Here is a 288358-nt window from a genome sequence, read left to right as displayed (position 1 = left end):
GTTTCTTACCAGAATCCGAACATGCTAGTACCTGGATGTTGGACGTCCAGCCTCCAGAACTGTGAGAAAGTAGATGTCTGTTGTTTAGGCCACCCAGTCTATGGTATTGTGGTATACTAAGACATTAGTATTTCGTTGAAGATTTTTACATCTTTACTCACAAAAGTCATAGTCTGTAAATTTTCTTTTCTCATGGTGCCTTATCTAGCATTGGTATCAGGGTAGTACTGATCTTATAGAAAGTGTTAGGAAGTGTTCACTCCTCTTCTCTCTTTTTTTTGAAAGAGAGAGAGAGAGAACTCATAGGGAAGAGGGACAGAGGGAGAGGAAGGGAGAGAATCTTAAGCAGGCTCCACGCCCAGTGTGGAACCCCATGTGCAGCTCAATCTCACAACCCTGAGATCATGACCTGAGCTGAAATCAAGAGTCAGATGCTTAACTGACAGAGCCACCCAGGTGCCCTTCTCCTCTTCTCTTTTTTTGGAGGAATTTTATAGAATTGGTGTTAACTCTTCTTTAAGTGTTTGGTAGAAATCACTAGTGGAGCTATATGGTCTGAATGTTTGTTTTCTATGTTGTTTTCTTTTTTTGTAGTCTCTAAGTATTTTCTTTTTTTTTTTTTAAAGATTTTATTTATTTATTTGACAGAGATAGAGACAGGCAGCGAAAGAGGGAACACAAGCAGGGGGAGTGGGAGAGGAAGAAGCAGGCTCATAGCGGAGGAGCCTGATGTGGGGCTCAATCCCATAACGTTGGGATCACGCCCTGAGCTGAAGGCACACGCTCAACCGCTGTGCCACCCAGATGCCCCATCTAAGTATTTTCTGATTTCTCTTATTATTCTTCTTGACCCTTTGGTTGTTTAAGAGTGTGCTGTTTAATTTCCATATGTTTGTAAATTTCCCAGATCTCCTGTTGTTGATGTTTAGTTTCATTCCATTGTGGTCAAAGAAGATACTTTGTATGATATTTATCTTTTAAAATCTACTGAGACTTGATTTGTGGTCTAACATATGTTGTATCCCAGAGAATGTTGAGTGTTTTATGTGCTTATTTGGTCTAGTTGGTTTAGAGTATCGTTCAATTCCTCTATTTTCTTGTTAATCTTCTGTTTATATGCTCTATCTCTTGTTGAAAGTGGAATTTTGAAGTTTCCAATTATTAATGTAGAACTATTTTTTCCTTGAAATCTGACAGAGCTTCTTCATATATTTTTGAGCTCTGTTTTTTCCAGCTTTATTGAGACATAATTGACATATAACATTATGTACATTTCTGGTGGGTAACGTTACGATCTGATACACATATACTACAAAATGGTTACCACACTGAGGATACTTAACATCTCCATCACCTTACATAGTTAGGTTTTGGTAGTGGTGAGAAATTTTAAGGCCTACTCTCTTAGCTACTTTCAGGTATACATTACAGTATAGTTAACCACAGTCACCACGCTGTGCTTTAGATCTCCAGAATTATGTATCTTGTAACTGGAAGTTTGTACCACTGACAACCTTCATCCACTCCCCCCAGCACACACCATCCCACCCCTGGCAACTATCAATCTACTTTCTGTTTCTAGCTTAGTTTTTTTAAGATTCTACATATAAGTATATTCATTTAGTATTTGTTTTCCTCTGATTTATTTCACTTAGCATCATGTCCTCAAGTTTCACCCATGTTGCTGCAAATGGCAGGATTTCCTTCTTTTTCATGGCTGAATAATATCCCTTTACATTAACCACATTTTCTTTATCCATTTGTCTGCTGATGGCCCCTTTGGTTGTTTCCATGGCTTAGTTATCGTAAATAGTGCCGCAACGAACATGGGAAGGCAGATATCTCTTCAAAACAGTGACTTTGTTTCCTTTGGATGTATATCCAGAAGTGGAATCCTTGGATCGTATGGTACTTACATTTTTAATTTTTTAAGGCACTTCCATACTCTTTTCCTCAGTGGTTGCACCAATTTACATTCTCATCAACAGTGCGTGAGGGTTACCTTTTCTCCACATCCTTACCAACACTTGTTATTTCTTGTCTTTTTGATAATAGTCTAATATGCATGAGGTGATATCTCGTTATGGTTTTGATTTGTATTTCCTTGGTGATTAGTGACATTGACCACCATTTCATGTACCTCTTGGCCATTTGTATATCTTCTTTGGAAAAAAATGTTTATTTGTGTTCTTTGCCCATTTTTTAATCAAAATTTTTTTTGCTATTTGATAGTATGTGTTCCTTATATATTTTGTATATTAACCCCTTATCAGATACATGATTTGCAAATATTTTCTCCCATTCCATAGGTTGCCTTTTAATTGTATTATTTCCTTTACTCTGCAGAATAACTTCAGTTTGATGTAGTCCCATTTGTTCATTTTTGCTTTTGTTCCTTGTGCTCTTGGTATCATATCCAAAAAAATCATTTTGATGACCAATGTCTGGAGGTTTTTCCATATGTTTTCTTCTAGGATTTTTACAGTTTCAGTTCTTATATTTAAGTCTTTAGTCCACTTGGAGTTAACTTTTTGCTAGTGGTATAAGATAGGGGTCCAATTTCATTCTTTTGCATGGGGATATCCAGTTTCCCCAATACCATTTATTGAAGAGATTATCTTTTCCTCTATTGAGTATTTTTGGTACCCTTGTCAAATATTAGTTGACCATCTATATATGGCTTTATTTCTCAGATATTGATTCTGTTCCATTGGTCCATGTGTCTGTTTTTACGCCAGAATCATACTGTTTTGATTACTATAGCTTGTAATATAGTGTGAGATCAGGAAGTGTGATGCCTCCAGCTTTGTTCTTCTTTCTCAAGATTGCTTTCACTATTGAGCTCTTTTGTGGTTCCATACAAATTTTAAGATTGATTTTTTCTATTTCTGTAAACAATGCCATTGGACTTGATAGGGATTGCGTTGAATCTATATATATATTTGGGTAGTGTGGACATTTTAACAATATTGATTCTTCTAATCCATGAACACAGGACGTATTGGCACTGCCTTCTGGCTTCCAAGGTTTCTTTTTTTTTTTTTAATTTAAATTCAATTAGCCAACATATAGTACATCATTAATTTCAGATGTAGAGTTCAATAATTCATCAGTTGTGTATAACACCCAGTGCTCGTCACATCACGTGCCCTCCTTAATGCCCGTCACCCAATTACCCCATCCCCCCACCTGGCTTCCAAGGTTTCTGGTGAGAAATCAGCTGTTGATATTATCAAAGATCCCTTGTATGTACTGGGACTCCTGTTATGCATATGTTGGCCCGCCTGATGCACTCCACAGTTTCTTTAGGCTTCATTCACTTTTCCGCATATTTTCTTGGTCTCTGTATCTTCTCTTCAGATTCAATAATTTCAATTGTTCAAACTTATCTAAGTTTGATGATTTTTTCGTCTGCTCAAATCTGCTGGTAAGCCCCTTTAGTGAAATTTTCATTTCAGTTGTACTTTTCAGCTCCAGAACTTTTGATTTCTTTCTACAATTCCTTTGTCTTTATTCAAAATCTGTCATTTATGTATTATTTTTCTAATTTTCTTTAGTTCTTTGCCCAAGTTTACAGTCTTTGTCATCTAGTAAGTCTGGTGTCTGGGTTTCCTCAGGGACAATTTTGTCAATATATTTTCTCCTTTGAATAGATCTCTCTCTCCTGGTCTTTCTCTCCCCCACACCCTCCCTCCCTCCCTCTCTCTCATATGCCTTGTGATATTTTTTGTTGTTGAAAACTGGACATTTGATGTTATACTGTGGTAACTTTAAAAATCAGACTATTCCTCTTTCTCAGCATTTGCTATTTTGTTTTGATCGTTGAAAGATGTAGCTTTGGCAGTATATTTATTTAGGGACTCCCCCAAAGTATTTTTGCAAAGACTTTAATTTTTGTCATGTGTGCTTACTGAACTCTTGTTCCTTTACCTCATGTTCAGCTAATATTTTGACAGAGATTTCCTTGCATGTCAGGAACTTAAAGAAAAGGAGAGAAAAAACACAAACACAAACAATAAACAAAAGCAAGCATCTCTCCCCGTCTTTGTGAATTGTCTCTGTGCTGGGGCCTCCAACTCTTAGGCAGGCTTGCACGCAGCCTCACGATGATCCCAGTATGAAAGCTTATGGTCTTCTCGTCATTCTTGAGCAAGTGTCTTGTCCTTGGTATTTGTGTGGCTTTCAAAAATCCTCTATATTTTTGGTGCTTTTGAATATTCTATTTTCCCAAAGAATCAAGAATCTCCCAGTTTTTCCTCTCGTGTCTTGGGCAGTTGTTATACATCTCAACCCCAGTCTTCTGTCCGAACCATCTGTGGGTTGTTAGCTTGCCTTGCAAAACTAAAGGCAACGCTCACCCCTTTTCTGGCTTGAGGTCTGAGTCAGGTGAAACAGAGATGAGTTCCTTGCATCAGTCCTGCAGGTGGCCCCCAGACCCGTGAGAACAGACATACACAGTAATTTTCATATAAGGTCTTTCTGCTCCCTTGAAGCAGGGACCAGGATTTCAGACTAAGAATTTGGGCTGCTGCCACTTGAAGAGCATCACTGCACCGGGGAAGAGGTAGGTAGGCGAAAGGCAAGTAAAATGCCCCCAAAGCTTGCCTGCTGTTTTCAAGTTGTCTTTTTCTTGATTCATTGTTTGTTTGGTTGCTGTAAACCTTTGACTATTTTCCAGAGCTCTGAGAGTTTCTGCTTGTTTCTCAATGTTTCTGTAGAGAGACAGACGTTTGGAGCTCCTCCACGCCATTTGGCTGGCGTCCCTCTCCTCATGCATTCTTAATCTTGCTTGATTACGGATATCAAGTCCTACCTTATTGGCTCCCCCTCCTTTCTGCCCCTCCATGCTCAATGATCTAGTGGCTGCGGCCAGAGCCCTCCTTGGTGCTGGTGAGCCCAGTGTCATGGCTGTGTCCACATTCACAGCAGTTCCTCATCCTTCTTGCTCCAGAGGGGGAACAGCCTCTGAATCCTTCCCGGGAGCACAGTCAGTGGAAGGGTTCTCAGGACTTCGTAGAGGTTGTTCCAAGCACACCAACTTCTCAAAGTATTGATCCCAACCACATCACTGAGCCAAAGCAGCTCTGACATCTGCAGTCTCACGTAGGCAAGCCGCCAGTTCTTCTAAGCTTCAAGGGGCCATCCCAGGAGGGTATTAAGACCAATTCTGGGCATCCTAGCTGGTGGGATCTTGGTGTGCTCAGGCTGCTGTGATAAATGCCATGGGTTGGGAGGGGCCTGAACAGCTGCGGGAGGGGTACAACCTGGCCAGCACCACGGTTTAGCCCTGGAGACCCCGAGAAGAGGACCCAGTTGGATCCCACTGACCTGGACTCCTGACCTTCTGGCCAATGCAACAGTGAGAGGATGATTTTGTGACCCCCAGGACTCAGGGTCCCCTACGGAAGCTGAGAATTCAGGCTTCCCTGTGGTTTGGCCACTCTCAGCTCCTCCCAGGCCACTGTCCAGCCGCAGGCAATGAGAGGCTCTTGACACAGCCATGAGGCCTGCTGGACCCTACAGGGAGCAAAGGAAACAGATGGACTGTCCTCTAGAGCCCTCTGGTGGGGCTGAGGGGCTAAGTGGCCATACTGCCCCACTTTGTTGAACGAACAAAAGGTCACTGAGATGTTCCCCCGTTGGGTCACTTACTCATCTGAGCACACCTGCCTCTTCTGTTTCTGATACCCAGCTGTGCACATCCCAGCTTGGAAAAGAAGGTGCTCTGTGAGTCCCGGGATTGGCTGGGGGGGAGGTCTGAGGACATTTTCTTGGAGGAAGAGGTGGCTAAGGTGATTATTTATGTAAAGACAGCAAATAAATCCTCCTGCAGCAGCAAATGGGGATCCCTTTGCACCAGAGACCAGGAGGGGCCTGTGAGACTGGTGGTGTTGGGACCACCCTATCACCTGCCAGCTCAGTTGGCAAGGGAAGTCATTAGTCCCTGGACTTCGGTCTCTGCACCCATAAGGGGAAGGAGCTAGCTGAGTTGCAGCAGGGGGTCAGAAGCCCCTGGGCTCCACCACAGGGCGAGAGTGTGACTGCATCCCAGCCTCACATGCTGAGCCTGCTGCTTTGGACCGCTGGGCCACTGGGAGGGCTGCAAACAGCCTGCCAGGGCCTGGGGCTGCCCGGAGGCTCAGTACCGTGTGAATGTGCATGCATGTGTGTATATGTGTGGTGTGTGTGTGTGTGGCAGGGTGTATGTGAGTGTTTGTGTGTGCATATGTCCTGTGTATACATGGCAGGTACATGGATGGGTACACATGTCGTTGCATGCGTGGGGCATGTATATGTGTACATGCGTTACATGTATATGTGTGTGGTGTGTTTGTGGTGTGTGCACAGGTGTGTTGTATGTCTGTGTGAGTCATTCCTTACCCTCCTGTCCTCCCCCAGGTGAGCCTTAAAAGCTGCAGGACCTTGGCCGGGGCAGACAGTGGCCATGCCACTGGACCTGCCCCCTTGGGCTGCTTCCGCCCCAGCCTTGGTCTCTTGAGTAGCAAGAAAGCAGGTGGAGCCCAGTGTCCAGGGCCTGGTCTGGGTCTCTCAGAGGAGGAAAGGCAGGACACAGTGAATAGGTGGGGCCAGGAGCCCAGCCTGACTGTTGCTGGCATGTCCTCCGGCAGGGGCAGTCCGTCAGGGCAGGGCTCCCCCGCAGCCGTCTCCACAAATGTGTGGCGGACATAGGAGCTCTGGCTCCTCCTCAGCCCGCCCCATTGCCAGGCCGGGAACAGGGTAGGGGCTCACTGAGCAAAAAATGGCCTGGTCTCCCATACACTTTCCAGAGGTCTCCACCCACAGCTCCAGTGCACAGGGAACCCGGGGCATGGTTTGGATGTCGGGGGCTCTTTCCCTGCCAACCCACCCCCTTCTCAGGTGCCAGAGGCCTGCACTGGCTCTGAGGCTTTGCTTCTACAGCCGGGACTTCTGGTGGCAATGGGTGGGGGAACCAGGCAGGAGCCAGCCTCATGGGTAGATCGATCCCTCTGCACACAGCCCCAGGAGCTTGCAGCCCGGGTACCGCCCTCAGGCCTCCCTTTGACAGTGTTCACAGGTTGGTGTCTTTTATGCACAGATCGTGATTATTTGCGTGTGACATGGTAATTGCTGTCATCTGGGTGACAGCCAGAGCCCCCAGGGCGTGGCTGCTTTGGACCGGGCCTTGTGTCTGCAGCCCACCCGAGGCCTGCTCTGCTGTGCTTGGTGTCGCTGTTTGTCCGGACTTTGCTCTCGAATACAGTGTTTTACGCATGAGAGTTTTCGGTTTGGGTTATCAGTGTTTCCACTCGGTCCTGTGTCTGTAAGGCTCACCTGTGCCTCCTGTTGCTGCTCAGGCCCCGTCCGGGCCGCCTCTGGTCTCAGCAGGCTGTCCTCACAGCCCTCCCGGTGCCTCCCCCACCTGTGTGAGACGGGGACATTCTTAGAGGTAGCAGAGGCCCTCGGTGTCCCAGCAAGCTCAGAATGCAGCCCGGGTAAAGACTCCTGTGTCCTTTGGCTTGGAGCTAATGGCAGCCAGGCCCCTGGGGACACGTTTGAGACAAATGTGGGCTCTGGGGTTGAAACCCCATAGGTCTGGTGTGATAAGCAAGTGATGGAAACACACAGACACAAGTACACACATACCACACACATACAGTCGCATACACACATGCTTAGACGCACATGTAACACGTGCACATACACACGCGTGTACACACAGCCACACACTCGTATACACACTCACACACACGCACACGGACATGTGCACACACATACACACACCCACACTCTGAATGCTCACCTTCACAGGTCTCCTCCCCGCCTCACACCCACCGTACACGCCCGGGGCCTGTGGGTCACACTGAGGACGTCTGAGGGAATTCGGACCATCCGACAGACAAGGCCTCGTGCGACAGCCTGTCCTCAGAGGGTGCTGTCGGGGACACAGGTGGCAGGTGCTGGGCACTGATTCCTTGAAGGAATGAGGGGTGGTCTCAGCTTTGTGTTGGGGAATTGGGGAAACACGGAACAGCCCCAGTGCAGGAGGAGGAAGGGGATGCGGATTCGAGGTCAGAGGTTGGGCCAGGGGCGAGCCCCTGAGGAAGTGGTCCCTGGAAGGGAGGGGTGCCTCCAGGAACTTCCCCACGGACAAAAGCACTTGCAGGGCTGGGACAGGCCCCTGGGGGCCCTGAGGAGAGGCGGCCCCAGACTCTGCTGGCCTCTAAGGATGAGGGATGAGGGACAAACGGGGATGGTGCCTGGACCTAGGCCCCTCAGGAAATCACTTTCAGATCTCTCTCCAGCTCACTAACGTGAGTGCTGCTGGAGAACTGCCTTTTACCTAAATTGCCTCAATTTTCAATTTGCTTGACATTTGAGCAGCACGAGCCCTTCTGGCTCCCTTCCTGGAGCAGCCCCTGCCTGGGACATCCCAGAGCTCTGCAAGTGGGGTGCAGGGTACCTGTGGGCCAGAGGTGCCCGTGGGAAGGGCGCACAACCCTGGCTCCCCCTGAGCTCCTAGATAGAAGTCAGCCTCAGCTGGCCACCCTGCCCGGGACCCCTCCCATCCCCTGTGGCTTCCCTCCCCTACCCCTCGCCTACACGGGCTCCTCCGCAGCAGCGGCCTACTGCTTTCTGCTTTCCTGCGGAGGCTGGGGAGTCTGCGGGAATGAGCAACCCGCTTTCTTGCTCCACAATGTCCAAGCCAGGGAGTGACCCCAGAAAACAAGCAGACTGTGTACCCCACGAGGAGGAGGGGAGCTGCAGGCAGTTGGAGGGGAGTGGACTGACCGATGGTAGGGGCTGAGGGCTGGCATCGGGAGCTCCAGCCGATCTGGACAGCGGGTGGAGGAAGGGTAGAGGTTGCCTCCAGGCTTGTGTCCCCCAGGGCAGGCCAGGCTTCAGGGCAGAGGAGGCCCTTGTAACGCAGTCCTGCGGCATTGCATTTCACGGCCTAAGAGAGATATGGAAGCCAGTGGGAGAAGAGAGGGAGGTGAGACACAGGGAGACAGAAAGAGAGAGAAACCAACTGCTCTCCCCCCAGGAGAAGGAATGAGGAGGAGGGGAGGGGGAAGGAGGAGTAAAAGAGATGAGGGAGAAGGGAACAGAGGAGGGAGGTGGGGAGAGGAGGAAGAGGGGAGGGAGGAGGAGGAAGGAAGAAGGGAGGATTAGGTGAGGAGGGAGGGGAGGAAGGGAGGAAGCGGGGGAAGGGGGAGGGAGGAGAAGAAGGGGAGGAGGGAGGGGAGGGGGAGGAGGGAGGACGGAGGAGGGGAGGCTGGCCTGGCTGGGCTGGGCTGTCTCCCGGGAGCCCTGACCCCACTGGGCGCCCAGCTCCCCTCCTGGCCACGCTCAGGTTTCCGGGCTGAATGCAGGCAGATTGAGTAACCAATGCATGTGCTACGCATTACGAAGAAAGCCTTAAAAAGCCCTCGTTTATCGCTGTTTACGTTCCGTGATTGAGGGGAGAATTTGCCAAGACCAAAGGTTACTGCTGGTGTTTCTGTGACCAATATTACCTCAAACTAAAGCAATTAGCTTCAAGGAAACACGCGTTGTCTTCAGGGGCTTTCAAGAGCGACCTGCAATGTGCGAGATGGATCGCTGCCCAGCGCGGCCGCCCGCAGGAGCGGGGCCTGGTCACCTGTCTGGTGGGCCTCGGTTTCCCTCTCTGTGGGATGGGGACCCAGATTCGGGGCTCCCTGCCACATACTTAATTTCCTTGGTTTAGCTCCCAGAGCCTGTGCTTTTGGCTTTTCTCCCTGAGGCTGTTTCTACCCACATTTGGCCATTAAAATCCTTTCTTGAGACAATTACGGAGAAAGCTGGAAGGGTAATTAGCCAATGGCAATTAGCAAATGCTCTCTTTCCAAGGAGGGCGGACGTGAGAAATCTGCACCATGTCTCTGCTAGGCTTCCCAGGCCCCGGCTTTGGGGGATGGCTGGGGGCAGGGTGCCTCAGTCCGTCAGTAAGCGGGGTGATGATGACGCCTGCACGGGGTCCTCAGCAGGGGATGGAAGGGCACCAAGTGCTTAGAACAGTTCCCAGCAAGCAGGCAGCGTAGACAAGCTTATTCCCTCTGTTACACAAGTCCCTGGAGGGACTGGCCATGTAGCTGCAGACAGAGGCAGGGAGGGACACACCCCCCAAGACGGAGGGGAAGGAGGCCAGAAGCTGCTCTGGGGTGGGGGGTGGTCCTGCCACCTGCTTCCCACCACCTGTCTCCACACCTCCTGCAAACCAACCAGCTTAAGTCACTCAGTAGCTGCCGCTGTGCCGCCCATCACTGCACAGTGAGCTGGAGACACCAGCCCAACTCTGCTCTGCACTCTCCTGGCACCTTACCGGGGAGCTCCTCACGGGGATGTAGGACTGATTCTCTCTCCCTCTCTCCTAGAGTTGTCAAAAGTCATAGTGGATTACACAGGGAGCATGCTCCATACAGGGCATGGAGCAGTGTGGGCAACAAGGGGTGAACCCTGCTCCTGGGGAGGGGGTCAGACCAGGCCCAGGGGGCCCACAGACGCACACAACCACTCAGGTTTGCATGCTGGTGGGGAAACCCTCCCAAGCAAGTGACCTCTCACTCCGGGATCTGGAAACAGAGCAGCGCTCAGGCCGGATTTGAGGAGGGGTCTGGGTTGCCCTCCAGGAGGCCCCAGGACACCCCAGCGGTCACGCTCTTACACTTTACCAAGTCTCTGGGCTGACCACGGAATAAGCAGGATGGCCCTCAGTGGGCTAGAGGCGTAAGCCCGCAGCCCAAGAGCAGAGGTACGGGGGTCACTGGGGGAAGGAGCCCTGGAGGCTCTGTCCTGGCCCTCGTGCCCTCAGGTGCTCTGCGACATGGAGCGTGTCCACTCGGGGAGAGAGTCTCAGTGCAGGGCTAGATGAAACCGTGAGCTGGACAGCCAGGGCTCCAGGGCCAGCAGGGACACGGGTGCATGCCCTAAACCACAAGAGGGACATCAGGGCTCCCTAAATTGATCGTTTGTCATTTGCTCCTCCCGTTATTACCCCACATTACAGATGCCGGAACCGAGGCGCAGAGAGGATAGAACTGTGCATTCAAGGCTTGGGCAGACGTTCACCAAGTTGCGGGATGGTTGCGGGCCTCTTTGTATCTGCCCCATAACCCCAGCTTCTTGGAGCCTGGTCCCTCCAGAAAGCCCACCAGGCACCCTCCTGTCTTCTCCACCTGCAGGCTCAGCGGCACCCCAGGTCCATTGGTCGAGAGCCAGGTGCAGGCCCACACCCATCTGCGCTGACCCTGACGCCTCCTCTCTGACATACCTGAGCTGGGGGACAGCGATGTGGGGGTCTGGCCCCCAGCAGGCTCCCACCTTCCCGCGGGGCACCCTCCGCTGGACCTGCCGAGGGCAGGGCATGGCAGGGCCCTTCTTCAGCTGCTCATTGGTGCCCCAGCCCAGGATGGCCTCAGTGTCCCCAGCCCCGCTGGTCAGCGACCACCAGCCCTGTAACCTGAAGACGCCCCGAGGGACCCCACCACCCCTCACGCACTCCGCTCCCCCCTCCAGAGAGACCCGCTCATTCTTCAAGGACGCCACTCACCCTCAGCATAAAGCGCCCATTCTTCCCCAGCGTGGGGCTGGGGTGGGAAAATATTTTCCAAAGGTCAGTTTTCCAATTATACTTAAAATTTGAAAGCTCATTTTTTTCTTTTTTGCCTCCCCTCGGTGCAGCCGCGTTCTGCTAATTTCATAAAGATACCATTTAGCTGAGGTAGGTGGGATTCTGGGCATCAGAACAGCTTCCCAACGTCAACAGCCAGCCCTAACCGTAACCACCGACTTCCCATCATTTGTGGGGAAAAAAACGTTTCTCTCCCCAAAAATTATGGCCTGTAGGAATCAGACAACATCCCCATTGCCCGGCGGGAAATTACAGAGATTTTCTCGCGTACTTAACTTTAAGCCACGTTTATAAAGTCCTGCTCTGTCTTAATGACTTGGTCGCGGCCGCGGGGGAGGCAGGATGTTGGGGCGGCCCGTGAGGCCTGGGGTGCAGGTGAGCCGGCGGCGACCTGGGCCTCCACTCGGTGGCCTGCGTGTGTGTCGGGGGCCGGGGCAGGGCGGGCAGGACCGTCCCGGCGAGGCCCCGGGTTCGCAGGCAGCAAGCCCGGGCCGCCCCTCTCCGCTCCGCGACGGGAGCTGGGAACCTGCCCTCTCCCCGCCTCCACCCCGACGTCCCCACCTAAGCCAGGCCTGTCCCTCCCCGCGCGCACCTCCAAGGTCCCCACGTGGCTCAGCGGGAGAGGGCGCCCCCCGGAGGCCGGCCGAGCCGCCCCGGTCCCCGTCCCCGTCCCTCGGCCCCTCCTGCCCAGCACCCGCCCCAAAGTTGCCGGGGGCGCAGGTGAGGAGGCAGGTGATGGACAGATTTCGGAAGCCACGGGGAGGGGTCGGGGAGGGCGCCCGGGGGCTTGTACCCCTCCTGCAGGAGGAAGGCCAGTCTTTTCCCACGGTGGGGAGGGGGCGAGCTGCGGGTCAGCGTGCAGCCCCCAGAGCCCTGGGGGCTGTCACCCCTGGGACGGGCTGTCCAGGGCACCTCCACGGACGACGAGCCGGCACACCCACAGGCCCGAGCGGAGCCGAGCGGAGCCGAGCGGAGCCGAGCGGAGCCGAGCGGAGCCGAGCGGAGCCGAGCGGAGCCGAGCGGAGCCGAGCGGAGCCGAGCGGAGCCGAGCGGAGCCGAGCGGAGCCGAGCCCCCGAGCTGAGCGCCTCCGAGCCGAGCCGAGCCGAGCCGAGTCCAACCGAGCCGAGCCGAGCCGAGCCGAGCCGAGCCGAGCCGAGCCAGGAGAGAGGCAGCGGCTGGAAGGTGGGAGCACAAGACAGGCTGGAGCGGTCAGGGCATGTTGGGGTGCAGGAGCAGTGAGAGCACAGGTGCCATGAGGGGCAGGGGTGCAGGGCCTGGAAGGGCAGAGCCCACTCCTTACTACAGGCCCAGGCAAGGGAGGAGGGAGACCAGTGCCCAGTCTGGGGGTCAGCGCTTCTCAGCTCCAGCCAGTGGGCCTGATGGCACCAGCAATGTCAACTTTAGGAGCTGGGAATCTATCTTTTGATATGAAATATCCCCATTTTCCAAGTTTGGCCACTTCCTGTTTTTAAACACGGGGCGTGTGGAACCCCACGTCCCGTCCTTCCTGGACTGCCACGCTCCAGCTGCCTCTTGTTCCTGCCCCAGGGTCTTTGCACGTGCTCTCTCCTCTGCCCGCTGATTGCACGGCTGGCTCCTCCCCCATTCGGAGGGCCCTGACCACTGCCCCATTTTGTCTTCTTCCCTAACCTTTCCTCAGTTTACATTATATACTTATGGGTTCCTCTAGTATCTGTCTCCCCCCACTCCACCCAAAATGAAGTTTGCTCCTAAGGCACTTGTCTGATTTGTTCACTGCTTTACGCTCCAGGCCCAGAACAGTGTGTGACACATAGTAGGTGCTTAATAAGAACAGTCAGTAAACCAATGAGTGCATGGACTTCCTGCCCCTTCACCACGTGGCTGGCAAGCACCCTCTTGTCCCCATCATTCTTTCCTCCTGGGAGCCTGGGCACCTCCAGCACTGGGTGCTGAGCTCGGTCCGCAGGGAAGGCCCCCTGCCCTGGAGAGAAGGAGGGGCCTAACCTGGGGCTGATGTCCTGGAAGCCGCTCCTGCCCTACCGCGCTGCCCCATAACCCGGTCTTGGTTCGCTTGCAGGAGTGTGACTGGGTTTACCAAGTCTGTGGGCTCAGCTGTCCTAAAGCAGACCTGGGCGAAGCACGTCTGTGGGAGGGCAAGGAGGTCCATGTGTCTGGGTACAGGAGTGAGGGCTCCAGTGGGGGTGCTGAGGTCACGAGGCCTGTGGGCAGGGCAAGGAGCTGGGATTTTATTCTAGGGAGTCATTGAAGGGTCTGATGCAGACCCTGTGGGGTACAGAACAAAATCTGATACCTGAAACCTGTGTCCTCAGCTTCCAGGTGGTAAAGACATAAGTAGAACAAATTCATTCCTGTACAAAGGCTCTAGATGTGCAGCATAAAGGTGTGGCCCTGCCGTCAGAGAGCTCAGACCCTCGAGAGGCAAATAGGGTGAACAGTTCTCCTGCTTATTCACCCGTCCGTCCACGCATCCATAATCCACTCCTCCATCATCCATCCACCCAGGGATGTCCCGGCGGGGCTTGGCTCTGCTGGCTTCCCGACTGCCTGGATGCTTTCCTGAACTCACTCTCTCAAGATGAAGACTGCAAAGGGAGAAAGGAAAAGCTCCAGGCTTGAACCAGGCCCTCCCTTGCTCAAGCACTGGGCGAGGAAGAGGAAAGGAAAGAAACAAGACTCACTGGACACCTGTACCATAGCCTGGACTGTGGTAGGCCCTTAAGGGGAATGACTCCTGCTTCTCAAAGCTACCTTATGAGGGAGGGATTATCCTCTATACTTTTCCCAGAGGAAATGAGATAAGAGAGACTAAGTGGCTTGCTCAAGGCCAGAGAACGAGTCAGTGGCCGAACCAACACTCCTACCGAAAGCTAGCTCATTCCAAACTCCCAAACCTCCATGAAATGAGGGGTTCTAGGCAACCTGTGTAATCACGGTTAGGCAAGCAGTCTGTAAGCCAACCGGCAAGCTGAGCGCTGCCACACCAGGATTTTTTATGCATCATTTAAAAAATTGATGTAAATACATGCACAGGTAAAAAAAAAAAAAGTTAGAATACAAAAGATGAACAACAAAAGGGCGCCTGGGTGGCTTAGTTGGTTAAGTGGCTGCCTTCCGCTCGGGTCATGATCCCGGCCGGGGTCCTGGGCTCGAGTCCGGCATCAGGCTCCCTGCTCAGCGGGGAGTCTGCTTCTCCCTCTTCCTCTGCTACTCTCTCCCTCGTTTACCCTGTCCCCACAAGCAACTAGAAAACTAGATAACGTATATATGAAGCAATTGTTTCAAGTACTGGGCACCAGACAAAGCAGAGCTGTAATTCTCAAGAGAAGAAACACATACAAGGCGAGCCCCCCATTCTGGCTTTATGCCTGATGCACTGACCCGGCTGTGCGGGGATATAGAGCCTAAACAGATAGCTCACGGGGAAGAGGGAATGGGATGGTGCTCAAGACTGTGAGGTAGACAGAACTGCAAGGCAGGGAGTAGGAGGGGGAGCTGTGCAGGACGCACTGTGTGGAGCACCTCCGAGTCTCAGCAGAACGCTGGCTGTAAGTGCACAGGGCCGCGCGCCGCTGGTGTAGCAGAGAACCCCTAGTGGGTGGCTGGGAGCTGGACGGGGACCCAGGAGGCTGCCCAATGCTCAAGGACACTGGTGTTCTGCTTCGCCGTTGCGAGGGGCTACTCTGGACCCACCCTAAAACACCTACCTGCAAACCTCAACAAGATGGAGTTCTTCTGTCAGAAAACCAGTCAACACTCTCTAAAGAAAAATAACATCTAGACATCTTTGAAATGCTACCAAAAAATTCAGTCTAGAATTCCACAGCCAGCAAAATCACCCCTTGAAAATAAAGGGAAAATAAGGACATTTCATGCAAACAAAAGCTGAGACAATTCATCTCCAGGCAGATTTAAAGTGCAAATGTTAACGGAAGTTCTTCAGATTGAAAAGGAAAACTACCAGATGCAAGCTTACTTACATGAAGCAGTGAGGAGCGCCAAAAATGACAAATATGTGGGAAGATCGAAAGGACGTTGAAGTATCACTAGAGAAAGAGAACTGATTCATAACGACGAGAGTGGATTCTTCAGGACGCTACAGCCATTCTAAACATTAACGCGCCTAGTAACAGGCGCTCAAGGTGCAGAGCAGCAATCGGCACATACTCAGACACAGGTTTCCCCTTCCTTTCTAACTGATAAAAAATAGACAGTCCAATAAGGACAGGGACGATCTGAACTCATATACCACATTAACCTAACTGAAATCCGTAAAACACAATACTGAAGAATACGCATTTAAAAAACGCACACGGAAATTCAGCAAAATGAGTCATATTCAATTAAAAAGCACTGCAGTAATAGACTATGTTCTCTAGCTACTAGTAGAGATTAAGAAATCTGTAAGAAGTTAATGAGAAAATCCTCAAATCTTTAAAAGTAACACACATCTAAATAATCCATAGGTCAAAAAAGAAATCACAAAGGAAATAAAAATATTTTGAAGTAGTAAAAATTAAAACAAAACCTGTCAATCTGTGGAAGGAAGCAAAAGTATGCTTAAAGAGAAATGTACAGCTTTAAATGCCTGCAGAAGAAATGCCTGCAATGAATTATCTGAAGTCCACCTTAAGAATTTAAAAAAGAACAAATTAAAAATCAAAATAGAAAGAAGGAAATAATAAAGACAAGAACAGAAATTAATAAAGTATAAGATGAACAAACAATAGAGAAAAATCAAGAAAAAACAAAGTTGGTTATCTGAGGATCAGTGACACTGACAAAACCCCTAGCTAGCTCAATTAAAGAAAAAAGAAAATACAAGTCGCTGTTATTAAGGATGAAAAAGGAGATGTACTTACAGGTCCTGAAGACAGTAAAACAATAATAAAGGAATGTTATGGACAACCTTATGCTAATAGATTTGACAACTTAGACAAAATGGACAAATTCCTTAAAAGGCACAAAATTCCATAATTCACATGCATGTGCGCGCACACACACACACACACACACACACACACGGTACACAAGAACAGCCCTACACTTACTAAAACTTTGAAATCTCCTCACAAAGAAAAGTCTAGGTTCAGATGACTTCACTAGTGAATTATATCAAATGTTTAAGGAAGAAATAATACCAATCTTAGACTAATTCTTTCAGAAAATACAGGAGGAGGAAAAACTTTCTAACCATTCTAAGGAGGTTTAATAACAAAACTAGCAAAGGACATTATAAGAAAATTACAGACCAATATTCTTTAAGAATATAAACACAAAATCCTTAACAAAGATCAGCAAATAAATTGCAGGAAAAAAAGGTGTGTGTGTGTGTGTGTGTGTGTGTGTGCACGCACGCGCACGTGTGTGCGCATATGCATGCAAGTGCATACATGTTAATACCAGAAACGCAAAGTTGCTTTAATATTTTAAAAATCAGTACATTTTACCACATTAACAATGAAGGAAAAATATATGATCACATCAATAAATGCAAAAAAACATTTAAAAAATTCAATACTTGTCCAAATCCCATGATGCGGGGGGGGGGGGGGGGGGGCGGGGAGCTCTAAGCAAACTCTAGGAACAGAAGGAAACTTCCTTAACCTGATAAAGGATATCTGTAAGAAACCACAATTAGCATCGCATGTAATTCATACATGAATTAGGCAAGATTTCATGATACAAGATCATCATACAAAAATCAATTACTTTTCCATATAATAGAAATGAATAATTAGAATAGGATTCTTTAAAAAAAATCGTAGTACTATCTATGTAGCATCAAATATGTACAACGACTAGGGGAAAACTTAGCCAAAGTTGTGCTGGACCTGTACACTGAAAACTACAAAACATTACTAAGAGAAATTGAGGAAGATCTAAATATATGTGGGTACATACCATACTCTTGGGCTGAAAGACAACATCGCTAAGATGTTGGTTCCTAACCTGATCTATAGATTTAATGCAATCCCAATCCAAATCTCAGTAGCCTTTTTCTTAGAAATTGACAAGTGTATTCTACAATTTATGTAGAAATGTGAAATACCTAGAATATCCAAAGCCATCTTAGAAAGAAGGGCAAGGTTGGTGAACTTAACACTATTTAATTTCAAGACTCATTATGGTACTGGCAAAAGGATGGACAAACTGATCAATGGAATAGAAATAGTCCAGAAATAAACCCATTGTTACAGAGTTAACATGTTTTTGACAAGAGCTCCAAAGGAATTAAATGGAGAAAGAAAGCATTTTAAATGAATAGGCCCAGAACAATCCTATTTTTATATGAGGAATCACTGCCAGTCACCAAGATAGTGCTGGGAGCCTTAATGCGAGAGCTGAAGTGTGCTGTTAACACCTGGCTGAGGCTACACCATATGCCAGGCCTTAAGATGTTCCTGCCTACCAGAGGTGAGGAAATAGATATCTGGGAGAAAATATGCCCAGGACAGAGCTTTGTTCAGACACCAAACGGCCCAGAAATGGGTCCTTCATCCTAGAGATGAGGTAGCCATAATCCCCATGCAGAACCCTTCCTGACAAGTCTCCAACAACCTTGAGCCCCAAGACTCGGACTGCAAAAGCAGAGACCTTCTTGGACCAGGAATCGTGAGTCAAATCCCAATGTGCTTGAGTGGAGACCTCCTGGTCTCTCTCTTCTTGCTTGCCTCCACTCATCTCTGAGTCTGATCCAGCCCCTTCAAACTCCAGCCTTCCAGTCAACCCTCCATACCGCCCCAAAGTAATAATTTTTATGAAAATTAACTTATGAAATTAAATAATGAAAAGACGTCTACTTCCAGTCAAGAGAGAGTAACAGAGTCCAGATTTACCTTCCTACATGAAACAACGAAAAAATAAATAGCATGTATGAAACAATGGTTTTTTTCAAGACATGACATTGAACATCAGACAATGAAGAAAAAGTGACTGATCTCTAAGAGCCAGGAAATAAAGGAGGTGAGCCCTGTGATTACTCCAGTTTACTGCCTTTGATAGTTTCCAGATCATGATGGAGGGAGAGGGAAAAGATAGAGTACAGTGGTCTCACTGAGTTGAGAGACAACGCTGAGACTGGGGAGACCAGATGGCAAGAGTCATCAGATAGAACACTAGAAGAGTAGAGACCTGCATGGAGAAAGAACTTCCGAGGGTTCCCTTCAAGGATGTAGCAAAGGCAGAGTGTGGGTCAGCATACGCACATGAAGAAGCTATTCAAGGATGGAAAAGAACCACCTGAGAGCATTAGAGGCAATGATGCCCAGTACTCTCACAAGACCAAGAAGAATGCCTGTTCCCACCAGCTAGATTGGAAACCCTCATGATTTACAGGGCACTGTAAAGAACACAAGAAAAGTCTTGCCTTGTCAGTAGGGAGTCATTTGCCCTAGAGTGAATGCCATTGTGGCCCCACCTAACAAATCTTAAAGCAAGACTTCAAATCATCAAACTGTTTCCAAGTAACTTAACTGTGTCCCAGAATGAAGCACAGTAATATTTGTAGAAATACAAAATTATTCAGTACCCAACAGGTAAAATTCACAGCGCCTGGGATCCAATAAAAAAATTACCAGGCATCAAAAGAAGCAGAAATATACAACCCACAATGAGGAGAAAAACTAATTAACCAAAACTGACCTAGATGATATGTGAATAGTAACTGAAGTTAGGAGACTTAGAATGAAATTGAATTTAAATTATTATGATACTTCAAATATGAAGTGAGACTTTCTTTGCGTTTATGCTTGCATTCAATCCACATATGGACATAATAGACTCAAAATCCATTTCTAGGAATATTTTTCACTTTTTCAAATTAATTTAAAATAAATATATTTTCTTCTCAAAGATTAAAAAAAAAACTGACTCAGAAGCGAAACATATATTAACAGTAGCAGAGAAGAATATTAAAGCAGTTATTGTAATTGCATTCTTTATGTTTAAAAAGTTAAATAGAGACATGGAAGATATAAAAAAGACCCAAAACCAAACTTCTTCCCTAAACAATAAAAACAAAGTTGAAAGACTAATACTGATCACTAAAGCTGATCACGTGACTTATCATAAAACAAAAGTAATCAAAACTGTGATATTGGTACAAAGAGAGTAAAGTATATTGATGTCCAGAAATCAATTCTCACAAATATATAAATATAGTTAGCTGACTTTTAACAATGGTCAAAGTCAAGTCAGGGAAGGAAGGATAGTCTTTTCAATAAATTATGCTGAAACAATTGGATATCAGTAGGGAAACAAATTGAAGTTCCATCCAAAATTCATTCTACATTTGAACTCAAAATGGATCACATACTTAAACATAGTGCCCCAAACTGTAACACTTTTAGGAGAAATCTTATGATCTTGGTATAGACAAAGATTTATTAGGTACAACACCAAAAGCACCACCCATGAAAGAACAAATTGATAACTTGGACTTCCACTTTGCAATAGATACTCTTAAGAGAATAAAAAACCAAGCTATAGACTGGGAGAAAAACTTTGCAAAGCATATATCCAAAAAAGGACTTGTCACCATAATAGATAAGGAATTCTCAAAACTCAATAAGAATCCAACTTAAAAATGGGCAAAAGCTTTGAAAAGGGACTTCACCAATAAACATATATGGATGGCAAATAAGCACACCACCATTAGCCATCAGAATATGAAGTTAAAAACATAAGGAGATACCACTACATACTTATGAGAGTAGCTAAAATTGAAAAGACTGACCAGAGACTGACGGAGACTGTAAATTAAGAGGACAACGTTCCTCTTAGTTAGGAGCAACAAGCTAAACCACAGGCCATCTAGTTCATAGGCCTAGAGAGAACTAGGGAAAGAAACAGCTAAGAAGATACCCTGGGGACAAAACAAACCTTAAAGATTGGCTTCAAAATATAGTCCACAATGAATTGGATCAGACTGCTAAGAAATACATGGCCCAGGGGATTGTTGAAAACTATAAAGCAAGCAACTGGTGATCAGTTGCACCTAAAGGGTGGAGAGTGACACCAAATGAAGATGACAGCCTAACAGAACTCAGAGAAGAGACAATTCAAAGAGAGCCCCACCAAGCCACCACCATCCCAGGGGAACTGTGTACATGCTCAAGGCTCTACCCCCAGGAGCAACAGCAATGCCTTCATGCTGCAGAGGAAGCAGAATTCACTAGAATAGTCTAGCCAAGTCACAAAACAAATAGCAAAAATAAGTCCCCAAGAGGAGGAAGGGCAATCCAAAGTTCCCATATCACCTAAAATATCAAGTTTTCAACAAAAAACCATGACATACAAATAAACAAGAACATTTTTACATAGGATATAAAGAAGAAGGATCTAAGAGGATCATTATGTCATACGCAACAAAGACTTCAAAGCAGCCATTATAAATACGTTCAGAGAACTAAAGGAAACCATGCTTCAGGAACTTATGGAAGATATGAAGACAATGTTTAATCAGATAGACAATATCAATAGACATGGAAAGCATTAAAAAGAACCAAATAAAAATTCTGGAGTTGAGAAGTATAATAAATGAAATGAAAAATTCATTAGAGAAGCTCGAATAGTAGATTTGAACTGGCAAAGAATTAGTGAGCTTAAAGACAGACCAACAGAGATTATGCAATCCAAAGAAAAGAGAGAAAATAGAAGGGAGAAAATTGAACAGAACCTCAGAGAAAACCAGGACACCTTTAAGCACAAGAGCATACATGTAATGGCAATCCAAGAAAAGAGGAGAAAGCAGAAATAATATTAGAAGAAGTAATAGCTGAAAACTTCCCAATTGCTGAAAAACATTAATCTACACGATCACAAAGCTCAGCAAAGTCCAGTCAGGACAAGTTCAAGGAAATCCACACCCAGTTACATCAGAGTAAAACTGCTGAAACCCAAAGACAGAGAAAATCTTGATAGCAACAGGAGAAAATGACTCCTCACATACAAAGGAATCCAAACAGGATAACAGCTGACTTCTCTTCTGAAACAATGGAGGCCAGAAGGTAGTGGTATGACATAGTCAAAGTGCTGAAAGAAAAATACTGTTTAACTCAGAATCCTATACCTGCCAAAACTATCTTTCAAAAATGAGAGTGAAATATAAATATTCCCAGGAGGGGCGCCTGGGTGGCACAGCGGTTAAGTGTCTGCCTTTGGCTCAGGGCGTGATCCCGGCGTTCTGGGATCGAGCCCCACATCAGGCTCCTCCGCTAGGAGCCTGCTTCTTGTGTTCCCTCTCTCGCTGGCTGTTTCTATCTCTGTCAAATAAATAAATAAAATCTTTAAAAAAAAATATTCCCAGGAAACCAAAACCAAGTAAATTTTCTTTTGGCAGACCCATCTTATAAGAAATATTAAAAGAAGTTTTTTCAAGCTAAAAGGAATTACACCCAAATGAAAATTCTAATCCACATGAAAAAAAGAGCACTCTTAAAGGTAACTAAGTAATTACCAAACAAACCAACCCAGAATACATATTATTTTCTTCTTCTCTTAACTGATTTAAAAAATAATTGAAGGGGCACCTGGGTGGCTCAGTCATTAAGCGTCTGCCTTCAGCTCAGGTCACAATCCTAGGGTCCTGGGATTGAGCCCCGCATTGAACTCCCTGCTCAGTGGGAAGCCTGCTTCTCCCTCTGCTTGTGTTCCATCTCTCGCTGTGTCTCTCTCTTTCAAATAAATAAAATCTAAAAAAAACACAAAAAAACAAAACCCAATTGTATGAAACAACATGTGTATCAATGTACTGTTGGGCCACAAATGTCATATATTTGACAAGAATAACATAAATGAGGTAGGTAGGAGCTGAGTGACATTGGAATAAAGAAATGACACCAGATTGTAACTCAAACTTGCATGAACCAATTTTTTAAAAATGCTAAATAATAAGATAAATAGAACAATTCCATAAATACATACTTGCTCTCCTTTCTTTTCTCAGCTTCTTTATATAAAACAGCAAGTATAACAATGTACTACTATTTGGTTTGGAGCACATATAAATTTAATATGTATAACAATAACACAAAAGGGCAGAGAGGGAATAAATCTATTTAAGAATATCATTTCTATATCACATTGGAATGAAGTTAGTAGAAATCCAAATTAGAGTTTTTAATAAGATATGTGTAGTAAGCCCTAAAGCAATCAATAAAGTAGTAGCCAAAAAGATATAAAGAATCACTAAAGGAAGGAAAATGTTACACTAGAAAACATTCACTTCATATAGAAGGAAGAAGTAAAGGAGGAAGAGAGGAACAAAAGTAGTAAAGGAGACAGAGTAAAGAAAAAGTAAAAAAGCAGATGTAGGTCTAACTATATCAATAACCACATTAACTATGAATGGATTAAACAATCCAATCAAAAGGCAGAGAAGGTCATAGTCGATAAAAAACATTATCCAACAACATGCTGGCTATAGGAGACACAACATTAGATTCAGAGATTCACACACGTTAAAGGCATAAGGATGAAAAGAGTTATATCATGTATATACCAACCATAAGAAAGCTGGAGTGGCTATTTTAATATCAGATGAAGTAGCTTTGACATTTCTTACTAGAGACAAAGACAGACAGTCTCCATCCATAAGGAAATTATAACAATTGTAAACATATATGCACCAAACAAGAGAGCCCTGCAATAAGTGGAGCAGAGGCTGACAGAATTGAGGGCAGAAATAGACAATTCAACAATAATCATTAGAACCTTCAATACTATGCTTTCAATAAAGGATAGAACTAGGCAAAAGATCAACAAGGAAACAGAAGTCTTTGAACAATATACACAAACTAGACCTAACTGATATGTAAAGAACACCACACCTAACAAGAGCAGAATATGCATTTTCCTCAGGCATACCTGGAACATTCTACAGGACAGATAATATGGTAGGTCACAAACAAACTTCAATTATTAAAAAAAACAAACAAACCCTGAAATTGTACAAAGTATGATGCAGTCACAATGGAATAAAACTGGAAATTAATAATAGAAGTTGGGAAATTCACAAATATGTGCAAATTAAACATACTATTAAATGCTAATGGTTCAAAGAAGAAATCAAAAAGGAAATTAGAAAATATTTTGAGATTAATAAAAAATTAAAAATAACACATGAATATTTCTGGATGCAATTTATAGGTATAACTTACAGGGAAGAAGAAGAAAGACTGCAAATCGACAAACTTCCACCTCAAGAACCTAGAATAAGAAATATATATGGAATCCCAAGCAAGGAGCAGGGATGAAATAATAAGTATTACCGCAGAAATTAATGAAATACAGAACATAAAAACAGAAAAATCAACTAAGCTAAGTGTTTGTTCTCAGAAAAGATCCACAAAATTGATAAACCTTAAGCTAGACCAAAGAGGAAAAAAAGAGAGAAGACTCAAATTACTAAAGTCAAAAATGAAAGAGGGGACATAACTACTGACTACACAAAAATAAAAATAATTATAAGAGAATGCTGTGAACTGTATGCCACGAATGAGACAACAGAGATGAAATGGACAAATCCCTAGAAAGAAGAACTAAAAATGACCCAAGAAATAGAAAATCTAAAAGGACCTATACAAGTAAAACGTTTGTCTTAGTCATCAAACAACGTCCACAAAGTCCAAGACCAAACGGCCTCATTGGTAAATTCTTCCAAACATTTGAAAAAGAGTTACAGTGAATTCTTCATGAATGCTTCCTAAAATAAAAGAGAATGGGGTAGTTTCCAACTAATTCTATGAGACCAGTATTGCCCTTATACCAAAACCAGACAGATATCACAAGAAAAATGGTACACCATTCACTTACATTTTCTTATGAATATAGACACAAAATCCTCAACAAAATGCTATTAAATGGGATCCAGCAATGTATAAAAAGAACTATGCACCATGACCAACTGGGATTTATCCCAGGAATGCAATGTTGGTTTAACATCTGAAAATCAGTTAACAATATTTACCAAATCAATAGAATAAAGGGGGGGGAAATCACATTATCATTTCAATTAAAGAAGAAAAAAATATTTGACAAACACCTTTTCATCATAAAAACACTCAACAAACTAGGTATAGAAATAAATTACCTTAATGTAATAAATGCCACACATGAAAAATCCATAGTTAACTGCATAGGTAACAGTGAAAAAACAAATACTTTCCTCTACAATCAGAAACAAAGTAAGGATGTCTGTTCTCACCATCTCTCTTTAACTTGTATTGCAGATTCTAGCTAGGGAAATTGTGCAAGAAAATGAAATAAAAGGCATCTAGATTAGAAAGGAAGAAGTAGAACTATATCCAGTTGCAGATGGTATGGTCTTCCATGCAGACAAGATGAATATATAAAAATCAAATGTATTTCAAAACAATTTACAATAACATCAAAGGGAATAAAATATTTAGGGGATAAGTTAAATAAAAGCAATATAAAACTTTTATTATGACAATTGAAAAATACTGTTGAAAGAAATTAAAGAAGACCTAAATAAATAGACGTGTTTTGCACCAAACCCATGTTCATGGACTGAACAACTGAATATTGTTACAAAGCCGATATTCAACACAATCCCTATCAAAATCTCTTCTGAATTCATTTCAGAAATCGACAAGCTGAACGAGTTCTCAACATTTGCTACAACATGGACAGCACTGGAGGAGATAATGCTAAGTGAAATAAGTCAAGCAGAGAAAGACAACTATCATATGATTTCTCTCATCTATGGAACATAAGAACTAGGATGATCGGTAGGGGAAGAAAGGGATAAAGAAAGGGGGGGTAATCAGAAGGGGGAATGAAACATGAGAGACTATGGACTATGAGAAACAAACTGAGGACTTCAGAGGGGAGGGGGGTGGGGGAATGGGATAGACCGGTGATGGGTAGTAAGGAGGGCACGTATTGCATGGAGCACTGGGTGTTATACACAACTAATGAATCATCGAGCCTTACATCAGAAACCGGGGATGTACTGTATGGTGACTAACATAATATAATAAAAAATCATTAAAAAAAAAAAAAAGAAAAAAAAAAAAGAAATCGACAAGCTGATCCTAAAATTCATATAGAAATTCAACAACAGTCTTGAAAAAAAGAGAATCTTGCCCATTTCAAAACTTACTCCAAGGCTATAGTAATGAGGACAGTGTGATGCTGACACAGGAAAGACATGTAGATCAAGGAAACGGAATTGAGAGTCCAGAGGTAAACCTTCACATTTTACAGCCAATTGACTTTCTATAAGGGTTTCAAGGTGATTCAGTGGAGGAAAAAATGGTCTTTTTAACAAATGGTGTTGGGACAACTGTATACACTCACATTAAAGAATGAAGGCAGACTCCTACCTCACACTACATACAAAAAGTAACTCAAAATGGACCAAAGATCTAAATACAAGAGCTAAAGCTATAGAAGCCTTAGAAGAAAACACCACTGTAAATCTTCCCAACCTTGGGGAGAAAATGGCTTAGACACGAGCCCAGAAGAATAAGTGACAAAAGCAGCATAGACTGGAAATTGTCAAAATTAAACATGTTGTGCTTTTAAAGGCACCATCAAAAAGGTAAAAAGATAACTGCAAAGTGGGGTAAAATACCTGCAAATCCTATATCTTATAAGGGACTTGGATCCAGAATATATAAAGAACTATTATGACTCAATAAGACAGATAACCAATTTAAAAATGGGTCTGAATACACCTTTCTCCGAGGCAGATATACAAATAGCCAATAAGAATATAAAAGGATGCTCACCATCATTGGCCATCAGGGAAATGCCCATCAAAACTATGAGACACCACTTCACGCCCACTAGAATGGTTAGAACCAAAGAGACATGGCAGCAGGTGTTGGCAAGGATGTGGAGAAACTGAAACCCTCATACATTCCGGTGGGAATGTAAAATGGCGGGCTGCTTTGGCAAGCAGTTCATTCCTCAAAAGCAAAACATAGAACTACCATATGACCCAGCAATTCCACTCGTAGGTATTTACCCAAGAGAAATGAAAAGGAAGGCAAACTGTAGTCTATTCCTTCCGTGGAACAATGTGCGGCAATGAAAGGAATGAAGTCTTGATACATGTAACAACATGAATGAATTTCTGCATAACTATGTGGAGTGAAAACAAGTCATACATAAGAAACGTTTCAGGATGATGGACATGTTCAGTATCTTGAACGCAGTGACGGTTCCATGAAGTTAGATGACAGAGGGAGGGAGTGGGGGGGTGCGTATGTCAAAATGTATCAACTTCATCAAGAAGATGAAAAGACAACCTACTAATGGAAGAATATATTTGCAAAGCATATACCTGATGGGGGTTTAAGAGCGAGAATATATAAAGAACTCCCACAAACGCAACAACAAAATGACAAACAACCCAATTAAAAATGGGCAAAGGACTTGGACATTTCTCCAAAGAAGTTATACAAGTGACCAACAGACACATGAAAAGACACTTAGCATCATTAGTCATGAGTGCAATGCAATGAAAACCAAATGAGACACCACAATTACTGAGATCATTCTAAGCAACAAATGAAAAGTGACAAGTGTTAAAGAGAACATGGGGAAAGTGGAACCCTGCTGGTAGTAGAAGTGGTGCAGCCGCTGTGGAAGACAGTTCGGTGCTTTGTCAAAACATCAAACATAGAATCACCATGCGGTCCAACAACTGCATGCCAAGGTACACACCTGAAAGAACTGGAAACGAGGACTTGAACAGATACGTGTGTGTGTCAGTGCTCAGAGCAGCATTAGTCATGACGGCCAAAAGGTGGAAGGAACCCATTCCCACTGACGGATGGAGAAACAAAGTGAGGTCTATACCCACAGTGGGACAGTACTCAGCCTTAGGAAAGAGGTCCTGGCACCTGCTACAGCATGGACGGACCTTGAGGACACTGTGATGACGGAAGTAAGCCAGACACAAGAGGACAATACTGTGGAGTCCACGTGTACGTAACGGCCAGACCAGGCAAATTCACAGAAAGTGGACTGGAGGTCACCAGGGCTGGTCGGGGGCTGGGCACTCGGTGTCTAATGGAGACAGGGTTTCTGTGTGGTTGCGTGACGCAAGGTCACTGAATCATATACTTGAAATGGTTAAAACTGCAAATTTTATGTTGTACCTATCTTACCACGATTGAAAAGAATAATGTGATATAGCAAACCCCATCAAACTGTACACTTAAATGGGTGAATTGTTTGTGAAATTATCACCTCTTACACTTTGCATTTAAACATTTCATTGTATGTCAATTATATTTCAATAAAGCAGCTAGCAAAACCATGCTTGTGTTACTTTGATAAAAATAAAAATTAAACTTTAAGAAAAAAATTTATGAACGCAGTTTCTAAGTAATTCCACGATACAGATCTCCACCAAGCAAAATCTACCACCTCTCACCACACCCCTGCTGCCCTGGGAGTCACTCACTCAGAGAAAAATGAGGCGCAGCCCTTTGGGAGCCAGGAGCCAGGAGGCAGGTGCTGAGACGCGAGGGACAGGAGGGGGACCGTGCCTTGTTTCTTCTTCCACAAAACAGGAATAGCAATGGTGAGCACCTCAGAGGATTTACAGAGGCATCTTCGAGAAGGCTTAGCAGCGTCCAGCACACACCAGCTCTGAGTATGGGGGGCTCTGGCCCCCAGTAAAGGATAAGCGGACAGAGCCAAGAGGGGCCACATCTCCCGCATCAGGTGACAAAGGGGAGGGGAGGAGCTGGGCCAGGTGGCCCCTGAAGGTCCAGGAGCGGTGGGCAGGTGAGTAAACCCGGGAGGGTGTGTGGTGCTGGGGGGGAGTGGGAGCTGTGTCCTGGGGACCCAAGATGCAGACCAGGGTCCCCATGACCACGAGCTTCTCAAAGTGCCTTCAGGCAGTGCTGGACTCTGCCCCCGTGATGAGCCCTCACGGGCCCCCGCTATCGTACTGGATTCAGGCCCATCCCGCCATGGCTGCACACCACCCACCCTTGCCCTCAGTCTCCCTCCCCTCCCCTGGGGCCCAGCCATGCCCCCTGCTGCCTTCTTGGATCTGCCACCCCACCAGGCCCAGGCCCCCTGACCCACCTCTGGACAGCCCGCCTGGGCTATGAATAGCACACGGCCCTTTTCCTTTCCAAATATAAAATGTTTGCTTTCAATCAGGGGCGTCTAGGGAAATGGAAATTATAGGATTGGAGAGTGTCCTTGGGTAAAGAAATACGTGGAATGCCGAAACCTCGCAGGGCCTCTGATTAGGGCTGGAATAATTCCTGCTGTAATATAAACAAGGCTTGCTCAGCTAATGGGGGGCGGGGGAGCGGGGCCGGGAAATAGGGCGCACGCGGCCTCTTTGTTCTCTCCCCCTGGCACGCCCCGGGCGGCTGGACCCAGCAGCCAGGCCAGGGTCCGGAGCACACCAGCTTGGGGGCCTCGGGACAGCAGAAGCCGAGGCTTCTGGGTGCTGAGTAACCACAGTGGGACCCTGTCCTGTGGGGCTTGCTGTTCTCGCCATGGCCTGTGGGATAGATGGGTTCTGTCGGTGGTGCTCCTGGCCCTACAGTCCTGTCCACGCTTTGGCACCCTGGGCCTGCTCTGGGGGCTGGCGGGGTGCAGAGGTGGAGGCCAGCTGGGCAGAGGGCCAGGGAGAAAGGAGAGGAGCCTGGGGAAGCCAGTCTGAGCAAAAGTTTCCCTAAGAGTTGGTTAGCCAGTCAACAAACACTTGGTAGTGTCCCCTTGAGGCATAAGGATGTGAAGGGGATGAGGACCATCTCCCCATCCTTGAGGGACATGGGATCTGAGGAAGATACCACCAGCATGCCAACCGCAGACCTGGCAGCCATGGCCCCAGACTCCCAGGTCGGGGTGGGGAGGGATGGCCCACCATCACATGAAGCAGGAAAGCCTGGCCTCGGAGGCCTTCTGTGACTTGAGCACCGTGTCCTTGCCCTATGCAAGGGCTGAGGCACAAGAAGGCCCTCACCACCTGTGGGGGCCAGGGTCAGCGAGCACCCCAGTTACCCAAACGGATTTTCCCTTGTGCAGTGGAACCTGTCGGCTACTGCCCCTCGTGACCCAGTTCTCTGATGTCCGCCCCCCACGCAAGCCCTCTGACAGACGTCTCGGAGAGTTCATCAGCAGGGGCACTGGCACACCCTAGCAGGGATTTGTCAAGATGCACAAATCAGAGAGAGACGTGTGTCCACACGGGGTCAGGTCTCCCTGAGGAACCGGCCACAGGGGCTGCAGGTGGGTTTGCTGTGTCTCTGGGGCCATGGTTTCTCATCTGTAAAATGGGTGCAGATGGCAAGCAAAGCCTGATGAGGCGGCCCTGAAGAAGGGTGGGCCCGCAGGTCTGAGGCCTGTGAGGCCCCCCGGCGCGCCCCGCAAGGGGCCTGCCCAGCCCCGCACCTGGCTCTGAGGCCGGCCAAGGGAACAGGAGGGCGCTGGATGGCCCGGGGCAGGGGCTGGGAACATGCAGGCCCTCGCCCGCCCTCCCAGCGTGCAGACTCCCATGGGGTTGCCGTCAGTGGGTGCAGAGCCGGGAGAGGGGCGGGAGAGAGGAGGAGGACCAAGTGGGGACCCCAGCCCAGGGTTCCCCAAGGGTGGAGACCCCAACCTCTGCTGAGTGACGGAGTGACAGGGCTCGACCCTCACGTCCTGCTCAGCGTCTGAAGTGAGAACATGTTCAAAGCCCCACGTGTGGGGCGGAGGGTGTGCAGGGGCCGGGGAGCCCGCCGGGGGGCAGCCCCACAGCTGGCGGGTGGTGGGGGCCCTGCCCAGGAGCGCGGGGCAGGGACAGGCCCAGGAATGTGGCAGCCGCCTCTGCGGAGGCCCCGCCAGCCCGCCCGGCCGCCAGCGGTTCCGTGTTTACACGACATTAATAATGGTTTAAACGTTCTCATAAATAGATGCTGATTAATTGGCAATCCATTTGCTGAAGCCGGGCCTGCCAGACGGTTTCCTGGAGGCCCGCTCCACATCCCTGTTTACTGGCGGACAGGGAGCAGGGTGGGCGCTAATGCCATGGGCGGGCGACCCCGGCCTATAGGTGCCCGCTGTGGGCCACAGCCTCTAGCCACGTGCCCTCCGCTGGGCCCAGTGGGCTGTCCCCCCACCGGGGCCAGACCCGGGCGCCTCAGAAGAGCTGGGTCATCTGGGCCACGGGCCTGCTGCTTGTTTCTTCACCCCTTCACTCCTGCGTTCATTCATTCCTGCCGTCAGCTGTTCGTCATTTCTTAGATCAGGGAAGGGCCTGGGGCCTGTTCAGCCGCTCACAGGTCCTTGGACTGCGGGAGTAGGCCTGGTGGAGGGAGTCCCTCAGGCAGGGGTGAAGCGAGGCCTGAACTCTGCGCCCCATAGATGGAGGCTTGGCTGAGCGGCCCTGCCCTTGAAGGTCCTCTCAAGGCCTGTCTGCCCTGCCCTGTCTGGTCTCCCAGCCCGCCTCCCCGCCCACACTGCCCCCTTCCTGGCCGCCGGCAGACGTGTATGTGCTCAGGCCAGCCCCAGCCCTGCTCTGTTGGAGGGGGGCCATGCGGCCCCTCGTCCTGGTCGTGGAGGGCAGAGGAGGGCCCGGCCCCCTGCCCCATGCTACAGCCTGCAGCCAGCCAGGACCTGAACCACTCACCAGCCTTTACCGAGCGCTGTCCTCACAGGCCACGTGCGCCCATCCCGCAGAGGAGAACACGGCCCTCTCTAGTCACCTGCCCAAGGCCTCCTCAGACCCCGGGTCGGCTCCAGAGGGCCCTAACCACCAGGCCATGCTGCTGATTCTGGGTTGCTGAAGGCGTGATGGAGGGAGGGGTGAACGCATGAATCCCAGCGCCCAGGTCCCCAGGAGGGAGTGGGGGAGGGCCTCCCCAGTGATTGGTTTTTAAAGCTCCGCAGACCCGAGCCCAGTGGGGAGGTCAAAGGTGACCGCTGATGGTTGTCACTCAAGCAAAATAGGCCCGTTTTCATTTTTCACTTGGGCTCAGACCCCTCCAAACAGACAGTGATTAGGCCCTGATTGAGCCTTTCCTCTGCCTGATGACTCCCACATGTGACCTGCTCCCAAATTACATGCAAATGTTCCACGAAGAGCTGCCGAGAGCCCCGCAGCCCCGCCAGCTCCTGCCGCCGCGGGCGCCCGGTGCACAGGTGTGTGCAGGCCCGGGACGCCAGGGGAGGCACCTGCGGCCCCCAGGCCCCGTGCCCCTGGGGGTGGCGCCCCTGAGCCTCTGTCTGCTCATCCATGGAGAGGGCGAGGCACAGCCAGGGTGAGCGTGGATCGCACGGCAGGAGCTGCAGTGCCTGGGCTCAGAGGAGGCGCGGTTACTCCGTCTCCAAGCCCCGGGCTCCAGGGGTGCTGGGGGCAGGGCAGACACACACGTCAGCTGCGTAGTGCAGTGCTGGACACGGCCACGCACACTGTCACTCTCACCGTGCCTTCTCGGGACACAGAGGGTTCAGTGTGCACTCCCGTGGGGAAGCCTGGAGCCCGTCCTAAGGCATCTCGGCACTCCCTACATAGGCTGCCATTCCTTGAGATTTCTGACCGGCCAGCCCTGGAGAGGAGGGTGGCGACACTCTGAGTCTCACTTTCAGAGGAGGACACAGTGGCCTGAGAGGCCCACGGTCACGCAGCTGGTCAGCAGTGGAGGGGGCATGGAGGCCTCACATGTGGAACTTCAGAGCCGAGGCCCTGGCCAGCAGATGGCAGACAGGGGCGTCCAGCAGACACTGGTGAGGACACTCAGAGCCCTCCAAGTCATCCCACCCAGCCCCACACAGGGCGGGACTCCCCTCTGCAACGCCCAAGCTCTGGCTGCACGCCCCCAGCGACGGGGAGCTCAGTCCCACGCCTGCTAGAGCCCTGCAGTCCTGAGCGGGGGGGTAAAGGTCTTCCCATTGCATGAAGCCCCTCCCAGCGCTCCTGGGTCTGTGCTCTGAAGCCCCAGTTGGACCTCAGGTCTCTTCCTCCCCTTCATTCACGCAGGCATGCACACATTCATTCAGCGCAGCCCCTCTGCCCACCCACCAGTTATCTCCTTGCCCTGCGCGTGCTCCGCCGTGATCTCAGAGCTCCTTCCTCTCTGAGGCGATCGGCTTCACGGGTTGGTTGGCTCTTGTCTGCGTCCCAGTTAGAACATCAGCAGGACCCTGCTCACCCCCTCGCCTGGTCCAGGGTCACTGTGAAACACTTGAGAGACACACAGAGAGAGACAGAAGGAGAGGCTGAAGAGGAATTTGTGCTTTGCACTTGGGAAGTGGGCAGTGAGGGGGGAGAGAGGGAAGCCAGGCCTTAGGGAGAGTGAGCAGATGGGTGGACGGAAGCAGGCCTTTGTGTTCAACCCTGTGTGGTGACCAGACCTGTGTCTGGGGTCGGGCTGAGTGGGAGGCATGGGGAGGTGGGCCGTGGCGCAGGAGCACAGCAGGGCTGCGCCCCCCCCCCCAAAAGCAGTGTCTTTTCCAGAGTCCCACAAAGGTGCCCCCCGAAGCCAGCAGGGGCCTCGGGTGGGCTCTTGGGGAGGAGGGCCTTGGACCTGGGCAGCCTGCCTGGAAGATTGTCTGTCTTTGAGTTTTAAGGTGAGAAGGAAAGGACCCCACTGGTGGGGGGCCTGGAGGGAGGGCTGGGGGCTCTTCCGAGCTGGGGCTCTTCTCTCGGGACCTCCACACCCCCTCCTCCAGACCCACCTTCACGTGGGGTGCTTCCCGCAGCCCCGCAGGGGTGGTGAGGGGCCTGCCCCTGCCCGGGCCCAGCTCACACTGTCCCCTCCGGTCCTGGGCAGGAAGCAGCATGAGCTCAGCCCCTCCTCTGGCAGCAGGTGGGTGGCCGGTCATCAGCCTGATGTGGAAACTAGAATAACTCCTCCCAATTACCCTCGAATCTGGAAACTTTTTGTGCCTCCGACATTTCCTCTAGGCCCAGAGTTAATCAGCCCCTTGGCCCTCCCCCCTCAGGCTGGGGCATGGGGGCACAGGGGCAGTTGTGCCCCAGAAAATTATTTCTCATCGCCAATTATTGCCCATTAGAGCTAATGGTTGTGCTTAATCACCACACACTTATCTGGGGTTTTTAAGCCACTGGAACGGTCCCCTCCCCCCACCGCGCTCCCTCGAGCAGAACTCCAGCCATTGCCAGAAATGTTTTTTTTTAACCAAATCACACATCTGATACCGTTTTGTTTGAAAAATGAGTTGCCCTCCCCTTTCTTGTGAATGCTGGTCACACAGCCAGTGAAGTTTGGGGGACAGAGATGGGACCTCCATAGGGTGCATTTCCAGGCCTCTGGGGGAGGAGGGACCCCCTCCCCAACGTCCCACCTACCCCCAGTTACAGATAAGGAGACTGAGGCAAGGGTGCGTGCTGAGGCCACACAGCGCGTGCAGGCTGAGCGAGGGCCCAGGCAGAGGGTCAGACCTGATGGGGGTGGGGACTGGCCGCCAGACAGACCCAGGGGATTTTTAGCCCCTGGGATTGGGACAAGGCAAGTCCGGAGGCTCTTCCACATCAGCTGTCCGCTGAGGACCAACACGTGCTCAGGTGTTCATCTGAGAAGTGAAGAGGCTCCGACGGGGCCAAGGCTGCCGCTGCCCCTGCACAGATGGGGGGCCTGGCCCCTGGCGGGTGTTCCATGTGTCAGGGCCCAAGTCCGTGGGCAGAATCTGCACCACGACCTGCTTCCACAGAGGTGTCAAAGCCTCTCCGAGTTTGGGCTCCCCCATCTGAAACATGGGGCTCTGGTTAGCCCACGGGCAGGGTCGCTGTGAGGCCTCAGTGCTGGCCCCACGTCAGCGTGCAGGCCCCGTGCCAGGGGGCCACCCCCCCTCTGCGAAAAGAGCTGGGAAGCAGGTACCAGGGACACACGCTGGGCCGGGCAAGCTTGTTTGCCCCAAGCAGGGGCTGAGCCACCCAGCCCAGTCCGCTGGCTTGTGCGTGGGCCCGCACTTCAAACCCGTCACCGCAGGCAAACCTCGGGGTCCACAAAGGCACAGCCTCCTAAAGACCCCCTTGGTCCTGGGCACGCTGTGAAGGACAGGCTGCCAAGCCCTGCTTCTGGGGGACCTGGGGATGGGCTGAGGGGACACGTTAGCACCAGACCGTCCCCGAGCGTCCTGCGCAGCCCGGGACGGGGTGGGACGAGGGAGGCTGATGCAGTGTGTGCACACGTATGTCAGGTCTGTGTGTCCGGCCCTGAGCCATGAGGCAAAGACCCTCTGGAGCTGTGAGTGGGTGAGCCCACTCACGCCCAGGGAAAGCAGCCCGGATTCTCAGAATACAGCCAATTCCAAAGTTGGGGCTGGGTGGGCGCCGTACAAGCCTGGACCGTGTGTTCAGTGTGTTCCGTGTGTTCCGTGGAAGCGCTCAGATCTGCTGGCTGCTGTGAAAGGTTAGAGGAGCCCGCTCGCGGGGGCTCCCGTGGCCAAGGCAGAGACAGCAACGGTGATGAGCAACGGACCCTGCAGACCCTGCGACGCAAGGCCCGTCCCTGTGATACGTAGCTAAGCAGGGAGGGTCTTTCCTCCCAGGCAACTCGCAGGTGTTACGAGCTGGCGAGTGTGGGGAGACCTGTGGTGAAAATCAGCGTGACCAAGGCGGTCTCAGGCAGGAGCCCCTCTGATGCTAACTCCGCAGGGAGCGGGATGCCGCGGGGGGAATCCACCCGCAGACCGTGGACTAGACGCAAGGAAGGTGCGGCTCAGAGCGAGAGTCAGGCGGCACCTCAGCGGGTGATCAAATTGACCACCTTCGCGAAGGCCTCCGCACAGCGCCCCCACAACACGTCCCTCACGTCGCTCACACCCAGCCGGGAAGACACAACCTGAACCCAAACAGGAGGAACTCAGATCCACAACGGGAGCATTCTGCAAAAAGACACTGCTTTCACCCAAAATGCTGCCAAAAGAAAAAAAAAAAAGGTGTGGGCACCACTTCAGACTACAAGAGGAAGGAGGGGGCGGCCCTGGACGGGGCCAGCAGGCCTGTGAGGGACAACGAGGGGTCAGCTGACAACAGCGGCGTGCAGACGGCAGAGCGGGATGTGTGGCTCCAGGGCCGGCTTCCTGCAGGGAGAGCAAGCTGTGGGCACACTGGGGGCAGGGGCCTGATGCCCATGGCTGCCCACGACATCGGGTGTGTGAGGGACAGAGGAAAGGGAGCCAGGGGCACCGCACCCACGAACCAGTCCGCGGTCAGCGAGGACCGTGTCCTCTGTGCTAAATGGTTTCCAAATAAAAGGTGAAAACAGAATGACCTGGAGAGCAGAGCTGGGACCCCAGCAGAGAGGCGGGACAGGCATGGGGAGGGAGGGAGGCACGCAATCAGAGGCAAGCAAACAGGGCTGGGAGGGCTGCGCCACAGGGGATGAGCTCCCCGTCATGCAAGGGATGTCTGGAAGGGCAGACACCCACACTCTAGGGACTCTGCACAAGCAATTCCTGGATGCCAAGGGCTTTTGTGTTCCCCAAAGCCTGCATTTGCAGCAAGGCCTGGATGGAGGGCAGGATGTGGGGCAGGCCATCAGACGGGGCAAGACCCCAGCTGTGTCCACAGTCCCAGCCCACCGGCTCAACCCCAAGTGCCTGTGGTGTGCGGACACCATGCGGCCTGCGGCCGGGCCAGGCCCTCAGGGTCCCTGTCAGGAGCTGTGCCCTCCCCAGTTCCAGAGGGTGACCCCGAGGCGTTTGAGCCCAGCTCTGAGTGACCTCATGAGGCCAGGGCGCTGCCGATGCGACTTGGTTGTTTCTCTGATGGCAGGAAATGTGGGGAGGACCTAGCTGGTCATCTGTGGTCAGGGCAAGGCTGCAGGGGGATGGCATGTTGGGATCCCTCGGGGGTCCCTGGAGGAATCACAAGACCGTGCTGTTCTAGATCGACTCCTGGGGGGCCTGGCCGGGTTGCGTGCCACCGTCCCCACCACTCTCTGTGTCCCAGCTGGAGGCCCTCTGCCAGCCTCTTCTTGCCAGCTGGCACTGGCGCTCCATCTGCGTCCAGGAGAGAACCCGGAGGGCTACCTGGTGGTGGCACCAGCAGGGTGTGAGTGGACTGTTGGTGGGTGTCGCTCCACCCAGATTCTTCTTGCTTAAGCCCCCGATGTCCCTCGGGCCCACTGGACATGGCACCTCTTCAGGGAGGGACCCATCCATCAAAGAGACGCCAACGGTCAGGCACAACCCACACACCACCCGGAAGGGGCCGAGGCGGCGTCCGTCCAGGCCACCGCGAGAGCCCCCAGGCCTTGTGGGCATGATGGATGGGCGCCACCCAGCCACTTTAGGCCCGTGTTTATGGGACGCCCAAACAGCGGTCAATCCTCCAGGACCATCACTCACGCAAGCTACCAGGAGTCGCTCCACAGGCCTCTGGCGGTCTTGCAGAGGTCCCTCAGCAGCACTTAGTCTTAGCCTGTCAGCCGAGGAGGGTCCCGTCCTGCCGCGGGTGTGACAGATGAGCACAGAGCCCCCAGGGGCCTGCGGGGCCAGGACAGGGCTGCCAGCCCACTGCCCCTCACACCCACCGCTGTCCGCTTGTCCCTGCATACCTGGTAACCAGGGCCCCCCCGGGACAACACTGTGGTGTGGTTTCACCCAACTTCTCCCGTGTCGGGGTCTGCGCAGCACCAGGGGGTCAGGTCCTGGCTCCGAGGAAGTGCCTCCCCTACCTCCTTCCCTCCCTCCTCCCTCCTTCCTACCTTCCCGCCTCCCTTTCTTCTCACTTCCCTTCCTCTCTCCTTCCTCCTTCCTTCCTCCCCTCCTCCCTTCCTTCCCTCCTCACTTCCTCCTTCCTTCCTTCCCTCCCTCATTTCTTCTCTCTTTCCTTCCCTCCTGGAGCCCAGGAGCCTCGGTTCCTGTCCCCATAAAGCGGGATCCCTGACTGCTCATGCAGGGCTGTGCTGGGGAGGGGCCGGGTGCAGGGAGGGGACATCTCCTTCCTCATAGCGAGCATCCTCAGAAACTCGATGGCAAAGGTAACCCAAGCCTCACAGACGTTCCTCATAAAGCACTGCCTCCAGGAGTCCGCGTTCCAAACAGGCCCACATCCGCAAAGATTAGAAATGGATGGAAGGCCCAAGTGTAAGGGACGAAACTATGAGGCTCGTAGAAGAAAATGCAGGAGTAAATCTTTACGACCTTGGATTTGACACGAGACGCACGCACAACGAGAGGAAAAATAACTACAGTAGAAATCATCAAAATTAAAACCTTTTGTGCTTCAAAGGGCCCCATGATGAAAGCAAAAGGACCACCACAGGATGGGAGAAGATAGCCGCCGACGATGGGCGTGCTGGGGTCTCCCGCACAGAACGTAGGGCTGAATCCCGCGTCGCCCGTCCTCAGGGACGGGCCTCCCAAGCTCACGCGGAGACGCCACCCACCCCCAAAGCTCCAAAGCCCAGCGAGCGAGCGGAAAGTGCTGGCAAGACGCAGAGCCGGGGCCCCCAGTCCGCCCGGTCCTGCACGTGGGAAACGCACAGCTGCCCCGTGACCCAGGAATTCACCCCCAAGACGCTGGGCAGGGCGCTGAGGAGGGACGGCGGGCGGCGCCCCCACACTGGGTGTGGACCCAGGCCCAGGGGCAACGTCTCCAGAGCCACCTCCACTGTGCCTCCCCTATCTCCCCTCCCGTGGATTTGCTCCTTCCCCTCAGATGCGCTCACTTCGCAGGAGACGTTGACCACCGCAAAACCCATACATAGAAGCCTAACTGGGAAAATGGGGTTAAGTTCTAGCTAGAGCCTGGAGCTGGGGGGCTTGCTCCCACAGCCAGCGGAGAACCCCAGGGGGCTGGGAAGGGGTGCCGCCCCCACCACTGGCAGGCACCCACATGGGGGCCCCAGGCTCCCGTCTTCCCCCCTGGGCCAGCGGAGGCCCTGGCCGGTGTCCCTGTGGTGGGGCTGTGGCCCCTCCCTGCTCCCCTTTTGGGGGGGTGCAGGTCTCCCGCTGGGGCCTTGTTTGATCTGCCAGCATCCTCTGTGTGGGGCAGCGGGGCTGGGGGTGGGGGCTTTGGGCGGGAGGTTGCACCCTGATGTCAAAAGCCTTTCCCAAAAGCATCTCGCAGCTGTCAGGGGCCGCCTGGGCGGGCTGCCGTCCATTAGAGGAGGCAGGTGATTTGTAGGGCGGGCTGCCGCTTGTGTAAACACAGGGCTTAGGGCCCGGCTCCGCAGGGGCCGGGACACACCTGGGACACCTGAGCAGAGGCGGGGCCAGGTGCCACCTGGGGGGCTGCTGTGCACCTAGGAAGAGGCAGGGGTGAAGATGTGCCCAGCACACTCCCGTCCTGCCCCATGGAAGCCCACCCCTGCAGGGCCGAGCCACGTCCCCTCCCGCGCCGGCCTGGCACCTGGGCGCCCGGCTCTGTGTCCAGATGGTGTCGAGTCCTTTCCAGCTCGGGGTTCCGTGGCAGCTCTGGCCCCCAGCACTTACCACACGGCCTGATGGTCTGTTTACAAGGCTGTCTTCCGCACCAGACGGAGGGGCTCTTGAGGGATTTTAATGACCTCCACCTCCCCTGTCAGCGCTAATCAGTGTTTCCTGAATGAATGCGCAAAGGAATGAATGAATTCTTGAGAACACCAGCCCCCACCCCCCGCCAGCCCTGTGTGGAGGCAGGAGCGCGGGCAGGAGCAGCATGTCAGGGGCCAGGTGGCGGTCCTGCTGCGGGAGACCCTGGGGGAGCACGGGGGTCAGGTGGGGAGGGCGCGTGCTGGGGAACAGACCTGAGGAGGTGAGGGCAGACATCTGGTGAACTGGGATCCAAGGAATGGCCTGTGCAAAGGCCCTGAGGCAAGACCTGGAGGTTCTAGGAAGAATGAAAAAGCTGGCAAGACTGGAGTCCAGGGAGGGAGAGACAGGGAGGCAGAGAGCAGGGCAGGTAGGGGGCAGGCAGGTTCTGAGGAGCCCTGCTACGGGACCGTCCGGCCGCCTGCTAGCCCCAGCCCTCTCCCTCTGCTCATTGTCAGGGAGAAAGGGCCAGACCCTCATTCACCTTGCAGCAAAGCGAGGCAGGACAGCGGCAGGCAGGCCACTGAGACATAGGGAGAAGTCCCTGAGGAAGGGTTCCGAGAGGTTGATCCTGACCGAGAAGATGAGGCAGTCCCGACCCAGAGGCCACCCCTGCCTGCACTTTGGCTGTGGTCCTGTGGGCACGAGTTGTCTGGAGTGCTGACAGCCACCTTGTGCCCATGAGGCACTGCACCCAAACAGGGAGAACAGCTGTATCCCAGTCACCTCATCCCTGCTGTGACCTGTGTGACTTTTCCTCACAGTCCCCGTCTCTCTCCCTCGTCAGCTGAGGGTGCCAGACTCCCATGTGTGCTGCTTCCCGAGAGGTGGCCGGCACAGCACGAGTGCTCCAAAATGTTCTACACACAAATGAGTGCTCAGCCTGTGCGAGCAACCGAGGGCCGCCCTCCACTCGGTCTGCCCTGATGGAGCACCCAGGGATTTCGTGTGCACCCTGCATGCACCTCCTTCCATGGGATGCCCCAGGCTGCAAACCCACCAGTGGGGGCCAGGCCACCATCGAAACTGGCGACCCCAGGACACATGGGTGTGGTGTGCAGGCACGACCATGGCCATGCTCTGCGGGGGCCCAGGAACCACTGAGGGACTGCAGCTATGAGGGCCCCCCACTCGCCCTTCCAGAGCCAGCACCCCAGCCTTGTGACATCGTGACCATCCTGGGGTGAAGTCAGTGGACAACACAACCTACATGCACGTCATGTGATGCCTCAGCTGTAACGGAAGGACTGAAAGGGAAGGACACTTGACGCTGTTAAATGTGCAGTTCAATGAACGAATGTGCAAGAGGCTCGGCCACACCAGGCGGCAGGAGGCGCGCGGGCACGGCGCAAGTACAGACCCGAGTGTGGATGGCATTCGGCTTGGGATGGCAACCCCATTTTTACCTATGTGAAATTGGGGGATCGGGACTCCGTTATGGCGTGTCTGCGTGATGCGGGCCCCAGCACATGGGTCCTGGTCTCCTGCAAAGCTGAGCAGCACCTTGGAAGGCATTAGAGAACGCGGTGCTATTGTCCCTCGTGCCCCCTGGGTGCTGAGGTCCTGGAACACTCAGCATATGCCGGAAGCGTGGAAAAGGCTATGTTTTCACGTGACACAGATCCGGGGGTCCAGCCCGGGACCGTGAAGGAACTCTCTCCACATGTGTGTGGGGACCCTGGCAAATGTCCTGGCCCAGTACTTGCTGCCACACCCCAGACGTCCCCCGCTGGCCTCCAGGCTCCCCCTAATCTGCACCCCAACTTCCCTGCCCCTGGCCCCCTCCAGGCTGAGTGGGCAAAGCCCCAGAGCCCACTCATGTCAAATGGCCCTGCCCTTGGGAGGCAGGCCTGGCCCTCCAGCGGGCCCAGCTGGGCAGGAGCCCCCGGTGTCAGGCCGCGGCCAGCCAGGCGGGCCTCTGCCCCTCCAGTGCCCCCCGCCCGGCCCAGTGAGGGGCAGGCGGTGATGGATGGGTGAGGCTCCATTCTGCACAGACATTCCTCCTGCAGATAAACGGCCTCGAGTGGCTGCCCCCACAGCGGCCAGCGGAGAGGCCCTCTTGAAAGGCAGGAGATGAGGGGCCTCTGTATATAATAAAGGTGAAAGAGTGTCATCCAGACATTTTTATGCTCTTCCCGAGGCCCCAGCTGCCGCGCGGCCGGAAGGACCTGGGGCTTTTAACCGTGGCCTGAGGAAGCAGCTGCTTTTAGCAGGTTCCAGGCCTGAAAGGGAGCTCGGGGTCGGGACTTGGGCATGGCTCAGGGCCCCTTTCCCACCTGAGTCGCCACGCCCCTCCACAGAAGGGATTCTAAGGATGCACTACCCTGTCGAGCTGAACGCCGGGGGTGCTTGGCAGCCAGCAGAGCGCGGGGGTCTTGAGTGCCCCTGACAGGGCCGTGGGCTGACTCTCAGTTTGGCACGGCCTGGGGTGCCCGGCCCAGCAGCATCCCCGGGACGCCTGGCCCCGCAGCATCACCATCCCCGATACAGAGGCCCTATGGTCTGCCTCTGACTCCAGCCCCTCCTCGTGGTTTGAGGGTTGGCAGGGGTGGGGCTGGTGGGGCCCTCTCACCAGGGCCGGCACAACATGGGTGCTCACTGACGCTTCCTCCTCCACCCCTCCCCACGTCTGAGTGTGCCGGAAAGGAGTGTCCACCACACCCTGGAGAACATCAGGCTCGAGGCAGCCACACCACTTCCAAGCACACCAGAGGGAGGGGCCGCCGAGCAGAGTGAGGACTCCCCCACAAGGGTCCAGGCACCCAAGCGTCCAGGACGGGGACTGCCCCACAAGGGTCCAGGCCATGTGCATGTCTGGGGACTCCGTGATTAGCCTCACAGACCTCGTTCACTCTGCTGCTGACACCCCAGGACCACTCAGCCTGTTCACCGCCTGGTGTCCTGGAATCCCCTGGTCCATGAGCCGTGCCTCCACGGGTGCAGGCCTCCCCCAGCTCCCTCCAGGCCCCGAACTCAGGGGGCAAGTAACGTGCAACAGGCTGCAGTTGGCGGGGGGGTAAGTGGACCCACAGAGGGGAGGCCCCAGGCCCGGTGCTGCTGGCAGCCCCTGTCCCACTGGGAGAGCCCGAGGCTGTGAGGCCAGTGGGCTCATCACGCCTTCCCAGCGGCCCTGCATCCAGCTCTAGGTACAGACGGCTTTGCCCTCCCTGCACCTGCCCCTTTGGTGCCTGGTACAGGGATGAACACCGAGGCCATTGCACAAGGAAATCAGAATGAGCTAGCATTGGATTAACAGCAGATGGAGACAGATTGGTTATGAGCCACTCGGGAGAGGAAGAAACAGCATATTCTTAGATTTTTCATATTAACTGGAGCCCGACCCTGGGTCCCGCCGCCTGGGCCAGCCTCAGTATTGGGATCCCCAGCCACAGGGGTGCCCACACCCCATAGATCCCCGGCTGGGCATTGGCGGGGTGCTGAGCCTGTGTTGAGCCCTGAGAAGCCCACGGTTTCCGATCAGCAGCCTGGCCATCCCAGAGCCCACAGGGTTGGGCGGGCCAACCTCAGAGCCTATCTCCCAGACTCCCCTGCCCTCTCTCCTTGCCCAGAGTCACCTTTGGTTCCTTCCCCTTGGACCCCAGGACACCCAGCTCTGTCTTTTGAGTGAGTCTGAGTTTCTCCAGACACAGAAGGGGCTGGTGGGGAGTAGGAGTCCTGCCGGAGTGTGGAGGTGACAGAGGGCAGGGCGCCAGGAAGTGGATGGTGACCCCCCAGAAGCGATCCCTCTGCTGGCTTCTCCGCCCCACCAGCCCCCTCCTTTTTCCTTAAACTATGGGGTTGGGTCCCCCCTCCCCACCTGGAGGCTGAGACAGCTGGTCTTTGTGACAAGCAGCAGTGGGTCCTAGCTTGATGACTCTGTGCGAGGCCATGGGCAGTTCTGCCTGACTTTAAGGCTCATGAGATCCCGTGGCCAGGATCTCCTGGGCCCCCACCCTCAGAACCTCTGGCCTCGTTGACTCAGCAGACACCCACACTGGCTGCCTGCATGCCAGGTCACCAGGTGTCCCTACCCTTGGGGAGAGATCAAACCAAGAAGTGAAGTCTTGGTTATTCAAACATTTTAACAGGTAACACAAAACCTGGTTCAAAATTCAAGGTATACACAGTGACAGACCCCCACCCTGCAGCTCACACGGTCCTCCTTTAGGGGCACTTGGGGCGCAGTGGTGTCCCTGTGGGACTGAGGGGCAGCTGCCCACACCACACCCTGCCTGCTGTCCCTCCTTGCCCCACCCCTGCTTCCTGGAATCAAACCCCAGACAAAGGCCTGGCTTCTCAGAGGACAGCAAGTGTGTCGCCCCCACTGCACCCTCTTCCCAGCTGAGGCCTGCTCACCAGTCAGTGAATCTGCACCTGGGAGTCCCCCCCCCGGGCCCACCCCCCACATTCTCAAAAAGGAACCTCCAAAGGCGAGGAAACTTGGGCTGCGGGAAGCAGAGTGCAGGCCCCCTTGGGCTCCCCGCTGCCCTCACTGCCCTCTGTGGGCGCTCAGAGACCAGTGCTGCTCCCCTACCTGGCACACAGCATTCCCCCAGCAGCCATTTGCTGCCTGCCCCCTGAGACATGGGCCATCCCCTCTCCATGGATGAGGGGTCCAGGCCAGGTGCTCCGGTCTCCCCCCTGGGCCAGCACTGGGGCCACCCCACTCCCAGGACCACGCCCCACCGCCTGCCCAGGTCAGGTTTCCATCCGCCACCATCAGGCAGATGTCAAGGTCGAAGGGGCAGCAGTAATTTGGACAATTACAGTCACTATTATTGCTTCCTCTCCTTAAACAGGGGCCCCAATTACTCAGACACAGCCACCAGCCACTCCCCAAGGCTGAGGGGACCCGCAAGGGTGGGGGGAGTAGATGGGGGGAGGGGACCTACATGGGTGAGGGGAGTGGATGTGGGGGGAGGGGGAGGGACTGGGGGAGTGGACATGGGGGAGGGGAGGGACTGGGGGAGTGGACATGGGGAGGGGAGGGACTGGGGGAGTAGACATGGGGGAGGGGAGGGACTGGGGGAGTGGACATGGGGAGGGGAGGGACTGGGGGAGTAGACATGGGGGAGGGGAGGGACTGGGGGAGTGGACATGGGGAGGGGAGGGACTGGGGGAGTAGACATGGGGAGGGGAGGGACTGGGGGAGTGGACATGGGGAGGGGAGGGACTGGGGGAGTAGACATGGGGGAGGGGAGGGACTGGGGGAGTAGACATGGGGAGGGGGAGAGACTGGGGGAGAGGACAGGGGAGGGGTGGAACAGCCCACCTGCTGGTGATTGTCCAGTCTAAATGCCGGTCTACTGTTGAGCTTGAAGGTCACTCTGCCATGGGACTGGCAGTGCCGTGGGCAGGGGAGATTGGTGGTCACTGCAGGATGCGGGGGAGGGGGCAGGTCTGTTTGAGCCCAAAGTGCTGAGAGCGGTGTCCTCCTTTGAATCCCAGGGTAGGTGTGGCCCCGAGCTGGGTGGAGGTAAACAGGCACCGCTGGACACAGGGGAGCGGCACGCTCACTGCCCAGGGGCCGGCAGTCCAACGCCAAGACCCCTTCACTAGGGCCAGGCCGCCCCAGGAGGCCTGCTGGCAGACAGAGCCTGGCACCAGCTCCCTGGAGATGACACGTGGGGCTCCCTGAGGTGGCTGTGGTACAGGGAGGAAGGTGACCCCAGACCTTCCCCCTTCCCAGGGCTCATCAGTCACAGCCAGCAGGGCCCACCAGGTAAAAGGGAGCACTTGTGCAGTCCCTGCTGTGTGCGGGCAGACCTGGTCTACAGGCAGTCGTAGTTAATCCTCAGAGCAGCCCCATGAGGGAGGCATTTCCCATGGCCCTGACTCTACAGAGGAGAGGACTGAAGCACAGAGAGGCTCACCAGCTCACTGGGTCACACAGCGGGGAGCTCAGCAAGGGCTGCTCGGCCCCTCAGAGGCCGCTGAGACAGCAGCGACTTGGCAAGGTTGTTTCATCACCTCCAATGTACAGGTGGGGCTCAGGGAGGGCAGGGGCTGCAGGGGCAGGCAGCAGGCCGTGAGCCAGGTGGGCTGGTGAGGGCTCCAGGGGAGCAGCGAGGGGTGCAAAGGGGCCAGAAGGAGGACGGCGGCGTTGCAGGTAGGGGAAAGGCCAGGTGAGCTGGTGGAGGGGTGAGCGGGTCCTGGCCGGCACCAGGGGCTCCTCGGGATTCCAGGGGGCTGGATAGGAGCCACCGTCAGCTACAGCAAGTTCCTCTGGCACAGTGGGGCCGGGCTGAGCAGCTGCTCTGGTCCCGTAGGAGGGAAGAGGGACGGGCCTCCCCATGCTCAAACAGCCAGGGCCTGCAGGCCTGGCAGGGGTTGCCGAGCACACACCGGTCTCTGGGTCTGCAGCCAGGCGGTGGCGTCCCAAGGACGAGTGGAGCCAGGACGGCAATGCCGGTCATGACTTTCGGGGTGCACCGTGAGCTGGCGTAGCAGCGCCTCCCCACCAGCTTGTGCCACTGGCCCCTCCCTTCTGCGGGGCAGCGCTGCGCACTCACCCTAAGCCAGGCGAACAAGGCTCACCCAGGGCTCAGACTGGAGCCTTCCCTCCAGTGTCCATTCCTGGTGTCAAGCCCCTTGATCAACATGCGTGACACTATGACATTTGTCATGTTTCGTATCAGCTCGACAAACATTAGTGCCTCTTCCTGACTCACTTGCCACATGTGCGGGAACCAGGACCACTAAATCCCGCTGGCAATGGGGCCAGCAGCTCTGTGGGCTTCACAGACACCAGGCGGGGAGGGGCAGCCCAGGGTCACGTCCCCAGCGCCGCACTTACAAGCCGTGCACCCAGGGCGAGCGGCTGAGCCCGTGACTCAGCGTTTTCATCTATAAAATGGCACGACGACCCACCTCAGAGTCGTTACAAGGACTGTCTTAGCGCGTGGGCACTATAACAAGACACCACAGACAGGGAACTTCAACCACACATATTTGCATCTGACTCTCAGCGTTGTGGAGGCCAGCGTGGTGGGGACCCCATGGGAGAGCTCATCCCACTTGCAGACAAGGCCCCTCGCTGTGACCTCACGTGGCGGAGGGGGGGACCATGCTCTGGTGTCTCTTCTCCCACGTGACCTCATCTTACCCTAATCACCCCACAAAGGTCCCCTCCAGACACCCAGCCCACTGCAGGTGGGGCTGAAACATGTGGGTTTGTGGGGCATAGCATTCGGTCCATTCCAAGGATTAGATAATAGAATCTATATAAAGTACTTTGAGCACGGTGAGCCCTGCCTGGGTCAAGGGGGGTCATGAGAGTGTCAAGTCACACAGGCCTGGGCATGATTCCTGGTCACCACTTGCCTGCTGTGTGGTGGTGGGCCCTTCACGGCCCGCTCTGAAATCAGGTCCAGGATAGCCGACAGGTGCTCCCAGTTATCAGCTCCTGGTACGGCACGGCGGGTCTAACGGAGCTGTGCCGTCCCCATTGACAGAGGAGAACACCAAGGTGCAGAGAGGTGACATGGGTGGCCAAGGTCACGGAGTGAGTGTTGGTGTTGGGTGTGAGCTTGGGCCTGGAACTCACTGTCCCCTGGGTGGTAGCCCAGGAAGGCAGCACCAACCCCATCCCCATTGCCCCAGCTGGGGGTCCTCCCCAGGACACGTACCTCTGGGGCCAAGGGAGCCAGGGCAGCCATCACTGATGGCCGACAGTTGCAGACTTCCCGGGCAAGCACGCCCACCCCGTGGACCCAGAGAGGACCCATCACAGGGTGTGAGGAGGCCAGGCCTGAGGACATTGTCCTGAAGGCCCTGCGGGCTTTGAGAGAGGCTTCAAGACGGTGTGAGGTCAGCACCTGCTATCACCATTACAGCCACTGCCGCTGCTGTGGGGTTGACCCCACGAGACCCCCCGCAGCCAGGGCGCGGAGACGGCCCCTTCCCACAGCCTGCAGCACGGGCTCTGCCTCTGGTCTCAGCGGACATGATGCTGTCCTCCTGAACGCCTTTCTAGGCGATTGTAATGAAGAGAGCACATCTCCATTCACTCAGCCACCCCAAGTAGCTGCAGGCCAACATCAGAACGAAGCTTCCCCTGGCTCATTGACAGGTGACCTCAGTTTCTAGAAAGTGATGCTGTTTGTTTTTTTAGGAGCATGACTTAGTTTCCCTTAAGAGAGTTAGCTAGCAAGATAGTGAGACAGACAGATGATGCAAGGGGGCAGGTAGAGATACACGTGTTCGTTCACACACCACACACACATCCATATGTGCACATTTATCCCATGTTCCAGCACCACGCGAGGGGAACAGAGGGCAGCCTGCCGCTCACCTCTGTGGGGCAGGGCGTTGCCGGGAAGAGGCACCGGGGCCCTGTCCAGGGTGCTGGAAACTCCGGGTCCTGGTTACACGAGTGCACGTGTCAGAAAAAAGTCACCTGGCGGGCCATTCTGTATGAACGTGTGCTATTCCTCAAGTTTAAAATACAGAATTCTTTTCACACTAACAGCGAAACCTACAAGACTTTGCTTCTTTACAGTCAAGTTTTCGACTCCATTTCAAACCACTGGAAGACATGTGAATCTGATTCTACCACCCCTGGTATTGGTGACACACGATTTAAACCAAACAGGAACATAACTTGTGGCACCAGATGGCTGTCACACACGACTGAGGAGTTCCAGTCCCTGAGATGTTCCCACCTTTACACTCACACCAGTTTTATTCTCTGACCTGAAGGTGCTCACAGATGGCGCTGTCAGATGCCTCACTGAATGAAGATGAACTACGGCTCACTGTTCCCGACACTCTGGTGTCAGGAACAAGCAGCACTGTTTTCCTCCGGTTGTTTCCCCCTTTCCCACACTTGCGGGTGTGTTTACACACTTGCTCAGTCAGCTCCCGAGAGATGTATGAAGTCTCCCACCACGCTTCCCAACTCACCTCGTCTCCCTTTCAATTTCATCGATTCTGAGCATTCGTTATTTTGAGGCTCTATTAATAAGGTGTACGTAAATTTAAAACAATAAAATTGAATTATGTGATGTCGTCCTTCATTTTAAACTATATTTATTACTAAGTGTGTTTCTTGCCTGATATTGGCTCATTTTTTGATAGCTTGAAAGATATACTTGTTATATCCTTTTACTGTTTAACCTTATAACCAAGGCATATCTCTTGTAAGCAACGTGGTGTTGATTTTTAAAAATCCAGTCTGGCACTTTATCTTTCACTTAGGATATTCAGCTCACTTACATCTGACACAATTTAATACAATTACTGATGTTTTGGGTCTGAATCTACCACTTATTATTATGCGTCTCACCTGTCCTGTGTTCTTTTTTCTCTGCTTTCCTGCTTTATTCTGGATTTTATTTTCCCATTTCTCCACTCTTTTACCTTCTTATACATTTGTTTACTGTTCTTTTCAGAGTCACCATAGAGATTACAACCTGTAACCCTATTAGAATCTGATTTGATTTTGTATTTTTAACCAGTCCCTAGGCAGTGCAAGGACCTTACAACACACAAACCCCACTGACCCCCTTCTGCCTCCTGTCACTGTGCACATTCATTCTACATATTTGTAGGCAAACTTGGTGTTTTGAGACGATGGGAGATTCATGGGCAGGTGTATGAGATGATAGAGAGATCCAGAGTGCACTTCACCCAGTTTCTCCCACAGATAACAACCAGGATACTGCCACCAGTGGGGTCAAGCTGCACACCATTTCCACCACAAGGACCCCTCACGTGGCCCGTTCAGAACCACATCCAGTTCCTTCCTCCCCCCACACCCTAGTTCCTCTTTAAAGTACACTTGTTTAAATAAAAGAGTTGGGTTTAAATAAAATATTACAAAATTACAGTACAGATGTTATGTTGATACAGCAAAAATCGGAAAGGAATTTCACAAATGAGAAACGCCACCTGAAGGGTTTTGGAAGTGCACTAGCTGGATTGAGATACGAGGTGAGGCGCAGAGGTCAGGTGGCTGGAAGTTGGCATGTCACAACGCCCTGAAGCCACTGCAAGCTCAGCTAGCGTGGCTGGAGGGCAGTGAACAAGTGGGGATCACCAAGGGGCGGTCAGGAGTCAGAGGTCAGCAGAGACCCTAGAGGCCACAGGAGAGTGTGCATTTTCTCCAAAGTTAACGAGAAGCTGCTATGGGGATTTAAGTGAAGAGATTATAAGATTTTGACATGTTTATAAAGATCCATTGCGGCATTCTGCAGTATCAAAGGACCCTGTGGCTGTGTTTGGAGAACGGATGGGAGGGGGCTCCAGGGCGGAAGCAAAGGCAATTATCCTGAGAGAGGCCAGGGTGCAGTGGGGTTGGGGATGGATTCAGGATATGATGTTTAAAATCACCTTTATTGAGATATAAGAACAATACTGAATCATGAAGAACTAGAAAGTTTGAACAGACCAGTAAAGAGTGGGGACACTGAAACAGTGATCAAAAACCTTCCAACACAGACCAGCCCCAGAAAAGATGGTTTCACTGGTGAATTCTACCAAACATTTGAAGAAGAACTAACACCAATCCTCCTCAAACTCTCCCAAAAAACTGAAAAGGAAAAAACACTCCCAAACTCATTTTATGAGGCCCAAATCACTCTGATGCCAAAGCCAGATAAGGATGCTACAAGAAAAGAAGACTACAGGCTAATATCCCTGAGGAACACAGATGCAGAAGTACTCCATAAAATACTAGCAAACCAAATTCAACAATATAATAAAAGGATCATACACCTTGATCAAATGAGATTTACTCTTAGGTGCAAGGATGTTTCAACATAGGCAAATCAGTGATACACCACAATAATATAATGAAAGATAAAAGTCATACGATTATCTCAATAGATGCAGAAAATGCATTTGACAAAATTGAACACAAGGAAGAACCTTTAACGAATTGGGTACAATTGGAATGTCCCTAACATAACGAGGTCATATATAACAAACTCACAGAAAACATAATACTCAAAGGTGAAGGATGGAAAGTTTTCCTGGCAAGATTAGGAACAACACAAAAATTCACACTTTTATCACTCCCGTTCAACAGAGTATTAAAAGTCCTCGCCAAAGCAATTAGATAAGAAAAAGAAATAAAAGATAATCAAATTGGAAAGCAAGAAGTAAAAATGTCTCTGTCTGCAGATGTTATGATTTTATATATGGAAAACCCTAAAGTCTCCACCAAAAATGATGACAAGTAATCAACAAATTCAGGTAAGTTGCAGGATACAAAATCAACACATAAAAATCATATGCATTTCTACACACTAACAATGAGCTATCTGAAAAAGGAATGAAGGAAACAATCTCATTTACAATAGAGTCAAAAAATAAAAATAATTGTAAATAAATTTAACCAAGGAGGTAAATGATCTATACACTAAAAATTACAAGCTACTGATGAAAGAAAATTTAAGAGACACAAATAAATGGAAAGATAGCCTCTATTCGTCGATCAGAAAAACTAATATTGTTAAAATGTCCACACTGCCCAAAGCCATCTAAAGATTCAATGCAATCCCTATCAAAATACCAATATTTTCCACAGATGGAAAAAACTCTAAAATTCACATAAAACAACAAAAGACACAGAGTAGCCAAGGCAATCCTGAGAAAGAACAAAGTTCAAGGAATCATAATTCCTGATTTTAAACTTTATTACAAAACTATAGTAATCAAAACAGTAAGTTACTGGTATAAAAATAGATACATAGACCAATGGAAAAGACTTGGGGGCCCCCGAAACACCCATGTATATTCAGTCAACAAATATTTCACGAGGGAGTCAAGAAGACTCAATGGAGGAAATTATGGTCTTTTCAAAAAATGGTGACGGGAAAATGGACAACCCGCGCGCAGAAATGCAGTTGGAACCCTGTCTTACACCACTCACAAAAATTAACTTGAAATGGATTAAAGACTTAAACGTAAGACCCAAAACTATAAAACGACTAGAAGAAAATATAGGGGGAAAGCTCACTGACATTAATTTTTGCAAAAATTTTTTGGATATGGCACCAAATCAGAAGCAATGAAAGCAAGAATAAAACAAGTGGGACTACATCAAGCTAAAAAACTGCATTCCAAAAAGCAATCAGCAAAATGAAAAGGCAACCTACAGAATGGGAGAAAATATTTGCAAACTGTCTATCTGATAAGGGATTACAGATGATCAACAGACAAATGAAGAGATGCTTAACATCACTCATCATCAGGGAAATGCAAATGAAAACCACAATGAGATATCTTCTCACACCTGTCAGAGGGCTAGTATCAAAAAGACGAGAAACAACAGGTGTTGGTGAGGATGGGGAGATGGAGGAACCCTCCTGCCTTTCTGGTGGGAATGCAAACTGGATGTGTTCAAATATTTTGTTCTTTTTTTCTTAATTAGGTTGTTTGTTTTCTTATTGTTGAGTTTTAAGAGTTCTGTGTGTAATTTAGACACAAGTCCTTTAGGACATAGTGTGTTTTTTTTTTTTTATTTAAATGTTTTCTCTGAGTACGTGGCTTGTCTTTTCATTAGCTGAACAGTGTCTTCCGTCAGAAGTTTTTTAACTTCAATGAAATACGACTTATGTTTTCCTTTCACAGATCATACACTGGGGTATTGTATCTAAAGAATCTTCACCAAACTCAAAGTCATCTAGATTTTCTCCTATGGCACCTTCTAGAAGTTTAATAATTTTTTCATTGTGAGGGAAAACAGAATGCTCTGGGTTAACCTTCCTCTTCCCCTCTTGGAAGCATGAGAGCATTCTTCTCTGATCTTCATCCTGAGGATCCCGTGCTGCTCCAGGAGGTGGAACTCACAAAGTGAGTTTCATGTCTCAAGCTAGCCCATGTTCAGGCCCTGGCAGCTTGTCATCTGCCCTTGGTGCTCCCCCAGTCGCTGGCTCTGGAAGTGGCTTCAGCTCATGCCAAGCTTCGATTCTGTGTGTCTGCCCGATGCTCCAGTCTTCAAGGCAGCCATTTGCCCCCATGACCTCTGATTACTGCCTCCGTGGTTTTGCCTTCACCAGACTGTCATATAGTTGAAATCACAGAGTATGTTAGATTGGCTTTTTTTGCCTAGCAATATGCACTCAAGGTTCCTCTGTGTTTTTTCACGGCTTGATGGCCCATTTCTCTTTAGTGCTAGATCATGTTCTCTTGTCTGGATGGACCAGTTTGTTTATCTATTCACCTGCTGGAGAACATCTTGGTTGTTTCCAGTTTTTGGCAGTTATAAGTAAAGCTGGCATAAACGCCGACGTGAAGGACTTGGTGTGAACGTAAGTTTTTAACTCATTAAGTACCCAGGGGAGTGGTTGCTGGACAGTATGGTAAGAGCGTGCTCAATTGGTGAGAAACCACCAAACTGTCTTCCCAAGTGGCTGTGCCATTTTGCATTCCTACCAGCAGTGAATGGGAATGCCTGTTGCTCCACATCCTCTCCAGAATTTGGTGTGGTCTTTGCCTTCATTTTCAAATATATTTTTGGCTGGGTGTAGAATTCTAGGTTGACAATGTTTTTCTTTCAGGACTCTAAGATGTTTCCCCATTATTTTCTGGTTTGCACAGGTTCTAACAAGAAGTCCTCTGTTTTCTTGTATGATGTTTCTTTTTCTCTTAAGATTTTCCTTTATAATCATTTTTAAGAAATAGGATGAGGATATATAAAGCCTCTGGACATGTTTTGAAGTCAGAGCCAGCAGGTTACTGGTGATGGATCAGATGGGGGAGTCAAGAAGGAAAGGCATCAAAGATGTTGCCAAGAGTCTGAGCTTGAGCAGCTGGAAAGATGGAGTGCAGGCCGAGAAGGCAGCTAGTATGGGCTGTGGGAAATCACGGCTTGTTCGATTCAGAGAAGGCATGTTCCTCAGGCTGCCTCAGAAGGCAGAGCCATGGAGAACTTACAAGGCAAGTAGCCTGAGAGATGATCCCAGGCAGCACTGAATGGAAAAAGGACATTAGGCAGGGGAGGAAGGCAGGGGGACACAGGTGTGTTGTCTGAGTTAGCACTGCAGGCAGTGGGTGCCTACCCCCAGCCGAAAATTCCTGGAGCCCTTGTGGACCACACTCCTCCGAGGTGGCCAACCCAGGGGACAGAGGAGACGGAGCCAGCCAGGGCTTGAGGGCTAGTCCTGGGGCGCTGGTCCTTAGTCACTGCTGGCCTGACTCACCCAGGCGGAGCAAGGCTCTGGGGCACACGGCCTTGGGTGAAGATGCAGGTGCTGGCCGCTGGACGTAGGCTGTGGACGTCCAAAGGGATAGAGGGAGGGGTTGGTTGGTGGGCCAGAGGACAGTCACCTTCAGCATTTCATGAGCCAGGGGCTTCCAAATTTGGGAATGAAAGTTCTCATGCCTGATACCTCCTGTTGGCTTGGCTGTTTGACTGGAAGTCCCCGCCACCTCATTTGACCGTGGTCAGGAAACAGTAGCTCTTTGCAGAGATCTCAACACCAGACAAGGGAGCCCAGGTCAGTGAGGCTCTGGCCCCGATCCCTACTGCCCACTGAGAGACCTGCACACACAGGGCTCTGCCCTCATTCCTGCCTACATTCCACCGAAGGGGCTGAGAGCTGCCGTGGCTAACGTAAGGCCACGCGGCCCTGAGGGGAGCTGGAGGCAGCACGGAGGCCCGTCCACCTGCACCGGGCCCTCTCCCAAGCACGGCGCCTCTGCCCCCGGGAGTCCGGTCCCCCACTTCCACTGTCCAGCAGTGTCAGACACAGCGGTCGTCCCGTTTATCACCATGTCTTATGAACTAGAAACAATGTCCATGAGGTCATCTCCGTGGGCTTTGGGGTCGGCTGTGTAAATATTTGGTCTTCAGGACTCTTCTCGGCCAAGCTCCTCAGGGTGCTGACGTTAAACACACTCCTTCAGGAAAAATGCAACTGGTCTCAGGAAGGCCTCAGGGTCCAGCTCTCAGAGAGTGTCTGCTCAGGCTAATGTTTGACAACACAAAGCCCATTTTTCCTATGACTTTTTCTCATTTAAGACAAGAAAGATTGCCCTCTGCTCGCCAACACACATACTCACAGTCATTAATACGAAGGCATTTTAAAACATTTGTGATCAGAAAGGCCTGTGTTTTCTCATTTCTTTACAGTGTCAGGGAGATTTGAGAGAGGGAGAGAGGGAGGGAGGAGCGAGGAGAAAGCAACCTTAATACCCACCAACAGGGCTTCGTGGAAGGATGTTCCGTCCGTGCCTGGCATGCTGCGGCCATTTACAAGGGCGCTGCACATCGTGTGCGGGTCCACACCGCGTCCTCAGGTGGCAAGCGGGCCGCAGAGCAGCCTGGGCAGCTGTACATGGCGCCCAACTCCGGGTGATGGGGCTGCAGGTGCTTTTACCTGTATTCTGAGATGTTCCCAGGTGTGTTCATCTCCTGTGGCTCCTGTAAGCTGACAGGTGGCATCCAGGACAGCAATTACCCCCCACTCTGCAGGCTCCAAGGGAGGGTCCTTCCGACCCTCGCTGCTCCTGGTGGCCCCCGTGGCCACTGAAGACCTCACTCTGATCCCTGCCTTCTTCAGCACATGGCCTCTTTCCTCTGTGTCTGTGGCCCTGTGGCCATGTCTCCACTTCTTAGATGGACACGAGTCATGTCGGATTAGACCCACCCTACTCCAGAATGACCTCGTCTTAACTAATTGTGTCTGTAATGACCCCATCTCTATGTAAGGCCACACCTCCTGAGGCCCTGGTGGTCCTTTGGGGTGGAGATGCACTGGTGATAAAACAGACATCTGTAGATTGTGGGCAGGGCGGGAGGAGGAGTGGAACTGCCCGCCCCCCGAAGACTGACCCTCCTGTTTCCGGAGAGTCACAGCTGCGCCCGGTGCTGTGGGAAGCCCCCAGGCAGTGTCCCAACTGCAGAGCCACTTTACAGGGAAGAAGGGCCTGGGTCCCAGGAGGAGCAGCTGGCCGTGCCAGGTGAGGCTGGGTCCCTGGCAAGAGGGCCGAGGGTGCCAGGCGGGGATCTGACGGCTAGTGCCGTTTGTCCACATTGGTAACCTTGAGCCACCAGGACTTTTGCATCCTGGCATTTGGGGGGTGCTGGGCAAGCTCCAGGGAAAGAGGCAGGGAGGGGCAAGGCCCCCAGGATGGGCTGATGTGCCCCAACACGCGAGACTGCTGAAACAGAGCATTTTATCATGACCCTCGCTCGTTCTGAGGAGGCCTGGAGGACAGACCCGGCGCCCTCCGCGGCTGGCGCACGGACGACTGGGCTGTGGAGGGAGCGGAGCGCAGCCCAGCTGGTGCGCGGACAGACAGCATGGGACATGCGTGGCTCAGGCAGGAGCAGGGGACCCCGGAATCTCAGATACACCTTCAGAAACTACTTTGTAACAACGCCGTTCACAGAAGCGATTCTTTATGACGTGTGTGAGGCAGAAAGAATACCAAGGAATGAGCGCTGCATATCCCTCGGAGCCTCCGCGTCCCACCTGGACGGCCACTGCCCAGGGTGCCGCGCCAACCTCTCCCTTCATGCAGACACGATCTGGACACCTGTGTGCGGGTCCCTAAGTGCCAAGGTGCCATCTGGCATGCTGCCAGCCTCGGTACCAATCCGCTCACCTGATATAGATTCCTCTGTGCCTCGCCTCCTGGGATAGGGCTAAGCACATAGCTGTAATACATTCGTCCTCAGCGCCGTGAATATGAGCGATTTGTCCATCCTCCGGCCAGGGGACACGTGGCTGCCCCACAACTTCGCTGCCACAAGAAAGGTCCTGGGGACAGTCCTGCCCCTGGAGCTCATGTGCAGATGCCCGCCCAGGAGCGAAGCGGCGCGGGGATCTGGGTGTGTGTCAGCTCCGCCAGCCGAGGCCAGACTGGCTAGCGGGGTGCCGCGGGGGTGAAGGGCAGGGGTCTGGGCTGTGCCGCCCCCTCCTGGCCCACTCAGACTCTTGGTTCTACTTCCCATACTTTCCAAAATGGTCATAATACTGCTGACAAATGTCACAAAATAATCAGGAGAGCAGCAGGCCTCGTTGGCTGACCCAGTCGCGGGCTCTGTGGTGAGGAAACATGACCATATTTCCGTGCTTGTTCTGTTTGACACCACAGCCGTGGCCTTTGTCTGTGAGTCCCCTGGAATCCCGGGCCTGGGTGTCCCGCTGTCGTCCTGCTCCGGCAATGCTGTGCATGGCCCGTCCGGTGCTGAGGAAGCGGAGTTCTGGGAACAGGGCTGGAACCTGGCAGCAAGTCCAGAGGCCTTGGGGCCCCAGGCTGCCTCACGTGGGACTGGGGATGAGGGCAGGCTTAGGGCTCCAGTCAGCCGGCTGGAGCAGGGCTTCTGTCCTTGTCCCCTAGAAGACACCGTGACCGTGTTGCTCCCAGACCTCAGGAGCACCGAGGACAGTGGCCGGCACAGAACAGGGGCTCAGTCAGTATTCTCCATGGTCCCTGCTTGGCACCAAGGAGCTGCAGCTGCCACTGTCTGGGGGTGTCCGTGGGGAGCCCCTTTCTCCCTCAGACACCCATCTGTGCAGCGGTGGCCCTGAGTGCCTTAGGGTCATGCTGAACCTGGCACAGACACAGGTACCAAGGTTGGGACTTGACCCCGCAGCTCAGCAGGACCTGGCTCCCTGGCTGGCCTCCACGGCCACATCCATTGGGAGCAGCTCAATAACCTCAGTAGGACCGAGGCCCCTCCCGTGGCACACAGTGCCTCTTCTATAAATAGCCCTAGAACAAGAAATCTCATCTGTACAGACAGGTGGAGAGGCCCAGAAGGAGGACACACAGAGGGAAGTCCACTCCAGATGTGAGACAGGGGCCAGAGTGGGACCTGGAGGCTTGAGTGGGTGAGCAGGGCTATAGGGAGGCGTGTGTTGGGCCCTCTGGGAGGTGAGAAGGGGGCAGTAGGCCAACCTTGGGGCCACACTTCTGGAAGGAAAGGGGAAAGGAGGAGACGGGGGCCCTCAGAGCACCCTGCTGGTCTGGCAAGATGTCCCCCAAATGCTCAGGGCACCTGGGACAGAGAGGGTCCGCAGCAGAGCCTTGTGGGGCAGGGGGAGATCAGGAAAGATAGCGGGGAGCAGCCAGTGGGAGGCAGGCGGCTGCCCACACTCCTCCACAGGCTCCCCACACCACCCCTGGGGTCCCTTAAGCATCAACCCGCATGTAGTCAGGACCATGGATGCTCAGCTGTCTGAGCCCCAGCCTGCAATGCTGCATGGCCCTTTCAGGCCTGGGGGCCCGTCTTCTTCCCAGCCAGCCCCCTGGTGGGACCCTCCTGGACGCACCTGGACGCTGCATTAACCCTTCTTGCCCCAGAGGCCTCAGCTCCTTGGATTGGGCATGGCACCTTGAGGGATGGCCTTCTTCATGTCAGTGGGCAGGTGGAGCCTCATGGAGGAAGGAGAGGGGAGAACCCTGGGAGCCAGTAGAGAGGGCGGGGGGCAGCCCTCCTGGTGGAGGTGTCCAGGTGAGCCTTCCCGGGTGTTCTATTAACCCTTCCGAGGCAGGGTCACTGTTATTCCCAGAATGGGACCCTGCCTCTCCAGAGCGGCTGCTGCTTGAGCAGAAAGCCTGGATTTAATCCAGTCTCAGAGCAGCACCGAGTCCAGCTGCTGTGCAAGTGGCCCTGCATGTGCCCAGGGGCAACGGGGTGGCCAGAGGGGCAAGAAGGAGGCAGAGGGGAGGAGTGTCCTAGCGGTCAGGCCCCCCCACACTGGGAAGCAGCAAAGGCAGCTTGTACCCACTGACAGGCCCACAGGCTCCCCGTGCGGGCACCTTCCAGTGGCTTCACAGACCTGTTCATCCGCGGGTCCCGGGGGCTCGTGCGGTGGCAGGAGGAAGCTGGAGTGAAGGCTGACGGCAGACACCCTCCTCGGGCCCCACCGCCTCGCTTGGCATGGCCCTCACCCATGCCTGCCTCTGACCTTAGTTTTCTCACAGGGACGGGGTAACAGGACCCTGGAACTCAGAGCCTGTGGAGACATGACTCCCTTCCTGGCCCACAGGCGCATGGAGCTCTCGGTGGCTTCCGCGGGCTGGCTGGGCCTCCAGTCCCTGACATGCCTCTAACCCCGGCCTCCTAGCTGTTTATCCTCAACCGCGTGAAGAAGGCATAAACCATGGAGCTTGCCCAGGTATTTATTTTAGTTACTGAAAATGCCTTAGGCTTTGCCAAGAGCCATTTGACTTTAATTGGAAACTTTTGAGGCATTAATACTGCACCGAGGTTTAAGACGTGTCGGAGGCTCTGAAACCATCCATCACGTGAGGGCTGCTTCGGACCAGGTGGAATGAAGACAACCTTTTAGCAAATCCACCTCCCTTAATGGACTCATTTATAACTCTCTGCATCGCTGGGCAGCGTCTCTCCGGCAGAACCCCAGGAGCGCCAGCCAGCGTGTCTGAAAGCAGCCAACATCTGGTGACTGTAAATGAGGAGCCCAGAAAAAACAAAACACAACATAAACAAGAGGCAGCTTGGGGAGGGCCAGCCGGACGCCCCCATTCTGTGCTCAGGGCAGACACTTGCCCGCCATGTGCAGGAAGCCGGAGGGGAGGCACCATCTGCACTTCCTCCTAGAAACGTCCCCTCAACAGCTCTGTTTATGGAGGGTTTCTGGGGGCCAGCCTGGTCAGGAAGCCACACCAGCTGCTCCAGCCTCATCCCATGACACGTTCCCACGGGCATCTCGGGCCCAGCCCCGTCACAAGGCCTTTGCTCAGGCTCTCCCCAGTGCCCGGAGCACTCCTCCCTCTCCTCATCTGTGCCCGTTAGTTATCGCTGTAAAACAAATGATCTCAAGCTTAGCAACTGAGAACAACGAAAGTTCCGAATGTCAAGAAGGAAAGAACAACATTGAAATGGCTAAAATAGAAGCAAATGTAAGAAACTACCTTCTCATTAGTTTTAAAGTCATATTTGATGACTGAAGCAAAAATTATAATCTGATGTGGCGCTTAGTGTACGAAGAAGAAATACTTATTAAGATCTGTTCTTTAAATGGGAAAGGTAATGTACCTAAAGGGTATTTTCTACACTTCACAACATATTAAAAAATATTGTGCATAAATCAAAAGAGAATACTAAAAGATGTTGAAATAGTCTACAGAAAGATATCTAAAAATCATATGGTAGCTCTTTTTAACTTTTTGAGGAACCTCCATACTGTTTTCCAGAGTGGCTGCACCAGTTAGCATTCCCACCAACAGTGCAAGAGGGTTCTCCTTTCCCCACATCTGCACCAACACTTGTTGTTTCTAGTGTTTTTGCTTTTAGCCATCCTGACAGGTGTGACGTGGTATCTCATTATGGTTTTGATCTGCGTGTCCCTGATGATGAGTGATTCTGAGCATCTTTTCATGTGTCTGTTGGCCGTCTGGATGTCTTTGGAGAAATGTCTGTTCATGACTTCAACCCATTTTTAATGGATTATCCGGGTGTTGAGTGTATGAGCTCTTTATATATTTTGGATATTAACCCCTTGTCAGATATAAGGTTGCCAACATGGATGGACCTAGAAGGTATTATGCTAATTGAAATAAGCCAGACAGAGAAAGACAAATAGATACGATTTCATTTATACATGGAATCTAAAAAACTAAACAAATGAACAAACAAATAAATAATAACAACTAAAAAGGGAGAAAGAAATAGACTCCTAGAGAACAAACTGGCAGCTGCCAAGGCAGGTGGGTGAAATATGTGAAGAGGATTAAGATGTATAGATGTCTACTTATAAAATAAATAAGTCATGAGATGAAAAGCACGGCATAGAAAATATAGCCAATAACATTGTAATGCACTATTGTAGTGAGCATTTCATAATGTACATAATTGTTGACTCACTATGTTGTACACCTGAAACTAATTTAATATCTTTTTTTTTTAAGATTTTATTTATTTATCCGACAGAGATAGAAACAGCCAGCGAGAGAGGGAACACAAGCAGGGGGAGCGGGAGAGGAAGAAGCAGGCTCCCAGCAGAGGAGCCTGATGTGGGGCTCGATCCCAGAACGCTGGGATCACGTCCTGAGCCAAAGGCAGACGCTTAACCGCTGTGCCACCCAGGCGCCCCACTAATTTAATATCTTATCTCAGCTATACTTCAATTTAAAATTTTTAAAATTTAAAAATACAGAGTAGAAATTGATGAAATTGGAACAGGAAAACAATATAGAAATTCAACAGAAAAAAGCTGGTTTTTGAGTAAACCAGTAAAAGAGATAATCCTCTAGCAAGACTAAAAATATCCAGAGAGTAGACACAGATAACCCACATCGATGGAAAGACGCCAGCACTCTACCTACTGACATCACTTCCATGATGACGGGGATTCTACAAACAGTTCTAGCCTCATAAATTCAACAACTGAGAAGAAATGGGGAGAAAGAACAAGAGAGTGATTTCTCAAACACAGCAAACTATGAAAGCTCACCCAGACAAATGAGACAAACTATATACTCCTAGAACCTTTAATAAATTGAGTTGGTAATTTGTAAGCTCCTGAGAAAAAGTTTCCAGGCCCAGATTTTTTGCTAGAGAATTCTAACAAACACTTAAAGAAGAATGGAAACCATTTCTACGCAGTGAAGCTCAGAAAACAGAGGCAGGATGACTTCCCAGCTTCTGTTAGAAGTCCAGTCACAGCCTGACACCAAACTGCTTGAGAGAGGAGAGAACGGAAGCGACAGACCAATATCTCTCACAAAAACTCAGATGCGAAGATTATCCACAAAATACGAGCCCACTGAATCCAGCAGTGTAACACAAAGCATTCTACTCCATGACCAGGCGAGATTTATCCTGGGAATGCAAAGCTGGTTCCACAGTCTATGATCAGTATAACACACCCCATCCAAAGATTAGGGAGAAAAGTCAAATCATCACACCAATCTATCCAGAAAAAACATTTGTGACAATCCAAGATCCACTCATGATAAAAACTTAAGGAACTAGGAATACACGGGGAGCCCCCTCAGCTTGCCCAATAACACCTACTACAAAAATCCTACAGCTAACCACATACTTAATGGTGAAGGGCTGGGTTCCTTCCCCCTAAATTTGGGGAAAATCAGCACCGTCATTTCACATAGTCCTGGAAGTTCCAGCCACTGCATTAAGGCAAGGGGAAAAGGCACACAGATTGGAAAGAAAGAATTTAAACTATCCCTATTTGCAGATGATATGACTGTGTATGTGGAAAACCCAAAGGAATCTACAGAAAAATCTCCTATAACTAACTGAGCTCAGCAGGGGCCAAAAGACATAAGAACAACACACAAAAATCAACTGTACCGCTATATATTAACAATAAATATGTGAACATAGAAAAAATACATCATTTACATGCTCCCCAAAAGGTAAAAAGTGTAACAAATATGTACAGGATCTGACAATTACAAAATGTTCATTAAAAAAACCCCAAGAAGACCTAAGTAAAATGGAGAGCCATACAAGCTCACGGACTGGAAGACTCAGCACGGTAAAGAAGTCCGTCTCAGCTGATCTACAGTATCGATGCAGTTCCTATTAGAACCCCAAATGGGTTTGCGGTCCATGTAAACAAGCTCATTCCAGAATGTACGTGGAGAACACAGGCCCCAGGGCAGCTAGGCAGCCGTGACAAGGAAGGACCACACAGGAGGAGCCCCTCTCCCTCTATTGCCACCACAAAGAGAACGGGGTGGTGCTGGGCGGACAGACACAGGATCAACGGGACACACCGGGGGCCCAGCAGGAGCCCCACCAAGGACGGGGGTGGTTGCCAAAGGTGCAAAGGGAGGAAAAACAGCCTTTCCACAAATGGCGTTGGGGCGATGGGACATCCACAGGCAAACAAGGGGGCCCGACCAGAACCGCATGCCTGATATGGATACCAGCTCAAAATGGATCATAGATTTAAACGTAAAATGTAAATGTAAAGCATAAAATTTAAACTATAAAATTTCAAGAAAAAAAAGAACTCAGGGGAAAGTCTTAGGATCTGGGACCAGTGAGCCTTTAGTCTGGACACTACCAAACTGATAAATTGGACCCTATCAAATTAAAATTGTTTGCTCTGTAAAAGACTGTTAAGAGCTCTGGGGGCAGCTGGGTCATAGGTGGTCAGAACTTGCAGGTCCCCTGAAGGCTAGCAGCCAGGGAAACTGAGGCCCAGAGAGGCGCTGGAGAAAACCAGAGTTGGTCATCACAGCAACCAGCCCTTGAGATCTTTTTTTATTTGAGAGAGAGTCGGGATGCGGGGGGTGGGGGGGCAGAGGGAGAGGGAGAAGCAGACTCCCTACTGAGCAGGGGGCCCAATGCGGGGCTCTATCCCAGGACCCAAAGATTATGACCTGAGCTGAAGGCAGACGCTTAGCTGACTGAGTCACCCAGGCACCCCAGCAACAAACACTTGAGAAGGGGTACAATGGCCTTAATGTGGTCACATGCAGTGGGGTGTAAGGAATGTGGAGTTCCCTGAAGTTCGTGGACCATACCCTTTGCATTGTCTTCAGAGCACACGTAGAGGGACAGTGATCCATAGAGCCCTCCCTGGGAAACATGAAGCTAGAATGATAACACCCCTGAGCACATCCCAAACACACATCCCTGTTCCCATTACACCATCCCATGATATCCTACAGGATTGTCTGTAAGGTATTCAGCATGTAGTAGGTGCTTAATAACCAAGGTTCCATCTCCTTCTTCCCCTTATGGTTTCTCAGGACTTCACAGCCCCGCCTCAAGGTCACTAGTTCTGTGATCGTCTCTTAGGATGGTGTTGCCAGCACGGGGCAGAACAGTGCTTGTCACTGCCGCACCCCCTGGTGTGCCCACAGCACACTCTCCTCTTCAGCTGCTGGACAGCCCCACCTGGAAGCTGGTACCAGTTCAAAGGATGCAACTTGCATTCTAAAATCTGGTTGCAAACCCTCCGACACTCCTGCATGGAGTGGCGGTCTATGTACCCTCCTTGGAACCGGGTGGGCTGTGGCTGCTTTGAACAAGGACAGGGGAAGTGACACTATGGCTTTGGAGGCCGAGTCATAGGAAGCCATGCAACTTCCACCTTGCTCACTGGAACACCCACCTTGGAGTCCTGGCCTGCCATGGAAAAAGTCTCATCACCTGGAGGCCACCATGGTGAGAGGAAGCTTAAGCCACACAGAGAGCCATTGCAATTGAGAGACCCCCTGGGGCCGGTACCCCAGCCATCCTGGCACTGTTGATAGCAGCATGCTGTGTGCAAGTGGATCTCCCACCCCCACTCTTCCAGCCTGTTTCAGTCACATAAAGCCCTTTGAATCTTCCCAGCTGAAGCACTAGACACTGTAGAACAAAGACAAGCTGTCCCCTCTGTGTCCTGTTTGAATTTCTGATCTACAGAATCTGTGGACATAATAAAATTATTGTTTTAAACCCCAAAGTTTGGGGTGGTTTGTTAGGCTGCAGTAGGTCATTAGAATATAGGGATCATGGAGCTCTGGGTTCTGGGTCCAAAGCCCTAATCTGTCATGGACCAGATGTGGAAATCTCTGAGTTTCATTTCCCCAGATGAAAAAGGATCTAAGTTGGTCATAGAACATGATGACAAACGTAAGACCCTGCACCCTCTCTGTCCCCTTCAAGGGCAGACAGGGCTAACTGAGCACAGCACTGCTCCCACTCATCTGCGGCCTACTCAAGTAGCCCTCGACTCAGAATCTGTCAATCGGGCATCATGACACCCACCCCTAGTTTCCATGGTGAATGAGTGGAACATGGGTGCTGCTCAAAGGGTCCCTTTCTGCCTCTCTGTGGAGCTGGACATCTCATGTCATCTTCTGCACTAGGATTACACTACTGGCTCCCACCATTCTCAGGCCTTCAGACTTGGAATGAATTACATCTCCAGCTGTCCTTAGTCTCCAGTTTGCAGACAGCAGATCATGGGACTTCTTAGCCCCCATAATCACATGAGCCAATTCCACATACCAAATCTCTCTCTCTCATCAAATGATAGATAGATTGAGAGAATCCTAGGCTGCTGCATACAATAACTGAAACTTGAAAAATTTACTACAGGGATTCAACAGATCTGAGCAAGCAGAACAAAGAATAAGTGGACTTGAAGACAGGACATTGGAAATTATTGTGACTGAGAATCTGAAAGAAAAATCAATGGCAAAAAGTGAACAGAGCCTAAAGGACCTGTGGGACACCATCAATAGATCATCATATGCATTGTGTGAATTCCAGTATTTTGTAGCAAAACTTAAAAACAACCATACCCAGACACATTATAATTAAACTGTCAAAAGCTAAAGACCAAAAGAAAACACTGAATGCATCAAAAGAGAAGCAACTTGTCACATACAAAGGATCCACAATAAAATTATCAACTGATTTCTCACCAGAAATCCTGGAGGCCAGAAGAAAGTGGGATGATATAATCAAAGTGCTGAATGAAAAAATTTTCAATCAAGATTTTATATTCAGCAAAATTGTCTTTCCAAATGAGCGAGAAATTAAGACATTCCTAGGTGAACAAAAGCTGAGGGATTTTGCCTCCACTAGACCTTCCCTGCAAGAAATGCTAAAGGGAGTTCTTCAGGCTGAAACACAAAACATTAACTTGAAGCTATACAAAGACATAAAGATTCCTGATAAAGGAAGATACATGGAATTATATAAAAATGCCACCATTATTTCAATTTTGGTTTGCAACTCCACTATTTATTTTCCAGAGGATTTAAAAGATAAATGCATAAAAATTATAAATCTATGCCATAGGCTGTGCACAGTGTATAAACACGTAATTTGTGATATCAATAACATAAAAGGGGAAAACTAGACAGAAGCAGATATTTGTATACAATGGAAGTTAAGTTCGTATCAATTCAAATCATATTATTGTAACTTTAGAATGTTAAACGTAAGCCCCATGATAACCACAAAGAAAATATGTATAGAAAATATGCATGAAGGACAATGAAAAGAAAATAAAAATGTCTCCCTTCAAAAAATCAACTAAACCTAAAAAAGTCAGTAATGAGGGTATGAGACACAAAAAGCTATAAGACATACAGAAAACAAACATCAAAATGACAAAAGTAAGTCCTTCCTTATCAGTTATTACTTTAAATGTAAATGGATTCAATTCTTCAGTCAAAGGTAAATTAATAGAACAAATAGAAAAGTGATCTACCGCCTACAAGAAACTCACTCTAGATCTAAAGATACAAATAGATAGAAAGTCATTGAATGAAGAGAACTTCCATGCAAACAGTAAACAAAAGAGAGCTGGGGTAGCTATGGTAATATCACAAGTAGATTTTAGGTCAAACATTGTTACAAGAGACAAGGACATTACATTGCATATTGATGAAAGAGTCGATTCACTAGGAATGTAAAATTATTATAAATATATATGCACCAAATAACAGAGCCTCCTAATATATGAAGCAAACAGTGACAGAATTAAAGGGAAACAGCTCAACAATAACAGTTGGAGACTTCAATACCCAACTTTCCATAGTGGACAGAACAACCAGACAGAAGATCAATAGGAAATATAGGATTTGAACAACCATAAATCAACTAGCCCTAAAAGACATGTACAGAACATTCTACCCAACAACAGCAGAATGCAGTCCTTCTCAAGTAGACATGGAACATTCTCCATGATAGAACACACGTTGGGCTACAAATCCTGATATATTTTTTAAAATTGAAATCATACCAAGTATCTTTACTGATCACAAAGAATGAAACTAGAAATCAATAACAAAAGGAAAACTTGAATATTCACAAATATGTGAAAATTAACACACTCCTAAATAATCAATGATAAAAAGAAAAGGAGAATGGGAAAATACCTTGAGATGAATAAAATAAAAAATACAACATACAAACATTTATGGGACACAGAAAGCAGGACTGAGAGGAAATTTTATAACAGCAAATATACATTTTGAAAAGATGTCAAATCAATAACTCAACTGTACACTTTTTAAAAAAACTAGAAAAAGAAACACAAATTAAATGCATAAAGTAAGAAAAAGGAAAGAAATAATAAAGATTAAGGCAGAGATAAGTAAACTATAGAATAGAAACACACCAGAGGGAAAAAAATCAATGAAACCAAAAGTTGGTCCTTGAAAAGTTCAACAAAATTGATAGACCTTTAGCTAAACTGACAAAGAGTGAAGATGCAACTTTCAGATTCAGACATGAAAGTGAGGACACTACTGATTTTACAGAAATAAAAAGGATTATAAGAATTCAGATTTAAAAGAATACTGTGGGGCACCTGGGTGGCTTAGTCAGTTGGGGTCTGCCTTCAGCTCAGGTCATGATCCCAGGGTCCTGGGATCGAGTCCCTCATCAGGCTCCCTGCTCTGTGGGCAGCCTGCTTCTCCCTCTGCCTCGCATCTGCCTCTCTTTCTTTCTCTCTCTCTGTCTCCCATGAATAAAGAAATAAAACCTAAAAAAAAATAAAAATAAAAGAATACTGTGAACAATTATACATCAACACATTGGAAGAAACCTAGAAGAATGGACAAATTCCTAGGAACACACAATGTACCAAAACTGACTCATGAAGAAATAGAAAACTGAATAGGACTGTAACCAGTAAAGAGATTAAATCAGTAATTTAAAATCTCCCAATAAAGAAATATCCAGGACCAAATGGCTTCCTTGGTGAGTTCTAACAATATTTAAAAAGGAATGATACCAGTCTTTCTCAAACTCTTTCAAAAATTTAAAAGGAGGAAATACTTCCCAACTTACTTGAGGAGGCCAGCATTACCCTGATGCCAAAGCTAGACAAATACACTACAAAAAAAGAAAAGTCCAGACCAATATCATTTCTGAATATAGAGCAAAATCTTCAACAAAACGCTAGCATACCAAATTCAGCAGCATATGAAAATAATTATTACTATGACCAAGTGGGATTTATCCCAGGAAGGCAAGGGAAGTTCAACATATGAAAACCAATCAATGCAATAAAACCACCTTAACAGAATGAAAGGACAAAGCACGGGATCATCTCAATCAATGCAGAAAAATCCAGTACTGCTTTGTGATTAACAACACTCAATAATTAGGAATAAATGGAAGTTCCTCAACATGAAGTATCATATATGAAAAACCCACAGCTTACATAATACTCAACAGTAAAAGACTGGAAGTATTTCCTCTAAGATCAGAAATCGGACAAAGCTACCTACTCTCACCACTTCGTTCAACATAAAAAAGGCAAGAACAAGAAATATAAGTTATACAAATTGGAAAGGAAGAAGTGAAATTATTTCTGTTCTAATGTGACATAATGTTCTATGTACAAACACTAAAGAATCTATGCACAAACAAAGCTCGCAGAGCTAATAAGTGAATCCAGCGAAGTTGCAGGATACCAAACCAACAGGCCAAAATCAGTTTCATTTCTATATACTAACAATAAAAAGGAAATGATAAAAATAATTCTGCTTAAAATAGCATTAAAAAGATAAAATACAAGGAATAAATTTAACAAAGTATACAAAGACTTGCACACAGAGAACTACAGAACACGGCTGAGAGAAATGAAAGCAGACATCAATGTTATGACATCCCATGTTCATGGATCAGAAAACTTAATATTGTCAAGGTGACAATACTACTGAAAGGATCTACAGTTTCAATCCCATCTCCATCAAAACCTTTACAGCACTTTTTTTTTCAGAAATAGAAAAACCCACCCTAAAATTCATATGGAGTCTCAAGCAAGCCCAATAGCCAAAGAATCTTAAAAAGAAGAGCAAAGTCAGACTCGCCCTTCCTTTTTTCACATCTTACTGAAAAACTATAGAAATCAAAACAGTGTGATTTGGCCTAAGGACGGACTTATAGAGCGATGAGATAGAATGGAGAGCCACAAAGAGACCCTCACATAAACGGTCAAATGACTTCCAAGAAGGGAGCCAAGACCATTCAATGGGGAAAAGACAGTTTTTTCAACAAACAGTGCTGGGAAAACTGCATATCCACAAACAAAAGAATGAAGTTGGACCCTCCCTTTACCCCATATTCAAATATTAACTCAAAACAGATCAAGACATAAACATAAGAGCTGAAAACTATGAGTCTTAGTAGGAAATACAGCGGGAGAATCTTCATGACCTTGGGTATGTTGTCAAAAGCACAGGCAACAAAAGAAATAATAAGCTGGATCTGTCAAAATTAAAAACTTCCGTGCATCAAAAGGCAAAATCAGGAGAGTGAAAAGACCCACAGAATGGGAGAAAATATTTGCAAATCACATATCTGATTAGGAACTCACAACAAAAATATATAAAGAACTCCTACCACTCAACAACAGAAATCAAACAGTCCACTTCAAAAATGGGCAAAGGATTGAACAGATATATTCTTCAGAGACATGCACATGGCCAACAAACACACAAAATGTTCAACATCATTAGTCATTAGGTAAAAGCAAATCAAAACCACAATTAGATACCACCTCATATCTACTAGGACGGCGATTGTTTAAAAAAAAAAAAAGGAGCATAATAAGTATGGTGAGGGTGTAGGGAAATTGGAACCCTGACACAGCCCTGATTGGAATGTAAAATGCCCCAGCTGCTGTGGAAAGCAGGATGGCGGTCCCTCCGACAGTCAAACACAGATTTACCAAAGGGTCCCGCGATCTCACTCGTGAGCATATAATCGGAAGAACGGAAGGACTCCAGCAGATGCTGGAAAGCCATGTTCACGCGAGCTGGATTCACAAGAGCCGGAAGTTAGAAACAAGCCAGGCGTCCACCAGCAGAGGAAGGGGTAAAGCAAGCGTGATGCGTGCGTACAAAGGGACTCTACTGAAAGCAGTGACAAGGAGGGGAGCTCTGGCCCACGCAATAGCCCGGATGAACCTCGCCAGAGTGAGGCTAAGTGGAGTAAGCAGGGCACTGAAGGGCACGTGCTCTGATTCTCCTACAGTGGGGAAGTTCAGGCAGAGAGCGGAACGCGGTCCCCCAGGGCTGGCGGAGGGGGAAGGGCAAGCCACCGCTTAGCGGCCACAGTTTCTGTTATGGACGATGCGAGAGTTCTGGGGGTGCGTAGTGGCCGCCGTTATACAACACTGTGAGTGTACTTAATGCCATCACTGAATTGTCACTTAAAAATGGTTAAAATGGTAAATTCTACGTTATATATATTTGGCCACAATAAAAATACTCAGACAAGAAAGGAAAGGAGGCTCAGCGTCCCGGCCAGCCCGGCTGCTCCCCGGCCTGACGGCACCAGGCGACTGGACTTTCTCCTTCCCGATCCAGCCCGCATTCAAGTGGGTCTCTTCGGCTGGGGTGCTCGCGTCCAGAGTATGCGGAAGGAGGCTGCGATCCCCAGAGAAGGAAGTTGAAAGAGGGGCAAGTCTCTCCCCTTCTCACAGCCTTAACTCTTCAGAAGGGGAGATGCTCGTTCTATTCCCAGTTAGGAATCGTAGACTTTCTTTCACCCAGAGGAGTCTACTTCTCTAGAGGAGCTCTAGAAAGAAGCCAGGTAGTGAGCGAGCAGTTACGACTAACTGTGCATGAGGCTCATACAGTCGTAACTTATCTTCCCCATCATGGACAGGGTGCTTGCCCTGCGCTGCGGACCGAGAACCCCAGGCTCCATGAGGCACTGGGGCTGGCCCCAGGTCTCATAGGTGCAACACATGGGAGAGTTGAGAATGGACTCCGCGTCTGCCTGAATCTTTCCTCCCAATTTCTAGGAACAGAGGGAGACCTCATCAGGCCAGGCAGAGAAATGTTGGATTTGGAAGAGGAAGCTTCAGCTCCACACTTTGGCCCCAACTCACTGCACGTCTTCGGTCCAGTCATTCCATCTCTCTGGGCCTCGTTTCCTTCATCAGTAAAAGGAGGATGCGAATGCCCACCTTTCAGGGGTTTGTGCTTGAGTCACTGTGATTATAGCCTAAATGACCTAAATGACTCATTCAGGGAAACTTACGGTAGCTGGCCGGAGTCCTTCCATGTGCTTGAGGAGAGCACCCTGGGAGAGTCACATTCTCTTGGTCTGATACATTTTCCTTCCAAAAATGTTAAGATGGAAGTGTAATGAGGTAGGCTCCCCAACGGGAGTGAACACCCAGGAAGGAAGAGAGAGGGACTTGTAGCTGGACAAACAGCCACTTGGTGGCAGCATATTGGAAAATCAGGTGGAGAAGCAGGGGAGCCTGGGGCTCCCCTGGGGAGCCACACGAGGAAACCCCATGAGTAAAGGTGAGCACTGGCCTTGGCTTCACTAGCCATGTGACTTGACCAGAGCACCTCCCCCTCTGAGCCTCTTACCCCAAGTGCCTACCACCTCCTTCTGAGCTCTTCCAACAAAATCTTCCCACAGAAGTGGAGGAGATGGCCGGGAGTGTGGTCAGACTTCCTCGCGCTGGGTGGGGGCACCTCCTCCCCACCCATGATGTCATTCCTTGAGTGCTGCGCTATTAGCGGATGCTTTATGAATACCCGCCACCCTCAAGCCGCCAGGCGTCGGATGCAGACGTCCCTGCAGGGTAACAGCCTCCCACACTTCGAGGCGGTTGAGGCTAAGGCTCCCGGTGGAGGAGGTCACAGTCGTGGGGAGACTCAGAGACAGGCGCCCCAAGAGGCCTTTGGGTGGTAGCATGAGAGAACACACCAGGGGAAACTGAGGCAAAGTGCTGTGGCCTTGCCCCCAGATGAAGCTGCCAATCAGTCCGCCCACGGTTGCCATGTGGGAGCCTGGGCTCATGTGGCCAGAGCTCCTGTTTTCCCTAGAAACTCCAGAGATCCAGATACGTGAAATGTGTGCAGCAGTGAAGGCCGTCTCAGCTCTGCCCAGTAACAAGCAACCCCAGGCCTCAGCGGATGAAAGGAAGAGATGGTCTTCTCGCTTAGCCGTAACTCTGTGCTGTGTAGTATGCCCCTGGTCACCAGCATCACAGAACTTGTGTCCTGTGAGATTCATGGGGGCACATGTGGGGGCTGGGCCCGTGGACGCTGCTGGAGGAGCCTCCGTGTCAGGTGTCTCCACACCAAGGACAGAGGGCCATCCCCACCCCCCACAGCCAAATGCCCAGTCCCGGAAGGGACACGTCTCCTCTGCTCCCCCCTACCCGACTGACTGTGGAGGGAGGACGTCCCCGCCAAGGCACAGCTAGCCACCCCACCTCCTGATGTGAAAGCATTTGGCTCAGTGTGCGGACCACACAGGGCCTGCCTGCAGGGGGGCTGTGTCCCAGGACTGTGTGCCGCTGGTGAGAGGTGCTCGAGGCCAGCTGTGACAGCCAGCCGGGAGCAAAGCCGCGTGCACACAGGCACCCACAGGGACCAGCTGCTGCCGCCGTCCCTACCCCCTGTGCCGCGCCGTCCTCCCAGAGCCGTGCCTCTCCCAGAGCCCCCGCCCTGTGGGCTCCACACCAGCTGTCGGGCGTCTCCCCTGGCCCCTCCTGCCCTATCCCTTCCATCCACAGGGCAGGGATTCAGTGTTTTGGAAGAAACAATGAATGAACACATGGGATCCCCATTTTTCAGATAAAAATGACTTCAGATGACACTGTTGCCCATTTGCACAAGTCGAGCTCTGCAGCAAGTTCTGGCTGATCTTGCCCCCCGCCCCAGGCTTGGCGCTGACCGTGTGGCAGGAACTGCCCCACTCTGTCCTTGGGGCAGCCCTGAAGTCGGCACTCTGGCATCGCCACCCCAGTCTACAGATGGGGAAACTGAGTCACAGAGGAATTAGGAGCTTGCCCTCAGCCACCACCTCCACCATCCTCCGACAGCCACCGCGGGCCCTGGAACGAGGTGAGGGCGCAGCTGCATCTGCCTGTGGCCCGCTGTGCCCTCCCACCTGGGGCTCAGGGCCTCCCTGGCTTGGTCTCCCTTGCCCCCTGGTGATAGCCCCCGGCCCGGTGTCCCAGGGCATCTGTGGGGGACCTTGGCTCCGGGGAGTCAGACCAGCCCCTCGCAGCCCCCGACGCCGGCTGGGGCCGCCCTCACTGTTCTCATAGGCTGGTGTTGAGGAAAGGCGGTGCCCACCTCACGGACCAGCAATCCGAGGCCACCAGCCGGCCAGAGGAGGCCGCACTAGCCAGACCGCCAGGCCGCAGCCCCTGGGGAAGCCTTTGGTTGGGGCCCCTGCATCCAAGGGGTAACTAATTTGGCGAGGAGGGAACACCTATCCGTCGGCTCATGTGTGTGGCAAGACACACAGAACATACATGTACGGTTTTAAGCATTTTTGAGTGTCATGAAGCACATCTCGGGTAGTGCAGCCATCACCACCATCCGTCCTCACGACATGTTCGCCCCGCAAAACTGTGTCCCTACTAAGCACTCACGCCCCCGTCCACTCCCCCAGCCCCCAGCCGACTTTCTGCCTCTATTATCTGATGACTTCAGACACACCCTACAGTATGTGTCCTTTTGTGGCCGGACCAGGGTGTCCTCAAAGTTCAACCGCACCATCGCGGGCAACAGGATTTTCCTGCTTAAGGCCGCGGGGCACTCCTCTGCACGTGCGCACCACGGCCTGGCAACTCGTCCACGTAGCCGCCGAGCGCAGCGGCGCCATGAACGTGTGTGTGCAAACACCTGCCCTCGGTTCTTTCGGGGATACACCCAGGAGTGGGGTTAGTGCAGCATATGGCGATTCCACCCTCGATTTGTCGAGGAAGAGGCATGCTCTTCTATGACATTTTTAATAATTCATACTGATTACAGGGAAGTGGGAAAAACATAGTCAAGGAAAAAAGAACACCAAAAATGACTGTTTTTTCAGCTTTGCAGAAGAAAACTGCTATTACCATGTGTGGGGTCCCCTCTGGAGGTGTGAACACGCCTCCACCCCACTGTCCAGCTCCGCTCCTGTCTGCCCTCCCTGTGTGCTGCTGCTGGCCAGGCTCCGCTGGACCCCAGCGTGGCCCTGCCCTACGGTGGACGTGGGAAGAACACCCCAGCCTTGGGGGCTACGCCAGGCCTTCCGCAGACGGAGAGCTCACTCATCCCCGGTGCCCCCCCTCTGCGCACCAGGCCGGGCCCCGGGCCCCGCGTGCCTCGCAGGTGCGGGGGCCCAGCCGCTCTAGAGTCATCTAGAGAATATATTCGTGCTGTCGTGTGGAGCTGAGTTTCTTTTGGCACACACTGGAGACTGACAAAAATATTCACGTCAAAACATTTCTGGTGCAAAATTTATGAAAGCATTTGAATTTAGCCTGGGCATTTTTTCCTTTTTCCCTCTCCCCCTCCCCCGCCTTGTCCCGAGTTGGGGGCGGGGAGAAGAGATAGAGTCCAGATGTTGGTGGGAATGGCTCCCTCCTCTCCCTCCCCCAGCCCCTCTGGCCAGAGGGACGTCGGAATCAATGGCCACTGTGTGTCCACAGGAGCACAAAAGGGCGGTGCGGCCGGGCCCGGCTTGGAGTCTGCCCCTAACCCCTGGGTCGGGGTAATTGTCAGCAGAGGCAGCCTGGGGCGGGGGCAGGAATGATTTAGGCAGGATCTATTTCACTGCAAGCCTTTTCTACTCCGAAGATGCCTAATCGAAAGTAATCTGAAAATTAGGGAAAATAAAAACCATGCCCACCGTTACATAAATACCCATTTCCTTGCATTGGCTGCTCGAAACCACCTCATTCCAGAGCAGTGTGATGTTTCCCTGATGGGCAAGGCTGGGCTGGGGCCTTTTGATCCGCTCCACCCGCCCGCGGCTCCCGTGGGACTCCCAGGGCAGAGGGTGGGAGCGGCCTTGGCACTGCCGCCCAGGTCCCCGTGGGGCCAGGCCCTGCAGACCTCACATGTGGCCTGGGGGCAGTGCAGGGGGGACAGCAGTGCTGGAAGGGGTCTGTGGGATGCCCGTTTACTCTTCCCCTCGACTGCCAGGTCCTCAAGACTATCCGGGTGACCTCTGTTCCGGGGTCACTCCTTGGCCCTGACACTTGTGTCTATGCCTGGCCCAGGTGAAAAGTCACTCTCTCAGCATGGCCCTCCTGAGCTCCCCCTGTCACAGGACCCCTCCCCACGAGACTGTCCTGTCCTGCTTGGGGTCCTGCCTCTTGAGACCTGCCCACAAGCTCCAGGGGACAGGGGCCCCATCCGGCTTGGTCGCCACGGCGGGCACTCGACAGGCATTTGCCAGCAGAACGAAGCTTTTCGTGCAATAATGGAGTACAGTGGTTTACAAAAGGGGTGGGAGCTCTGGGTCAGGGAGGAAAACCCGGGTCCGGTCCTGCCTGTCCCACCCGCCTGTCGCCTCGCGGGCCATCGGGCAGGGGAGGGCACAGCACAGCAGACGGTGGGACTCAACATGACTACAAATCCTCTGGCGTTCCCTCAAACAGGGGGATCTTCCCTGCTGGGCTTGTGACAAAGACGCTTCCAGAAGGTTCTGGAAGGTCCCAAGCATTCAAGTCTTCCAAGTCAGACCCCACCTGGAATGTCGGGACACACTCCTGGGCCAAGCCAAGAGCTGTGCATGGAGGGGGACAGCATGCAAGCAGGGCCATCAGTGCCTGTGCAGGACAGAAGCTTCCGGTGTTGGGTGGAGGCTGGACGAGGGTACCTTCCAGCTCTCTGACCCCTGGGAGACAGGACGGCTCAGGAGCCCCTGCCTGAGCCACACACAGCCCCGCCCTCACCACAGTCAAACCCCGGCCCTCAGGTTGCCCGTACCTGGAGCACGTCATCGCCCGTCCCACTGCCCCCACCTGACCAGCCCCTTCTCCAGGCTGGGACAGGGGCTCCGCTCACACCAGCTCCTGTGCTCATGTGCGTTGGGCATGGGGGGTGCTCACCAGCCTGGCTGGGTTGGAGCGATGCAGGCACAAGGCTCAGGAGCCAGCAGCTATGGGTGAGGGAGGGATGAGGAAGGGAGGGAGGGATCCTGGGGGAGGGACTGAGGGGGCGAGAGAGGGGTGCAGGGCAGGAGTGTGTAACGTGCTGCACACCCCCTCCTCTGGGTCCAGGGAGGCCATCCCACACAGCACATGGCCCCCTCTGTCCCTTCTCGTGTGCTCAGGGGACCCCTGTGCCTGCGTGGGATGGACCCCTGCCCATCCGCGCTTCCCCAGGGCCCCAAGGGGGCAAGCGATCCTATGGTCCCTCCCATTTCTACTTGGGAACCTGATGCTGCGTCCAGAGGCAGCCACCAGGGCAGGGCCCCCCCAGAGCGGGGTGTGGGCTTTGGGAAGCCAAGAGGGGTCCCCGTGCCAGTCGCCATTTCTGGCCTGGCAAGGAGGTTCTGTCCAGGGGCCCCTGGTGACCCTCCCCTGTTCCTTCAGGCTAGGGGGCTCCCAGGGGAAGAGATCAGCCCCTCACGTCCCATGGGAGCCCTGAACCCTCTCCCCGGACCCTGCAGGGCAGGGCTGTGTGAATTCCAATTCGGCCTTTGGAACGGCCCATCTGCAGTATCTGGGACTTTGGTTAAAATGTCCATTTGAACGCCCTGCACCCAGGCCAAGGCTCCCCAAGCGGCACAGGCTCCGTCCCCGTCTGGTGAGGGCAGAGGCACACACTGTCAGCACCAGCCTCAAACGACTCCCCCTGGGAGCTCTGGAAAGGCTGCTTTGCATTGTGGCGGGAATGCAAATGGAGAGTCCCAGGTGAGGCCGGCTGGGGTGTCCCGGAGCGCAGGGCCAGCAGTGAGGCAGGAATGGTTAGGCCTAGCTGTGGTACCAGGGGGAGCTGCCGAGAAGGAGCCCAAGCAGGGGGCTTCCCCGGAGGACCCAGGACCCAGGATGAGTAAGAGCTAACTGGGAGGGATGGGGTGTACCGTCCAAAGGCCAGAGGCCCACAGAAGCTGTGCCCTCCCTTTCCCCTTCTGGAAGCCTCGGCTCTCCCCCCTCCCCCTGGGATGAGGGCCTGACTAGCACATTGACCCTGCGGGCTTTGGGGCGGGCGCTGCGGGGCAGGCAGGGGCAGGGGCGGTAGTCGGAGGGAAGGCCGAGTGAAGGCCCCCAGAGCCGGCCGCTGTGTTGCAATTACCCGTAAGCCTGGTGTTTACATGGGGGTTTTACAGAGAACTCAAAGCATATCTTCCTGTTGCTTTGGCAGCGAAGGCATATCAAGTGAGTGTTCAAAAGGGCTGAACCGCGCTTGCAAAAATAAAAACCAAATGGCTGAGTAATTTCCAGCAGAGAAGGACTCACTCTTGCAATCGCACGGTCTATTTAGCATGCTTTCATAAAACCTTTTAACGAATCAGCCCTGAACCCGCACGCCAGGCCCACCCCACCTGTCAGACTTGCGTTTCCAAACATAGGTATGGCTGCCCAGGAGATTGGATGCAGGTTTCCGTCCTCGTGGGGAGTGCAAGTGCCCGGCGCCCTCAGGACAGGCCTGTGCAGGGCAGCCACGATGCTGTGCTAGCTGGGGTGGGGGTCCCCCCTGGAGGAAAGCTGGCGGGGGGCCAGGGCAGGAGGAGGGACACCAAGGGACCCACGGGAGGCTCACTCGGCCTGAGGAATCAGGGAGAGCTTCCCGCAGGAAGAAGCACCTGAGCCACAGACTGGAAGAAAAAGCTGGAGTGGACAGACCAGGAATGAGGGAAGGCCTTGGCGGGGAGAGGGCCCTGAGAGAGCACCGGACACGGGCCTGCGGCTGGTCCCTGCATCGTGCGTAGTGGCCCAAAGGAGATAAGAGGAAACGTGCTCGTGTGGAAAGTTTCATTCTGGAGAGCCGGGCAGGACGTTGGCCTCCAAGGACGGGAGACATGGCAGGTGTTTTCAGCCCAACTACCGCGTGCATGGAGCTCACGCCACTGACCCACCACAGCAAGGACCCAGTACTCCCACCATCCTGAAAAGAGCCTGCATCTCGGCCCCAGGCGCCTGCGGGAGACAGGCACCCAAAGGCGGCCACAGTCTGTGAACGTGGGGTTGCGAGGATCCGGACTCCACTCCTCGCTGCTGGGCTGGGCGCGCCAGCGTTCGCACATCCACTCACCTGTCATGCGGGGTGTTTCCAGGTGGAGCGAGTCACACCCGCAGCTGCTGTGGCCGTTTCTCTGGGCAGGTGTCTGAGAACCAGGAAGCCGTGCTGGGTCCTGTGGTCAAGACGGGCTCGCCTTCGTGAGAAACTACCAGAACGCGCCCCGCCGTGGGGTGCACTTCGTGTCACCTGCAGGACAGGAGTCCCAGCGGCTCCACATTCTCTCCAGCCCAGGGTGAGTATCCTGTTACGGTTGTGACTCGCGCTTCTCGGAGCTCTACCCCACGGGCTGCTGGGCCGTGGGAATGCCTTCTTTTGAGAAAGGTTTTCCAGATCTTTTGCCCCTTTTGCTGCATTTGTCTCATTGAGTTTAAGACTTCTTTCTCTGTTTCAGATATAGAAGTCCTATTAGACTTTTTCCCTCTGAACTTTGGCTTGCCTTTCCTTTCTAACTTTTTACTTTGAAATGATTGTAAATTCAAAGCAGGTTGCAAGAAAAACAAACGTACGAGGAGGTGGTGCTATCCACCCTTCACCCAGCCTCCCCCGACGCCCGCACGTGGCCTGACGGGCGCGCCTTCCAGAAGTAGCGGGCCTCCCACCACAGTGACCCACAGAGCTGGTTAGCTCCCCACGGCTACACGTGTGCGTGTGCACCCCGCTCTGTGCCATCTCATCCCCGGCCGCTGAGTGCCACTGCCCCAGGATGTAGACACGCTGTGTCTTCCCCTGAAGGCTCCATCCTGGTGCCCGACCACGGCCACTCCACCTCTAGCCACGACGCTCTCTCACATTGCTTAATGAATGTGATACAGAAGGGCTCATGTGGGACGTATCCCTTTGAAACAGGCTTTTTCCCTCGGCGTCGGCCCCGGGAGATCGCCCCCAGCCCTGCATGCGTCAGCGCTCCGTTCTCCTGCAGAGCAGCCTTCCAAGGCCTGGACGCATCACCGCCTCCACGTCCACGTGTGGAAGGTCATTGGGCTGTTTCCAGATTCTAGCTATGACAAATAAAGTTGATACGAACATTCCTGTCCAAATTTCTGTGTGAACATAAATTTCCATTTTCTGGGATAAATGCCCGAAAGTGTAATTGCCGGGTCTTCTAGTAATTCCACTAATAGGTTTAACAGGAACTGCCCACGTATTTTGCAGAGTGGCTGCACCGTTCTGCACTCGCCCTGGGAACGTGGGAGGGCCCCCAGTTTCCCGGCCTCCTCGCCGCTGGGGGTGTTCTCACCAGACTTTGTCCCAGCTGTCCTGAGCAGCATGTAAGATCACGTTCCCTGGCAGCAGCTGGCAACCTCGAGCCTCTGCTCACAAGGCTCATTTGCCCTCTGTGTCCCATCTTGGGTCGATTTCTGCTCAAGCGTGTGCCCGTCTCCTAACAGCATGGTTTGTGTTCAGTCTGCGGAGCTGAGACGTCTTTCTACGCTGTAGATACTGGTCTTTTGTCATATATGCGGCTTGCAGGCATTTGCTCCCGGTCTGGAGACACCTGTGCATCCCGGTGATAGAGGGTCTTTCACGGAGGAGCCAAAGTGTCTATTTTTGATCAATTTTCCTTCTATGGATCATTCTTTTGATATGAAGCCGACAAACGTTTTGACTAGGTGCCAAAGATTTCCTTTTTTTTTTGAAGTTTCCTAGTTCACATTTTACGTTTAAATCTATGAAAGGCGTGTGTCTTTCCATGTGAATTTGAGAATGCGCTTGTTTATGTCTCCCAGGAATGGTCTTGAGGCTTTGCACCAAACCTGCAGACAGGTTTGGGGAGGACTGACTTCTGTACCATGCTGGGTCTCCAATCCGCGAGCGCAACGCGGCCTTCTCCATTCATGGAAGTCGTCTGTGGTTTCCTTCATCCTCATTTTATCATCGTCAGCATATCGGATCCTGTGTACGGTCATCACACTTAGACCGAAGTATTTTATTCCCTTTGGAGTGAGTATAAATGGTATTGTGTTTTTCATTTCCATTTTCAAATCTTCATCTTTACTGTAAAGACACACAGTTGACTTTTGTATTTTGACCTTTATTCTCCAACCTTGCTGAACTCACCTAATACTTTGAAGGGCTTGTTTGCTTTCTGTACGCTTTTGATTTTCGACATAGACAATCACCTCATCTGCAAATAAGGACAGTTTATTTCTTCCACTCCAGTTGCAGAGACAGTTGAGGGAGAGCTCCCTCTATTCCTAGTTTGCCAAAGTGTTGTGTTTTGTTTTTTTTTTTTTTCATGAATGTGTGTTAAATTTTGTCAAATGCTTTTCTTGCCTGAATTGGTATCATCATATGATTTTTCTTCTTTAACCAGTTGATGTGGATTGTACTGACTGATTTTAAAATACAGAACCAGCCGTGCATTCCTGGAATAATCCCACTATGAGTGTATGATTTTTGTTTCACACTGCTGGATTTGATTTGGTCGTATTTTGTGGAAGGTTTTTGCTTCTGAAATCATGAGAGATGTTAGTATTTAGTTGTCTTCTGGTACACTTTCTGTTTCAGTGCCAGGGAGCTCCTGGCCTGGTAAACTGTGCTGGGAAGTGTTCCCTCCTCTTGTCTTGTCTGAAAGAGATTGTGCACAAATGGTGACTATTCTTCATTAAATGTTTGCTAGAATTTTCCAGGGAAATCATTTTGGCCTGAAGACTTCTTTTTCAGGAGCTTTTAAACTACTCACTCAATTTCCTCAACAGTTATAAGGACTAGTCAGCTTGTCTCGTTCACCTTGGTTGGACATCGGTCATTTGCCGTGTTGGAGGAATTGGTCCATTTCTTTGAAGTTGTCAGGTTCATGATCAGAAGTTTCATACGGTATTTCTCTGTTATGTTTCAATGGCTGTAGGACTTCCGGTGATGCCCTGCTTCATTCTTCTGTCTGAGATTTGAGTCTGCTCTCTGTGTGGCTTCGTCAGTCTTGCTTGAAGATCATCAACTTTAATGATTTTTTTCATTAATTTTCTGTATTCTTTTCCTCTTTCCAGTCTCATAGATTCCTACTCTTATTCTTTCCTTTCTCCAGATTGCCTTGGATATATTTTGTTCTTTTTCCCATTTCTGGAGGTATGAACGTAGATTATTTCTCTGAAGACTCTCCTCATTCCTACCATAAGCATTTCATGTTACAGATTTCCCTGTCTGCATGGCCTTCACTGTATCCTGCAAATTTTGGCACGCCATGTTTTTATTTTTCACCTAGCTCTATTCATTTTTGTATTTTGTTTGAGACTTCCTTTTTGTTGCATGGATTGCTTAGAAATGTATTGAGTACTTCCCAAGTGTTCGGATGTGTTCCTTTTGTCTTCACCTTACTGATTCCTAAGGTGAATCAATTATGGTCAGAGAACACTCTCTATGTGATTCCATTCCTTCAGACGTGTTGAGATTTGTGTTGTGGTCTGTCTTCGTAAATTCCCATGGCTGTGTGAAAAGGATGTGTATTCCACCATGTTGGGTGACAGCTCTGTGTCTTGCTGAGGATTTGACGTCCTGGTAACTGTGGCTTTGTCTGTTTCTCCTTCAGCTCTTCCGGGTTTCGCTCCATGTACTTGGGAGATGTGTTGCTTAGCACAGAAATATTTAGGATGGCTGTATTTTCTTGGTGCTTTGGTATCTCTCTCATTATGTAAGGTCTCTCTTTGTCCCTGGTAATTTTTGCTGCTCTGCGTTCTACTTTATGTGGCATTAATGCAGCCAGTTGTCTTTTTTGTGAATTTATGCTTGGAATGCAGATCTCTTTTCCCATCCTTTTATTTTCAACCTGTCTGTGTCATTATGTTTGAAGTGAGTTTCTGAATGGCAGCCAGTAACTGGAATAGTTTTTATCCATTCTGCCAATCTGTGTTTTTTAATTGAGGTGTTGAGATCATTTTCATGTAAAGCAATTATTGCTATATTAGGACTTAAGTTTGCTGTGTACTATTATTTTCCATTTGTTCCTTTGGTGTCTGTTCCTCTGCTTTTTTTTTTCTTGCCTTTCTGTAGGTTACCTGAACATTTTGAGGGGCTCCACTGTGACGTTTTATGGTAATTTTGAGTCTGTGTGACTTTGTTAATGGTTGCTCTGGGTACTACCACATACTGACGTTAGCCATCACAGCCTAGCGATGGAGATATTACCACTTTGAGTGATGTGCAGAAACCTTATTTCCATTCAGATTTCCTCTCCTCTCCCAAATTTTAAAATGCAATTTTCCTAATAATTTCCTGTACACGCATGGAAAACCACATCCAAGGGTGCACGATGAATGAAACCCTTGCAGTGAAGTGATTACTTCTTGTTTACTTGTATTGTTACCTGTTCCATCATTCCTCCTTCCTTTCTGAAGGTCTGGGCCTCCTGTTGGAGAGCTTCCTTGCAGCTGCGCCAGCAACAAACCGTCGCAGTCTCCGGCCCTCAGAGATTTTTGAAAGCCTTCTTCCCCTGAAGGAAATTTTCACTGCAACTAGGATGTGAGGTGGACGGTCCTTCTCTCCAGCTCTTGAAAATTGTGCTGCTTCCTCCTGAGCTCCGCAGTGTCAGTCAGGGACTCTGCTGTCACCTGAGGTGGCACTCCCCTGCAGGCAACACACCATCTCTCTCTGACTTCTAAAAAGACCTTTTCTTTGTCTTTACTTTCACAAGTTTAGTTCCACTGTATCCTGGTTGGTGTGGATTTCTTTGGGTTCATCTTGCTTGGCATTTGCTCAACATCTTGAATCTGCAGGTTTATGTCTTTCATGTGGCTTGTGTTTGCGTGTTCTTATCAGAAACCTATACGTAGCAAAATATTTTTATTTTGATGATGTTCATTTTGTCAGTTTTTAGTGTTATGTTTTGTTCCTTTTGTGTCCAGTCTAAGAACTCCTTGCCTACACAAGTGTGTAAAGACCTTCTCCTATGCTTTCTTCTAGAAGATCTGTAGTTTTAGCTTCTAAGTTAAGTCTCTGACCCCCTTGGCCTTAATTTTTGTGTATGAATGAGATAAGGCCCAGGGTTCAGATGTCTAGTTTTCCAGTAACATTTCTTGAAAACACTCTCCTTTCCATGTTGCACTGCTGTGGCAACTTCATGGAACAATGGCTGACCATATACATGTGGATTCACTTCCAGACATTCCATCTAGTTCCATTTTTCTGTATATGCTACATCATTTTGTTTACTTAACTTAAAAATAAGGCTTTATAACTTTATGTCAAGTTTTGAAATCGACCAGTGTTAAGTCTAATTTTGTTTGTTCTTTCAAGTCTTTGATTTCTCTCAGCAGTTTCCGTGGTTTTCAGTATATAGGTCTTGCAAATATTCTTCTTCAATTTATTACCAAGTATTTTGTGTCTTTACACTACTGTGGCAAGTACTGCCTTATAAGTTCACTCCCTAGTAGTTCCTGGTAGCACATAGGAAAATACAGTTCATTTCTAAACACTGATCTTGTAACTTGTGACTTCTGCCAATCTGTCTACTCATCCCTTTTTCCTCTTTCTCGCCTTCATTGGTCATTATATATAAAACTAATTTATGCTATGGGTCTTCACTCAAATCAGTTCCAGTAGCTCTTTTGTAGATTCCTGAGGGATTATTATGTACACGACCTATGAATGTTCTCTAGTCTGTAGGCCTTTTATTTCTCTCTCTTGCCTTATGGCACTGGCTAAGTACACTCCTGAATGGAAGTGATAAGAGTGTTTCATTCTGTTTGGTGGGGGTGGGGGGGGATACTCTGTCTTCTCCCTATAAATTAGATGTCCTTTATCAGGTCATCCATTGAAGACTTTACCTTCTATTTCCAGTTTCCTGAAAATTGATTGTCCTCAATGGGTACTCAATTTTATCAAGGGGACTGCTTTTTCCTTTTCTTTTAGTTTATTGAGATGATCATTTTCTTCTGTATTCTTTTAATATGGTGAATTACATTGATTGATTTGAGAATATTAAACCAACTTCACCCTCCTGAGATAAACTCCACTTAAACACAATGATTTTCTTATACATATTGCTGGATTTGATTGCTGATACTTTATGGAGAATCTTATGTTTGTATTCATGAAGGATATAGAATTTATAGTTTTCATTGTAATTTCTTTGTAATGACTCTAGTTTTGACATCAGGGTAATACTGGCCCCATAAAATAAGATAAGAAGCATTGTCTCATCCTGTATGTTTTGAAAGAGTTTATAAATCTTTATAAAATGTCTCTAGAATTCACCAGTAAAGCCACTGGGGCCTGGGATTTTTTTGTAGGGAAAGGCTTTTTAATTATGAATTCAGATTTTTTATGCTCAGAGGGCTAATCAGATTTCCTGTCGCAGCTCTGGTTATTTATATACTTCAAGGAACTTGTCTATGTTATCTGTAGAACTTATTTCATAACGTTGATCATAATATTCTTTTATTCTTTCAGTGTCTGTAGGGTCTGTAGTAATGACCACTTTTCCATCTGTGATTTTAGGATTTGGTATCTTCTCCATGCTTTTTTTAGACTGTCTAGCTAGAGGTTTCTCAATGGTATTGATCTTTTCAAAGAACCAATATCTGGTTTCATTAATGTTCTCTGTTGTTTGTCTACTTTCTGCTTCATTGATTTTTCCATTTTTATGTAAATTGAATTAATTAGCATATAATATATATTGGTTTCAGAGGTGGAGGTCAGTGATGCATCAGTCTTATATAACACCCAGTGCTCATTACATCACATGCCCTCCCTCACGTCCATCACCCAGTTACCCCATCCCCCCACCCACCTCCCCTCCAGCAACCCTCAGTTTGTTTCCTATGATTAACAGTCTCTTATGGTTTGTCTCTCTCTCTGGTTTTGTCTTGTTTTATGTTTTCCTCTCTTCCCGTATGATCCTCTGTTTTCTTTCTTAAATTCCATATATGAGTGAGATCATATGATAATTGCTTTCTTGACTGACTTATTTCCCTCAGCATAATACCTTCCAGTTCTATCCAACTTCATTGGTTTTTTTTATGTGAATATTTAAATTAAGCTTAAAGCAGTCAAATGAAGTAAGCAAGTAAATTAAGAATTTAGAACTTGGAACGCCTGGGTGGCTCAGTTGGTTAAGTATCTGATGAGTGATTTTGGCTCAGGTCATGATCTTGGGGTCATGGGATCAAGTCCCACATCAGGCTCTGTGCTCAGCAGGGAGCCTGCTTAAGAGTCTCTCCCTCTGCCCCTCCCCAAGTCTCTCTCTCTCAAATAAATTAAAAAAACTTAAAAAAAAGGATTCAGAACTCAGTCACACTAGCCACATTTCAAGTGCTCAATTGCATTATATAAACATTCCTATCTTTGCAAATAAATCCACTGGACGGCTCTGTTCTGGGCAGGAGGAGGGGAGGTCTATTCCTCAATTGGTCTCATCTCTCTTAGCAAGGCATTTCTGAAAGCTTCGTGGGCAGGCCAAGTGGCCCTCTAATCTGTCCTGTTCTCCTGATGAACATAGCCTTAGCCCCAGCTCAGGCCTTATGGCCACCTCCCTTCATCCTAGTCCCTCTGCCTCCTCCCAGCCCTAACTGTCTGTTCCCCACCTCTACTTCCAGAAGGAGCTTCCAATGCAGACATCTGCCCCTGCATCAATCTGCTCAAATGGCAATGGCCCCATTGCCTGGAATCCCAAAGGACTTCCCTGTGGGGCATGATCTGTCAGCCCCACAAGCCTGCGCCATGGTTTAGACAGGCCACTGAGTCACTGGTGTCACTTCTCAGTTACCTACTAGTCTGTAGGGGGATGGAGAAAAGGAACAACGCTACCAGCCCCAGAGGTGCTTGCTCACTTCCTTGGGCCTGGTCCATGTCCTAAGCCCGAGAGCTCAGACCCCCCCCCCCAGAGCCACACAGGGAAACAGGTTTTTGCCCTTTGAGACTGGCCGAGTTTGGGGTGTGAGACAGAGCATCCAGGAGGGCATGAGCTCCCCATCAGTGAGGGCACTGATCTAGAATGGGCTCGGGGACTAAGACAACAGGACCTGGAGTCTTGTGCTTTTCCATCTGGGCTTCCTGGGGCCCTGGGCCTGCCTGGACAGATCAGCCCAACCCATTACAGAAGGAGTGGCTGGCACCTCTCCCTGCCGACCTAGCCATGTCCCTGACAGCCGGCCCTTCAGCCCTCCAGCCATGAATCACAGCGGCCTCACAGGAGGAAGCAGCGATAACCTCAGGCCCCAGAAGGGCCACCCCCATGCTCTGTCCTAATCCACCCTGCAGGGCAGGGCTCAACACAGCCCCCTCCACTCCTGCCCCCGGCCTGCCTGAACAGCCCAGCCCCGCCCCACACACCACGCATCCCTCTGGCAGGAGCCCACTTCCTCACAACCCCCCCCCCCACATTCCTATCCCTCCCTCCTCCCTGGTTTTTCAGCCCACCTGGCTCTCCCACAGCCTGGCAGCCACTGGTGCCCCTGCCTACCCTGAGCCCCAGGACCCAGCAGAGGGTGGAGCTGGACACTGTCCTCAGGAGGGACATGGGCTGGGGCCTGGACATTGCAGGGCCACTTTGATCACCCAGTAGATGCCTTGAGAGGATGGAGAGATGAGGGAAACCCCATAGGCAGTTAGTGGGGAGCCACAGAAGGTGACTGAGCTGGACAGTGACCAGAGGAGACAGTGTATGAGGCTGAGTGTGGAGATCAGAAGGAAGGAAATCAGAGAGACAGAGACAGCATAGGGCCAGCTGGGGGGAGGGTCGGGGGGGGGGGGAAGCTGAGGGCCGCTGGTAGGGGGCGTCCGGGGAGACAGGGCTTGTATGTGGGTCCTAGAGATACAGGGCTGGTGTGGGGAGGACGGTCCCAGGGGGGCTGAGGGCTGCTGGTGGGGGGATCCCAGGGAGGGCTGAGGAGGGTCGATGTGAGGGGTCCTAAGGACAGCTGAGGGAGCCGGCAGGTGCTGTGATCTGATAGATACAGAACCGACTCAGTCCAGGGGTGCGGGGAGAAGGACAGGTGAGAAGGATCCCCAGGATCCAAAGGACAAAGGAGCAGGGGCTTGGAGCAGCTGCATGGACATGGCCACCCTGGAGAAGGGTCCATTTCACAGGGAGGAAGTCAAGGCCCACAGAACCAGGATCCTCCCTCTCCTTCCTACAAGCAGGCACATCCGCTGTTTGGGAAATGCAGCTTGCGGGGGGCCAGGAGGGATTGCAATCTTGAAATAACACTGGCTGGAGCTGGGGGGAGGCGGTCGGTCGGGCCAGCAGGCGCGCGGGCGGACAATTAATTACGAGGATCCCGCTCTGAGCCGGGTGTTTACGTGCGTGCTCGTCTGTTTGGGGCCTGCAAATCCGTGTCAGATGTTAATGGAACAGCATCATTTTTCTGCCGAGGTGGCATCCCCAGGGATGTTTGGATGAGGCGGCCGGCGGGACTCGGCCTGGGAAAGGCAGGCAGGCGGCGGAGGAGGGAGGTCATTTGTCAGGCTGCCCGACAGCCCGGCCGCCCCACCCAGGTCCCTCTGTCCACCAGGCTCTGGGGATGTGAAAAGTGAGGAGCCACTCAAAGTCGGAGGAGACCGCAAAGTGGAAGTGAGTTAACTGAACATCACACAGCAGACGCAGGCCAAGGGGCGCACCCGCCCACAGCCCCTCACCCACGCCTGGCACCCGAGGCCGCCTGTGTCCTGCTGTGACCGGACCCCCATGTAGACTGTGGCATCGAGGATAGAGGGGAGGCCAGTGGGGACACACGCCCACTCAGTTCCAGCTGGGGCCTCTCCTCTGTGCCTCTGCTGGCTGCCGGCCCGAGGGAAGAAGAGGCCCAGAGACAGGAAGTGACTGCTCAAGATCACACAGCCAACAGGGGTGGGCGGCTGGTGGCCCCTCTGTGTGGGGAGGGAGCTGAGGTCCTCCCTGAGGTCCCGCAGCCAGGCGAGCGGTGCCCACCGAGGGCTCCTCAGTCCAGTGACATAACCACTCATCAAGGCAAGCATCCTGGGCCAAGGCCTGGAATGGAAGGGACCCTGTGGGAACCCGGACCTCGCCAAGCTCTCCACCCGCACCATGTCCCACTATCCCTCAGGAAGCTCACTCCTGCCCCAGGGCCTTTGCACAGGCTCTTCCCACAACACCAACACCTACCTCAGGCCCTCTGCTCAAAGACCATCTCCCCGCCCACAGGCCAAGGTGGAGGCACGGCGGTAAGCTATTAGCAGCAGGGAAAGCTTGAAGCACCCTGCCCAGCCCACAGCAGGCACCCGGGAAAGGCAGCACAGTCTCTGATAGGACGCTTACCCCACTGTTCTCACTGGGAATTACTGTTGAGGAGACTTGCTTTCACAGGACTGGGAACCAGTGGATTTTTACACCAGCAGCAGCCTTTATTAAACCCCGGGTGGGGAGCCCTCTTGACTCTCCTTCCAACACCCAAGGAGGATAGAGACCCCTGCAAAGGATCTGCCTCAGTGTCCCTATCTGCAAAGAGGGCTTTTTGCTCAGGGCTGTGCAGAGGTGGGGTGGGCAGGGCCCAGAGGGGGAGGCAGGCTTGAAGGTCTGTGCGTAGCCTGCAGAACTAAAGAGACCCTGCTGGTGGGGGGAGGGCCAGGCGAGGAGACGGCGCCAGTGCCCTTTACACAGCTCCAGGTGCCACAGCGTGGCCTGGCCCCCTGCCCTGCCCAACTCTGAGGCCACTCCTCTGCATTTAGCCCCCTGCTCCAGCGTCCTCAGATGGCACCCCACCTTGTCCTCACCTCCGGGCCTTTGCACGGCAGCCCCCTTCTCTCTGCTCTGGCACAGCTCCTCCTCCTGGGGCCTAGGAACTGTCCTGACTGGACTTGAACCCCACCTCCACCAGCTGCGAGACTGTGCGCCTCCGTTTCCCCATTGGTAAGATAAAGACGGTGCTAGGACCTTCCATGGAGGACATTTGCGAGTTTGAACCCACCAACACAGGGCTGGTGCTGGCAAGGGCCGGGCACACCGGGCGCTTACGTAGTTTAGAACGACGCTGACGGGATTATTCTTCCCTCCTTCCCTGCACTGCAGCGCGCTGACCACTCAGTTCTCTGGGACGATTGCTGTCCCCTAGGCCGGGAGCCCCAGCGCCAGCCCCACCCGGTCCACACCAGAGCTCACTGAGCTTCCGCTACAATCGACCGCAGAGGCAGGTTCCCGGCCCTCCCCTGCCCCCTGGTGGTCACTCGTGGTATTTCCCCAAGGCACCAAGAGGGACCCTTTCTTGCTCATTTTGGGACTGACTGGGCCCCAGGCTCCAGGCACCCAGGGAGGCGGCCCTGCAAAGCCCACAGTGCTGAGCTCCCACCTGTATGGACACGATGGGGCCGTGGGGCTGCTGGGCACAGGGCTGAGGCGGAGGGGGCCCCCCAGGGGAGAGGAGGCCTGGGGGAGGACGGGAGTCCCAGACGGACACGTCCTGCCTCGGGGCCGTGGCTCATGTTGCTGAAGACATTTTCGTCTCCCCCAGGCGCTGCAAGAAACCTCTGAGAAGCCCCTTGTACCTGGCGTGTGAGCAGCAAGGGAGCTGGCCACAGGGCGGGTCCGGCGCTGGCGAGGCCTCTCGTCCTGGCGGGGGAGCAGGCCCGTCCTGCGACCTCGGCAAGCTCCTCGGGAAGCAGGCTCCTGGCGGCCTCGATGATGGCTCTGGAAGGTTCTCGGCACAGCGCCCGGCACGCAGCAGGTGTTCGCGACCACGGAATCAGGCTGAGCTTCGGAAAGCCGAGCTCGGGAGCAGCGCGTGTACCCACACGGTGCTTGGGGCACAGGGCGCCGCCCGGCCCCCGTCCGGCGGACCAGGCCCTGGCAGGAACAAACCCCCAAAGAGGGCTGACGGACAACTTCGCGCTTGCTCTTGCGCGGTCCGCGGCGGTCGGGCGGCCCTGCTCAGGGCGGGGACTCGGGGGCCAGCGCTGGCCTCCTGCGGCTCCCGGCCGGTGCTCCGGTCATGGCTACGTAGCCCGCGCTGCCGCCAGGCCGCTGGAGACGGAGCGGGGCCTTGCGTCAGGACGTCGTGAGCGCGAGCGCCGGGCGGGGCTCTGGAGGGGGAGGGAGCGCCCCACCGCGTGGCCGTGCGCGCGCCACGGGCCTGGTCTGGGCCTCCGACTTGGAGCCTGCGTGCCGGGCGCTGTGCGGCGGTGTGACGAAGCCCCGGACGCCGGCAGGAAACCGCGGAGGAGGGAAGCGTCGTGGCCAGAGCGCCGGGCCCTCTGCAAGAATGGACGGAACGGCGGCCCTAGGGGCCGCGTGGATCGGGTGGTCGGGCCGCCAGTGCTGCCTCTCCAGCCTGACCTGTGAGGAGGGTCGAGGAGGGTTGGCCGTCGCGTGAGGGGCCGGCCTGCAGGCTGTGCGGGGAGCTCAGTCAGCACCCCCTTCCCACTTCATTGCCTGCGGCTTTTGGCCTCCCACGGAGAAGGGAGAAGACCCCAGTAGGCCACGGCAGCACCGGGCCCCAGCCGCACCTGCACCAGCACACCCAGAGGCGCAGGTCCTGGGTCTGTGCTTGGACACGCCCAGGCAGGGACCCCGTAGGGACACCTCACACAGGCCACTGGGGCCTGGGTGACGGCGGGCACAGGGCCTGGCCCAGGCACCCAACACCAGGGTTGCCCAGGTGCAGCCTAGGACAGGGCCTGGGGCCCAGGGGATGCTGGGTGGCCCCTGGGAGCCTCACTGGAGCCCGGTCCTCAGCCCCCAGATCCCAGACAACCTCTGAAGGTCCAGTCCCGACAGCCGCACAAAGGTGGGGGACCCAGGAGCAGCCAGATGGCCCAGACTCCAGGATGCGGGCGCAGGCACCCGGTGGCTGTGGGTGATGGGGCCCTGGGGCAGATTCTGGCTGGATCTGGGCTGGGATGAGGCAGCTGCAAGCAGGGTGAGTGCCCAGGCCCGGGGTGTGCAGAGACGGCCACATTGTGTGGGAACCAGCAGAGGAGACTTGGGCAGTCAGGTGCTCTGGAAGAGTGCCACATCCAAGAGCCCAGTGATGTCTGAGATGCCCAAGAGAGGGGCAGCCCCTTCCAGGCAGGAGGACGGGTGCCTGGAGACCCCACCCTGACCCACCCTGAGCTCCGCTGAGGTCCTGGAGGCGCTCAGCCGCAGTGCGGGATAGGGGATGTCTACCCGGACACCCAGCAGGATGGAGGGAACCAAAGCTCAGACAGAAGCGAAGAGGGCACCAGGTGCTACATTTCTATGCTTCGTAACACGTGACACGTAATGAATTGCGAGACCAGCAGCTCATTTGAATACCCCCCCACACACACACCATCACTGACACTCTCAGCTGTGTGGTCACCAGCGGCCTGGTGCAGCTCCCAGCAGTGGGGGCTGCTTCCAGGCTCACTCGCAGCATTGACAGTGCTGGCTCGGCTACCTGCAAACACCGTGACCCCGCCAAGCCCCCTCATCCACAGCTCATCTGAGAAGTGGGCGCACGAGGACCGCCCACCCTCACGACTCCAGGCCCCACACAGGCCCAGCCTGCAGCAGGGATGCTCAGCAGGGCACCAGCGTGGGCCGCTCTCCTGCGGCAGCCAGCTGGTCTTTCTCCTGTTGCCCTAATCCTCCACCCTCACCTGCCCCCCACGGTGCACCTGCGGGACTCCTGCTTACCTTCGCTGGCTGTGATTTAGACTGAGATTCTGGGTGCCGGCTCCGCGCCTGCTGGGACTCAGCGAAACCGCACACCTGTGAACTGTGAGCTCGAGGTGGTTCCGGAGGCCCCTGAGGGTGCTCAGGGCTGTGGCTGTAGGGCCTCTGAAGGCTGCCTGCCCCCACGCGCTCTTCTGGCCGCTCCTGCAGGCTGGCCTGGGGTGCTGCGGCTTTGGGGTGCAGGGCGGTGCCCGCTTCCCGAGGAGAATGCTGGCCGCCCAGCCTGGGCCTGCGCCCCAGCCCCGGGGCTCCCTCCCGCCACCCCCACCGTGGGGGCAGACGCTGGCAGGAGAGCAGGAATGACACAGACATGGTTCTGTACAAAACCTGAAATATTTTTACTCTTTTAAAACTTTGATCTAAGCTGCCTTAGACCTCATGGACTCGATACAAGAGTAATATGAATTGGGAAATAAAACACTTTAATAGCCACAGTAAACTTTGTTAGAAATGTACATGTTGCCAAATAATAATAATAATAAACTTTAAAAAACAAAAGAGAGAGAGAGAACAGCTTGATGGCCGGGTTAGATTATATAAATGTTCAACAAGGACGGGAAAGGAAGCTTCGCGGACGCCAGGACGGCACAGTGGGCGCAGCCGGCGCCCGGCGAGCTCGCCCGCCAGCCTCGGGGCCGGGCCTCGCGGACACAGCGCCCAGGGACGGGCGTATAAACAAAGCTCATAAGAAATGTACAAATATAAAAAGCTACAAACATTAATAAATTACAGCATCACAAAACACAGAAACACTCCACAAGGTGCTAAGTAAAATAACCGCATCCCCACCCCCTTCGCCAACGAGAAGGAAAGAAAGAGCTGGTGTCCGAGTCGAAGAGCCCTCTCCCGCCGCGTTGGAGCGGGTCTGGCGCGCACGGTTTGCTGCTGCAAAGACAGACAGAAGGCTCCACAGACACCACTTGTTTTTCAGGCAATACCTTAGTTCCTAAAAGAAAAAAGTAACACCAACAGGGACAGTAAACAGAAAGAAGGAAGGCAAACCCAAGTGTTCGTCATACTCGGCAAAAAACTCGTATAAATGTTAATGACGGACCCTCTAGAAAGAAATTCCTAAAGATACTTTTACTCTTATAAAAAAGAAGTTATTTAAAAAGCTATTTACACGCTACATTCTATGAAAAATATGCTTCAGGAGAACATCTAAAATTAAAATACAGGATTGCCTGAGAAACAACTCCAGCCCCTCCATGTCGACGGGCGGACGTTCGGTCCGGGGTCCACCCAGGGACTCGACACCAAACACGGACAGATGACAAGACAGACGTGCCGGGCCCCGTGTCCTCGGGCCACCCCGCCGCCATCCGCCCCTCCAGGTGGGGTGCCTCAGCTGAGAAGTGCTTCTCGGAGTGTAGCCGGTTGGGCAGCACGGGGCCCACCCTCATGGCTTAGCCCGGGCCCCTAGGCCCCATGTCATGGCTGGGCCCGACCCTTCCGGGGGGGACCCCATAACGGCACCCCCATCCACTAGCACACTGACCCTGCTGCCGGCCCCAGCATCCCGAGAAAGGCCCCAGCCGTTTGGGGCACGACACCCACCATCCGGCCCGCCACCCACCGGCCGGGGAGCACAGAGGCCCCTCTCCTGGCCCGGCTGCACGCTCTCTGGACTGTCTGAGAATCACTCGGGAAGAGCAGGGGGGCACAGAAGTCCCCACTTTCTTCTCCTCTTCCTCTCTAGTGTTCTTTGCCTTTTTTAAGGCTCTGGAGGCTACCAGCCTGTGGCCAGCTCAGACTCTGGGCCTGGTGAGCATTGGCTCACTCCTTCTTCCTCAAAGGACTCGTGCTCCCAGCAGAGCTGCAGAAGCCCTGCAATCACACCCACACTCAGGAGTGCCCAGAGGCTCTCCTGAAACTGGAATGGTCCTCAAACGGGCAGGGCCGAGTTTCGGGAACTGGTCACTCTAAGCAACTTGAGAAAGGACGTCTGTCCACATCGATGAGCTCCGCCTGCTGAAGCAACAGATGCTCGTATGGGGGGAGTGGTGGCCGGGAGGGGGCCAGGCCCTCCCCGGGGTGAGGCAGCGTGGCCACCCTCCTGGGGGCTGATGTTTTAGCGGGGCTCCGGGGGTCCTGAGCGGAGCGGAAGGATCCTGGCTTTCCAAACTTTAAAGGAGCAGTTTTCCGTTCCGATGAATTTTCAAAATTTTCCCAAGCCTCTGCTTGGCGGTGGCCATGCCCTTCTTTGTACGTTTTCCTGCAGGCAGAGGAGGAGACAGGAAAATGCCAGGTGAGCAAGAGGCCAGAGGAGCCCCTCCTTGAGCCCCCATCCTCTCTGGAAGATGGGCCTGTTGGACCTGAGCCCCGGGTGCTCCAGACCCTGCAAAACCACCAGGGGCCAACAAAGTGCCCTGCTTAGAGGCTGTGGTGACAAGAATGGGGGACAGCAGTACTCCAGAGTGAGGCCCATCCCACCTCCTGGCAGCAGGAGCCACGCTCCTTGTGTCCACAGCCGGCTGGGCCTCCTGGCCAGGGTACAGGCAGATCGGGGGCCTGGGGGTGACAGTGGGGATCCAAGGGACCTAGTCGGCAGTCCCACCGCCAAATCGCCCGGGGGAGCCTGGATCCCCTCCAGCCCCTCCCAGAGAACCCTCAGCAAACTGCTGACCACACCTCGAGTCCAAGCCAGGCCCCAAAGTCAAGGCAACGGCCCAGCCTCCACCCTGTGAGTGACCGTAGCTACAGACACAGGGCCACAGTGGGACAGAGGAAGGAGGCCTGCAGTCACCTAGGGTAGAGTCAGAGCAGGGCTGCTGGGGCACGCGGGCACGGTACCTTTGGCAGCAGTGTTGTTGGGGGATGACGCAGAAGGCCGCCTCTGTGTGAGGAAGACCCCAGGGGCCATGGGCTGGGAGGCACGGCCAGCCTGGGCCCCTGCAAAGGTTCCAGCCGCGGTATACTCGTGGTCCGCCAGGCTGCTGCTGTGTGCCTCAGGCGGGGGCTCGGGTGAGCTGCCCTCCTGTGAGGCCTGGCTGCTGGCTGTGCTGGTGGAGGCCGGGGTGGTGGACGCCGGGGTGGTGGAGGCCGAGGTGGTGGAGGCCGAGGTGGTGGAGGCCGAGGTGGTGCTGGCGGAGGCGGAGGCCGAGGCGGAGGCGGAGGGGGAGGGAGTGTTGGGAGCCAGCTTCCTTTTCGTGTTCTTTTTCTTCCTGCTCTTCTGCTCCTCCTTTGAACAAAGCGTATGGGCCGGCTTCAGACGCTGAAGAGCTGGCCCCCAGCAGCAGAAAGGGCTGGGCCCGCGCCCAAGCCCCACACCCATTCACCATGAACCCCTGAGCAGCGCTGGGACTGTGCGGGGGACCGGCATGCCCCCTGCGTGAGGGGACGTGGCCCCAGCACTCAGCCACAGGGGACACGTCCCCTCCCCCATCACCCCCACCACCTCTGACCTACCAGGAGACGTGCTGCCAGCTCCCACCTCCCCAGCTCCCCACTCCCAGGGGGTGTCCCCAAGCCTGTGACAGCTCGCGACCTGGGTGGGCTGGGCATGTGGGGAGCCAGAGCCCAGGCAGGGCCCCTCCTCACCTGCTGGGACAGCTTGGCTGCAGCAGCTGCCAGCCCAGTCTCGATGGAGGCCACCCTGGTGCCCTCGCGCACAGGCCTGTCCTGCCTTGGCACCGACGGGCCAACCCGTGCTGCAGGAGAGAGCATCAGCCTGCCTCGAGCGGCTGCCCAGCCCCTGGACACCCACTCCCCACCCCAGCCCCTCAGCCCTGGACACCCACTCCCCACCCCGGCCCCTCAGCCCTGGACACCCACTCCCCACCCCGGCCCCTCAGCCCCTGGACACCCACTCCCCACCCCGGCCCCTCAGCCCCTGGACACCCACTCCCCACCCCGGCCCCTCAGCCCCTGGACACCCACTCCCCACCCCGGCCCCTCAGCCCCTGGACACCCACTCCCCACCCCGGCCCCTCAGCCCCTGGACACCCACTCCCCACCCCGGCCCCTCAGCCCTGGACACCCACTCCCCACCCCGGCCCCTCAGCCCTGGACACCCACTCCCCACCCCGGCCCCTCAGCCCTGGACACCCACTCCCCACCCCGGCCCCTCAGCCCCTGGACACCCACTCCCCACCCCGGCCCCTCAGCCCCTGGACACCCACTCCCCACCCCGGCCCCTCAGCCCTGGACACCCACTCCCCACCCCGGCCCCTCAGCCCTGGACACCCACTCCCCACCCCGGCCCCTCAGCCCCTGGACACCCACTCCCCACCCCGGCCCCTCAGCCCCTGGACACCCACTCCCCACCCCGGCCCCTCAGCCCCTGGACACCCACTCCCCACCCCGGCCCCTCAGCCCTGGACACCCACTCCCCACCCCGGCCCCTCAGCCCCTGGACACCCACTCCCCACCCCGGCCCCTCAGCCCTGGACACCCACCCCCACCCCGGCCCCTCAGCCCCTGGACACCCACTCCCCACCCCGGCCCCTCAGCCCCTGGACACCCACTCCCCACCCCGGCCCCTCAGCCCTGCCCCCATCTGTCCCTGAGTCTCAGGACACTTCACAACTCAGGGAGAGTCAGCATGAGCCCCGATGTGAAGGACCCCCATGCCAGCAAGACAGGAGAAAGTGGACAAGACCCCCACCCCACGGGCTGCCATGACCCAGCCATGTGCAAAGATGGCCTTCCTAGGGCTGCTCATTCACGACAAACTAGGTGAGGGCCAGACCCCGCAGGGAGCCCCCCACTGCCCACCCCACTCGCAGGAGCTGGGGTGCCTTTGGGGGGAAAAGTGCAGCCCCAGTTAGGCTCCCACAGGCAGCCAGCCCCCCCAGTGCCCCTCAGAGCCAGGGCGCCTGCAGCCTTCAAGCCAGAAGGACGGGCCGGGGACGCACTGGCCAGCTCCTGGCACTACCTGTGGGGCTGTAGGGAGCGTCGTCAGAGCCTTTCCTCCGCTTGGACCGGGACTTGAAGACCGGACTGTCCTCGTCAGACTCCAGGGAGGGGTAAACTAGGAGGGGAGGGGGAGAAAGGCCTGAGCCAGTGGTGCCACGGGGAGACGGGGGCTTTCGGAAGCCAGCAGACCTTGTGAGCCGCTGTCCCTCCCAGCACTGCTACCACACGCACGGGTGCAGGCAGCCCCTGAACCACCTGGCTCAGGGCCCCCTGAGACCCAGGGAGGGCAGGGACTGGACAGACAAGAGGCCCCGGCAGCCCCTGTGGGCACTGCCCCAGTCTGGCTGCAGTGTCCACCGTGCCTCCCGGAATGCCCCTTCCTCTGCTGCTGTCAGAGAAGAAAACATCCCATGTCCACTGGAGGCTGCCACCCCAGCGAGTCTCCCGAGAAGGGAGCCCCGCCCAGGAGCCCTGGGTGACTCCCAGGTGCATCCACTACCGCTGTGTCCTTCCATCCAGGGCCCGCCCTGCCCCCCAAGGGAGCCCAGAAAAGGCACTCCCCACTGTCAGTCTGTCTGTCCAACAGATGAGGTTGGGCCAGCCTCCCTTTGGGAGGGCTCTCTAGGGGCAGGAGTGTGAGCTTGGGGCCCATGGACTGAAGGCAGACCCTGCACCCCCAGGGCCAGCACATCCCAGCCCTGGGGCATCCTACACATCACTGAGGGGCGGGCCAACGTGTTCAGGCAGGTGCGCATTCCTGAGCCCCTCCCCCAGAGTGGCCTGGAGCCGAGAGGGCTGTGGTGGGGGGTGAGGGGTCATGCCCTCAGGGTCCCTGCTCCGCCCTCCTCAGATGTGGGCCACTCAGAGACAGACAGGGTGGATGGGGTCTCAACGTGTCTGTGAGTGTATGGCCACATGGGGGATGGCTGCGCCGGTCCTCAGAAGGCAAGACAGGTATCGACCCTCAGCAACGCCCCCTCCCAGGCCCATGCCTGAGGGCACCACGGCCACGGCCACACAAAACCCCCGCACCAACGTTCACAGCAGCAGCGTCCACAGTTGCCAAGAGCAGAAAGCCACCAGGCGTCTGCGAGCAGCTGACGGCAAGCACGTGTGGCGGCCGGCCCGACTCCAGCTGCAGCATGAACGTGCCGGGAAGAGTCCCTGAAGGACGGCCTGCACCCAGGACACGACGCAGGCAGACAGGGAGACGCGGGGGCCGGGGTCAGGGAGGGTGTTCTTCTGAGTGGTGACAATGGCGTGCCCTCCGCTGAGTTACACGCTTCTGAGAGCTGACTTTCCTATCTCCTAAAAAAGGGCCAAGGTCCGCGCACTGGGACGAGCCCCAGCAGCACCGCAGAGAGGTCCCTCCCCGGCGGCAGGCCCGTGCCCGCCCGCGCCCGCCACGGGCTCACCGTAGTCCGAGTCCTTGAAGCAGGCGTCCAGGTGGTCCTGCTCTTCCTCATAATCATCCAGGTCCACGCTGCTCTTGGCCGCCCTCTTCAGCAGCCGCTTGCCCGCGCTCTTGCCGCCACCCCCGTTCTTCCGGGCACCGTGGGCCGTCAGTGAGCTGCCCTTGGCCTGGCCGGCGCCCCACGTGGTCTGCAGGCAGGAGTCAGAGGCCTGCAGGTTGGCCATGGACAGCATTCCCTGAATGGCTTCCTGCGTGCTGGGGGAGGCTGGGGGCTGGCTGGAGGCACAGAGAGACAGGCACTCAGCCCACGGCCCACAGCCCACGGCCCACAGCCCGTGGCACTCAGCCCACGGCCCATAGCGCTCAGCCCACGGCCCCCGGCCCGTGCCACAAGCCCACAGCCCACGGCCCATAGCCCATGGCCCAGCCCACGGCCATGGCACTCAGCCCACGGCCCATGGCCCATGCCACCAGCCCACAGCCCACGGCACTCAGCCCACGGCCCATGGCCTATAGCACTCAGCCCACAGCCCATGGCCCATGCCACCAGCCTACAGCCCACAGCCTATAGCCCGTGGCCCAGCCCACGGCTATGGCACTCAGCCCACAGCACTTAGCCCACAGCCCATGGCACTCAGTCCACGACCCACAACCCATAGCACTCAGCCCATGGCCCACAGCACTCAGCCTACAGCCCACAACCCATGCCACTCAGCCCACGGCCCACAGCACTCAGTCCACGGCCCACAGCACTCAGCTCACAGCCCAGGGCCCACAGTCCACAGCCCATGCACCCTCCCACCCAGTGGCCAGAAGAGAATATGGGGTGCAGCACGGTGGTAGCTGATGACTCCCACTTAGAAACACCCCCACACTCTACAGGGACAGAGAAGGGCGTGGAGAGGGGACACAGGGAGAAGTGAGAGAGAGGAAGTGGGCAGAGAGAGAGGGGTGCCTGTTCCTGTCTCTGATCACAACTGCTCCCTCCCACCTGTTCTTTACCTGATGGCCACACGTCAGATCAGCCCCAGCTCAGCTCCTCTCAGCCACCCCCACGGGGGCCCAGCTTTGCCAATGCCACCTCCTGCCAACCTGACCCCAGCATCCGCTGCCCTCCAGCTCTAGGCACTGCTGCCCTCAGTGCCCTGCCACGCCTTCTTTGCCTGCCCCACACCTACCCCCCAGCACCTCCTCCCAGCTGCACCAGCTCCCCTCCCTCCAGGACCTGCTTTGGCTTCCGAGATACCCAGTGAGGCTATGCCACTACCTGGCACCGTGTTCTCTGCTGGTCTGGGCTCTGGGAGGGTGGGCAGGGCTCCCCTGCCACTGCCCGCCACCCCGTGCACAGCAGGGTCCTGGACACAGCTGGATGGGGAGAGCTCTCAAAGCCCAGGCCTGGACTCCTCCAGAAACTTTGCTTTCCTCCTCATCCCTGCGGACCCTTCCATGGGATCCTGCTGGGCCTCCTCACGGGACCTCCTCAGCTACCAGCCCAGGAAGCTCCCAGTGGCCGTGGCCCAGCAGTCATCTCCCCTCAGGAGCCGTTTCTGGCCCTCGTCCTTGCCCATCACTCCAGGCTTTGGGCCATAGGAGACAGGACAGCCCACCCTGGCCGGCAGGGCCCCCAGCCAACCACTGCATCGGGTACTCTGAGCAGACCCTCCCTCCACTCCATGGACCCCCAGGAGACAGGACCAGGAGCCAGGAATGGCGAGGGGGACCCATAGGCCGGCTTAGCCCTCCTCCCCATCACAGACACAGAAGGCCCAGGGAGCAACCACAGGGTCCCACCCTGATGTCTGAGCTCCAGGCCCCCTCCTGCCTGCCCCGTGAGCCCCCAGAGGATGGACCCACCCACAGGGCTACCGTGACCCCAAAGCAGCACCCAAAGTGTCAGTCCATGCAGGCCCTTCTGGGGGGTTCTCCATCATCTGCATTGTTTGCATCTCACGCCACCCCCCTCCCCACCCCCACTCCCAATCCCACCTCCAAGTGTTTGAAGCACATTTAGTAAGACCGTTAAAATGAAAAGGGGCCATGTGTCCCCACACAGAAATGAGAGCTTCCCAAGCCTGGGGCTGGAGGGTTGGGGGAGATGGAGTTGGCCCCCGGGAGCACAGACACAGAACGTCCCTGCAGGTCCTGGGGGCCCAGTGAAGCAAGCTTGGGCAGACACTGTAGTGCCGGTCACTGCTGGGCTCCAGGCCAGGGACTCTGTCCTCCTCCCACAGGCAGCCCTCCACAAATACCACGTCCCTGGGCCCTGTTCCAGACACACCGGACCACACTGTTCTGGTTTCTGCTGGAACCAAATAGGACTGCAGTTCCAAAGCCAAAACAGTGAGAAAATCAAGTCTGGTCAGGAGCTCCTGGCTCCTGTGCCCCACCTGTGATGCTGCCAGCCCCGTCCACGCTGTGCGGGCAAAGGGCTGTCCAGGTCCGACCAGGAGCACATGGCGTATCACTGCTGCACCAGACCACAGACCTGCATAGGAGCCCGCAGCTGGCCCAGCACCCGCTACACCCGGCCCTCAGGCACGGATGTGGCCCCATCCCGCCCTGCCCTGGAGGTCTGGGCCTCCTCACCCAGCCTCAAGGCGGGGCAGACACCAGGCTTCCCGCAGGGACAGCAGGGCAGGGGGCCAGAACACCCACTGCGAGCGTCCCCCAACCCCCGGAACCCGCGTGTTCCCAGCCCAGCCTGGCTGCACCCGAGAGGGAGGCCTGTGGAGTGCAGGGCTGCATGCGGCTCAGGCCGCCGGTCTGTCCACACGGGGCTGGCGAATCAAGGAGCAAAGTCTAACCAGCGCACATGGAAAATAATCTCTTAATCCTCCAATTATCATACCAAAATCCTCTCCTCTCACCCCCAGCGGTAAACACTCAGCAAACCATCCTCAAGAAATTAACATATTTCCCTCCATTTTTCCAGCTATTTTTTCCCAACAGCGAAAACTTAAAACAGAGCAAATGGACCATCAAAAACTGACCTGCTCTCCAAATGGGAGACTGGGGAGAGGAACTGCCTGCAGCCGGCAGAGGGGGTGGGCCTGGCAGGCACGTGTGCACGTGTGCAGGCGGGTGTGAGTGCACACGTGCGTGGGGCACACATGTGTGTCTGCAGAGCCGTGAGCAGCACACCCACACACCAGCCGCCCTCCTCCCTGGCGCAGAGCCCAAGCCGCAGGGCCCGTGTCCCGGCTCCATGCGGAGTCCCGGCACCGGCCCTGCCCCCGCAGCTCACGGGGCGGAGACCCTGCCTCTCCGGGCTCTGGACACGAGCGGCTAGCTGCCCGCTAGTCAGAGTCCCTCCCGGGAGAAAGGCACCCCCAAGGTGCTGCGGAGCCAGCAGTGCCCTCCTGGAACGGGGGTCAGACCCCTCCCAGCAAAGGGGCCAAGGCCAGAGTCCTGCCAGCGCACATCTGTGCCGGGACGGGCCCACGTCTGCATGTGGACAGAAAGCACTGAACACTGAGCAGGAGCAGCCCATCCAGAGGGCTGCTGACGCGGCCGGCCCCACGCCACACCCCGGGGACAACGCTCCTCGGCTGTCTGAACGCAGCACAGCGCACAGAACAGACGTTCCTGAAAAAAGATACAGCCATCTGATCTGCAGGAGCCCTTCCCAAGCACGGCCTAATCCGCCTCTTCGGGCCCCCAGGTTCGACACCCACCGGGTGTGCGGCCTCCCCATGGGCTCACGCAGCCCTGGGACCTCCATTCTGGAAACACGGTCTCGGAGGCAGGTCGAGGGGACCCAGCACCGCGCAGGCCACGTGGGCCCCGCCTTCCTTGGGCAGGTCACCCCTGCCTGGATGTCAACGCCCAGCACAGGTGCCCTTCGGGGGGGTCCTCCACCCGGTTCCATCATCAGGCAGGCAGGGGTTCCTGGTCCCACCTGGGCCGCTTCCCGGCAGCGCGGCCTGGAGCAAGCTGTCCTGCCGCAGGAGTCTGCTGCCGTCCTGAGGATTAGCAGGGTGCCAGCCCGCATGGTGACGGAGATCCCCCACCCCACACCCCTGCTGGGGAGGCCCTGACCCCTTGGTTATCTGTCTGTGGTACCTGTGAAAATCCCATGTGAAAAAAAAATGACCACAATGCTTAAAAACAAAGTTTGACTGGATGTAGAGAGACTTCAACTGGGACCATCACCAGAGAAACGAGCTGAGGCCCTTCCCCCAACAAAGTGTGGAGGGATCAATCCATTTCTCCCAAATCAGAGGCCTGGGCAAGAGGAACCTTGCTACCCGGGCCTTCACGGCTGCAGAGAGTAGGCTCCCTGGACGCGCACGGCGCTCAGGGACAGTCTGGCTTGGTCACCATGCGCCCCCAGTTGGGTGTGGTCATCTGGGAACCTGGCAGATCCAGCCCCTCCTCGCAGCATGGCTCCTCCAAAAGTCCCCAGGTGACGCAGCCGCTCAGACGGCTCCCACACGGCCCCAGGCCCACCGCTCCTCAGCCTCCTCCCTGTCTGGGCGTCCAGGAGCTCCGCAGACCCTCAGGACCAGCAGGACTCGCCCCCACTCGCCTCCCTGGCCCGCCGGCACCACCTCTGCTTGGGCGGGGTCCTACTCTGGACGGGGGCCCAGGGAGCCCCGATGTGCCAACCGCCTCAAGCAACCACACCCACCCTGGCTGTGGCCCAGGCCCCCTCCGTACCTGTTGGGGTTGTACTCAAGCGCTCCGACCTCCTCGCTGGCCTGCAGCAGGTCCAGGATGCCCGCCGCCGAGCCCACGCCCTCCTTCTTCACTTTGGCGTTGCGGGCGGGCTTGGTGTCCGTGTCGATGTGCAGCGAGCCCTCGTCGGAAGAGTCGTCACTCTGCTGTGGGGACCAAGCCACAGGTCAGAGGCAGTTTGGGAAAGAGCTACTGTTCCCCTTTGGCCAGAAAATGACGTTTCTCAAAGTCTGTGAAGAGCCAGGCCGTGTAATGAGCACCGCGGGTGGGGCTGGGCGCCGGAGCTTTCCGCCGGGACCGCAGGCCTGCCCCAGAGGACGGAGCTGCCTTCACGCCCTGCCCTGTTTCCCAGTGAGCCCCACTCCTGACTACAGATATGAGAGGAGCTGTGGGGCTGGGCAGGGAGCAGGGGGGCGCTCACGCTCACACTCAGGGACCCCAGTTAGCCCCCAGCTGGTGGCTCTGTGGGGACCCTGGCCTCCTTGGAAACAGCCTCCGTGCCCTGGGTTGGAGGTGACCTAACTTCAGCCCCCACAGCACAGGGCAAGGCCTGGCCCTGCATGCCCCCCATTCCTTCTCTTCACAGTGGGGTGGCCACTCACCGAGACCCGCAGACCTCCGCATGCCCTGTCTCCATCCCTCCTCTGTGGGGCCCGCAGCCAGAACCCAGGCCACCCTCCCCACGAAAACACCCGAGACAGGGCAGAAGATGACCCCTTTTGCAGCTCACACGCAAAGCCGTCAGCCACGTCCCAGTGCGTGGCAAGACCACCCAACACAGGGATGGACACTTGGCTCCGCCTCCCGGGCCCGGCACGGACACGCTCACCTTGTAGAGTGCCGCATCCAGCTTCGGCTTCGTAGCAGGCGTGGGCAGCGGCTCCTTCCCATCCAGCAAGACTGAAAGCACAGCACCCGTGCGTCTGGCAGAGGCCTCGGGAGGATGGCCCGCTCCCCACCCTCACGCCCTCACTCACAAGACAAATCTCTCTTGGGGGCGTTCCTCTTCCTCCTGATGGGAAACTCGTCGATCTTGAGCTCCCCATCGTCCGACACGTACTCGTACTCATCCCGCACCGGCTGGGGCTTGTCCTCCTTGAAGCTCTGCACGGCCCCAAACACGCCGGGGCTGGGCTGCGGCTTGAGGGCCTTGGAGCTGGGATGGCACGAGCAGGTCGTTCAGTGCCCCCCGTGCTCCAGCCTGGGTCTCAGAGGACCAGCAGCTGGCCACACACGTGCGGCCCCGTCCCAGACCCGTGGCTCCAGTGAGGACGGCGCATGGCCCACGCGGTGCATGCCCGGCCCTTCCTCAGGCTGTCTGAGGGCGTGCTCCTCACGGCCCCCCACCCTGGGGTGCGGCACCAGCTCGGCTTCACATGGAGCCAGCACCAACTCCCGGGGTTCCCTGCAGAGCTATTTTGGAAAAACAAATTCCGCTATCCTTCAGCTGGGCCCCCCTCAGGGTGAGACAGGGCTCCAGCCGTGCCCAGCAACGGGGACAGCGGGCCGGGGCAGGGCTCTGTCAGCCCCCAACGGGACGGTTCCCACTCCCAGGCGGCAGGGAGCCCTGGGATGTGGGTGAAGCAAGAGCATACCCAGCTGTGACACAGTTCGAGTCCTGTCCCCTGCCACGTCGTCCGTTTCCAAAGTCCCGGGGCCCAGCACCTGAGCTTCGGCCCAATCAGCAACATGCTCAGGGCCATGAGGTCAGGGCAATGGGGCCCTCAGACCAGACCCATCCCACCTGCTCGCTGAGCAACCCTGGCACAACGCCAAGAGATCTCAGGAACAACAGCCCATCGTGCCAGGCTCCCCAGATGCTGCCCTGACCCGTTTCCCCACCAGCTGCAGTGAGGAAACGGAAGCCCACGGCAGAACACTGGCCCCATTTCCACTGAGATTTGCTGCTTCCCCACCGAGGGGCGCCCACCCCGACTTCAGACTCAGTAGGCAACTGCATGAGGGACCGCGGCCGGTCGGGGGTTCTCAGCGGGCGAGGGGTGCCCGGCCTGCCAAGCTGATCAGCAGACACACACCAGTTCCACGGTCTAGAACACAGATGTGCCCACTCCCACACACACACCCCCTGAGGCTGGGTGCTCCACCTCTCAGCTCAATGCCACCTCCTCCAGGAAGCCCTCTTGATTTCTCAGGCCCCAGAGGCCCCTCAAATCTAGGCCCCACAAATCTTTCCTCCATAGCCCCCACCTCAGCCATAATTTTAGGGACATTTGAGAAGACCGGGTTCACACTGGCCTCTGGGCCCCAAGGCCAGGCCCCTGACCCACCCTACCTCTTTTCTCCCAGTCCAGGACAACTGAGCTAACAGCCACCTCGGAGTCACACTCTCCCCCTGCCCCTCTGCACCCTTCAGAGCTCTCAGCCTGGGAGGCAGGGAGAGGGTCTGCCAGCTCAGAAGGGGGGCCTCGCCCGGGTTGCCCTCCGGGAGGGCGTGTGTCTGATGTGTGCGAGCGTGTGTGATGGGGGAGGGGCACGTGTGCAGGAGCATGCACGTACCCCAGCAGTCTCTTGTTGAAGGAGAACGAGAACTTGGGGTCCTTGCTCCCGGACAGAGGACACTTCTCCAGCTTCTGCTCTTCCTCCATCTTCAGCAGGGAGTCAGGCTTGCTGTTCTGGAAAGCAAACACAGGACCGTCCTTGAGCCCCACGCAGGTAACCAGTGGGCAGAGGTGTGGGACAGGCCACCCTCCTCCCTCTGACCACATCATCCAAGAGCCCTCTTCTCTGTAGGCCCGGGCCTGCAGGACACGGTCCAGCTGCAGGGAGTATGAAGTCAAAGCAGGGCTGTGCATCCACTCCGAGAGGGACAGGAGGACACACACCTCCACTCATACCACCAGGCCCACGCACAGCCCGCATACCCCCTTCTCACAGAACACAGCCCCCCCGAGGGCAGGCCCACACACCCACACACACCCACACACACCCGCACACACACACACACACCTCACCTTGTACTTCCACTTGGCTTCTGACTTGCTCTTAGTTTGCTCTCGGATTTCTAGCCTCTCCACGTCATTCTGCGAGCTGATTGCCTCCTTGTTGGGCACACTCAGGACACTCTTTGTGGCCTAGGAAACAGCGGTCATGACCCAGCAGCAGACATGGGAGGGGTCAAGGATCCCCGAGGCTACAGGGCAAAGCAAGAGCCACACGCACAGAGCCCTGCCTCCCAGTGGGAGTGTGACTCCTCACATGCAGCAGCCCACCCATCCGCCATCCACCCACCCACCCACCTACCATCCCACCCATCCTCCATCCTCCCACCCAACCATCTATCCACCCACCCAACCATCCACCACCCACCCAACCATCCATCCACCCACCCAACCATCCATCCCTTCCTCTCTCTCTCCCCCCTTCCTGCCATCCATCCATCCATCTGTTCATTCATCTACCCTCTTTGCCTTGAGGAAGGGAAAACCAATGTGCCCCACTGCAGCCTATGATGCTGGCCCTGGTGGTCGCTGACCCCCTCGCCCCCACCCAGAAGTGGGTAACAACCTCCCACTAGCAGGAAATCACTCAATGGGGCTTGGTCTTGGGCTCATGGTCCCTGAAGCCCACACCTAAGGGCCTCTGGTCACACTGGTAGGTCCCAGGGCCAGGCCCACCTCTCTCACTGCCTGTAAAGGCTCAGGCCCCTCAAGTAACTGCCCACATCATCAATCCCCCTTCCGCCTCCCTACTGTCCTCCCCTGGGCACCTGGCCCACCTTCAGATCTCAGCCAATGCCTGGGTCCCAGAGAGGACTCAGCCAGCTCATCCCCCCAAGTGACCCTGTGCAGTGTCCCCTGTCCCAGCACAGACACCACTGCCTTCCCTGTGAGACTCACTCCCCACTGCACCAAACTCACGGGGGCACAGCCCACCTACCCCGAGCCTCTAGCACCAGGACACAGCAACCCAGCTCCATCCCACCGGCCAGCCCCTCTGACCCCAGGCAGGAGGGTGAGGCCACCCACCTTGCCTTTCTTGGGAGGCTCGATCTTGGTCAGCGCCTCCTTGGTGTGGGCCTCCAGCAGGTCGAGGTTGGGGATGGTGGGTGAGGCCGCCCCCCTGCACTTCTTCCCTTTCTTCTTGCCCCCATCCTTGAGCTTCAGTGGTTTGGGGGACTTGGGGGGCTTGGGGGGCTTGGGGGCTTTGGATGGCTTGGGCATCTTCATGGTTTTGGGAGTCTTTTTTTTGGAAACTTTCTCCAGGAAGGACCGAGGAGGGCTGGCCTCAATAGGGGATGGGGGCTCCTCTTTCTCCCGGTCCCCAAAACAGACTTCATCTGAGGAGATGGCTGGGGTCACTTCAGGTCGGGCGGCCTTGGAGGCATTCTAGGGAAAGGAGAAGGAGAGGTGGCCAACCGCCTCCCGCCAGGAGGGCTCAGCCCAGGCTGTGGGAGACACTCCAGCAGAAAGGACCTCTGCCTACACCATCATACAACACATCCGTCTACACCACCCATGGGACACGCTCACACCTATCCTACAGCATCATGTGACATGCTCACATCTGTCTACACCATTCAGTGACACACATTTGTCCTACGGCATCCATGCAACACACTCACACCCATCTACACCACCGTGTGACACGCTCACACCCGTCTACACCACCGTGTGACACGCTCACACCCATCTACACTACCGTGTGACACGCTCACATCTGTCTACACCACCCATGTGGTGTAGACACACTCATCTACAGTACCCGTGTGACACGGTGCCATTCGTCTACGCCATTAGCCACCTGACCCCTCTACCTCCTTGGTGGGGACTGCCGTCCCACCTGCAGCACAGAGAGGCTGGGGGCAGGCCAGGCTCACACAAGCAGAGTCTCCAGCGGCTGGAATTGTCCTCCCTCCAGACCCCGCCCCACCCACTTGGGGAGCTCCAGCCAGGAGGCCACAGGCAGCCACAGGTGCCTCAGGGTCCCCATCGTGCCAGGGACCCTGCCTCAGAGGGTCAGGGGAGAACCATCTCAGACACGACCATCCCTGGCAGGCAGCTGTGGGGAGGCCAGAGCAGGCAGGGCTGGTGGCCCCCCGGGTCAGTCCTACCTCGCTGAGGCGGATCTCTTTGGCGAGGTCTTTGATGAGCTGGGAAGGTTTGAAGTGCTCTGGGAGCTCGTCCTCATGCTCCGCCAAAGCCTGAAGGGCAGTACATGCAGGGCCAGCGGTCAGCTGCCCAGCCCGGGTGCCGACGTCCACCTGCCCAGGCCACGCTGCCCCACCCCTTCACACCCACAGGGTCCCTGAGCAGGCTCGACCGCCAAGGATCCTGATTCACCCACACTGTTCCTCCAAGTCATCTCCTGCCTACCAACCCAGGACCCCCTGCAGCCCAGACAGGCATGGGGCGAGCGCTGCCGCGGGCAGGGACTGGCTGCCTGGGGTCCGCACGAGTCAGCCCACTGCACGAGTCAGCCCACTGCAGCCAGACGTGAGCCTGTAAGAGGGCTCTGCCACCACCCCTCTCCACAGGGGGAGTAACAGAGTCCCAGAGAGGATGAGGTGCCCGAGGCCACTACCAGCTGGGCAGTGGACGTGGGCCATCCCTTCTTCCTAGGCACAAGGCCGCTACCTCTGCCCACATGGCTGAGGTGAGGTGGGAGGGACACCAGATATGGTTCCAGGCCTTGAGGCCAGAGATGTGGCTGTAGGACAGCCCTGGGAGTACCGCTGAGGGGGCCTTGGGGGGGGGGGGTCAGTCCCAGGGCAGTGCTGCTGGGGTGGCATGGGGGGACAGGGCAGTGCTACTGGAGGGGTTATAGGGGGCACTGGACAGTGCCGCTGGGGGGACACGTGGGAGACAGGATAATGCTGCTGGGGGGGTTTATGGGGGACACTGGGCAGTGCTGCTGGGGGGCCATGGAGGGCACTGGACATACTGTTGGGGGTACCTTGGGGGTAAAATGCCATGTTGCTATGGTGGTCACAGTGGGGGGACATGGTGGAAAGGGAGGCCCACATCACTTCTGAGCTGATGCCTAGGCTGGCCAGGGTGGCCAAGAGGCTCTTCCCATCTCCTGCCCCGAATGCAGCCCTGCCCCGGCCCTCGGATGCACTCAGCGCCATCTCCACCACCCACCCTCTTCCCACCGACTCTCCAGGACCCCCAACCCCCATCCCTCAGGCCGGGAACTGCTTCCAGCACCTCCCCCCCGCTACAGGTGGGCAGGGGACAGACAGCAAAGGAAAGGCCAGCACGGGGGAGGGCTCCCCACCAGCCACGCTCCTCTCTGCTCAGGGACACACCTGGCCCACCTCCCTACCTGCTTTTTCGTCCATGATCTAAAAGCACCATTGAGAATTTTAGCTCCTTGGACTAAATGAGGGGGCAGCTGCTTCCCAGACTTGTGAGAACCTGGCGGGAGGTAGAGGGATTGGGTCAGGGGAGTGTGCCCCGCCTTCGGGGCGGCCTCGCGCGGTGGGCGGGGCCAGGGCTGGACCTCCACCCACTGCCACCTGCCCAACTGCCAACGGTCCCTCTTGGAACCTCGGGGGACCTGTCCGAGATGCCCTGTGAGGGTCAGGACCGGCCCCCGCACCGCCCACCCACCAGGGCCTTCAGCAGGCAGCCCAGCTCCCCCTCTGCTTGTCCTCCAGGCCACCCGAGTGAGGGGCCACAGGTGCACCCACACCTCACGTGGCCTCTGCACAGCTGTGGTAGCGGGGACTCCCCTGTGGCCACAGGGACAAGCATGGCCTCTGGCACGCCCTTGGGGCTGGGGGAGCCCCGCAGAAAAGGGACAGAGTGCCCCCCTTCTGGCGGGGAGCTCGCTGCAGAGGCCAGCTGCCTACTCTGGGCCCCCGATGCAGGGGCGGACCCGGCTGCTCGGCAGTCACCCCATCAGGCCAACCCCAGGGTATGGCTCTGCCTACACTGCCCCCACCCCACCTCCCTGCCAGGAGCCCCCAGGCCAGCCCCCAGGGGCTCCCTCCCAGGTACTCCCTCTGCCGGGGTGAAGCTCAGGGATCTGACTTTGGGGATGGACAAATTTCACTGAACCCGACCAGCCGAGGTCAAGGCCCATCTCTCTAGCTTTCCCATGTCAAACCAGAGCCAGGCTACAAAGGGCTCCGGTGGGAATGCAGCCCGGCTGCTGGGAGCCGCACTGACCCTGAAGGCCTGGGGTGGAGGGCGGCCGCCTGTCTGTCCATGGACGGCAGGGACCCAAAGAGCCCACCCCTTCCCACAAGACTCCCCAGGGATCCCGGCACGCGCCCAAGCCCAGGATGGCAGGGATGCCGCAGGGATCCCTCAGCTGGTAGCCCAGAGCCAGGTGGACCCCCAGGCCTCTTGACGTCCTGAATGAGTCCCACCAGCAGTGACGTGAGCCGGGCCTGGGAACACACATCCCAGTGTTCTTTCTGAAACATCGACAGCCCCACGGGGCGCCATCCAGCCTCACACTGCACAGCGGGGCTCAGCTCGCCCCATGGTCTGGCCCCCACGTCCCCGAGCTCCACATGCAAACCAGCCACCCAGAGCCACAGTTAGAAATGCCAACCTGTACACCCGTACCTTTGAATGCCTCCAGCAGGTGCTTCCCCATGTACCAGCAGGCAGTTTCAAAGTTGGGAAACTGAGTCAGGCTGCCCAGTTTCAACCTCCTTTCCACTTCGTACGCTCTGGAAACCACAGCAAAGAATTGTCCAGGGCACGAGACTCTGAGCAGGTGACACTAAGCGTGAGCCCACGTCACAGCCACGATAAGGCCACACCAAGGCCACACTCTGGCCTCCCCTGCATGGCAGGGTGGAACAGGGGACCACATCAGCAATGAGTGCCCTGCGTGAGGGCGAGCCCCATGGGCCAGTGCCCAGGGAGAGGCCTTTCAATTCACCCTACACCCTCCAAGGGCCGCCCCAGCACCCAGGGGCCCTGGCAGGACCACAGAAGAGGCTACGGTGTGCCCAGAACTCAGGGAGGTGCCAGCACTGGCCTGGCAGCAGGGACCCCGGCTGGCGGGACCAGGGCAGGCGTCCCCTACCTCATCTGCATCTCCACACTCAGGCTGTGGAGGAAATGTCCCGCGAAGGCCAGGCAATCCACGGGTGTGAGTGTGGCGTAAATCCAGCCTGGGGAGGCAGGGACGTGGCTGGCCCTTCACAGCGCTCTCAGGCCGGGCTCTCAGCCACCGCCTGGCCTGATCCCAGCCAGTGTGAGCTCGGCATCTTCCAGCGTGCCCCCGTCCACCCTGGCTGGCTGCCCCCACACACCCTTCCCACCGTGTGATGAGTGGCTGGGCCCTCCCGGTAGGAGAGCCTGTGTCCACACTGGCGTTCCTGGCTGGCACTAACCCAGGAGCTGAAGAAACCTGCTCTGCCTGCCCCAGGTCGGGCTGCCCAGCACCCCTGACCCCTACACACAGGGCGAGGGGCCAAGGCAGAGCTGCCACAGCCCAAGAGAGTGGGCTAGACCGCCCTCGGACACGTGCCTCGGCCAGGAGCCCACTACCCCCTCCATGCCGCAGGTGATGGCGGAGCAGGAGGCCCCAGGGCCAGGTCAAAGGCAGGGAGCCCGGCGGTGCCTACAGGGCGCGGGACAGGGCGCTCACCCGAGGGGATGAAGAGCGTCTGGCCCTGCTTGAGGGTGCACTTGTAACATCTGTCCACCTGGTCGGCAAAGAACATCTCGCTGTGGTTCGCGGCCGACTGCCAGCGCTCATACAGGGAGATGTTGGCCAAAGCTGGCTTGATGAGATAGAAGATCTTCTCCCCCTGCCGACGAGAGGCCATTGGCAGAGCCCGCCACAACCCAAGGACACTGGGGGTCCTGGCGGTGGGTCTAGGCGTGAACACTGTCCCTTCCCTGCAGGTGGGGCCACGTGTGCTCTGTGATCAGCAGTTTGTGAACCAGGACGAGTGTGGAACGGCAGCCCCGGCACCCCACACGCCGTACTTGTGCAACACCGGGGCTGTCTCGCGTGCCACGGGGCAGCAAAGCCGGGACCCGCTGCCTGACGAGTTCCAGGAAAGCTCTGCTCCTGAGAGCCCTGGGGTCTGGCCCGCTCTGCCCTGCAGGACCCAGGGCCGGGATCATGAGCTGAGCTGCCCACCCCGCGTCGGGCTCAGGCAGGTGTGAGGAGACCCCGGTCAGCGGCTGAGCCCAAGCCTTAGGGTCCCTTTTGTTCTTTTGTCTTCACATCTCCCTTCTCCCCTGGCTCCCCTCCCTCCCCTGGCAGGAGCCCCCAGCCCTGCCCCCCCTCTTGTGTGGGCCCAGCACAGCACACTCCCTCGGCCCCTCTTCCAGGAAGTCCCCCCAGCACTGCACCCCCCTCCTTGGGCCTGCACACTGCTAAGCCCTGGGCTCCACGACAGTGGGCTGCCTCCAATTGCTTCATGAGCCTCCGTCTCCTTGGAAACACGTGACACACACCCCTGCCCCTCTGCCTCCCGAGGGTTGGACACCACGTCCCTCCTGGAGAAGCTCGTGGGGACCACAGGTGGCCCTGCTCGTGGAGGCGGCTGTGCCTACCTTGAGCACGTGGTACCAGGCGGAGGCGCCGCCCGAGTCGATGTGGAAGTCGGTGTAGCTGTCCTTCACACAGATGAGGCAGTACTTGGTCACCTTGGGCTTGGCCAGCAGCGCGTCATCGGGCCAGCAGTTCTCTACCCACGACAGTTTCTTGACGATGTCAGGCGGCTCCACGAAACTGGACATCCTGGGGTGGAGGCAGGAGGAGGGGTACCAGTGACGGACCGCCCGGCGGGGAACGGGCTCCGGGATAACATCCCTCGCCTGTTTCTTCACCTCGGGCTATGTGGCATCGCTCCCATTCCACAGACAAGCAAACTAAAGGTTCATGGGGGCAGAAGGAGCCCAGCCACTGGGTATGGCCGTGGCAGGATGTAACACGAGTCTCTCACGGGGAACCAGAGAGAGCCCCTCCCTGGAGAGCTGGAAGGGACTGTCCAGGCTTGCCCAGGAGGGTGCTGCTGGGCACGGCGGGGCAGACGGCAAATGGCATGTCCCACACGCAGCCCGGGCGCTCCCAGACATCGCTTGGAGAAAAGCGGCTGCTCTCCAGAGCGGGCCACAGGGGCTGGTGGTCACTGTCAAGCCAGGCTCCTCCTTTCCAAGAAGGACACGGAAAGGCAAAGGTGGCCTTTCCAATGAAATGTCACCGTCCTGATTAAAATCACGGTGCTGGGGCGCCTGGGTGGCACAGCGGTTAAGCGTCTGCCTTCGGCTCAGGGCGTGATCCCGGCGTTATGGGATGGAGCCCCACGTCAGGCTCATCCTCTGGGAGCCTGCTTCTTCCTCTCCCACTCCCCCTGCTTGTGTTCCCCCTCACTGGCTGTCTCTCTGTCAAATAAATAAATCTTTAAAAAATAAATAAATAAAAAATAAAAAATAAAAAAATAAAACCACGGTACCGCATCACCGTTGCACAGCCCGCAGCCCCTGTGCCCTGACAGCCTGGTCCTCGCTGCTGCAGGCGGGACAGAACCGCACAGCTCTGCATCGAAGGCCATGCCCACCAGGACAAGACGGTCACGAGCCACACGCCCGGCCCTGCCATCAGCAGACCCTCTTCCTTTAATTCTCCGGCTATCCCCAGCTACCGACCCTCCCTGTTCCCCAGAGCCCTCCTCAACCAGGCCAGGCCCCTGGTGGCCCCAGACCCTGCACTGACACAGGGGAGGGGCTTGGCCCTGCTGCCCTGGGACACCCTCGGCCCTCTGCACACCATACACCAGGGCTTCCCAACACGGCCACAAATGCCCTTCTGTCCCCGCTTGACCGCTCCTCGGGTGCAAACCCAGCCCGTTCTCCTGCCGCCAAGGCCAGCTGCTCCCTGCGGGCTCCCAGGGTGGAGGTGCAGTATCCTAGGCCCCCAGACACCTGAGGCCACCGTGGGCGACAGTGCAGAGGTAATCACGGATGTCCACATCACAGACAGCAGGCACATCACTCTCCATCCGTCACAGCAGGCGCCTCCGGGGTCCGGGACGCGTGAGGCACTGCAGGGTCCCCAACGCCGCAGACCCTGAGACTGCCACAGATGGCCCGTGGGGTCAGGCCCAGTCCTTGCAGCCCCACCCGACGTCCCCGGGGACAGACCTCACTGATGAAGTGGAGGCCACCCTCCCCCTCTCAGACGGTGTAGACCAGAGCCCCAGGGGCTCGACGGCCCGGTGTGAAGTGTGTGTGACCCCGGCGGTCCTTGGATCGGGCCTGCGGACACCGGAGGCAGCACACATTTCTGCCAGCAAAGGGGTGGCCCCGAGAGGCCCAAGGGGAAAGCCCGAGCCAAAGCACCCACCCTCAGCTCTCTGTGAAGACCTCTCAGCAGACCAAGATGATGGCGACACTCCCAAGTGTGCTCCAGCGGCAAAGCAACCCTCCCATCACAACTCAACCTGGGAGGGAATCCCCTCGTTAGCTCGCAGGAGGCGGCTTTCTCCCCACACCATAACCCATCCTATTTCCCTTTATGCCTTTGCTGTCAGGAAGCTCACACGGAACCCAGCACCCAGTTACAACATCCTAATGGGGCTCCTGGGACAGCTCTGTATTCTCCGTCTCCATGAGGCTTCCAGACACTCTTTTTCCCACCCGCCCTTCTGCACATGAGCTGTTTGGCTATCTCCTGAGCTTTTCAGAAGTCGGCAAGATGGAAAGGATCCAAAAGTGAAACCACGCTTAAACTAAGCCATCGTCAACAACTCAGGCCCTGCAGTGCGCGAGGGGCCAGCTGGAGGGCAGCAAGGATTCGACAGAGGGGCAGGGAAGGTGGGGCCACGCCACACAGAGCTGTGGTCCTGGGAGAGCAGGGGTACCCGGTAGGGACACCGGGGGCAGGGCCAGCGGCCGGCCAGCCTCCGACGACACAGAAGCCTGGACCTAGGTGGGCCCCAGACAGCCACGGTGTATGATGCCGGACCCTCCGCCCTGAGAAGAGCAGCAAGTGGGCAGGCCTGGCACGTGGGGCTCAGGCTGAGACGGCAGGAAGAGCAGGTGCACGGCACGGCCCCGCGGTGCAGAAGGTGTGAATTCGAGAGTGCGCCCGTGGATGTGTGCGGGCACGTGGGCCAGTGGGTACGTACGTGTGCGTGTGTCCGTGAGGTGTAGAGGTGTGTGCGTGGGTGTGGCTGTCTGCACGCGCGCATGGGAGCACGTGCGTTCTGCGAGAATCGACCCCATGCTGTTAACCTACGGTTCTTTCTGGGGGTGGGATGGGGGGGCCAGAGGACAATTCGGCATTTTGCTGCTGCTTCTCTGTTTGAGTTTGCCACAACGCGTGAGAAGAGAAGCCGCAAACGAGCACGACGGGCGCTCACCTGGTGTCGGAGAACTCGAGGCTGGTGAGGTTGAGAACCCGCTTGCGGTTGGTGCTGTAGTAATAGTCCACAAACTCCTTCAGCTTCATCTTGCAGTCCTTCTGCTTGGCGACGTCGGTCACGTCCACGCTCCGCTCCGGGCCTGCGGGCAGGGCAGGCGGCATGAGCGGGGCAGGAGGTGCTGGGCAGGCCGCCGAGCGGGCCTGGACCCTGGGGCTCGGGCTCTGACGTCGCCCCACGCGGGCTCGCTCCCTCAGCCACGGCGAGGGCTCCGGGGTGCGGGAGGCCGCCGACACGCAGGCCTCAGCTGGGGTGACCACGACAGTGAATAAAAACACAGGATGCCAGGCACACTTGAACTTCAGAGAAGCGAACGACAAATACGTTGTTAGTCTAAGCATGTCCCAAATAACGCCTGCGACATGCTTATGTTTTAAAAATTAAAAAATCAAAAAACTCCTACATATTTCTAGGGCACCAACTTATTCTGAAAACAGATAAGTAAAAGGAAAAACATTTTTTTGGCATTTTCTGTAGTTGATGAGGGAAAGATGAGGGTAAAAATCGCTGGTGTCAGGAGGTTCCAGATAACCAAGGACCTGGCGAGGGCGAGCGCGTCCCATCTGACTCACAAGTAGTGGGAGAAAGACACACAGAACTCACGGCCTCGTCCTTCCTGGCAGCCCGCCGGGGCCGCGCAGACCCCAGCTGCGGGCACAGAGGAGCTGGGCCTGCCCCGTCACCGGTTCAGGCGGGTGGCCAGGCTCCGCAGGCCCACAGACGGGAGTGCCACCTCCCGCGCCCCCGAAGGAGTCCCGCTGTCCACCCAAATGCACATCTGAGCGTCTGCCCAGGCGGTGCGGGAACCACTGGGGACACAGTAGTGAACTATGGGACACCAAGGGCACACTGTGGGCCAAACACCCCACGTGGGACATTCTAGGACCAACAACCCCGAGCCTCCAACAACTTTGGGAACGGGGAGAAGCCGAGGGGCATAAATACCAAATGTGGTGTGTGATTCACACAGCCAACCTGGAAGGTGCATGCTGGGCCCCTGGGGAAACTGAGGCAGGGCTCTGGTGTGGAGGAGCAGTGCTGCCGAGTGCAGGCCCTGGGCCCTGATGGTGTTCTCATGTTGTCTGTCAGAGCTGTGGAGTGACACAGCCATCGGCAGGATGACACTGGCTCACAGGCGGGGAGAGCTCAGGGAGTGCCTGGCGCCTGGCAGGCAGGCCCTAGATTCTAGCTGTCCCTGCAGGGGTGCACCTGGCCCAGACGCTGGCCCATTCTCTCCCTGACATGGGGGGCCCAGGTATTTGCCTTCTCCGGGTCTTTCCTCCTCTTGCACTGGCCACCCAGCCACCCAGCCACCCCCGTGAACGCCCAAGCTCCGGCCACCACGAGGGCCTCAGAGCCAGGCCGCGTGGGCCGCAGCCCCATGGGCATCACTGCCAGGGGGATACAGCCTCACAGACGATGCCCAAGCACACACAGGCACTGCCCTCCACCCAGAGCCGCCCCGACAAGGGTGTCCACAGCACTGGGAGCTGCCAGGGGACACGCGGCAGACTGGACAGGAGAGCAACAGCTGGAACTGGAAGGATTCAGGGAGGATGGTCCTGGACCCCAGGCTGGCCCAGAAGGGGCTGAGGGGGACACAGCACAAACCTCAGAGGAAGGGGCCCCTCTAGCTGGCAGAATGAAGAGGCCCCCAACACGGCCCCCATTTTGCAGGCAGAATAACTGAGGCGGGACCGGGGAGGGCCACACACCATTTAGTGGGACATGGGGTCTAATTCCTGAAAGGAGCACGTGGCACGGGGACTAGCTGGGGCCTTCAGCAAGCAGGCCACTCACCCACGTAGTTCTCGACGTCGCTGACATAGAAGGTGGGGGCGGGGACCGCCAGGCCCAACCCGTCTTTCTTGGGGACGAGGATGGGCTCAGCGAAGCCGTGCTCCTCCATGTAGCCCAGCGTGAGCTGGCTGCCTGGCACGCGGACCACCACATCTTCCGCGCTGTGGAAAAAGTGGGGGTCGGGAGTCACGTCGGCCAGGGCCCCTGCCCTGCAGCTCCGGGACAGGCCTGGATATGGCCTTGGGGCCAGAGACACGCAGCCCCAGCACCTGCCATATGCCTCCCACATCCTGGGAGGAGGGCTTGCCCGTGGCCCCATGCCCAGACCCCCCAGGATGGGGACACCCTGAGACCAACCCTCCTGCCATGGCAGAGAAAGGCAGAAGTGTGAGCAAGATCTCTCCCCCTCCTCCCCTGCTCTACCTGCCCATCCTCCACTCCACGAGACTCCTCCCTAGTACTCGACATCACACCCTGCATAGGGCTGGGGTCGGGCCTGAGGACACGGCAGATGGAGACAAACCCCTCTTCAGGGAGAACCCACCCCCGAGACAAGCTGAGCATAGGACCCAGGGGCAGCTGTGTGCTGGGCACTGCCCGGGGGACCAGGGACATTCAGAACCCAGCTAGAATGGCACCGGTGGTGACACTGGAGACAGATTTTCATCAGAGGGGCAGGCAAGGCTGTAAGCCCACAGCTGGGAGCAGAGCTGGGGGCGGGAGGGATGGTGGCAGGACATCAGAGCGGCCGGCCCATCCAGGCCTGGAGGGGCAGCAGTGGGAGGCACAAGTCCTGGAGTGCCAACAGAAGCACCAGTTAGACAGGTGGGTCGGGAGCTCAGAGGACTAGAGGCTGGAGAAGGAGGCCGAAGCTGCTGTCCAAGGGGCAATCTGGGAGGCCAGGGGAATGGACATGAACTCTGAGGGCAGAGAGACAGCAAGGACCAAACTGCCAGGGAGAGTGGTCAGCAGGAGAGGAGGCTGGGCAGACGGAGGTGTCACAGCTCCAAGGAGGACAGCGCTCGAGGAGAAGGGGCCACAGGGCCATGTCCTGCCAAGAGGCCAGTGAAGGTGAGGATCGAGGAGACCCCCTGGGGTTGGAGCATGTGGTGACAGAGCATTAGGCATGGACCAGGCACGAGTGGCATGTGAGCGAGGAGGAGGAAGGCGGTAAGCAGCAGCTGGGAGCAGCTCCAGGAGTATGGGGACAGGGCAGATTCAGCTGTGGGAGGCGCTGGACAAACCTGAACCCCTTGTCTCACACAACCCCATGCATCAGGTCTGGACTGCAGAACCCATAAGGACCCAGCAAAGGCGAACACAGAACAGGCCTGTGGGGATTGGCTGCCGTGGGAAACCACGTGTTCTGAAAGCCCCGCCTCACGGATGGAGGCAGACTCACCTGCCAGGGCGCAGGTCTGAGCACTGAGGACAACGGGCAGTTGGGAAAGGAAGTTTCAGACAAACACACTGAACACATTCACAGGGTAACAGGAGGATGAGGCAGAGAGCACGGAGGGAGGAAAACAGAGTGGGCAGCACAGACGATGCGTGAGCAGAGATTCTAGACATGAAAAACATCATTTTTGAAAAATCTTAAAAACTCAACGATGCATTCAATGGTAGCTGCCTGAAAAAAATGGTGAATTTGATGAAATATTTGAAAAATAATATACAGAATGGGGAAGAAGTGCTATTACAAAAGAAAACAGAACACTTTTCAGAACTGAGGGCGCTCAGTTGATTCCTCAAATTAAAAGAACGTATTGAGTCCTAAGTAGAATTAATAAAAACCAAATACACATCTGGGAGCATTGGAGCACATCTGTGGTACCTCAAGGACAAGGGGACAATCTTAACGTTTTCAGAGAAAGAAACAGATTATTTACCAAGCCAAACCCACCAAACCCACCAAACACCAACCACTAGACTGACAACAGACATCTCATGGGCAACAAGGGTTGCCAAAAGACAATAGAATAGTATCTTCAAAGAATTCAAGGAAAATAACTTTTACTCTCTAATTTTAGATCCATTTTAGAAAAATTAGAATCATTCAAGAGTAAGGACAAAATGTTCATTTTCAAAAACAGTGACTATTTCTATAGGCCTTTATTGAACCACTAAAAGGATAATAATTCCACAAGATGAAAATCAAATCTAGAAGAAAGAAATGGGACTCAAGAAATAATGGGAAATTGTGCTATGGATTTCACACAACCCCTATCAAAATACCGGCAGACCTCACTGCAGAAATTGACAAGCTGAACTTGGAATGCTGAATGAAATGCAAAGCACCCAGATGACCAAAACAGTCTTTTAAAAGAAGAACAAAGTTGAGGACACTTACCAATTTCAAAATTCCCTCCAAAGCTACAGTAATCAAGACTGTGTGGTGCTGGCATGAGAAGAGAGAAGAGACATACGGGTCAGTGGGGCAGAATCCAGTGTCCAGAAATACACCCAAACATCTACGGCCAACTGCGTCGCATCAAGAGCATCAAGACAACTCAATGGAGAAAAAACAGTCATTCCAATAAATGGCACATGGGAGAACTGGGTGTCCACATGCAAAAGAATGAGGGGGATCCCTACCTCACATCATATACACAAATTAACTCAAAATGAGTTGAAGACCTAAATATAAAAGCTAGACTCATAGAACGTTCAGAAGAAAACACAGGTATAAATCTTCATGACCTTGAATTTGGCACTGGTTTCTCAGAAGCCAAAACCATGCGCAACAACAACAAAATAAATAAATTAGACCCCATCAAAATTATAAACATTTGTGCTTCAAAGGACACCATCAAGAAAGTGGAGAGGCAACCCACAGAATGGGAGAAAGTATCTGATAAGTACTTACAACATGTAAAGAACTATTACAACTCAACAATAAAAAGACAACCAGTTAATTAGATAAGGTTAGTAACTCGGAGCTGACTTCTGGTTTCAACTCCAACACCTAAAGAGCTTGGAAATGGTCACTCCTGTCCTCACAACAAAGAAAAGGGTGAAAAAACTGAAAATCAATTAATTTTCTTAGATTCACAGAGAATTTGGATTACAGGGCAGTCACCCCTGAAATTTGGGGCGACAGGCAAATACAGAAAATCACAACCAAGATAACCTTACCTGAAGCAGAAGCTGGTGGAGGTGGTCAATGGGAGGAATACTTAAATGGCAATTTTTGACAAAGTGCACAGGTTGAGTGAGAACTAGCTTCAGAGTTAAGAACTCATGGGGATCTGTCTCAGAGGAGACCCACACTTTCATGGGTTTTACCTCAGGATGTCCTGGTGAAGATCTGCTCCTTCTTCAGGCAGGGTTGAGGGGAAGCGACTATGTTTCTCCTCCATAACAAAAGTCTACCTTCCAGAAAAACTGACTTAACGAGGCCCTCATCCGACAGTGGGAAGGGCCAGTGGCCACCTCCAGCCCCCACTAGCTTCCTGTCTCAGGAAAGCAGAGAAAAAGCAAAGGCCAAGAAATGCTTCCAAAGGTAACAGCCCAGAGCCTCAGGCCCACTGAAGCACTGAGGTTTACTATTTAATTATAGAACACTTCTGGTCCCTGAACCCTGACCACCGTATAACAGCATAACAGTTGAGTGTAATTGAGAGAGTTGCAAGATAGATTCAATCTGAGAAAGAATTGTTAGGGAAGCCCAAAGAAAACAGGAGAGGAGGGAAAAAGAAGGAAACTACAAGAAAGCGACGTGTCTGGCACCTACAGCCACAGTGGACACAGCCCAGTCCCTAGTCAGGTCAACATGAAACCTCACTCTAAATGTGTCATTACCTCAGTTCACTTAACTCAATACCTCATGTCCAGCTTTCAACAAAAAAATCACGAGGCATGCCAAAAGGCAAGAAATCCATAAAGAGACAAAGCAAATCACCCTGCACCTGTTGAATGGCTAAAATAAAAAAGGCAAGAAATAACAGGTGTTGATGAGGATGTGGAGAGAGGGGAGCCCTCGTGCATTGCTGGCGGGAATGCAAACCGGTGAAGCCACTGTGGGAGTCTGTATGGAGGCTCCTTATAAAATAGGAAATACAGATACCGTATGGCCCAGTTATCTCACTACTGGGTATTTACAGAAAGACAATGAGAACACAATTCAAAAGGATGCACCCCTATGTCTACAACACCATTATTTGCAATAGCCAAGAGATGGAAGCAGCCCAAGTCTCCATCCACACACGAACGGATAGAGATGATGTGGTGTGTGCACATCGCGCTATTACTCGGCCATAAAACAGAATGAGATCATGCCATTTGCAGTGACGTAGATGGAGCTAGAGAGTATTATGCAAAGCAAAATAAGTGAAGAGAAAGACAAATACCATATGATTTCACTCATATGTGGAATTTAAAAAACAAAACAAATGAGCATAGGGAGGAAAAAGAAGTGAGGCAAACCAAGAAACAGACTCTTCACATAGAGAACACTCTGATTGTCATGAGAGGGGAGGTGGGTGGGGTGGATGGGAAAATAGGAGATGGGGTTCTAGCGTACACTTATCCTGATGAGCACTGAAGTGAGGTACAGAACTGCTGAATCATGGGGCGCCCGCATGGCTCAGTCTGTTAAGCATCCAGCTCTTGGTTTCAGCTCAGGTCATGATCTCTGGGTCCTGAGATCAAGCCCTGTGTCCAGCTCCAGGCTCAGCACAGAGTCTGCTCGAGATTCTCTCTCTCTCCGTCTTCCTCCCCCTCTACCCTCCCCCAGCTCATGTGCTTGTTCTCTCTCTCTCTCAAATAAATAAATTCTTTTAAAAAATTGTTGAATCACTATCTTGTACACCTGAAACTAATATATTACACTGTATGTTAATTATACTTCAATTAAAAAATAAAGAGTTTAAAAAATATCAGAAAACAGCTCAGATATAGCACAGAATTTAGAATTATTAGATAAGAAATTTTTTAAAACTGGGGCGCCTGGGTGGCTCAGTCAGTTGGGTGTCTGCCTTCAGCTCAGGTCGTGATCCTGGGGTCCTGGGATCGAGTCCTGTGTTGGGCTCCCTGCTCAGCGGGGAGTCTGCTTCTCCCTCTGCTTCTGCCCCTCCATGACACTCGTGCACATGCTCTCTCTCTCTCTCTAATAAATAAACAAAATCTTTAAAAAAATAAAAAACTTTAAAAAATTATGATTCATATGTTAGGAGTGCTAGTGGAAAAAGCAGACAACATGCAAGAATGGAAGGGAAATGTAAGTAGAGAAGTGGACACTCTAAGAATCAAAAGTAAATGATAGAAATAATTAAAACTGTAACAGAAATGAAGAATGCCTTTGATAGGCTCATCAGTAGAGTGGACATGGCTAAGAAAAGAATCAGTGAGCTAGAAGTTAAGTCAATAAAATCTGCCCAACCTGAAATATGAAGAGGAAAAAGAATGAAAAAAGCAGGGAACAGAATATCCAGGAAGTGCAGAACAACTGCAGAAGGAGTTCGTGGTGAGAATCCCAGAAAGAAAAGAAAGAGAGAAGCAGAAGAAATGTTTAAAGTAATAATGGCTGAGAATTGTCTAAAAATAATGGCAGACATGAAACCACAGATTCGAAAACTCAGACAATGCCAAGCAGGATAAATACCCCAAACTATTCCTAGGCATGTCATAATCAAACCGCAAAAAATGAAAAATGGTATCTTGAAAAAGGCCACATGAGAAAGATCTACTTCTGCCATGACAGGGTGAAGAGCTCTGCTGACCCACACCCAGCAAAACCGGTAAAAAGTATTTGGAAAAACATTCAAAACCTCTGGAAATGGTTCTAAGAGGAAACAGCAAATGAAGAAACCTCTAGTCGAGAAAATCTGTGAAAACTTGGTAGGAAAGGCAAGAGCGTGTGACCACTCCTCCCTTCACCCCTGGCTTGGCGAGGAGACTCCCCTCTGGAAGGCTACAGCCAAAGACACAGGAATGCTGAATGGAATGGCTCCCCAGCTTCCAGGCAGAGGGCTTTCCTGCTGGAGGAACAGGACAGCAGCCTTTCTCATCCTGCCTCAGCTGTCTACTGCTGATTCTAAGGGTTGGGTGAGGGCAGCCAAGACATGGCTGGCCTTCCACTGGCCTACAGGTACTGAGACCGTAGCCTGAATGTGGCACCCTGAGAATACCGGGGACCTGGTCACCCTTGCCCAGCCTCTTCTACTCAACATTCTACTAGAAGTCCTAGCCAGAGCACTTAGGCAAGAAAAAAAAAGTAACACAGATTGGAAGGGAAGAAAGAAAATGATCTATTTGCCAATGACATGATCCTATATATATAAAGTTGTGAGGAATCTACTAAAAATCTATTAGAACTAATAAACTAGCTCATCGGGGTTGCAGGATACAAGATCAATATACAAAGATGAACTGTATTTCAGTACGGCAGCAATGAAATAAAATTGAGAGAACAGTTCCATTTAAAAGACATAAGAAGAATAAATTATTTAGGAATACATTTAACAAAAGAAGTACAAAACTTATACTCTGAAAACTATAAAACTCTGTTGAAGGAAATTTAAAAGATTTCAATAAATGGGAAAATATCCATGTCTGTGGGTCAGAAGACTGAGCATTTTTCAGATGGCAATACCCTGATTCTACTGTTCTGCAGATCCAGCTCAATCCTTCCTTATCAGCTGACTTCTCTGTACACCTGACAAGCTGAATCTAAAATTCGTATGGAATTGCAACAGACCCAGAATGGCCAAAATGATCTTTAAAAAGAAAAACAAAGTTGGAGGACTCAACACTTCTTCATTTCAAAATATACTGCAAAGCACAATAATCCAGACAGTGTGAGACTGGCCTAAGGGGAGACAGAGATTAGTGGAGCAGAACTGAGGGTCCAGAAATAGATGCATACACTTATGGCTAAGGGCCAAGACAATTTAATAGAAAAATAACTGTCTTTTTACAAATGGTTGCAGGGACAAATAGAGAGCCACACGCAAAAACAAAACAAAACAAAACAAAAACAGATCCTTATCTTGCACTATATGAAGAAATTAACTCAAAATGTATCAAAGACCAAACTGTGAGGCCTAAAAACTATAAAACTCTTAGAAGAAAATATAGGGACAAATCTTTGTGACCTTGGGTTTAGACTTGGCAATGACAACAAAAGCACAAATAGCAAGATAAAAAATGGATAAACTGGAATCCCTCAAAATGACAAACGTTTGTGCTTCAAAGAACACAATCAAGAAAGTGAAAAGTCTACAATACGGGGTAAAGTATTCACAAATCATATATCTGTTAAGAGACTTCTAAAATATGGAAAGAATTCTTATGACTCAATAATAAAAAGACACAAAAAATTAAAAATAGGCAAAGGGTCTGAATGGACATTTCTCCAAGGAAGACATACGAATGACCAGCACGCACATGAAAAGATGTTCAACACCAGTCATCATTAGGGAAACACGGATCAAACCAGAGTGAGAGAACAGTTCACACCTACAAGGATGGTTAGAATCAAAATGCCAGGTATTTACAAGTGCAGGGAAGAGCGATGAGAAACTGGAACCCTCATGCTCTGCCGGTGGGATCGGAAAGCGGTGTAACCACTTTGGAAAACGGTCTGGCAGTTCCTCAGACAACTGAATACAGAGCTACTCCTAAAAACATGAAAACATATGTCCAACAAGATCTTGTACAAGAATGTTTATAGCGGAAATATTCACAGTAGCCAAAAATCAGAAATAACCCAAATGTGTCTGCTGATGAACGGATAAACAAAATGTGGTCCATCCATACAACAGAATATTAAATAAAAACTTCAGGGTGATGAAAACACTCTAAAATTGGTTGGTGCTGGCGCACACATCTGCGAATACACTCAAGACCACTGAATCGTACACTTCCAATAGATGGATCGCATGGTATGCAAGTTACGTCTCAGGGAAAGTGGGGGGAAAGAAAGAAGCCAGAGGAGGGAAGGACCTTCTCCACACAGGACCACAGGTAAGAGGCACACTGGATTTCTCATCAGAAATCATGCATGTAAGAAGACAGTGGAGCGAAATATTTGAACTGTTAAAAGGAATAACCCCACCACGCTGGATTCTGTGTCCAGTGAATTACTCTTCAAAAGTTGAGGGGAAACAAAGACACTGTCAGACAAACAAAAAAAGTCTTCCAGGTGTGAGGGGCTGAGAGGGCTCAGAGCAGCTTGAAGAACACAGGTCCACGTGTCAGGCACTGCTTCTCAGCAGTGGTTCCCCACGGCCCTGACCCCGACCTGCCCTCAGCCCTCCCGCCTCACACAGGACACAGGTGCGAGCGGGGAGTGCCCTGAGATGGGAACGTGGGGACAGCCTGCCAGGCCCAGGGGCACGGAGGAAAGCCCGGGTCCATGGGGGCTGGGAACTGCTGTGCCTGAAGGGTGGTCTTAAGCGGGACCCCAGGCCCCACTGCTCGACTGGACATAATCTGAGGACAACAGCCTCTCCCTCAGGAAGGCTCCATGCAAAGGGACACACCAAGTGGGGGAGCTACATGTGCCCAGAGGAAGAGGGTCCCCAACACCTGTGTCTGGAAGTGCTAAGAAGGGAGAGGCCAGCCCCAGAGCCAGAGGGTTTCGGAGGGCTGCACGACTCCCCTAGAGGGAAGACCACGCCCCTGAGCCCACCTGGGGAAGGTCCGACTCCGCAGCTCCTTGATGAAGAGCTGGCTGCCATTCTGCACGGGCTTCACGTCGGGCGTCTGCCCTGGGCCATGTTTGTGCCAGGCCCGCTTCTTCTTCACTGTGGGGAGACAGGGGCAGCTCAGGGACCCAGCCGGGAGGGCAGCCAAGGAGCTGTCAACACCCCAAGACTCAAGCCTCCCTACAGGAAAAGCCCTCGAGTCCCCTGGGGGCCCAGCCCACCAGCCTCCCTCGCCACTGTGACCTCCCCACCCACCCCCGCCCTGCACCTGCCAACCCTCCGGCTCAGTGACCACACCAGAAGCTAGGGCGGCCTGGCCCTTTCCACCGGCACCCAGTCGGCTGACAGGACGCTGTGTCAGAGGCACCTACCGGGAAGTCCCACCAAGGTCAGCCTTCGGGACACCTCCCCTCTGACTTGTCCTCGAATTTCGCAAACCCTGTCACCTCCCTGCTGGGACCTTTGCTGCCCCAACAGCCCACAGCTGGGGCAGAGGCCGGCTGGCGCCTCCCACGGTAGCTTCTGCCCTCCTCACCCCCAGCTGTGCGCACCTCATGCTCCCGGGTGTGTCCACTCCCAAGTACCATCATCCTGCCTGCGCCCTCTGACTCTCCTGTCCTCACCCGTGCTCCCAGGACACCGGGCACCCCACGTTGGACATTTTACATGCAAGTATGTGCACACGCTCCTACTGGACGGTGACACATTGGCACACACATGCACAAGCACACACGTGTGTGCACACGCACATTGACCCACTCACACACACACCCCCACTGGACCGCAAGCCTTGGAGGGAAGAGAAGTGATTTCCTTGCGGCCCCCGCCCCTGCCCAGGGCAGCCACTGGTGACTTGGAGTGAGGACAGCACTGGCGGAGACCTGTCCCTGGAGGCTGCTGGGTGGGTCTGGATCAGACTGGCTGAGACTGGACATGCGGGATTGCTGGTTGGCCCTCCGGATGCTTGTGCTTCATAGACAAGGACGGGAGGGGGCTGCCACACCTCCCCATCTCCCTTCCGGTCACAGACCCCTGAGCCGGTCTCCAACAACAGTATCTCCGTCATGCTTGGTTTGCCATGGCCAGGGTGTGAGTGGGCGTTACTGAAACCTGGCAAGATCATAAAGAAGGAGGCCTCCAAGCTGCGGCTTCTGGTGGCACCAGGCACAGATGGGAAATCAGAAGGGCCCGGGCTCCCACCCAAATCTTTTCTGCCCCACCATCTTGTCACTGTGTGACCTTGAGCAAGTTACTGGGCATCTCTGTGCTGCATCTTTAATAGAGAGGGGCTGGTCCCGGCCTCCTCGCGAGCCGCTCCGTGTGGCCCCCCCCGCCCACCCCAGGAGCTCTTGGGAGGTACACTGCGCAAACACGGCCCCTCCTCTTGGCGAGGCTGCTTGGGCTGCAGGACCTTGGTCACAGGGCTCAGTCCTGCTCCGGACCCCTGGGCTCTCCCCTTGCACCCACTGCACTTGGCACAGCCCGGCACCAGGGGGCATGGGGGGGTAATGTTTGTGAATGGCAGGTCTCCTGGGCACTGCACTGGCCCCTCAGTGCCCGCTGAGCAGCCCAGCTCTGCACGGAGGTCGCCAAAGCCACAGGTGGCCTGGGAGTCGTCCCTGCTCCCCTAAGAGCCCAGCAGGCTTAGGGGAGCGCCCCAGGCCAAGGCAGGGCCTGGGGACACCACCCTGACGATGGCCCAGGTCACCCTGACTCTGAAACCAGTCTCCATGTCATCATCCCTTCTGCTGGGCCTGCGGCTGCCTTTGGACATGACCCCGACCCCACACGCGGGGGCTCTGGAGTCTACAAGGAGCGCCCCACTGAAGGCCTGGGGCTGGAGGGTAGCTGCTCATGGCCACAGGAGCGTCATGGGCCTCGGCAACCGGCTGCCCACACCAGGCGGGGTCTCCCTGCCTGCCCCCAGTGGGAGGCGAGCCTGGCTCTTGGGGGGCCCCGCTTACGAGGGGTCCAGCACGTCCAGGGTCTTGAGGAGGAGGAAGAGGAGGAAGGGGAAGCCCAGGTCGCACGCTGGCAGCCATGAGTGACACCGCAGGTAGGGAGACCAGTGGAGAAACAGGATTCCTGTGCAGTCTGGGGGACAGCAGAGGACCCCACGTGGGCCCCCAAGGTCCTCCAATGCCTGCCCCTGCATCTGCCCCTCGCCCCACCTCCCAAGGTCTCCTTATGGAAGGTGTGCAGAGGCCCAAGGACGCAGATGCCCAGCAGGAGGGCCCTGGCCCAGAAGGCCGTGTGGGGAAACCGAGTCTCGGAGGGAAGCCGGGGGACGGGAATGCAGGTGTAAAGGGCAGTGTGGAAAGCAGCAGCACCCCCACGTGCCTGCCAGGAGCTGGGCCTGAGAAGCAGGTGCTGTCCCCGGCTGGTGGCCTTCTTGGGCCCTCACTCGGGATGGGGCCTTGTGAACACCTCGAGGACAGACAGGGAGGCAGGGTGAGCGTCACGGGGCTCCCTGTGCAGCCCTGGATGGTGGGCTCCTTCCCTCCCCGGGGCCCAGGATACCCTGAGCCCCAAGGCTAAGTGTCCCCTTGCCTGTGCGTCCCCTGACAAGGCACCTTGGAGACCTTGCCAGCAGGAGACTGGGGCATGGGGGTGACAGGCGCCCCCCCCATGCAGTCGCCCTCGGGGCACCACAGCTACATGGGCCTCGGGGAGGAGAGATGTGGGCCGTCAGGGAAGCAGCCGCTGACGCAGGCACGCTGGGGTCAGAACTGGTCTCAGGGCTGTGCCAGCCGAGCCTGTGACCTTCCCATCGGTGGGGACTCCTTGCCAAGTTCCCTGGGGACCCCCAGGCCCCACCTCCCTGAGAATCGGACGAACCTGTGGGCCCCTGTCCTCATCTCAGCGTGCCCACCACAAACCCATGCGGGGCCCTCAGAGCAGCCCACAGGCTTGAGGGTCCCCTGGGGACATGAGACCGTGAGGGTCCTCACCGTGGAGTGTCTCACTGGAGCAGAAGCAGCAAACTGACCAGTGTGCCACAGTGACACAGACCCACTTCAAGGCCCAAGCAGCACACAACTGTGGGCGCGCATGCTGGTGGGAAACACTAGCCCCCGACGGGCACGCAGCCTCCACGAACAGCAAGGAAAGCCTAATTCACAGGGTTTATGAAGCACATGTGCACACGCACACACACGCACACACACGAGCACCAACCTGTGCACACGCGGATACTCACGGACACGTGTCCACGCTTGTGCACGCGCACGTGTCTATACACACAGATGCACAGGCAAGGACATGTCCAAGCTCACGCACACGTGTCTGTACACATAGATACTCATGCACATGTGTCCACATTGTGCACACGCGTCTACACATGGATGTACACACAAACCTCTGTGCACACACTCATGCACACACACGTAACACACACTCGCACACAGACGCACAGCCAGGGAGGGGCTGCCGGCTCCCACCAGGCTGCAGTCCCCGTATGCCCTGAGGTGGCTGGCCACAAGCACCAGGAAGGGTCGCCTGCACTGGGCTTTGAGAAGCAATACGGGGCAGCGGGGACCCCAGCACAGGGGCAGGGTCTCAGTCAGCAGGCACGTGTGCCCCAACAGTGGGTTAGCTCATGGTCAGGGAAAGGTGCTTCCGGGACGTGCAGCTGTGTTGGAGAAGTCACACTGTGTGTGAACACCGACGCCCACCTCAGCACCCCACTGTAGCCCAACCTGAGCCCAAATTCATGCAAGAGCCCAGACCACAGTGGCTGCCCTACCCTCCATCAGGACGCTCAGCTCTGTTGTGGGGACAGGCGGGGTCTCCTACCTCCAGTCCCATTCTGTCCCTGGCCCTGCCCCGGGGCTGCAGGGTGCGACCCCAGCCCCAGCCCTGTTCACCCCTGCCAGCCCTGAGCTTTCCCTGTGGCTCATAAGGTGTCATGGAGATCGGCATCCATGAGTATCTGCTGTACGGCAGGGACCGGAGTGATCTTCGGGTAATCGGAGCAGACTCATTCTGAGCACCAGCACTGCTGGCCCCTGCGGGTAGGAGGTCAGTGAAGAGCCCAGGAACCTTCCTGCTGGTCTCATGAACTTGGCGGTGCTTTACTGCGTGATGACTGCATGCTGGGGGCTGGTGGATGAGAGCCGAACCAGAGCAGCCTCCCGGTCAGCTAGCGACGATGGCACACGGGCCAGGCACAAAGGGAGGCCGAGAACGAGAGGTGACAGCCCACCTGCCTCACCCAGCTTCCCGAGTGGCGGGGGCACAGCCAGCCTCAGTCCACAGAACAGGGGTGCTGGCACCCCCCATTGACCCCCACTGGATCCACAGGACTCACCCCACAGGAGCTATAGGGGTCCAGCCTCTGCCTTGTGAACGGACACCAGGAGGGAGGCTCCCTTTGAAGGAGAGTGACAGGCCTCCCGGTGGCCTGCGGCCAGCGGTGGTCCGCCCCAAACACACACACACACTCCTCCAGCCAACCCAGGGCTCAGGATGACAGGGCTGTGATTGGCCACCAAGGCATGGTCAGCGTCCAGACTGCACCTTTTATGAGTGCCCAAGCCCCCCGACCCAGGCCAGAAACCAGAGGCCACACTAACACCCCCACGCCATCTGTCTTGTCCCCAGGCCAGCCTCCCACCCAAGGTACCTGCAGACCAGGGCACACCCCCCCCACGTGGGCTCAGCCTCAGAACTCACCTCTTAGCAGGGTCATGAGCCCCCCATGGAAGCACACTGGATGAGCCTGTTCCCAAGGAGCCCCCCAAGGATGCGTCACACCCCCAAGGGACTCTCCCTGCAGGTGGTGCCAGAAAAGGGACAGCAGATCCCCCACATGGGCACTCCCAGACCCTGCGTGGCGACGGGCAGTGGGCAGGGCTGGGCAGCCTCCTGGACAGCCGCAGCACGGTGTCCCCATCTCGGATGGGCCTGGCCCCTACAGGTGCTGGAATGTGAGGCCCCTGCCCAGGCCTCCGAAAGTCTGTGGAGTCTCTGCACAGGCAAGTGGCCTGAGCCACACCCCTGGGCAGGAGCCAACCAGGGGGGCGGCAGTGACAAGTCCACAGGGGCAGTAAGCAAGGCCAGTACGTCCCCAGGCACCTGGGTGCAACTACCCGGGCATTTCACCCAGCAAGCCAGTCCAGGGCGAGTCGGAGCTCGGGGTGGCAGCATGGCCCTGTACTTACGGGTAGACTTCCCGTGGGTTTTCTCGCAGTTCGGGCAGTGGTATATGTCGATGTCTGGGGCCTCCTCCTCTTCCACTCCCACACAGCTGAAACGAGGAAGCACAGATGTTGCCAGCGGTCAGCAACTCCTTGGGGTCCTCCCCCGCAGAAGCCAGGGCAGCTCCCAGTCACCTCTCGGGGTGGCGGGGGGCAGCATGCACGCAGGTGGGGTAGAACATGAGCCGGGACAGTGGCCCACAGGGACAGGAGGGGACGTGAGGACCAGGGACGGAGGGAGGGGCTAGGAAGGCCCTGCCGCGCACGAGCAGGCTATGCAGAGGGACAGGCCTTCCCGCAGGCCTGCCTGCACGAGAGCCACCACTGTCCTGTCGCCACAGAGCTGGGGAGGCCAAGAGGGTCTCAGAGGGGGGCTGCCCCCACCACAACACCAGGGGCAGCTGGGAGCTACGGGTCGGGCCCCTGCGGACCCCTCGAGGGACTGCCACCTGGATATCCAAAGAATAAAGTTGAATCCCCACCTCACACTATATACAAAAATTAACTAAAAATGGATTAACAACCTAAATATAAGGCCTGATGCTAAGGTGCTAAGAAGAGAACAGAGGAGTACATCTTCGTGAGCCTGGATTTGGTCATGGATTCCCAGATAGGACACCCAAAACACAAGCAACAAACGAAAAATTAAATTATAGATCATCGAAACGTAAACCTTTTGTTCACTGAAGGACGCTGGGAAGACAGTGAAAAGACAACATGGAGAATGAGAGAGAGTATTTGCACATCACGTTTCTGATGAGGGCCCAGCGTCCAGAGGACACGCGCGGCTTCACGGCCCGACAACAGAAAGACGCACAAACCAGCTTTCAAACGGGCGAAGGACTCCAACAGGATGCTGCTCCCAGGATGAGGGACAAACAGCCAGCAAGCTCACGAGAGACGCTCCACATTCTTCGTCGTGTGGACGTCGCTGGAACGCACATTCAAACCCGCGAGAGACCCCCACGCCCACCAGAATGGCTACAATGTTTACAAGAAAAAACACCAGGAAGATTGCAGGTGCTGGCCAGGACGTGGGAAACGAGAGCCCTCTTCCACCGCCGGTGAGAATGTAAAAGCGGACAGTTTCTATGGAAATAGTCAGACGGCTCCTCAGAAAGTTAAGCAGAGACTTACTCTATGATCCAGCAATCCCACTCCCGGGCATGTGCCCCAAAGAACGCAGAGCAGGGCCTCGGACAAATCCTTCAGACAAGAGCTCGGGCAACATCGGCTACAGTAACCAGAAGACGGAAGCCACCCAACGCCCACCAGCGGACGGACGGACAAACCGACCGTGGCTGTGGCACCCCCATGCAACGGAACGGTCCCAGCCTTCACAGGAAAGGGTGCCGACGCCCGCTACAACACCATGGAGCCCAGACACACACGTCACAGCTGCAGGATTCCATTCCCGCGAAATGCACAGACGGAGGAGCCACTGCCGGTGCCCAGGCTGGGGGAGGGGAACAGGCAGTGACTGCTCAGTGGGCACGAGGTCCCCTTTCGGGGTAAAATGTTTTGGAACCGGATAGAGGCCATGTTTGCACAACACTGTGAAGATAAATGCCATTGAAGGCTCACTTTAAGATGGTTAGTTTGACGGTATGTGAATTCTCTCTCAATCAAAAGATGTGGGGCACCCGTCCCCACCACCACTGACTCGTCCTCACTAAGGCTGGCCCAGGGCTCATTCTGCCTGCGGCAGCATCAGGGACCCGACGTGTATCCTCCTGCAACAACCCTGTAGTAACGGGATCGCCACTCGCCTGTCGTACGAGGTGAGACGTGTGCCCAGACCCCACGCGCCTCCTCACTGTGTCCCCTGGTCCCCCGGCCAGGGTCAGCCACCGCAGCTCTGGGGCCCCTCGATGGAACATTGTCTGCCACGGCTGCCACGTGCCACGGTCCCAGGAGCAAGCCGGAGCCCAAAAGCCTCTGGCATACGTTTTCAGAAATATGCAGTTCACTGTTCATCTCAGAACAAACACCGAACCGAAGTGCAGGCAGTCTGAAGAGTGGGGTGTAAAAGGCAAAGCCAGCAGCAGCAAGCTGTGAGGGCGAACTCACCTGCTCTCACGATGCCAAGTGACTTTCTAAACAAGCAAAGAATTGCAAAGGAAATCAGAGAGAACGTGACGGACTGAAACAGGGCTCCCATCCGACAGCCAACGTGGATGTGCTAACTTCGGAAAACACTTACAGCAAGTACAGGAGTGTTGCAACCCTCTTGCCAGGAACCGTGCATGAAGGGCATCCCCCCACCCCCAGAAGAACAGGGCAGAGCCCAAACGGGCCCAGGGCCACAGAGAAAGAAGCCCCACCCCACTAACCACGCAGAAAGGGGAGCTAGAACCACATTACGTTAATTCACCAAACCAGACACGGTGAACGGCGAACACTGCAGGTGGGAGGCACAGTGAGGACAGCTAACGGCCAGATCACCACCGGTCTGTCTCCGCAGCCCACCCTGCCCACGAGAGCCCCCGCGTCCCTTCCTCCTTTCCGTCTCCACCAGCAGCCAGCTCCCTCGGGTGTCCTCAAACCCCCACCCACAAGGAGGAGGAGCCACTCACCCAGCCCCTTCCCCCGGGCTGGTGCACCCGCCTGACTCCTCAGGGCCCTGCACCCTGAGCCCTGGACCAGCTGGCCTCAGTTTGCTTATCCATCAGAGACCACACTGGGGTGAGCCCCCATCGCCCACACCCACCAGGAGCCATGCATTGTGAGCGAGAGGCAGAGCCCTGCAGGCATTCAGGACCCACTGGGTCTAGAAACTGGACCCAGAATCCACACCCCACGTCCATACCCCGTGTTCACACTCCAGGTCCATACGCTGTGTCTACACCCCACGTCCACACCCCACATTCACCCTGTGTCCACACCCACATCCACACATACTCCTGCCTGTGGCCCCAGGGATCCTGGGGACACACAAGGAGCCGACCCAGCACACAGGATGTCTGAGGTCAGAATACCAAGCTCAGCCCCACAGACTGCAGCCCTTTCAACAGGTCAGGGGTCAGGTGCGCAGTGGAGCGCAGAGGGAACGAGTTCCAGGCCCGGCGAAGGGAGGGAAATCAATATGCCTGAACTGCCCCCCACCCAAACACCACCTGCTGGTCCCACATGTCTGGAGGCTCCGTCATGCTCTGGAAGGCCCATACATGAACCTGCATGACAGCTGGGGAAGCTGAGGCTCAGGGTCACAAGGCGTGCACGCCAACACCCCTCCCCACAGCCCTGGGGGCCCCTTCTGTACACCAGCACGTGGGCACGCAGGTCTCACTGGAGCCGAGATGGACTGGCCACTTGCTGCTTTGTGCAGGGAGACCAGGCTAAGAGGGAGAGAGAGAGGTGGGGGCGTGGGTCCCTCTTTATGCCCACGGCACCTCAGGGCTGCCGCTCACCTGGAAGGGCCACCTGGGGCCTGATGCCAGCAGCTCCCCACGACCGGCGTGTGACAGCACGCCGGCCCTGACTGCCTGCACCTGCAGCCCTGACAAGGGCCACCTGACTGTGGGAAGCAAGGTCCTGCAGGCAGCCCCCTGGCTGTGCTGTGTGCGAGGACACACCTCCTAATTCCTCGTGTCCCAGGGTCCAAGGACCCCACAGTCAGAGTGAACTTCGTGGGGGGGCACTCAGCCACAGCGGTCCCCTCCACCTGCATGGGGAGGGCCTTTTACTGCAAAAGCTCACTTATGTTATTGTCCCAAGGTTAAGGCTTTCCCAGTGCCTCCCGAGAAATTACTTGGGAAATCACCCAAAAATCTAAGAGAACAACAGCTACGGAAAGTCATAAACATTTTCCCTGCCCTAAAGCCGGGAGCAAAGACCCGGAGTCTGGAGGAGACTCGCGGCGGCCCCCACCCTGGGCGCGCACCCTCCGCGCTCCACTGTGAGCACAGAAATGCCCAACGATCTCCCCATTCGCAGCCCCAGGGGTCAGCAAGCAGTATCTTAAAGACAAAAAGAGACCGCTGGGTCTCAGGAACGTGACCTGGCTCAGCTGCCCCTCCCGCGACTTAATGGGCAGGTGGTCAGAGGAAATCCCCAATGCGCGCGTGCCTGAGCGTGGGCGCCACACCGTGCCCCGAGGAGCCCCGGGAAGGGCCACCTGAGCCCAAGCACCAGTCTTGCCCATCTGGAGGTCCCCTCCCTGTGGAGATCACTACTGGGTCAGGACAAGAGCTGGGCCCCCAAGGACTGCTCCAGACAGAGGGACAGACGTGGGGCTCACCTTCCCGTGTCTCAGGAGGGCACCTGAGGCCTTGCCTGTCCTTGCCCCTGTGGCTGTGCGTGCTGCGGGCTGAGCGGCAGAGCCTCGGGAGGGCCCAGAGAAACACCTGACTCAGCCCTCTCCATCAAAGGCGGCCATGGGGAGCAGGCCCTAGAGTCGCCCCACACTCCAGGCCCAAGCAGGGGTTCAGAATTACTGGCTGAGGTCCAGGGACAGATCCAGGACAAGGGGCGCTGATCTGCTGAGAGCCAAGCGCAACCTACGGTCCCTGCCCCGTCCTGTCCCTATAGCACCACATTCGTATAAGGTGAACACCACAAAGACAGAGACGAAGACCGGAGACCGGAGACCAGAGACCGGGAGGCTGGCCTTGCAGAGACTATGACTGATGGCTGGGAACTGAGTGAGAGGAGCTATAGTGCCTGGTGGAGCAGGAAGAGGGCAAAGAGGGAGGGGAGGGGGAGGAAGGGGAAGGGGCAGCAAGGGCAGGGGGAGCGAGGGGGGAGGGAGGGAGAGGAAGGGGGAGCAGGGGAGGGGGAGCGAGAGGAGGGGAAGGGGGGGTAGGGAGGGGAGGAGGAGGGACAGAAGGGGGAGCGAGGGGGGAGGGAGGGGAGGACCAACAAGGGGAGGTGGAAGGAGGGGAGGAGGGGAGAGGGGAGGAGGAGGCAGGGGAGGAGGGGACAAGGAGAGAGGGGGAGGGAAAGGGGGGAGGAAAAGGAAGGGCAGAAGGAGGAGGGTGAGCAGAGCAGGGAACTGGGGCGGAGGGAGAAGGGCAGCAGCGGGAGGGGCACCGCAGGGCCAAGGGGGAGGATGAGAGCCATCCGAGAGGTCAGTTCTATCACAGAACAAGCCTCAGCAGCAGGGACACAGCAGCCAGACAATGGCAGCGTTTGTTCGACTCTGGTGAGAGCAGCAGCCCCACGGAGGGCAGGCGCCTCGGGGGCCAACCCAGGCCACCCAGCCCCAGCAGCCCCCGCGGGAGGCCACCCCAGCTGGGGGGGGGGCAGCAGGTGGGAGCACAGGCTGCAGAGGCCACCTGAGATGTGGCCTCAGACCCTGCTGACCCTGCCCTTCCTCCTGAGGACAGCCCAGCTTCCCGGGGCCCCAGAAGACAGGATCAGTGAGTGACTGACTTTCCACAATGTGCAGGCCCCTGGGGCCCCAGGGTGGCTGTGCCATGACCGCAGAGGGAGAGGGTGTGCAGCAGGGAACACGGACCCAGGCCTCACGCCTAAAGGAGTGGAGGCCACCAGCCAGGCTGGTGACCCATGTGGGGGGGAGCCCACCGTGGCCGTCAGTGGGCTGAGATGCTCAGAGTGCATCCTGGACACGGACCCAAGCCCCACACACCACGGGCCACAGCAGGAGCCAGCCACCCGGGTATGCAGCCACGAAAGCAGTGAGAGTCAGGGACGTGGAGCTGTCACCATGTCATCTCAGGCACACACGGTGCTCAGTGCTCAGTGTGGCCAGGGTGCTGCTAGGCCACCTTTAAAAGAACGAAGTTCATCTTGAAGTGCTTACATGGATCCCAGAGTGGAAAACACACACTAGAGAACAAGGTATGCATCCTCCTGGTGGAGAACCCACAACAAAACTGTGCATGTGTGCGTGTGTGCATGTGTACATCTTGTGTGCGTGCGTGTGTGCCTGCGCGTGTGCCTGCATGTGGGGTGCGTGCGTGAGCGTGTGCGTGTGTGCATGCGCATGTGCCTGCGTGTGGGGTGAGTGCATGCGCGTGTGCCTGCGTGTGGGGTGCGTGCGTGAGCGTGTGCGTGTGCGTATGCACGTGTGCCTGCGTGTGGGGTGTGCGCGTGCGTGTGTGCCTGCGTGTGGGGTGCGTGCGTGAGCGTGTGCCTGCGTGTGGGGTGCGTGCGTGAGCGTGTGCGTGTGTGCATGCGCGTGTGCCTGTGTGTGGGGTGCGTGCGTGAGCGTGTGCCTGCGTGTGGGGTGCGTGCATGAGCGTGTGCGTGTGTGCATGCACATGTGCCTGCGTGTGGGGTGTGCGCGTGCGTGTGTGCCTGCGTGTGGGGTGCGTGCGTGAGCGTGTGCCTGCGTGTGGGGTGCGTGCGTGAGCGTGTGTGCATGCGTGTGTGCCTGCGAGTGGGGTGCGTGCGTGAGCGTGTGCCTGCGTGTGGGGTGCGTGCATGAGCGTGTGCGTGTGTGCATGCGTGTGCATGATGGTGTACATGTGCGTGAGTGTGTACGTGCATGTGTGCATGTGTGCCTGTGCTCCTCTCTGAGCTCCTTCGACCACTGGCTTGGAAGCCAGCGGTGAGACCTGTGGAGGGAGGTCACGTTTTCAGGAGCACATGACCAGTGAGACTGGGGACTGGTTTGATCTGAGCCCCCAGTGTCCTGGCATCCAGCACTGAGTCAACCCCACAAAGGTTACAGCTAATGTAAGTGCCGTGAGCCCAGTAAGTAGAGAGACAGCAGGTGGAGTGGGGGGCACAAAACACTGAAGAAACTGGCCAAGCACGAGGGACCTGAAGGGGTGGGAGGACCGCTGACACTTGTAGAGGCAGCACATGCGGGTCACAGGCGCCACCACAGCCTGTCCGCCAGGGGAGGCCTGGGCTCCCAGCTCCCGGCTCCCTGGGCAGAACCCACATCCACCCTCGGGGCTGCCAGGCCCCTGTGGAAACAAGGGCTGGGGGCCCACAGAGGAAATGGCTTTTCCAAGGTCATCCCGTGGGAATCCCTGCTCTGCCCTCCAGCCAGGCAGGGCTCTCCGGAACCCCAGGGGCAGGACCCTGCCCACAGAGCTTTCCCAGGGCCCAGGCTCCCGCCCAGCCTGGACAGCCTACACCTCACTGTTCGCGTTTGTGAAGTATGTCCTGAATCCACAATCAAACTGCATCATAGCTTTTCCTATTATTATTATTGTCAAGAGTGTTGATTTAACATAAACCACAACTTCTATAACCCTGTTCTGACAGTTATTTATTTTTTTAATTATAGGAGGAACCTCAGAAAAAAATTAAAAAGAAAGTGGCCCCTTTCAATTGCAGAGGGGAGGGACGGGCAGGGCCTGCCCTCCGAGGCTCCCAGGAGCTCAGTGGTGGCAGCGGACCCCACCGGTCACACAGCCAGGACTCGGGGGCGGGGGCGGGGTGGGGCTGCAGGACCCGCGCTGGATGGCTTCTCCTGAGGTACTGCCCTGTGTGCCTCGAGCTATTCTTTGGGGCAGGAATTCCACACCCCACATGGATTCCAAGGCAAAAAGTAGGAACGCACACAAGATTAGTGTGCAAGGTGAGTTGTCCATGATTACTCGAGACAGCAAAATCAGGAGCAGCGAACCCTCCCGCCAGGAGGTCAGACACCCCAGCCCTGCTGCTCTCTCCCAGCAGAATGTCCCACGGCCATTAAGTCTCGGATCGTAGACGTGTGTGCGTTTCGACACTTAAGGCCCGGCACACTAACGCCGCAGCCGTGCTCACAGCCCACCCGGGGCAGGGCCACGCCGGTTCCAGCCGACAGCAGCCTGTTCTCTCCTTCCTCTCCTCTGTGCCTTCCTAAGCCACCGGAAAGGAGAGTGTCTTCCTTTCCTAAAAGGCAGCAAAGTCCTGCTTTCTTCCGAAGGTCAAAATGGCTTCCAAGTGCCCCCCGCCCAGCTCACCTTCTCCCATCTTTCCCAGGTCCTGGTGCCCCATGGAGAAGGCCTCCGGAGCTATCCACCCTGCGGGGAGCCTGCCACAGGGGAGAGGCTGGGCTGGCAGGAGGAAACAGGGGAGGCGGGGCAGTCCGACGCCTGCATGCAAGTCTGAGTGGCCAGGGAGCACGGAAGGCATGGTGGGGGTGCCCTCCTCGCCAGTCACTGGCCATGGTGATTTCCCTCCCCCTTCCTGCCCTCTCCCTCGCCAACCTCAACCCCTGCTTCAGGGCTGCCCCACTCCCCCCATTCCTGCCTGCTGGTCTCTGGAGGAGGCCCAGAAACTGGTCGCGGACACATTTCCACATGGTGCAGCCATGGGGACACATGGGGACAACCCGGTCCTCACTCAGCTTCAATGCAGTCACTGGCCATGTGTCAGACTCAAGATGGGCCCTGAGACCCTAACTGTGCCAGCAACAGCTCAATCCCTGAGTACCAGACACTGGCCCAGGCGCCACGTGAGCTTCTCCACGTGACGGGAAAAACCACAGTGTGGGAAGCGACATGCCCCAGGTCACACACAGGGGGCAGTCCTTCCCGAACACAGGCATGGGTGACATGTGTGGGCCCACTCAGGATTCCACTGAGCAGCCACTGTCCAACCAGTTTGCTGATTCCACCCTGAGAGCCTCAGGCCCCACATGCAAAGGGAAGTGAGGCCCAGAGAGGCCTGAGGGAAGAGGTGAGAGTGGGTGGGGATGGGCACACCACTCCCTGGAGCCTCTGCAGCTTCCAGTCGGCCAAGGACCCACATGCAGGGGGAGCAGAGGAGGCACAGTGAAGGGGTGGGGTATAGAGAGGACCAGACACCTGATGCAGCCAGTTGCCCAGAGAACGAGTCACAAAGAGGACTGGAAAGAAAACGGAGGGGACGGCAGGCCTGGCCCAGCCAGGAGAGCCTGCCCCCCTGCACACGTGCACAGGGTGATGGGACACCTGCCGTGGCCTGGGCCTCACTCCCTCCTGGAGGGTGGCCAGTTTGGGGACTCAATGCCCTGGGATCCCTGAGGGTCACACAGACTGTGTAGCTCCAACCTGGCCCTCGTGAGGATCTGGCCACAGAGCAATGACGGGGCTGCGGGGACCCAGGTGAAGTCTGTCTGCTAAGTCCAACATACAGATCCATGGGAAAAAACGATGTGATCAGTGTCAGAAGCCACTAGGCTTTGGGGTGACTGTTCCACACCCACAGATAACCAGGACTACAGGGAGGAACTGTGTGCTCAGAAGAGACGGAAACAGGCTCTGAAACACAAAAAGCAACTGTTCTCCCAGCCTTGCCTGCAGGACAGGTGAGTTCCAGAGGGGCTGCGAATATAACCACAGCACTGTGTCTGGCACACAGGACGGTCTCATGAGGACAGCTTCCTGCCTGTCATAGCCACTGTCGCCATTACCCTCATCATCACCATCATCACCACCATCCTTGTCACCATCGTCATCACCACCATCACTATCACCACCATTGTCATCACCATCATCACCACCATCCTCGTCACCACCATCACCATCATCATGATCACCATCGTCACCATCATCACCATCATCACTACCATCATCACCACCATCACCACCATCCTCGTCACCATCAACTCTCATTGTCACCATCATCACTACCATCGTCATCATCAGCATCATCACCACATCCTCATCACCATCACCACCATCACTATCACCACCATTGTCATCACCATCATCACCACCATCCTCGTCACCACCATCACCATCATCATGATCACCATCGTCACCATCACCACCATCATCACTACCATCATCACCACCATCCTCGTCACCACCATCACCATCATCATGATCACCATTGTCACCATCACCACCATCATCATTATCACCATCGTCACCACCATCACCATCATCATGATCACCATCATCACCATCACCACCATCATTATCATCACCATCATCACCACCATCATCACCACCATCCTCGTCACCATCACCACCATCACCACCATCCTCGTCACCGTAGCCATCATCACCACCATCATTGTCACCATCAACTCTCATTGTCACCATCATCACTACCATCGTCACCATCACCATCATCACCACATCCTCATCACCATCACCACCATCACTATCATCACCATCGTCATCACCATCATCACCACTACCCTCATCACCATCACCATCATCACCACCACCACCATCCTCATCACCATTATCATCACCACCACCGCCACCATCCTCGTCAACATTATCACCACCATCATCACCATCACCATGATCACCATTGTCGCCATCATCACCACCATCCTCGTCACCATCACCGTCACCACCACCCTCGTCACCATCACCATCATCACCACCACCACCACCATCCTCATCACCATTATCGTCACCACCATTGTCACCATCACCATGATCACCAACGTCATCATCACCACCATCATCGCCATCATCACCACCATCCTCGTCACCATCACCATCATCACCGCCATCACCACCATCATCGTCACCATCAACACTGTCACCATCACTCTCATTGTCACCATCACCACCATCCTCGTCACCACCATCGTCATCCTCACTACCACCACCGTCACCATCACCATCGTCACTGTCACCATCATCACCATCATCATCGTCACCCTCATCACTGTCACCATCACCTTCATCTTCACCATCATAACCATCGTCCATCATCACCCAAGGGCCCAAGTCCGTCATGTGGACTTAACTGAAACAATGCACTCCTAAGGGCTGCCTTCTTCAACCTTACTCCTAAAGCATTTAAAAGCTCAAAACCACACCTGCAGGTTTAGTTTAGTGAGGTGTCTGGTGGAGGGAAGTAAGCAGGTCACACAGGCTCGTGGCTCTAATCAACCACGGTCACCTCAGGGCTGCCTCTGGGCCCGAAGGGAACCTGGCCCTTGTCACGCTCCGCAGAGATGCAGCCAACTGGGACAGCTCTCCACGGCTCTCCGAGGGTGCCCTGCCACCAGCCTCATGAATGCAAGGATCCAAACATTCCTAACAAGGAAGAGCAGCACCAGGAGTGAAAAATACGAAGTACTCAAACCACGGACTGCTTCTGCGGCATCCTGTGTGCCTCACAGAAACCTCAGTCCACACGGGAACTGTGCGTCAAGGATACAGTAAACAGTAGGAAGACTGGGGGGGAGACACAAAACTGTGCCTGACCAGTGATTTAAGTCATGACTTTAAGTAGACACTTTACAGAAAACACATAAATTACTTTTAAACATGGAAGGAGATGCAGCAGCATTTGCAGTAAGAGGTGCGACCCAGTGTGAGAAGGGCTCCGCCCGTCGGCCGGGCAGCCTGACACACGGACAAGCACCCTCCCGTGTCCTCAGCAAAACACGCTGGCACGGCCTCTAAGGTGGGAGCTGCTGACACAGAAAGTATGCCTTCCCTTGACTGTGATTCTGCCCCCAAAACGCCCGGGGACACGGGCGCGGGTGTCAACGGGGCGCTTACGGCAGCAGCAACCAGATGTCCATCATGGAAAACCTAGGTACGTATCTTTAATGCCCAGAAGTACAGACTCTACCCTTGCTGACCCGGGACCACCGCCAGGATATGCTGCTCAGCGAACGACATGAGCTGCAGTAAAGGTGCATGGTACACACCTGTTTTTTGTTGGGTATTTGCTGGAAACGCACACACATGCTCCTCTGTGGCCAGAATGTTCTGGGAAGACTCAGAAACCTGACCCCACTGACCATCTCTCTCAAGGATTGGTGGTTAGCAGGGAGGGGACAACTTGTCACTGGAGACAAGTTTTTGATGTTAATTTTTTCCCTATGTGTGCATATTATTATCCCCCTTCATAATGTTTAAAGAACTGTAATCACAATACACTGATTTGATTCAAAGCAAAGCTGCTTAAATTTTTTTTATATATACAAACAGACTTTTAAAAGGTACTCTTCTGACTCTAACAAATGTATCTGTAGAGAACGCGGATCAAACACAGGGCTGACCCACGCTCGTGGTGAGCGGCCACAACTTTCTGAGAGCAGCTTTAAGTGGGCAAGAAGTTAAGGCTCCCGCGGTGTCAGAGACGAAAGGGACTTGGCAAAACTCCCTCGAGTCCAGCCCTCTCACCTGTGAGATGGAGACACTGAGGCCAAGCATGGACAGTAGGCCCGCCGAGCCCAGGTTCACACCTTCTACAAACCATGGTCGGTGCTGTTCTGGGGCCCCGAGGGAGGAAGGAGGCATGAGAAGCCCTGGCAATCACAGGTCTCCACGTGAGCAGGCCACAAGAGACCAACCACGTCTCCCCATAGCAGGGACCCGGGGGTCATCCAGAACACCCTGCCAAATAGGCCCTGACTGTGCACGGGGCCAGAGCATGGGTGTGGGGACAGAGGGGCAGCCCCCACTCAGCCCAGCAAGGAGCAGAGACAAGAGCGTGGTGACCCAAGGGCAGCACAGGCCCACAGGGCAACTTGTGGACGCACATGGAGCACTGTCAGATCCCCTGACTTTTCAAGACAATTGGGAAATGCACATGTCTAGGTGAAACCTCCGGATTTTTCTGTATCACAGCCAACGGAACTGTTTCTGATAACCCTACATGGACGAACATCATAAGCCCAACAGCACGCTGGCTGGCGGTTTGCAACCTCTGCCCCTCTTCCCCCAGGAGTCACCTGAGCAGCATGTCCCCGCCTTGCCCGCCTGAGGCTCCCTCCACTACCTGGCCTCACCAGTTTCCTCTCCATGGCCAGGCCTCAGTGGTGATGTCCTCAGTGGCAGCCCTCCTCCCCAGCTAACACAGGGTCTGCACACACCCTGACCAAGAGGCAGACCAGCAGCCTGGGGACCACATCTGTCCTAGGAGATTCCGGGCCTTGCCTCTCTGGGACATCTGAATGAAGAAGCAAGAGCAGAACTGGTGTGCAACCACTGGTGTCCTGGGCCCCCCCAGGCCTCAGCAGCATCAAGATGAGTGGGCAGGGGGAGGAGGCTGGTCCGGGCACTGCCCCTGGGGGCCTCCCTCAGCATCCCTGTCCAGAAACTACAGCGAGAAAACCTGACCAGCAGCCCCCTGGGAGCAGCAGAGACAAAAAAAAAAACTCACAAACCAAAGTATCCAACAACAGGGGAGCTGTTAGGTCAGTACCCACCTAATAGATTGTTATGCCCCCAAATGTTTTACACTGTAATATGAGGAAACAGCATACCAATCACCCAGGAGAGGGGCACACCTGTACAGAAGTTGTAAGTGAGCACTTCTAGACAGTGACATAAAAGGGGGACAGTTTTCTTGCCTTTAAAATAGTTTTTTTGCAACAAAAAAATTACAAGGCATACAAGATAAAAACACAGGTCTGAAGAGACAGGAAAAGCAAAAGAGCCCAGGTATAGCAGAGATCTCAGAATGATCAGATCAGAAATCTAAAAGAACCCAAATAAATATGCTGAGGGCTTTAATGGAAAAGGTGGACTGCATGTGAGAACAGATGAACAGCGTAAACTGAAAGATGGAAACTCAAAGAAGGAAACAAGAGGAAATCCAGAAATCAAAAACACAGCAACACAAAAATGCCTTCGAGGGGCTCATCACTGGACTGGGCAAGGCCAAGGTGGGGCACCTGGGTGGCTCAGTCAGTTAAGAGTCTGACTCTTGGTCTCAGCTCAGGTCATGATCTCAGGGTCATGGGGTTGAGCCCTGCATCAAGGTCCGCACTCAGTGGGGAGTCTGCTGGAGATTTTCTCTCTCTCTCTGCCCCCCCCCACTCACACTTGGTCTCTCTCTCTCTCTCTCTCTCTCAAATAACTAAATAAATCTCTAAAAAACAGAATCTGTGAGCTTGAAGATAGGTCAACAGAAAATCCCAAAACTGGAGAGCAAAGCAGAGAAAGGAAGGGAAACATGGAACAGAATATCCAAGGTCCGTGGGACAACTACAAAGGAGTAACGTACACGTGACAGCAAGGCCTGAAGAGACAAAGGAGAGAGGAAACGAGGACAGATCTGAAATCATAATGGCTGAGCATTTTCCAAAATTAATGACAGACCTCAAACCCAGATCCAGGAAGCTCAAAGAACAGAAAGCAGGATAAATGTCAAACAAATATACACTTTAGCAAATCATATTCAAACTGCAGAAAATCAGAAATGAAGACAAAATCTTGAAAATAAAAAGAGCCGTGGAGGGAAAATACCTTATCTACAGAAGAGCAAGAGTAAAAATTATAGCAAACTTCTCCTTAGAAATTATGCAAATAGGAAGAGCAGAGTGAAACATTTATAGATTTGAAAGAAAAAAAAATACCAACCTAGAATTTTGTATCCTAAAAAATTATCCTTCAGAAGTGAAAAAGAAACAAAGACTTTCTCAGACAAACAACTGAGGGAATTTATCACCAGTAGGACAGCCTTGGAAAAAATGTTAAAGAACTACCTTCAGAGTGAAGGAGACAATATAGGTCACAAATTTGGATATTCTAAAGAAAAGAAGAGTGCTAGAGAAGCATAAATTAAGGAAATACAAAATATTTTATTTTTCATATTGTTACTGATAGAGAATAGTTTGTGCAAAACAAAGTAGCAACAATGTACTTGATTATGGCTTAGAAATAAATGACATAGACGGCAGCACTTGCACAAGGACAGAGGAAGGATCTGGGAATGCTTCGAGGAGCCTGCACAATCTTTAACAGCATACTTGCAAGTGGGCCAGGCTTAGCCATAAGGACATATGTTGCAAATGCAAGGGCAACTGCTAAAAAAAAAAAAAAAAAAAAAAAAAAAAGTTAAAAAAGAAGTCTTATTGATATGCTAGAAAAGGGGGAAAAATGAAATCATGCACTTCTAAATAACGTAGACTCAAAGAAGTTTGAGGAAAAATTTTAAAGTATTTCTAACTACATGGAAATGAAATACTTATCAAGATTCGTGGGTGCAATGAAAGTAGCGCTTAGAGTGTGATTCATAGTGTCGAATGCGTATGTTACAAAAGAACATCTAAAACCAATCATCTCCGCTTCCACCTGAGGAAACTAGAAAAAGAAAAGAAAATCCAAAGTAAGCAGACCGCATAATGAAAATGAGAGCAGATATCAATGAAATTGAAGACAGCAAATAAATAGAGAAAAGTCAAGGAAAGCACAAGATGATTCTTTGAAAAAATCAGTACACTGATATGCCTCTATCCAAGTTAACAGAAAGAGAGAGAAGACATAAATTACTAATATCAGAAATGCAAGAGGGGCCATCACTACAGATCCCACAAACATTAAAAGCACAGTAAAGGAATATTATGAACAACTCTATGCCCACACATTTAATAACCTAGATGAAAAAAATCTATTCCTTGAAGGATTCAATCTACTGAAAACTCACACAAGGAGAAATAAATAATCTAATTAGTCTACATCTATAAAAGAAATTGAATCAATAATTAATAACTTTGCAAAACAGAAAATACCCGGGCCCCGGGGAGGCCGCCTGAGAGGCGTTCCTGCAGGACCAGGACAGGCTCCTGGAGAAGGCCAGCCTGAGGGCGAGGAAGGCTTCCTTCTCTGTGCAGGTGTGCAGGTAAGGGTGGGCTGGACAAAGGTGCAGGGTCCTGCCCCAGGACAGACTGGCAGGGACTCAGGAAGCACCCCTGCAAGCCCCAACTCTGGCTACGGGTTGCCACTTGAGTCTGCAGATTACAGGGGCAGGCATGGTCCCCAGAAGCTCAGGTGAGGGCTGGCCAGGGAAGCCGAAGTGACAGTCCACGACCCCAGCTGTGTGGACAGGAGGAATCCAGCATCAGCAGCATTCTAGGGGGGTGGCCATGGCCCCTTAAAAACCGCTACAGGACAGACTGTGTCCACTGCCTGTGAACACCCTGTGCTCTGTAGCTGGAAATGCCCATCCCAGCTAGGAGCCAACTGTCTCTTCCCTTCGCTGGCCAGCCAAGCACTGACAGGCCCTGGGGTGGGGGGGCAGATATGCAGAGCTGGGCTGTGCCCCACCTGTGCCATGTGACCCAGGGCACCAGTGCCATCAGCCAGGCCAGCCGCTTCTGCAGCCCAGGGGCCTCGGTGGGAGGCAGCAGACCTGGGCATCCACATCCACTCCTCAGCACCCTTCCCACATCTGTGCCCCCACCAGTCCAGACTACCTAGGGGTTCCCTTCTTGATGAAGAAGCCCAGGCTCTGGGGCAACTAGAAGGCTCTGTCTCCCCAGGGCCCCACCTGTCTGTCCCAGCGCTACAGCCGCCCCTAAGCGGCAACATCGTGGGACGACAGCCACGCAAGGAGCCTCTGACCCAAACCCTGTCTGCTGAGACTCTGTCCCAAACACACACTCCCAAGACAGTAGGACAATGTTTTGCGGTGCTTCTGGGGCCCCCAGTGCCCCACACAGATGACCTGAGGGGGGCTACCAGCCATGGAGGGACTCCTGGGCAGCATGCCCTGGAAATCTGAGGCCAGGGGAAAATGGGAAAGGATTGCAACCTGGGGACATGTCTGTGGCTGTGCGTCCTGCAGGCCGGGCCCAGGGCAGCCCAGGGGTGGGGGAGTGCTGCTGGGCCTCATTCCTCAGAAGGCTACAGGAGGGTCACCTGATGGAAGTCTCCTCAGTCCCTCTGCCTCCGCCACTGCTGCCACGGGCCAGCCCCCGGAAAGGCCTTGGCCGGCAGGTGCGGAAGCCAGGCCAGGCCAGGCCCGCCCAGGCCGGTGGCCGCACAGGCTGGCTATGAGCACTGCGCTGGGGCGGGACTGCCGCGGCAGGCGGGAGGGGCGCCAGGGGCGGGAAGTGACACTGAGGGGCAGGTGCGCCACAGAGGGCACTCCCCCAGCTCAAATTTCCAAACTCAGGAGATGAGGGAAAGCAGGACTAGCCCTCATCAGTCACAGAGCCAACTCACAGAGAACACAAAGTCCTTTTAAAGGACCACAGGGGCGGGGGGGGGGGGGGGGGGCGCTCACACTCAGCGGAAGAAATGGTCAGACAAACCTGCAAACACAAGAACTTCTGGAAATGAACGACACTAGAATCTAAAACTCCATGAACACTTTAAGCAACAAATTAGACACATTTGTTTAATACTTCGGATCAGAGGGCGGACCAGAGTCTTCCAGAATGCACACACGGCCGAAGAGGATGCCCAACAGCTCTGCTCCTGGACGTGCAGGATGGGCAGGACGCCCAAAAGAGGTGGCTGGAGACGCACTTGGTGCATCCCCTCACGGGAGAGCCCAGCGCCTGGACGCCAGGGACGCGCAGTTCCCTCCCTCCCCCCACCCCCAGAAGCAGCATGCGAGCCTTGCTCAGGCCCTCCCCGCCTGCTGGACTCCCTGGGCACGGCCCCGACCTCTGCACCCTCTCAGGGCCAGGCAGACCCTCCTGCCACCACACAGCTGCCCCTGAGAAGGGCCAAGCAATCCCAAACACGGACTTGTATGTCTATAGGTGGCTACTTTCCCCTTTACCACATCAACACCCGGAAAGAAACACGGGACTCTCTGTTGGTGTGAAGGGTGGGCCCCCAGCCCGGCTGCTGCGGAGCACACCTTGGTGCAGAGCAGGGAAGGGGAGGTGCGGGTCGACCATCAGCTGCCCTCAAACAGGGAACACAGTGCTCCATTGCTGGGCTGTGAACCCCACAGCTTCCCGCCCCCAGAGCCCCTCTCCTCGCCTCACCACCACTTACTCACTTGCAATTAGTGTGAACCAGCCTGGGTCCCACTGGGGTACGCCACTAGGAGGGGCCTGCTCTGGGGGTGCACCGCCGTCAGCAGCCAGGCCAGCGCTGCCTGACCCCTGCCCGTCACTGGCACCGGGAGGTGAAGGCCCGGACAGAAAGACCAGGCCCTCCTTGGGAGCCCCTGAAGGGCGCGGGGACAGCTGTCTTCGCTGCTCCACCCCCTCCCAGCGGATCCCACTCCAGGGACCCACGACAACAGAGGGTGTCCGGCCGGGTCGGCTCACCGAGGCCCATGCTGAGGGGCCAACAGGCTACAGTACAACACTTACAAAGAACACGCACAGTAAACCCAGCTCCCGAGGGCACAGGGGCAAACACCCGGGAAAGCGGAGCCACCCCGGTGCTGTGGGGGCAGGGCACAGGGGCAAACACCCGGGAAAGCGGAGCCACCCCGGTGCTGTGGGGGCAGGGCGAGGCCAACAGGACGGCACCAGATGCAGCCTCTCAGGGGCATGCCCTCCTGTGTCACCTGGAGGTGACCCCAAGCCCCTGCACAGGACCGCTGCCCTGTGCCCTCTCCTGGGCTCCGCGGTGGCCAAGCCACCCAAACACCCACAGAGTGCACCTGCGGCAGGTCCTTGAGAAGCCACCTGGGTCGGCATGGGCGGACACCTGAGCACCAGACAAGCCATGTGGCGGCCCAGCAGAGCCAGCCTCGAGGCAGGCCCTGTGCTGGGGGGCCCCGTGCTGGACGACCAGAGGAAGCCCACCTCCTCTCAACCCTGTTTACACGTGGGCATACTTCCTTCAGGTGTGTTTTAATTAATGCACACCAACTCTGACTCGCGCTTTCCTTCCCTCGAATGTCAAATGTCACAGTGGAAACACTTTCCCGTGAACACACCGCTTCCTGTGCATACGCCTCGGTCCACTTCACCATCCCCCGACCTGCTCGCCCGATGGTCTGGGGTCCTTCAGAGCTTCCATCAACGTTCAAAACGTCTCTCTGCATTTCTGAAACCTGCTCCAGTGGATTTTCAACAGATGTTCCAGATAAAGGGCATGGTCCCTTTAAGAATCAGAAGCAGGTTTCAGAGAGTCGCGGAGGAGCAGTTTCTAGGGAAACCAACCTGGTGCAGATGCGGAGCCGACGCCTCTGTCGGGAGCTCTGGGGATTGCAGCCCTCTGTCCCCTCAAGCCCTCGGAGACCCACAGGGGCTGGGACCCAAGAGCAAAAGCAGTGGAGGTCCCATTAACAGAACAGGACTCCAGAGCAAGGGAGGGGCGGCCCGGTCCTCAGTCCCCACCATGCCCCTGCGACGTCAGCCTGGAAGGTGTGAGGGACAGGCGGCTTGGTCCCAGGCCTGCTGCACCCCAAGGAGCAGACACTGGTGTGCCGGGAGGGGCTGCCCGCGGCAACATTCTAGAATCTGTTCTTTGCCATTGGTTTTTAACCATCTGTGACAAGAAAAGCAGAGCCTGGGATGTGGAACCCCGAAAGGCTTTGCCCCGGCACCCCAGTGGCCACGACTGTGGGGTGTGGGGCCCGGGGCAGGGACGGCGCACCAGAGGTACCGCACTCAGCCACCGCCCGCCCAGGGCTGCGCTGGGAACACCGAGCATCGTGTGCGTCTGTAACTCGGGGACCGCGCCGGGCTCACGCAGCGGTCCAACGGCGGGAGGAGACACACACAGACCGCGGCCATCACGGCGCAGGGCGCGCTGCACCCACGTAACTCGCACGGAAGGACGCCGGCAAGCGCGGAAGCAGGCGCGCACTCACGCCTCGTGGCGACTGCACCGCCCACAGCATGCTTCCGGGAAGGCCCTGAAGGGTTCTCCTGCCGAGTGAGGACGGAAGGGCAGGCGCCAGGTGCCGCGGGGGGCACGTGCGGGAGGCTCTTCCTCCTCGAACGGGCGGGGCACGGATGCGGGTGCTGGCCGCACGCCCTCAGGGACAGCGCCCTCCGGCACAACCGGGACCTCACAGGACTCTAAGAATGAACCCAAATCCCCGAACCCCTAAGTGTCAGGAGGGAAGCCCAGGCAAGGGGACAGGCGGCCTGGCGCTGCCTCCCCTCCCCCTCAGGCCTCTGGCGGCCGCCAGCTCCGGGAGCTGCTGGCAATACTGGCTCCTCACCGTGCTTCCAAAGGGGCCTCTGGGAGCCGGCCAGGCCCCTGGGTCACACAAAGGGCCTGCGGAGGGGGCCTGGGCAGATAACCCAGACAGGCATCCGGCTGCCTCCTCCTGCCCCACCACCTCAGGCCCAGTGGCCACAGCAGCCCACTGCAGACAGATGCCCGCCACACGGGAGGTGTCCTGAGTGGGGCTCAGGGCCGCCCGCACTTAGACATGTGCCGCTTGGGACTCAGGGGCCCTTCCCCAAGGTCCGCACCAACCATGGGGGTTCTAGCCCTTCTGCGAGGACAGCCCAAGGTCTGGAAACAGCGCCGGCTGAGAGAGGGGCAGACGGCTGTGCAGCCTCCCCCTCCCGTAGGAGCGAGGGGCCTTGGGGCTGGCGCTCCCCGGGCGGCTCACACACCCTACTCTGGGGCAGCGCCACCCGCCTCGGGCGCAGGCTGGGGCCCAGGCCACGCTCTTGTCGGCTCTTCCGAGGATGTTCCAAAGACCAGTCTAATTACATCCTTCTTTTCCGAACAGCAGATTGAAATCTAATAAACAACACAAGTTTGGGATCTGGAAGAATCCTTGAAGGGAAGCATCACGACCCTACGTGGTAGCCGGTGTAATCAGGGCCAAGTGCAGCGCACCCTCATCCGTGCTCCAGGACTCGCCACCATCAGGCCGCCCACGTCGGGGCGAGGGCACAGCTGGAGCGTGTGAAGGTTCGTGGGGGAGCACACAAGGGTCAGAGGCACAGCTCCTCAATGGTGCACAAACCACAAAGGGTCTTCGGTGTCAGGATCACGACGCAGAGGGGTGGGTGTGAGAAGCCAGCCTGGCACCAGGACGTGGAGGAGGCTGGACGGTGGGCAGGTGGGGAGGACGGGGACAGGGAGTGGCTGCTGAGGGAGCTATGACCAGGGCGTGGTGGTGACACGTGGTGCTGACAGTCAGGGAAACTGAGCCGGGTACGCACAAACTACCATGTCTGCAATTTTTCTGTAAACCTAAAACAAATCTAAATTAAAACGTTTACAAGGAAAAAAAAAAAAGCAAATAAGGCCTCACCTCACAACAGGCCTCAAAAGGAAGGAAGAAGGGATATTTAGTAAACAGTCAAGCTTTCAACCCCTGCCAGCCCTGGAGGTCTGGGGGTCTCTGGCCGTGGAGCAGGAGGTGGGAGGGACGGGAACGCCGTGTCCATCTGGGGAAGGCTGCCTCTCATTTCACTTCTCAGGTCCTGCTTTCTCTGGCTTCATCGGAAAGCACGGGGCCACTTAGGAAACCCCACTGTCGCAGGCAGGAACGACTCCAGAACCGGCAGCTGCAGCTGGATGGGATGGTGGGAGAAGACGCTCGGCGCAGACACGACAAGCACACCCTCCACACCAGAGCGAGGCGCACCGCCTTCCAGACTGAACTGACCATGACAAAAAGGCTCAGGAAACGGGGGCCACTGAGTGGGGGAGTCTGCACCGTCCACCTGCCTGTTTTACAACCTGCAATGTCGTCTGTACGCTTCGACCGGCGCCCTTCCGCCATGGAACTTGTCCGACAGGCACGGTTGCACATGGGCAGATGACCATAGACCCCAGGACATGCCCTGAGCAAAGCTGGGGGAGCTCAAGGTGAGACGCAAGCTGAACGTCAACCGGGAGGCCAGCAGACAGGACGAGCCCGCGTGGCCGGTGGCCAGAGCGCCTGCGGAGTGAGGGGGCGGGGGTGGCGGGGCGGGCTGCCCAACAGGAGTCCCTCTCATGTGCTCAAGAAGCTGGGACCAGGCTGCTTCCAGGGAGGGCAAGCTTTTCACGACACACTCTCCATTTTAAAACACCATGTGCTAGTGTCGCATCTGCAAATTCATCCCCTCGACCATTTTTAAATGAATAAAAGCAGTTACTCCTTTATCACAGTAAATAAATAAAAGTCAGAAGCTCTGATTCCCACCTGATGAAGTTCAGCGGCTCCCGCCAGACCCCCGGGACACGCCTGTGCCCCCAGCGTGTCTCCACACCTAGAGGCAGGCACCCCGGGATGGGGACAGAGGCCGGAGTGCTCCACACTCGGCTCGAGGAGCAGCGCCCGCCCCGTGTGCTCAGAGCCCTGGCCAGCGAACCCTGCCCCCACACACACACTACTTCTCCGGATGCGTCCTGTCTGGGGTCAGTTTCAAGTATTCAGTCTTTTCTCAGCCTGACCCCACCCCAGCTCTGCTGGCCTCCCGCTCCAAGCCTTCATCCAACACTCGAGGCGGGGACCACAGGGCGCCCCCACCCCATCCCCCAACGCCCACGACCAGTGTGGAGGAGCGTGTGGTCCTGGAGGAGGGAGAACGTGCTGGGAGAAGCAGGAGAACACGGGGTGGGCAGGGCAGGCACCCCAGCCCAGACTGCCAGCCAGAGGGGCCCCCGGAAGTGAACCCTGCTAGTCACTGATGGCACTGCTGTCAGGGCCCCCCAGAAGTATTACAGTCTGGGGAGGGAGAGAGGAGGACACACAGCATTCACCCGCTGGCCAAGGTCAGGCACAAAGCCGCTGTCCTTCAAGGCAGGAGCCAGGTGAAGGGCCCTCGGAGCCCTAGTCCCGCAGCCAGCTGCCAAGATATGGCACCGCCCGTAGGCATGCCTCACGCACCCCAGCCCAGGGCGGGTCACTCACACGTCCACTCCACATCCCAGGCCTGGGCCCAAAACACACACACGCACGCGCCTGATGCCAGCACTGCAAGCAGGCAGCACAGACGGCTGGGGAGGGGGGCAGGCAAGGGGGGGTCCCAGGCCGTGGTGGGGTGGGGGCTGTGCTGGAGAGCACGGCGCCAGGCTGGGGCCTGTCCCACGAGCATCCAGACTGGTATCAAAGGGTCACCACCCCTCCCCCATTCTTCCCCCAGGGTCCCCTCCCTCCCCCAAGGCTCCCTATCTTCCCCCAGGACCTCACCCGCCATCTCTCCCCCCTTCGCCCCAGGGCTCCCCCCAACTCTCCCTCCCCACCAGCGCTCCCCCACCCCTGGTCTCTACACAGCCTGCAGCACTAGGGCGGAATCTGGTTCCCTTGATGGACACTAGAGAACATCCCGCCCTGTCCTGATCCCACTGAGTGGAGAACAAAATGGGAACTCCCACCCCTGGCTCACATCCCAGGGCGCCTCCCCACCCCTCCCCCCCACACACACAGGGTACTCTGAGTGGCCTCTGACCAGCGCCCAGCCGCCCCAGCACGAGGGTGCCCAACACTGCCTGCAGGGCCTAGAACAGAGCCTGGGGCCGGAGGTGCCCACTCATGACCCGACGGCTGCCTCACTTGGCAGGCGAGGAGCCACGCCAACGCCCGTCACCGCCGGTGTCCGAGACCCGGGGGGGTCCTCGCTGCCAGTAGCACAAAACCGGCATGGCTTTCACCGGCTGGGTCAGAGAGGGGGCTAGGTGACCTCTCCCAGCCAGATTCCCCTGCGCAGACCCGGGTCCAGTGCCCTCGGGAGTCGCTGGGAGAACAAGGGACCGCAGCCAGGAAGTGCCCGGAACTGGGTGCAGACCAGTGGCAGGAAATGCCCTCACCTCCCGGGTGTCCCTGTTGTCACAAGTCTCACTCCAAAACAGCTGCGCAGGTCGGCGCAGGGTGCCAGACGGTCGGGAAAGAGACTCCAAACACCAATGGCAACCAGCCCTGGAGCTTCCAGACTCTGACACGAGGCTCCAAAGCGGCCCCGTGTTGCCCCCTCCCCAAAGGTCTGGGAGCTCTCAGGAAGCCTCCCCGCGTCCTCCCCAGCCCTGTTCATCCAGGAGGCAGACTACATCAGGCTACAGTTTCTGGATCTTTCCAGGATGCCAAGTGTCACACTGCAGGACCCCTGGCCTCAGTCACTCCTGCAGGGACATGGGACCTGAACCCCCGAATCCATGTCCTCACTCCAGCTGCTGGCAGGTCAGCCCAGGAAGACGGTGAGTGGGGCCTGGACACAAAGGGCCCTGAGTCTGCCAGGGGTGTGCTACCATTCCCTGGAAGCACTTTCTCGAGGCCCTCCGGCTCAGCCCAGCTTCCTGAGATCCAAACCCACACTATGCCTCAACGGGGTGTCCAAGGGGAAGCAAAACGAGGGCCAAAGCAGGCAAGTGACAAGAAGAGCTCCAAGTATCAGCGTTCACGTCACCAGGCGAGGTGCCCTCTGGTCTGGACTGCCGGCCAGAGCGGGTTGGGGGATCCGAGCTGCAGACTGGCCCCAGGGAACCCAGGCACCTTCGCAATGCTCACACTTGCCCATGCTATGTTAGGCACAAGAAGGAATGAGGGCCACCTTGTGTCTCCGTGGGAAGCAGAAAACGGTACCCCACTTGGAAGACCCAGTCCCAGTGCACACAGCCAGAGACCATGGCCAAAGCTTCCTGGGGATGCTGGACAGCCCAGCATAAACTCAGGGTTCAGTCAACAGCCCAGGCTACTGTCACAGGGGCTCAATCACTGTCCTCGTGCCCCACTCAGCCCAGGGAGCAGTGCTGAGCCATGCTGCAGGCTCATGTCCCTGAGGCCTGCCCACCTTCTGGGGTCCTGCGCAGCACCCTGTCTCTGGGGGCACAACGCTGCTGTCCAGCCCATGTGGTGTCAGCCTCAGTGAGCTGATCTCTCACACCTCAGTTGGCTCCGCTCCCAATCAGCACTGCCCATCACCGCCACTCTCGGGGCACTGGGAAGGTCAGCAAGGCCGCGTGCAGCGTGGACCCAGCAGCGGGCCTCGACCCACCCCACCGCGGCTTCCTCAAAGGGGAGGCTAAAGGAGGTGGAGACCTGCATGGGGCCCTCCCACACAAGTGTACGGAAAATGCCAGGATGTGACAGGGGTGAGGCCGAACAAACACGATATAAAGGACAGCACTCCCCACCCCATGTGTGTGGACACACGGGCACAAAACGTCCATGGGTGTGCGTGCCCCAGCACAGCCATGACCCCTATGCCCTGCACATGCCTCGCTCTGAACATTCGGTCGCTACAAGGTGATTTCTTTAAAAAGGAGTAAAAGTACCAGAAATGAATGATCCAAAAAGTAAGTTACAGAAATGACCCCCTTTACCGTTGCACCCAAAGGAGTCAAACATGTAGCAATAGCTTAACGACAGGACGAAGGGTTTACAAACTGCCGCTGAAAGAAACCAAGACCTAAATCTAAGTAAATGGAGAGGCACCCCGCGCTGAGGGACCAGAACACGTAATATCGGTCAGACGTCACCCCCACAGCCCCTTCCCAAGAAACGGAGGCCAATCCTTAAATTCCTACAGAATTGCAAGGAGTCCTGAAAAGCTGAAACAGTACTTTAAAAAGAACAAAGCTGGAGGTCTCGCACCTCCCATTTTCAAAACCTACCAAAAAGCTGCTGTCACCAACACAGCTCTGGTGTAACGAAAGACACACGGACCACGGAATGGAACAGGGTCCAGAAAGAAATACCCGTGCATGAGGTCAAATGGTTTTCAACAAGGCTACTGAGACTTTGAACAGGAAAAGAATGGTCTTTTAAGCAAGAGGTACTGGGACAACTGGATGTCCACTTGCAAACAAATGCCGGTGATCCCTACCTCAAATAATATAAAAATTAATTAACTCAAAAACCAAATAGAAGAGCTAAAATTCTAAAACTCTTAGAAGAAATCTTCATGACCTTGGACTTGACACTGGATTCTTAGATACAACACCAAGAGCACAGGCAACAGGAGAAAAAACCTAAGTTGGACGTCACCAAGATTAAACTTTGGTGCGTCCACAGACACTACCACAAAGTGAAAAGACAGCTCCCAGAAGGGGAAAATACTGGCAAATCATGTATCTAATAAGTGTCCGAAACATATAAAACACTCTCACAATTCAACATAAAAAGACAAATAACCCAATTTAAATATGGGCCAAGTGTTTCAACCGACGTGTCTCCCACGAAGGCAAACAGAGGGACGACGAGCCCATGAAACCGCACTCGACATCATCGGCCATTAGGAAAATGGGTATCAAAACGATAATGGGACTGTACTTCACAGACACCGGAGGCATGTGGTTTAAAAAGTGGGAAAGAACAGGTGTTAGCAAAGATGAAGCAGTATCAGGCGGCTCCCACGTCGGCGGTGGGAATGCGGGACGGTGCACCGCTGTGGAAACCAGCTGTGGTCACTTCAACAGTGAAACACACAATAACCACAGGACACAGTCATTCCCCCAAGAAATGAAAAGAGGTCTCCCAACAAATATTTGTACGTGAGTGTTCGCGGCAGCACCGCTGACATGGGCGGGAAAACCCCAACGTCCATCAACAGGCGATAAACAAACACGGTCTATCGGCCCGACGGAGTACTGCTCAGCCGTAACAGCATCCGTGAGACACCTGTCACGACACAGAGGAACCGTGGTAGGAGCCGCACACAGGTTCCATACTGTAGGGCCATTTGTAGGAAGCGTCCAGAACAGTGAAATCCACTGGACAGAGCAGACACGTGGACGGCCGTCCAGGGCTGTGGAGGCGCAGCGGGGGCAGGGGGCGTGCTGCTGATTTAAGGGTTCGGAGTTTTCTTCTGGCGTGATGAAAACGTTTGGGAACTGGACAGAGGCGATGGCTGCGCAATGTTCTGAACGCACCAGATACCATAAGCCACGCACTTTAAAATACTCAGGGTCACAATGTGTGAATTTTAGTCCCATTTACAAAAAAAAAAAAAAGATAAAAGGCTGGTTTCTCCACTCGCCCAGACAAACACCGCGAGGACCTTCAGGCCTTATGTTCTGCGGTCAAAGCCAGTCACTGGCTGCAATCCCATGTTTTTTCTCAGATGACTGCGCACACGGGGGGGAAGTGGACAGACTGTACACCAGGGTTAGGGTCTCCCACACCAAGCCAAAGAGCTGAGGAGCGAGGGGGAGAGGGGCAGAGACGCGGCTGTGAGCGGGCCCAGTGGGGCGCCAGGCACACCTGGGACTCAGGGGCTGCCACGAAGAGCCCAGCTTGCCCACCAGGCGCCGTGAGTGACTCCCTGAGTTTCCTTCCGTCTGCAAAACCATGGACGCAAACGGGGTTGTCGGTGCTAGTGTTTGTTCAGGCCCTTGGGCCAGAGGAACCCAAGCTGAACACGTGCACCTGTCCCGCGCGAGGAGCCGAGGCCCCCTCTCTGCTTGGAGTGAGAGGACGAGGTGGCCGGCCCCATGACCAGCTGGGCCACTGCGAGAACCAACGAGGAGAACGAAGCCTGATGCCAGAGAGCGGCCCAAGTGGGGGGGGGGGGCTGCAGCCACATGGGCCAGTTAGAAGCCAACTGAGGGCTTTGCTCTTCCCACACCAGGAATTTTAGGAGCTGGATTCTCCCAGCGCCCCCATTTCCTGGCAGACACTTACCCTCGATCCCCTCATTCTTTTGGGATAAAGCCCTGCCATGTGGCCAGGCGCCATGAGCACAGAGGCGAGGGGATGGCCCCAGAGGACAGGGTGCCGAGGTGGGGGCTTCGCCCAGTCTCAGGCCATCTGCAGCCGGGCCGGAGCCCAAGCGACCCCGACTAAGGCCAGCTGCGGGGCAGAGGCTCACACCAAGCACGCTTCCAGCTACTACTTCCAATAAAAGCAAACAGTCTGACGATCACAGTGAGCCCGACTCCAAGTCTAAGGACCGAGTCGGGGGCCTCCGCTCTGCCCTCTAGACGCTGGCAGGACATCACCCCCACCTGCTCAGAGCTTCTTAAACTCAGACACTGAGAATTCCTTGTTCAAAGACGATTAATCATCTTCCCGGCAAACCCATCAAACATACCTCGATTCCATCTCCTCCCATATTCTGGAATCCCTGGTTCGAGGACCTGACAGCCAGCTTGCGGAAGCTACAACCGTTGCCTTAGTGGGCCCTCCTTTCCCTCCAAACACACATACTCCCTGGGCCCACAGCGCCAGCCTGGAGCTCTGCTCAGAGTCAGCGGGCACCTGTGGGGGCCGAGGACCCCGATGCGGCTCTGCCCCAAGAAGCTTATAGCCGGGTGGGATGAGGGGCATGGCAAGAGCCCACAAACGCCAACCAGTCCTAGGAAGGGGAGCACCCCCTGTGAGGAGGAGTCCAGACAGACGGACAAGCCAGAATCAGAGATCCACGCCAGAATGCACCCCAGCCCCACCCCACCGAGCCCACCATCGCTCACCTGGGGACCGGCTCCCGGCCCCGCCCTCGTCCCCCAGTGTCTCCACAACAGCCAGAGGAACCCTATCAAATTCCCCATCCACTCCTGGGCTCAGACACCCAACATGGCTCCCCCTCCTGGACGAAACGTAGCGCAGGCCATCGCTGATGCGGCCTCCTTGCCCCACGCCCCCAGGGGTCTTGCTCAGGACTGGGACAGGGCCCCCCAGGCTGGCACGGAGCTCTTCGTGTGCAAGTCTGACCCTGCTCGAAGAAACCCCACGAGAGGGGACAGATCTGCCTTGTGAGCACAGGGACCTCTGCACCCCACACGGAACACGCATCCAGAAACATTTACCACGAAGTCAGTGAAACTTCTGTCGCCGAAGGACTCACACAGCACCTCCAGCTGCCGAGTTACTTAAAATCAATTTTACCAACTATGCCTCCAAAGCCCCTTGGAATTGACAGAACAGGCGACTGAAGTGGACCAGGAAGCTTTGGGATGTCTGATACTTTAACAGAATCATTCCCATTAACCAGAAACAGGGACTCTTCACACCAGGGTGGTGACAAGGTGAGACGCTGGCTCATTCCCTACAGCGACCGGCTCCGGCAGCCACACGCCTCACTGCAGGCCGGGATGCAGGACACAGGGGGTCTGGTGGAAGACACAGGCCACCCAGTGCCTGGCCCACCCAGCAGGAGGAAGGTCCCTGGTACCCATGGGTGCCACACCGCCTACCAGACACAGACAAGACAGTTTGGAAGGTGGCTGGCCACAAACTCCATCCCTCCCCGAGTCAAAGCCAGCTCCCCAGGCAATGCCACAGTCGGTGCCCGTGAAGGCAGGCTGGGCTGACAAGGTGCCCCAGCCCCAGGAGATGAGGGCCACATGGGCTCCTACCTTCCTGGCTGACCATGCTTCCAGCCCAGCTCAGCAGACAGACCTCCGTGGGGAATGCCAGGACTGCTGCTCAGGGTGCCTGGGGCTTCCTGAAGAGGCAAATGCACCCTGGGAGCAGGCTCTGCCCCTAGAATGGGACTGCCCCAACCACACCCTGGCCTGGGGACACTGCTGGAGTCTTCCCCGCAAAGACTAGGCCACTGTGAGTGTGGGTAACCGCAGAGACCCTTCCCAGTCCTCCCAAAAGAAGGTGCCCTGGAGAGACATGACGGATCACAGGTGGGACAAGACCGAGCCTGTTATTTTAACAGTTATGTTTATTTTTACAGGTACCGTCTATGGCGAGTTACACTAATGTGCTATTTCAGGGAATGATACGAAGTTTCCTTCTAAAAGAAATATTCAGGAGACTGAAATGCACCGTGGGGTCCTGGAACAGAAAAAGGGCAGCACAGGGAAAACCTGGCTAAATAACCTGCTGGGGCCTGCGGTTTGGTTAACAGCCCTGCCCCCATATTTCTGCCTCAGTTTCCATGTTTATAGCATGATCTGGTGAGCTGCTAACTTCAAAGGGGGCAAGGTGACGCGTATTGGGACACCGAACCATTTCTGTAACTCTTTAACTCCAAAATTCTCTAAAATAAAAAGTTATAAAGTTTATAAACTTTAAAAAAATGAGTCGAGAGGCGCCAGGGTGGCTTAGTCGGTTAAGCGTCCGACTCTTGATTTTGGCTCAGGTCATGAGTTCAAGCCCCGTGTTGGGCTCTGTGCTGGGCATGGAGCCTGCTTAGGAGTCCCCCCACCCCCTCCCTCTCTCTAAAATATAAAAGACGATAAATAAAATAAAACAAAACACAATAAAATAGTCAAGCTGTTGAACACAAAGTAAACAAAAGTAGAGGCGGGACGTGGATCTAGAAAGCCTGGGTCAGCCGGAAGTACCTGGAGATGGGGCAGCACAAGGGTCATCACATTACACACCTTCCCATTACAGAAGAGGGGTCCATGCAGGGGCAGGGAGGGAGGGTGCCCAGGGCTGTGAGGGCCTCACAAGGCCCAAGCCCGACCCCTCACCCTGCGAGCCCCATCTCCATACCTGCCCTGAGCCACCTGGGAAAGCTACAGCCTCAGGGCTCACTCCTGCAAGGGGCCCTCGATTAGATGCACAAAAATGTGCCCACAGGAGGGGAAAAAGCACAGCCCTTTGCAGACCCCAGGGCCACCCCACGTGGATGGAAATGAATCTGTCCTGATGAAATGACCTGTGCCTACCTTGGATCAAATCAAAGACCCCCACTGAGAAGTGAGAAATAAGGACTATTCGTACCTCTTCCCAACTCTGTCCTGGCCAATCCAGCAAATGCCACCCACCAGGCACGCCAGCCCTCAGCCCTTCTCCCCTGCCTGCCCTTCACTGCTGGGTTCCCCCCCACGCCCAATCTCAAAGTCTAGCTCAGACCTCACCTGCCTTCCCAACCCAGTGGAGGGGGCCCCTGGGCAGCCCAAGGTCCTCCCAGGCCTTCCCCGAACCTGGGCACCCAGGTTGCTCAGCAGGCCCCGGGTGGGGTGGGGGAGTGGGGGAGGACGCCCCCAGGCAGGGTGCTCAGGGACAGCTTCCCAGCATCTCTGGAACTGCACAGCCCTGAAGGATCAGATGGCAGCTCTCCCCCTTGGTCCGGCCATGAACTTCGAGGAGGTGCCAGCTGGTGGGTGTGAATGAGCACTGTTCTGGGGAGCCCGTGTTCAGGCGTGCCAGGGGCTCTGCAGCCCTGGGCATCCACTGGCAGGAAGGCAGCCGGCAGGCCCAGGGGATTTCAGTCCCTGCCTGGAGCAGTCCCACCCCCTCCTCACGGGGTCCCTGTCACAGGCACTGAGCTGGGACCCCCGCCTGGCGCTGACCCAGCTGAGCAGTTCCTGTCACAGCTGGCTGCCTGGGTCCCCAACATGGGAACTGGCAGGGCCACGGCCCATCCACCCTTCAAATGAGTGGGACGTTCTCCTCTGGGGACTCCAGGACCACCCACCAGCACACACTGCCCCACGCCCCCCAGCCCTGCTGGCGCTGGGTCCGAGGCGGCAGCCACGGAGGGCACACAGCCCGGCCAGCCCCCTGCCAGCCCCTGGCCCCCGTCCTGCCCAGGCCCAAACACGTGAGAACCTGTTGGAGCAGTTTGGGCACCGCGGGCACCTCCTCTTCCTCCTCCCCATTTACTTCTGGGTGGGAAGGGGCCTCGCTTTGAAAACTAGGCACAGGGCCAGGTCACAGCCACGGGCCAAAGCCCAGCTCTACCTCCCCCCACCCCACGGCCCTCAGAGCGCATAAGGTCAAGTCAAACCCGGGGCGTCCCCGTCTGGAGCAGAGAAGGGGGGAATGGGGCACCATGCCGGCCGGGGAGGAGGCGGCGGAGCCACGACACCCCCACCCCCACCGACGCCGTTCTGTCACCCACCCCCGCGGGGCGGAGGGGGGAGGCGGGGTGCGGGGGGTAACCGGCCGGGGTCCCCCCACCCCACCCGGCCCGGCCCGCGTCCCGGGGCTCGGGGGCCGCGACGGAGGGTGGGCGCGCCGGCCGCCCCCCTGGCCGGGCCCGCCGGCGTCCGGGCCGCCGCTCGCGCCTCTCCGGGGCCCGCGCGGGGAAAGTTCCTGCAACTTCGCGGGGGAGGCGGCGGGCCGGGCCTGGGCCTGGAGCCGGCCTCCCCGCGGCCCCCGCTGTCAGCCGCCCGGCCCGCGGCGCCCCAACTTCCCGGCGCGGCCCCCGGGCCCGCTTTGTGCGCCGCGCGAGGGGCGCCCGCCCCGGCCCCGGCCCCCGCCCCGGGCACAAAAGGGCGCGCGGCCGGCGGGCGGCGGCGGCGGCGGCGGCGGGGGCCTGCGGCGGGCGCGCACCGGGGCCGGGGCCGGGGCAGGGCTGGGGGGGGAGGGAGCCGCGGGGCGGCCGGGGGGCGGCCGGGGCCGGGGCCGGGGCCGGCGGGCCGCGCGCTCACCTGCCGTGGAACCAGTCCTTGCAGGCGTCGCACTCGATCATGAAGCGGGTAACGTCGTAGGGGAGCCGGCACACGCAGTACACGGGCACCGTCGCCATGTTCGCGCGCCGCCCGCCCGCCCTCGGCCCGCGCTGCGCTCCGGGTCGGGCCGGGCGGGCCGGGCGGGCCGGGCGGGGGGCCGCGCCGGGCCGGGGCCGGGACGGGGCCGGGGGCGCACGACAGCCCGCGCGCACCCGGCCGGCGCGTCCACACAAAGCGGGGCGCGCGGAGCAGGGCCGCGCCGGGAGCCGCCCGCCGGCCCCGGGGCGCAGGGCGCGAGTGTGCGCGGGGCCGGGCCGCGCGCGGGACACAAAAGGGAATGGACGCGCGGGGGCGGCGGGCGGGGAGCCGCGGCCCCACCGAAGGGACCCCCGGCCGCCGAGCGGCCTCTACGTCAGCGCCCCGGGTGGCGCCGCCTCCGCCCGCCGGCCTGGGCCGCCGCTCCCGCCGAGGGAAGGCGGGCCGGGGACCGCGGGGAGAAGGCGGGCCGGGGACCGCGGGGAGAAGGCGGGCCGGGGGACCTGCGGGGGAGAAGGTGGGCCGGGGGACCCCTCTGGAGGAGAAGGTGGGCCGGGGGGCCTGCCTGGGAGAAGGTGGGCAGGGGAGGAGGAGGGCCGGGGGACCCCACTGGGGGAGAAGGAGGGCCGGGGGAACCCCTCTGGGGGAGAAGGAGGGCCGGGGGACACCTGTGGGGGAGGAGGACCGGGGGACCCCTCTCGGGGAGAAGGAGGGCCGGGGGACACCTGTGAGGGAGAAGGTGGCTGGAGGACCCCTCTCTGGGAATGTGGGCCCGGGGAGGAGGGCACGGCGACCCCCCTGGGGGAGAAGATGGGCCGGACACCCCTCTGGAGGAGAAGAAGGTGGTCTGGGGGACTTTCCAGGGAGAAGGTGGGCAGGGGGATTCCTTGGGGGAGAAGGTGGGCTGGGGGACCCACAGGGGAGAAGGCGACCAGGACCCCTGCCAGGAGTAAGTGGGCCAAGGAGACCCCCTGTGGGGGAGGATGGATGAGGAACCAAGCCAGGGCAAGGTGGGCTGGGGAATTGGGGGGGGTGCAGGGAAGGTGGGGGAGCCACTAGGAAAGAAGGTGGGCTGAGGGCACAGGGGTAGACAGGCCCTGGAGACCCCTGGATGTGGGGCGAGACCCTCAGTATGTCCTTCCCGTTCAGACGGCCAAGGAACAGCTACTTGGCTCCAGCTCTCTTCCTACCCAGCAGAGGGACAGGGGGCAATCGGGGCTTTCTGCTTTTCCTCCCTGCCCCTTTTCCGGCTGGGTACAGCCGGCCCTCCCACACAGGATCCTTGACTGTCCTGATGCTCAGCCCCCAGAGGGGCGCCAGGAGCGCACTGGCACAGGTCAGCTCTATAAGGAGTGATTATGTGGAATTAGAGCCCCGCCCCCATCCCCGGTCAGAGCCCCCAGGTCTCCTGTTCACGTCAAGATTGTGGCTATAGGACAGCAGGGGCTAGAGGGGTGGGCGAGAGGTGCTGTTGCCTTGCTCTGGACCCTGCAGCCTCAGCTTGTGGTCAGGGTCAGGGTCAGTGGTGGGGGGCGGGCTCTGAGGGCTCCTTCCTCCCAGCCGCATCCGTGCTCCTCTGGGGGTGCCTGAGCACAGCGGCTCCTGATGTGCAGTAGGAAGCCTGCATGTGTTGCAGCGCTCTGCCCCCTCTTCCTGGGGATGCTGCCGCCCAAGCACCGTTCCAGCCTGGACGGAAAGCCTGCTCCAGGCCACCCACAGCGGCAGCCCTGACAGGCAGGTGCTCACCTGAGGCCTGAAGCCTCTCAGGGCCACCTGTCCCATTGCAGGCAGCTCAGCGGAGGTGCTCCCTCCTCTTGAGCCAAAACCGTCCCCCAGCAGATGACCCCTGGACCACAGCCTGGCAGTGCCCGTGGCAGGGCCTTAGCTGGGAGGCACCAGCACGAGGAGTGAAAAGGCTCTGGGCGACAGAGGGAGGGATAAGCTCCCATCCCCCCCCGCCCCCCCCCCCCCCCGCCGTGCTGGCCAGCATGTGCAGCACCTCGGCGCCTTCCTACCTGAACTGCAGCTGTCACCCTCCCCTCCGGAGTCCTCCCCGGAACTGGTGCCCACGGCTCTGGGAAGCACTGTCCACCATTAACACCCTGGCGCGAGTTAGTGCAGAGGAGCTGTGCTGAGTCTGCAGGGAGGCCCAGGGCGCTGGCCTGGGCACCGCTCAGTGACCGTCCCCTGCAGCAGTGCTGTGGTACTTACACCAGCAGTGTCCACCTCTACCCCTTCGTGGTCCGGCAAGGCCCCTGTGGCACAGGGGAGGCCTTCTGGACCGGGCAGCCCTCCTCCCACACTTCCATCTCCTTGTTTACAAACAAGGACGCGTCACCAGCATTTATCAAAGGCTCACCAGGGGCTTGCTTAATTCTGCAAGGGCTCCAGCAGCGCTCCCCCCACTGCCTGCGAAGCACTCAGCATCAGCCCTGGGCCGCCCCCAGCGCCCCCCCCACCCCCGCTCCACAGACAGGTACACAGATGGGTGCCATTCTCCAGAGCACTGAGGCTGGAAGCAGCTCGGTCCCTCCTGGAGGAGTCAGCCCGGGAGGGAGGGGCAGGCCAGGAGCCCGGATTTCCCCGGGGCCTGAGGCCGTTCTGGCCACCCTGCCCTCCCCGTCTGCACCTGTCCACCGCATTTGGAAGTGTCCGCAGAGATGCTTTCCTCTTACTCGAAGCTCCTTCGGGGCTGCGGGCCGACTACAGACTAAAGTAAGCATCCATATGGGTCCCAAACTGTCCCTGTTGTCAGCCTCCAGAAAGCCCACCTTTTCTCTGAGTCCTCCTCCCTCTCCTCTTCTACTTAGATGTGCATTGAGCACCTGCTGCGTGCCCTGTTGTAGCTCGTCTTGCTGTAAGGTGGACGGTGACACATGCCCCACAGTGCCCTGGGGAGACGGGCTGGTGGGAGGGGTGGGTGGGGACCAAGGGCCCCCTGAAGTGACCTGGGCTCAGAGGCCATGCAGAGAGGGGAAGTGCACAGGGCCAGACTCAAGGACCCAGGAAGCAGGGCAGTGGCCTTGCAATGTGACTGGCTTACTTCACCTGTCACGGTGTCCTCCAGGTTCACCCATGTTGTAGCAAGTGTCAGGATTCCTTTCCTGTTTAAGACTGAACACTATTCCATCCTATGTATCACCCACATTTGATTTGTCCATTCATTGTTGAAAGACTCTTGAGTTGTTCCCACCTCTTGGCTGTTGTGAGTAATGCTGCTAGGAATGTGGGTGTGCAAATATCTGTCCGTGTCCCTGCTTTTACTTTTGTGTGTATACCCACAAGTGGGATCGGTGAATCATAGGGCAGCTCTATTTCTAACGTTTTGAGGAACCTCCACACTGTTTTCCAGAGTGGCTGCACCAGTTTGCATTCCCACCAGCAGTGCAGAAGGGTTCCAATTTTACCATATCCTCGCCAACACTTGTTGTTTTCCGGTTGGATATGTGTGTGTTCGTTGTCGCTGTCCTAATGAGGGGAAAGTGGTATCTCACTGTGGGTGGTGGTTGTTGTTTTTGAAGTAAAGGTTTTTATTTTGATTTCCTCAACATACAGTTCAATATAATGCTAGTTTTTGAAGGCAAAAATTTGTTTCCATTGAAACTCCGTCATCATCGTGGGTTTGGTTTGCATTTCCCTAATGAGTAATGAATGATGTCGGGCATCTTCTCATGTGCTTATCGGCCATCTATATATTTTCTTTGGAGAAATGTCCATTTGAGTCCTTTCCTCATTTTTGATTTGGGCTGGTTTTTTTTTTGTTGTTGTTGACTTATAGGTGTTCTTTATATATTCTGGATATTGATCTCTTACCAGATAAATGATTTGCAAATGTTTTCTCACGTTCTGTCAGTTGTCGTTGCACTTTGTTGACCAATTGTGTCCTTTGACGCACAAACTTTTTGAATTTTGAGGAAATCCAGTTCAACTCTTTTTTCTTCTTTGGTTGCCTGTGCATTTTGATGTCATATCCAAGAAACCATTACCAAATCCAGTGTCATGAAGTTTTCATCCTATGTTTTAGGTTTAGGCTTTTGATCCATTTTTAGTTAATTTTTGTATTTGGTGTTAGTAGGGGTCAGTGTCCTGCTTTCACATGTAGAGATGCAATTTTCCCAACGCCATGTGTTGAAAACACCGTTCTTTCCCCATTGAATGGTCACGGCACCCTTGTCAAAATCATTTGACCATGTGGGCAAGGGTTTATTTCCGGGCTTTTTAGTGTCTTTCATTGGTCTGCATGTCTAGGCTTATGCCACACTGTGTTGATTTCTGTGGCTTTGTAGTAAGTGTTAAAATCAGGGAGTGTGAGCCCTCCAACTTTGCACTTTTTTCAGGATCATTTCAGTTCTTCTAGGCCCCTTACAACTCTACATGAATTTGATGATTGGCTTCTCCATTTCTGCAAAAAGGGCTATGATAATTTTGGCAGGGATTGCATTGAATGTGTAGGTCATTTTGGGTAGTAGTGCCATCTTAGCAATGTTAATATTCTGATTCATGAACATGGGAGGTGTTTCCATTTATTTGTGTCTTATTGCTTTCACTGATGTTTTATAATTTTCAGCTCACAAGTCTTTTGTCCCCTCGCTGAAGTGTATTTCTAAGTATTTATTTTTATGTTGTTGTAAATGGAATTGTGTTCCTAATTTCCTTTTGGGATTGTTTTTTCTTAGTGTGTGGGAACAAAACTGATTTTTGCATGTTGATTTAGTATTCTGCAACTTTGCTGAATTTATTATTCTTTTTTTTTTTTTAAAGATTTATTTATTTATTTATTCGACAGGATAGAGGCAGCCAGTGAGAGAGGGAACACAAGCAGGGGAGTGGGAGAGGAAGAAGCAGGCTCCCAGCAGAGGAGCCTGATGTGGGGCTCGATCCCACAACGCTGGGATCACGCCCTGATCCGAAGGCAGACGCTTAACGACTGCGCCACCCAGGCGCCCCTGAATTTATTACTTCTAACAGTATTTTGTGGAATCTTTCAAGTCCCTGAGTTGATGAGTTTACATAAAAGCGTGCCACTGATAAACAGAGATAATTTTACTTCTTTCTGTCCAATTTAGATGCTGTTTGTTTGTTTTCATGCATGCCCAATTGCTCTAGCTAGAACTCCCAATACTATGCTGAATAGAAGTGGTAAAAGTGGCATCTTTCTCATTTCTGATCTTAGGGGAAATGCTTTTTTTTTTTTTTTAACTTTTTCACCATTGAGTATGATGTTTGCTTTGGACTTTTTATATGTGGCCTTACTATGCTGAAAAAGTTTTTCTATTCTTTGTTTGTTGAGTATTTTTATCATGAAGGTGTGTTGAATTTTATGGAGTGCTTTCTCTGCCACGGTTGAGATGATCCTGTGGGCTTTCCCCACTTCGTTCTGTTAGTGTGGTATCTCCCCTGGATTGAGTTTGAGGCTGAACCATCCTTGCATTCCAGGAGCTAATCCCACTTGGCCGTGGGGTACCATCTTCCTAACTTGCGGGACTATGCAGTCTCCCAGTATTTTGCTGAGAATTTTGCATCAAGGTTTATGACGGTTGTTTTCGTAGTTCTCTTTTCTTGCAGAGTCTTTGTCTGGCTTTGGTATCAAGGCAATGCTGGCTTCGGAGGAAATGTTAGGAACTGATCCCTCCTCCTCAACATTTGGGAAGAATTCAAGGATTGGTATTACTTTTTCTCTAAATCCATGGTAGAATACACCAGTGAAGCTTTTCTTTGTTGGGAGGCTTTTGGTTACTGATTCAGTCTCTGTAATAGCTGCAGGTCTGTGAGACGTCCTGTTTCTTCATAATTCTGCTTTGGTGGGTTGTGTGTGTCGAGGAGTTTGCCGTTTCCATCCAGGCTGTCCGTGTGTCAGCGCGCAACGAGCACAGGTCTTATGGCCATGAACCAGGCAGACACGTCCCACTGCTGAGGAGCTCATGTGCCAGAGCAGATGACCGACAGTAACAGTCTGGCGGGTGGGAGAAGTCAGAAGGGAGGTACTAGTTTGCGGTTGGATGTGTGCTTTTATAACACAGGACGCCATCTGCTGAATGCCTAGAGAGTTCTAAGAGCGGGACCTTGGGACCCCTGGACCAAACTGATCTGATCCAGAACCCACTGAAATGAACAGTGACCCGTGGGGACTTTGGAAACCTTCTGCGTTTTCCTGTTACGTATAGAGTGCCCTTCTTGTTGACCATCTCTAGGATGGCCCTGTGATGGTTGGAAGCAGTGAGTTTGTAGACAAAAGCCCCTCAGCCCAGTGACTATCTAATTTACCATCCAAAAGGGTGCTGTTAATAAAACACCAGAACAGGGCAAACGGGCTGCTCTGGGAAAACCAGCCCCAGGTGACACTTACATAACCCACACCTGGGCCAGGCAGGTCTGAAGAGATGGATCTGTACAAACGCCAGGAGTGGACGCAGTGTGATGAGGCCTGGGTAGGTCTGCTGGGTGCCACCAGCGGCTTTCTTCATGAGCTGCTGGTGCCTGCTGGGCACAGTGGGCCGAGGCCATCCCAGGCACTGTCCTGAACCGCCTAGCGCTCTGCCTGGGTGATTTCCACCCAGCCCCCAGGTTCTCCCTCCTGGAGTGCCCACGATGTCACCTGCAGAGTCCAGCATACTGCACAGGGTGAAGCACCTGGTACAGACCTGCTCTGGCCCGTGTGCAGGTCCGTGGGGCCCGTGACTGTGCTGGGGAAGCTGTGAGGAGAGGAGTGGAGGCCCAGCCAGCAGGAGCCAGGGGCCCTTGTGGCAAGCGCAAAGCAACCTCTGCAAGGCTCACTCCACCAAGTGGGGAGTAAGGAGCAAAGGGGAAGGGGCAGTAAATCTGCCATTGTCCAAAGAACTCACGGCAGAATAAGATCAGCAGAGGAGAGAGCTGCTTCTGAGGGGACCACGCAAGGAGAGAGCTGGCGTCCTTGCGCCGGCCCACAGAGGGTGCTGAGAGGGCCCCTGTCAGGAGCCAGGAAGAGACAGATGGCAAGGAGGGGTGTCTGCAACTCCCTTTGTACTTGCAGGTGCTAACACGCATGAGGTGCAAATGGTGAATTAGTTCTTAAAATGTTTGCCCTGGCCTCGGTTTTTAGAATCCAAAAAGCCAGGATATTAACAACTGGTTGACTGGATCATGGACAAACTGAGGGCACATTAGCGTACAAATGGAAATGTCACCCTCACAGACAACTGAAGCAATGCAGGTGAAAACCAGAAACCCATTTTCCTGTCCCACTGGCCAAGAGCCGGGCTGGTCAGCCCTGAGGACCAACACACCCTTCCCAGGGCCTTCCTTCCAGTGAGAGGCTAATCCCCACAGGGTGTGTGCGCCCACCTGGAGACTGCTCCCCATCTCCCAGGTGCCAACAGCACCCAAGAACCCTGTGCAACCGCTTCTCCCCTCCTCTGTGGGTTCTCTCTATCCACTGCTGCCTGCCCTGGACCTGAGCCCGACGTTGCTCTGCAGACCACCGTCGTCCCCAGCCCTCGCGGCCCTCCCTGCCACACGCCCGTAGCCCTGTGTCCCATTCCTTGTGTTCTTATCTGATAGGGCCTCATGTACACACACCTGTACCGCACCCCGAAACCTAAGTGCCATGAAGGTGTCTGGAGCACTGGTACAGCCGCTGTGTGGGGCCTGGGTCCCAGCAGGGTGCGGTGGCGGGAAGACCCCAGAGGGTGCTGGGCGCAAAGCTGGGCTCCGCGGTGCCAGGTGCAATGCTGGGCAGTGATGCTGGGCGCGGTCGCAGACCCGTCACCAAGGTGCGCGGGGCCTGGAGTCCGCTCTAAGTCCCGCAGACGTCTGTGCGCTGCGGAGGAGGACGGATGCAGGTGCGCCGGCGGCGCGCATCACGAGTGGTTTCTCCGTTCCTTTCTGTCTAGCTGCACTCTGAAGTTACTACAATAAACGTGTTACTTTTGAAACAGCCAAACAAGATAACAAAAGCTCTTTTTACAAAGGGAAACAAGAAACGGTCAGCACGAGCGTTTGCCCTGCCTCGGAGCAGCGGCCGGGCCATGGGACTCTGCGCCCTCGCAGGTCCCGCTCACCCACAACCGCACCAGAGGCCGCGGTGGCGCTCCGCCCGGCAGGCCGCGGGGCGGGGACGGTGCGCGCGCAGCGCCCGCGCGGGTGGGGCGAGGGCTGCCCCGCCCCGCGCACAAGCCGGAAGCGCTCACGACCCCGCGCCGTCTTGTGCACAGGCCGGAAGCCCTCAGGGCCCCGCCCCGCCCCGAGCACAGGCCGGAAGAGCTCTCGGCCCCGCGCCGTCCCGAGCATAGGCCGGAAGTGCTCGCGGCCCCGCCCCAGGCATAGGCCGGAAGCGCCCATGGTCCCGCCTCGAGCACAGGCCGGAAGTACTCGCGGCCCCGCCCTGCGCTGTCCCGAGACCAGGCCGGAAGCGGCTCAGGCCCCGCCCCTACGCACAGGCCGGAAGCGCGCAGGTCCTCCGACTGGAAATTCCGGGGTGTGTGGCCCGCGTCCCGGGAGCCCCGCGGCAGGCTTGTCCCCAGCGCAGCCGGCTGCGCGACCCAGAAAACAGACGCCACAGCGGCAGGTGGGCAGGGCCGGCGGAGGGAGCCCCGATGAAGGCTGACGTGCAGCAGCACTCAGTGCGCTCTGCTTGGTCTCCGAGCGCGTGCGGTCCGAGGAGCTGTCCGAGGACTGGGCCGGGTGTGCGTGTGGTCAGCGGGGCTCGAGGCCGCCACGGACCCCGCCGAGTCCCCCACCCTCCCCGAGCCCCGGGCGCCCCCGCCGCAGTCCCGGGCCGAATCTGGAAGCCACGCCGTGTTTATACTAAAAGAATAAAGATTTTTATTAAGCATTGTAAGTTGCATTCAATAGCCTTCGGTACAGCACGCCACAACCCACCTACAATCAGTCAGACCCAACAGCAGTTCATTCTTGCACAATCCATGAGTTAGGGCAGAACTCCCTTCAACTTACAGTAAGATCCTACTCAGGTCTCGCGGGCAGGGATTGGGGAATTACATCTCATTTCTGATCACTAATGTGTGATGAAGAGCATCAGGAGAATTATATGAAAACGAATAAGAAGTGATTCTGATTTCAAAGTACATTGTTTGGAAACAGTAACAAAAACATCAAAATGATATAAGTATACCTGCTTCTACTAAATTCTTGATGGGAAAGTTCTCGAGAACAAGCAATTTGTTTCCTGCTACAGAAGGGGGGGTTGTTTTTTTTGTTTTTTTTTTTTAAGATCAAAGGGATTTTTTTTGTTTTTCACAGAATTTCATATTTTGCTAATATGAAGGCATAAAACAGCAACAAAGAACAATAATGCATACAGCAGTGAATACACCAGGGTAATGTTGATATTTGAAACAGCTAGATAATTTTGGGGGGGTTTTTAGAATAAATGCAACAGAGGTCAATAATCACAAAATTTTAAGGTTAGAGCAAGATCAGTCAATGACTAAACAGAGTTAACATCTTTTATAGGACTATTACTGATTATTAGCATTTTGTTTTGCAAATGGGCACATACTGGTAAGAATGGAAGGACAATAACATGCATAATATTAACTACACACTTTAAAAATTATGAACCATGCAGAAGGTTAGCTCAAGTAGTAGCACTAATGGTCTACGTCCGATCAAAACCACATAGTTCATTGATCACAGATGCATGGTATTAAGTCACGAAAAGTTTCAGAACACATTGTGTTGATTTTGAAAGGTCATTTGCATCTTCTATGATTTCAACTTTATCTCCATTTAACTTGCTTGTAAAGTAAGTATGATGTACTGCATATTTAAAATCAGCAGAACGGCAATATTACTCTATAATTTTTTAGTTTTGATAGTTGCACTTTTTTTTTAACACAAAAGAACCACATCAACAGTGATGAGATTTAAGTAAGAAAGAAAAACCGTGGTGTGCCTTATTTCTTTCATAATCATAAAATCAAAGCCTTAGACAAAGCTTTCTTGTGAACAGTAATGCAAAATCAAAAATAATGGCATACATATGGTGCCAAATGCTAAAAATGATATTTTAAGCTATATATACTTAAAGACTGCCAAAATTTGTTTTCTTTATAGTTCAAGAAACACAACTATAGGCTTTTGTCATAACCAGTTTAAACTTTGTGTGTACTTCATTTTAAGTGTGGGAGTCAAATGCTCTTCATTTTCTTTCTCTCTTTTTGTTTTATTGTAGCATTTTGACTACAACTGGTTAAAACTAAAAATGTGTTGTTTAAATCTCTGATATCAAAGAGGGATCCGAATTTCCAAAGTCCTCATTTTTCTCTTACGGAAAGGAAAAAATGTACATAACTGTAGGCTCTCTTTCTCTCCAGATATTCCTGAATCCTACCCTTCCAGCATCCTTCACCCTCTATAAAAATAAGTTTACTCTTCTTTCTTTAAGACAGCGGCCTCCAGAGCATCAGCTCTGTGGCAAGCACTGTCTGTACTTAGTGCATTTAAGTGAGGATTTGTATTGCACGTCTTAGAGTCATTGTTCAAGGCACTTTCCGAGTGGCTGGGGGCCCTGGCGTCGCCCGCGCTCCCGTTCATCTGGGGAGCAGGCTTCTCCTCAGCCACTGCTCCGTTTTCAGCCAGGGACCCATCTGAAGACACGGCGGATGACTTGGATTCCCCGGATCTGGACTTCAGCTCTTTGGCCACTTCTTCTGCGGAAGCAGCATAAGGAGGCTTGCCCTGGTCAAAATGAAGGACAACAAGCAATAAAGCAGCCTGGATAAACAGTGGGAGGGAAGGAACGCCTACCCAGGCCTGACACCGCTCGCTTCCAATTGAACAGCAGAATCCACGGCTGGCTGTGCTCCTCACGGTGTGTCCTCTCTGCTCTTACATACTCTGTGGACTGTACAGTCCGTACTGTCGGTACTCCCTGTGCACCTGCGCAGTCTCTCCTCTCCATACACTCTGGTCCACGTCTCCCACAATCTGTGTATATACTTTATAGTCCATACGCTGTACAGCTTTATAGCCCACGTGCTCTATGTCCTCTACACTTGAGCCTACGTTCTCTAGCACCTGAGTGCCAGAGTGCATATACTCCTTATCTGCTCGATACGCCTGCACACTCTCCCGTCTGTACTCGCGTAGTCTGCACACCCTACACACTCTACAGTCTACACTGTCCACACTCCATGCTCTCTCTCGTCTGTGGCCTCTGTAGTCTATACTCTAACACACTCTGTCTTGCTTCTGAATGGCCTGCTGCTGGCAGAAGCTTGTCCCAGCAGGTTCGTCCTGGGGCCCCTTCCCTGCACTTCTCTGTAGTTAATATCCTGACCATGCAGGAGACCCCACTTGAGGAGCTCTACCTAATCCTTCTGGATAGCACCAGTTCTACCTTAACACCACCCCTCAATAAATCCCTCTGAAATTTCAGACTACAACTTCCCTACATGTTAACCAACTCACACGTCTGCCTGTCACAGTCTGTGGGAGGCCCATTTCTACTGGGAAGGAAGAGGCAAACCTAAGTTCTCTCTGGACAGCCCAACAAGAAATAAGTCTAAGCTGACAATTGCTCCATATGCTTGTGACTTATCTCTTCAGAACGGGTCTCTCTGCTCCTCTTAACAGATTTAAAAGTAATTCTGGAAAAATATGAACTTTTAGAGTGATTCACAGCTCATGTCCTGAAAGACAAGACCTCTCGGTAAAAGACAAGGAAAACAGCCCACGATCTTCCAGGTGCTTACATCTTAGACCGTGGATTTCTCAGCCTGGCACCATGACATTTTGGACCTGCTCTTTCTGTCATGGGCTGTCTTGTGTGCTGCAAAGTGGTGGGCATCACTGGCCTCTGCCCATTAGAAGCCAGAAGTACTTGCAGGCTGAGCTGTGGTGATCAACAGTGTCCCTGAAAAAAGCCAATAGCCCTTAGGGGGCAATATCACCAGGGCTGAGAACCACGGTCAGAGGCAGACTCATTGCTGAAGAAAACATTAACGTTCTTTGCCTTCAAACGGTCATTTTTCAGTGAAGAAACTGAGACCCAGGACCAGAAAGCCGCCTACAGATCTTCCAGGTCTAGTTCCTTCCCTTTCAACCCCAGACGGCAGTGTGTCTGGTCTCCAGTCTTCCCTACTCTGAAAACCAAGGTGTCCACCTGGTTGACAATAAAGGCCCTTCCTGCTCAGCCAAGTGGGGCTGGAGGTGCCCGTCGCCCTCGCCTCTGGCACACTCTCTCACACACCAGTGGTTCCTGGCTTGGTTCCCCTGTGGGCTCAATTCCCACGGGTCTTCTCACTTTAGTGTTCAATCCCAGAGTTCAGAAACATGAATGTGAACTTTTCCGTAAGTCAATACTACTGTCATTTTGTTGGAAACTTGAGAAAGATAATTAATACAAAAGTACAAGAGGGCGAAGCGGGGAAAAAAAGAACATCAAAGATTTCCAAGTACATGCGTTCAAACCTCCGAGCCCTCACTCTCTGGGGGAAGAGTCCGCTTGCACTACACAAACACCTTCAGCAGCGTCGCTGGGGCTGGTGCGGCCGCCACCTCAAGGACGCCCGCAGGCCCCGCCAGGGAACTGGCTTACTGGGAACTCCCCACAGTCGCTCTCTGGAGACCATGGAGGCAGGTACAGAGCATGCCAGGGGAGGGAGCCCGAAAGCAGTCATGACTATGCCTGTTCAGAAACAGACATTCCCTCTCTCTACAGCCGATTCTTCCCCTAAGCCTTGGCTACTATGAGGCACCCTCCCCCCACGAAGGGCACCCCGAGCACAGGGCAGCACTGCCTCCTCTGCCCCACTGACACTCGACCCGCCCGGGCAGCAGCAACACGAACGAGAGAGATGGGCCAGAAACCCTCTGGAGGCCAGCTGCCCTTCATCATCTGTGCTTCTCGAGGCGCAACAACACTGATGTCACCTAAAATGAGCAACAGGAAGACCGGGGAAGGAACCGTGCCCCTGCGGGCAGCAGAAGAGGCCAGAGGGCACAGAGGAGAGGCACAGAGCAGATGAAGGAAAGCCTGGAGGCGCGGTGGGAAATGGAGAAACAAAGACTGCTCCGAAATAAGACCCGACTGGGGAAACAGGACAGCAAATGAACATCGTTACACACGAAGATGGCGAAAAGGAAGGAAAGCTTAAAATCGGAAAGAAACAAAGGGAGGGAAACGCAAATCAAACCACAACGAGATACCCAGCCCGACAGCTAAACTCAAAGACAAACAACAAGAGGAGCTGGCGAGGGCGAGGAGAAACCCAGGCCTCACGCACGGCTGGCGGGAATGGAAAAGCATGCAGCCGCCGTGCAGCGCCTGGCAGTTCCTCAAGCGCGTGAACGCAGAACGACCACCGGACCCGGGAATTCACTCCCAGAGGAATGAAACGTGTGTCCGCACAAACACCTGAAGGCAATGCCTGCAGTGAACAACACTCTACTGCATGCCTGAAAGCTGCTAAGAGAGATCTCAAAAGTTCCCATCACGAGAAAATACATTGTTGTAACTCTTCGAGGTGATGCAGATTAACTAGACTTACTGTGGCGACCACTCTGCAATATACAGGAGTATCGAATCTTACGTGGTACACCTGGGACTAACGCAATGGTATATGCTGATTACATCTCAATAAAGCTGGGGAAAACCCGAACCGATACACAGATGCTCACAGCAGCATTACTCATAATAGCCAAAAAAGTGAAAACAGCCTAAATGTCCATCAACTGATAAACGGACAGACAAATGTGCCCCGTCTCCACGGTGGGGCATCACGCAGCAACACGAGGCAATGACGTGCTGGTGCCTGCCACAACAGGGCACCTACAGGACACGCACACAGAGCAAGGCCACAGACATGGAAAGCAGATCCGTGGCTGTCAGGGGCTGGGAGGTGGCCACTCCGGAGTAAGGGGTTTCTCCTTGGGGTGGTGAATGTTCTGGAATTAGCAGTGCTGCTGCATGACAGTAAGAACAGACTCCACTGTCCACCTGAAGCAGGTGAACTGCACAGTTAGTGAGCTCCACCGCAAAAGAAGACCTCAAAGGGAGTGGAGAACATGCCAAATGCTGGCGACAGACACAGGACGAGCTCAACAGGAGCGCCAGAGATGAGAACCAGGCAAGGAAAAACAACAGAAATGAAAAACCAGTAATCCAAGAAAACTTTCTGATGTAAGACAAGATCTGAGGCTGCGTTTTGGAAGAGTACAATTGTGTGCTGAGTGCACCAACCCCGAACGACCAGCAGTGGGGTGTATCACTACACCTTGGCAGAGAAACAAGAACAATCTGGGCATCTGGGCCAAAACCACAAATGACTTCCAAGGGAAAGACAATTCTTTTACTTTCAGTCCTTGACACAAAGTTTTATGACAGAAGAAAATGAAAGAACGTGCATGAGACACCTGAGGCGGGGAAGAACCACCACTTTCGACTGTTAGGAAAGCAAAGGGCTTTCAAACATCCCCTCGTTCCCATTAGGTCCTTCCTGGGGTCCGCTGAGGAGAGCCTGGAGGGACACCGTGGGCGGGCAGAGGACACGCATCCACAGGAGCCAGGCAAATGAGGCATGGGTGGGGTAGCAGGTCAAGGCTGTGGGTTGGGACAACACAATCGGTAACAGCACAGCTACCGTCAGAAACGTGAGAGCTGGGGGACTGAGCCACTGTGCGAGCAGCTGCGACGAAGCCAATGACAAGTCCGGGAGCACTCTAACTTAATCACCCCTGGGTTCTCAGGGTGCAAGAAAAGACACATAGATACCAACAGCAAAATTTAGGTCAAAGTCCCAAAGTCTTAAATTTGAATCAGAAGAGTCAATATAAACTCCTGAGGTATTTCACTGAAGAAAAGCAGCAGCATACACGTGTGTGTCTGTGTGCACACTGCACACCAGAGTGCGTGGCAGCGTGGGCAGTGTGCGTGTCTGTGTGCAAGATACATGCGTGTACACGTACTTGCTCTAGCTCTATTCACAGGAAAAGCCCAGAAACAGTGATTTGGGGTGAGGAAAGGAAGAGATCCACATGTAGACATAACATGAGAGATTCAACAGAAGTCCTATAAGTAAAAGCCCTCGGTTTAAATTAGAAACATCAGTGTGAATTCATGAGGACTGTTATCTTAAAAAAATACATTAAAAAACAGGCATGTCACGTGTCTATTTCTGCACGAGGAAACAGGACTGTGTGTGCAGCTGTGTGTACAGAACATGAGGAACAGTGAGGTGTCAGGGTCCACGGGCACCGAGACTGTGGTCCTGGGGACCCCAAGGAACTAAGAGAAATGTGGTGGTTCTGCTGGGCCAGGCAATGCCCGCAAAGGAAGCCGCCACAGACCAGACGCCACACAAAGAGCCCACGGCCGGGGCGGGCAAAGTTTCTGTCCTGCAGGGGCTGTCATAGGTACCAAATAGGAGGCAAGGGGAAGAATCATCTCTTTATAAAAATATACCAGTAAATAACGAAAAGAAATGATGGAACAAGAGTATCTTCCTTCTGCAATTTCCAGTGCATGAATGGATCCGGTCAGGGGCACATCAGTACAACAGGTCCTACCACGAAGACTCGTGTGCCCCTGACAGAAGCACACAGGTCAACCTCAGTCTTGTCAGTGGGACAGACCCAAGACGGGCATGGCACCCAGACCCACTACCAGGACGCCAGAAAGAGGCGGCTGGGTCACAGGGGGCCGCCCCTTCAGCACATGCCTGGCCAGAGGCAGGAAGACTGGACGACGAGCAGCACTGTCCGTCCTTCCACAAAGTGAAGGAAACAGGCGGGGAGGGAGGGAAGCCAGCAGATCCAGGGTCTCTGAAGAACACGAGCACGCCACGGAGACGAGGAAGAGGCCACGCCACACGGCTGTCTGCACTTCATACCGAAGGCCCCATAACCAGTAGGGCCGAGAGCACCACGAGGGCGGTCTGCACAGGACAGGCTCTGGGCTGGAGCACAGCAAGGGCGGGCTCCCCTCCCTCTCGTAAACCTGTTCAGAGTCTGAGTGTCTTCTGCTCAGCTGGGCATCTCTGAAGGCAGAGGAAGGTTGGGGTGGGGCTGGGGGGCCAAAGTGAGCGGAGCATACCCCCCACCCCAGGGATGCTACACTGCAGAGGGGCTGCCTGGGCCCCGCTTCTAGGGAGGGGGCTGCCTTTGTACCTGACTTGCTAGATGTGTTTCATCAAAACAGAAGTTTCTGGGGCACCTGGTGGTACAGTCGGTTGAGTGTCTGACTCTTGGTTTTGGCTCAGGTCCTGCGGTCGAGCCCTGCATTGGGCTCCGTGCTCAGAAGGGAGTCGGCTTGAGATTCTCTCTCTCCCTCTGCCCCCCCCCACTCTCTCTCTAAAATAAAATAAATCTTTAAAAAAAAAAAAACAAAAACAAGTTTTTAAGATGCTGAGGTCAGCTGGTAAAGGCAGGCATTTTAGTCTCTCTTGGCCAATTAAATTTCCGTGTGTGGGTTATGAGTACATGAGTCACAGGACAGTCTTGAGGTTTGCACGTGTAGCACGGACAGAAACGCACACTTCGATTCAATGTCGTAGCTCCAGAAGTAGGCTCACTGCCATTTCTAAAAGATCCTTCTCAAGCGGAAATTCATCGGGATCCAGGTTCTAAAGTGGTAATACCCAAAGCCGAAGGAAACTCCAGCTCTTTCACGGAGACAGCTACACGACTCTGTCCCCTCACAGGCTGAGCCTTTCAGGGGAAGAGCTAGTCGAGACGGTCCAGGAGAAGAAAAAGATACCAGTTTTCGCCTTAAACCCTAACTGCTATTTACCTGAAGAATGTTTTAGGACAAAAACGCCACTAACAGCCCTGGAACATTCTCCGTGCAGCTGTGACCAGGAGACCATACTCTTCAGCACCGACCCCACCGCCAGCCCAACTGGGCTGAGGAGTCACAGCCAGCAAGCACCTCGCACTACCACTGTGGCAGATGCACGTGGCAGAAACACCCCAGCACCCCCGTCTGGACACAGGCACCAAAGGACGAACCCGGAAGACCGGGCCCTCAGAGAGCCACGGTGCCGCCCTGAGCTGTGGATTACCTGAATCACACCCTGGTTTTTATAGCCTCTGCCGTAGTACCGTCCACCTCTTCCAAACGTTCTGATCACCGGGGTAGAAATCACTCCCCTTGGACGCCTGAATGGATAAAAGAGGACAGAAGCACACAGGCTCGAATCTGTTGGAGAGCTGAAACATTTAAAATGATGTCGATCTCACATGGTACCACCGTCTATTAAATCATGGTCACACCACAGATTTATTCCAACATTACAAGAAGTCAATCTTCTTGTTTTGGTCCATATCCAGTACATTCAATTTGAAAAACAGTACACTTCAAAAGTGATACTTTTTTTAAATACTGAAAAACAGTTAACTGAATAATGTGTAGATAATTATTTAATAATGGTTGAAATAACTACATAATACTCTATATGACAAAATCCTATGTAACCACAAACAGTGACATCAAAGAATGTATCTAGTGATATCCTAGTAGGGGCGCCTGGGTAACACAGTGGTTAAGCGTCTGCCTTTGGCTCAGGGCGTGATCCTGGCATTCTGGGATCGAGCCCCCACATCAGGCTCCTCCGCTAGGAGCCTGCTTCTTCCTCTCCCATTCCCCCTGCCTGTGTTCCCTCTCTCGCTGGCTCTCTCTGTCAAATAAATAAATAAAATATTAAAAAAAAAAATGTTCCTAGTAAAGTCATAATTGAAAGAAGGGGCTGTTTTCTTATTAATACAAATACATTTTCAGAACTTACCCTCTTGCTGGTCCTCCAACAGAAACTACCTGTAGGGGGAAAGGCCCGCGGCCCCCACGGCCCCGTCTGCTCCCAGCCCAGTGGCCGACCACAGTGCCAGCTATTTCTAGCTTCCCTCCCTGAGAAGGTATAGGCTGGATTCCTGCATAAAACATAGACAAAACAAATCTTGACAATCACACAATTAAAAATAGCAAAAAGAAACAAGCAAGCAATTTCTTTTCAACTGTGGTCTATATTTCACATAAAGCCCTCTTCCCTTGTTTTGTGAAGACTTTTTATTTATTACATAAAGTATCTATGCGCACATTTGATTTTAATGGTTTTAACTGTTGTTAAAAATAAACCTGAGAGTAAGCAAATGTCTTGGCTATTCACTGAACTCGTAACTGAAACGAGATACAAATGTAGACTGCATGGCTTTTAGATGGAAACAGGTTCAATAAAGTGTTGCCACTGGGTGCTCACGGCACGCGGCCTCCACCACCAAGGCGGACCACCTGCAAACTCAGAAATGTTTTCTCTTTGGGTAACTGCTTCTGAGTGTCCTGCCTTCACCAAACATTACAGAAGTTAACCAGTAAATGTGGCTGTTATTTCTCATTGTATTGTTAAATTAGAATTCCCTCACGTGGGGTCACAAATATCCCTTGTATTCACTAACTTCTATTAGCTACGTAGAGCCCACATTTTCTAAGGTTTTCTGACTTAACTAAGAAAACTCTCAAATAATTAACTGATAGCATAACTTCTGATAAAAAACAAACAGAAAAGAACTTCAAGCTTATTTCCTGGCAGATGGAATGGATTCTAACACACTCTCCATCATTCAGGTTTTCAACATGACAATTAGCTGCCAGACAGCTCTGCCCGACAACCAGATCTAGGACAAGCCTCACATTCCTAATAGCCACACTGAAGACTTGTAAAAACGGATGAAATAGGTTTTGATAATATGTTTTATTCGACCCAATATATCCAAAATAGTAATACGTAATCAATATAAAAACTATTAATTAGATATTTCGTATTCTGTTTTCCATACTGGATGTGCATCTTGTGTTTAGGGCCCAGCTCAGCTTGGACGAGCACCGCCCAAATGCTCGAGAGCCACAATGGCGGGCGCTGACTCCACTGGGCAGCGCAGAGCTGGGCTCCAGACACAGTTTGGGGGAAGTAATGAAGCAGGTTCCTCTTGCCATTTCAGCTTAAGAAACTGCTTCTGACCCCACAGTGTCCACAGCCACCACCCCACCCAGAGGTGTAACCCAAATGCACGCTGATGTGAGCGTCCAGACAAGAGGTACAAGGAGCTGAAGTCAATGGTGAAGCAGAGAACACGCGTCACTGCACTTTGCGTGGGCAGGAAGAAAAGCGCCGGTGGGAGGCAGGAGAGGGGCATGCAGGGCCTGCAAGGGGGAGAAAATGGCCCCAGAGCCCCTTGCGGGGGTTGGGGGAGGCTGCGCTGGCCTACGAGTCTTTACTGCTCCGGAAGAGGTCTCCCTCCAGCCCCAAGTTGCTGAGCTGGAAAAACATTCCTGGGCAGGAGAGGAAGACTTGCCTATCCTCAAGTTACACGAAAATGTATCTGAAGAGCCCTGTAATGTGGATGGGACGGCCGGGTCTAACTCTGCAGTCCCGAAATACAGGACATGTGACAAAGCTACGAGTCACAGGCTCTAATTACAGCAAAATCACAAGACGTTATTTCAAAACTAAATGTTAAGACTTTTTTCTCTCTTGTAAGACTAACACATACAAGAAGAGAAGCAAAGGGAATTTAAAATAAACTCATTTATATATGTGGTATTAGAGCTTTCTTTAAAAATGTTTCCTATGAAACAGTCCATGGAAAGTTTTTGTGCCAGGAGCTCTGCTGCGGCCTCAGACCCTTCTACGCCAGCTAGTCCTGTCTTGCAGGGGGAGCAGCCCGCAAACAGGCACCATCAGGCAGCCACAGGCGGCGATGTTGGGGCTGGCCGAGGGCCGCATGGACACCCGACGGCCCCACTGCAAGGCAGAGACCTGGGGACGGACAGGGCTGGGAGCGGGCCTAGCAGAAAGGATGCGGTGTTGGGCCAGGACAGCAGAGGGGGGCCAGGCGGGGCAGCGAAGCTCTAGGAGAAGGCATGGCATAATTACCACCCTGCGACTTGCTAGTCCTGCTGCTGTCACCGCCAGAGAAGGCTCCGCAGTGTCCCGCTGCCGTTGCCACTCGGAAGGCACGGTAAGCGCCTGTCGCTACAGTCTCCCCATAGGGGCCTCCAAAGCCACAGACTCCTGTGGGACCCGGGTGGAGAAAGACGGAGAAGCCATGAGGAGTGGGTTCGGGGGGAGCCGCCGGTGGGCCTCTGGGCAGAGTGACCCCGTCTCCTTCAGCTGCTGCTCCCACACCATCAGCTGCCAGGGAGGGGTCCCCCAGCCCCTCTGGCCAGCACTGGAACAACCCTGAAGTGTCAACCACGGGGGCTCAGCCACTGGCCCGGGGGTCGGGTGGCCTTGGCAGAGAAGACTCCTCTGGCCCCCCCAGGCGTGAGCCGACCGACCGTAAAACCTGGTCTCTGCAACAGCTTCTGTATTTCCCTCACTCCCTTCCCCAACATGGCTTCGGGAGCTGAGTCTGCACTTGTCTATCCTAAAGAGCTGGTGCTGCAAACTTCACCATAAGCCTGACGATTAATTACAAGGCCCAGCACAGCAAGACACAGACCACCACAAGGGCTACACGTGGTGCACGTAGTGCGAGCACCTGTCCCCCACACACCGGTGGTCCCTCCCGACAGCGCCTACACACTCACCTGCAAAGCCCCGCCCTCGGCCCTGAGCCGGGGGGACGGGCCCAAAGTGCCGGGGGTACACGGAGGCAGGGTAGAAAGGCAGCGCTGCGGGCGGTGGGAAGGGAAGTGGGTGGCTCTGCCGGGAGAGGTTCAGCCCTTCCAGGATGCTCTGTCGCATCTTTTCCACCTTGGCAGCTTGCTCAGCCTGCAAGTCAAGTGCCGGCACGTGAAAACTTGGTTCACAAGGCTTCACTCGAATTGGGACAGGGAAAAGTGAGACTCGCCAACTGGCAGGACGCGTCTGCACACTTTCCTGCAAGTCACAGTCACACACGCGTAGCCACACTTTGTACGGAAAGCAAGCAAGACCAAAAATACAAACAAGGAACAGACCCCTCTCGCTCCCATGACCTTGATCCCATAGACAAGCAACAACTTAAACCCCGGCTTTCTTGGCTTATTTCCAGGTGAGAACCTTTTACTACAGGGGTTCTTAATCGAAAGTGTAGTTTTGGTTCTGGAAACCAACAGCTGAGTCCAAATGGGTCACACTGCAGCACAGACAGTGCCGCGGACTGAGTGCTTGGCCTGGCATGTGCTGCGCAGTGCACAGACAGCAACACCACCCGCTCGTGTGCGTCAAATTCACCGTGAAAAAAACACCTTCAACATTCACCTGGAGTGGCTTTTGTTAATAAATACATAAATACATAGAGCAACCGATTCACCGATCTGAGCAAGTGAAAAACCCCGTGAATCTGTCTTTACACTGAGCCTGACTTGAGAGCCAGGGCAGCTCGGGGAGAACACGTAGTTAGAAGCCTGAAGCAAACGTGAGCGTCTCTCATGCAATGGGGCAAGATCGCCTGACGGCTGACTTCACCTTATGCTTAAACCAGGCTTTCACACAAGCATGGTCCCTCCCTATTCATGAGTTCCACGTTTGTGGGTTCCCCTATTGCTGAAATGTACGTGTAACCCCAAATCAGTGCTCGTGGCATTCTCGCGGCTGTCAGCAGAGCCGTGCAGGGCGGGGTGAGGGGTGAGATACCACCGAGGCTCTGCTGTCCTGTTTCAGGTTCTACACTGTAAACAAGTGTCCTGTTCACTGTCTACTTAGTGCCACGCTTTCGTGTTTCTGTGGGTGATTCTGCTGTTTGAAACGGGCCCGATCATCATGCCGAGTGCTGGCTCGTGTCCCTAAGTACCAGGCTGTGAGATGTGCCTTGTGGAGTAAGTGTGTGTGTCACGTGTGCTTGTTTCAGGCTGTTACAGTGCTGCCGGCCTCGAGGACAATGGGAGGAAGTGACAACATATGTTCATCGGATGTCTTGCAACAGAAACACACGTAAAACAAGGCCGCGTACTGAGCTGCTGACAGAGATGTGGCCAGAGGCCGGCAGGAACCCAGCCCCATGTGTCCCCCACCAGGAGCAAAGTTCAGTGTCTGGTGACTTAGTGCTCAGGTGAGTGCAGCATGTCGCGTGTGCCCCCAGAGCTCGGCACCTGTGGCCTGCACAGGCACTTGGGCACACGTGGGGCTGGGCCCGGGCTCCTCAGCCAGTGCGCATTCCTTCACCCTGGTTCGAGGCAGCCGGCTGCTCCTCCCTGCCCCCCGCCGACGTTCCTGCAACTGACCTGACCATCACAGAGGTCGATGAGTGGGGTCTTTTCCCGGCTTGCTTTGAGGAGTTTGGACTGGAAGAGTTTCCCATCAAAATACATCCAAGGACAGCAGTGCTCCCAGGGCACCGGCTGGCCACACGCGTCGTTTGCAAACAGGGCCATGTCCACACCACTCATGAAGAGAGCTGACAGCTGAATGCCTCGGGGGTCGAGGTTCTCAATCTTTAAATGGAAAAAAGTGATTTCCATGGAGTAAGCGCACTACAGTACCCGCTTCTCCACGGTTAACGTGGACACCCCTCCACCAAACGCCCCCTAAGCACACCTACTACCACCTCACATTGACCCTAGCGCTGTCCTATCTGAACACAAAGACTTTTTATGTCACTTAGTAGTTTAAATTTAAGAGGCTGCTTTATAAACATACTAATTTCAATTTGGAATCTGCAGGGTGTCGTACACACACAGGACGGTGCGCGGCAGCGGGCACAACATGGTATCAGATTGTCAGCAGTCTCCTTAGCACGTGGCAAGTCCACAATCCACGTGTGAAAACAAGTCACACTGCAGATTGTACACACTGGTGACGTAGGAACAGAAAGATTATAACAAGGAACATTCTAGTAAGATTCTGCATTTGTCAAGTTGTTATATTAAAAAAGTATTCAGTATAATTTCAATCTAAAACCTGTACTTCATGTTTACACCATTTTATATGTTAATGTTTTAGATAGCAACTCATTAATGAGACTGTCAAATGTTTCGGGAGGAATGGATAGCTTATAAATGGAGAACACAACAACAAAAACACTATGTCTGGACCATGCAGACTATCTCTCCTGGCTCCCCCGGCTGGTGCTCCCGCCCTCCTGTGTGCACGCACAGACCTCTCTGCTCGCGCCTGGCGTGCTGGGCAAGGAACACTGACAGATACAGTCAACTCTTGATTGTCTGTCTACAAAGGACCTGGTTTGTGGATTATCCAGAGCCGAGTTCTCACTGCCTGGCTTCTGTCTTCCTGCCCTGCATCCTTAGTTTCTAAGGTGATGGTGTCCCAAGAATGCAGTCTTTACAGGGCTCCCACCTAAGCAATGCCTACATGTGGCGGATGCCCTGGCTTTCCCTTAAAAAGGAAAAAGGTCATTCCCGTGCCAGATACTGATAAATTTATGAGCGTCTGCTGTTTTGTGCTCGGTGCCAACATTCCCATAATCAGTTACCACTGTTTTCCAACCTCTGTTTTTTTGATTTTTCCAAACCTGGAGAAGCCTATCTGTGCCTGCAGCCCAGCCCCCGCCAGTCCCTGCTTTGGGTGCCGCTTCCCTGAGACCCCAGCCTCACTGGGAGGGACACTGTGCTCAGCTGAGGGCAAGCAGGGCTGCGTGTTGGGACTGGGTGCATTTTTATATTTATGAGCAGAAAACAGGGAAAGAGGAACAAAATGGAGAAAGAATTCACTTGAAGTGGAAAGTCCCTTCTCCTCTGAGACAGGGTACATCTCCTCCTGAAAAGCTGACATCGGGAACGTGGCCTCGAAGCGAGCGGGCCAAGGGGAAGCCAGGGGAGGTGCAGAGGCTGCTCTGTCACCCAGTGTTGTCCCGTAGCCCAGCAGAGCCTTCCGGGGAAGCGGCCGCCAGCACCTGGTTCCCAGTGGTGGCCACGTGCACATGCCAACCCTCACATGGAGGACGGAGCCCCCGCAGCCCAGGCGGGCAGACATGGAGCCCTCTCCTGGGGAGTTGACGGGAGGCGTGGGGAAGTCAGCCTCACTCACACACATATCTACTTATTCTAAACAGACTTATTCTAAACGGTTTATATGGGTTTCAAAAATGACTGTCGAGTCATTTAGTTTTACTAATAACAACTACCATAATTTCACAGAAAAAATTCTCAAAATAAAAGCAGTCTAAATAATGTAAATAAAATCTCAACTGCTGTGTAGATCTTGCCTCATCCAAACAATTTTCTAAATTACTTCACACAGTGTTGTATATTTCTTTCCCTATATGCTAATTATACAGATAACGCTATGTAACACCTCCAGGGACCATGACACATATGTATCGGGTGCCGCTGTGCGCATTTTCCCGTGCGTGTTCTCATTTACGTCTCGACCGCTGTGCGATACACACACTGCTCCTAGCACTCCACTTCACAGAGGGGGACACGGGGTCACAGAGTGCTCCGGGTCCTAACACCGGTCTCCGGCAGCACCGGCCTCTGAGCCCCTGCTCGCAGGAGTGGCTGTGACAGTCGTATCCCAGCCTCACTCTCTCACACCCAGGAAGAGAAAATCGTTAGCAGTATCCAGAGTTCCTCAACCAGAGAAAGTGACACAATTCTCTGACTTTACAGGAAATATAAATATGGAATTCAATCTCTGCCCAATTACCTGAAGAACCACATGCCAGTGAGGCTGCTCGCTGGCATCTCCCTGCTGGGCTGCAGACCTCCCCCCACCCTTGCTTGACTGGCCATGTTCACCTGCTCGCACCCTGACTCTTTCAGGTACCACAGGGGCCTGACACAGTCTTAAAGTGCCTCCTCCTCCATCTTCATATTCTGCACTGAGTAGGTGAAACTGTCACAAGAATTTAAAGCAATTATAGGGACACCAAGAGCAGGGGAGAAAGAAACCAGACAAAAACGAGCCTGTACAAACGTCCCTCTCCCGACCCTTCCTCCGCCTTCCTCCAAACACAGGGTCAGTGCTGATTGACCCTCACCACTACCTTCATGCGGGTAGCCTAGGAGAAGTGTCTAAAAAATACAGCAGGGAAAACAAGGGCCGTTGATCCCTGTCACGTCTGCAAGGAGCCATGCCAGACACCCAACTGTTCCCGGTCACGGCGGGCAGAAAGAGCGCGCAGACAAGATGGCACTCTTACAAACTCATTCTAAATTAATGCTTTCAACATCTTTCCCCACCCACTAAACCTCCTATCACAAAAGCCAACGAGAGGCCAAAGTCAGAATTGGGTCTTTTTCTTTTCTTCTCCTCTTAATTCTAAAAAGCATAGAATGGACAAAAATGGGAGAAGAAAAATAGGGTCTGGGCAATCCACAAACTGGACAGAGTCCCCTAAGACAACCACCAAAATCAAGAGTTGACTATATCCCAAACAGTGAAATGGTGTTTCATGGAAAAGCATCGTCCTTGCTTTCGATACACAAAAAATTTTAATGGTTAAATGAAAAAGCAGTTTAAAAATTTACTTTTCTATCACTGAATTTTGACTCTCAGCTCTGCCTAGGGATTTCTGTAGCATTTAAATAATCATTATTCTTATCAGTTCTCGATCTGATAGCTGAGAGAATCCTCAATCTTAAAAAAAAACAAAAAACTACCTTTTCCCCCCAGTGAATGCTGTTTCCCCCTTCTAGCTCTACGGAATCTGGGCTGCTTATGGATGAAGTGCCAGCGGTGCAGGCCGTCCTGGAAGGGAAGGCAGACCTCCAGACCAGAAAGAGCCGAAGGGACAGTGGCGGGCCTCAAGTCACTGCACGTAAATAGCTCTTTCTAAACACAGCCCTAGAAACACCTGGCTTCAGATGAAGGATCAGGAGAAAACCATGAAAGCACTAAGACCTCAAAAGAACCAAAATGAAAGCTTAGGGTGTGGCTGTCTTTCAAAAGTTACACCCTGTATGTTGATCCAAAATGAAAAGGATATGGGAGAGAAGATGAACTTTGAGGAAAAGCAACTTGATGGTGAATAAGGCTTGGTGGGCATACCTGATACCTGGCGGTCTGATTTTCAGAACTGGGATGTCAATACTGATGTAATAATCTAAATAAGAGAAACAGGAAGTAGAGGTAGAGGGATGGTACCACACGCTAGTCAAAGTATTCACAACACCCCTGAGCACAGGCTGGGGACAAGACAGAGCTGCTGGCACCACCAGCTGGGGGCACGGGAGCGAGAGCCTGCCCTGAGGGCCAGCCTTCTGGGGACACCCAGCCAAACACTCTAGAACGAAAACTTAAATTCAAAAACATTACAAATGAAAATAATTTCTGTCTAACAAACAGAAAAGCTTGATCTGCAAAGTAAAGAGTATAATTTGGGGTGGGTTCTAAGTTTTGTTGTCTTATTTACATCTTGTGTTGAAGTCATCAGAAGCCTAGGGCGACCACACATGACCTGGGCTCTGCACAGTCGAGGGCCACTCAACACCAAATTACTGAATTGAACTCAATAATTCAGGGGAACCAGACATTGACTGGGCCCCAGCTGTGGAATACTGAAATCTATAAAGTGAGCCTCGAGCACCCCTGCAGGGAAAGAATGCCTTCGTAAAGAATGGCAAAAAGATCTAAAAGTGAAGGCAATTTGTCAAAAGAGATTATTTGATTACAAATCAAATATTAAAAAAACAAAATAAAAAACAAAACAAAAACTATGTCAAAGGAAAAAAAAAACCTGTACATTAAAAAGAAAAGGCAGATCCAATGATCTAGCTAACTCTGGAAAGTCTTAAACTTTCTAAAGTTTAGTACAGACATTACAGAAAGCAAGTACAGCCGTGCGAACACAGCGACTAACCCAAGTGCACTGAAAAGATAAGCACCCTGAAAAATCAGGGGACCACTTGGAGAAAATTAACGTTGCCAAAACAATAAAGAACAAAAGGAGTTACTGGAAGGAAAAATTAAAAGGAATACGATGTTAAATGCTAAGTAAAAGGGGCACAGGGATGATGGTGTAACACCGTTCTTCAAGTGGCTTTTTAAAGGGGTTTATAATCGAGGAGGGCCAAGACTATTTTTTAGAGAAAACGAATGCTGTTATTAGGAACAACAGAACGAAATGAGAAAAGAATCCTGGCCAGATGTGAGAAAATCCTGAAGACCAAGCCCCCCCCCGGGGGTTCAGGGTCCCCACCTGAAACAAAAGTAAGTTTACTTCCTGATGTGAAAATAAGAGTAAATGCCCCCTGGTAATGAGGGAAAACCTCTATCGGACAGAAGTAGACTTGACCATTTCTGTCACCGGGAAGGATACTGCCTTTGCCCTGAAGGCTCCCAAGTCCGCGGCTCGGTTTTCTAGCCTAGCGCTGTGAGCGGCCCTGCCCAGTGAGGTCAGCCCTCATGACAGAACTCCGAAGCAACGCTTCCCAACACAAGGAATGAGGCTTGTCCATTACCTTGAGCTCCTGCAGCTGGTCAGGCTCATAGAGTTTGGGGGACAGCGCCTGAGCCAGGAAGGCATCCAGCTCCTGGCGACGCAGGATCCGTGCTCCAGGCCACTGCACCATATACCTACAGGTGGACAGAGAGGGTCTGCTGTCAGGATGGAGCGGTCACCAGTCACACGCAGAACCTGGCATCCAGGTTTTAAGGACACTCAGATGACACGTGCTGGGCGGGGGGCACCGAGAGTTCTCCCCCAGTGTCTCTATGCGCGCTGCATGACACCAGCTACGAATGCGTGTCTCATCACCTGGGCTCAACACAATGTTTGCTTTCAGAGTGATTAGAATAGCACACCACATTTGCACAGGCTGCAAAGCAGCTGCTCAGTGATTTCTGATACAACTCACTCTGGTAAGGTATTCAAAGCCTGAAAATACATTTTAAGCACCAATTTACAGATTTATTTATTTCAATTCAAGACTGGATACCAGGGAGGCAGACTCTAGGTCCAAATAAAAAAGACACAACTCCTGATGAAGAGCGAGTGTTGCGTGAGACGTGCAGAGAAGAGGCTCCCGCACCAGCAGGAAAGCGCCAGGGGAGGGGACAGGAAGGGGCCCACGGGACCCGAACTGACGCCATGGCCTCCTGAACCGGTGCCCACAAGCCTTGGACACGCTGACCTCCCAGGGGCAGCCCTGGTGTGAGCAGCCAGGGGTGAAATTGATTTTTAAATCTGAAACAACCATCCGTGCCAGCTGCTTGGGAACCGCCAGGTGTCCACAGTCTTCCTCCTTACTCACCTTGCCACATGCCCTGCCTCTGTGACAACCCCGGGGCACCGAGCCAAGGCACGGCCGCCACAGCCGCCACGGCCCCGGCCTGAGTCTCCCCGAGAGCCCAACCCAGCCCCGCACTCGGCAAACCTGAAGGACGACCCAGTCAAGTTGCCGCTGATCGCTAAAGATAACCTGGGGTGACAGACTCCTGTGACCTCTGACGGGCAGCTCGAGAAGAGCAGAGAGAGCCGTGGCGTGCCACACAAGGCTCTTTCCAGTCCTGTCTGCTGAGGAAGTTCTCTCAGAGCTTAAAACCTAAGTCGACAAACGCAGGAGCAAGGTGGCGTGGAACGCAATTTGGTAACGATCAATATTTACTCGCAGGAATGTGCATCGACAGGCAAAGCAGGAGGTTCTGTCCAGCAGATCAGGACATGTGTTTTCAATAAAACCCCAAGAGAACCCCGTAAGTTCTCGCTAGGTGCCAGGCACCAGTCTACACGAGCACACACCACCTTCAGGCCCCGCGGCCCCAGCAACCCCAAAGCAGGGGCCGCCCTGCCCCACCTCAGAGACAGGGACACAGGGCAGAGCTTACACGCTTCGCAGGAACATCACGTGGTGTGAGGAGGAAGTCAAGGTCAAGCGAGGGTAATTTCAAGGCACATGAGCAGTAGATGCTGCATCTGTACGGTGTTCAGGTTCAGCTGGATGTGTTTAATAGAGGTGAAGTTTCAGTCCTTGAAGTGTCGATGTTGGCAGTGACAAACGCCACATGCCTGCGGGACGACGGTCTGCGTCAGGGCTCGATGCGAGACACAGCAAGTGTGTACAAAGGCACGACAACAGTGGCTGTGGCAAGCACTGTGCTCTGTGCACATCTGGCTACACCTGTATTCAAAGTTCCCTAAACGTAGTGATGAAATGTGCAGAACAGGAGGTCCGCCGTCTCGAGCACACGCACGTGGACGGCACCGGCCTAAGGCCTGCTCAGTGTTGTGTGGCCACCCCACTCTGTCACCCTGTGTGCCCAAGGGACACGAACGCCTCCCCAGCACCCCTCCCCATGTTCCTTTTAAAATGATGAATGAGGAAAAACGCATCTTGGGCACAAGCTAGTTCTGTTGGTAGCAAAGACCCAGGAGATAACGCCCGACCACATTTGAAAACAACTGCCACGAATGCCAGCAAGTCTGTCAGGGTTCCGTGGACATAGAGCCGACCACATGGGCACCGTGTCTCCTGCTCACAGCCCCCTCCCCATTCCCTGCACTGTCCCCTTCTAAGACCCTCCCGCTTGGCCTGGACGAGGATGGTGGCCTTCCAGACTTTAGTCCACCCTCTTCCCGGTTTCCAGCTTCCTGAATACAGCGACCTCTTCTTGACCACTCTCACTTGTCTCTCGAGTTTTGATTTTCAAGAGGTGAGCAGCCGAACCTGAGGCCGGAACCGGTTCTGTCCAGTAACAGTCGTCTGCTGGGCACCCACAGGGCCGCACAGCCTCCCCTCCCGGGCCGACCCCAGGGCCTCAGAGGCACACATCAACCCTCACCCCTCCTTCTGGACCTTCCACGCACCACGCCCTCCAAAATGTGAGGCCTCAGACTCAGCCCACCCCCACAACCCGAGGTCATGCCATGGAGCCAAAGGGGGCCGTGCAGTGTGCCAGTCACCTGCCTGTCCCCAAGCAAAATACAGAAGGTAGAACAGACTCTCTTAGTGGAAATGGACCAGACTGTTTACTGGTGTCCTGGCCCTGAAGCCCTCGGGGACTTGTCCTATGAACTGCAGTCCCTCACCTCTCCCTGACTTCGTCTCCTCAACCAGCTCCACCTCCTCAAGACCTGAAACCATGAGAGGCTCTCCACGCAAGAAACCCCAGGTATCTGCCCATCTCCGCAGACAAGCAGGTCACCTGCCTCCCACCAGAGTGCTGGCAAGCCTCTTGTGATGTGGCCAGTCACATTTACTAATCTTCCCGAGTTCTAAAATGTGTATATTTTCTATAAACAACTACAAAAAAAACCCCATAAAGATTGTCTTAAAAATGGGGACCAGCACATTCCTGAAATCTGGAAGACTTTACAAAGGCCGGGGGTGACGGCCAAGGAGGGACCGTAAGGACGAGGGAGGAGACCAGGTGAGGAGGGTGGCCTTGGGTACGGCAGGTGGTGTCCTCTCTCCAGGTTGGCGGACAGTCAGCCGTCCGCTGGGGTAAAGGCCACACACTGATTTAAACTTGGAAGAGAGAAATACATTCAACTAAATTTCTTCTTGCTAATTTGACCTTAGAGCACCAAAATCTTCATCTCTAACGTTTGGCTATATATATATATGTATTTACTGATAAAAACAGGTCCATAAATGAATTTTCCATTCGAGGAAAACAGAAGATTCAAAACAAAGATTTAGTCTCTCCCACAAACCAATCCTCAATACACTCGTGTCAGTCAACCTCAATTTGGTGAAGGAGAGGCTTCTACATGAGTCACTGACCTTAAAGCTGTCATGAATTTAAGAAACGTCAGGAAATGAACACTTGACTAAAGCTCTGTCCTGTTGTCAGCCAAGGGTAAGAAACAGGGGAGTCGGGGACCGGGGAGGAGGGACACACAGGGTTGGGCCCCCAGGCTCTGCCACCAGGCTCAGAGGCCGCCATGTGGGCAGGGTCCAAAGGCATGGGGCACCTGCCCAACAGAAACACCCCAGGAGACCTGACCATCTCTACGCCAAGGAAGCAGGGCTGCCTAGAGAAAGAGAAGAAGCGAGGCGCTCCCAGGATGATGGAGACCTGTCAAGAGAACACATAGGCCAGCCTGACTCGGCCCCAGACAGTGACAACAGAACACCACATTTAGTGATGGCAGGAGTGGCCTAGGGGCCACTGAAGAAGGCAGAAGCTGTGAGCCCATGGAAGTCTGATGAGGAACAGAGTGTTTACACGAACAGCCTCCCACGAAACATGTCCTAGCTACAAAGGGGACACAGCAGCCCCACTGGAGAAGCCCTGGGGACACCCGCCCTGCCTCATGGTCAGGATGCAGGCACGCAGCCCACGCAAGACCACAGTAACAGAGGAGCGGCCACACCTTCCAGAGTTTGGCGGAAAAACCAACAGGACTTTACCTCCAGACATAAAAAGAGGGTCTTAAACGGACCCTGAAGTTTAGACAGAAATAAGGCATGATATTGATTGATTCTGATGACTATATTGTGCTTATATCAGAAAATGTCCTTGTTTGTTTGAAAACCATACTCCAGTATGTGGGTTAAAAAAAGGCTCTATTTTGCCCAGGCCCCATCACCTCCCGCTCTGCAACCACCAGTTTCTTCTCTGTATTTAGGAGTCTATGTGTGTGTGGTGAGCACTGATGATGTGCACGACTGTTGAGTCAACATGCTGTACACCTGAAACTAATATAACATATATTAATTATACTTTAATTTAAAAAAATCAACTCTTAAACAAAAAAAACTCTTTTGTACTGTACTTGCAACTTTTTCCTAAGTTGGAAATTGGTTCAAAAAAAAAAAAAACCCCTCGAAAAACTTATGAACCTAATTCAGGTATGCATGCCAACACCAACACTGTCCACACAGGCATTCGGGGCCTGTCAGCTGAGGGCACGGCAGCAGGCAGCACCCAGATCCGGGTTTCCAATCCCTCTTCAAGGGCAGGAGCCAGCCCCCTGGAGAGGGCAGGGTCCAGGGTGAAGCAGGGAAGATACAAGACGAGCCTCGGCATCTTGTGGTACCAGAAAGGAAGGACATGCTGGGGGAGAAAGGACACGAGGACCCACTGAATGAGCCCATGCGGCCCGAGCTAAACAATCTGAGCAACCAGACAAACAAGGGTACAGCAGCTTATAACCTAAGACCCAGACAGACAACAAGTCCGTACCAATGCACACACGGCTAAAAGAGGTGCATTTTCCCTACAGAACTCCAAATAACACATAACGTAACGTGTATAGCCTTCAAAATCTCTAATGTTTAAAGGATAAAGCACGTTTAAAATCATTGTGACATGTTTATCACAGTGTGATTTCATGTTTAAAATCAGTTACACGCGTTACACATTCACCAAATGGACCCATTACATGAACATGCCGTGAGGACTGATTCAAACACACACTGTGTTGTCATCACAGACATGATATGGGATGACACGGCCCATGCGTGTCTCACATGGACGCACCTGGGGGCGCCCGACGCACCTACCGTAGGACGCAGCACAGCACCGTGAGGTGGGTGGGCACGCTGGCTGGGTTGAGCATGGCTGGCGTGTCTGACCTCATGCAGGCCAGGAAGGCCCTCATCCTGCGGTTCTTGTCCTCCACCGCCTTCCCCAGCCACAGCCGCTTCAGATTGGGGCAGGTCCACTCCCTGAAGGCAAGCGCTTCCACCAGCTCTGGTGTCTGCGGAGACTTCCCTTTGTAAGCTGCCCACTCCTTAATGATCACGGGCGGAACTGGAGGAGGGAAGAGCAGAGGAGAACCATTTACGCCCAACTTAGCCACCGGAAGCCGAAACAAATCCAACCCCCAATCACCACAGTCTGAAGACGCCACCGCTCACACCCCAACGCATGCTCTCATCAGCAAGCCAGCGGCCACCAGTCCTCAGGTCTAGAACGCTCTGTCCCCTACACACTTCCGTGGCTCAACCAGATTTCCATTCAGGCCACCGATAAGTTTCTCCTCCATCGAATCATGACTTGATTTCCCCATATAACTAAGACGTATAAATCAAGGATGTTGGAAAAAATTTATTAAGTCCATTAAGTTTTAATAATAACTGGTAAAATTTACAGAAGTATGTGATTATCATGGAAATCCAAAGGAACTCCAATTTAGATAACTAATCTTTTTCTACATAGACACTTTCACTAATCACATTTGAGAAATAACATGCACTTGGTGCCACTTTGCCTGAAGGTCCCCTTTAACAGACACACCTGTTAAACTGTGTTTTTAAAGATTAGTAAGAATAAGCTCCCTGCAGTGAGACCCCAAAAGCCCAGTAAGGCAGCAAACGGAGGCAAGATTCAGTGTTTTGAAATCCCGGTGATGTCAGCACACAGTAATTCTATCCAGGAAGACTGAAGACAAAGCATAAAATTCCCCATTTCACCTCCAAAAAGGCAAGAAGGTCTAAGCTGATCTAATACAAAATAGTGGCCTCTTCTCCATAGTTGTCTTACCGCTATTCAAGTCCGTTAATTCTTAAAGCGCAAACAAGCACCTTTTCCCACATAAGTCTGAATCCAGTATGATGGGAGTTACAGTGAAGACATGGCACGCCACAGGGACTGAGTTCCAGTGTCTCCTTGCTGCACTGAGGGGACAGGCCGATGCTGGGCTCCGGGTGTGCATCTACTAGGCCACGAAAGCCCATTTGGGCCCAAGACCACCGTAGCAGAAGTGGGTCCCAGCAAGCGGCCAGTGTGACCCACCCAGAACCAGGATGGCACTGGGACTCCACTGTCCTCTTCCACCAGGCCCCTCTACCCAAACGACGCACCCCAGATGGGCTCACTTTCCCGAAAGTACCACCCAAGGCAGACGGGAGACTGAAGGCCCAAACCCTGACTGGTGGAATGACCAATGGACCACCTGCAGCTCCACCCCGTCCCGCCTGCACAGGGTCCTGGAGAACGTGGGAGGCCAGACACCCGGACACACAGGGCGTCAGCAACAGGACAGCCAGCTCCGCACACCCAGCCCCACACAAGGCAGGGAAAGGGGAGCTGCTGTGGAGCCCTGGGACCCCCACCCCCAGGAGCAGGCTGCTGGAGCAGGGTCCAGGTCAAGACAGCTCCCCAGGATTGTCTTCTTACAAAAAAGTTACTGTTTTGTCACCAGGAAAATCCCTTTCATTCACATTTGAGTATCTTAATGTTTAAATACTAAAGAAAAATCTAAAACACGTAAAACACTTAAAGTCCATCAAGTGCAAACAGATACACATGTATATATAAATACATGCGTCTTTATATTCAACCATATTTTGAGACGCCAGACACGCACCCACGCAGTCCCTGTCCTTGGACTCACAATCTAGCCCCACGCCTGCCAAGCCTCAGCACACGTGGCACGCACACCGGGCAGCCGTCACCACCACAAGGCCCAACTAGTATCAGAGGCTGGCAGTCGTCAGCCCCTGATAAACAGGCCAAGGCTGGTCACAAAACAAGCCCTTAACCAGAGGCTGCTGGGTGCCTACTGGTTAAACCACAAATTTCCTTTCCGTGCCAAAAAAAGCCAAAACGCACAGATCTATTTTGTAACATACTCATTTTGGTGGCAAAGGTTTAAAGGCACTGATTAGATTTTATCTCCGGTTGTAGGATTAGCTGATCTGGGTTCTCTCACTTTCTCCCCACCACACATGCACACATGCTCACACGTGCACGCATGCTCACACAAGGTGGCTGCCCAGCACCAGGTCTCTGATCTGAGCTCTCTCCGGGAGGCATTCCCACTAAGTCCATCTCCACCTCTGTCCCCGCCGTCCTCTAACACCTGCCACGGTCATTCTACTTTATCGTGTCCTGCTTTCATCTAGAAACAGCTTTGGGTAGCTCACTCTTGTTCTTGAGATCCAGGCCCCACAAGGAAGGGGGGGTAGGTGGGGAGGATGGAGGCAGCCTCTCACGCCTGCCTGTCCCCACCCCCTCTGGGGCTCCCCAGACGGCTGTGCACACGGAAGGCTTGAAGGGTCCCACATGTGCCCCAATTTCTGGGTGAGCTGCTGAGCACATATCCTTCCGGCTGGCAGAGGCTGCCGGGAACTGCCTGGAGATATGGCTGGGGATACACTCTGCACCCACCAGGAGCAAGGAGGGCAGGCGCTGTACTCCCAGTGAAGGAGGGTCCTGTGCGTCACTCCCTCTGTCCTTCTAAGTATTTCTGTTGCCTATCTCCATTACCCATGAACAGCTCAGATCTAATTTAGAAAATCCAAGTGCAGGAACACAAAAGTTTGTTCCGAGAGCAAACCTGCTCCTGACTTGCTCAATCTTTAACATGTGTGTATCTGCTTCTGGAAATCTTTTCACACACCACCACTTAATGGTGGTGGAGCCTATGGCCAATCACCTCATAGGTATTTACTGAGCATCTTCTATATACCAGGCAGGGGTGGGGAGCGGGGGAGGCAGGGGAGGCTCAGGGGCCAACCCCCACATACCACGCCACACCCAGGGTGTCCTCAAACCCTGAGGCCCAGCCTAGGGACCAGGCACCACGGAAAGGAGCCGAGGACTCACTCTAGCACAATCTTGAAAAGGAAACAGGCGCCTCCCGCCTGTAACGTGGCTACAGGCTACAAGCGTGTGAGGTGGACCACAGTTAACTCATTAAAGCCTAGTGCTAATAAAGGATCCCAGGGATGTCAGTTTCCAGGGTGACACGTGGCAGCCCCTGTGTACACATACACGCCCCTGCCCGGGACGGAGGGCTCAGGCTCTGTCACTCCACTCACAGGGACAAACAGAAGCCGAGGAGCTAACAGCACATCCTCTGGGCTCCTGTGTTTGCGAAAAGCACTGGTTACATGAGGATCACACACAGGGAAGCCAGGGTATTACAGCCCCTGAGCACACACATCTGGCACTCAGACAAGAGCACTGTGATCGGTAAGCATGGCCGTGACGACCCCATGTTGTAAGACACGACCTCATGCCCAGAGGTCGGCGGACCCAGCCGTGCCATCAGCAAACATTCACTACAGCTTTTCCACCCTTTCAAGCAGACTCGCAAACACTGAACAGGAGACTGTCTCCGCTCCCTCTGCCACAGCAACACTGACATCTGCAACAACAACTCCAGGGTGCTGGTTTTCTGTACTAGTAGAGGCTACGTTTATAATGCACCTTCTTTACGCAAAGTACCTACCTCTTCAAAATACAAGCTGGGACCGACTACACGATTACGCTTAAGCTGTCGCTGAGAACCCAGTGTTTCCCTCAGACGGGAGTCATCGTCTTTGCCGTCACATGCAAACCCATGGCAGCCAGCTACCTTGCAAATCTGTTTTAACGCTGACTGGGATCCATCCCAGACCAGGAATAATGAAAATGTTTCATTTTGTAAGCCAACTCCAACCAACCAGTGGTGGCTGCCGACAGAGCCATGTGATGAAGAATGCCTCAGCCTGGGGCTGGCGCCTCGTGAGCACTAGCCGTGCCCGCTACAGGCTGTGTGTGCAAGGGCAGCATGCACGCATCACGGGTATGGCTGAGGTTGATGGAGACAAGCCGCTCCCACGACTGTGGCCAACGGGGCCTGTGGTCTGTGGGCAGGGATGCGTGTGTGTGCGTGTAGGGGGGAGGACCACTGCACTTGCCGAGCCTCACGGTATAGAAAAACAACAAAGCCACACAAATAAGTAAAAACAAAATCTGGTTCTTTTGTATCTCCGCAGAAACAGAAAACTGGGCACGAGGGCAGCTGTGCCTTCCTTCCCACAGGAAGCCAACACATGAGGTGGTGGGGTCCAGCTGGCTCCACTCCCTTGTGCGAACACGGGTGGGCGCCCTCTAGGACTCGCGGCGGCGCGAGGCCCCACAGGCTGTGGAGCACAGTGCTCCTCACACGCCCACAACAATGCCCGCTTCACTCTCCCTGTGCACACCGCTGCTGCTGTGTCAGAACGCAGGCGATCAAGAACCTACGACAAAAACGGCTCTGAACGAGGGCCACCAACTCTGCCACGTGGAGCCTCCTGCCCGTGCAGCTGCCCCTTGGGCTCAGCTGCTCACAGGTTGGTGAGGAAAAGGCAGTCGCTAATGCTACTCCTAGAAAGCTTTGTAGAGGAAGGAAATTCAGATAAATATAAACAGCCTTCACAAAACCACAGGGGAAATGGGTATGATAACCAAATTTCACACATATTAAAATAACGCACTAATATTGATCATATATTGTTTTATAATACAATCCACAGTGAATCAATTTTACCTCTTTTTAATCAGCAGAACTAATTACTCGGCACAAACAAAATTTCTAAAGCGAAAGCAAATTGGACCACGAAGAAATCCATGTTCCCTTTGGCTTTTCCTATTTAGAAAGTCGGGACTTTCATCTCTTGTGTCTGTATCTTATATCCCTTCACTTTCTACAAGCCAGTTTCTCTTACTTAATTTTAAGGTCCTGGGGAGTCTTGTTGAAGAAAACAGAGGCCAACTTTCATCAGGGGACAATATTTGAAAATGTGCCCATCACTGCGCTTTACTTCCTGGAGTTTTACCTCCTCTACTGTGGCCGAGGAGTCTTGTTACCCTGCAGTCTTTTTGGAACCAGACCCCCTTTCTTCCTGCCCCTCCTGATCTCCCTAGCGGGGTGAGGGACAGCCGAGGGGCACCCCAGGGGCAGCAGGGCGGGAGCTTCATGCTCCAAGCCTCCAGCCAGGCAACTGTCCCTACCCAAGTGCCAGAAGCCTCAAATGCAGATCCTTGGACCCACCTCACCCCAAAACAACTGCCACTGTCCCCACCCAGAACACGGGGCAAATCATTTGTGCCAGGTCCGCGATCTTCCACGTGGCCCCTCGAGGGGCCTGGAGACCCATCTGGTGACTTGGAGCAGCTTACTGTCCTAATAAACAAGCTTCTGATGAATTTCCTAACAGCAAAACAACGAACTCAGGGACGGACACACAGAAAATAAACTGCCAGCATCTAATTCAGTATGACTTTCACAGGCCAGAGTTTTTAAGGATCTGAGGGTGGATATCCTGCTTTAATCATAGGACTTTAAAAATGAAACTCTGCTAAATCACATGTGAACTAGAGCACTCATTATAGATTATGAAATGCTTTATCCTATGTCTTGATCAAGAGACTACATTTCCGGGGGCGCCTGGGTAGCTCAGTCGTTAAGCGTCTGCCTTCGGCTCAGGGCGTGATCCCGGAGTTCTGGGATCGAGCCCCACATCAGGCTCCTCCACTGGGAGCCTGCTTCTTCCTCCCCCACTCCCCCTGCTTGTGTTCCCTCTCTCGCTGGCTGTCTCTATCACTGTCATATAAATAAAATCTTAAAAAGATTAAAAAAAAAAGAGAGAGAGAGACTACATTTCCGGGGTGCCTGGGTGGCTCAGTCAGTTAAGCGTCTGACTCTTGATCTCAGCTCAGGCCTTGGTCTCAGGGTCATGAGTTCAAGGCCCTGCAATAAGCTTCACGCTGGGCATGGAGCCTACTTAAAAAAAAGAGAGAAAGAGACTACATTTCCAAATGGATATGTGTCTTAAATGTGGTAAGAGTTCAATATTTTTAAACAGTATTCAATATCTTAGACTTCCATGTGTCCTCTGACTGGCTCTGACAACAAAGCCCCCCTGGGGAGCCTCCTGCTGTCACAGTGAACGCGTCGAACCTGTGTCTGTACACACAGCACACTGGCACCATGCTGGACCAGGAGCCTCCTCACCTGCTACAGAGGACAGGCTCACCTGGGACCCGCGGAGTGGAGAGCGGGGCCAGCGGGCATCTGAGAAACAAACCTGCCCCAAAGACCTCATGGTGCACGGTCAGCGCTCTATGAAATCTCCTGCAAAGTGCCACTGACTTCATTTCAGCCACATATGGTCTAAGAGTGGCCAGGGTAAAGCAAGGTTTCAACAGACTCAACTTTCAAACCTTATCGACTTGGACTCCTAAGCAACTACTTCCAGCATGACCGGCATCGCCGTCCTCACCTCATCCACAACCTCAAGGGCTTCCTCCCTAAGAACACCAAAAGGCGCCATCACCTACGACGTATTTCAGGCGGGAAGCCCACGGCAGGGGCATCACCGCACCAGCGCTGAGTCAGCTGGGATCTAAGAGCGGGCCTCAGGGAGCAGTCCTCAGGGAACAATCATAATGCACCATTAACGAGAGGTGTAAGGTCACCAGCACACGCACGTTCGTCTCTTGCACAAGGTTTGCTCTCAGCTGCCAGCGTTCAGGCTCAAGGCTCACGAGAGCTCATAAGGACAAACTCCTCGCTGTGGAGAGTTGGCACTCCAGTTAGCATGGTGATCAGCAAATAAGAGCACGCATTACTGACCTGAGCACCTTTTCTAAGGCTGTTTTCCCTCCATTAAGACAACCAACACCTGAAACAAATTCAAGTGTATCAGGTCCCCAGAAAGACCAAACAGACCTGGGTTCTAAAGCCACTCATTACAGAGCTAACGACGGTCTCTTAACCTGTAGACTCAGAGGTCCAATGGACACATCTTTCTACCTAGAGGTTCACCGTTATCTGTAATGTACATGAATCATATACTTCTCTAGCTGCCACTGATTCCCAGGGCTAGTTCACAGCTCCTTTCCCACTGCCTCAGTTCAGCCACCTGTCCCTACCCAGCCCACCCTCCTGAACTGAAATGTCCCACCCTTCCCAATCCTTCAGTGGTTCCCCTGTGACTGACAGAGAAGTCAGAACCCACTTTCTTTCATCACCTGAGCAGAAAGACTGCAATGCGCTCATCACCAACCTCCCCCAGAAACTTAGCCGGGGGCGCCTGGAGGGCTCAGTCGGTGAAGCGTCTGACTCTTGGTTTCAGCTCAGGTCATGATCTCAGAATCGTGAGATCGAGCCCCACATCAGGCTCGATGCTTCCTGCGGAGTCTGCTCAAGATTCTCTCTCCCTCTGCCCAACCTCCTCAGCTCTGTCTCTCAAAATAAATAGATCTTTAAAAAAAAAAAAATACATATTATATATATATATAAGAAATTCAGCCAGTCAACACACCCCCATACACAAGAGCTTCAGAGCCCATCTGTACCATTCTTCTTTTTCTTCACCATCCTGTCCCTACACCCTCCCACCTGTCCTCTCTCGGCGAGCGCCAAGCCCCCCAACGCGGTGTGCGTGCATGCCCAGCCCTGCACCACAGTGCACTGCTCTCTTGCTTATGCACAGAGGGTGCTGGTTTATGCAGTGAGCGCCGTCCTGTGCCTCCTGCGTCCCCTACTGCCTGCTCAGGGGCCAGCCGGACACCCGCACCACCCAGGTACGGAACAAGCAACAAGGGGGTGAGCATGCTGTGTGCTACAGGGCTGTACTACACGCCTACAGCAGGGCAGAGACCAGCTCTTACTTCCTGCCGTCCCTGGCACCCACAGTTCACCTGTGACGCAGAACTCAGTAGATGGGAGGAGCGCACGCTGCCCACCACTGGGGGTGCGCACAGATCACAGCAGCCCATCCAGACTGTTCTACAAACCTGTGGACACTGCAGAGGGCACCCATCCTGGAAAACCCCTGGGAGTGTGCTAAATAAGATAATGATTTCTGGAACATAACCAAATGAGAAAAAGAACAGCTTTCACCACAAAAGCCAAAATGCTGCTCTGGAGCCGAGGACACGGCAGGAAGTGGAGCTGCCCAGCGCTCTGCAGCACCTGGCAGTCTAGGCCAAGGCCGAAGCAAGAGGCCATGACCCTGGAAGGGAGGTCGCGGCTGCAGGGCCCGGGCCGACCGGTGCAGAAGACTGGCCGACCCTGTGCAAAGTGAGAAAGAGGATGTGTCCACCAGGAACGTCCCGGCCTTGCAGAGTCCACTGATAACGCTCAGTGTTTCCCGCGTGACCTCCAGCCCCAGTCGAGGCAGCAGACGCATCAGCTAGAGGTGGCCACCCTCAAGTCAGGGCACCAACAGGCGCTGCATCTGGAAGGCTTACCGAACCACACTTCGGCATAGTAATCAGAAACAGAAAACATCAGAACCTATGCAACAAGCTTTTAGAATTGCCAGAATCTCTCCGGTTCAGAGTCCAAAGGTAAGACCCACTGTCACATGCATCCCTGAGCACAGCTCAGCTGCGGCACGTCACCAAGCCTGCACTGACCCGCCGCACACCCAGGGGATCTGTCCCTCAACGGTCTTAGTTCAGGGGATGATCTGGTAATCTATAATGTTCACGGTTCAGGACATTCTTATTTTAGACTGTATGTTTTGGGAAACTTTTCTGTATTTCCTAATAAATATACAGTGACTTTTACATTTCCTACATTAGTAAATAAAATAACCTAAAACAAAAAGACACGGTTCTCCCCAAATATTACACTGGCCCACTGGAAGATGGAAAATGCATGCTCTGACCTCAGCTTTTGCCGACATGTCACACAGCACCTTCTGTCTTTCCGCTTCCCCTCCACCCCAGGGTCGATCGGCTGGAGTCCTCGAGGGGGACGGTGACCAGGCCCTGTCTGCTGCGGGCTGTGCACAGGCACACGCCACCCGCACAGAAGGAGCCACACGCAGTGAGGGCCTCCCAAGGAACACGGAATCTGCAGCGCAGACGCGCTCGCAGACACCGGAGCAGATGCCGCCGTCGCCCTGCCTGGGACGCACTTGCCACAGGAGAGGGTGCCCGTCCGGACCGTTTCCAGATCAACATCCAGTTTAAAGTGCACACGTTTTACCAAATGCACAGCATGACTGGAACATTACTGAGGAACACAGCCTGTGGCTGGTCCTCCTGTCCTAAGGGCCCCGTGAAGCCCACCGTCTCGCGTGGGGACACTCGGGGCAGACTCAGTCATGATCCTCTAAGGCTTTGGAAAATGCACAAGAGGTTACGAGGTACTGAGGAAAACAAACAATGGATTTCACAGTACATACATTCTGGTGGAAGTCTGTTCTTTCTAAAAGCAAGTCTCTCAGTTTTCTTTCTGCTTTCTGCCAAGCTAAACAGCACTCCGTAAACATACTGGCGAACTGGCCTATAGAGCAGGGCGGCGGGAGGCAGGTCTTTGCTGGCTTCATCTTCAATAGAAACAGCAATTTTGATTTCACCCTTTGCATGGAAGAAAGCAGAATAATATTGCACATTTTTCATGTTGAATTTACAACAAACTCAAAGAAATATACTGCATTATCTCCAGTTATTGACATTGCAATTCTATTCCAGATCAATTGCTTAACCACTTGGGTGCAGCGGGGCGCTAAGGAGAGTTCATTTAGTGGGTTGTCAAAACATATGCTCAAAGAGTCAAAATAAAATCTACATGGTTTCATCTTAATCTCGAACCAAGAGCATAAGGAAACCACATAGACGACCCCGAAGTCTTTGAAACAATCTGGACAGATAACAGCAGACAACAAATAGAATAGAAAATGCTGAGAACTTGCAAATTTTACTTATGAGTCAGGATGGTCATATGTAATAAAATTCATACTTTTTAATGACCTATGTGAAATCCAAGAAATGAGTATCCTGAAAATAAAATGGTCAAATTGTCTTTACCAAGCTCTTCCATAAAACATTAGCACGTGCGTAAATGGTCTCCCAAAGAGCACGCCCTGCAGCGTCCCTCATTCTGCACAGTTTCGGCACGTGCCAGGACTCGGGAGCCGTGCCTCCTGAATGAGGGGCATGCACAGCCGCTGGGACGGCCCTCGAAGGAAGCCCCACTCTGCTCACATCCCGCGGTCAACACGGCACAAGCCAAGGGGCTGTGTGTTCACACCTGAGGCGGTGGCAAGACCTCTGTGGCCCCGTCTCGGACATTCTATGGCATCAAGGTACATCTCGAGAGATTTTGCAGGGAACTTTATTTAGGAATATTCATGACATAAGAGTATACATATGACCTTCAGTGTCTGTTAAATTTATCACTACCTACTCTTCCAATAATTCCATGGCATTTGTTCATTCTTCACATAGATTTATATGAGAGAGAGTGCGGTGGGCACTCTCTCCAGGTCCCTGGCTCAGCCGGCTGCCTGTGTTGAGTGTCAAGCCTCGCGTCACTGCAGACATGTCGGCCTGACAATTTAATACCAGAGCCATGTAGCTCACAGCAAACACCATGCCTGACATAAGCTTTTCCTGACATACAGAAAAATGGTAGGTGGCATTTTAAAGTCTGAAGAGATAATCATTTACTTTTCTCAACCATAGTCACTTTATCAATATCTGCCCTTGAGATGAGGGAGTGGTGAAGGAGGACAGGCCGTCTGTCGCTCAGCCCGCCCCCGAGCAGGGCAGAAGCGCAGGGGTCCGGGACCTCACAGCCCACACAACCCCACGGGGAAAGGACGCAATCTCCCCCGAACCTGGGTCCCTTTAAACTCAGCAAATCCTTCTCCCGCGAGAGGAACTTTCCACTTACCCTTACAACATGCGTTGCCCCTGAAAAATAAAATGTTTACCTCACAACCGTAATCTGAAAAGTGATACCATACGTGCAGACCCATATCACATAGTGCATGACACTTGGAGGAGACTGCGGTTTAAACATAAAACTCTTGGTGCCCTTGGACTGACACGAGGGAGCGATGCTCAGGTTAGCCAACTAACGGTCGCAGTCCGGCTCAGGGTGCTGTGGGACAGCGGGGGGCTTGTGCACTTACTGACCCCACCTTACAAACCATAGATGGATTGCAGAAAACAGGGAGAAAAATGTCTGATTATCTGTGGTGGTACAGACACTGATGAAAACATGTTAAAAATACATGATGGCAATAAACCCATCCACACGAGAAATCTGGTCACCGAGGTTACATGTTAAATCATGGGTCTAGGGCCTTAAACATCAACAGAAAGACTACAAGTCACTGAGAAAATTTAAATGGACACATAGATCCATTCGAGACACCAAGATTCAAAAACGATGCCACACTGGATGTCTACTGAAGCATACATTTGGTAAGACACTAATAAAGTGAAATCCTGACACTGTGCAAACACAAAATCGCGTTTTCTGACTGTTAGCATGTCACACAGTCCTGTGCTCAATTTTCTGCTGAAGGGCTATGAAAGCTGCACTCGACAAGTCCGAGGACACGGAGCGCTGTCCGCCACTCCACAGGGGCGCTCTAGGACAGATGACAGAGAAGACAGGCAGTGCATGTGACAGCTAATTAAACCTGACAGTATGGCATAAACATGGTACAGGAAATTTTAAAATTAGAAAAATATAATCTCAAGTCAGAAAAATAACATGACGTGCCATTAATTAGAAGTCTCAAAACTATATTCTATCAAACTGAAGGGGAAAATGAGACTTTCCCACGTCCTTCTCTCAGTGCATTTACAGGTACGCATTTTCGCCTTTTCTCTCAACCCTTAGGAAGGGGGAAATGCACTCCGTTTCAGGTGCCTGGTCAGACAGAAAGCGGCCACCCATACCTTCGTCAGGACGTGGAAGATGTAGGGGTACATCAGCCCCTTCTTGTGCCGGTGCTCCGCCACTCTCAGTACCTCAGGCGCCACTGGGGGCAAGGGCGGTGTGGTGATGTCCATGTGGTTGCGGGTGGGCATGGATAGGAGGCACGGGATCGGCTGCACGGTGCCCATCTGGCTCCCCTTTCCTTCAGCAAGCTGGCTGCCTGAGGAGGCAGTGGACGAGCCTTCCGTCTGCAGAGCCACATGTGAGAGGGGAGAATGGGTCAGGTCACATTTCCACTCCTTTCACTGTGTGTCCTATGCAAAGGACCCCTCCCCAAAGAGAGGGAGCGGGAGTGGCCCCCTGAGCCTGTGTGGGGATGGGTGACCCCACCACGACTACTCCCATGGGCTCCTGAAGCTGGGAGTGGCATTCTGTGTTTGCTGACCCCCATGAGTCACCGTGTCCCCCCTGCTCGCTGTATGGAAATGGGAGGGGATGCTCAGAGAGGCTGTGTCACTGCCCAGGAACTCACAGCACAGGGGCTCACGCCTACTCCTCACCACCACAGCTGGCGTTTAGAGAATAAACAGAGACCCAAACTCAGACATTCTCTCTGGTTATCCTAAAGTCCCAAATTAAGTATACACAGGGAACTGCTTACCAAAAATTAAAGCAAAAAACAAGCTAATTCCATTAAAACTGATGAGTCAGATCTATATATAATGAGACAGATATACGTATGTAAGCTAGCATTAAGTGAAAAATACCCATCCTGTAACAACCAACCACCAAAACATAGAATGTGTACGAGCTGCAGAGGGAGGAGTGGCCCCCACATGAGGCTCAGGGAAGGCAGGCTGCAGGAAGCAGGCTGGGGAGACGGAAGGCAGAGACACACCCTTCACTTTTTCTTTATGAATTTTAGCGAAGTCCAAAGTGTTTACAGAGATCAATTATTTGCATAATAAACAGTTTTATTCCTTCTCATGATAAACGCTGGAAATAATAACTGCTTATTGCTTGATTTCGTGCCAATCTAAGGAATATATATTTCTCCGAAACAAAACATATTCTTTACAGTACTTAAGTGCTTAATTTTATTCTTTAAAACACAAAGTACCAAAACTGGTCTTAAAAAAACCTCAAGGATAGGGGCGCCTGGGTGGCTCAGTCATTAAGCGTCTGCCTTTGGCTCAGGGCGTGATCCTGGCGTTCTGGGATCGAGCCCCACATCGGGCTCTTCCGCTGGGAGCCTGCTTCTTCCTCTCCCACTCCCCCTGGTTGTGTTCCCTCTCTCGCTGGCTGTCTCTCTCTCTCTCTGTCAAATAAATAAATAAAATATTAAAAAAAAAAAAAAGGGGGCGCCTGGGTGGCACAGCGGTTAAGCGCCTGCCTTCGGCTCAGGGCGTGATCCCGGCATTCCAGGATCGAGCCCCACATCAGGCTCCTCCGCTATGAGCCTGCTTCTTCCTCTCCCACTCCCCCTGCTTGTGTTCCCTCTCTAGCTGGCTGTCTCTATCTCTGTCGAATAAATAAATAAAATCTTTAAAAAAAAAACGATTAAAAAAAAAAAAAAAAAAACCTCAAGGATAATCCACAAGTGTTTTCTATACTCTCCATTCATAGAATGTAGATACAAGCAGCTGAAAATTTTGGAAGGTACCTTGCAAGTAACAGGCATCCACAAAGCATTCCTGTTGCTTATTAATAGGATGACCCTTCAACAGCGAGAGTATTCCAGAGTCTTAAACAAATTTCCGACACGGTGTCACCTTGTGTACAAACAAGCCCTCTTCCAGCTAGAGATATGGCGCACCCTAAGGGACTGCATGTGGGGACAGGCATGGCTCTGCAGTTGAAAGGTATTGCTAGAGATCACCAGTAATAGGCAGAGGCAGATAAAAGGAAGAATGGGATGTACTTTATTTTCATTTTTAATGTATACGTTTGAAGTGATTCCTCATTCAATCCCCACAAAACCCTGCAGGAGATGAGGGCTCTGCAAGGCTCTAAGTCTTGACAAGAGTGTGTGCCAGCAGATGGGAGGCTCTCCCATAGGCCCCACCCAGCCTGTCACTTTCTCCTCCCACATGCATCCGGGACCCCCTTCCCCATGTCTGGAAGCCCCCTTCCCCATGTCTGGAAGCCCCCTTCCCCATGTCTGGGACCCCTCTTCCCCTATGTCTGGGACCCCCTCCCCTGCACTAATGTCTGTGACCCACCCCCCACCAATATATGACCCCTTCACCTCCCACCCCCAAAGTGTGTGACAAACCTTGCCTTCCCACGCTCCCTGCCGGTGTCTGTTACTCACGATGTGCTTTAAAAAAACAGCACTTTGCTTTAAACAAATCCCTAAGATGACATGCTCAAAGAGTCAAGATCTGAAGGAATAAAAGCCGACTACTACCTTTGTTTGGTCTCCCGGGTCTCCCCGTGCTTGCGGCTCTGAGTGGCTTCCCGTCTTCTCCCAGCCAATTTTGTTCCCACTGATATGGCTGAACATAAACAGAAGGAAGACGGTTAGTGATGAGCATCTGCTTCCCACCACACTAGCCATGACAGGGCAGCCTGTACCGAGCCCACAGACTCAGCTTTACGGACCTCGCCTCCCCCAACAAACCACCTCCAGAAAGAGCCCTGTGCTGGGAACCCTTTCTGCCTGCTCAGTTGGGCAGTGACACCACTCTCCAGAAGAGAAAACATGGAGCACCTCACCCAGCACAGGGCCCAAAGAGGACCAGGGATGGCCACAGAGGGGACCAGTACAGCCTTGCCTTGGAGGAGGCTCAGTCGTCATGGAGAAAACAGGATAAAACAATCCCACTGAACTGACAGCTATCAGGCAGGGGAGGACTAAATGTTATGTGGATCAAGTGTTACTCATAATTCATACAGACATGCAAGCTACGAGGTGCCGAGAGACTACACATGGTAGGGCGCCTGGCCTATTCTCGGAGAGGCCGCAGGAGCGCAGGCGAGGGTGACTCATCAGGCAAGGCAGAGGTGAGTTCAGAAGACAGACGGACAGCATAATCTTATTTGGGGAATGGCTTCAAGTGACAAAGCAGTAACAAGTAGGCTGTGGAAAGGAATGGGGAAGAGCGCGGAGGGGCTCACAGGCCAGAATGAGCTGTATCAATCAGCAGCTTGAAAACACTATAGGTTGTGACCTAAGTTAGCAGCTCAGGAAAACAATTCAGTGGGCTTAACCAGTATTCTTTAAAGATTTTTATTTATTTATTTGGGGCGGGGGGAGCAGGGGGAGAGAGAGCATAAGCAGGGGGAGGGGCAGAGGGACAAGCAGACTCCCCGTTGAGCCAGGAAACCAATGTGGGATTCGATCTCAGGATCCCAGGATCATGACCTGAGGCAAAGACAGATGCTTACCCAACTGAGCCACCCAGGCACCCCTAACCAGCATTTTTTAAGGCATTTTAAAATGGGACAGAATGCAGTAAATGTGGGACACAGGGCATATCTTACATATATTTTTTTCACTCGTTACCATAAACCACAACACAAAAGGAAGTTTACTGTGGTCCCAAAGCGCTATCCTGGAGGGAGCTGGAACCTGGAGACGCCTGAGGCACAGCCCCACAGATGGGAGCCTTCCGTCATCCTGCCCCACACCAAAACCAGCTTCTAAAACCAGTGCTGGCCACAAGGCCTGCCAGGGAAGAGCACTGTTACTTGACTTGCCTTTCTAACTGACCCCACGGGACAGATGGAGATTCGTTAAGACCCACTAATTCTCCAGGGACGCTTGGGCAGCTCAGTCAGTTAAGCATCCGACTTTTGATTTTGGCTCAAGTCATGACCTCAGGGTCCTGGGATCAAGCCCTGCATCGGCTCTGCAGTCAGCAGGGAGTCAGCAGGGTGTCTGCTTGTCCCTCTGCCCCTCCTTGCTGCTCATGGGGGCGTTCTCAGTCTCTCTCTCTCAAGCAAATAAATAAATCTTAAAAAAAAAAAAAAAAAAAAGACCCACTAGTTTTCCTATCTTCCAACTGATTTCATTTCAGTTGTTACCAAAACAAAACAAACCAAAATAAAACAAAAAAATGCAAACAGGAGAGCCGAGGAGCAGGCTGCCTGTCGTAAACCAAGAGTCATGCCCTGTGTTGTTCCTCTCAGAGCCTGCTGGGCTCCTCAATCCCAGCCATGGGACGGGGCATCCACACAGGTGCCCGGAGTCCAGGTTCCTGGTCATCAGCGAGGACACAGACAGCACTGCTCTGTCCAAGTCTGCTCCTCTTCTGTGCCCTCTCAGTCCACAGCTCTGCAAAACCAGAAGGAGCCCTAGTGATGAGAAGGGGTCCAAGAGCCCGACGATCATTCTGTTTAAACTCAAGGCAAAGGCAGGGCTCGGGACGCAAGCCAGCAAGCCTGACACTGGAGCGGGAGACAGAGGGGACGGTCCCACCACACACGTGGTACAGCGTGTGCATTCCAAGCCCTGGGAAGGAAAGGTTGGCAGCACTGAAGTGGTCGAGAACGTGGCACAAACAGATGCTTACGTACTTTTTCACTAAAAAGTCAGTGACCTTTATTTACTGAAACTTTGTAACAAATTACTTAAATGCTTACAAGTTTTATAAAGAAATAAAACATCTATTAATTACAATTTTAAACAATTAGGTATAACATACCTATAAAAAAAAAATGCACGAGTTACAAGTGAACAGCTCAATGGATGTCCACAATCTGAGCGCACACGTGAGCAGCCGAACTGAGATGGGGCTGATGTGCCAGGAGGCCCCTCCTTGCCCCGCTCCAGACTTCCTCCCCGAGGACAATGGCTGCTACACTTCTAACAGCAAACATGGCCTTTCCTGGGCTTTGAGAGCCATGGAAATGGAACTGTGCAACTGCGCACCTCCTGTGCCCAGTGGTTTGGGCTCAACCATCCTCCTGCCCGCCCTGCTGGTTCAGCCTCACTGTGGACACGTTCCAGGGAGAGCACGCCGCCGTCAGGTCTACAGCCCAGGCCGCAGGAGACCCCGGGAGCTCCCGCCCTTGACACACTGGGTCTCCTGTGGAGCCCACCTCAGCCTTTCTCAGGATGTGGTGACCCCCATGTGGTCTGGTCTGCGTTTCCCTGATGATGATGGAGATGAGACCTCTCCATGTGTGACATCTTCTCTCGAAGAGAGATTTGCCTGTACAAATAATCCGCATGCTTTCTCCATTGCAGAAAATGTGCAAAATGTTCTTCTCACAGACTTCTAGGAAGTCCCATGTTCTGGATACAAGTCCTTGGTGAGGCAGAGGGACCTCGCACTCCTGTGGACTTCCAGCCCCTCTTCGTGACGGACAAGTTCTCGTGTGTGACACCTCAATCTGCAGGCCACAGCAGCAACGTCATCTTAGTGCAGGCTTCCCTACCCACCCCGTCTCTGCGATTCTCACGGGCGTTTCCCTTGTGGCATGTGTCATACTGGCACTGAATTACTGTCCATCTTCATCACTCAATTATACATTCCATGAAAATAAGCACTCGCAGCCACCGCCGAGCAGGAGCCCAGTGGCTAAAGGAATGAATCACATAACTGCAGTCTAAAGGTATATGGTGAGGACGGCATAAACCTGACTTCCCCTCCATGCATCACAAAGCTCAACACGGGGACTTGTTACCCATGCAGCCCTGTAAGCACACGAACCTCACGATGGGCCCACACCAGCGAGCGCCTGGGCAGAGCGGCGGGCGGGGAGATCGTGCCCACCGAAGATCGCACAGAACCTACATTACAAACACTGGTTTTGTTATGTACGGATCGTTACCAAGCTAATAGTAATGTCATAATCTAGACGACCTCACAGCCTCCTAATAATCATACTATAAAACCTGAAATTCTGCCTGAAAAGCATCTTGACAACAGACAGTTTCTCTAAGGTCCCAAGTCACTTTACAACTTGAAACAAGCCACTGGCATTGGACAGATGGCTTGCTTTGAAGAACATGCAATTGGGTTTCACTCCCCACAACTGCTCAGAACGGCACCGCTCTGGAGAGACCTGCTGGGATGCACACAGGCCACAGGAAGCCTGCATGCTCATGCCAAGTCCTGCTGACAAGAGTCAGGCTCAGGGAGAAGAGACCCACGTATGGCAGAGGGGCTGCGCGGAACTACAGCAGGTCGCCAACATACCTAGCACGGTGGCAAGGACAAGGGCCAGCACCACACCACCGGGCTCTGTGGGCTTCCCTTTGTGGCGGGACACTTGGGGCTACTGTGCACCAAAGCTGGTGGGAGACAGCAAAGTGCCCTTCCCACTGCGCTCCCTCCTACAAGCAGGTCTAGTCAACAGGGTGGGGGTGCTGGGGTGCGTGTGCACCATGGGTGAGGTGCCCCCACTGCACCGTTACAGGCTGCCCTGATGGGGCACTGACCACGAGCTGACTTGTCAACGGCAAAGAAAGAGCAAAGGCAAATGAAACCAGATGGGAAGCAACAAAACAGGAGAGAAAGGTAGATCAAATGCCCAGTAGAAACATCCAGTGTGCACGGGAAGTCACAGATGTGGTCACCAAGTGCAACTGGCCTGTGACAAGGTGCGTAGTACATTTTCATGTCTGTGTGCTCGCCGGCTCGGGGTGGAAGGAGCCTGGACGCGCACCTGTCCCTGCCCCAGACCTGCAGAGCTCTGAGGAGGCCTGAGGCCAGAGGCGCCCACCACAGAGCACGGAAGGCGGAGCTCCGGGACGGGAGAGCTGGGAGTCGTACCCACGACACTGCTGCAGGCACAGTCTCCTCATGCTCCGATTTAAGCTAATATCACACGTTCAGGTTTTCTCACAGGAAGCTGGGAACAGAGGAAGTGGTGATTCAATTCCTACGCAGCAGTGATGGGGCTGGCGTCCATGTGCGCCCCTCACGCATGTGCCAGGACTCCTCACACCTCTCGGCCCATGAGGGAGGGCTCAGACACCCAACAGAGGCAGACGAGCTCCACACAAAATGCCAATCCAGGTCTTCGCACGTCCAGGACACAGGCAGACCCCCTTCTGCGATGGCACAGAGGATTATTAAATTTTACCGACACAGAAAGGTACCTCAGAATGGTTTTTATGAGGAGACAGAAGGTACGCTACCCTGTGAAGCAGCTGCTTGTCTGGCACAACACAGCACGTAAGGCTCTGGAAGGAAGAACTTGCAGCCATATTCAGCCTGTCCAGGGCCGGGAGCCATAGGGCAGGGGAAGACGTGGTTCTCGCTGTCTTTGGGAGAGGAGCCTCAGAGGACACAGGGTAGAAGACGAACAGCCCAACGGCACTACCACTTCGTGGCAAAAAGTGCACTGGAAGCACATCCCAGGGGTCACTGGATCCTCTGGCGTCTCACTGACGTGGACTCGGTGCTCTGACACCACAGGGACACTGTCTACTGCTTACTGTGCTTATGCTTTGGCTGCTGTAGTTCACAAACAACCCAGACACTTCGCATCCACGCGCGGCCCAGCGGGCTCCAGGCCACACAACCAGGCATGACCTGCCACGGGAGGCTGCGTCCCGAGTCCCCACACTGGTGCACAGGGCCCCAGGCACCGACGGGTATCTTCCACAGCCCAGATCCGGTCCCATGGGGTCCACAGCAGGCTGGCAAAGCTCACCCAACAGATGCTGCTTTGACCTGGTGCCGCACCCATGTGCACAGGAACACGAAACAGCAATTCACACCACGACCCCACAAAGCACACAGAAATTACGTTCATGTTCGCACCCGACAGAAGAATCTATGAAAATAGGGTAAGATTAACACTCCACAAGGATTCAACTGTACTTCCAAATTCAACCAAATAGGATTACGAAGATGTGACAAAGGCCAGGAAGGAAGGAACACAAGTGCATTAGTTTTTGTAAAGATTTGCACAAAGAACAGAGCTAAAGTACATGCTAACGATACCCTAAGAAAGCAGGAGAGAAAGTACGCAGATGGAAAGCAGTACACTTCTTTCGTCACTTGAAAATGATGGTCAGGGGTCTGGCATAACCGCTGTAGGCACCAGCCTCCGTCCTCCCACAGACGCAGGGCCACAGCAAGAGAAAGCTGCGAGTCCGCAGCCAGAGGTGGCGGCAAAGCCAGGACAGCCTCACCGGTGGCCATGCCCGGTGGAGATGCCCGACACCACAGCCTGCACAGCAGCCTCTGCAGCTCCAGGACTCAGAGCGGCAGAGTCATCGGGGACCCGTGAGAGCAACAGCCCCGGACTCCCAGTGCAGCTCCAGGGCCAAGATGCCGCTAAGGCGTTAAAGCGCGGCCGGGCAGGGTGGGGGGGTGGTTGGGGCAGGCCTCCGGGCACGCCCGGCATCTCACACACGCAAGTGTGCGGTGCATGTGCCACCATGTGAAACTCCGCGGCAGCCAGGAGGCACGTTCCCGCCTCAGGACTCTGGAGACAGCTCTCCCCACTGTCCGCGTTCAGGGCACAGAGCACATCTCACGCTCACCTCGGGGCAGGGAGCTGCGCCCCGGGGAACATGCCAGGAAAGCCAAAATCTTGCATCTACTGAACTTTATCTTTGAAAATATACATTTGCCAACTTTATGTTTCATAAAAATGTACTCTGTTACGTTTTAACATTCTTTTTTTTTTTTAAGTGAGGGTGAACATTCTTTTATGCTTTCTGACCATCTGTGTTTCTTCTGTGAACTGCACGTTTACGTTCTTTGCTACTTAAAATACTTGACTTTTCCATTTGTAGGATGCTTTGGGGGAGGGGACAGGTCAATTCACTTTCATTCAGTAGTGGTCCTGCCACCTACCAGCACCATCCTTTAAAAACATGCCACCATCACAGGCCACCCCAGCCTGACCCCACGCCTGGTCTGTGCTGCCTGCTCCCGCACTCACGGTGCATGGCAAGCACTCAGGTGGCACCTGGCTCAGTGCACTTCCTTCCCTCAAGACCATCCTGAGAGCAGATGTAGGTCCAGAGCTCCCGATTTAAGTCCAAACCAAAGGTAAAGCAGGTCACGACTTCTGCTCCAAATGAGTTTTTGAGCCAGCAGGGTGACACTCTGTCCTGCACACGGCAAGTGCACACCCACGGCACACTCGGCAGGCTGGAGTCCTCAACCGGGAAACCCAGGAACACGGGCCCGGGATGTCACGAGGGCTGACCCCAGGTCCTACTCTGCCTGGCATAAGGCCCCAAAGCCTCTCCCTTCCCTCCCTCCTCTGTTTTAACACATCTGTTGATCATGATAAATGGGGATTCGAGAACACTAAAGTGTTGATAGGCCCACAAGGCTACCCAATGTCTGGATTCGAGGCTGGGGGTGCTCGGCCCTCTTCACTACACTTCACGTCACCCCACATGTGAGCCCACCTTCCAGCAGGAACTCCAGAGAGCCCCGTGAAAATGCCAAGACGGGGCAGAGCCAGAGAGGCGACGAGGTCTGAGCCTTTGGGAACAGGGCAGAGCGGAGGGCACACAAGAGAAGCAAGGGGCCCTCAGCAATTACCACCCCCACAGGGCAGCTGGCCAAGCTAGGTGGGGGAGCCCCACAGGCAGCTCAGGGCCTGGGCACACAGCATACCCCCTTGGCTTTCGCCTTGCTCCCAGGTGTCTGGGAAGAGCATCTCTCACTAGACCAAACGTGTGCTACACAAACATCTTCATCACGCTGGCCCAAGGGCGATTTTTAACCGAGAACACTCAGTGCCTTTGAATTCCAGAGGGAAGAGCTTCTGAGACATAACCAGCTGTTCTCGTTTGCACACACATGAGACCGGGCCCCAGCCCAGAGAGTCACACTCAGTAGATCTTCACTATACTCCCTTTCCAGAAGATTAACTCGGAAGCGTAAATACAAAGGTACAATTTGTTATTCACCTCGGGATTTTAGAATTGTGAGACCGCGATAAGCATTTATACACAGAGTTATGCTCTGCTACTCCACGGAGCACACAGTCCGTGCATGGCAGGAAAGCCCTCCGTAACTGCCACCCGAGGTCAGCAGACACTCGGCACCCACTCCACAGATGAGGAGAGGGAACATCTGGCCTCAGGCTTCACCCCCAGTGAGAATTTGCAGAAGACGAGAAACCATCTCCATCGATGGAGCGCCAAGGGACCCCGGCCATCCAGCCACCAGCCGGAGAGCAATGAGGGAGAGACGCAGCAGTACGGTAGGCCCTTGCTTTCCACCATTTCTTTCCTGTTTGTGAATCAGGTTTCTTAAAACATAACGGTATTTGAGAGGAGGAGGAAAACAGTGCATTTAAGTCTTTCTTGTTCAGATTCTAACAAATTATGTATTTGAAAATTCATTTACTCAGGGACACACATTTAAAATACTCCTCTCCGGCAAAAGTTCCAACCTGGATTGCAGCTTTCTCTGGCTCTGGTCAGGTGAACGGCTCGATTTCAGAAACAGTCTACAAGCTGCTGAGCTGCTAGACTCAATTCAGGAGAGACGGAAATTCAGAGTTGCCCTCGATCCAGAAGCCAAGACTGAAAGCCACCAGCGTCTACCTTAAAATGCTTTCCAGGGGTGGAACTGCGGTCTCACAGCCCAGTGGAGAGTAAGGGTCAGGAGCACTTGACCAGATAACTTCACCACCTCTAAGGGTCACACAAACCGATTTTCCCAAAACTCCACCCCAGCAGAGAAGCGGCCCAAGGCTGCAGCTGGAACAGTGAGGATTTTCAGCCTGGGAAGCCCTGAGGAGGCATCTAACCTCCACTCCTCCATCTCCAAGAAGCCCTAGTCTATGCACAGTGACGTCACCTTCCTACAACAAATGACACCTCTGCACATAACTCTCGGCCTTGGGAGGATGGAAGGTGGCTTCCCAGAAGACCGAGTCACCTGACAGGCCTCGTGCAGCCAATACAAATGAGGGAAGTACCAGCTACACCTTGCCCCACTCACTTTGCAGCTGCTCCACCGCCTTCATCGTTGTCGGAAGACGACGATGTCGAAGACCCTGGAAAGTACGCTGGATCCACGTGGTTGGGGCTGCCGCCCGGAGCTGGGTGGATCGGGGACGACCGTTCGTACAGTGGGGTATGCTTTCCTTCGTGAGGAATGTTGCTATAGGTGCTGTGCTCTGTCAGACTCTTTCCACTCGTTTCCAAAGTGAGTGCCGGCTCAGCGAGGCTGTACGGGTGTGGACCCTGCCCCGCAGCACCTGGGCTGGGCACCTGTGGGGCCTGGAACAGAGGGCAGAGGTCATGCATGCACTGGCGGCCTGCAGGGCCTGGCTGCCATTAGCACTGCCTGGTCTTGGCTACGTTTTAACTTAAGAAACACCAGCACTTGCTTCACATGTCAGCTCAACAGCTGAAGAAATTATTTCAGCTTCCGCTAAAATCAGATACGCATGGAGCTGTCAAGGCCAGCGCCCCCGAGGCAGGCAGACCAGCTGCGGGAGGGAGTGGACGGTCTTACCACAGGTTTTGCTTGCAGAGGGGTCTGCGGAATGTTGAGCATCTGGGGGGGGACATACGGTGGCACGATCCCAGGCATTCCAAACGGATTTGGTCTGGCTGTTTCGTAGACAAGGAAAGAAAGCGGTACACCGGTTAGCAGAGGACATGCCCCGGGACACCACAGTGGCTAGCACATGCCCCCACCTGCCCTGTCCCCCCACTCAGGTTACAATACACCACCAATCCCCACCTTCAGAAATTCATGGTTCACATGAAAAAAATATTTCATTTTATGGTGATCAACTTTATAGAGTGGAGCTAAGATTTTAACTTATAGGCATCTGGGTCACCCTCTCTCTGCCCCTGCCGGCCTCTCAAAGCCCCAAGACTAAAGGCGCTGAAGGGACAAAGCAGAAACAGACAATTCCCCTCACGTAAGTGAGGCCATGAATCTTCCTATTGAGACTAAAATTCAGTTCTTGGCTATTAAATAGAAACAGTGAAATGTGGAAGTTACTGCTGGTACCTTTCGGCTTTCCACTGCTAAGCAAAACCACAATGGGGTTGCACGTACTAATGTGTGTTATGGGGCCAGCAACCTGGAATTCTGTGCTCTTAGAACGTAACTCTAGAAACCTGCTCTGACGCACACTGCACTGGCTCCGCTGCCCCCGTGTGGAGAAGAGGCTGGAACAGAAGTGTGTGGTGGAGAAGCAGCTGTGGACACACGTCAGGACCAGGCTAAGTGCTAAGACGGCACGCAGAGCCATCAGCTCAGCCCAAGGACCCGTAAACCTGCACGCCCAAGACCTTGGTGCCATCACCTGGCACGACATGTGGTGACCGACACGTGGTGATGAGGACTGTAGCCTCAACATCAGAACACTTCCAAATACCACGAACTAGTTACTAATGCAATAAAAATGGGAAGGAGATCCTTTGCGGCTTTGCTCCCCCACTGAACAGTCAGGTATGGGGCACCTGCGAGGTGAGGCCCTAAGGCCAGGCCTGGGCACCTGAGCCCCAATGTTCCCAGGACCCAGATGGTGGGAACAGAGAGCAGACACGGGGGCCACTGAGCTACACGATCTCCTTAGGCTTCTTTGAGAAACTGAACAAAAGCAAGTCTAGAGACCCCTGAACACCAACATCCTTTAACCAAGAAGGGTGTTCCTCCAACTTCAGAATCTGGGTGACACGAGGCCAAACAAGGAGCCCACAAACCACCACCTCTCACCCCACCAACTTGCCAAGATAAACACATTTAAATAAAAATAATAATAAAGCACCCCAAAACCCAACCCCCCCTCATTCTCTGAAAGAAAATTCCCACTCACATGTAACCTGAGCTCCCAGAGCCACCTGGTGGAGCCAGGACGGAGGGGCTGTGGCTCACTTCTCCCCACCCAACGAGGACCCATGTGCCTGGAAGCCACAGCCCACTGCAAGAGCCTGTCTCCAAGTGCCTGGCACACGGCCTGCACCGAGAAGAAGCTGAGGACATGACTTCCACAACCATGGGGTTAGCAGCTGGGAATGATGACACTGGCACATATGCACGTGCATTTGCATGCTCACCCCACATACACATGCATGCTCACCACACACCTACAATATACACTCACACACATGCACACTGACCACACATACACATGCATATAAACACACGTTCACTACATTCACCACTCACCCCACATACACACATGCTCATTTACCACATACACGTGCATGTTTACAGGCATGCATTCATGACACACACGCACATTCCCCGCACCTACAAACTCACCCCCACGTGCACATGTTCACCTCATACATGCACTCACCCACATACACACATGCACATTTATTGTACACGTGTGTGCATTCACCCCAAATATACACGCACACATGTTCACCACACATACACATAAACACACCCCACATACATACACACATGTATGCACATGCAAACACATAGGGAAACACTCCTGATCAAACAGTTCTGACCTAGGAGATCAGAACCTCCGAGTCTGAGATGTAAGACACTGTTACCGGTTAAGCTCCTTCTCAGGAGATTCTGAACTGTGGCCAGAACACTACGAACTGCATTCAAGCTCTAACACTACAATTTAAGTCACCGTGAGAAGTGCAGTTTACAACCTCTTGTGGCTGACCCGCCCCACGTAACAGATTCTGAGTAACCCCACAGAAAGTCAGCCGCTCCAATTAGCAGCATTCAAGGGAAGGGGATCCTTTTGTCTGTTTTTGGCCATTATGTGCTACAAACTTCCTGAAAAGCACAAACTTTCCTTAAAAACAAAAAATAAACTAGAGACTATGGAGTATGAGAAACAAACTGAGGGCTTCAGAGGGGAGGGGGGTGGGGGAACGGGATAGGCTGGTGGTGGGTAGTAAGGAGGGCACGTATTGCATGGTGCACTGGGTGTTATACGCAACTAATGATCATCGAACTTTACATCGGAAACCGGGGATGTACTGTATGGTGACTAACATAATATAATAAAAAAAACATTAAAAAATAGACTATAATTTAAAAGCAAAGATTTCTAAAGTAAGAACATTTTCTAAATCACATTGTAATCACTGACCTCAAGTAAACCTTTGAGAACCTACAAAGCTAGTTACTAATCTATCAGAACCTAGTCCAGTAAGTGAATTAATCTGTCTACACTTCTGTGAAGGCTGGAGGATGGCCCAATGAGCCAGACCTGTCTCTGGATGCCCCGTGCCTCCCTGTGTACCAGTTCTGGTTGTTAACACCCTCGAGCCACTGAGCAGAGCACTGTCTGCTGTGTGACAAGGCCATCTTTCTTGGGACTGACCCCGGGTCACACGTGAAGATTAACACCACCAGCTTGTCACTCTCCTCCTTTCGCAGACACTCTACTAAGAGAGAAAGGCTGTTGTCAGCAGATTACGAGACGGAGACAGACAAGTGGAAACTGTTTAATTACTGTATGAAAAATATTTTCACAATTAAAAAAATTTTCAAAGACTTCTTTGTGAATGATGAGAAAAGCACACGCACGGCAGCCTGACAGCTATGCTGTGAGCGGTGCTGCGGGCGAGACACTGCCCAGCACCCACTGTCCCAGTTACCCACTGTGCCCCCGTGGAGCTGCTCAGCTGTTCCCTGAAGAGAGGACACATCTTAACAAAGAATGGTGTTGACCAAGAAGTTCTGCTGAGAACCAGTCGGCCTACCCACACCCTGGCCCGCTGAGGACAGACTCATCTACCAACAGGCATGTCGCTGCAGAGACGTGAGGCCAACCAAAACAAACGAGCAAAAAAGTTACAAACTCTTAAAATTCTCTAATGCCGATGGATGCGTGATTTTCAAGTGTTGTACAAAAAAGATAGCTTTGATGATTCAGATTCAAAGAATAAGTCGATATGTTCCCTACCACCAATACTAATCTTCAACACCTACAAAAAAAGATCAAATTTTCCAATGATGTTAACCGTATTGAAATGGATGTATTTACTCAGCACTGATATTCTACAGAAGTTAAGACAGAAAGCCACATGAAGAATTTTGTGTAACCTATTTCCATGGTCTTCCAGATGAGTAGCTTCCGGGAGGCAGGCCACGGGCCAGAGACCATGAGGGCAAAGGCAAGAAGAGAGGAAGTCGGCCAACTCTGAGGGGCTGAACCCAGTCGCTTTCCAGGAACACCAGCTCCCAGGGGCTCCAAGTTGGGACATACAGTCGGGCCCCCCGAGAGGAGCCAGAGACCGCCATCTGGAGAGAAGCATCGGCAGGCCAAGTGCAGGGCTGAGAATCAAGCACGTAGGCACCTGAACGAACCATGGACCCCGGGGAAGCACACTCAGGCCAGCAGGAGCAAGAACTGCGGGAACTACAGCAGCGCACCACGTCGCGGGCAGCCTTCCTGATTATGGGGCTGCGGGCACAGAGCATCCCATGGTCAGGAGCCAGCCGGCTGCTCCCCCAATGCCTCTGCCACCACGAAGTCTGGGCAGCGCACGTGGACCTCACAGTCCAGCGTCACTCAAGCCCACGTCGCGCCTAAGTCTTCAAGAGCAGCAGTCTCACAGTGACGGATGCATCCCGAGTTGTATCCAAATCCGCCCCGCTCCCCGCTCACTCACTCGGAGCTGGAACAGCGGTGTTCCACAGCAAAGGATGCCGTGCACACGGGCTGGTGGAGATGGGGAGCAGGAAGGAGCGCCAACGCCTCACTTGGCTGCCCACATGGCTTCATGAGCCCAAGAGAACAAACCAGTCTCTGTCCGCTGTGAACTTCAGAAATGCACAACCTGCAGGGACAGTCCCTGCCAACCGAGGTGGCCGTGCCCTTCTGTCACCATGCCCTGAGGAACCGTGACAGAGCTGATGATGAGCTGGTCATCTCTCAAAGACACACCTTGTCGAATGGCTGCCAAGTTCCCCCAAAATGACTGTTGTCCAGGTTTTTTTTTTTTTTTTTAATGACCTTTCAAAAAGCCATGAGACCAGACAGACTGTATCACTTCATAGTACAAGGACTAAAATAAACTCACAAAAATCTGAATGAAAGGTCATGGGAACAGATGTCGAGCCTGAGGATGATGCTTGGGAATCGAGAGGGAGGGAGATGAGGCTGACTTTCTGCTCCACATGAGAGTGCCGTGGCTTCTCTCCGGCAGAGCTGACGCTGTCGGACCCTGGGGGCTGACATCTCTACCATGTGCACCAGCTTCAGATAAAAATGGGAACAGACAGACACACAAACATATCTCCAAAAGCAGAAAAGGCAGAATAACACGTACGACACGCCTCTGATGAAAAGTGAGACCACCACCAATTGATTATTCCACACATACGAGGTAAGAAGACACAGAAATCCGTGCGAGGGGACAGATGTGACCAGAAAAGCCTAATATATTTCTTTAAAAAAAGACGTGAAACAAACATCACCATTTGCTGACCCTGTTCCGAGGGTCACTCGTGACACTGCCCCCTGTACTGACAGTTACGTTTAGTTTTTCCACAATAAAAAAGCTTAAGCAAAAACCATGGAAATGGTGGCTTTAGTGAGCAGAACTGTAACGCTGAACACCACATCAACTTTAAATGCCAAATTTCAAGAACTTACTAGTAATGTACGACAGCAGCATAACGTGGAATATCTCATGACACCGAAAATACATAAAGCTATCACTGTAAGAGCCAAACACTGGAAACACCCCAGACGTGAGCACAGGCGCAGCCAGGACGACGCAGCACCTACACCGCGGGCCTGAGGAAACCACGAGAGGGCGAGGATGTGACGAGCCTCAGCCGTGCGCGGCCGAGTGGGAGCGAGTGGGAGCGGGCGGGTTGTCTGCAGCGTGTGCCCCCGTCCCGCTGTGCTCCCGCGGAGGTAGCACCGGACAGGGCAGGACGGAGCAGCACAGGCAGCGCTGGGTCCTCACTTGCACTCACTCCTTGGCACACACGAACCTGCCATCACCCTCTGCGTCCGCACGGTCCTTCCTGGGCGACCCTGCTTTCCTGGAGAAGGACTGCCTGCCTCATCAGCTGACGCAGCCTTGCAGGAGCTACGTCCTTCTTCCCAGACTGTCTCTACTTCTGCGGTGACATCTGCTGACCATGCCCTGACAGGCTGGGAGGCATGCTGTGGGGAGGCAGAGCCGTATTCCCAAAGAGACTGTTAACCCAAAAGGCCCAGCAACAGTCGATGGGACAGTCTGGTGACACGAGCTAAGTGGGCCGTGTGGCCACAGGTCCTCCCCTTCAGTCACCAGAAAGGGACGCCTGCCAGCACAGCCACAGCCCAGAATCAGAGCCCACCGACCAGCCCTCATCTCTCCTCGAGTTTACACCTGCGCCCTCCTGAGCCATGGCCCCAGGAGCTGGGTCCAGAATGCCAACAACAGGGTCCTACTCCTTCCAGGGGAGACAGCAGTCAGATATACTCTCCTATGACCGGGTCTGACAGAAGGGGACCAGTGAGGATGCAGGCACCCAGGGGCCCCTTCCTGTGGTCGCTGTCAGTCTGGTCCTGGCTTCCTGGGGGCGGCTCCCATCCCCACGCAACCCCATGTACAGCTCTGCTCCTGCAGGCTCCTCCCCTGGCCTCCATGCTCTGGGGCCCAGCGCGTTGTGAAACCCTCCGAGCTCTCTCTCTGACTGCCCTGCCGAAGTCCCCACATGTGCCAGGAGCCTCCAGACCCCCACTTCTGACAGTGCAAGCCCAGTCAATGCCCTCCCGTTTCAAGCCCTTCCCTTTACGAAAGCCACGAGGTAGGCTGCCACCCCCCCCGCCATCCCACCCTGTTGAGTGCCTGTCGGGCCAGCAGCAGCTGCAGCGCTAGGAACTGTTTCTCCTCAGAGTCCCTGCACCTTGCTAAGGACCGTGCAGCCACATGCACCTGGGAGCCACAGGAGCCACAGAAGGCCCCTCCTCACCTCTGATGACAAACGTTCCTGCCACACTCCTTGGCACACATGAACCTGCCATCACCCTCTGCATCCGCACGGTCCTGCCTGGGCGACCTGGCTCCTGGCTCTACCTCCTCTCCCTGACCCGAGCCACTCCATACACAGAAACCCCCCCAGGGAAGCCTACCTACTTCCACATCTCCAATTAGCACTTGGGGTACAGGCATGATAAAGGAAAGGGGACCACTGACACAGAATTCAGGGAGCTGGCTGACAGGGGAAACTGATGGGGAGGCGGGGTAAGGGCTACTGGTCATGTTCCACTGAGACTGGTTTCATGAACTGTACACAGGCTATTGGTCATGTTCCACGCACATTGGGTGTGCAACAGTTAGAAAGTAACAACTTTTAACACTATATAAATCCTTCAATGAACTTTCACAGCCCCTAGAGGAAGTCTGAAGCCTCAGGCTGTGTTTGGATGGTGCCCGGTGCCCACTGCCCACTGCCCACAGACGCATGGGCACCCCCCCTTTCCCTGCATCCTGGGCTCCAGCCACTGCCTTCCGCTCCTTCCACACCCAGTGCCGCCACCTCGGGGTCTCCTCCGCGTGGAACAGACTTCCTCCCTGTCATCATCTCACTAAACTCCTGCTCTACCTTCAAGCCTCAGCTCAAACATTAATACAGTCAAGCAGAATTGAGCCCTGACTTAATCAGTAGCAGCTCAGTCTCCCAGTCCTCCTGGAACTGCCTGCTCATGAGCCGTACGAGTCCACGTCTCATTCATGTGCGAGGTCCAGGACTACACGTCTGCTCCACCACACTGTCCGGAACCCGGCAAGCGCTTGCATGGGCCAGACACATCAAAGTGGTTTCTGGTTTTGTTAATTAATAGATGTTGTTTTCCGAGCAGCTTCAGGTCTACGGAAAACCTAAGCAGAAAGCGGGCCCTGCACTCGTATGCTATGTATTGCAGCGGATGGTCTAATGCGGACACGTGACGATTATGAACTAGAGCCCACAGCTCCCGTCAGGGTTCCTTTCGGTGCTCACTCTGTGGGTCTGGACGAATTTATAAGGACACATATCCACCACATAGTGTCACACAAAATAGTTTCACAGCCCTAAAAATCTTCTGTGCTCTGCCTATATTCATCCCTCCACTGCCTTTCCACTGGCTCCACAGCTGTGCCTTTTCCAGAACGTCCACAGCTGGAATCCTACAGTATAGAGCCTGGAACGGTGGCTTCTCCCAGTGAATGTATCCAAGGTCTTCGTGACTTGATAACCCATTTTTTTAGCACTGAGTAACAGTTCCTCATCTGGACGGACCACAGTTCATTTGTCCATCACCCACTGAAGGACGTCTCGGATGCTTCCAAGTTTCGGCAATGATGGACCACATGGAAAGAGTGTGTTGCGTTTTCTGAGACACCATCACGCTGTCTTCCGCAGTGGCGGTGCTGGTCTGCGGTTCCCCGCAGCGGAGACCGCACGCTCCTGCTGCCCGGCATCCTCACCAGCATCTGGTGTTGTCAGCATTCTGAATGTTGGCCCTTCTGACATGCGTGCAGTGGGAGCTCAGCTACTCTTCACTGAAGAGGCCAGGAAGACAGAGGGTAAGCATCTTCACATTCACTGGGCCTCGGTTTCACTTATGCAGCTTTTTACAAGTACACCAGGGTGAGCTCAAGCCTCCCGCCTCTATTCACAGACCTGAGGTGGGCCTCTGGCAGTCACACACCGCTGATACCTTTCCATTCTGACTGGTCTTATGTGCGCCTACATTCAGACTGGGGACTCTGTGAACGTGGGAGACATTATGTGCTGGGACAGAAAGCACAAATTCATAACCATCTCTAGGTCCCCGGTCCCAACAAGGTGCTTCCGACACAATAAATGCTTACAAAATGAATACTAATCTGACCTGTAACTGATCTTAAAAACCCATCCAAAAACAGATCGTTTTTGGGGGTCCACTATGCAAAGACAGTATGGACTGGAATCCATTTTTCACATGCTGTGCAGAGCAGGCCTCCCAGAGCCGCGGGGCAACCGGCAGGCCAGTGTGCAGGTCCTGCTGTCAATTCCACACCCTCTGCATCGGTGCGGAGAGCAGAGGCGCACGGGCTCAGAAGATGTACCAACACGGCAGCCCGCCCAGTGCCGGTCCACCTGACCAGAGCCAGGCCAGGAAGCTGTTCCTCTGGAAGACACAGATTCCCGAGGCCCAGTGAAGATCCTGATGTAACAGCTCTGGCCTAGAACCTCAACTCCAGGCAGGTTTAGAAACCCCAGGTTAGAGTCAACTCTCCCCATTTTTACTCCCAATAGCCTTCAAGGGGCTAGTATGATGCTTTAAATGTCTTTACAACTGCACATATTCCAGTTTCTAAAATGATTCATACAGACAATTTCTAGTGAACGAGAAAGTTATGTTCTAACACTGGCTGTCAAAATTCGGAATGCATCTTCCCAGAGAATAACATAACGGACCAAGGTCAGAAAAGACCACTAAGGACCTACCTACTGCTCACAAAAACCTTTTTACGGGAAATGTGTCTTGGGTTCTCACGTGGGATGCCAAGAAAGCCTATCCCCAATCCCATGTTGCTCCTTCTAGGCTCTCCATTCCCCGCTCAGCACCACAGTGGAGGCCTCACAGCAAGTACAGGCAAGAGGGATGGCACCATCTCCACATTACTTTGTTTCTTTATACTTGTCAGGAAAACAACAAAAGTGATTTTACATGAATCCATTTCTGCTGGCTCCAAATTGTGTATCTATAACTTGAAATATACCTTCCTCCCAGTCTTGCCCCAACCTCTGTCCCCAGTCACCCCACATTCTAGGCCACACAGCTGCCGGCCTGCACTTTCAGCTGCCCCAAACTCTGCCCCACAGCTCAGGTCTCCACCACAGTCAGCAGCACCAGGAGACCCTGCAGAGAAGGCTTTAACGTAACACATGGTAGTTGTCACCCACATGGACCTGCTTAAAAAAATACAGCCCCAAACACCACAAATTCTTCCCCAACCCACCACCATTTCCTAAAACCCATGGATAGGAAGTGAAACTAAATTCCAGGAGCATCACCTTCATCCATAAAATAATTTCCTCATGTATTTTTTGACAACGTAAAAACACAAGAGCACTTTGCACAACATTATGAGTTTTTAAGAAGCTCAAATTTAGGGGGCCTGGGTGGCTCAGTAGGTTAAGCATCTGCCTTCGGCTCAGGTCATGATCTCGGGGTCCTGGGATCAAGCCCCGTGTCAGGCTCCCTGCTCAGTGGGGAGTCTGCTTGTCCCTCTGCCCCTCCCTCCTGCTTGTGCACGCTCTCTCGCTCTCCCAAATACATAAATAAAATCTTAACAAAAAAAAAAGGCAGCTCAAATTTAAAAGCGAATTTAAAGCCCATCTTGCTTCTTCGACATATCGTCAACCCTGTTAACAGCTCAGACCAACGCCAAACGCTCCCTCATACCCTTTTCCACCCTGACCTTCCTGCTTACCTCCTCCTGAGTAAACATTCTAGTCCCCAGTGCACTACAGTGACTGTTTCAACTACCATGTCACACGAGGACCAGGTGTCACCTCAGACACACAAAGGGCAAAGATGCCCTTCTGGGAGCTCCCCCCCGCCCCCCGGCTCTGTAGCTGTAGACCATTCTTTGCCTTTCCCAGCCACTCTCCCTCTGAGAACAAAGACAGTGTCTACCCTGTGATAAGTGCTCACAGAGCATGTCACATACACCCATCTCCATAACCAGGAAGCCTGAGGCCGGAGACCGTGGGGTCAGGATGTCCACCCCCGGCATCAGACCTTGCCTGACACCTCTCGCAACAGCGTCCACTGGGTGCCCCTGCCACAGGAATAAAGCAACCCACGTGACCTGCCCTGCCACATCTCCCTCTGTCCAGCACAGTGACCCCAAATCACAATCCTCTCATTGTCCCAGTTCAACAGCTTTTCCTGAATCAAGTCACTTAGTCAAATACTTTCCCACGGGGGCATGAAGGTGAGGGTGGCAGATGGGGCCCTGGCTGCCCCAGACCCAACATTCCTGGGGGAGGGGTGGGAGGCAGTGTGCAGAGAATTAAAGCAAGGTGCTGAGACATGACGGCTGGTAGCCGATGGCCTCAGACAGGTGACAGTGAAGCCAGTATCTCAGAAACTGGAGTGTCCCAGGCACAGGAGGTCAGGGATCACTCTTGGCTGCAAGGCACTAAGGCCCCAAGACAGGAGCCGGCATGGCACATCCCTGGCGGGAGCCAGAACCACCTAGACAATGCAGGGCCAAGGCTGCAGGACCAAGCCATGGGGAAAGCAGGGGCACAGCTGAGAGTTTGTCCCAAGCATGATGGGTCTGCACATGCCAAGTAGTTTAAACAGCATGATGGCTGTGGGGGCCAGAGCTGCAGGAAGATGAGCTCCACCCTGTCAGAAGCCCTGACTGTGGGTCCCAGCAGACAGGCCAGTGGAGGAGCCTATAGCCCCACCCTTCTGGGGCACTGGGCAGCCACAGAGACAGGAGCCAGCACTCCTCTGTGACCTGTGGGCCCCCCACGCAAACTGCAGCTCTACGCTTGAGTGAGCTGACAAACGTACCACGTAACGGACAACTGCCTGGGACATTTCAAACCTGGGACTAATCTTCTGAAACCAGTACGCAGTGGCGTTCCCTAACCATACCAGGAACATGGAAGCAAAGAACGATCTCTCAGAGCTTCACAGCTCTGGACCCAAAGAGAGGCAGTCGGACTCAGGGAGAAGTCTGGCATGTAGGCTCCGGGCTTCACAGCCTCCCATGAGAGCACCACCAGGCAGGCTTCAAGCAAACGGCTTATAATTACTTTTACTCCCCAATTTCAAATCTTGGAGTTAAATTTGGTCTTTTGCAAACAAACAAACAAACAAACAAACAAACAAACAAACAAACAACAGGCAGCAAAAGAGAAGACATCCATCTGCTTTTCTGAAGTGGATTTACGAAGGCGTCTGCAGGTCCAGAGGCCTCCCAGCAGAGCACCCCGTGGACGCCTCCTGGCCCACCCCCAACTCCCAGAAGGTCTGTTTGTCCTGCTCCTCAAGAACAAACAAACCTGAAAGGTTAGGGGCCACTGAGGCATCTGCCCAGGAGGCGCGGCTCCACACACTCGTGACAGCTGCGGAAACCTCACTTCGGATGAATAAACCTACAGGACTACTGGGCCCATGCTTCAATATCTCTGGTGACTGCACGGTCAGCATCCATCACAGAGGCTTGGATTTACTTACCTAAGTAATGTGCTGGGTGAAATGCCATAGGCTTACTAGTCGCTGAGTAATATCCAATTGCTCTCTTAAATCGAATAACTTTGTCATCTGTTCTAGACTGAAATAAATGCAGGAAAACCTTTGTAAATCGCATGCCGCTGGTCCTGTGCATGAACATACTTTCACAATTCAGCACATGTATCATCTACAGCTTTTCAAGTTAGAGAAGAGTTGAGAGTACATTAAAATCTTCCAGGAAAATCAACAAATCAGACTCTAATCCTCTCAGAGTGACATGGGTAACACAGACTGGCACCCCATCAGGAGACCCGGGTCTGCAATGCAGCCCTCAGGAGTCCCGGGCTTCTCCGGGCCACGTCCCTGGTGCTGCCTGGGGGGGGGTGGTGGTTTCTGTCCCGTCTCCAGCAAGCAGGACAGCAGTTTCAGCTTTCTAGAGAGACATGGGAGGTCACACCAACCTCATGTCCTCTCTTAACCCCGGCCCGCTCACATGCCCTACTTTCCAAAAAAAGGAAGAAGAAATCCCTGACCATCACCTGAAGGGATGGACAAGTCATGTTCACAGTTCCACTCAGCCCACGTGATAGGTCTGTCTTCTCAGGAGAAACGTTATCGATCATGATGGAGAACGTAGGAGCAGCAGACCTCCCAGGTGTCTACCTCGAGCGCTCCCGGTGCAGCCGCAAGGGAGGCTGGGAGCCGGCTGAGGGGCCCCTGCCATACCCACCCCCGCTGTGCAGAGTGTTCCGAGCCTGCACTGTACCTGAGAATGCTGGAACACATCTTTAGCTACGGCATCCAAGTCCGAGGGGTCCTGGATGTTGCGGACGTAGTCGGCCACAGCCTTAATCACCACATCGCATGGCGGCAAGACTAGCTGGTGGGCCCGGACCTGAGAAACAAGTGCACAGGTCAGTACATGAGTCCCAAGGCAGGGCCCAGAGGCTTCAGGCCCCATCATGACCCCCTGTGAGTCTTGGTCCCAAGACTCTGGTGCTGAGGCTCAAGCCAAGCTCAGCAAGTACAACTCAGCCACTTCCACCGAGCTAGGTCAGGGAGCGCCTGGCCAGTCCCACATTACTTCTGCAACCTGCTCACCGTCGATCCTGGGCCCAATACCCCGTACCCCACAGCACCAAACACGGCGCGAGAAGCCATGGGCTGCAGACACTTCTGTTCTTCCTATGCCAGCCAACCAGAGGCCGTGCCGGCCGAATGCAGCCCAGGTGCCAGAGCACCAAGAAAGCCAAGTTGGCTCTGAATGGGGAGAAAGTAGGGTCCCTGACTGCCGATGCTGACAGTCATGTCTTGTGAAAGATACACAGAATAAATCTCAGAATATTTCATTGTCCCAGAATAGCTGATCCCACAAGAAGGTAAGTAAACAGATTTTTTTAAATGGTTTTATGTTCTTTCATAAAAACTAAAAAACTATGAAAAAAAGATACGATTTCAGCTGTAACTATAGTTTTGCCCTTCTCTTAGAAACAAAGATGAACCGGGCACTAAGTTTGTTTCTAGCAATTAAAAAAAGTCAAACGACAGCCAGAAATACTCTTTATTTCCCATATAGACACAAAGATCACAAAGATAAAAAACAGGGCACAGACCCCCAAACGCCCCGTGCCTCCAGAGCTGTGTGCTCCTGTCCGCCAGCTCGTGACTGTCCAGGTGGGCAGTGTCGCCACAGGGTCCTCCAGGGCGGACGGGGAGCAGGAGAGCTGGCTTCGGGGATGAGGAGTGAGGAAGGGCCACAAGCCATGGAGTGTGGCGGCCCCCAAACCTGGAAGAGGCAGGAAACACCTTTCCAGAGCTTCCAGAAGGAATGTGACCTTCAGAACGGTAAGATGATAAATCTGAGTTTTTAAGACATACACACACATGCACAAAGACAGAGAAAGACAAAAGGAAAAAACCAGAAAACCTAAGCCTGAGCACAGGAAGTGGAAGAGCCCACCAGAAAACAGACATTTATACTTTCAAGTCACTATCGAGAACATTTTCAGATGCACAGACGACATTCACTCTCTCTTCACAGGAACAACAGGTTTTCTTGAAGCACCGTTCCTCACGTCCGAGTCGCGGTTCTCAGCCCCCACGTGCCGGACATTAGTGCTCGTGAAGGGACACCCCAACACGAGGCCTCTGGACAGCCACGCACACGTCTACGCACACACATCACAAGCTCAGTCCTAGAAACCCAACCCCCCGGGAAGACAAAAGCCCACGGGTACACACATGTTCCACGGGACGAAGCCTGGCGAAAAGCACGTGCCAGCCAGTCTGGGAGGAACGCAAGTCCCATCTGTGCTCCCCCTTCTGGGGTGTCTGGTCCCAGGGCCGGGCAGGAACAGGGCCAGCTGGTGGCAGCCCAGGAGGGAGGAGTCGGAACAGAAACCCCTGCGCCATCCTCACAAAACAAGGACAGGGTCAGGGACAGCTGTGGCCGAGGGCCCAGGGCCTCGACTCCTGGCCTTGGCAGTGTGGGCCTAGCCGACCAGGTTTGCCCCTAGCACCCTGAAAACCTACGAGGCCCTCGTGGTTTTCATACCATACAGGCAAGGCTGGCTATTGTATGAGGATTTTAGATACAAAACAGATCGATGACAACATGGTGAGAACAGAACCTACAGGATATAAAAATGGCCAAATTTGAAAAGGGCTGACTCCAGGGGTGGGGAGCTAACAAGGTGGCACAGGCCACCTCTCCTGGGGTGCATACCCTGTCACTGGGACTCTGCAGATGACAGGGAGCCACTCACGGTCTGTCCCGCCTCGAGTGAAAATGACCATCTGTCACTTTTGTTCCTGTGGACATCCTTGCTGCGCTCCCACCCCCAAGACTGCTGTGCTGAACGAGCCTTAAAGTAAACAGCCAGTGAAGGCTCCTGTCTGCGCCCCCCGCCCCACCGCCTCCAGTAGCACAGAGGTCCCCACGGCCCGGACTCCCTCACACCAGCCACCCCTGGCCCTGCAGCTTCATTCAGAATCAAGCTCCCCAAACCACCTTGGGGCAGCACCCGGGGGCAGTGGCCAGGCCCAGGGGACAGCATGAGAGCAGGCACAGCTCGGGGCACACGCGGTGGGCCTCGGTGCAAACAAGAGGCTTTAACTCAGGAAGAAAGCAGCACACAAATCTGTCCAACTCAGACGGCACTGTTATAACCTCAAAACACTCAACAAAAGATTATACACGTTTCAAAACAATTCACCACAGAATTCCTTTTATGAGCAATACTCCTAGTACATTCAAATACGGCTATATTTGCAAACAACCTTTTATTAAACTTCTGACATTCCTGACAACTTTTAATTTGTACTTTCTTTAAAAACCTTGCCGTGTCACACTGAGGAGGAATCGCGCATTCCTGCGGGCTAGGAAACGGTGCTGAGCACGCCGATGCAACAGAGAAAGAAAACAGTCGCTGAAGACTCCGGCCACCTTGAACACGGCTCACGGCTCTCCATCCACACACGCCCGCACACGCACACTACCACAGGTGTTTTCGGCCGACTTTCGGCTGGTACAAAACGCTGACTTGCTGTCCCTCAAAAAGTGCGAAATCCTCCTGAAGACTCTCTCAACGAGCACACAGCAGCAACTACAGCAGACTTAGAGCAATCCATCCCTGGCCACTCATAAAAACAAAATTAACACTCAAACCACACAAATGAAGCATTCGCTCGTTGGAGACAGACTTCAAGATACTTTTACGAAAGTCCCATTTCTCCTCTTTTTTTCTTAGAGCGGTTGTACTTTTATTTTAGCCCAAAGCTTAACATTAGGGAAAAAAACCCAAAATTTAAATAAATTGCAATATATCTAAATTAAAGTTGGAAACATGTACTTTTTGTCTCCAAGGATAGAAAGTAAATTCTGTTTAATTAAAAACCAAATGTTTATTATCATCTGCCTTTTTACAGCACTTTGTAGCAACTGCAGTAATCGTTACTCACTTTGCAAGCAAAAAGACACCATTTGGAACTGGAAAGGACCTCCCAGAGTGTGCAGCTCCCCTGCTTGCAGACAGGACAACTGGTGACAGACAGACAGTGCTTGGTGGGAGCTGGCAGGCGTACCCTCGGACAAGGCCATCTGCACTGAGCCTCATCTTTCCCTAAGGTCCCACTGCCTCCTGAAGGCCACGTGCTGCCATCTCCTGTGGGTCGTGGACAGGTGGTGGGTGTGGAAGGCACTCAGCCAGGCAGCCCCCACGCTGGCCCTTCATGCATCCCCTGGCTTCCCCTCTAGGACCCCTCAGACCCGCAAGCCAGCAGGCACCCCCCCATTTTGCCAGCCATGATAGTCCCGTTCCGTGTGCCTCTCTTGACAACCTCTACCTTGTATTTTCTTCTGAACCCTGGCCTAGTGCTGGAGCTGTGGTGAACTCAGTGGTCTGAGCACGGCACACACCCACTCTGCAGGGATGTGACCAGGTCCACAGAAGCCCTCGCCATGCATGCCCCAGCACAGCCAGCACCAGCCGCCGCAGCCAGCAACGCGCTCCCACTCTTTAGGGCCCCCATTCCCATCCATACACTAGCAATTCAAGGGCCACAACACAAGTTAGCATCTGTCTCCCCAAGGAGACAATCTCTTCCCACCCCTAAAGGTGAAATAGCGAAGGTCCTGCCAGAGAATCAACTGGTAGCTGTCAGGTTCTAGCATTCCACCACTTACAAGATTCTGTCGCCTCATCTTGGTTACATTTCAAAAATCAAAGACTTTCCCGCAAATTAAATTAAACGGCACAATGCAGTTACCACATGACATTTCAACTGTTAAATTAAATCCATTCTGCCACAGCAGCAAAGGATTCCACTAAAATCCAAGATTCTCTCCCAGACAGTACATAGATTACATCAAATGCTCTTCTAAAGCTTTCTGAAACATGCCACGAAAAAGGATAATTTGACAGGGTCTTAACACTCACATGACAGAATAAAATGTTTCTACTGAAACAGCAACTCCCTTCCCGAGGCGACGCCATCCTGGCGGGGGAGCATCCAGCGAGCCGGCCTCGAAGACCCGGGGCATCCCACATGGACACAGGGCACAGCCACGGGGACCAGGCAAAGCTGGCAGTGCAGTAAGCCATCTCTTTCGTGAGGTCAAAGCACTGGCCCGTGTTCCACTTCCAAACAGATCCTGCTCCAGTTCTAAGTGGTGTCAACCCCATTCTCAACGTTTTTGTGAGCTTAAGACAAATAAATGGGCATTCTCCAAATCTATATACCATATTTTTGTGTTGTATAACTTTTTACCTCCTTTTTAAAGAACGGATATTCTGAGAATTTGTCTTCACTTCAGTTCCCTCCTCCTTTAATCCTCAGGCCAGTGCCTGAGAAGAGCGTTCGGCGACTGCCACTCCATGAACAGCACCCGGCAAGTGCATCTGTGTTCCTTTTTTTTTTTTTTTTTTAAGATTTTGTTTGAGAGAGAGACAGCTCACGAGCAGGCGGAGGGGTGGAGGGAGAAGCAGGCTCCCCGCCAAACAGGGAGCCGGATGCAGGACTCGATCCCAGGACCCTGGGATCATGACCTAAGCCGAAGGCAGACGCTTAACTGACTGAGCCAGGCGGTCACAAGCCCCCCACCCCGCCTTTTAAAGATTTTTTGTGTTGCATCTTTAGGAAAAGACCATCAGCATCTGACACACAATTTGGCTAAACACATTTATATACACCAGTTTCCTGACATGAAAATTTAGCCCCTGCACACACACAGGGAAGCAGTCGAGAGTCGATTAAACTGCGCTTAGATGCACGCGTGTGTAGTCTGACATCAGCCAGGCGGTGTTTGAAGCCTGGGGAAAGGAGCCCATGGTGAAGTTTCACTTGCCTTTAAATAATCTTTCTCCTGTGCATTTTCTTCATACAGAATAGATCATCTGGGGCCACTTAAGTCTTATTCCTCGTGTTGACAGGAATTTGAAATCCTCACATGTTCAGGAAACAGGAAGACACAAATGGGATCCCTACAGCAGCAACTGTGTGGGGATGTGACCCGGCGAGGCTGCTGCAGGGCATGACTCGCCATCCACCCCACCCCCACCTGCATAAAGGAGCTGCACACTGACTTCAGTGACATCATTTATAAAGCTGACACTGAAAGGGAAGACGGGTGCAAGGAGCTGGACCATGTCTGACTTCACGGCACATTAGTTTACGGTACACAATACAGTTTGACTTGAAGTACTTTCTTTACAAAAATACTTAGGAAATATAAATGTTAGAGATCCAAATGCTTCAAAATGAATCAAAGTTAAAAATAAAATGCAAAATAAAACAGATTCATGTTTGTTTTGTTTGAAAAACACTATAGTTATATTTTAATTCTGCTGATAATTATGTCATCGTAAGTATGTCAAAGTTCGATGGTATCTTATCTTGCTTTTGAAAATCTTATAGTATGCTGCTACTGATTAAACAATAATATCAACATAGTCAAAAAGTTTTATATGAAGTTTTTACATGGAGATTGCAGTGCTACTATTTTGTTTAGTCTGAAATAAGAAAACAAGATCAAAAAGAACAAAAAACCCTTCACAATCTCTCCCAGCTTGTGCCCCAACTTTGCATAAATGCTCTCCATCCATCATGTACGTTTCTGCAAGTTCATTATCCTCTCGTCTAACTGCTCAGCGCAAGGCTGTAAGCAAGTCAGAACACGCACCACCCTCATGTCAACAACTGGGACAGTGCGACTGTCATGGCCCTCAGTCCCCCCCAGGCCGGTCGTCAGTGCATCTGGCTTGAGCTCTGAGATCCACATGGATCCCTACAGGACTTCTGGCTAATTGAACAAACACAACGCAAAACCAGGATTCTGGGGCTTTCTGGGGCTTGGTGCTGCTGCTCCCACACGGCCTCCCAGGTGCTCACCGGAACACGGGTGAGCAAAACACAAGTTCCACACAACAGCTCTGCTGAAGCAGAACCTGACCCCTCCATCACCATTAGGAAAGCCACAGAGTGTGACGGCGGGAAGTCTGAATCCTGGCAGCGTCAGGGAAGGAAACCAGAAAGCCACTTTGCCGACACTCATTCACTTGTGCACGAACACAGGACGTTAGAGGCTTACACTCTTGTTGGAGACAAAGTGCTGACCCAGGATGGCCCCTCAGAGGACCACACAGAGGAGCATCGCTGCATTTTACCCTCACGCCACCACCCTGCGGTGCACTCTGCGTGTCCCGAGGGGACAGACGGGCCCACTAAGGGGCTCACTCGCTCGAAGGAGCACCCAGGTGAGCAGCGTGGCCACCTCCCCAAGGCAGACCACACTCGGGTATCCTACCTTCTAAGTGACACCTCTTCTAGGGTTGAGCTGTCCTTTCTATGAACTGATGGCAGAGGGCGAGCTCCTTTTCCTTTTGGTATTCCTAAATAGGTAAGAGTTGGCAACACTACAGTAGCCTTCCCAACCATTTTTTCTAACAGGTCCATGAAATCCAAATTCATGTTGTTGATGAAGGGAGCCACAGGAAAACTGTCCACAGGAGAGGTATGAGTTCGGGCCTTGTCAGACGCAGGGAGGACAGGCATGGTGGCCGAGGGCTCGGGCACACACCTGAGCACTGCCACCACAGGCAGTCAGGAAGGAAAGGATGGGGTCAGGAAGGGTCAGACCAGATGGGGGAAAGAGACCCCCAAGCTGCACCCTAGACGGTCAACAGAGACAGCTGGTATCACTCTCAGAGAAACAGATACAGGGGATAAACCCACTCGGACAAGTACGAACACCTTATTTGGTGTGCGGGTGGAGCGTCCTGGTGGAGATGCCTTGGCAGACGGTGGGCTACACCCTGCAGTCAGGGAGGGTTCTCGTGGTTGAACTACACTGGAGAGTGGTCAACACAGTGATGGCAGCTGAAACCCTAAGAGCAGATGAGATGTGCCAGAAAGCTTGAGGCCACAGCAAGATGCAGATGGACCATAGGGAACACACACACACACACACACACACACACACACACACACGCAGAGGAAACCCGCTCACACAGAGGAGTCAGGGAGAGGATCCAGCACATGAGGAACACAGAACCAGGCTGCGGTCCAGGAAGCAAAGCAGGGGTTTGCAGAGGTGAGGAGAACAGGGTGGCTGAGCATTGAGTGTTTCACACTCCAGGGAGATGAAAACCATTCATCACGTCACAAACATCAACCAAGTCCTCAGCGGCCTTGGACAAAGGCCCACTGTGGCAGCCCAAATTCACTGAAGGGTTAAGCTGCTGGGCACATTACTAGAGGCCACCCCCTAGAGATTTGTAGGGGAGCTGAGGGGCTGGGATAACGTGGGAAAGACTGGAGCACATTTACAAACTGAGAGCCATGAGAGCACAGGGGCAATGGGACTGGGTGTGCAGGGCCCCAGATATGTCCGGTGACAACAGTTCAGCTCAAGAACACAGCACAGACCAGTCTCAGACCGGAAAAAGGCAGTGGCAATGGGCCTGGCCGGGGAGAACATGCAGCCTGGAGGGGGCCACGGGCGCAGCAGCAGCCCTAGCACTAGGATGAAGGGTCTGTAAGTGGGAGGAGTGTGCGAACAGGAGAACCTGGAAGACAGCGATGAATGTTCACGACACGTTCAGGAGGGGGGATTTTACCTGTAGACATGGGCAGCGCAGTTCATGATGGGGACCCTAATGTTTAAATCTGCTTTACAGAGGCATTTTATCTCCAGTAAAACCTGTCAACCTCAGGCCCACAGTCCACTGAATTCTGAGGAAGGCACACGTTAGCGGAGCCAGCACCACCACGGGGAATACAGCCCAAGACGCCCCCCGGTCCCCTGCGCCCCTTCCCAGCCAGCCCCAGGCAGCAGGTGCACGAGGCGCCCTCTCTCAAGTTCTACCTTTTCTGGGGTCTACACAGAGGCGGTCTCCTTCCCCACTCCCAGGGCCTCCCCGTGTGACTCTATTCCACCCATCATTCACTGACCGGCAAAGGGGTCGTTCTGAGGCCCCACGTAAAGCCACGCGGATGCTCAGGCTTAAGTGTGCGTGAACACCCAGCTTCACTTGTGGAGACTGCCGCCGGGTGGGAGTGCGGGTCACAAGGGAGGTGTGTGTTCAACGTTGTAAGAAGCTGCCGGGCTGCTGTCCAGGTGGCCACTCAGCCGTGCTCCCCTGGCAGCCACCTGAAGAACGGCCGCCTGTGCTGTCCCGCCACCTCCCCCAACTGTGACTGGCATTCCCTAATGATGCGGAGGGCCTCTGCGTGCCTACTGAACATTCCGGAAAGTGCCTGTTCAAACTGTCCCCCATCCTTTATTGCTGGGTTGTATCTAGTAAGATACAACTGTCCTTTACAAATTCTGGACACGGGTCTGTTATCAGAGACATACTCTGACCCTCTCCCTCGGCTGCTTGCTTTTCCTTCTTTTCACAAAGAAATCTTTGCCTCAATCAAGGTCGTAAAGATTCCTTATGTTTCTTTCAGACTTGATTTTTTATATTCTTTTCATTTTTGCACATGGATATCCAATTACTGTAAACTGTCCCTTCCCCATTTCGTTACCTTGGGGCCTCTGACACGAGTACCTGGCCACGTGTGCCAGGCCTCGCTGCCCTCCGCTGCCCTCCACGGACCTAGACAACCACCCTGCATCAGGACTGCACTCAGCAGATTCTCACAGCTTCACAGTGAGACATGAAGCCTTCCAACTCTGTTGTCTTCCTTCTCGACATTTTTGTTGTTATTCTAGGTCCTTTGCAGTTCCACATGAATTTTAAAATCAGTTTTCAATTACTTCCAAAAAAGAAAAGTTTGCTAGGGTTCTGACAGAGGTAATAAAATCTAAGCAAGTCTTTTAATCCATGAACACAGTGCTTCTTTCCATTTATTTAGGTCCTTCTTCAACCACAACTCTAAATTCACCGTCTGCTCAGGAGGGCAGTGCTCAAGAAGAGACGGTACAGCACCATCGAGGGAGGAGGGTTGCTGGGCAGGGGGTGGACATGGAGCCCGAAGCAGGTGGCACTGACATAACCAGCTTGAGAGGGCGCCCTGGAAGGGAGACACCGAGAGGAGGTGAGCAGAGAGCCACAGGAGGCCCAGCAGCAAGTGTCCACACTAAGAACTAGCACCGGCAGAAGGTGGTGGTGACAGAGGGTGAGGGGTAGTGAAGTTTACGAGGGAGATGGAGCTCTTCTGGGAGGAGATCCAGGGCAGGCCTCTGGGCCCAGGAGGCCGTGGTCCAGCAGGGCCGACCACAGACCTGACAGGAGGTGTAGGACGTGCAGCCAAGCCGTCTGGCAGCCCCAGTGCGCTGAGCTCACGTGGGCTCTGGAAGGTAAAAGAGAATACTGGCAAGGTCCCCAAGGCTTTCCCAAGTGACAAAAAGTGACTGAGTACAGCCACTAGGAGCAGTGAGAGGTGGTATTTAGATGGCCTGAATCTTCAAAGAGTTACCAAAGAGCCAGATCAGAAAAGGAAAAGCACAGCCCACAGAATGGGGGAGAGTATTTGCAGACCACATGTCTGCTAAGAGACAGAATCCAGAACACGAAACAAACAAAAACACAAAAACCAAAAGAAGCCCTTACGACTCAATAATAAAAAGACAAACCCCCCCATTTAAAAATGGACAAAGGACTTGAACAGACATTTCTCCAAAGAAGGTAAACGAATGGTCAGCAAGCGCAGGGAAAGGTGCTCAACACCATTACTCACCAGAGAGATGCAAATCACAACCACCTCACACCCACTGGGACGGCTGAAAATACAACAGACAACGGCAAGTGTTGGCGAGGATGTGGGAAATCGGAACCCTCACACACTTGCTGCTGGGAGTGTGAACAGAGCAGCCGCCACGGGAAGCCTCCTGGTCGCTCCTCAAGAAGGCGAGCAGGACCAGCAACTCTGGCCCCAGGCACACACCTGAGAAAGGAAAGTGTGTTCACACAGACGTGGGCACGATGCCCATGGCAGCCAAACAGTAGGCATAACCTGAATGTCCGCCAGCTGATGAGTCCACCCCCGGGCAAACAGTGTCCTCCCGCCAGAAACAGGAGTGAGCACTGGCAGCTGCTCCCGCGTGGATGAACCGTGCAATCACGCTCGGTGAGAGAAGCCAGACACATAAGGACATGGAAGCCTCCTTGTATCAAGTGTCCAGAAGAGGCACGTCCAGAGACAGACGTGGACCAGTGGCTGCCACAGGCAGGGAGGCAGAAAAGCGGGGAGTGACTGCCAACAGCACTGGGTTTCTTTTGGGGTGATGAAAATATTCCAGAATTAGACAGCGGTTGGTGATGGCTGCACAACTCTGTGAAAGCTAAAAATCACTGAACTGTATACCTTGAAAAGATGGATTTTACGACATGTGAATTATAACTCAATAAAGCTGTTACAAAAAGAAACACAAGCTTTCTAAGCAAGTGGCACTTTTGGATTAACTGCCCAGCAAATCCCAGCTTTATCATATACTTTTTTGGTCCCACACTTGGCTGGTCTAAGAAGGGAGATGTCTCTGGTTGAGCCGCCTCGTAGTGCTTACTGTGCAGAGGTCAGTGGGGGGCACAGGGTGTGCGCTGTGTGCACATGGAGGTCACAGGGTATGTGTGCAGGGTGTGTGTGCACGCGTGGGTTGCGGGGGGTGTGTGCACACACGGCGGTCACGTGTGTGTGGTGCCCGTGCAGACGACCATGACGTGAGCAGGAATATGCTTGTAAATCCTGGAAGACCTAGTATCAGGCTGCCAAGAGTGGCCATCCCCCTGGAACGGGGCTGCAAGCAGCTCCTACCTCCACACCGCACAATGGTTGATGCTTTCAACTTTTAGGCGTCTGATGTGATTTCTCCAGAACCAACGAAGTGCCTCTCGGCGCTTACAAAACCCTAGGATGACTTCTTGGTGAGTTAACTTCAATAACTGCGAAGATACAAGCAGGCACTCCTTCTCTCAAAGGCCCACCACGCCCAACTGCCAACCCCAGCAATGCCTCTCAAGGTGTAATTCAGAGTAAACGAGCCCATCCTTCTATTTATGTACAATTTATACCCAACTTTCAAAACTGATTTCAGAAAGGACCTGATCACCAACCTTGTTCCAATAAGGTTGCACAGTATGTCAGCTGCACCATAAAACCTCACTAGACCTGAAATGCTGCTGCTCCACGCACAGCGTGAAACCCACACGGGGCCAGGCGCCACACCGAGAAGGCTCGGGCTGGCCAGACACCTGGCCTCACGGCGCTTCATCAAGGAAGCCAGGATGGGGAGAACTGCCGAACCACACTTCATCCCGGGGGCCTGCCAAGAGCCCAGCTGTGCCCCAGCCTCAGGAGTGCTGCATTCGTGTGTGCTGCATGGTGAGACACAGACGGCCCTTCTGTCCACCCTATGATCCTGGAGACCCTGCCAGGCCATCTTCCAGAACCAGACTCCCTCCTCCCTGGGGTTGACCGACTGCAGCACCCTGTCCCTAAAGACCCTAGTACAAAGGATTACTCAGTGACTTTTGGTGGCAGACAATAACACACAAAAAATATAAAGTTAGAGATAACTTCGAGGAAAATTCTAGGTAAAATTTAAAACCAGGTCTTCCTGATGTGAACTGACAGATCGTCCTGGTGTCCAGCCACCTCAGTGAAAGGTACTACTGGTTAAAGGTAGGTGGGGTTACAAACACAAGGAAATTTGAATCAGAAAGGGAGGTGTGCACCGGCTAGCCTGGAAGGAGATCTGAGAACAGGCAGAAGCCAGGGTGCTTTGGGGGTGTTCCAACAGCCACCCAGGGAGTGGGGCTCGGGGGCTCTGGCACTCTGCTCATAACAGGGGCGCAGTATGGAGCACAGAACAGAAACCCACCAACCATGTGGGAGACTAGCGTGTGCGGGAGGTCTGCGGACAGGAAAGGCCGGCACAGATGGGCTAGGGGGCATGCCCAAGCAAGAGGTGGACAAGGCGCCCCGTGGCAGGAGACATTTGGTGCTCAGAACAACTGATGGGGATAAAAACTCCAAATGCGTGAAACTGAACATCAAGTTTGGAACACAAAAACCATTAAGATGAATACAAAGACTTGTAACTAATGGTCCAACTTAAAAACATTTTTAAAATTAAAACTTAACACTTACCAAAATAAAAAATTCCACCACTTACTAGGACTCAAAGTCACAGAACAATAAAAACCCAAAAAGCGCATTAAAAAAAAGGAGCTCACTGAGCATGTGCTTATGGCCAGGAGGTGCTTCCACCAGGACTGACCATTCTAAGCCCCAAAGGCCCCGCTCCTAGTTCTAGAATTTTCCGTCACATAACATGGCTGCCTGCTGTCCTGAACACAAATGAAATATTCTTTCCTTCCAAATCAAACCTAAGACATTTGATGCCACCTTACGAGCACTTCTTCACACAGAAACTGAAGAACTAGAAAGCTCAACTCCTGCCACCTTACGAGCACTTCTTCGCACACAAACTGAAGAACTACAAAGCTCAACTCCTGCCTGGCTGCCTTGCCTCCTCTTCCCTGCCACCCTTGCGAGATTCTAGGCTCGAAGTGTGTCCAGCACCGCCCTCCCACCCCAGCGAGCACAACCCTGATTAACGGCGTGGCACATGGAGTCTGCCCCTCCCGGCCCGCTGTCCGCAGGTATCAACCTTGATCTGGCTGTCTGTGCCGCTCTGCACCCACAGGCCCTGTCCAGACACGCTCTCCTAGAACACCTGGAGCGAGAAGGTCCACGCGGAAAGGGTGGAGACAATGGTGCTCCATGATAAGGGGTGCTCTGGGCTCCTCAAGTAAGGAGTTCACAGAACACCCACCTTCTGGAAACAGCAATCCAGTGGGAGTGACTTTGGCAAAACGCAACACAGTAGGACAAGAAAGGGCCAGGAACACCTGAACTTGGAAACATGAATCAGATGCCTGTGAAAGCTGTGTATACCACAAACTGTTAAAAATCACAAGAAAGTCTCGCATACAACAACAAACCAAATTTTCAAGATATGTGGTTACTTTTATGAGCAGGGTGAAGCAGACAGAATAGGAACAATGCAACACAGCAGGGATGTTCATGAGAAAGGACACCATCACGTCCAACTTCCCCACATCTGCCACAATGCTGAAATGATGCTATGCGCACAGGACATGTGCATAAAAGGCCAAAACATAAACACTGTGCAATATCTGAGCTCAAAGTCAGATGCGCTTTCATTTTAGAACATGACTTTGAAACACCTAGAACTTACCAAGTCATTGAAAAATTATTGCAGATTGCTTCTCCATCGTACCAAAAAAACCCCCAGCTGATATTTACAATACGCATGATGACAATACAAAAAACCCAACTGGATCCTGATTTAAATAAAAAAAAAACACACACACACACCATAAATGACTTGCAGGAACAAGAGAAAAATGTGAATATGAACTTGACTTTACAGGATGTTAGGGACTACTGCTGACACAGTTGGTATGCTAATAGTAATATGAGCAAGAAAGAGATTAGCCTTATTTTTAGGGGGTTGTGATATACACTGAAGTTTTCACAGGTGAAGTGTTAGGATGTCTGCAATTTACTTCCAAATAGCGGAGTTAAAAAACAAAGACAGATATAAATATGCTTTATGGCAAAATGTTAACTGTAGAACCAAGTAGATACACGGATGGACACTATTTCAACTTTTCACATACTTAATATCTTTCTTAAAACAAAGTTAGGAAAAGCACATGCTAATGATGTTAGTGACCTGCCAGGAGATTGAGCTGGTTCCCCACTAACGCCACCAACAGCACTGCTGTCTAACATCTGATGGGTGACCAAGGCCAGCTCGGCTGAAATGCACGTGTGGTCTGGGGTCCCGGGAGCCTCTCCTCTGCTACCCAAACTGCCTGAACCTTGTAAGCCTTCCCTTCATCTCCACCTACAAAAGCTCACGGCCAGGCAAATGTGATGAGCACCGCAGCTAACCCACGCACACCTGCCCTCAGGCTGCACGTCAGCAGCAGGACCACCGGGACCACGACTGCAGCACTTCATCCATGAGGACACGGGAATGACGCTACAGCCAACAGCAGGAAGACGGCTTCTCTCCTCCAAGGGCAAAAAACGCAAAGAAAACAAGTAGTTTCTAATAAGAGGAGAAGGCTTGAGAACTGTCAGAACGACCAGGAAAGCATCCCGAAGGCCAGCATACCAGAAAGGAGGGATCCAGGGGGCAAGGAGCCAGAGGAAAGAGGCAGGAAAGAGATGCATTTGAATGATCCAGTTTCTCCAAAGTCCACCCCAAGTTACACACAAAATCCACTTTGAAACTAACCACCACAGAAGACGGTTTACAGCGGGAGGGTCAAACTGACAGGAGACCGAATTTCACAGAAGTGCCTCTGGGGACCGTCCTGAGCAGCCCCTTTGCTACAGGAACTGAGCCCCACACTGCCCAACAGACTTCCAACTGCCCCCCAAGAGTGACTACGGTCACAGCAAAGGGGACTCAGAGTCCCAGGAGGCTGCTGGCCAGTATACACCAGGCGTCCCCACAGCCCTCCCACTTTAGAAAACTGCGTGTTTCCGACGCTCCTCACTTTCACAACGGAAAGGCAAGAAAGATAAAAAATATAAAGTGTTAAGAAAACAATACAAAGGGAACATTTCTCTAATGAACTTAGTTGGGTCCCCTCCATCACCCAAACACTAAAATCTTAATTATTAATTAGACTTTTAAAATTTTAGAAAATTATAGGACATGAAATTTATCAAACTATGCTAAGATATGAACCAAGTAACAGCTGACTATATTACCTACTGAAAATATTAATATTTGTAAAACAATATAAAAAACCTTCAGCTAAAAGATTTCCACCTACCTAGGAACACAGCATGAATTCCTCTAAGGAAACTTTTAAGGACATTCCCGTATCTCCCTAAAGCCTAAGTGCTGGGAACAAGATAAGGCAGGTTTGCAGGTTTTTCAAAGCAGTGCTGATCCTGAAGCTAGGGGAAGCGTGGTATCACTAACTCTGCAGCTATTTCCTTCTACAATAATGGAACACCGTTCACATTATTAAAGAAACAGCAAATTCAACAGTTGATGGTCACCGACGCTGGAGATGAAATAAACTTGTACCTTCAGCGAGGCTAGTGGATGCTCTGGCCCAAGTAAGCTCCAGTGGAAGGAAGCCAGGTCTTCGTCAGGCAGAATGTGATTCCCTGCAACACAGACACGGCACGGTGAGAAACATCGCGTCAGTGACACGGGGGAGCAGATGACGCTGCACGTCATCATCCGCAGGTTACCTAGGGGCCTCGTTTTAGACTTTGCAGTAACTAAGGAACGCCTCCTTTACATACCACATAAAACTTCCACAAAAAACTGAAAATACTTCTTCATCTTTTCATATAAAGCCACATACAGCTGGCAGACCTCTTGCAGCTGCCTCAGTACAACCCGAATTTCCAGGACAGCTCCAACAGCATTCCAACCGAACAAACTGCGTAAAACTGTAGTGACTTCGCTGGGCAGTGTTAAGGTCAGTCTGACAATGCTGGGATATCGGGATACAAGCTCTCATTTGCTCAAGAGACCCTAGGCTTCAAACTGCAGTCAACCAGGTTTCACAGCAGAGGCAGACCAAGCACTTCCAGAATCTAAGCAAGGTTACGTGACTTGTGACATGAGTCACACCTCCTCCCGTCACTTCCACCATCACTCACAGGTGACAAAGCACAGACCACACCAGCACCAGGAATGCCACTCAGCTGGACACCCTATCACCAGGGCTGCATCAAAAATAAGAACTGCATTCAGGTGAGAAACTATATTTTGGACACTCTCCCTTCACTGTAGCGCTTAGATGCCAACATACCAAAATCATTAGTGTGTTAGTTCTCTTGATGCAATTTAAAAGTGTCAACTTGCTGAATAATTCTGTGATTTTTGTATCATGGTTTAGTCCCCTCCACACTGAAAAGGCAGATTCATTAATTAGCTACTAAGAGAAAGCAAAACAAGGTGAGTTCTGGGCGCCTGGGTGGCTCAGTCAGTTAAGCATCTGCTTCGGCTCAGGTCATGATCTTGGGGTCCTGGGATAGAGCCCCACATCGGGCTCCTTGCTCAGTGGGGAGTCTGCTTCTGCCTCTCCCTCTGTCCCACTCCCTGCTTGTGTGTGCCCTCTCTCAAATAAATAAACTCTTTTAAAAAAGGTGAGTTCTTAGTAACTAATTAATTAATCTTAATACTCTAAACATGCAAGTACTCGACACATGAGCGCTGAACTGCCATGACGTCCGGAGGAGCAAAGTTACGTCCTCACTGTCTTACTGAGCTTTGCACTGCCTTGCTGGGTTCACAGACTGCAAAGAACTTTACTGTGAAGTATGATGCATCTTAGATGTTTTTGGAAGCTTCTATCTGAAAAAATATGAAGCCAATTCCAACATCAGTAATAGTCTGTTAAAATGTGGGTCACATACTTAATTGAATATTCTACCCAACCTCTCTAAAACAAAATAACTCATATAGCTACACTACCCATTACAAAAAGGAAAAGGAAAATAATCTTTCTCATTTGAAGACACTGAAACTTTGTACAAAATCTAAAATAAAAATGCTCACCCAATTAAGACTTTACCTGTAACTTGTCTAAATTTTTAAAAGAAATTTCAAGCCCTAAATTCATTACTATTCAAAATGTTACTATTGTTTTTCATTCATTTCAAAACTTCACAAGATAATTTAGCTAGAAGAGTACAGAGTTTGCACTATCTCCTAAGAAATATATTCAACGTTTCTCAAATATAATGAACAAATATCCTCCGTATCTCAAATTAGCTAGGGAATCCCAATATTCTGCAAGCATATAAATTTCCAGTTCATTTAAGGTTAATTAATATGCCAAAGTTATTTTGTGTAACATTTAAGTAAATAGTAAAACTTTTCCTAATATCCCCATTTACATAATCACTTTTAACATCAGAGAAAATACCTTTTATATGTTAATATTTGAAAATATAAAAGTATATTTAGAAAATTGGTCCCAAGTCATAAGAGTTCCCTGAGAAAATGGACAGAAAACAGCCACGTGCCGAATCATACATACATAGTTGAGATGAGAGTCAAACAAGGATAATTTGCAAAATCAGAACTGTTTATTGATTGGTGGTTACACAGTGTGAAATGCTATCACCAAATACAACACAATATATTGTGGCTTCCTCAGTGTAATTTCTAACTGTGTAAAACTTTTTGGAATGTTTATAAAATCTGGTAAGTAGAAATTTCTAAACACGGCCCATAATATGACTGCCGTCCTACACACTTGAGAGAAGACAAATGGAGAAGAAAATAAGATCTCACTTATCTAGAGACCACGGAGCGTTCAAACAGGGCCTGCGTGTCCCTAACAGCCACGCACCCTCCACTGCAGCCCCTGGGCTGCAATCCCAGGAGGGCCCGGCGTGGAGAATGCCCATTCATGCTGTGGGCACAGTTCTTACAAAACCAGCCACTACAGCTGCGTGTCCAAGCAGCTTTAAAGGTACATGTTACAAGCACAAGACCAGGAATGGACAGAAAAGAAAGAAGAAACTGCAAAACGCAAACAAAAGTGATAGATGAATATGTAACTATTGGAAAGTCATTTTTACATGAAACGAATTAATATGTAAAACTTCAATCAAAACAAGATTTCATCTTTTCTAGGTATCCAGCATGAGGAATTCCTCCAGGGGAGTTTCTAAAGAGATCTAAAATGTAGGTATTGGAGGTGAGCTAAGGTAGCTTACATTTGTTGTTTTTCTTTCAAAGCAGCGAGTGTCCCCAACACGCAAGAACCCAAGACACAGCTGAGTTCAAAACACATTCTCTTCCCTAATGAACATGATTTATGACAAAGGGTTCAATGCCTAATTTTCATAGTGAGGATGTGCTTAACATTCGTGATTTTAAAATATCATTTTCCCCAAAATATTAGTGAAGTTATTCAAAAATTAGTTTTCCGCCCCAGACAGAACAACACATAAATGAATACTTATGAACAAAAGAAGTACATTATCAGCGACATCAAAAAACAATACTGAGTAAGGACCATCACTGAGGACAGAGACACTGCGCAACACTCCAGCACTGACATTTAAAAATACCAGTGTGTTCCCAGCACAGAACCCTATCAAGCGAAGCAGTTCTCACACTGCCCACCTACCTAGCAGAGCGGCAAAGATAGGGAAGCGGTTTGGGTTCAGGTCCAGCTGCTTGGCGACCTCGTGCATCAGATACTGGCTCGTGGTGAGACTTTTCCCGTTCCGGCTCAGTTTGAGGGCGTGGGCACTGAAGTAGTAAGGGATGTTGCACAGCGCGTAGTCAGAGTCGTAGGCAACCAAGCCGTGGAAGCCGTTTTCTCTGCAGAAACCGATCACTTCCTGATGATGGTCCTCAATGCTCTGCGCCACCTGTGCAAGCGAGAGGAGCATGTGGTCAGAGCCAGCCCGCCACAGTGCCCAGCAGACTCGTCTGTGCAGAATCTGCAAACCCTAGACACAGGACACCCAAAAGAGCCAAAGAATCAAAGAACCATAAAAAGGGTGTGGCACACACCCAGCAAGCTCTGAGGGAGCCATCTCCTGGTCAGTGACTATAATCCCATCTAGACTGCAAATTAACTGCCCATTTCTTGTCAAATTCAAAGATCACCCTGCTTAAAAATACACAATGCCAGCTGATCCCCGTAACAGTATTCTGAGGGAAAAGAAGGAGAGGAAACAGGGACAGAAGAGGAAAATAAACAAGTGTCAAAGCAGGACACAGAAGCCAGCTACCCCGGTAAAACCAAATAATTTCTTCAAAGTAGAGATATGTCAAATAGGTAAAATAATCAAAAGGATTTTTTTTCACACAAAAGCCAAGCGTTAGCATTCACCACAGACCTACTACTAGCTATTATACAAGCTAAAGCACTTAGCATACGGGGACAGTAGTGAGGGTGAGGCTCAGGACCACCATGGGAACCAGGCCGGAACTCATTGCCCGCTTAGTGATGAAGACTACAAGCCGCAGTTTCTCTCCTCACCCCGGCTCTCCCCCGGTGAGTGGTCCGCCGCAGGTATCCCCAGGGACCGTAGCATCCTGAGGAAGGGCAGCCGACAACCCGTAGAAAAGTAAAAGGCTCTGGGAATCTCTCTACTCCCAGAAACATACCAAGAGGTGTTTGAAAAACACTTTCCTAAAACATATAAAGTCCAAGACAATCAATTATTCTCCTGCTGTTTCCCAAACTCATTCAACCAACTGAAATCTGGCAGATTTTTTGTTTCTACAACAGATAACGTATTTGAGAAAACAGGATTTTAAACTAAATCAGGTGACTCAGCTAACATGGACAGTTAACTCCCCAAAGAGCCCTAAAGCTGAAAAACATATGCCCTTAAACATAAGCATCTAGAACTATACTGCCCAATGTGTGGCTATGTTGAATTAAAATCAAAACTAAATCACATCCAAACAGTTAGTACAAGTGTTCAGGGGTCACCTCCTGGGCACACTGAGAAGTTGCTCCCATTTCTCACTGATTTCACAGGACAAGTGGTCACCATATTTTGTTGGAAAGTTAGTTATAATGAAATCTCACTTAGATGCAAGGCAAACCTTTTAAAGATGCATATTTAAAGGAAAAGTAACTTTCTACATTCTCTGGATATTTTTATAAAAACATTTTACTTCATAAGAAAAACATAAACATTTAGTCAATTTATTTCTATTTTTTAGAACAGAAGAATGCACTCCCATCCCTTAATCTAAAAACACTGTACCTTCACTAAAATAGAAAAGTATAGCTTAAAATAATTCTGAAATGAGGCTAGTTCCATCTCTCCCAGCCCAAGGCCCCCGCCTCTCACCACTTCAGGACGCAGACTTTAGAATGACAGCCATGTCTTAAAGCATTTCTAAATCACCAGCAACCCCTGGCTGTCGTCCAGACATCCTTAATCATAAATCTGCACAATCTCCCCAGAAGCCCTAAAATGAGAGATTGTGAGGGACCAGCCCTCACCCCCCACCCCTCCAAGGAGTCCCAGAAAAGGAAGCGTGGCCACATGCTCCAGAGCCAGGCATCCTGTGGAAATGGGGCAGAATTAAGTGCAGGAGCTGCACACTGTACACTCAATATGTAGATTTTGTGAGAGAGTTTATTAAACCACTCTCCCAGGATGCTGAGGCCGGGGTCGTCATCCTCCCTGAGCACCCCCACGCCAGTCACCCGGGAAGGGGACCGGGGCCAGCCCTGCACAATCACCCATGAGGAAGAGCAGGTGCCCTGGCCCAAGAGGAGCACAGCACGGAGGTGGTGGTGGTAAACTCAGAGGAAGCAGGGATGGGGTCTCATTTGGCTGTTCTCAAGGAAGGCTTCAGTGTCCTATACTTCCAGAACTGTAAGGCGTTCGTGCTCTTTGACCCAGTGATCTCACTCCAGGAAATGGAGCCTAAGAAACCAGGACACAGGTAACAGTGCTGGGAGCACCAGAAGGGTCAGAGCAGGCTCCAGGGGGGGGAACGTAAGCTAACACCCAGGAGCTGGGTAAACACAGCAGCCCGCAGTGTTCTGCAGAAACACGGGGAAAGCTTTCAACAGAACATGAAGCAAACTGTTCAGAATCAATCCCCTGTACACACAGCCACACAAAGCCGCGTCTGCGGAAAACACTGGAAGGGACGAAGCAAACACCAACAGCTGGGTCAGGACGGTGCAATTATGCTTAACGAAAACTCCCTTAAGAGAAAAAAAATTAATAAAAAAGCTGAAGCAGGGGCACCTGGGTGGCACAATCATTAAGCGTCTGCCTTCGGCTCAGGGCGTGATCCCAGGGTCCTGGGATCAAGCCCCATATCAGGCTCCTCCGCTGGGAGCCTGCTTCTTCCTCTCCCACTCCCTCTGCTGTGTTCCCTCTCTCGCTGGCTGTCTCTCTCTGTCAAATAAATAAATAAAATCTTAAAAAAAAAAAAAAAAGCTGAAGCAGCACTAGGATAAGCCACACCCACACTGGCCACCTCAGTGTCACCACATTGGGGACAGATGCTCTTCCTTCCCCAAGGATGACAAGGCACGCACTTACTCATCTGCCAACCAAGGGTCTAGTCTGGCATCTGGCACACGGTAAATGCCAAAAGAAAGAAAAACGCTGGGGGCCCCATTACGGGGCCCCAGGAGTCTTTAAGCTACCTGCACAGACAGATATGATCTACTCTATCCAGCAGAAGTCAGTAGACAGAGGGCCTCCCAGAGGACGGACTTGGGGCTCTCCACCATCACCTCCTTCCGCCATCCCAAACACAGTTCCCTGTTCTTTCACAACATCTGGTTTCAGTTGGCATTAAAAAGCAAAGTGAATGAGCTCTTCCTAATTCACTCCAACACTAATTTGCAAACGATTAACAATACCTTAATCCTCCCTCAAAGCACACCCAGCGTTAAACAAATAGCTGCCCACTAGAATTAACATCCTAAAACAAAAGATGGAGGAACCAAGCCCTTAAGCACGGACTTCAAGCCTAGAGGCAAGGTGGGCTGACTCGCCCCCCCCCCCCTTCTTGCTCATCTTTCCCACCTCAGGCACCCTGAGTGCCAGCAACGGGGACAGAACCAGAACACCTAGGTCCCAGTTCTGGCTCGACGCCCCCCTGCCCAGCCAGGAATGTAAAATTCATGGGTCTTTAAGTTTCCTTCAACTTCCAAATTTCTGGTATTCTCTCTCACCTTTACCTGAGGAAAGGCAACAACATGGCTTTAAAACCACAAGGTAACAGAGACATGATCCTCCCTGGGCGGGCAGGTAATGGAAGTGTGCTGGGGCAGTACCACAAAACCCTGAGGCCAGAGTTCAGAGCTCAGGGTCTAGGTGGTGGACACACATGACTCTATGCACTGTCCAAACTCATACAACTGCACGTCTCACACGGAGAACAAACTTCAATGTATGCAAATTAAAAACAAATCAGCCAGGACATCTGAGGGGCCAGGAATGAATGCAGATTGGCTAAGGTACAGAATTGTACTAGAAAAGTCTGACATGACCTCTCTGAGCGGGGTGGGGCTGCTGCCCTAGGTAACTGCTGAGAACAATGTTTTGAGTGGACGCTCGGACTCCTGAGGACAGGCACCGCACAGACGCTGACCTCTCCTGGTAACGTGTATCTCAAGGGTGCAGGGGTGCAGCTGACAGTGTGAGACCACATCATGAACGCCAGGTGGACGCACCAGGAGTGTCACCATCAGAGAATGGGGTTACACATGGGCAAAGGGAGAAGGCTGGCACAACCCTACGGTGCCGGCTTAGCCATGGAGATGTCCTATGAACTGATGTATAGGTGACAACACAGACAGACACAGAAATCACTAGAGGTGAAGTGTACCTCCCCACTGTCAACAGATAGCTGAAAAGCAGCGACACCCCAGTAGTGAGAACACCCACACCCCAATGTGGTTTCTAAATTCTGTTCTCCATAAAATGGAACCAGGGCCCTTGAGAAAAATGGGTGATGCCAGCACAGGAAAATCCAAGACAGTCCTGGAGCATAGTGCCAGAAAGGAAGGAGGTGATCACAAAATGAAAGAGCTGTGTGTCAGGACACAGGAACCCACCCAAAACTCCCAATGGGCAAAGCTGGAACAATTTATGCAACAAAATAAAGAACATCATATTAGGTTATCACCCAAAGTATAAAATACACGAGCCCATATTAGTCCCAACAAATGATTACATAAACATAGTTTGCCCTACATAAGAATTCCAACAATAATGTGAAATCCCTCCCAGAAGCTGATGCTCACCCTCACCGTCCCCCCTAACGGGGGCTAGCCTAAAGGACCACATCCGAAGAAGCAAACCAGCAACGGGATAGAGCAGATGCCAGCAGACTCCACCATGGTAGGGTGTGACAAAAGGCACTGCACCTCGGGGGCATTCTCCCCAGAAACACGAGAAAACATCAGGCAGTCCAAATTGGAGGATCCCCTACAAAATACCTGCTCAGTAATCCAAAGTGCCAAGGTCACCAAAGCAGCAGAGGCTGAGGAGATGTCCTGGTCCAGAGGCGCCTGGGGAGATGAGACACCTGAAGGCCACAGGGCAACCCAGACCGGGGCCCGGAGCCTAAAAGAACCCCGGTGGAAGGAGGGATGAGACCTGAATGAAGAACACAGTGAGGCTCACGGTACCGCACCAACGCGAGCTGCTTAGTGTTGATAACTGTGCTCACTCACAAGCTGTTACCATGCACAGAAGCAGAGTGAAAGATATTCGGGAACCCTCTGTACCATCTTGGCAACTTTCCTATACACCTAAAATTATTCCACAGTAAGAAGTTTATTTTAAAAAGAAAAAAGTCAACAGTCTACAAGACACCAGCTGGAAGACTATTTTAAGCTACTTCACCAGGTGAACACAGCATTAACAGGCATGAACAGCACAGTCTAAGATCCTGTTATGTGAAAACACATCTCTCTGCAGATTGTGGGGCTTCGGGAAATAGGAGAGCCCACCACAGGTGAGACTGGGTCACTAAAGACCTGCAAACAAATGAACCAAGTCCGCTGGCCAGAGGGCCCGGGGCAACGCCTCAAGATGAGCACCACGGAGCCCGTGCTGGGCCTGGGTCAGTGCAAGGTCCAGCTAGGGACAGGAAAAGGGTCTCGGCTACTTCAAAATAGGGCTTGAAAGGCAATTATTTAATTAATGATAAAAATTAAATGTCAGAGTTAAGCTTCAGGGAAGCAGGATCTGACAGGCACTGGCTGTCCTCCTCTTTTGAGCATCTTCTCTCTGAGCCGTCTGCTCCAGGGCCCACCTCCCACCTAACCTGCCCAAGGACAGCACCCTGCTTCTCTGATTCCCTGGCCTCAGCTCCGGGTGCAAACTGGGTGCAATACAACGAAATTGGTACACCTGGTTAATTCTAATTTTAGAAGTGAGGAAAAACTATGACATATGATATTGGCATGATTATTTCAAGCTAAAAACATGAAGCCCTGAGACCTACCTTCCTACAAGCAGTGGTGGAGGGGTAAAGCCTTCCTCCCCCAGAGTGAGCCAACCCTGGAATTCTGCACTGCCCCAGTAAGGAAAACCCCAGACTGGTACCCTAAGACCACAGCCAGCATAAAGGCGCAGGGCCTTCGCAGACTTGCTGTGGCTGCCACTACTCAGCACTTGCAGGGGTGCGCCCGAGAGCCCCCACACACACAGCTCAAGCACTGCCTCTGGCTCCTGGCTGCAGGAGCAGCGACCAGACCAGGAAGCACGAAGCACCTCGCCTGCCTCCACGCCCACCGGGTCCCAGAAACACGGAGCATCGGGGTGGAAGAGCCTCGGCAGCTGGGACACTGTACGGAGATTTGGTGACTGTATGCTACTGCGTACCGGCCTCTGGACCCCCGCTGAATCTCATTTCACACATTTGTGTCACTGAAAAAGCAGTATTTTCACAAGGAATAGTGACCAAAAATTCCCCAAGCTCAATGCTGACAAATGCTATGGGGACAGTCCTGTCAGATGACAAGGTCAACTGTTACTCCTCATCTCTAGGGACAAGGCACTAGCACAGGAAGGTTTCTGTTTCTGGCGCCAGGTGGGTGAACCCCACTGCCCACTTTAACACTTTCTGCTCTTCCACTTCCTCATCCGCAAAAATGACGCCATCCCTACCTCACAGGGCAAATGTGACGGTCAACAAGCTACTGCACGTGAACAGTTCAGTCCTTCAGCAATAATAAATGCTGATAAAAGTCGGCTACCATTTGTCTTTAAGAAAGCTGCATGAGAAAGGATCTGCTTCTTCATACTTTTCAAACATATGGGACCTGAAACACTATGAGTTGTCATAAATAGATTTTCCAACATCAGGGAAAAAAAGTACTGTGCGAGGTTTTTCTTTAGAACGGTTTTACACCAGCTCAGGGAATAATGTGACACACCCTCCAGCCACCTATGAGATTTAAAAGATGTAAGTTAACCTGAACATAAGAGGATAGGAGTCGACCTAAATTCTTTTGTTTTCTAAAAAATGACGCCTTGATCTTGAACTCTAGTTGCCCCGTCCTGGGTGGGTGAGACTACTCAGGCTACTCACTCCTGCTCAAGTCCAACAGAGGAATGAGGACCTAAATGTCAACTCCAATTTGGTGGAAGATTTTTATTGTTGTTCTTGACTTTAAAAGGGCAATTTAAAGTTATGACATATTTTAGCGACATCTCTAAAAACTAAGTCTCTCCCCCCTTCAGGAAATCTGGAATCAGAGCTAAATAGCTTCTTACCTTACACATCTCTTGCCTATTCTGTAAGAGCTGGTTACAGTGGTCGTAAAAGCAAGGAAAAATAATTTCTTTTAAAATAAGGGAGTGGAACATGGAAAGATTCTCGACTTCATTAATCATAAAGGAAATGCAAATTAAAACCACAATGAGATACCATTCAATACCCATAAGAATGGCTACTATCAAAAAAATTTAAAAAACATATATGAACAGGTGTTGGCGAGGATGTGAAGAAACTGGGAGCCTCATACATTGCTGGTGGGAATTTAAAAGGGCGCAGCTGCTGTGGAAAACAGTATGACCATTCCTCAAAAAATTACCCAGAGAACTACTCTATGATCCAGCAATTCTACTTCCAGGTATATACCAAAAGAACTGAAAGCAGAAAATCAAACAGGTATTTCTACACCCATTTTCACAGTAAATATTATTCACAACAGCCTAAAGGTAGAAGAAACCATCAAAAGATGAATGGATAAAAAAAAAATGTGGTGTACAGACACCATAGAATATTACTCGGCCTTGAAAAAGAATAAAATCCTGACACCTGCTACACAACATGGATGAACCTTGAGAACACTATACTAAGTGAAACAAGCTGGTCACAAAAGGACGAATACTGCATGACTCCACTTACATGAGGTCCCTACAGCAGTGAAATTCTGCAACAGAGTAGGTAGTGGGTGCCAGGGGCAGGACGGGTTAGTGTTTAGTGGGGACAGAGTTGCAGTCTGGGAAGATGTGAAAGTCCTGGAAACAGACAGTGGGGATGGTTGCACAACAGCGTGAATGTACTTAATGCCACTGTACTGTACACTTAACAATGGTTAAAACAGTAAAGTTTTTGTTATATATAGTTCACCACAATTTAAAAAACAAAATTAAGAATACATAAGAATAAAAAGAGCATTGTGTCCCATCTCCCTGTCTTCTTAGGAAGCCTAAGCACTTGGCTCCAAGAGGTAACTTCCTACTTGTGAAAAGACAGAGGTTTTCCTTTTCTTTCGGACGACGACGTTAGCGTGCATCACTAGCACGGACTGTGGCTGCCCGGTTATACAACAGCTGAGACTTCTTTTTCTTTGCAATCTCTTTAACAGATTGCCTTAACGCCATTGTTTATTCAATAATAAAACCATTTTCTTTCTCCACTCAAAAAATAAATGAAAGGGGCGCCTGAGTGGTACAGTCATTTGAGTGTCCAACTCTTGGTTTCAGCTCAGGCCATGATGTCAGGGTCGTGGGATCGAACCCTGTGATGGGCTCCACGCTCATCGGGGAGTCTGCACAAGATTCTCTCCTTCTCCCTCTGCCCCTCCCCACATCCATGGTCTCTCTATAAAATAAATACATAAATCTTTAAAAATAAAAAATAAATGAGTGGATATCATAACAAAAATGCAAATTAAACTTTAGAAATTAAAAAGTGACAAAAGGAGAGAAGGAAAAACCGTATTATTTGTCCTCAGTGTCTAGTTAGCCTACTATATTAATCTCCTCATACTTTAGCTAATTCCGACCAATCCTGTCCTTGTTAGAAATCTAATTCCAGGGGCGCCTGGGTGGCACAGCAGTTAAGCGTCTGCCTTCGGCTCAGGGCGTGATCCCGGCGTTATGGGATCGAGCCCCACATCAGGCTCCTCCGCTATGAGCCTGCTTCTTCCTCTCCCACTCCCCCTGCTTGTGTTCCCTCTCTCGCTGGCTGTCTCTATCTCTGTCAAATAAATAAATAAAATCTTTAATAAAAAAAAAAAAGAAATCTAATTCCAACACACAATACATCAAAATTTAAGTTTCAGAATTTACAGGGTTGAATCTCAGATTGATCTAATTTATTTCAAGATGGCAACACTTGCCACGTCTTCAGTGAACAAGCCCCCTGCCTTCACTAGACTGAGTTCCTTGGAGGATTCCGTTCTTTCCTGTTACATTTACTCCTCCATGCCTGGCCAATAACAGGCACTCAATTTTTGCTAAAGGGAGGATGAATCATCACTGGGAACCAGTCAGAAAAGAGAGTATCAGGAATTTAAGGTGAGAAAATAAATCTTACATAATGGCCATTAATCCAGGTGTTGCAAGAAAATAATTAAATGTGTCTGTCTATATAAATAGAACAAAGCAAATACCTGATTAAAAAGTTCAGCACCGGGGCACCTGGGTGGCTCAGTCGTTAAGCATCTGCCTTTGGCTCAGGTCATGATCCCAGGGTCCTGGGATCCAGCCCCACATCGGGCTCCCTGCTCAGCAGGAAGCCTGCTTCTCCCTCTCCCACTCCCCCTGCTTGTGTTCCCTCTCTCATTGCCTCTCTCTCTGTCAAATAAATAAAATCTTTAAAAATAAATAAATAAATAAAATAAATAAATAAAAAGTTCAGCACCTATACTACACATATGCAAGAGGAGTAAACTGAGTCCTCAGCCTCAAGCAGCTCCCAGTTAGCTGGGGCTGCACACACAGGTGACTGTAGCAGAGTGGAACACAGGAAGCACTGACGCACGGGAGCACTGTGTGTATCCCTGGTCCATTGTGGGATTATGAGAAGAGGCTCCATGTGGGGCGCCAGAGTGGCTCAGTCAGTTAAATGTCTGCCTTTGGCTCAGGTCATGATCTCAGGGTCCTGGGATGGAGCCCCACGTTGGGCTCCCTGCTCAGTGGGGAGCCTGCTTCTCCTTCTTCCCCTGCCCCTCTCCCTGCTAGTGTTCTCTCTCTCTCTCAAATAAATCAATAATATCTTAAATAAATAAATAAAAAAAAGAGGCTCCATGAAGGAAAGGAAGGTGGCACCTGAGAAGGACTTTAAAGTATGAGCAAAATTCTGACCAGCAGAAGTGGGTAGTTAGACAAGAAGGAGCAACACAAACAGAGTGGGGAAGCTGGACGTTTCCTGTGGAAGCAGGGAGTAGAACGGCTGAAGCACTGACAAAGTACAGCAGAGGAACCATGAGCCATGTGGGCAGGTGGAAGGAGCTCAGATCAGCAGGGTCTGAGCCCCAGCGCCCCAGCACAGAGTCTGGATTAACGGTTTTGTTCAAGCTGTTGGCAGGAATGACTAACCTGAGGAGCCCGCAGGCTGCGCCGACAAGCTGTGCAGGATGATGTCCACCAGTGAGGCAGCAGGTGTGGGGCCGGCCAGATGCAGATTCAACTCTGACAGCTGCCCACACTCAGACACCAGTGAATCAAATGGTACCCTTGCTGTAAGCCTAGCAGTGTACTTTTTGCTCTATTTGATTATTCTATATCATTTTTTCTAAATGCTGGTAAATACCCAATTTGGTTTCACAACCACCAACAGGTTTGCACAATCACTTGTTAGGCCTACTGGCTCCTCTTGGTGAGTTCACATGGTATACTGGAGTGAGGAAGGGCACCTGAGAGACTACCAGGCTTGCAGAGGGACCAGCAGGCTGGGTCATGAAAGGGGGTAGGGGGTGGCAACATGACAACTCTAGGGGGGCCAGCGAGTGTAACCTTGAAGTGGACGATGAGGCTCAAACTAGTGAGGGTTACAAGCAAAATCAGAGGAGCCCAAGTGCTCAGAGGATGGAATGGAAACAGAGAATGAAGATGAGCTCAAAAGGGGTTGGGCTATAGAGGGAAGACAGCATTTGAAGTCTTAACGGTGAAGTTTCCCACTAATTACAGGGTCCCGCTCTAGGGTGGCTAAAGCACAAACACAATGGTCACTCAGTGTGAGGGACAGGAGGCGGGAGGGGGTTGCTGAGTGGTCAGCTGTGTGCTAAATGGGGGGTCAGCAGACACGGTGTCAAACACACAACACCAGCAGCCCGTCCAGTCTCTGCGGGCAGGCTGTGGAACTGGTCAGAGGCTGTGTGCACACGTGGACAGCAGTAACCTCAAAGAGGTGATGCTGGGATCACGAGAAGGAAGAACACGTAGTGGAGAACAGTGGCAACTATGGGAAGTCTTATTTCAGTAGCTCCAGGAAACAGAAGCGCTCTGATCATGGAAAAGGGTTCAACAAGGCAGACAAAGGAGAAAGGCTGGCTTTGATCAGTCCAACTTCAAGAAAAGAGAGGAGATTTAGACAAGGTGATGAGTGTTATAGAAATCAGTGCTGAAATCACAAATTGGGGGCTCAAGAGCAGAATCCAACCCACAGCCGATTTGGTTTGGCTTAAAGAGTATTTTTTAAATGGGATAATTTCAAATAAAAATCTGGATTTCTGGCTTTCTTGAAAACCATGAAGTCTGGTAATGCTGGCTCTACAGTCCTGTAAGGTTTTTAAAGCATGCACACTCTTGGATCTACCAAGTTTGTGTGTGCACCATTAGCAGGAGGTGGGGTACACTACGGAACACTATGCAGGCCTTAAAAAGAATTAGAATTCTATAAACATAAAAAGATTTTTTAATATCCTTATTTAAAAAAGCAAATTGCCAAATAATGTATTGTGTGATCACATTAATGTTAAAAATTAAAACCATATTGTGATCGTATATAATATACTGTGTAATGTATAATACAAAACATATGTAGGCAGCAGCTACAGAAAACAGTATGGCAATTCCTCAAGAAATTAAACATGGAATTACCATATGATCCACCAATTTCACTTCTGGGCACCGCCAAAAGAACTATAGCTGGGGCTCAAAGAGACCACACCCAAGTTCATAGCAGCATGATTCATTAGTCACAACAGACAAAAGGGGAAGCAATGCAAGCATCCATGGTCAGATGGATAGATAAACCAAATGTGGTTCGTGGAGTATTATGCAGCCTTAAAAAAGGAGGGAAACTGACACAATGTGACAACGTGGATGAACCCTGAAGACATTAGGCTGAGATAAGCCAGTCCAAAATTGGTACACTGCAAGAAAATAAATATTTTAAAATAACTATTTTAAATGGATGGCTGGTTTTGGTTATAATGTGGTCAATTTCGAACCTAAGTATTCCCTGGTCAATTCAAGGTCTTAGAGAACAAGGTGTAACTACTAGTTTTTGGCCTCTCCCCGATAGAAACCGAGCCCCTCCCACTGCAACTGGAAAACACAGCAGAGGCCCTGTGCTATCGGATCCGACCTGGGAGTGAAGTGCAGGTACGCACACCCCTGAGGCATTCTTACACAAAGCAACTGAACTTTGCCCTCAGCTCAGTACTTCCCTCTTGAGAAGGTTACTGGTTACTTGTCCCCAGATGTTGCCTACTCAGCAATCCTGTCTCATCCCATACAAAATGGGTAACAAAACCCGGTGCCGGCCAAATGAGACAATACCGTGAAAGGGCCCAGCAAGGACAGGCACCCGACAAGTCAGTCCCTGCACCATCAGGTACAAATCATCATCCCAAAATCTCAAGCCACAGGCAAATCTCACAGACTTCCACTGACGTAAAGCAGGAGCACGGCTTTATTTTGTCAGACCTAAGTAAATATGCCAGAGCACTGACTCAGGTGAGATCTGAAGGTCTTCATTATACACACACACACCGACTCAAGTCTTGTGGCAGGAATATTTAGGAAAGCTCCAGAGATTTAATGCCACGAAGATTTTTAAATAAATATCAGTCCCTCCCTGAAGTTTCAAAGGTTGTGATGACTCAAAGCACACAAGAGGAAACACTCCCAGTAACTGGCAAAGGCCAAGCTCAGGCCAAGCAGTTCAGTGACCTGAACAAAATTAGCCGATTCACAGGCCAACTTCTAATAGTTAAAGAAATATAATTATTACTGTACCAAAAAAAATTACAATTATTACTCTACCAAAGGCATACTCTTCTAAGTCAAAAAAGATTTCTCTAAGCAAAGCTAACAGGAAAGTAAGCCTTTCTGCCAGTTAACAGAAGCCTAAAGAAAGCCAACAAGATGGCAGATTTTTACGACACATGCCTCATGGACCCAACCTGACATACAGTGACATTTCACGTTAATTCTGTCAATTCCTTTGTCAATTTTACATAATACTGTAGGAAAAAAACTACTGATTATCACACAGTAAATTTAACTTTTATTTACTTCCGATGTGTGTGTAGTTCTAAGGTTTTAAAAAAGCATTCCCACCACCACCCCACAGAGTACACAACTGTTCCATCACCCCAAAAGCTCCATCACCCCAAAAGCTCCATCCCTGTGCCCTTCCCTGACCCCTGCAACCACTGACCTGGTCACAAGAATCTCACAGAAAGAGAATCACACCTCTGAGCCTGGTTTCTTTCGCTCAACATGAAGCCTTAGAGATTCATCGCACTAGCTGCCTGTACCAATACTTCCTCCCCGTTACTGAGTAGGACAGCACAGTATGGACAGACCTGTGTGTTTAGTCACCTACTGAAGGATACTTTGGCTTTTTCCAGTTCTGGCTGTTACGAATACAACTGCTATGAACACTCAAGTACAGTCTCTGTGTGAACAAAAGTTTCATTAGGTAATTATCCCAGGAGCAGCACGGCCAGAGCACATGGTAAATGCATAGCAAACGTTGTGGCCAGCCTGCATGTCCACCAGCCACGTGACACGCTTCCAACTGCTCAGCAGTCTTGCCAGCACTTAGTATTGCTGGAGTCCTTGCTTTAGCCATTCTAACCAGCATACGGTGATATATTATCATGGTTTTAACTTACTTAACCGTTTTAATGGACATCTTTTAAAAATAGTACACACTGCCTCTTTCCCTTAGGGAACACTGAACATAAATTCTTCTGACTCAAAATCATCCTTATAGAATAAACACTGTGCCACCCTTCGGGGCTACTCTAGCACATAGGATTGTCTTCCTGATTCTTCCTCATAGGCCCCAGAATTATGTCTGGTTTTACAGCTTTTTTTTTTTTTTTTTAATCTTCTCCCTTACAAAGTGTCACTTCTTGCTATTAATGGCGCTCCTGCCTCTGGCCGACTTTCTTCTGCACCCCTTTCTCACACTGAGTTTAGAAATGCATTACCAAGCTTCTCAGAACCAAATCTAAGAAGGAGAGGATCTGATTCTCCAGTGAGGAAAAAGAAAGCTTTTGTTTTTTCTTTTTGGGTCACTGTACCAAAACTTCTGACCTCTCATTTGACTGCTGAGAAATTTCTAGTAGCTACAGTTCTTAGACGTCTTCCAAAAAGGTGAGGCAGCCAGGTTAAGTGAGCACTAGGTAACTGAGCCATTACTGTATTAATCGGTGCAACCAGCACTCTGCTATGCTTCTATACCAGGAGGTAAAAGCTTACTTAAAGCAAAATAGTCATAGAAAGAAAATCACTTTGTGTCTGGAAACCTAAGTGGGAGAAATCATCTTTTTTTTTTTTTTTAAAGATTTTATCCATTTATTCGACAGAGATAGAGACAGCCAGCAAGAGAGGGAACACAGGCAGGGGGAGTGGGAGAGGAAGAAGCAGGCTCACAGCGGAGGAGCCTGACGTGGGGCTCGATCCCACAACGCCAGGATCACGCCCTGAGCCGGCGGCAGACGCTTAACCACTGTGCCACCCAGGCGCCCCCGGGAGAAATCATCTTAAATCTAGTTTCCAAACACTCACACATTGGTCAAAATTCTGAGCCCCTAGTAGGTAAACCACACATTCACAAAGGCGCAGAGATAAACATAAAGACACTTCTTTATAGTTAGAAAAGAATTCAGCAGTTCTTTCAAAAGATACAGAGCCTGTGTACACACTGAACCTAAACCTTCATAATATTTAGTGCTCCTTTGAAAGTCGTTTGACTAGAAAGCTCATCCTGTCTTTTCAGTTCTAGTTTCCATCTCTGAATACCTTTTCAAAACATTCTGGAGGTGGATAGACACTGGGAATCGACACCGCTACTTCCCTGAGAGCCCGGGCTCCAGGGCAGAAAATGCCATCAGCCCCAGGCTCTCACCCAAACTCCCAGGGGACGCTTGCTGTGCCTGTGCCAGGCCCACAGACCAATCCCCGCTCTCCCAGCCGCCACGACCCGCAGACTTAGAAGCCCTGTCACCAATTGCAACAGGATTGGGGTGGGACTTCCGCTATCACTTTAGGCTTACCCACCACCATCTCAGCTCAGGCAGGCAGGAAGAGTGAATTTCACAAACTTTGGGCTCAAGCACTTTCAAGCAGAAATAAAGGAAGGGCAAACAAGTTGGAAGACACAGTGACAAGAGCCAGAAAACCAAACCAGCCCCCTAAATTTTTAACAAAAAGCAATGAAAAAGGAAGCAATCAAAACTCAAGTCGAGGGTCATTGATTTGTATGTTATCTCTGCAGTGGCTGCTGGGTCCTGAAGCTGTCCTTGGCCCCGGTTCAGCGAGGAGCCCTCTGCCAAAGGGACAGCAGAGCGGCCGGCAGCAGGAGCTCTGATTACCTGGGTGCACGACCCAAAGTGGCCCAGTCCTCCCTGTGCAGAGACATCAATCCTGGAAACTCGGATTCACATTCCCTTGGCCCTGACTCCGAGCTACACCTTTCACAGCAGACACACAAAACCCAAGACCGCAAGTCCCAGAACCAACAAAATTCCATCATGTCAAATCTTGCAATTCTGTGAATTCTAACGCACACAAAAATCCGACAATGCCTCTAAACACTGTCATCTTAAACGGAACCTGGAACAGCTCTGTGTTCTCAAAAGGGGGCCAGCCGGGCAGGCCTTGGGCAGCTCGTCCCCCGGCGGGGACGCGGTGACAGCGGCACGCAGTTTCCATCATCCCCGCTCGGGACCCCTTCCCGTCGCCATGCAGCCCACTCGCTCGCACGGAAACCTGTTGCTGTGCGAGCACTGCCACACGGGCAAGGAGTATCCGGTGCAAGTTCAGGCCGACGACCTGCCCGCCTCGGAGAAGCAGGGCACCCCCGCGATGCCGGGGCGGAGGCGCCGCGCCCTGCACGCCCGGGGCCGGCCCGGTGCGCGCCCGGGGCTCCAGGCCGGCCGGGGCTCCAGGCCGCGCGTCCATCTTGCGGCCCCCGCCCCGGCGCCCCCGGGCCCCGCGCCCTCTGACCCCCGGCCCCAGCCCGCGCCCACCGCAACCCCGGCCCCGGCCCCCGCCGGCCGCACCTTGACGTGGAAGCGGATGAGCGCCAGGCGGATGCAGTGCGCCATGCAGACGGGCGGCAGGAACCAGACCTTGGGCGGCGGGGTGCCCTTGTTCTGGACATGGCTGACGATCTGCTGCGCCGTCTGGCGCTCGTTGCCCTGCCGCTTGACCCACTCGTGCAGCCGCGCCTTCTCGAGCGCGCCGTTGAAGAAGACGAAGAGCTCGATGTTGCCGCCGAAGCAGGCCTTGGCCAGCGCGGCCAGGTAGCCGAGCATGTGGTTCCACTGGCCGCCGCTCACCCAGTCGGTGTAGAAGCCGCCGTAGAGGCGGTGCAGGCAGTTGTCGGCGTCCACCAGCAGGCGCAGCGGCGTGTGCGGGGGCCGCTGCCGCCCGCCGCCCACCAGGCTGCCCCGGGCCAGCTTCTGCAGCTCCACCGGCACCACGGCGCTCGGGCAGTGCTTCTCGATGTAGTCCTGGAAGCCCTGCACGCCCATGGCGGCGGCGGCGGCGGGCGCGGGGCGGCGGGGCGGCGGGGCCGGGGGCGGCGGGGCCGTGGCGCGGCCGGGGCGGCGGCGGGCTCTAGGGGGGGCCGGGGCGGGCCGCGGGCGCGCTCATGGCCGCTGCGGCCGCCATGTGCTGCCGCCTCCCAGGGCCATGGCGGGAGGGACCTGCGCCGTGCGCCGCTCGAGGCCCGGGCCAGGCTGAGGCGGCCTCGCGCGGGCGGCGGCGGCGGCGGGGCGGGGCGGCGCAGGCTGACGCACGCGGGCCGGCGGAAGGCGGAAGAGGCGGCGCCGCGGCCTGCGGGGCCCGCACCCAGCCCGGATCCCGGCCGAGGCGGGGAGGGCCACCCGCCGGGAGAGGCAGCGCGGCCCGCCCGAGGGAGGGGGTGCCGGGGGGTGGGGGGCGCGGCGGGGGCGGCCGCGGGTCCCGTCAGCTCAGGGAGACCTCGTCCTCGTTCCCGCGTCCCGTCATCCTGAGGAGACCCGTCCCCGCGTCCCGTCATCCTGAGGAGACCCGGTCTCCGGAAGCCGGTCGGGCTGAGGAGAATCCGTGCTCGTCCCCGTCCGTGGGTCCCGTCATCCTGAGGAGACCCGGTCCCCGGGAGCCGGTCAGGCTGAGGAAATCCGTGCTCGTCCCCGTCCGCGGGTCCCGCCACCCCGAGGAGACCCCGTCCCCGTCCGCGGGTCCCGCCACCCCGAGGAGACCCGTCCCCGTCCGCGGGTCCCGCCACCCCGAGGAGACCCCGTCCCCGTCCGCAGTCCCGTCACCCCGAGGAGACCCCGTCCCCGTCCGCAGTCCCGTCACCCCGAGGAGACCCCGTCCCTGGGGTCCCACCGCCCGGACGGGTCAGGCCGCAGAGGGAAAGGGGGGCAGGCTGGTCAGGAGCTCGGAAGTCGGGGTGCGTCTGGGAAGGAGGGGCAGCCGACGGCACCGGTCCGCACTGCCGCGCGTCCTCGGGTAGGTACCCGGTTCCGAGACGAGCACGTGCTCTCGGAGTGGTGATGGCACGTTGGTTCGCTGGGGACACAGCCCCCCCAGACCGCGGCCGTGCCAGGGCCGGGGTCCCCGCTGTGGGCAGCTGAGGGGGGCGGCCCCGGTCCCGGGCCGGCGGAGAGCGGCGTGGGCCGGCGGGCTGCCCCCGAAGCGGGGCCTGCTGGCACAGACAGGCCTGCGACCCCCACGCGCCGCCGCACCGGCCGGCCTGTCGGGCTCCCGGCACCACGGGAGGGACCGTGCGCTCCTTGCAGCGCCTGAAATGCCTCCTTTCTAGTCGGCTCCGACCGCGAGCCGCCCTGTCCGCTCTCCCGGGCGGGCGGCCGCCCCAAGGACAGCGGCTTCAGCCCTCGCTGCGTCGGGGACCTTGCGGCAGTTGCTTTTAAAAGGACGTTAACGCCATACGTACATTACGCTTCAATAAGACGTTTAAAAAACACGGGTTAATGTCTTGCGGAACGAAGCATTTAGAAACCCAGAACTCTTAAGAGTTTGCAAGTGGCATTTTCACTTACCTCCAGCCCTCCCATCTGTTCTTTTTCTGAAGAAAGCTCCGTAGAGGAGCGGCCCAGACAGCAGGTGCGGAGCAGATGGAGCCCGCGCCCGTGCCGGCTCCCAGAAGCCCCCATACTCTCTGTCCCTGAAAAGGCAAGTTGGATTTTTTTCATGTCTTTTCTTGTATCGTCACCTCAAATACAAGCCAGTGTGATACATAAGTAAAATGTTCTTGGTATTTTGATAAGTGTGTTTAATTTTTTAAAAAACAGACTGTAGCGAGTTAAGCCACTTACCCATGCACAAAATTAGGAGTGAAGCCAGGATTATGTGTTACTCAGAAATGCAATCAGCCACTTAACGCCGCATTAGATGCTGACACCCCAGAAACATCCACATTTCCTCTGGAACCCGCTGCAGGCTTACAAGGTTAAGAAGAACAACGCTCATTGTATTGTGATTTATAGCATCGCGTTCCGTATATTTATGTTCACCATGTGCTGTTTTTATTCTAAACATGCTTGTTTTTAATTTTGTAAATGCCCTAGTGCCAGTATCTGGGATTCAGGGAGTAAATTTTCACCCTAAGACAATGTGGAGTACTCAGGGTCTGGAGTCAGACTGCCAAATCTGTCTCCTCCCAGCTCTGTGCCCTTGTGAAAATTACTGTCTTTTCAAACCGTGGGTTTTATCATTTGTACAATGAGGACGTTACTAGTACTCACCTCCCAGATTGTTATAGGATTAAATGAGATAATTTGTGTGCTTACGACACAGCAAATACTCCGGAAATGTTGGCTCTTATATTTATTACTTCCACACAACTAATTACATCGATTTTGTGCTTGAGAACATGGACAAGTTATCTTGCTTTTTAAAACTTTAAAATTCATTTTCATAAGTATAAAATATAAAATTATTTTATGTTTACTTGCCCTATTTAGAATTTTTATTTGCTTATTTATTTATTTGACAGAGAGAGAGAGAGAGAGCACAAGCAGGCAGAGTAGCAAGCAGAGGGAGGAGGAAGGTTTCCCGCCAAGCAAGAAGCCGCATGCAGGGCTCGTGACCTGAGCCGAAGGCAGTTGCTCAACCAACTGAGCCACCCAGGTGCCCCTACTTGCCCTATTTAACTATGTGTTCACCTTTTTTAAAAAGCGAATTCTTTCATTTTTTTAAATTAATATTATTAATGGCTATCAAGATGTTCGGCTGACAAATATTTTATGTAATCTGCATGCTCAGCTCAAATTCAGGCACTGGTTGACGTTAAAATTTTTAAGTATCGTTACTTTTACAGTATACATCTGTGCTTAAAATTCAGTAAAAAACTGTAATATATTCTTGGGCTCACAGCACATGACAACTAATGATTGGGAACTTTCATTTTCAACGACTTTATCCTCGGACAATTCACTTAGAGTGTATGATAAAACTTTTAATTTCACCAAGAGATTGCCACACAAGTGAGGAAAAAATTTTTTAAAATGCTGAAAAGGACATGTCCCTGTGCTTCACAGAATTTACAAAATGAAATCTCAGGAAAAATGTTGTGATTAATATACAAAGAGAACCCGTGGTGTGCAAAAATGATAAATAGGTGGAAAACTAATGAGGGAAATACTATTTTCAGCTCCTTTACATTTCAGCCAATCTGTTATTGATCATCTACAGCTCAAAGTAGGAAAATATTGTCTTATTTACATGAGTCTTTCCAAAGTAAAGTGCTTTATAGTAGAATAACACCTTTAATTAATATTCTGTTTAGTTGAGGCTTCTATCTACCAGCAATAAAAGGTAAGTTTTCATTGCTTCAAGGAAAGTGAAAGGGAGCTCTGCTCCCGCCCGTATAATCACTAGCATATACTGGAAGAACAGCAGGCTGCAACAGCTAAGCATGAAATCTGTGACCTGAGCAGAGAACAGATTAATCCCTGCTTGGGATTTGAACCTATAATGTTTACCTTGCAATAAGGCTCTAATCTGTTAATTGTCAACTTAAATGGCCTGGAAGAGCACACAGATATCTCTGCAGTCTTGAAGATTTTGTTGTTGCTGTTTTTGTATTCTGGAATTAGAAAGTGCTTTTCGTTTTTAGTTATGTGGATTAAAAGTCCTTTTCCTTCACAGGTGTGGATTTATTTTCTCTTTCAACCATAATATTTATTAACAGGTATACAGTTATAGTTTTAAATTGTAAGTCACTGGGAAAGTATAAGCAGATTTCTATAAATTCACATTGCTGGCACTCTTCAAGTACAGCAGGGGTTCCCAAATGCATGGTGACATTTTACATAGTCAGTTGGTGACCAGCTCTGCTGAACGGCTGCTGCACCCTTTATCACCATACTTTTATCTTCCCCACCTACAACAGTTGTTGGTGTCCATTCTTTCTAAAGTCTGCAAAGGGCTGACTGCCTGTGTCGCCTTCCTACCACTTATGAGAATGCCTGGCAGCCTTCCTCACACTTCCTGGGCATCCAAGGCCTCTTCCTCCCGACATCTTTCCTTACTGACGTGAGACACTCAAGCATCACACTCTGTCTTCACTCCCACCCTCACCCCTGGGAGCTGCTGAGGAGGAGGAAACAAACATCCAAGGGTTGCTTTGGAAGACAATACTCAGCATACAGTCTCTCTTATTTGGATAGAAGACCTTCATAGTCATCCCTTAAATAGTGCCTGATGGAATCTTCAAAAAAATTTTTTTAGTCTGAATTTTATTTCTCAATATGATATGAATCCAATAAGAAAAAACTTTTAAAACAGCAATTCCCGTTTATAGTACAAAACCATTTCAAGATTTAATGACTTAGAGTCTGGTTATCATTAAATGGTATTTGTACAAACCATAAAAAATGTTTCTGGAAGGAACACTTCTCTCACACCAGCGCGTGAAGAGCACCCAGACCCGACTAGGCTAGAGCACATGAACCTCACCTCCTCCGGGACGCTGCAGCCTCAGACACGGGAACACACAGTCATTCTTTGGAAAGTGAGCTAAGGTTCCCCACACAGATTCTGCTGTCTAGGAGAGAGGTTAGAGTTCCCTGCGGAGCTACAGGAGCTCAAGTGCCTTGGGAAGGCAGGGCAAAAGTTCTGCCTTAAGTACAGTTGCGCTCAGGGTGGAGCAATAGCCTGAACCTGGGAAAGAGCTGGAAGCAAGAAACAGCTGCTCCTTCGCTGCTCACCTCTGCTTCCTCCCATCCCTCCCTGCAGCAGGTCCCAGATGGGGGTGCAGGCAGCACCAGCCCTAGCTGAGGGGCTAAGACATCCATCTCCAAATCAGTGCAACTGGGAGTGAGGATTTCAGCACAGATACCTCCAGTTCTGTTAAACTAGGAAACGCCATATTTCAAAATAAACATTTCCATATCATTAAAATAGAAAAGATTAGGGGTGCCTAGGTGGCTCAGTCAGTTAAGCATCTGCCTTCAGCTCAGGTCATGATCCCAGGGTCCTGGGATCAAGTCCCACATCTTTCTCTCTGACAAATAAATAAATAAAATCTTTTTTAAAAAAGAAGAGATCATAGGCTCAGTAATTTTTTTTGAGAGAGAGAGAGAGAGAGCAAGTATGTATAAGCAGGAAGGGGGAGGAGGGGCAGAGGGAGAGAGAGAGAGAGAGAGAGAATCTTAAGCAGGCTCCATGCCCGGTACAGAGCCCAACATGGGGCTTGGTCTCACGATCCTGAGATCATGACCTGAGCTGAAATCAAGAGTTGGACGCTTTAACCAGCTGAGCTACTCAGGTGCCCCTAGACTCAGTAATCTTATCCTAGCATTTACTTTTCTTGAGATGTAGTGTCCAATAGAACTTTCTGTGATGGAGGAAGACTGAGCTGTGCCATCTAATATGGTATCCGCTAGCTATATGTAGCTATTGAGCACTCGATGTATACAACTGAGGAACTAAATTTTTAATTTCCTTTAGTTTTCATTAATTAGCTACATGTGGCTAGTGGCTACTGTGCCAAAAGATCTTAATTCCTAAAGAGCTGAGCAATGGCATCAGCCTTGCCTCATACTGGTTTACATTTAATGAAATATGTTCAGTAAATTACTTCGTAACACTTCAGCATAACATCACATTTGCTCAGTGCTTTATAGTTTATAAATTGCCTTCTCTTAAAAATCTGTTCAGCTCTGATGGATGGCCAAAATATAGAAATTATAAGATAAGGCTCCTACCCTGCATTTTAAATTTTCCAGCACACATCATTTCTATCACATATTTTGTAGAGTTCTTACCACCTAGAACGTATACAAGAGATGCTTTTCCAGTGTGTCAGTAATCTTAGGAATACTTTGCTCACCCCAAATGCCATACCCAAGTTATTGCCTGATCAGCACAGTGTGCACCAAGACTGGCCTCCTGGGGTCCGGGTAGATCTGTGAGTATAGCCCAAGCCTGCATTAACCATTGTAGCAGACCTCTCTCCCACGTTGCTCACACTGACTTATACCCAAATGCACAGCTGGTCAACTGTCTAAAGACTGTCTAAAACCCCAGGCCTAGACAGGCAAGCTAGCATATTACACTGTATGGGTTTTGGCTCTTACGTCACAAGCAGCAGAAACAACTCTCTTATTTAAGCAAAATGGCATTTATTATAAGGATATTAGGAATTCATAAATCAACTTGCAAAAGTTGAGGCACCAGGATTAGAAGTCGGCAGAAATGAGGGAGGGCAGGCACTAGTACATGTAAAAATACATCTGGAGTGCTGAAGATGACATAATGAACTGCAATATTCCCTTGTCCTGTGGTCACTTGCTTAAGATTCAAAGTGATAGAAGAAAAAGAGTTGAATAGACCAAGCTTAAGTAAAATGGCTCCAACCTCCAACCTCACAGTGAAAGGAATATGGCTTCTTCGGTTTTAAACCATATACAACTTCTGAGAAAGATATCTGTGTACTTTTAGGAAGAGAAAAGGAATGCCAAATGTCCAAAATAGACATGTGTTCATGACATACATGATAAGACCCTTCCTATACGCTGTCCTTAAAAGACACAGATACTATAAAATCATGCCTTCTAAATCTTAAGCCAGTGATTATATAATGAATCACTGCTGAGCCACATGTCTAAAGAACTGGCCAGTTCTAATCTGATTCATCTGTCTTTTCTTAAAATTTATTTAACTCACCACAAATTAATTAAGAAACTAAGACCTGTATTTTATCACAAAGGTTCTCCTAAGAAACATCATGGAACTCCTTATAGCTATCAACATATGCTATATTTCCATGATATTTCCATGACCTATAAGTCTAGCAATCCTATGATAAATAAGGTTAACTTTTAATACTTTAATCCATTAGGTAGATACTTACTAAGCATTCACATTTTTCATTTTGTCAAGTACCTATTGTGACTCAGATTTATATCTTTCTCTCCAGAAGTTCATGGTCTACTAAGAAAAGATAGATAAAGATACCTTGTATTACCAAAAAAGATATCAGTACCAATTAGTACCATTAGTACATTCATGTGAGGTAGATACTAATTTGAAAGTGGACCTTCAGCCTCACTGTCAGCCAAGACGTAGTAATAGGGACTGACCACCCTCCCACCTGAAACAACAACAACAACAAAAACTGAGATAAAATAACTGAGACAACATGGGATTGAGCCCTGCGTTGGGCACCACACAGGGCATGGAGCCTGCTTAAGATTCTCTCTCTCCCTCTCCTATTGCCCCTTCCCCTGCTCACTCTCGCTCTTGCTCTTACTCTCTAAAAAAATTAATTGATTGATTAAGTGAGACAGTGTTTCTTAAACATTTAACATCAGTTGATGATGAACAGACATCTTCGAAAGATGGGAAACAAAGGGAGTGAGCCCTACAAGTGACCCAGCTCACTGCATGGTAGAAGTTTCAGAGCCATGATGTGAGGAAGGCCTGGTAGCCTCCTCAAGTTGAGGGAATGGAACTGGGAATCTGAGTTGGACAAAGTAGCTAGGATTTGCAGGGCAGAGTATTGGAGAGAGGAATTCTGTAAAGAGAGATCTGCAAATGATACTCCTGAAATATTCACCTGAGAATTGATTAGTGCATACATGTGAGCAAGCTACCCATGGCAGAGGAAAAAATGTTTGGAAAGGATGAAAGGGTACAGTGCCCATTTCCAACAGATTGGAAAATCACATCATTCAAAAGTCATCAGCTAGAGTACTAAAAAAGGTCTTCCCTCAATAGTTAGATAAAATTAACCTAGACAAAGATTCTGGGAAGATGGTGGAGTAGGAAGCACCAGGAATCTGTCTCCCATCTAGACAAAAATGGCACTGGCAGAATCTGTCTGATGTAACTATTTCGGAACTTTGGAATGTGTTGAAGAATTGCAACTTCCAGAGGAAGGTTTGAATGGTAAATTAATGTTAATTTTGGTCAATTTCAGCTCTTAACACAGCAGCAGCTACCCATCCCCACCCCCAGCCACATGGCAGACAGCTGTACACATGTTCCTTGAGTAGTTTACATACAGCCTCTAGAAGCAAGGGTGGACAAAAAGGACACTGTCCTCCAAATATTGGTGATCTGTGCTCTCGCTGCTGATTGCTGCTTCAGATCACAGAGGTGCAAAGACGTGGGTAGTCATTGTTGTTAAACCTTCTCCCATTGCAAACCCTTCCCTACCCCCCACCTGCACTGAGCTGACTTCCAGGAAATGTAAAGGGAAGTGACTTTTTCTCACCCCTTCATTGTTCACCTTTCCCTTTTCATGAGCCAGGCATTAGAGATTGGATGTTCAAAAGCAACTGCATGTACAGAGAAAATTTAAAAGTGACTGCACTTGCCCAAGGAAAGTCTCAGAAAAGACCCAAGAAGACATTATGTTTACACCTTAGGCTGATCCCTGGTTATTTGAGACAACCTCAAACAAACCACCACCACCAACAACAACAACAATAACAAAAATCCAAAAACCCTGGGGAGTGGGGAGACCCTAATTTCCAGACTTACCACATTATTAGATTCAAAATTCTAGTGTTCAGCCAAAAGCCACACAAAGCACAGGCAGAATTGGTAAACTATGACCCATTCAAAAGTAAAACTATTTGACAGAATCTGTCCCTGAAATAAAATTAACAAGATATATTAAACAAATATTTTAAAAATAACTGTCTTAATGTGTTCAGAGAACTGAAAGAAGATATAGGGAAAGTCAAGAAAATGAAGTATGAACAAAATAGTAATATCAGTAAAGAGACAGAAAACCTAAGAAAGAGACAGAGACAAATTCTTAAGCTGAAAAATACAATCACTCAAATTTTAAAATTCACTAGAGATATTAAAAAACAGATTTTAGCAGGCAAGAGAAATAATCAGTGAACTTCAAGATAGAACAATTATCCAGGCTCCAGAAAGAAAAAAGATTGAAGGGAAGTAATGAAATCTAAGGGAGATATGGGACAACACAAAATGTGCCCACATACTCGTCATGGGAGTCCCAGAAGGTGAAGAGAAAGAGGCAAGAGAAGATTTGAATAGTGGCCGAAAACTTCTCAAATTTGATGAAAGACATGAATATAAACATCTAAGAAGCTCAACAAACTCCAGTTAAGATGAAGTCACAGACCCACACTGAGACACATAATCAAACTTTCAAAAGACAAAGACAAAGAACAAATATTGAAAGCAGCAAGACGTGATGAGCACTGGGGGTATACACAACTGATGAATTGCTGAACACTACATCTGAAACTAATGATGTACTATATGTTGGCTAATTGAATTTAAATAATGAAGAAAGCAGCAAGAGAGAAGCAAAATATCATGTACAAGGAATCCTCAATAAGATTATCTGCAGATTTCTTATCAGAAACCATAGAGGCCGTAGGACAGTGGGCCAACATATTCAAAGTACATATTCAACCAAGAATCCTATATCCAGCAAAACTGTTCAAAAATGAGGGAGAAATCATGACATTCCCAGATAAACAAAAACTGAGGGTATTCAAGACCACTAGACCTGCCCTGCAAGAATTGCTTGAAGGTGTCCTGCAAAGTGCAAGAAAATGATATTAGACTGTAATTCAAATCCGTGTACAGAAATAAAGATCTCAATAAAAGTGAATACAAGGGCATCTTTAAAAGGTAGTGTTATTGTAAGAATGGTTTGTAACAGTAATTTTTGTTTTCTACATGAGTTAAGAAACTGATGCATTAAAAGAAACAAAACGTTATTAATGTAAAAACTAGTATTACTCTACTATTGATTTGCAACTCCATATAATCTTTTCTACATAATTGAGGACAGTAATGCTTTTTAAAGAATTATTATGTTTTGGGGCAGGCGGTGTATAAAGAAGTAATTTTGTGACATCAACAACTAAAAGAGGCTCAAGTTCTAAAAGAGCAGAGATTTTTATTGGAGTTAAGCTGTTATAAACTACTATTAGAAAGTCACAACTTCAGGATGGTGAATGTAATCTCCATGGTAACTGCACAAAAAGAAATGAAGAATTCAAGAATTCTACAACAAAAAAATCCAAAACACAGAAGTGCTGCCTTCTGCAGCACAAGTTCGGGCCACAGAGCTTCCAGGGTTCTTTGCTGGACCTCTGGGGTGAGGAGCTGCTGCATTATCCCTGGTCCCTGAGCCCTTCTTGTTCTCTACTACTTACATAGAATGACCATGGTGTCACCATCTGTTGCTCTTTAGAAATAGAAATCAGTTGGGCAGGAGGAGGGGCAAGATGGCAGAGGAGTAGAGGACTCCATTTCAACCAGTCCCCTGAATTTAGCTGGATATCTACCAAGCCATTCTGAACACCCGTGAAATCAGCCTGAGATGTAAGAGTATATATCTGGATTTCTACAAGCAGAAAAGCTCCTGTGGTCACAATGGTGCATCTTGCCTGGATTGTGGTTGATATTTTTGACTCTATACATTTCCTCAACCACCCCTCAACAGAATGAATAGGAGGAGGAACTCCCGACAAAGAAAAGAAACAGAGACAATGGCCTCTCCCACAGACCTAATGGATATGGATATAAGCAAGATGTCAGAGATAGACTTCAGGGTAGCAATTATGAAGTCAATAGCTAGGCTTGAGAAAACCATTAGTGGCAATATAGAATCTCTAGGGGCAGAAATGAGAGCTAATCAGGCCAAACTCAAAAATGCTATGAATGAGATGCAGTCTAAACTGGATACTCTAACAACTAGGGTAAATGAGGCAGATAAATGAATTTGTGACCCAGAAGATAAGCTGATAGAAAGGAAGGAACAGGAGGAGGCCTGGGACAAACAGTTTAAAATCCATGAGAACAGACTTAGACAGATTAACAATGCCAAGAAATGTTCCAATGTCAGAATTATTGGGATCCCTGAGGGGGTAGAGAGAGAGAGAGAGAGAACTAGAAGGTATATTTGAGCAAATCATAGCTGAGAGCTTCTCTCATCTGGGGAAGGAAACAAGCATTAATATCCAAGAGGCAGAGAGGACCCCTCCCAAAATCAAGGAGAACAGACCAATGCCCCAGCATATAATAGTAAAACTTGCAAATCCTAGATCCAAGGAAGCAATCCTGAGAGCAGCCAGGGGGAAGAGATTTCTTACGTACTGAGGGAGGAACATCAGAATAAGGTCAGACCTGTGCACAGAGACCTGGGAAGCCAGAAAGGGCAGGCAAGACATATTCAGGGTACTAAATGAGAAGAACATGCAGCCAAGAATACTTTATCCAGCAAGGCTGTTATTCAGAGTGGACAGAGAGATAAAGAGCTTCCACGACTGGCAGAAACTGAAAGAATATGTGAACACCAAGCCAGCCTTGCAAGAAATACTAAGGGGGATTCTATAAAAGAAGAAAGACCCCAAGAGTAATATAGACCAGGGGCGCCTGGGTGGCACAGCGGTTAAGTGTCTGCCTTCAGCTCAGGGCGTGATCCTGGCATTATGGGATCGAGCCCCACATCAGGCTCCTCCGCTATGAGCCTGCATCTTCCTCTCGCACTCCCCCTGCTTATGTTCCCTCTCTCGCTGGCTGTCTCTATCTCTGTCGAATAAATAAATAAATAAAAGCTTTAAAAAAAAAAGAGTAATATAGACCAGAAATTTACAGAGATAATCCATAGAAACAGGGACTGTACAGGCAATAGGATGGCAATAAATACATATCTTTCAGTAGTGACTCTCAACATGAATGGCCTAAATGCTCCCATGAAATGGCACAGGGTTGCAGATTGGATACAAAGGACCCATCCATATGCTGTCTACAAGAGGCTCATTTTGAACCTAAAGACACCTCCGGACCGAAAGTGAGGGAATGGAGAACCATTTTTCATGCCAACGGACCTCAAAAGAAAGCTGGGGTAACAATTCTTATATCAGACAAATTGGAATTTAAACCAAAGTCTGCATTAAGAAGTCCAGAGGGACACTATATCATTCTTAAAGGGTCTATCCAAAAAGAAAATCTAACAATTGTAAATATCTATGCCCCCAACATGGGAGCAGCCAACTACATAAGCCAGGTGTTACCCAAAATAAAGATTTAGATCCACCATAATACATAAATAGTAGGAGATTTTAACACTCCACTCTCAGCATTGGACAGATCATCTAAGCAGAAGATCAACAAAGAAACAAGAGCTTTGAAGGACACATTGGACCAGATGGACTTCGTAGATATATACAGAACATTCCACCCTAAAATAACAGAATACTCATTCTCCATGAATGCACACGGAACTTTCTCCAAAAAATAGACCACATCCTGGGTCACAAATCAGGTCTCAGCCAATACCAAAAGATTGAGATTATTCTCTGCCTGTTATCAGATCACAATGCCTTGAAACTGGAACTCAATCACCAGAAAAAAATTTGGAAGAAATTCAAACACTTGGAAGTAAAAGAGTATCCTGCTAAAGAATGATTGGGTCAACCAGGAAATTAAAGAGCTTAAGCAATTCATGGAAACTAATGAGAACAAAAACACTTCAGTCCAAAACCTATGGGATACTGCAAAGGCAGTCCTAAGAGGGAAATGCATAACCATCCAAGCCTCTCTCAGAAAATTAGAAAAATCCCCAATGCACAAGCTAACCTTACACCTAAAGGAGCTGGAGAAAAAACAGCAAATAAAGCCTAAACCAAGAAGGAGAAGAGAAATAATAAAAAACTATTAAACCAAGCAGAGATCAAGGAAATAGAAACCAGAAAAACATAGAACAGATCAACGAAACTAGAAGCTGGTTCTTTGAAAGAATTAATAAGATCGATAAGCCACTGGCCAAACTTATCCAAAAGAAAAGAGAAAGGACCCAAATTAATAAAATCATGAATGAAAGGGAAGAGATCATGACTAACACCAAGGAAATAGAAACAATTATTAGAAATTATTACTGGCAAGTGTATGCCAACAAATTCACAAACTGGACGAAATGGATGCCTTCCTCGACACTCATAAACTACCAAGACTGAAACAGGAAAAAATAGACAATCTTAATAGGCCAAAAACCAGTAACAAAATTGAAGCAGTAATGAAAAACCTCCCAAAAAACAAGAGTCCAGGGCCCAATGGCTTCCCGGGGGCAATTCTACCAAACATTTAAAGAAGAAATCATAGCCATTCTACTGAAGCTGTTTCAAAAAATAGAAACAGAAGGAAAACTTCCAAACTCCTTCTATGAGGCCAGCATTACCCTGATCCCAAAATCAGTCAAAGACCCCATTAAAAAGGAAAATTACTGATGAATATCTCTGATGAACATGGATGCCAAAATATTCAACAAGATCCTAGCCAATAGGATCCAACAGTACATTAAAAGGATTATTCACCATGACCAAGTGAGATTTATTCCTGGGATGCAAGGGTGCCTCAATATTTGCAAATCAATCAACATGATAGAGCACATTAATAAAAGAAAAGAACCATATGATCCTCTCAATTGATGCAGAAAAAGCATTTGACAAATACAACATCCATTTCTGATTAAAACTCTTCAGAGTATAGGGATAGAGGGAATGTTCCTCAATATCATAAAAACCATTTATGAAAGGCCCACAAAGAATATCATTATCAATGGGGAAAAGCTGAGAGCTTTTAAGGTCAGGAACATGATAGGGATGCCCACTCTTAGCACTATTGTTCAACATAGTGCTAGAAGTCCTAGCCTCAGCAGTCAAAAAACTAAAAGAAATAAAAGGCATCCAAATTGGCAAAGAAGAAGTCAAACTCACTCTCTTCGCAGATGACAGGATACTTTATGTGAAAACCCAAAAGACTCCACCCTAAATTACTAGAACTCATGCAGCAATTCAGCAATGTGGCAGGATACAAAATCAATGCACAGAAATCAGCTGCTTTTCCAAATACTAACAATGTAACTGTAGAAAGAGAAATTAAGGAATCGATTCCACTTACAATAGCAAAAACCATAAGATACCTAGGAATAAACCTAACCAAAGAGGTAAAGGATCTATACTCTAGATACTACAGAACACTTATGAAAGAAATTGAGGAAGACACAAAAAAATGGAAAAACATTCCATGGTCATGGATTGGAAGAATAAACATTGCTAAAATGTCTATCCCGCCCAGAGCAATTTACGCTTTCAATGCCATCCCTTTTAAAATACCATTGACATTTTTCAAGGAGCTGGAACGAACAATCTTAAAATGTGTATGGAACCAGAAAAGACCCCAAATCTCCAAGGCAATGTTGAAAAACAAAAACAAAGCTGGGGTCATTACATTGCCTGACTTCAATCTGTATTACAAAGCTGTGATCACCAAGACAGCATGGTATTGGCACAAAAACAGACACATAGACCAATGGAACAGAATACAGACTCCAGAAATGGACCCTCAACTCTATGGTCAACTAATCTTTGACAAATCAGGAAAAAAATATCCAATGGAAAAAAGACAGTCTCTTCAATAAATGGTGCTGGGAAAATTAGATAGCTACATATAGAAGAATGAAACTGGACCATTCTCTTACACCATACACAAAGATAAAATCAAAATGGATGAAAGACCCCAATGTGAGACAAGAATCCATCAAAATCCTAGAGGACAACATAGGCAGTAACCTCTTCAACATCGGCCACAGCAACTTCTTTCTTTCTTTTTTTTTTTTTTTTAAGATTTTATTTATTTATTTGACAGAGACAGCCAGCGAGAGAGGGAACACAAGCAGGGGGAGTGGGAGAGGAAGAAGCAGGCTCCTAGCAAAGGAGCCTGATGTGGGGCTCGATCCCAGAACTCCGGGATCACGCCCTGAGCCGAAGGCAGATGCTTAACAACTGCGCCACCCAGGCGCCCCCCAAACAGCAACTTCTTTCAAGACACATCTCCAAAGGCAAGGGAAACAAAAGCAAAAATGAACTTTTGGGACTTCATCAAGATAAAAAGCTTCTGCACAGTAAAGGAAACAGTCAACAAAGCAAAGAGGCAACCCACGGAATGGGAGAAGCTATTTGCAAATGACATTACAGATGAAGGGCTGGTATCCAAGGTCTATAAAGAACTTCTCAAACTCCACATTCGAAAAACAAATAACCCAGTCAAAAAATGGGCAGAAGACATGAACAGACCCTTCTCCAATGAAGACATACAAATGGCTAACAGACACATGAAAAAATGCTCCACATCACTAGCCATCAGGAAAATACAAATCAAAACTACAATGAGATACAACCTTATACCAGTTAGAATGGCAAGAATTGACAAAACAGGAAAGAACAAATGTTGGCGAGGATGTGGAGAAAGGGGAACCCTCTTACACTGTTGGTGGGAATGCAAGCTGGTACAGCCACTCTGGAAAACAGTATGGAGATTCCTCAAGATATTAAAAATAGAGCTACCCTACAACCCAGCAATTGCACTATTAGGTATTTACCCCAAAGATTCAGAAGTAGTGAAAAGAAGGGGCATATGCACCCCAATGTTCATAGTAGCAATGTCCACAATAGCCGAACTGTGGAAGGAGCTGAGATGTCCTTCAACAGATAAATGGATAAAATGACAAAAACACATGCTCTAACTATATGGTTCTACAAGAGACTCACTTGAGATCCAAAGACATAGCTTGAAAGTGAAAGAGTGGAAAAGATATTACATGTAAATAGTAATCAAAAGAGAGCGGGGGTGGCTATACAAATAGCAGACAAACTGGCTTTTAATCAAAAGGTATACTTTCCTGCTTTGTCAAAGATTAGTTGACCATATAATTGTGGGTCCAATTCTGGGTTCTCTTTTGTTCCATTGATCTATGTCTATTTTTGTGCCACTATTATACCATCTTGATGACTACGGCTTTGTCATATGGCTTGAAATCTGGAATCATGATGCTTCCAGTTTTGCTTTTCTTTTTCAGGATTACATTAGCTATTTGGGGTCTTTTGTAGTTCCATACAAATTTTAGGATTGTTTGTTCTAGCTCTGTGAAAAATGCTGGTGTTAATTTGATAGGGATTGCATTAAATGTGTAGATTGTTTTGGGTAGTAAAAACATTTTAATCATGTTTTTTCTTCCAATCCATGAGCATAGAATGCTTTTCCATTTCTTTCCTCTTCAATTTCTTTCATAAGCGTTCTATAGTTTTCAGAATACAGGTCTTTTACCTCTTATTCTCAGAGATCTTATTTATTTTGGTGCAATTACACATGGGATCAATTCCTTGATTTCCTTTTCTGCTGCTTCATTATTGGTGTGTAGAAAAAAACAGTCTCTTCAATAAATGATGTTGGGCAAACTGGACAGCAACATGCAACAAAATGAAACTGGACCACTTTCTTATATTATACACAAAAATAAATTCAAAATGTATGAAAGACCTAAATGTGAGACAGGAAACCATTGAAGTCCTAGAGAAGAACAGAGGCAGAAACCTCTTTGACCTTGGCCATAGCAACTTCTTACGAGACACATCATCAGAGGTAAGGGAAACAAAAGCAAAAATGAACTATTGGGACTTAGTCAAATTAAAATCTTCTGCACAGTGAAGGAAACAATCAACAAAGCTAAAAGGCAGCCTATGGAACGGGAGAAGATATTTGTAAATGACGTATCAGATAAAGAGTTAGTATCCAAAATGTATAAAGAATTTATCAAACTCAACACCCAAAAAATGAATAATCCAATTAAGAAATGGGCAGAAGACATGAATAGACACTTTTCCAAAGAAAACATCCAGATGGCAAACAAACACATGGAAAGATGCTCAACATCACTTATCTTCAGGGAAATACAAATCAAAACAATGATGAGATACCACCTCATACCTGTCAGAATGGCTAAAAATTTTCTAAAGATTTATTTATTCATTAATTTGAGAGAGAGAAAGAATGAGCAGGGGGGAGGAGCAGAGGGAGAGGGAGAAGCAGACTCCCTGCTGAGCAGAGAGCCTGATGTGGGGCTCTATCCCAGGACCTCAAGATCATGACCTGAGCTGAAAGCAGTCACTCAACCAACTGAGCAACCCAGGTGCCCCCAGAATGGCTAATAGTAACAGCACAAGAAACAACAGGTGTTGGCGAGGATGCGGAGAAAGAGAACCTTCTTACGCTGTTGGTGGGAATACAAACTGGTGCAGCCACTCTGGAGAACAGTATGGAGGTTCCTCAAAAAGTTAAAAATAGAGTTACCCACCAATTGCACTACTAGGTATTTACCCAAAGGATACAAAAATACTGATTCCAAAGGACACATGTACCCCAGTGTTTATAAAAACATTATCAACAATAGCCAAATTATGGAAAGAGCCTAAATGTCCATCAAATGATGATTGGGTAAAAAAGGTGCGGTATACACAACAGAGTATTATTCAGCCATAAAAAAGAATGAAATATTGCCATTTGCAATGACATGGATGGAACTAGAGAGTATTATGTTAAGTGAAATAAGTCAGAAAAAGACAAATACCATATGATCTTGCTCATATATGGAATTTAAGAAAGAAAACAGATGAACATACGGTAAGGGGGGGAGAGGGAAATAAAACATAAGAGACTCTTAACAACAGAGAACAAACTGAGGGTTGATGGAAGTGGGGGATGGGCTAGATGGGCAAAGGGTATTAAGGAGGGCACTTGTTCTGATGAGCACTGGGTGTCGCATATAAGAGATGAATCACTGAATTCTACTCCAGAAACCAGTATTGGAATGTGTGTTGACTAAGTAAAATTTAAGTAAAAATAAGAAGGAAAGAAAGAAAGAAGGAAAGAGAAAGAAAGAAAGAAAGAAAGAAAGAAAGAAAGAAAGAAAGAAAAAGAAAGGAAGGAAGAAAGAAAGACAGACAAGGATGAACATTATATGCTAATAACAGTTCAATTTAGCAAGAAGATATACTAATATAAACATTTATGTACCTAATAACAGATCATCAATATATATGAAGGAAAAAATTCACAGAAATTAAAGGAGAAATAGAGAATTCTACAGTAATGAATGGAGACTGCAATATCTCACTCATAATAACAGACAGAATAACCAGACAGAAGATAAGTGAGAAAATAGAGGACTTAACACAATGCATCAAATAGATCTAATAGACACAGAACACCCCACCCAACAACAATGGTATACACATTCTTCTCAAGCGCACTTGAGACATTTTCCAGGACAGACCATATATTAGGCCATAAATTAAGTCTCAGTAGATTTTAAAAGATCAATATCATGCAACTATCTTCTCCAACCACAACAGGTTAGTGATAGAAATCAATAATATAAGGAAAACTGGAAAATTAACAAAAGTGGAAATACAACAACACACTTGTCAGCAACCAATGGATCAAAGAAGAAATCACAAGGGAAATTAAGAGATACTTAGAGATTAATATAAATGAAAACACAACACACTGAAACTTATGGGACACAGCAAAAGTGGTATTAAGAAATTAGAAAACTTAGGGGCACCTGGGTGGCTCAGTTGGTTAAGGGTCCAACTCTTGATCTCGGCTAAGGTCTTGATCTCACACTTATGAGTTTAAGCCCCTCGTTGGGCTCTTCAGTGGGTTGGAGCCATTTGAGTATGAAAAAGAAAGAAAGAAAGAAAGAAAAAGAAAGAAAGAAAGAAAGAAAGAAAGAAAGAAAGAAAGAAAGAAGGAAGGAAGGAAGGAAGGAAGGAAGGAAGGAAGGAAGGAAGGAAGGAAGGAAGAAAGAAAGAAAGAAAGAAAGAAAGAAAGAAAGAAAGAAAGAAAGAAAGAAAGAAAGAAAGAGGGAGGGAGGGAGGGAGGGAGGGAGGGAGGGAGGGAGGGAGGAAGGAAGGAAGGAAGGATGGAAGGAAGGAAGGAAGGAAGAAGAAAATTAAGAAAAACAAGAGTGGTCTCAGCAGAGGAAGATGATGATGTAGTAGGATGACCCTAGGCTCGCCTCCTCCCACAAACATAACTAGATAACTATCAAATCATCTGAAATACCCCAGAAATCCAGCTGAAGCCTGACAGAACAAACTCCACAACTAAAGGGAGAGAAGAGGCCACATCAAAAAGGTAGGAAGTGTGGAGATGTGGTTTAAGGGAGAAACAGATAGAAAATGCTCCGGAGAGGAGAGGAAGGAGCCATGGTAATGGAAAAGGGCAAGGGAGAGAGGAGTACACAGGTGAACGTACAAGAAGAACATTTCCCCAAAACCATTGACTTGGAAAATGAGAGGGGCTGGATTTCATGTGTTCTTGCAACCAGCAGGGCTTAAAGCCTGGAGTTTTAAAGGTTAGTGAGCTTGGATGATATAGAGCCCTGAGAGCCCTGTACTAGTCCTGGAGGGAAGGCAAGCAAATAAACCAGGAACAGATAGCATGGAAACAGCAATCTGAAAAGCACCTGGGGCACACACTGGGGAGATTATTTGCTCTTCTTGGAGTGCTTCCCTGAGAGGTACCATACACAGAGATACCTCTCTGTGAACAAAGGAGCAGGCTGGCACCATTTCCCTCCCCCACCTCTCAGCATAAATACAGAGCCACCTGCGGGAAGCTCTGCAGTGCCAACACTGGCTGCTTAATTTGCTTACATCAAGTCCCACCCCCCTGCTCTCCGGCAGGATTGCTCTTCTTGGTCAAGCTTGCCTCAGTCCCAGTGTGACAGTTTCCTCTCCCAGAAAATCAGCACAAATCCCTGCTCACATCTCACCTCCAACCAAAGAGTTCTGTAGGGCCTCAGTTCTGGTAGAGATGGTATTAGGTCTCATTTCACAAGCAGACCAGAGGACGCCTAGTTAAAACTCAGAACATTCAGGGGCACCTGGTTGTCTCAGTCATTAAACATCTGCCTTCGGCTCAGGGTGTGATCCCAGAGTCCTGGGATTGAGCCCCATATCAGGCTCCCTGCTCCACTGGGAGCCTGCTTCTTCCTCTCCCTCTGCACCTCCCCCCTACTTATGTTCCCTTTCTCGCTGGCTGTCTCTCTCTCTGTCAAACTAAACAGATAAAATCTTAAAAAAAAAAAAAACTCAGAACATTCAGAGGGAGGCAAACCATGAGACACTATTAACTACAGAGAACAAACTGAAGATCTATGGATGGAGGTGAGTGGGGGAGGGATGGGCTATATGGGTGATGGGTGTTAAGGAGAGCACTTACTGTGATGAGCACTGGGTGTTATATATAAGTGATGAATCACTAAATTCTACTCTGAAACTAATATTACACTATATGTTAACTCACTAGCATTTCAGTAAAAACTTAAAATAAAAAAAGAAAACAATCCGATTTTCAAATGCACCAAAAATAATAAGATACTTTGGAATAAACCTAACCAAAGTAATGAAAGACTTATACTCTGAAAACTATAAAATACTAATGAAAGAAATTGAAGATGACACAAAGGAAAGGAAAAACATTCCATGCTCTTGAATCAGAAGAACAGATATTATTAAAATATCTATACTACCCAAAACAATCTACACATTTAATGCATTCCCTATCAAAATACCAATAGCATTTTTCACAGAACTAGAACAAAAAAATCCTAAAATTTATATGGAACCACAAAAGACCCTGAATAGCCAAAGCAATTTTGAAAAAGAAAAGCAACACTGGAGGCATCACAATTCTGGACTTCAAGCTAAATTACAAAGCTGTAGTGATCAAGACAGTATGGTACTGGCACAAAAACAGACACATAAATCAACGGAACAGAACAGAGAACCCAGAAATGGACCCACAACTATATGGTCAATTAATCTTTGACAAAGCAGGAGAGAAAATCCAATGGGAAAAAGACAGTCTCTTCAAAAAATGGTGCTGGGAAAACTGGACAGCAACATGCAAAAGAATGAAACTGGACCACTTTCTTACACCATACACAAATTAAATTCAAAATGGATTAAAGACCTAAATGTGAGACAGGAAACCATAAATATCCTAGAGGAGAACACAGGCAGTAACTTCTTTGACATCGGCCATAGCAACTTCTTACTAGATAGATCTGTGGAGGCAAGGGAAACAAAAGCAAAAATAAACTATTGGGACTACATCAAAATAAAAAGCTTCAGTACAATGAAGGAAACAATAAACAAAACTAAAAGGCAACCTGGTAAATGGAAGAAGACATTTGCAAATGACATATCTGATAAAGGGTTAGTATCCAAGATCTATAAAGAACTTATCAAACTCAACACCCCAAAAATAAATAATCCAGTTAAGAAATTGGCAGGAGACATGAATAGACATTTTTCCAAAGAAGACATATAGATAGCCACCAGACACATGAAAAAATGCTCAATATCACTGATCATCAGGGAAATACAAATCAAAACCATTATGAGATACCACCTCATACCTCTCAGAATGGCTAAAATCAACAACACAAGAAATAACAAGTATAGGTGAGGATGTGGAGAAAGGGGAACCCTCATTTACTGTTGGTGGGAATGCAAACTGGTGCAGCCGCTCTGGAAAACTGTATGGAGTTTCCTCAAAAAGTTAAAAATGAAACTACCCTATAATCCAGCTATTGCATTACTAGTATTTACCCAAAGGATATAAAAATACATATTTGAATGAGTACACGCACCCTGATATTTATAGCAGCATTATCTACAATAGCCAAACTATGGAAACAACCAAGTGTCCATCAACCGATGAATGGATAAAGAAGATGTGCGTGTGTGTGTGATATATATATATATAATAGAATATTACTCCGCCATCAAAAGAATGAAATCTTGCCATTTGCAACAACACAGATAGAGCTAGAGAGTATTCTACTAAGTGAAATAAGTCAGTCAGAGAAAGACAAATGCCATATGATTTCACTCATATGTGTAATTTAAGGAACAAAACAAAAAGCAAAGGAAAAAAGAGAGAGAGACAAACCAAGAAGCAGACCATTAACTGGTTACCAGAGAAGAGGTGGTGGGAAAGTGGGGGACATAGGTGATGGGGATTAAGGAGTGTACTGGTGATGAGCACCAGGTGATGTATGGAAGTGTTGAATCACTATATTGTACACCCAAAACTAACATTACACTGTGTGTGAACTAACTGGAATGTAAGTAAATAAAAACTAAAAAAATAAAACAAAACCTCCTGCAACTCAACAACAAAAAACCCAAACACAATTCAAAAGTGAAAAGGATTTGATTAGATTTTCTCCAAAGAAGATGTACAAATAAGCATGAAAAGACATTCCACATCACTTGTCGTTATGGAAATGCAATCCCAAACCACATTGAGATAACCACACTAGAATGGTTACAATTTTTAAAAATGGAAAATACTACATGTTGATGTGAATGTAGGGAAATTAGAACTCTCAAATATACCTGGTGGCAATATAAACGGTTGCAGCCACAATGGAAAACAGTTTGTCTCTTCCTTAAAAAGGTAAAAATAGATTTGCCATATGACTCAACATTCCACTCCTATGTATTTACCCAAAAGAATTCAAAGCATGAACTCACAGATACGCCAACGTTCACAACAGCATCATTCACAAGAGCTAAAAGGTAGAAACAACACAAATGTCCATCAACATGTGAATAGGTTGATAAAACGTGGTAAATAAATACAATGGAATATTATTCTGCTATAAAAAGGAATGAAGTATGGAAATGCTCTACAATACAGATGAACCTAGAAAACATTATGCTAACTGAAAGTAGGGAGACACAAAAGGATAGTTTAATTCCTCTCATATGAAGTATAAAGAATGATCAAATACAGAAATTAGATCAGAGGTTACCAAGGGCTGGGGAGATGGAGGAATTGGAAGTTATTGCTTAATGGTATGGTTTCTGTTTGGGGTGATGAAAGTTTTGGAAGCAGACAGTGGTGATGGCTACACGCATCGTGAATGTAATGAAAGCTAGCCTATTGTACAATTAAAAATGGTTAAATGAAAAATGGTGTATGATATGGATTTACCATAGCATAATTTTTAGAAGTTACTATTGTAACAAAACCATTAAATTTCAAACTTTAAATGGAGGAATCATACGTGAATTACGTCTCAATAAAGCGTTTTAAAAACCACAGTGAGATCCTACTACACACCTACTAGAATGGCTAAAATGAAGAGTGCTTGTTACCAAATGCTGACGAGGGTGTGGAGGAACTAGGACTCTCACACTGTTGGTAGGAAAATAGTTTGAAACTTTCTTTAAAAATTCTGGTAATGGGGCCCCTTTAAGTCAGAGAGTGTGTCAGTAATCCCTGTTTTTAGTGTGTCAGTAATTCCTGTTTTTTTCCTAATTTTTTTTTTCCTCTCTCAGTCCTGACCTGAACTTTACCCTCGTCATGAAGAAGCACTGCAGAGGCCAACAAGATAGCAGTAAGCTCAACCCTGAGAAAAAGCCCATCTTTTTAGCCTAGAGGGAGGAAGAAATGACCTTGTGGTCTGAAGAATGTGGAGGAAATGTGGGCTTATTTTTTTCTGTTTTCTCTTATTTTGCCTGAGAGCAGTTCCTTTTGGCAAAATCATGGGGCATGTTGGCAGGTAATAATCAGAGAGAAACCACATCTTTCTAGTGAGAATGCCAGGGAAAACGGTCCCTGGGAGCTAGAGAGTCTGGGGGACATCCTGGAGATTAGAGAGCTGGAATGGGGGCTCCCCAATTCTGTGTATGAGCAGACACATGTCCACGCTCAGCCCAGAACTGCACCTGTGAGGCAAAGGAGCAGCACTTTGAAAATTAAGGGACATTCCAACCACCACCCAGGGAGGACAAGACAGGTTTGTGTAGTGTGAGACTAACCCAGTGATTGCCTGCTAAAATGAAAATAGCCACATCCTCCATAGAATTGTTCAGACTTTTAGTACACAGAGTCTCCCAACATGAAGCAAACAGTGTTTGCTTTGCACAGCGGTATGAAACTGTAAAAATGACCAGGCAGGCATGCTAAAACTGTGTTATACAATCTTTTATCAATGAATTATGGTTTTCTGTGACTTCTAGAAATTTTCATCAAAACTTGAAAAACATATAGTCAGTTATAAAAACATATAGTCAGTTATAAATGTATAAAGAAATGAGCAAATCAATAAAATTAATATTTATTTTGTACCCTGCAATTGCAGACATTAGCAACACAGAGAATTAAAGTGCTTTTTGTCTTTGTAAAAAGTATATCCAGAGTCTTTTGTGCAGTACTTGCCTTTTTCATAAGTTGTATGACTTATTTGACAACTTGTCATAATCCTTTCTAAGCCTGGATCAGCTTTCAACATTTTCCTTTGTGCTTTTAATGTCATGAAATATCTCCAAGTGCCTTGACTCTGTTTTTGC

The 288358-nt window shown here is 52.1% G+C and overlaps 3 protein-coding genes, 1 long non-coding RNA gene and 1 pseudogene across 11 annotated transcripts; 3 read left to right on the top strand and 2 right to left on the bottom strand.

Annotated features, from left to right (window-relative positions):
* Window positions 1-90857: 90857 nt before the first annotated feature.
* On the bottom strand, window positions 90858-161420 carry PHF2 (PHD finger protein 2). Of its 4 annotated transcripts, none has more exons than XM_087858874.1 (22): window positions 161187-161420; window positions 129466-129551; window positions 124288-124402; window positions 115656-115816; window positions 113796-113937; window positions 110986-111172; window positions 110066-110228; window positions 109499-109586; window positions 109030-109175; window positions 107777-107868; window positions 106563-106652; window positions 105478-105837; window positions 104464-104583; window positions 104009-104124; window positions 102469-102647; window positions 102321-102391; window positions 101474-101634; window positions 96816-97090; window positions 95420-95515; window positions 94084-94193; window positions 93337-93724; window positions 90858-92758 (listed from the first exon to the last, which is right to left on the bottom strand). In XM_087858874.1, the coding sequence occupies exons 1-22, from the start codon at window positions 161282-161284 to the stop codon at window positions 92670-92672; spliced, it is 3333 nt and encodes a 1110-aa protein (XP_087715000.1). In that variant the 5' UTR covers window positions 161285-161420; the 3' UTR covers window positions 90858-92669. The 4 variants fall into 4 exon arrangements, with proteins under 4 accessions (XP_087715000.1, XP_087714999.1, XP_045628325.2 ...); XM_087858873.1 differs by having other exon boundaries at window positions 101474-101637; window positions 161187-161419; XM_045772369.2 differs by having other exon boundaries at window positions 109030-109136; window positions 161187-161418.
* Window positions 148733-150879, top strand: LOC148107153 (uncharacterized). 2 transcript variants are annotated; one of them, XR_015722927.1, is made up of 3 exons: window positions 148733-148917; window positions 149707-149891; window positions 150407-150879. It is a non-coding gene; the product is annotated as an uncharacterized LOC148107153 (long non-coding RNA). The 2 variants fall into 2 exon arrangements; XR_015722928.1 differs by having other exon boundaries at window positions 148735-148917; window positions 149710-149891.
* Window positions 159886-160728, top strand: LOC148107152 (uncharacterized; annotated as a pseudogene).
* An 8997-nt stretch (window positions 161421-170417) lies between the features above and the next one.
* On the bottom strand, window positions 170418-264214 carry FAM120A (family with sequence similarity 120 member A). 3 transcript variants are annotated; one of them, XM_087858772.1, is made up of 18 exons: window positions 263693-264214; window positions 247607-247853; window positions 244534-244616; window positions 229216-229344; window positions 228453-228549; window positions 216797-216894; window positions 216278-216558; window positions 207808-207895; window positions 205418-205645; window positions 202906-203080; window positions 193510-193759; window positions 188521-188635; window positions 183382-183591; window positions 181765-181948; window positions 181112-181246; window positions 178967-179108; window positions 178244-178340; window positions 170418-171920 (listed from the first exon to the last, which is right to left on the bottom strand). In XM_087858772.1, the coding sequence occupies exons 1-18, from the start codon at window positions 264164-264166 to the stop codon at window positions 171609-171611; spliced, it is 3345 nt and encodes a 1114-aa protein (XP_087714898.1). In that variant the 5' UTR covers window positions 264167-264214; the 3' UTR covers window positions 170418-171608. The 3 variants fall into 3 exon arrangements, with proteins under 3 accessions (XP_087714898.1, XP_045628554.1, XP_087714899.1); XM_045772598.2 differs by having other exon boundaries at window positions 181109-181246; window positions 263693-264213; XM_087858773.1 differs by lacking the exon at window positions 181112-181246.
* On the top strand, window positions 264199-267788 carry LOC123776433 (uncharacterized). 2 transcript variants are annotated; one of them, XM_087858774.1, is made up of 4 exons: window positions 264199-264856; window positions 264969-265130; window positions 265714-265814; window positions 266638-267788. In XM_087858774.1, the coding sequence occupies exons 1-4, from the start codon at window positions 264286-264288 to the stop codon at window positions 266728-266730; spliced, it is 927 nt and encodes a 308-aa protein (XP_087714900.1). In that variant the 5' UTR covers window positions 264199-264285; the 3' UTR covers window positions 266731-267788. The 2 variants fall into 2 exon arrangements, with proteins under 2 accessions (XP_087714900.1, XP_045628350.2); XM_045772394.2 differs by having other exon boundaries at window positions 264199-265130.
* Window positions 267789-288358: the final 20570 nt, after the last annotated feature.

The sequence above is a fragment of the Ursus americanus genome, chromosome 34, assembly GCF_024610735.1.
Source record: "Ursus americanus isolate L20-20 chromosome 34, mUrsAme1.1.p, whole genome shotgun sequence".
Lineage (NCBI taxonomy): Eukaryota > Metazoa > Chordata > Mammalia > Carnivora > Ursidae > Ursus > Ursus americanus.
The sequence above is the reverse complement of the archived record's forward strand: the minus strand, read 5'-3'. Positions and strand labels throughout refer to the sequence as shown.

Coding starts and splice junctions, on each gene's coding strand:
- LOC123776433 (XM_045772394.2), top strand. CDS start 264,286: ATGGCCGCTGCGGCCGCCATGTGCTGCCGCCTCCCAGGGCCATGGCGG. Junction 265,131..265,713: donor GCACTGCCGCGCGTCCTCGG/GTAGGTACCCGG, acceptor CTTTTTCTGAAG/AAAGCTCCGTAGAGGAGCGG.
- PHF2 (XM_087858873.1), bottom strand. CDS start 161,284: ATGGCGACGGTGCCCGTGTACTGCGTGTGCCGGCTCCCCTACGACGTT. Junction 129,552..161,186: donor AAGGACTGGTTCCACGGCAG/GTGAGCGCGCGG, acceptor TCCTCGTTTCAG/CTGTGTGGGAGTGGAAGAGG. Junction 124,403..129,465: donor AACCCACGGGAAGTCTACCC/GTAAGTACAGGG, acceptor GTCTCCCCACAG/TGAAGAAGAAGCGGGCCTGG.
- FAM120A (XM_045772598.2), bottom strand. CDS start 264,166: ATGGGCGTGCAGGGCTTCCAGGACTACATCGAGAAGCACTGCCCGAGC. Junction 228,550..229,215: donor ATGTGTTCCAGCATTCTCAG/GTACAGTGCAGG, acceptor CATTTATTTCAG/TCTAGAACAGATGACAAAGT. Junction 171,921..178,243: donor AAAACCAGGGTGTGATTCAG/GTAATCCACAGC, acceptor CATTTTGACCAG/GGCAAGCCTCCTTATGCTGC.